Source organism: Heterodontus francisci, chromosome 25 (assembly GCF_036365525.1).
Source record: "Heterodontus francisci isolate sHetFra1 chromosome 25, sHetFra1.hap1, whole genome shotgun sequence".
Classification (NCBI taxonomy): domain Eukaryota; kingdom Metazoa; phylum Chordata; class Chondrichthyes; order Heterodontiformes; family Heterodontidae; genus Heterodontus; species Heterodontus francisci.
This window is the reverse complement of record NC_090395.1, coordinates 39,144,967-39,433,324: the sequence shown is the minus strand read 5'-3', so window position 1 is coordinate 39,433,324 and position 288,358 is coordinate 39,144,967.

Below are 288,358 nucleotides of genomic sequence, written 5' to 3'. Positions count from 1 at the left end.
CTCAAACAGCATCACTAAAACAGAATGTCTGGCCATTATCGCCTTGCTGTGTGCAAACTGGCTGTTGCATTTCTAACAATACAATAGTGTCTGCTCTTCAGAAGAGTACTTAATTGTACATAAAGCACTTTGGGACATCCTGAGGCTGTGAAGGACACTTTATAAATGCCAGTCTTTCCTTTTTCTTTCAGTACCAAGGTGTGACTAGGCATAAAATGCTTCATTTTTGTCAGGCACATCTCATGGCTGAATATAGGTGTGGAAGCACATTCCATCTCTCTATGACATGCAGAATACTGAGACCAATTATAATGTTGATACATTCACCCCAGCACAGATCAGTTCATTCAACATCAAGAATGAAGCTGAGACTTTACTAGGCTGTATGGCACGGCTACTTGCCAGATTAACTTGATTAGCTATTAGCGGAGCCTTTTGTGTTACATTTAAACTTCCTTTTAATATTTATACCTGCCACAATCTTGGCATCTTTTGCGAGGGCAAAAAGGTCATCTGTCCCCAAGTCTCATCTGTTAATTGTCACTTCTGCACAAAGTGTATATGCTCACTTGACATCTAAGAACCCAAGTACTGACAATCTATGACATAATGGGATGAATTTTATCAGCCTTCTGGGGATGAGCTGGGAGGTGGGAGGGCTCATCAAATGGCGGCAGAAGGCGTCTGGAGGAAAGCCCGACGTCTTCCAGCCACCGCAAGATATTGTCAATGGTGGGAACAGCAGTGACATGGCTGCCCACTGACTGGAGACAGTGGCTAATTAATTCAAGTAATTGGCCAATTAACAACTACTTCCCAACCCCACCAGCATTTTACAGGCATTGGGACAGATCCCCACTGTGTGGGGATACTGCCAAGTATATCGAGATGGCCTCCCAGTGGGTTTCCAGTGCAGGGGGTGGGGGGGGGTGACTGGGGTGCGCCTTCCTTCATGGCTCATGGAGGGGGCCTCCCGGCGGCAATGGCTGTCCCCGTAGCTCTGACACTGCTGCTGAATGTTTCACCCCTGCAATCGCCGAGGTCTGCCTGCCTGCCTGCCTGCCCTTGGCACATTAAAAGAAACTATCTTACCTACCCTTCAAGTGTGCCTCAACATGGAAGGACTCTCTTCTTCTCCCTGCAGCCTCAGCAACAGCCGCCTCTATTGGTGGTGCTGCCAAGGCTGCTGAGCTACTGGTCCTCTGATTGGTGAGCAATTCTGAAAAGTGGGCCGTTGTCCTAAATTGTACAGCATTCCCAGTAACAGCCTCTACCTGATCACTGCCAGTAAAATCCTCCAGGGGTCTCGCTGTCCACCCACGTGAGCTCGGGACCCACTTTCCATCTTGGCAGTGGGACGACCTTCCTTTTCAGAAAATCCAGCCCAAAGTTTTTCTTCTGCCCTTTGTTCTCTGTTTATACCCAAGATAATGTTGCTAATATAATTCAGATTTTCTGAAAAGGTTATTGCTTATGAATACCAGTTTTAATAATCAGCATTGTACTTACCACCTAATTCCAGCCTCTCTCTCAATGTCAAATTGGTATTTAATTTGAAAAACAGCACTGTTTGAGAAACAAATATCAATTATTTCAGCACTGAGCTAAAAAGCTTGTGTAAATACTTTGCTTTCTGATCTCATTCAATGGTAGAATACAAATAATTTTAATGAAATCTGTCTCTGGAAAGTGTTCAAAAGGAGAAGCTGGTTTTGCTGCTTTGGCCCCTTATAGTGCCAGTGGGTGATTAATAAAACATTTCAAAATGGCCTATTCTGTAGTAGAAGAGGAGAAATAGCTTCTCATGATTGTATTGCATTATGTCTCTGTGGAGAGTGATTGGATTACATTATCAGATGTTATGTTTGTTGGACAAGAAATTTTAATTTGCGCTCAATAAACTTTCATTTCTTAAATACAACAACTGCAGGTTGTAACTAGTCTGCATTCTGAAGAGGAAGGTGATTTACTAATGTAATTTCGTGAAAACTGAGACATTAATTTCCCATATAATATAACTTTGAACCAGTACCTAAGGAATTTGAAGCTAAATTAGACAATGTATTCTGTTAAGGGTTATGAAACAACACCAGGGAAATGCCATTGACAGCTAATCTCAATGTTTTATTGCACAAGGTAAGATTCACACATGGAAATACTTTTTTAAATGAAATATATTAGATTATTCAAATCTAATTAGAGTCAGCTCACAGACATTGGGAACAATTAAATATACTGAATCTTCCAGATCATTCAAGTTTTATTATTCAACTCAACCTGTCAGCTTGGATTGGCTTTCCATTGGGAGGTACTTAAAGGCAAGTGGCCCCTTGTAGGGATAAAAATAGTTTCCTGCCTCTCTCGAGGGTGTAAATGATATTAAACCTGTTTTCAAGGGCTGTATGGAACAAAAAAATGGCTGGCAAAAATCAATAACATGACAACGCAAATTGGTGGTAGGAAAGAGTCTGTGGGATAATGATGAAGTGATGTAACCCTTAAATTCTCTGTCTATTACTGCCGAAGAGTGGGAGAATGGGGTACAGTACTTGTGGAGAGGCCTCCAGTTTGCTGATTTAAATACAGCAACATGAAGGATGAAGATCCATTCTGTCCACACAGGGCTGAAAACCTGAAAGTTAATAAAGAACAGTCAGCCCAGATTGCAAAAGGGAAGGTTATGATTCACCAGCCTTACTTAGCTCTTTAAAGTAGTAACAGAAAGGGTTGACAAGGTAATGCAGTAGATCTTACATATTTGAATTTTCAGAGGGCCTTTGATAAGGTACCGCAAGTAGACTCATGACTAAGGTATGAACATGTGGGGTCATGGAACATGTAACAGAGTGGATAGCAAGCTGGCTACAAAACAGAGAACACAAAGTAAGGGTTAAAGGCAGTTACTCAAGTGGGGAGCGGTGTTCCACAATAATCGGTGCTGGGACCAATGCTGTTCACCATTTGCATAAACGATGAGAATCAGTGATACTATTTCAAATTTTGCAGATGACAAAAAATTGGAGGGCACTGTTAATAGAGAGGAGTACTGCGATAAAATACAAGAAGACATTAATTAACTTGCAGAATTGAGTTGTAATTGGCAAATGGACTTCAATACATCTATGTGTAATGTGGTACATTTTGGTAGGAAGAATAATGAGCCACACGGTCCTTGGAAATTGTGTCTAACTAGGGTAGAAGAACAGAGGGATCTAAGGGTACAGATGCACAGATCACAAAAAGTAGTGACTGAAATTAATAAGGCCACAAAAAAGCAAAAATAAAAGCACTGGGGTTCATTTCTAGACAAATAGGGTTGAAAAGTAGAGAACTTATGTTAAACTTGTGCAGAACATTGGTTAGACTGCAATTGAAATATTGTGAACAGTTCTGGTCTCCATATAATAAAAAGGATGTAGAGGCACTGAAAAAGGTGCAAAACAGATTTACCAGATAACAGAACTGAGAGGTTATACTCATTAAGAAAGATTGTACAGGCTAGAGCTCTTTTTCTCTAGAAAAGAGAAGCGGGACAGGTGATCTGATTGAGTTATTTAAAATTATGAATGTGTTTGAAAGAGTAAGCACAGAAAAGATGCTTCTACTTGTGGTTGATGGGGGGTGGAGGGAGGGAGGAACCAAAGCTAGGAGCCATAAATATTAGATAGTCACCAATAAATCGAATAGGGAATTCAGAGAAGCTTCTTTACCCAGTGAGTGGTTAGAATGTGGAACATGTTATGACAAGGAGTAATTAAGGCGAATGACATAGATGTGTTTAAGAGGAATCTAGATAAGTGCATGAAGAAAAAAGGAATAGAATGATATATTAATGGGGCTAGATGAAACATAGTGGGAGGAGGCTCATGTGGAGCATAAACATTGGCATGGACCTGTTGGGCCGAATGGCCTGTTTCTGTGCTGTCTGTTCTATGTAATGGTATGTAAAGGCCTTGACTTTAAATGCACTATTCAATCATGTTGATCAGTTGCATTATGTTTTGTAACTCATTGATGGGGCAGTTTACTTTCAACTGATAATTGTCAACAAGCTGTAACTTCAGCTTGCTGGCCTGAAAGGGTTGAAACCAATAAGTTGAGCTTGCTTCCTTTCTAATCTCATTTTCTGTTTGCCACAATATGGGCTGAATTTAATGAGCCCGCTGCCGGGATTGGTGGCAGGCCCAGAAGTGGGTGCCATTCCCATTCATCACGTGGTCGGCTGATCCACTGTGATCACACAGTGGCCGCCATTTTGCATTGTGGTGCCACGGGTCCCCCGCAATCAAGTAGCAGGAGCGGGATGCGAGTTGCCGATTACAGTGTTGGATGACTCCGGAGCAGGTGCTAGTGCCATACATAAAGGCCTGCCAGCCCTGCATTCACTCCTGCCTTAGAGTCACAGACAGCTTTCGTTTGACTGGTGAAAACATTATTGAACTAATTCATGGACTCCCCCTCCCCGCACCAAACCCCCGAGGAGGACAGTACAGAATGGTCACGGCAAGACATAGGGTGGCACCATAGTTCAGTGACTCCTTCCTGGAGATTCTCCTCCAGGCTGCAAGGGAAAGGCAGGAGGTTCTCTTCCCCCACAATGGCAAGAAGTGGCCCTCCCTCTTGACCAAGCAAGCCTGGGTGGAGATCGCAGAGAGGGTCCGCAGCTGTGGGGTCACCCGCCGGAACTCAGTGCAGTGCCTAAAAAGGGCCAACGACCTCCTGCGTTTGGCCAAGGTAGGGGGACCAAACCATTCTACTTTTTGGGGAAGGCATGTGACTATATGAGAGGGTGCGCAACATGGGGAGGGTAGCACTGCAATGGCGAGTTATTACTGAACAAATCACCCTTGTGCATTCCCTTAATGTCTATCTTGCAGGCACCTTTACCTGTCCAAGGAGCTGCAGTATGGTTGCTAGAAGGCTGTTGACTTTCAGTGGGGGAGGCTGCAGATGGCCTTGTAAGATTTCCCAGAGCAACTTTGGGCCATGAGGCATCGGCTTCAGACTGCTCCACTTTGGCATGGGCGGCAGAAGTCTGGCCTGGCTGGCTGAGAGGCCAGAGTAAGGGCACTGGCAGAATGGCAGTGATGGGAGCTCAAATGCTTTCATCCTAAGAGAGGACAACATGTTTGTGCAGTAACCAGGAAGGTACTATGCAGGCTGCTCACAAGTTGCCCCCTTTAAGATAACACATGGATGCAGCTCTGCAAAGAAATTTCAAGCTAGGCACATTCAAATGAACAGGCTATGCACAATGAAAATAATTAGAGGGGACCTTGCTCAGTATTCCTTGTAATCTGCTGGAGCACAAATTGCTGGATTGCTATGAGGGCCTGCATACTCTTTTGAGTACTGTTACACACAGCCATGATGGCAGCAGTCTGAGCCTGCATGGCGCCAAGCTGGGCTTGCAGGGCAACAAGCAGAAATCTCATGACCTCAGTCTGAGCTTCCACTGCAACACTGAGACATTGCCTGGCTTCTGCTTGTGCTGTAATCCAAACTGAGACACTGGCCACCAGACACTGCATCACAGCTGGATCTACAAGCACTGTCATGGAATTGGTCATCACTTCTATGCTGGAAAGAATGGCTCCAATCTCTGCACTGAGTTAAGCCAGACTCCTGCTCTTCGACAGTGACAGGAGGTTCTGTGGCAGGCCTGCCAGTGCGCTAAGCATCTCAGCGTGCATGCCCATCTGTGTTCTTTTACGTGCCACCTCATCAAAGTCCTCATCCAAGTCCTCTGCAGCAGAACTTGTCTGCAACCTTGCCCTCTGGGGAGCTGGCACACAAACTACCCTTTTCCCCAGCCTTGCTGCAACTCATTCATGCCCGGTGACTCACCGTGTGCTAATCCTGACTTTATATTACCCTCTAAAGCATGTGCAGTGCTAGTATCTGAGCTGGTGGCTGCAAGTGTCTGAACATGTGATGGTGCTTCTTCATCAGTGGTCTGCTGGTGTTGCTTGTGCCCTTCATGGTTAGGTGACACTGGTTGGTCACGTGGCAAGTCTTGGGTATCTGGCAGCAAAAATGCAGAAGTGGAGGGTTGGGGTGAGAGAAGGGGGGATGAGCTGGAGAGCAAGAGATTCATGGTCACACCACTTGCAGCTTACACTTCATGCCAGATAGCAGGATGAGTGCGAGGTGGAATTTGAAAAGGGGCATAAGGCAGAAACATACCATCACCCTGAATGATCTTGGTGACGCTGGATACAACGGCATCAGCCACAGCCAGTTCCATGATGTACAGAACCATCTCTTCAAAAGGGCTCAGGAGATGCAGACATGCCTGTTCCCTGCTGATTCTCTGCTGCTCCCTGTGATGATGCATAACCTTGCCCAGCAAGGCAGTGAGAAGAATGTCAGTGATTGTGTTGCAATGTGTTTGGTGATGTGCAAGCCATAGCTGAATAGCTGGATGTGGGCGCTGGGAGAGGTGAGTATGAAGCTTGTAGCATTGGTAAGTATGTGAGGGTGAGGTGGAGTATCTGAATGTTACACATGAGTCCTGATTGCTGATGGGTGAGTGTGGGGCTGTGGTGCATTGAGCAGCATGAGAGGCTGGTGAAGCAGTGGTAGGAGATGTCATTTGAAGATGCATTCACTGACCTTGACTACTCGTGTGAGCTCATTGGACTTCTTCCAGCACTGAAGCCAGGTCCTATGAGCTCCCTGACCTCCCTGGCCACCTTCTCCCATTCCCTTCACAGGGTGTGCTCTGAGGGCCTCCTGTCTACCTGTGGAAACATGACTTCTCTCCTCCTTTCAACCCCCATCACTAAGGCCTCCAGTGCCACATCCGAGAACATTAAAGCCCTCTCTCTATTCTGCTACTCCATTACCAGCTATCTTCCTTTCAGTGAATCCATCCTAACACAGTTCGAACAGCTGCTGCAGCCTGAGTCCACCTCCCCTTTAAGCTGCATGCTGTACAAGTCACACATGCTATTGAGCCCTCTGCTGAGTGTAAGGGCAGTTAGCAGTACGGTTCACACCAGGCTGCATGCTACAATCATGTGGATGAGTCAGCAGTACAAAATCTGCATGCTGCTGACCTCAATGGGACCGGGTGTAGGGTAATTGCACATTGCCATCCCTGCATTCCCCTTTTATCTCCACAGATGCTGCCTGACTTGCTGAGTATTTCCAGCATTTTCTGTATTTATTTCAGCTTACAGCATCCACAGTATTTTGCACCTGTATAAATGTTTTAACTTGCTTGTTTGAAGAAATATAACTTATCAGTGCACAAAGGTTCTTGTAGTTATTTATATTTACTGCTGTCCATGTAGAGCAATGTTTGATAGTGTTGTCAAAGCTGGGAAGCCTTATCCTTTATTTTAACCTGGATATGTTCATCACTAATGAGCCAGTGATTTGTCACAGAAGAGTTTAAAAAATTGTTGATATCTACAGCAGGGAATATTGGTTTACAGCATGGGAAAACAAAAAATAAATGCGAGTTCGCAGTGAAGAATGGTGGAATTTATTTTAAGGGTGAGATTCCCAATAAAAAGGTCTTTTTCACTTTTTCTCCTTTCTTGGGTTTTCCTACAAATATCCTTGGCCATAAAAGCAAGTATCAAGTATATAATCTACTCCCAGGATCCTATTGAATGCTCATCTGAGATTGTCTAGTATCAGGTACGTAATATTTGCCTAAATAGTTCTTCTTTTGATTGTTCCTCGCTCTCATCTTTCCAGAAAATGTGGTTGTGATCAGGAACTCTGGTTGTGGGTGCAATTTCAACTTTTGGGATGAGGCTGCAATACATGTCAGCTGCATTTCCTCGAGAATGCTTATTGCAGTTGAAATGAATTGGATGAGGAATTCCAGTGCTGACTGCAGTGAATGAACCAATTGATAAGATATGATACTTGACCACTGAAAATGTTATCTGCCCCAATAAAGGGTCATTGCCTTGGAAAGGGTCATATAACTGTCTGAATTGACTTTTTTAATGATTCATTTTGACCTTTTTTTATTTAAATGGGTGTAACTTAATACTGTAAAATACTGCTAGAGTGCTTTGCCATTCCAGCAGGACACATCTTGCTCAATAGCAACTTCTATAACCAATTACATCAGAAAATATATTTACACCTGATTTGCCTCTATTTCATCTGGAGTAAAGCCCCACATAATACAGCAAATTCTTCAGTCGTCTCATTGTACAGCACATTTCACTGTGTCCCAGGGTAATGGTACAATTCCACTTCTATGTTCAGATATAATTATTCACAGTATATAGCCATGGAATTGTAAGCATGGGAAATGTAAAGCAGGAATGAGGTTCGTCCACATGGCAGGAGTGGGAAATTAGACAGAGTGAACATGAGCTATTCCACACAGCTCTCATTGGATGAATCAAAATTCCCCCGATCAAAGGCTGAGGATCTGGTTTCTTTTTCAGTCAGAGGTGATGTATGTACATGTATAATACAACTCTCACAGGGAAATGGGACCTATTCTGCAGTGCTAAGCTACAAGACATTGTGCCACATGCACAGGGGGTTGATGAATTTGTAGGGTACACACTGCACCCCATTCCTAATGAAATGCAATTTTGCGGGTTGCTGTAATTTGCGTGCTTTTACCTATTTCATTCCTTAGCTTGATTAAGGCCCCAAGTCTGATACAATATTTAACTGAACACCTGGCACTATTCCGTGGAATTTGGTCCATTTTCTCATTGGTCATTCAGTACGCCTTTGGAATGGAAGCACAAGAAACATCATAGATGTTGGCACTATTAAATGAGATCAAATATGTGTCTGTTTTTTGTAATGTTTATAGTATCTTTTTATTCATCTGTTGGTTAGGTAGACTTTTTTCATTTTTCTGAATTTTTTCATTTTTGGGCAACATCTTTTGTGGCAACATCTTTTGTTAAATTCTTATGCTAAGTTTTCTTTTAAATTGCCTCAAATACAATATTTCATGGCTGAGGTGGAATAAGACGGAAGGAAGCATGCCAGGGAGATCAGTAGGCACCAGCTCATACCTACACACCTTCTGTCAAAGACAGAAGACAACTGCGTAGCTTTTTTAGGGTTAGCAGGGAGTCGGATGTAAAGTTTTGCCATATGTAGCAAAGACACCTGCAATCAAGTTGTGACACAGGAAAGGAATTGCTTGTGATTGGCAAGGTCATTATTATCCTCATCTGTTATGCTTGAGGCTCATTCCCGGCACTGCAAAATCAACTACTGGGATAAAGTTATAATTAAAAGAAAATGGTGCTGATTCTGGGGTCATGGGACAGCAGCAGTGGGATGGCTTTACCTTATATGCTATAGGGGCACTGCTGCTGCATGTCTCAAACAATTGACTGATGCATCAGTCAGCATGGTCAGTACTTTCAGGTTCTTTCCTACTGAATAATATGACATAAAAACAAGAAATGCTGGAAATACTCAGCAGGTCTGGCAGCATCTGTGGAGAGAGAAGCAGAGTTAACGTTTCAAGTCAGAAGAAGGGTCACTGACCTGAAACGTTAACTCTGCTTCTCTCTCCACCGATGCTGCCAGACATGCTGAGTATTTCCAGCATTTCTTATTTTAATTTCAGATTTCCAGCATCTGCAGTATTTTGCTTTTAGAATAATATGACATGTCTGCCCAATACTACCCTGGGCAGACGCTGCAGTGCCCAGAGCACAGGAAACCATTGCTGGCTACCATATGCTCAAAGTGAAGCCCAACCAGCATATTCATAAGTCATCATGTTTGTGTTACAATGGATTGATATATGAAGCCCTTGGAAAATATGAGTGTGACAAGTTGTAAATTGCAGCTTAAATGTGTGCCCTACTGAGATTTGGTTTTCCCTGGGGTGCTATAAAAGATCGGTAAGTTTGTGTGAGGTCTTTGTTTCAGTGAACAGTAAATGTGGAACTGGTTGAGAGATGGCTTTATCATGACAGCAATTTTGGTTAACTATGCTGGGTTCCTTAAAGTATCTGTTCATGTAGTTAGTGTATACTACATCGAAACTGGCTGCCCTCTGGCTGAGTATGGTAGGCTACCAACTTATGCAGAGGATGGGTTGGAGTGCCAGGGAGGTCAAATTCACCTAGCACTCATTTATTTGGCAGAACATCCACTACACCCGCCAACACACAGGACTGAGGGCTGTCCTACTCTGCCAGTGCCTCCATTTAATGTGTTGACATTAGGTTTACCTTCTCTTGCTCTTGGCCTAACATTTTCTTTCCCCCTGTACAGCCTTCGGAAAATTGAAATGTTTTTTTTGATTCATTCATGGGATGTGGGCGACGCTGGCCAGGCTAGCATTTATTGCCCATCCCTAATTGCCCTTGAGAAGGTGGTGGTGAGCTGCCTTCTTGAATCGCTGCAGTGGGGTAGGTATACCCACAGTGCTGTTAGGAAGGGAGTTCCAGTATTTTGACCCAGTGACAGTGAAGGAACAGCGATATAGTTCCAAGTCAGGATGGTGTGTGACTTGGAGGGGAACTTGCAGGTGGTGGTGTTCTCATGTATTTGCTGCCCTTGCCCTTCTAGTTGGTAGAGGTCATGGGTTTGGAAGGTGCTGTCTAAGGAGCTTTGGTGCATTGCTGCAGTGAATCTTGTAGATGATACACACTGCTGCCACTGTGCGTCGGTGGTGGAGGGAGTGAATGTTTGTAGATGGGGTGCCAATCAAGTGGGCTGCTTTGTCCTGGATGATGTCGAGCTTCTCGAGTTTTGTTGGAGCTGCACCCATCCAGACAAGTGGAGAGTATTCCATCACACCCCTGACTTGTGCCTTGTAGATGGTGGACAGGCTTTGGGGAGTCAGGAGATGAGTTACTCGCCTCAGGATTCCTAGCCTCTGACCTGCTCTTGTAGCCACGGTATTTATTTATATGGCTATTCCAGTTCAGTTTCTGGTCAATGGTAGCTCCTAGAATGTTGATAGTGGGGGATTCAGCTATGGTAATGCCATTGAATGACAAGGGGAGATGGTTAGATTCTCTCTTATTGGAGATGGTCATTGCCTGGCTCTTGTGCGGCGTGAATGTTACTTGCCACTTATCAGCCCAAGCCTGGATATTGTCCAGGTCTTGCTGCATTTCTACACGGACTGCTTCAGTATCTGAGGAGTCACGAATGGTGCTGAACATTGAGCAATCATCAGCGAACATCCCCACTTCTGACCTTATGATTGAAGGAAGGTCATTGATGAAGCAGCTGAAGATGATTGGGCCTCGGACACTACCCTGAGGAACTCCTGCAGTGATGTCCTGGAACTCAGATGAATGACCTCCAACAACCACAACCATCTTCCTTTGTGCTACGTATGACTCCAGCCAGCAGAGGATTTTCCCCCTGATTCCCATTGACCTCAGTTTTGCGAGGGCTCCTCGATGCCATACTCGGTCAAATGCTGCCTTGATGTCAAGGGCAGTCACTCTCACCTCACCTCTGAAGTTCAGCTCTTTTGTTCATGTTTGAACCAAGGCTGTAATGAGGTCAGGAGCTGAGTGGCCCTGGCGGAACCCAAACTGAGCATCACTGAGCAGGTTATTGCTAAGCAAGTGCCGCTTGATGGCACTGTTGATGACACCTTCCATCACTTTGCTGATGATAGAGAGTAGGCTGATGGGGCAGTAATTGGCCGGGTTGGATTTGTCCTGCTTTTTGTGTACAGGACATACCTGGGTAATTTTCCACATTGCAGGGTAGATGCCAGTGTTGAAGCTGTAGTGTAACAGCTTGGCTAGGGGTGCGGCAAGTTCTGGAGCATAGGTCTTCAGTACTATTTCTGGAATATTGTTAGGGCCCTTAGCTTTTGGAGTATCCAGTGCCTTCAGTCGTTTCTTGATAAACTAGTTTAAAGACTAGTTTCAACACTGCTAAAGGCTGAATGAATTTCTGCCTCCCTTACCCAGTGCCTGCATCCCATATGATTTTCCAGATATCAACCTATCTCCAACATTGAACTCCATTTGCCTGGGCTAGTGTGTGCAGGAAGCCCATTTCTATTTTAAATTATCTAGTCTCATTAATTCTGGTGAGCTACAGTCTGTACTCTGGTGTCAAGTGGGGCAGAGCAATCTCACCTCTATTCTAAAATCTGACTGTAGAATCAACACCATTTTCTTTTAATTATGGGCTGGAATTTACCAAGGCCACAACATCGGGCTTTGTGGCGGGAGGGGGGGTGTGCCAGAAAATGGTTGCGGCAGAGACCCACCATGGAGCTCGACGCCAGGGGGACCCGGACCAATCCTCCCAGCCGCGGCGAAGCTCTGTGGCGGCCCCCACCCCCCACCACCGCTGGACGAGGGGACCTGCATCTACATATTAAATCAATGACATGAGTAAATTTAAATGAACTTATCCGCAATCTTCCGGGTCTGCCGCGATCCTCAGTGTGGAGGCCGGCACTCCCATGCCTTCAATTCCCTGTCTGGGGAAAGCCAGCGTGACACTGGTGGGGAGCGGGAAGGAGTTAAGATTTCCAGTGCCGGGGGGGGGGGGGGGGGGTGCGCGGATGGGGAAACAGGGTCAAATAAATGTAATGGGCTGGATTTTACCTTAGGCGGATGGGAATTCGCAACCGACATAGAAGTCGGTGGCAAACCCGCTTCCGTCTAGCCCAGGGATCCGTCCCGCATTTTACGGGCCCAGGGGCATTAATTGTCCCGAGGCAGGACTTCCACCCACTTGAGGGATGAGGTCCCGCCTCAGTGAGCTGCCAGCTGATCAGCGGGCCGGCAGCTCTTAGTCCCAGCAGCGCTACTGGGAGCAGTGGCCACTGCTGGGACTGCAGCCCAGCCGACGCCATGGAGCCGAGAGATGAGATAACTCAGGCTTGCCTCACTGGGGAGATTGGTCCTTCCCTGGTGAGGCTGGAGTGGTCATTTGGGGGAAGGGGGGCATCTTGGGTCCCGGGGGTGGGTTGGGAGGTGGGGGTGGCCTTTCACGTCCTCAGCACACCTACTTGCTACGGGTAAAATACCCATGGAGGCCGGCATGGGCCCTTAAGTGGCCGTTGAGTGGCCACTTAAGGGCCTAGATTGGCTCGGGTGGGTGGGTGGGCCATTTCCCCACCCCCCCCCACCCCGCCCGACTGCCGTAAAGTCGACCGGAGGCAGGAGCGGGGCAGGTAAGCCTCCCGCAGCCTCCTGCTCAATTTTACGCCACCAACTGACCCGCTGGGGTGGCATAAAATTCAGCCCAATCAGTGTAGGGATGGTGGGAAGGGATGAACTTTAAACTTTGTGCAGTCTGGGAGGGATAGTCAGATTTAAAAGGTAAGTGATTTGGTGGGGGAAAGGGCAAACAGTTAATCTAATTATTATTGGGGTGTGGGAAAGGGGCCTTAGAATTTTATTTGATAAATTTTGGGGAGGGTGTAACTTCAAAAATTTAAATATGCCGGCAGGGCTGGCTGCCCTTTAAAACGACACCAGCGCCTGCGCACAGGCAGCTGGTACCATTGCTGGCATCAGACAACTCTCCCCCTCCATGTGATTGGGGGATGCGGGCACCCCGGCTATTGAAATGAGCCATCGCGCGGGAGATCACAGCGGCTCTTCAGCGTGCGCGGGCCGCCATTTTTTGAGCTCGCCACTGGGAGCGACAGCGGGCTCTTAAAATCCAGCCCCATAAGTGTATCCATCATGCAATCTTGGGGAAAAGTGCAGCTTTGATTACACCAGCACAAAAGAAATTATCAAACACAACCCAGTGACCTAAGGATAAAAAGATGCAAAGCGGTGTGTCTCAACATAACAGAATTTGAAGCTATAAGGTTAAGATTATGCTGGTCCAGCTCCATCACACTGTGTCACAAAGCAAAATGGGAAAGACATTGATTTAATCCAGATGGAATCAATCTTAGTGAGTCTGCTCCTGATAGGTCAATAAAGAATCAGTGGCCTTGAATATTAACATGGCCCTTAACTGTTTCAAAATAGTGACAAGGTAAAGAATATAACATCCAGGTTATTAATTCAAATGTCATCTCAGAATTTACGCAGGAAATCAAATATCAGGGACATTATATCCATTCAGGTGGCCAAGAAGATTGCCTGTGTTTATTTCTTGCTTCAGGGCTCAGTTATCTCGCTAAAGAAGTACAACAAAACATTGGGGAACCCTGTTGCACAATGGCTCCTGCAGCTATTTATATTGACTGTATTGCATGTGGAGCAATATTTGATGATTTTGCCAAATCTTGTCAGATGCTAAAGTCTTACTCTATAGTTTGTAACCTGGATCTGATGAAGGTGCATCACAAATAAGGCCAGTGATTTGTCACTGTTACCCAAAAAACATCAGACCGTTGTGTTTAAAATTGGGATAAAAGCATAATTAATTCATGCACAGCTGTAGCAGATTGGTAAGACTGAGCTGTATTGACTGTAGCTGAAACACTATACTGACCGCAGGGACCTGATCAGCTGTAGCACCAACACTGATGTTCTGCATTAGCTGTAGCACACCAAGAGCAGTGTCTTGTATCAGTGGCAATGTGTTGTTTCAGCTGTTGTACATTTACTACACTATAGCTGCTGTAGCACAGCTGGACAGTACTATATCAGCCATAGCAACAACAGTGCTGTTCTATGTTGGCTGTAGAAAACCAATAGACAGGTTCTGTAGCACAAGAAGTTGAATTTATGTAAACACCTTTAATATAGAAAAACATGTCTCAAACTTCTTCTTTGGCTCAGTATATTTGATTGATTGGATCACTAAATTGATTCCTTAAATGAGAGGGTGGTCCTCTGATGAGAGGTTAGAGTAGATTGGGTCTATTCTCTCTGGAGTTTAAAAGAATGAGAAATGATCACATTGAAACAAATGAAATTCTGAGAGGTCTTGATAGAGTAGATGCTGAGAGGTATTTTTCCTTGGTTCGAGAACACTGAGAGTGAGGAAAGATCAGATGCATAAGAACATAAGAAATAAGAGCAGGAGTAGGCCACACTGCCCTTTGAGACTACTCCGCCATTTAACACGATCATGGTTGATCCTTGACCTCAACTCCATTTTCCCGCCCAAACCCCATATCCTTTCATTCCCTTAGATCTGTCGATCTCAGCCTTGAACGTACTCAACAATTGAGCATCTACAGCTCTCTGGGATAGAGAATTCCAAAGATTCATAACCCTCTGAGTGAAGACATTTCTCCTCATCACAGTACTAAATAGCCAACCCATTATCCTGAGTCTATAGAATCATAGAAACTGACCCCTAGTTCTCGACTCTCCAGTTGGTAGAGGTCACGGGTTTGGAAGGTGCTGTCTAAGGAGCTTTGGTGCATTGCTGCAGTGCATCTTGTAGATGGTACACACTGCAACCACTGTGCGTCGGTGGTGGAGGGAGTGAATGTTTGTAGATGGGGTGCCAATCAAGTGGGCTGCTTTGTCCTGGATGATGTCGAGCTTCTCGAGTTTTGTTGGAGCTGCACCCATCCAGACAAGTGGAGAGTATTCCATCACACCCCTGACTTGTGCCTTGTCAATGGTGGACAGGCTTTGGGGAGTCAGGAGGTGAGTTACTCGCCTCAGGATTCCTAGCCTCTGACCTGCTCTTGTAGCAACGGTATTAATATGGCTACTCCAGTTCAGTTTCTGGTCAATGGTAGCCCCGGGTTTGTTGATAGTGGGGGATTCAGCGATGGTAATGCCATTGAATGTCAAGGGGAGATGGTTAGATTCTCTCTTGTTGGAGATGGTCATTGCCTGGCACTTGTGCGGCGCGAATGTTACATGCCACTTATCAGCCCAAGCCTGGATATTGTTCAGGTCTTGCTGCATTTCTACACGGACTGCTTCAGTATCTGAGGAGTCACGAATGGTGCTGAACATTGAGCAATCATCAGCGAACATCCCCACTTCTGACCTTATGATTGAAGGAAGGTCATTGATGAAGCAGCTGAAGATGGTTGGGCCTAGGACACTACCCTGAGGAACTCCTGCAGTGATGTCCTGGAGCTCAGATGATTGACCTCCAACAACCGCAACCATCTTCCTTTGCGCGAGGTATGACTCCAGCCAGCGGAGGGTTTGCCCCCGATTCCCATTGACCTCAGTTTTGCTAGGGCTCCTTGATGCCATACTCGGTCAAAAGCTGCCTTGATGTCAAGGGCAGTCACTCTCACCTCACCTCGAGTTCAGCTCTTTTGTCCATGTTTGAACCAAGGCTGTAATGAGGTCAGGAGCTGAGTGGCCCTGGCGGAACCCAAACTGAGCGTCACTGAGCAGGTTATTGCGAGGCAAGTGCCGCTTGATGGCACTGTTGATGACACCTTCCATCACTTTACTGATGATTGAGAGTTGGCTGATGGGGCGGTAATTGGCCGGGTTGGACTTGTCCTGCTTTTTGTGTACAGGACATACCTGGGCAATTTTCCACATTGGAGGGTAGATGCCTGTGTTGTAGCTGTACTGGAACAGCTTGGCTAGGGCGCGGCAAGTTTTGGAGCACAGGTCTTCAGTACTATTGCTGGAATATTGTCAGGGCCCATAGCTTTTGCAGTATCCAGTGCCTTCAGACGTTTCTTGATATCACGCGGAGTGAATCGAATTGCTGAAGTCTGGCATCTGTGATGCTGGGGACTTCAGGAGGAGGCCAAGATGGATCATCAACTTGGCACTTCTGGCTGAAGATTGTTGCAAATGCTTCAGCCTTATCTTTCGCACTGATGTGCTGGGCTCCCCCATTATTGAGGATGGGGATATTTGTGGAGCCACCTCCTCCAGTTAGTTGTTTAGTTGTCCACCACCATTCACGGCTGGATGTGGCAGGACTGCAGAGCTTAGATCTGATCCATTGGTTATGGGATCGCTCAGCTCTGTCTATCGCATGCTGCTTACGCAGTTTGGCATGCAAGTAGTCCTGGGTTGTAGCTTCACCAGGTTGACACCTCATTTTGAGGTATGCCTGGTGCTGCTCCTGGCATGCCCTCCTGCACTCTTCATTGAACCAGGGTTGGTCTCCTGGCTTGATGGTAATGGGGGATATGTCGGGCCATGAGGTTACAGATTGTGGCTGAGTACAATTCTGCTGCTGCTGATGGCCCACAGCGCCTCATGGATGCCCAGTTTTGCACTACTAGATCTGTTCGAAATCTATCCCATTTAGCACGGTGATAGTGCCACACAACACGATGGACGGTATCCTCAATGTGAAGGCGGGACTTCATCTCCACAAGGACTGTGCGGTGGTCACTCCTACCAATACTGTCATGGACAGAAGCATCTGCGGCAGGCAGATTGGTGAGGACAAGGTCAAGTATGTTTTTCCCTCGTGTTGGTTCCCCCACCACCTGCCGCAGACCCAGTCTAGCTGCTGTGTCCTTTAGGACTCGGCCAGCTCGGTCAGTAGTGGTGCTACCGAGCCACTCTTGGTGATGTACATTAAAGTCCCCCACCCAGAGTACATTTTGTGCCCTTAGCACCCTCAGTGCTTCCTCCAAGTGGTGTTCAACATGGAGGAGTACTGACTCATCAGCTGTGGGAGGGCGGTAGGTGGTAATCAGTAGGAGGTTACCTTGCCCATGTTTGACCTGATGCCATGAGACTTCATGAGGTCCGGAGTCGATGTTGAGGACTCCCAGGGCAACTCCCACCCTACTGTATACCACGGTGCCACCACCTCTGGTGGGTCTGTCCTGCCGATGGGACAGGACATATCCGGGGATGGTGATGGCAGTGTCTGGGACATTGTCTGTAAGGTATGATTCTGTGAGTATGACTATGTCAGGCTGTTGCTTGACTCGTCTGTGGGACAGCTCTCCCAACTTTGGCACAAGCCCCCAGATGTTAGTAAGGAGGACTTTGCAGGGTCGACAGGGCTGGGTTTGCTGTTGTCGTTTCTGGTGCCTAGGTCGATGCCGGGTGGTCCGTCCAGTTTCATTCCTTTTTATTAACTTTGTCGCAGTTCGGTACAACTGAGTGGCTTGCTAGGCCATTTCAGAGGGCATGTAAGAGTCAACCACATTGCTGTGGGTCTGGAGTCACATGTAGGCCAGACCAGGTAAGGACAGCAGATTTCCTTCCCCAAAGGACATTAGTGAACCAGATGGGTTTTTACAACAATCAACAATGGTTTCATGGCCATCATTAGACTAGCTTTTAATTCCAGATTTATTAATTGAATTCAAATTCCACCTTCTGCTGTGGTGGGATTCGAACCCATGTCCCCAGAGCAATACCCTGGGTCTCTGGGTTACCAGTCCAGTGATAATACCACTACGCCACCGCCTACCCCCATTTTATTTGTGACAATAAATTTCAGTCTGGGATGTCAATCAAGAATACGTTGATTCATTATTTTGTCTGTATATCTGCCGAATTTCAACAGATGGGAAGGGCTGGATGGCACAGTGGATGAGGACTTTTAATCTTTAGCTCCTGGGTTCATGATAGCTCATACTGATCACATTATCATCTCCTCTAGATGGAATTCCCACTGGGAGTGAATCTGTGACACAAAACTGCTTATAATTCAACTAAATTGTCTGTTTCACATAGTTTCCATGTGGATGGCTTTTGAATAAATGGAAGGAACCTGTGCAGTGGGGGAGATTCCTCTCAGTCTCAGCCTCAGCAGAACTGTTGGAGCAAAGAGGCAGATTTACTATTTCTCTAACATTAAACTCAGACTTGAAAATTCTCAATACTGACAAATGGTGCAGAGTGGAAAAAGTTTCTGTTCCTCAGTCCGGAAATTCCTTACCTTGATAAACACACACACACACAAAAAAGGAGACTGGGTGATTGGAATCACAGACACATGTATAAATCTTCACTTTCCCTATGGAGCCTCACTAAGCAGATCCCATATTGGGATCTGTGAATGCGCTTTGCACGATTTCCCACTCAAAAAGTTTTGAGGAATGCACCCATGATTTCTCAATATATCTCACCTGTGGGTGGGGGCTCTGCACCAGCAGGACAACTTTATGGAACATTAACTTCAAGCCCTGATCTAACTTCGGAACATGTGCAAGACTTCCTCAGGAATCACTGCCTTAAAAATAAGCAGTAGTTTCAAACTGGGTTTATCAAATCCTCAAATTCTCTATTGCACATCCTGGGTGCTTTGAAAACATACACAAAGTTAACATTTGGTTTATTGGGGGCTCTAGTCTGTGCTCTGCCAACATTCATAATCTACTGGCTGGGAGCAGAGCTTTGTACAAAACTCTCCCTTGGTCATTAGAGTCCAACTCACAGAGTGCAGCATAACTCTGTTTTTTTATCTTTTTTTTAAGCATAACTCTGGTGCTGCACTTGCCTGTGCAACCAGTGTTGTTGGGCTGATTACAGAGGTACCAGAAGCACATTTTGCTGCTGAAAAGAACTCTTGTGGGAAAACTGAACACATCTGACCAACAATTTTTGATGCTGCGCTCACCAAAAGTCCGGTAATGAAAACTGACTTTTCCTTTAAAAAAGTGAACAACATGCTGCAAAATGGCTTCCGTAGGTCAGACAACCTGGCCCTGCATATTCAAACTGTTTTACTGTCCGTTAAGCACAAAAGGATACATTCCAAGCTAAGAGGTGTCAATTACATCCATTCTGAACCTATCAACTGACAATCCTGAATTACATGGATTCTTCTTCTGAAAGAAGGTGTGAAATAGCCACATCCTGGTCCATTGTTGGTCATCACAGGGAAAGGGCACTGCATCTTCGAACACAGACAACATGTGAGAGATTTTTTAACTTAAAAAGTAGCTCGCTGGAGAGCAAGGGGAGAGATCACAACATTCCAAAAGTCTGTCCTGCCGCAAGCTGTGAGCGATCCAGCAAAAACAAAAGAAGGAGCCCTGTTGTGAATTCTACCCTTCAACGTGGTGCTGCAGAGGACTGGAAGTGACTACCGCATGCAGACTGAAGTCTCATCAATCAGAAAATCTACCAATAACACAGGCCTGCAACTTTAAAAAGAGAAACTGTCCTCTGAGAAGATTCAACAGGTTTACCGCGAACACCAAACACCTACCTCACTTCAAGCCACTTATCATTTTCCCCTCTATTATCCTTGTATGAATGTGTAAGAGTGAATGCGTGTGTGGGTGCGGTTGCAACCATTTTGGGAATGCATGTTGTTCGCTAAATAGTTAATCTATTTTAAACCGACAAGAAAACCTGTCACTGTCTGTTTATTTGACAAATAAAACACAAGTGGTTAAAACCCTAGCAACAAAAAAACGCCTGCGTTGGTCAGTTGGGAGGTGAACAGTGGGAATCACTCACACCCTTATCACCTGGCCATATCACATAGCTTTGCGCCCACTAAAGTGAATGGATGGAGAATCGTGCAGGCAACTGCAGAAGTGGAAAACCCTGACTCATAAATCTGTTTGGGATGGACAATCTTTAATGAAGGTCAGGCCCTAAACCTCCAAACTGATATAGAGAGAAATTAGAATGTGCCACGAAAAGAAACAAAGTGTTGAAAATGCACAGCAGATGAATTAAGACCTGAAGGTAACGATAAGTAATAGTTAGGGTGAGACTGCCTCTTCGCCCTCCCAACCCCTTCAGCTAGGCTTATGCAATTTATGGACGCTGTAGTAAAATTTATTCCTTGAGTGACTTGACCTGTCTGCCCATTGTTAGATATGCTTAAAATAATGGCTTCCTGTGATTAGAGTTCATTCTAGTTCTGCTGAAATAAAAGGGCAATTTCAGAGCAGCACAATGCAAAAAATTGTAACAGAAGCACTTGTTCTTGTTGTAAATGATATTGAGAGTGAAAAATAAAATGCAGCAGCATAGTTAACAGTTGTGGGCTATCTGATACATTCACGCAAACTAATAATTGCTTTTGTAAAGTTAAAAGCCTTGCACGTAGCTGCTATTGACATATTCATTAGTCATTTTCACAAAGACAGGCCCTGGTTAGTTTTTATAGTTACAGGGTCAAGAACATAACCCATTCCTTGTGCTAATTTGCATTACATAGGATCCATGTGGATGTTAATAGTTTCACTTTAAGGGTAGAATATGAAAGCCTTTCAGTACTGCACCATTATTAACACCATATCTGTACAAGGCATTGGTACAGCTGTGCTTGGAATATTGTGTCCAGTTTTGCAGTGTAATTGTAGCATGGACTTTGAGGCCCTGAACAAAGTACAGAGGATGTGGACCAATATAAATATTCAGTCTTTGGTACTGGGATAGGATGGATAACTTAAAATTGTTTTCATTGGAGAATTGTAGACCAAGTGGAGATATGATTGAGATTTTTAATCTGATGAAGGAAATAGTTTCTGTCCAGTTGGATGGTTAGGAAAGGAGGGGCCATTCACAGGAAGTACATTGACAATGGGCTCACTATTAACCTTCCTACCCCACCCACAATGGACAGGAGGATGTCGAAGGGGAGGTTAAAGCCTAAAGAACGGGAAATATGACCCCAGCTCAACATGGAATGGGCGGACTGTCTTACGAGGAAAGATTGGACAGGCTAAGCTTGTATCCGCTGGAATTTAGAAGAGTAAGAGGCGACCTGATTGAAACATATAAGATCCTGAGGGGTCTTGACAGGGTGGAAGTGGAAAGGATGTTTCCTCTTCTGGGAGAATCTAGATCTAGGGGTCACTGTTTAAAAATAAGGCGTCGCCCATTTAAGACAGAGATGAGGAGAAATTTTTTCTCTCAGAGGGACGTGAGTCTTTGGAATTCTCTTCCTCAAAAGGCAGTGGAAGCAGAGTTTTAGAATATTTTTGAGGCAGAGGTAGATAGATTCTTGATAAGCAAGGGGGTGGAAGGTTATTGGGGTAGGTGGAAATGTGGAGTAATCAGTTCAGCCATGAACTTATTGAATGGCATAGCAGGCTCGAAGGGCCGAGTGGCCTACTCCTGCTCCTAATTCGTATGTTCTGCTGCTATTTCTGTGATGGTGGCTAGCATATTTAAATCAGGCTCCGCCATTGCAATTGGGTGATTGATTTAAATTTAAATGCTGCCAGCTGGGTTTCCCCAAGGCTCGATAAACCACAGCTAAATGGTAGTGGGAGCTGCTAGCTCCATTATAGGACTCCTTGTGGGCTAAGAGGAGTGGGAGTGCTCCCCAAGTCCCTCTAGGAAGGCTTTGGCCTCCCTTCTGCTGATCCCGGCCTCTCTCTCTCTAACTCTTGCCATGATCAGCAACCTTCCCCACATGCTCCACCCTAAAAACCAGAATCTGCAACCTGGTCCCGTCATAATCAGTGACCTCCTTCTCAGCAATCCCCCCCTCCCCAATCTGCAACCTGCCCACCATCTGGTTGCCAGAGACTGTTTCTTGCAGCACAAAGAAACTATACAATCAGTGGCAGTTTGAAATCACCTAAGAGTTAGAGACAAAGTAATAGTTACCCTAGCACATGGCATTTGTACCTGATGGGTCCCAGCCACAGGTTTCCTTCACACAGAATGTAGCAGTTCTGTAGATCGAGGTGTTTTAATGTCTCACATAGTCTAATGGCATGAGACAGCACTGTGCAGTCAATCTGCAGCAAATTCTGAAAATTAAGGGGGAAATTTTATCCTGGTGGCAGGGGTCTTTGCGTCCGGAGAAACTGACACCGAGATCCCCGCGTCGCCTCTTTTATGTCAGGCCTGCCAAACTTAGCGCCAATTAGGCACTGAAGTGGACAGCGGCCGGCCTTCTACAGGATCAAGGACACTGTCACTGGAAGTCCCACCTTGCAGAGCTGCCAGCCAATCAGAGGTTGGCAACTGCTGCTGCAGGAGCACTAATGGAGGCCAAAGAGCATCGCTGGAAATGGTGCTTTGAATCCATGAATGTCGCCATAATTTGGGCATATTTTTGAAGGTGCCTGACCATGATAGGGAAAGTATTGAATCTGCTGAGGTCTCTTGGTCCGTAATCCTTGCCTGAGGGTGTATTTTTGTGTAACAGCTTCAAATTTAACATGGCAGGTTCGATTTGGCCTTTGCCAACGTCAAGCCATCATCCTCCATCAGTAGATATTCCCTAAATCATGGGATTGAATTTTTAAAATTAGTTGGTCATGAATTAGTTCATTAGTCAGCAGATTCAATACTTTCCCTATCATGGTCAGGCACCTTCAAAAATATGCCCAAATTATGGCGACATTCATGGATTCAAAGCACCATTTCCAGCATGGGGAAAAAGTGCAACTCATACTAAAGGATGAATCACAGATCATTGAAGAAGAAGACTTCATCAGTTCAACGTATGTAGGAACCTATTCCTGAGAGCGAAATATAGTATATGTGTACTACTGTTGACAATAAAGCACCCGGTCTCATGTATGGTGGTCACTTCGAGGATTACAGTCGCGATCGTGGGCATTTCAGCGGTGCTCCTCATTGATGTGGGTGCAAAAGTATCCAAATTGAGCGAAGACCTCTAACGCCATTATTTTTCACAACTTTCTCTCACTCCTGCAGCAGACACATTTCAAGCTTATGATGTCTTGATTATCCCGGTTTTCACAGCGATCACAGTTCCACTGCGCAACAAAAATGTCAACTTAGACAAGTTCACGTTCTATGCGGCCAAAGACAGGAACCTTATTGGGTAGACCTGCTCAATAAGCTTGGCTTCAAACTTTCAGATCCCACTGGAACACACATTAATATATCAATAATACAGACTATGCAGAACAGTATCCATCCTTATTCACCAGATTTGTTGAGGTTAAGGAATACTGTCATGCTCCTCACATTGACACATCAATTCCACCTGTTTCACAAAATTTGAGACAATTGCCATTCATAATCTGCACTGAAGTGTCACAGGAGCTGAAACGACTGTAAGTAGACAGTACCATTGAGCGAAGCAACTCATCCCAATAGATATGCAACACAAAAATGGAGGATTTAGACTATGTGTTGACCTTAAATCGGTCAACGAAGTATTTACTCTGGACAAGTACCCACTCCCTATGATCCAAGAACTATTGCCATCATTTCATGGCTCCACAGTCTTCACAAAGCTTGACATACGACGGAGCTATCTTCAGATACTGCTAGCGGAGCGAAGCAGACATCTTACAGCCTTTGTTACACAGGATGGTGTGTTTCAGTACTACAGAATGATCTATGGACTAAGTTCAGCACCGAGCGCATTCCAGAAGATTGTCTCCTCAGTCTTGTCAGATGTCAAGTGGACATTTAACCTTCTCAATGATGCTGTCGTCCATGGAAGGGACAAAGCAGAACACAGTCAATGGTTATCCATGGAGCTCGCTCGATTCGCACAACACAATTTGACACTCAACAAGGACAAATGCACATTTGAGATTGACTTTCTTGGGTATAAAGTGATAGTGGCTGATGTAAAGCTTACATATGACAACTTCAAAGCCATTCATGCACTTTCTACCCCATCTAATGTGAAAAAGTTGGCATTGTTCCTCGGCACTACCAGCTTTTATCACAAATTTGTGACCAGTACATGGAGATCGCATAGCCTCTTCGAAAGCTACTACGCAACTATACACAATGGGAATGGACAATCGCACAGCAAACAGCGTTTGACATGTTAAAGGCGAAGATAGCATCTCCGCCAGTCCTTGTGCATTTTAACCCACATGCGAGAAGTACTTTAGTAAAGGCGATAGGAACTATACTCTCACAGTACATTGCAGGAAGCTAACGACCGATCCCATACGCGCCACACCAGTTGTCAGAAACTGAACACAAATACCCCACTGGAGAGCGGGAAGCACTAGCCTGCATCTATGCTTGTGAACATTGAAACATGTATCTCTATGGTAGGAAGTTCACCCTTCGCATCGATCACCAAGCGCTAACTACATTGTTAGCCACATCAAGATCTGGTCATTGACCTTGGCACATCTACTGATGGTCTGATCATCTTCCTCAATACAACTTTGAGGTTGAGTATCCCACAGGTTCACACAACTGAGTAGCTGGCATTGATTCTCTTGGTAGAGTTTAAAAATTCAATCCCTCCAGTAGTGAGAACTCATGTAGAGAACCAGAAGGTTTCAAAAATCAGGCAAGCAGAGGAAATCGCTGATGAGTTTGAGCTTGTTAATAAACCAAAACCCTTTGTCCGTCACCCCCACAAATCTGAGAAGGATAGAAAGTGGGAGAGTGAAAGGAAGGCAAGTAGCTGGGGCCAAGAAGGAATGGCTGGGAACACACCAGGATCCCCTCCTCAGGCCAGACAGGAAGGTGCTGAGGGTAGAAGTGAGATCTGCAAGCCAAAGTGTTATCTTTGCCACAAGGTGGGACGGCTTCGTTTAGAATGCTGGAAGTTGCAAGGTAAACCCATGGGACTTGTTGTGTACACAAAACTAATGCAGAAAAAGGGGCTCTGACTATAAGTATAGCAGACCAGGCTGTAACATTGACGGTAGCGGTAAAACCAGATACAAAAACTAAAGTGAGTTTAGAGGCTGAGTTTAAGATATTCAAAAGTTATAATGAATTCTTGTCAAAAGGAAAAGTAACTCCATATCCCTCAAGTGAGCCAGGCAAATCTATCATTATACTTAGGGATATGGGAGCAACCCAAAATCTTTTGCTGGGAAAGGTATAACATTTCCACCAGAAAGCACTCTGAACGTTAATGTTTTAGTTAATGGTATTGGTGGGGAGTATATGCCCATACCTTTGTATCGAGTGCACCTAGAGTGTGACCTAATATCTGGGGTGGTAACAGTCGGAGTTGTCCATAGTTTGCTGGTAGAGGGAATTGACCTACTCCTAGGGAACGATTTGGCCAGAGCAAAAGTATCAGCTTCTCCTACAGTCACAGAGAAACCAAATGAAGTTAGAGAAACAGAACAATTACAGGAATAAGTTCCAGGAATATTTCATGCATGTATAATAACCTGAGCAATAACTAAGCAAGTTCCATTGTTGCAGGTAGAATTGTCACCACAAACAGATAGCCGAGTATCTGAACCTTTCCTTGGGGACTTAGATAATACAAATGAGAAGTTTAACAAATCTTCTTTAATCACAGCACAGTAAGCTGATGCAGATGTACATAGAACAGCACAGTCAACTCTGACAGAAGCTGAGGCAAAAGAAGTTCCAGAAGGCTATTATGTCGAAGGCGGGGTTCTGATGAGGAAATGGAGACTGCTTCATAGACCTGTGAATGAAGATTGGATGGTTGTTTGATAGGTAGTGGTACCACCTAAATATCGCCGGGAATTATTAAGGTTAGCACATTACATTCCTTTAGCAGGACATATGGGGATCTGGAAAACCAAATCATGTAAACGTCAACATTATTACTGGCCAGGCAGTTTTGTAGGCCATGCCATACATGAGCAATGGTGGGAAAACCACAACCTACCATAAAACCGGCACCCCTAATTCCCATACCAGTTATTGAAGAACCATTTAGTAGGGTATTGGTAGACTGTGTAGGACCCTTGCCAAAAACAAAAGCAGGACATTAATATACACTTACTATCATGGATATGGCGGCTCGATTTCCAGAGGTCATTCGTTTGAGGACAATTACTGCTAAAGTAGTAGTAGTGAAATTAACCCAATTCTTTGAGATATGGATTACCGCTGGAAGTTCAATCGGATCAAGGTTCTAATTTTATGTCAGATATTTCAAGAAGTTATAGGCAATTTGGGTATCAAACAGTTAAAATCTTCAGCATATCACCCACAGACACAGGGAGCCTTAGAAAGGTACCATCAAACTCTCATAACAATGATTACTGTCATGAATATCCCCATGATTGGGATAAAGGGCTAGACTTTCTTTTATTTGCCACTAGGGATTCACCGAATGAGTCTGCAGGTGTTAATCCTTTCGAATTGGTTTATGGACATGAAATAAAAGGCCCTCTAAAACTCATCAAAGACAGCTTCTTAGAACAAAGAAATGAATCTTCTGCACTAGATTATGTATCTGTGTTCTGAGAAAGGCTCATGAAAGCTTGCAATGTGGCTCAGGAATACGTTAAAGCATCCTGAGCCAATATGAAAAAATGGGCCAACAAGAACGCAAAGACCTGAAATTTTCAACCAGGGGATGAAGTATTATTATTATTACCTTTACAGGGTGAACCATTAAAAGCATGGTTCAGTGGTCCGTATGAAGTGGTTAAAAGAGTGGGTAAGGTGAATTACTTGATTGAAACCCTGATTGCAGGAAAAAGAATCGGTTGTGTCATTTCAATATGCTAAAGCAATATTATCGCAGGGAGGAGGATAAGCCAGTACAGGTATGTCAGGTAATAAGGACAGATATGAATGAAAAGGATAGCGAGGATGAGACAGAAGGAGACCTAAACAATTCTCAAATTGACCCTCCTACTATCCGGTTAGCTAATACAGAATTGCTAGGAAAATTGGATAACATGCTTTTCTACTTAGATGCAGAACAACAAGAAGACCTGATAAGGCTACTCACAACATTTAAAAGAGTCTGTAGGGATAAGCCAGGATGTACAATCTTAGCCACACATGATGTGGATGTAGGGGAATCTATTCTTATAAAACAGCATCCTTACCACTTAAGTCAGACAAACAGGCCCAAGTAAAAGCAGAAGTCCAATACATGCTGGAAAACAATTTAATTGAACCTAGTCAAAGCAGCTGGAATTCACCAGTAATATTAGTGCCCAAACCTGATGGGTCAACCGAAATTTACATAGACGACAAAAAAGTCAATGTGGTAACGAAGGCAGATTCCTACCCAATACCTCGCCTGGAAGACTGTATTAACAGAGTGGGCAGTGCCATGTTTCTTACTAAGATAGATTTGTTAAAGGGATACTGGTAAGTTCCTTTGACACCTCGAGCTAAAGAAATATAAGCTTTTGTCACACCATACGGTCTTTATCAGTGCTGGGTGATGCCATTCAGTCTAAAAAATGTCCCAGCAACTGTTCAGAGACTAATGAATCAAGTGGTAGCCAGTGTTCCCAACGGTGTAGTGTATCTTGATGATGTCCTAATATACAGTAACACTTGGAAGGAACCCCTTAAAACAGCTAGAAACTCTGTTAAAAAAAATTACAAGCCACTGATTTAGTGGTAAATCTGGCAAAAAGCGAATTCACAAAAGCAAGAGTGACCTACCTCAGATATATAATGGGGCAAGGACAAGTGTTGCCAAGAGCGGCAAAAGTACAAGCCTTAGTGGAGTTCCCTATCCCTAAGACTAAACATGAAATCATGAGGTTTTTGGGGATGTGAGATTTCTACAGAAAGTATGCATGGAATCTTAATGCTGTAGCTACTCCACTAACCAATTTGCTACAGAAAAAGAAAACCAAGGTAGTGTGGCCAGGCAAATGCCAGCAAGCCAGAAGAAGGTGCCCTGCTTTGAGTTCTACACTTCAGCTTGTGCAGCAGAGAAAGGAAAGTGATCCCCTGTCTCCAGACTGAAATTTCAAGCAACAGAGAAATCTACAAACAAACCCAAGCCTGCAACTTTAAAGAAGAAATTAATCTCCGAGAAGATTAAACAGGTTACTGTGAACCCTGAAAACCTACCTCACTTGAAACCCCTTACCTCTTTTCCTCTCTATTTATCCCTTCTTGAGTGTGTGCGTGTGAGTGAACGCATGTGCAGGTGTCGTTGAGACCATTTTGGGAATTAATATTTGCTCAATAAATAGTTAATCGCTGTTTTAAACCTACAAGAAAACGTGCCACTGTCTGTTTATTTGACAAATAAAACATAAAGGGGTTGAAACTTTAGTACAAAAACATTTGCTGCGGGAGTTGAACAGTGGGGACCACCCACACCCCTCACCACTTGACCGTAACACAATTTGTCAAAGTGTACAAACATATTTAAAAGTGTTTAAAGTATTTAAAAATTTATAGTAACTTCTAAAAGTTTATCAAAAAAGGTGTTTATAAAGTATTTAAAAGTTTTAAAAAGTGTTCAAAGTGTTTAATACTATTTAAAATCCTAAAAAATCACTCACCTGCCATTGAGTGAAGACTGACCTCCCAAGGGGCTTGTCTTCAGGCCGTGACATTATGGGGCTGGTGGCTTCGCTGGCAATGTGCCACGCTGCTGGGCTCGCTGATGCTTTTGACTTTGGACCACACTATAGCATCAAGTGGAAGCTCTCGCTGCAGCCTTTGAACCAGGTAAGGTCAGTAGTGAACACTGCGGCTTCGCTGCTGACTGCAAAATCCGGGCCAAAGCCTTTAGCTTTATCTTTTTTCTGTTTTTCCCTAATGTCACCTTAAAGCACTTTGAAGTTGAAGGCAATGTATTTGTGGAAAGAACGGGTTGCATATTAGGATTTGTGTAATCAGAATAATTGTTTTTCTTCACTGGATATGGAACCTCAAATCGTGGATTTGAGGCCAAAATATTTTGCTGGTGCTTAGGGAAATCAGGTTTCACAAGAGGATTTTCATGCTGCTCTAGATTGTTGTATTCATTACTTGTATAACACCCAACGCTGGTAAATTCCTGACCTCAGTAAGTGCAGGTTACTAAAATGACAGTGAGTCTAACTACATCCGCATCTGAGATAAGAGGAGGATTTGCTACATCAGCCTGAAACACAAACACATGTCTTCCAGCATGAACAGGAATATCTTGGCTATCTCATTTCACAATGCATTGACAAAAAGAGGTTAACAGGTCAGCAGAAAATAAACAGCATAGGCATCCTAGCTATAGTACAAATCTACAAACCATCCACAATTTTTAGAGAAAGTAAAAACCTTAATCTTATGAGATTAAACCAAATCCTATTCCAACATACATATGTATACACAAATGGGGTATCTTACACTGGTCATTTATCACATTGATGTCTGTGGGACCTTGCTGTGCACAAATTGGCTGCTAGGTTTCGAAATCACAACAGTGACTACATTTCAAAAGTATTTCATTAGCAGTAAAGCATTTTGGGACATAAAGTCATGAAAGGCACTATAGAAATGCAAGTTCTTTCATTTTTCTTTAATTAATTACCAAAATCAGTTCCTTGAATGAAAACAGCATTTACTACTTAAACAATAGAACAAAAAGCAGTAGAAATAAGCAGAAAAGGATTTTTCTATCCCATTGTAATCCTTTGTTTTAGATTAAATGGAACACTGAGCAGAGACAATCCTTGAAATACACATCAGCTATTGGGGAAATACTTATTTGCGTAGGACTTCAAGCAGCACTACGAGCCAACATTGATTCGCTGGGGGCAGACGGTGCCATGGGCTGCTACCTGCGCGGCTCAAGTGGCGTTCTTCAATAATTTTATTTTCATTCTTTCATTGAATGTGGGCATCGCTGGCAAGGCCAGCATTTGTTGCCCATCCCTAATTGCCCTTGACAAGGTTATGATGAACTGCTGCAGTCCGTCTGGTGTGGGTACTCCTTCAGTGCAGCGGGGAAGGGAGTTCCAGATTTTAATCCAGCAACCATAACATTAATGAGGAAACCTACACAGCCTATGCAGGTCACGCCTGCAGCACTGTCTGAACCCAGCAATTGACTGAAGTCTTATTATTTCCCCAGTTGTCTTTTGTCCTGACAGAGGAGTGCTGACTTCTCCTTTTCCTTTAGAAATGATGATGGGCTTGTTGTGCACTTCCAGCATTTTCTATTTGCAGTTCAGATTTTCAGTATTTGCCATTCTTTTCACCTCAGCTAATGCAATGATTCATTCGTGTACTCTTGATGACATTTTTAACTTACAATTTATTCTTCCCTTGTATTTTCTTTTGCATGATGGTAGATTATTTTTATAAGAAGCTTAATTGAATGGTGACTCAGCAGTTAAATCACAATTTTGGCTACTCTTTTAAAAAATAAATTAAATTAAAAAAGAACATCAATACAACTAGTGGAAAAAGGCATAGGGTGTCAAGTTGTACAATGAACAATACTGTAGGAGAGGCTGATTTTAAAAAAACAAAGCAAATATGACAAATATGATTTTAGTGCAACTGTCTTCTGAATCTTAGGAATTAAAGTCCTCAGCTACTGGTCTCTAGTGAATGACCCAGCTCTAATTTTAAGATTGTGCCTCCTTGTTCTGGATTCCTGACCAGAGGAAATAGTTTCTCTGGATCTACCACATCAAATCCTTTTTAAATTTTCAATACTTTGTTTAGATCATCCTTCAACCTTCTAAACTAAAGCAAATACAACCAAAGCTTATGCAATCTATTTTCTCTAAGTTAACCTGTTATGCCCCAGCAGCATTCTGATAAATCTGCGCTGCATCCCCTCCAAGGCCAATATATCCTTCCTGAGCTGTTTAGCTAACACTGAGCTCAATACTCCAGATGGGGTCTGACCAAAGCATAACTCCCTCCCCTTTATATTCATGCCCCCTTGGGATAAAGGCCAATATTAGCCTTTTGATTACTTTTTTTAACTGTGCACTAGCTTTTAGTAATGAATGGACTTGGACAGCCTTTGCTCCTCTATTGTTCATAGTTTCTCACAATTAAGAAAATATTCCATTTGTCTTTCTTGATCTCCATCTGTCATCATTTTGCCAACTCATTTAATCTGTCTATGCTTTTGTAACTTCCTACTTCCATCTAAACAGCTTACTGTACTGTGTTACTTAGTGTCATATGCAAAGTTAGTTATAGTACTCTTCATTCCTTCTTCCAAGTCATTGACATATATGGTGAAAAGCTGAGACCCCAATATAGATATCTGGGGAACACAACATGTCATATACCTCCAATCAGAGTACAATCCCTTTATCAGTACTCTCTGTCTCCTACTTCACAACCAATTAGAAACCTGTATCACACTACTTATTCAAATGTTTTTTATGTTGTTACGGCCAGGTGAGAAGTGGTAGAATGGCTTCCCTCTCCTTCTGCCACTCGGTTGACTGCAGCAGGTGTTTTAGTGAAAGAATTTGCTTGTCAATTTATTAAGTGTCTAACTGTTGAAGTGCTGTGACTGTAAAAGACACACAGACAGGTTTTCTTGTAAGGTTTTAAAGGAAAATTGAAATAGTGTTTATTGTTCTTAATACCTGATAAATAAGAATAATAAAAACGGCTCCAACTCACATATGCACCCAAGAGATTCACACACACTCAGAAGTTGGTTACCAGGAGGGAGGATAGGTTAAAGTGTTTAAGAGTGTCCAAAAGAAAGTCAATCATATACGGATCCTGTCGGTTGATGCATTGGATGGTTTCAGGCCCTGTTTGGTGATTTTTCCCTGGATTCTGTGCAGAGAGGATTTAAAGTCTTGACGGATGATCTCTGTCTTTTCCTCTGAAATCAGCAGCTGTTTGGTTTATGTTGAAGATGCTGCCTGCAGTATTTGGCTGGGCATATACAGACAGGGTACACACTTGCAGAATGGCTGAAGAGAAAGAGACCACGCTTTCTCTTCTCACTGTTATCCCCTCATTGTCTGGTGGATTCTGATTCCCTCTGGAGAAGCAGTCTTTTTCTAACACAAAAGGATAGCTTGCTACCATATGACCTCTATTTATAATCTAGCCAGTTACCAAATATGGTTACAACAAACAGTGAAACCCTCATACCAGGTCCATTGTCGAAGTGATGAGTTTAACTGATCAGCCCCCACCCACCTGAATAAACAGATTACGTCTGAATGTCTGTGAGTAGTTTAGGTAATGGGCCATTCACACCTGTCTAAGCTGATTATTCTGGTGCTTCATTCCCAGAGAGCCGAGCTCCTTTCTGATAGCTTTGTAATTTGCAAGGTGAAGTCATGTAAATGTTCAGCCATTTTACAAACTGTTGTTTGGGCCACTTAAAAATACTGTTTGTCAGTCATTTTTAAAACTTATACTGTGGTTTCAACCCACTCAATAAATATACATTTTTGATGAAACATTGTTTTATAACAAAATAAATGTAAAAAAGATAATTTCCCACATCGTGTTTTTTCTTGGTTGCACTTTAAAAATCTTGAGAAAAATATAAATCTAATCCAATCAGTTGTAAGTAAAAACATAATTCCATATAGTTCAAACATGTCAGACTTCCTAAGCTTGGAAACTATACAACTTTAAAATCTAAAAATTAACCAGGCAATTGTTTTTCTAGTTCTCTGTCATTGTGACATTTAAACACAGTCAAATCCATAGATATACAAAACTAATAGCAGCAATTTCCTAAATTAAACATGTTTTCCAAATATTCTTACTTCTAATTTGTTCCTGATTTAGTAGCAGCATTATAAAGACTCCCGTTACATGTAATTTGTTATCTGCCCCAATGCATTGCAAATTTCACTGTTCACAAGTCTGATTATCACTAACAAGCCTGGTTTGATGGTCTTTAATTGTTTTAGTGTGGCTGTGATCTGTTGATAGTGTGAGATGAAGTGGGAGGAGGCTCATTGTGTTGTGTGGCACTACCACCGTGTCAAATGGGAAAGATACAGAACAGATCTAGCTGCTCAAAACCGCGCATCCATGAGACACTGTGGACCATCAGCACTAGCAGAATTATACTCAATCACAACCTATAACCTGATGGTCTGGCATATCCCTCACCCTACCATTACCATCAAGCCAGGGGGTCAACCTCGGTTCAGTGAGGAGTGCAAGAGAGCATGCCAGGAGCAGCACCATGCATAACATAATAACGAGGTGTCAACCAGGGGAAGCTACAACACAGGACAATATGCATGCTAAACAGCGTAAGCAACATGCGATAGACAGAGCTAAATGATTCCATAACCAATGGATCAGATCAAGCTCTGCAGTGCTGCCACATCCAGTTGTGAATGGTTGTGGAGAATTAAACAACTAACCACAGGAGGAGGCTTCACAAACATCCCCATCCTCAATGATGGGAGAGCCCACCACGTTATTGCAAAAGACAAGACTGAAGCATTTGCAACCATCTTCAGTCAGAAGTGCTGAGTGGATGATTCATCTTGGCCTCCTCCTACAGTGCCCAGCATCACAGATGCCAGTCTTCAGCCAATTCAATTCGCTCCATATGATATCAAGAAACAGCTGAAGGCACTGGATACAGCAAAGGCTAAGGGTTGTGACAACATCCTGGCTGTAGTATTGAAGACTTGTGGTCCAGAACTAGTCGCGCCCCTAGACAAGATGTTCTAGCACAGCTACAACACTGGCATCGACCCGGCAATATGGAAAATTGCCCAGTTATGTCATGTCCACAAAAAGCAGGACTATTCCAATCTAGTCAATTAGCGCCCCATCAGTCTACTCTTGATCATCAGCAAAATGATGGAAGCTGTCGTCAACAGTGTTATCAAGTGGCAATTACACAGCAATAACCTGCTCACTAATGTACAATTTGGGTTCTGCCAGGGGCACTCAGCTCCAGACCCATTACAGCCTTGGCCCAAACATAGACAAATGAGCTGAATTCGAGAGGTGAGGTGAAAGTGACTGCACTTGACATCAAGGCAGCATGTGCTCGTGTGTGGCATCAAGGAGTCCTAGCAAAAATGAAGTCAATGGAAATCAGGGGGAAATTTCTCTACTGGTTGAAGTTATACCTAGCACAAAGGAAGATGGTTGTAGTTGTTGGAGGTCAAACATCTAAGTCCAGGACATCACTGCAGGAGTTCCTCAGGGTAATGTCCTAGGTCCAACCATCGTCAGCTGCATCATCATATTCCTTCCGTCCACCAGAAGGTCAGAAATGGGGATGTTCGCTGATGATTGCACAGTGTTCAGTACCATTTGCAACTCCTCAGATACTGAAGCAGCCCATGTCCACATGCAACAAGACTTGGACAACATTCAGGCTTGGACTGATAAGTGGCAAGTAATATTCGCACCACACAAGTGTCAGGCAATGACCATCTCCAACAGGAGAGAATATAACCATCTCTCCTTGACATTCAACAGCATTACCATTGCTGAATCCCCCCACCATCAACAGCCTAGGGGTTACCATTGACCATAAACTTAATTGGACCCACCATATAAATACTGTGGCCGTAAGAGCAGGTCAGGGGCTGGGTATTTTCCAATGAGTGACTCACCTCCTGACTCTCCATTGCCTATTCACCCATTTAAAAGGCACAAGTCAGGAGTGTGATGGAATAATCTCCACTTGCCTGGATGAGTGCAGCTCCAACAACACTCAAGAAGCTTGACACCATCGAAGACAAAGCACCCCGTTTGATCAGCACCCCCTCCTTTAAATATTCATTTCCTCCACCATTGGCACACAGTGGCAGCAATGTGTACCATATACAAGATGCACTGCAGCAACTTGCTATCCTCCGTAGACAGGACCTTCCAAACCGGTGACCTCCTCCACCTAGAAGGACAAGGGCAGCAGATGCATGGGAACACCACCACCTGCAAGTTCCCCTCCAAGCACACACCATCATGACTTAGAACTATATTGCCGTTCCTTCACTGTCGCTGGGTCAAAATCCTAGAACTCCCTTTCTAACTGCACTGTGGGTGTACCTACACCAGATGAACTGCAGCAGTTCAAGAAGGCGGCTCACCACCAGCTTCGCTAAACATGATCTAACATGGTAGAGTTTTAGAAACTAACTTACATATGATCATTCTTCTAAGCACAAATCCTTTATGTGCTATGGTAAAAGCACAAATTATCAGAAGTTTTTGTTTTGGTAACTTTTTAAAGTGCTTCTGTGTAGTTTGCCTAACAATAGAAAGGGTGGGGTCGTTCAGTGGGGTTAGTGGATCAGCCAGTGTTATACATGGCTTTCAATGGTAAGAAACTTGGGTGAGATCCTTCATACTTTCTAAAAAGGAATCACTCTAGCAAGTGTGCATATTTCATTTGGCACTGATCCAGTGTCTAGTTCCCTTGAGAAAAATATTTTTTCAATAGTTTGTTCTGCAAGGAGAAACAAGCCAATTTAATTTTGGTAATGTTGCACTTAGATTGACTTTTGGCTTATTTGATTAGGAGTCTAATAGGAATGCATGCTGCTTGTTAAAATTTTTGAATCATAAAAGCTATAGTTTCCCACAGAAAGAAGTAATAAATAATTCCTTTCTGGAAAAGTGATATTTTAAAATTGAAACCAAGTATCAACACATCAATCATCCACTTTTGCCTCTGGTCAGTTTTTTTTTTGGGGTGGGGGGAGGTTTGAAGTTACTCCTTTTGGTCCAAGAAGATAATGTACCCATTTCCAATTTCTTTTGTGATGATTCTGCTATGTTTGTGTATGACAAGCTTTTATAATTATTGCTATTGAGCTTTTATGTTCTTTATGAAGTCTTTAGGCATTGGCAACATTGTGATTCCTATTAGAGGCGGATGATTTCAAAGGCCATTTGTAGCTATGTTTGTATAACCTTGGACTTGACCGGCGCAAAGAGATTGTCCCTATCACTTACCCACTATACTGCTGCAAAAAAACAGTTAAATAACAACAACTTACATTAAAATAGCATATAGAAATATACAGTAAGAAATACTATACCATACACAAATGATTTACATGCATAAATCTTTGAAGGTTACAGGACACGTGATAAGGTTTGTTAAAAAGCAAACGTGATCCTCAGCTTTACAAATAAAGGCAATGAGTACAAAAGCAAGGAAGTTATGTTAAACCTTTATAAGCCACTGGTTAGACAGCTAAAATACTGTGTCCAGTTATGGGCACCACACTTTATAAAGGAAGCCAAGGTCTTTCCAGAAAGGAATTATTTATTACATTCTTCTGTGGGAAACTATAGCATTTATGATTTGTTATGACAGTGTTTCCATTTTTAAATATTTTTGAGGACATGCGTTTAAAACTGAAAAGATTCCGTGGATGTGCTTTTTTTTTACAAGTGTCACTGGGGGTCTTGTTTGAAAACAACCTTTCATGGAAGTCACATGCCTTATATTCAATACACAACTTAAACCTTGATGACTTGGGGAAGATGCTTACAAAAGAAGTGACATGTCAAGATTTATGATGGTCAGGAGTTTGCTTTCGGGATATTGTTTTGACTTTCTGGTTGGGTTGTGGATTGTTTTGTGTCAGTTGAAGGTCAGCCTTCCAGGAAAGAAACACCCAGCTCATCTCTTTCTTCACTTCCTCGAAAAGCTCTCAGAGTTCAGTTTGTGTGAGAGAAACAACCGTGATGCTGCATTTCTCCTGAGAAGCTGGAAAAACCTGCCAGATTAATCCTTGATGCCACCTGAAAAGAATTGCCCCAGAAAGGATCCAGTGACCCATCTATGTGTTCTCAGACACCAGACTATATGCCATTTTGGGACACAACATATCTCATCCATTTTCTTCAAGAATTAACAAGTATTTGGCCAAAGTATTCATTTTTTTGTCTTATTTTTGGAAAAGAGCTCTACAGAAAGAATTCCCTCTTTTTCAGTGTGAGCGTGTGTGGGGGTATTTAAAAAGGGAACTTTCATATTTCAATCTGTGTGTTAATGCTTTGCTTCATTACTAAGTAAGTCTTGTTTTTATAATAAACAGATAATTTTGTTTATTAAAGAAACCTGGTTGGTGTATTTAATTCTGGGATAAAGAATAGAGTATGTGATTGATTGTATCAGTAACTGGGTAAACATTTAAAATATATGTTGTGACCTGTCGAGAAGTGGAACCAGAAAAGACAGTGCACTCCTCCCGCCTCGGTCATATCAGATTCACAATTTTGAACAACCAGCATGCTATCCTACTGGAGTCCTAATCAAGCAAGTCTAAAGTCAATCTCTAGGATGATATATTGCCTCCCTAGTGCCAGAATCAAGGATGTCACTGAGTGACTGCAGAACATTTCAAGCGGGAGGGTGAACAGCCAGAGATCATGGTCCATATTGATACCAATGACATAGGTAGAAAGAAAGATGAGATCCTGCAAGCAGATTTTAGGGAGCTAGGAAAGGAATTAAAAAGTAGGACCTCAAAGGTAGTAATCTCCATATTAATCTCAGTGCCACATGCTAGTGAGTACAGAAATAGAGGGATAGTGTAGCTGTATGCCATGACTGGAGAGATGGTGCAAGAGGAAGAGCTTTAGATTCCTGGGGCACTGGGACTGGTTGTGGGGGAGACTGGACCTGTACAACCCAAATGGGTTGCACTTCAGTAGGCTGGGACCAGTCACTTGGTGGGGAGGTTTGCTAGTGCTGTTGGGAAGGGTTTAAATTAGCCTGGCAGGAAAATGGGAACCTGCGTAGATTCAGAAGGAAGAGTAGCAAAACTGGAAATAGAAGCCAGAAAATTAGTAAATGAGTATGGAAGGTTAAACAAAGGCTATAAATTAGACAACAAAGGAGTTATTTAGTGATTAGTGGTATATACTTCAATGCAAGCAGTCTAGTGAATAAGGCAGATGAGCTGAAGATACTAATAGATACTTGGAGATTTGATACCATGGCTATTACTGACATGTGGTTAAAGAAGGTCAGGAATGGCAGCTCAACATTCTGGTTACTGGGTTTTCAGAGCAGATAGAGAGGGGGCTCAAATGGGTGGGGTGGGGGCATCGCAATGTTGGTTAAAGAAACAATCACAGTGTGAGGAGAAATGATTTGCTAGAAGAATCATCAAATGAGGCCATATGGGTTGAAGTGAGGAGGAAAAAAGGGGCAAACCTATAAACCCCCAAACAGTCAAAGTGTGATGGAAGAGCAAATATGGAGTCAAATTGCCGAAAAATGCAGAAACAAAAGGACAGCAATAGTAGGGGATTTCAACTACCGTAATATTAACTGGGATAAATTCAGTGTAAAAGGTATAGATGATGCAGAATTCTTAAAATGTATTCAGGAGAACCTTCTTAGCCAGGACTTTGTTTTCCCCAAAACTTACTTTATTCATAAAATCTGTAAAAAATGCATTACAAAACTGTTCAAAACAGCACAAAGTTGACATTCCAAAGAGTGCAAAGGAAAACAGTTTTCTTCGATACAGGGGTGAAATGCCTCACAACCCTTCCGCTCCATTTTACATGCCATGTACATTTTACAGCAAACCCACGTTTGGTGTATACAGCCCGAGGGGATTCCCATGGGTCCAGCCCCTCAGTTCACTTTGGTGGGAGGACCTTATACAGTGGTCTTTCCCCATTGAGCCTTTGCAGTGGCTGCCCCAAGCTTAAGTGCGTCCCTCAGCACGTAATCCTGGACCTTGGAATGTGCCAATCTACAACACTCGGTCGTGGACAACTCTTTGTGCTGGAAGACCGGCAAGTTTCGGGCAGCCCAAAGAGCGTCTTTCACCGAATTGATGGTCTTGCAGCAGCAGTTGATGTTTATCCGGTGTGCGTCCCTGGGAACAGCCCGTAGAGCACAGACTCCAGTGTTACAGAACTGCTTGGGATGAACCCTCGACAAAACCACTGCATCTCTTTCCACACCTGCTTTGCAAAGACACATTCCAGAAGGAGGTGGGCGACAGTCTCTTCCCCACCACAGCCACCTCGAGCGCAGCGTGTGCAGTGGGCGAGATTCCGGGCGTGCAGGATGGATCTGACGGGGAGGGCCCTTCTCACCACCATCCAGGCTACGTCTTGGTGCTTGTTTGAAAGTTCTGGTGATGAGGCATTTTGCCAAATAACTTTGGCAGTCTGCTCGGGGAACCATCCGATAGGATCCACCATCTCCTTTTCCCGTAGGGCCTTGAGGACATTCCGTGCATACCACTGCCTGATGGATTGGTGGTCAAAGGTGTTTTCCCGCATAAAATTTCCCACGAAGGATAGGTGGTACGGCACGGTCCAACTGGATGGAGCTTTCTGCGGCAATGTGACCAGACCCATCATTCGCAACACTGGGGACAGATAGAACCTCAGCACGTAGTGACACTTGGTGTTTGCGTACTGGGGTTCTACGCACAGCTTGATGCAGCTGCACACATAGATGGTCATCAGGATGAGGGCGACGTTGGGTACATTTATCCTGCCCTTATCCAGAGGTTTGAACATCGTGACCCTCCGGACCCGGTCCATTTTAGATCTCCAGATAAAGCAGAAAATGGCACCACGGCGCAGGAGTGGGATATGGGCCAGACCTGCACCACATACAGCAACAATGTGAGCGCCTTGCACATCCAACAAGAGTAAGGGCAGTTTTGGACTTAGTTTTAGGGAATGAACCTGGGCAGGTGGAAGGGGTATCAGTGGAAGAGCATTTTAACGGTAGTAATCATAATTCAGTTTGATTTAGAGTAGTTATGGAAAAGGATAAAGATAGACCAAGAGTAAAATTTTTAAATTGGGGAAAGACCAATTTTACTAAGCTGAGATATGATTTCTCAAAAGTGAACTGGAAACAGCTAAATGAAGGTAAATCAGTGTCAGAGCAGTGGGAGGCACTCAAGGAGGAGCTAAGGAGGGTTCAGGGCAAATATGTTCCCATAAAAAAAAGTGTGGGACTCCCAAATCTAGAATGCCAATTGTTAAAGAGCACACAAAGTAGGAGAAGACAAAAAAGAAAGCTTATGTCAGATGCCAAGAGCTCAAAACTGCAGAAATACTAGAGTAGTACAGAAAGTGTAGGAGTGATATTAAAAAAGGAAATTAGGAGAGCTAAGGGAGGGCATGAAAATATAATGGCAAGTAAAATCAAGGAAAACCCAAAGATGTTTTCTAAATGCATAAAGAGCAAGGGCATAACTAAGGAAAAAGTAGGGCCAATTAGAGACCAAAAAGGTAACTTGTGTGTGAAGGTGCAAGACGTGGGTATGGCTCTTAATAAATACTTTGCATCCAGTTTCACAAAAGAAAGGGATGAAACAGACATTGTAGTTAAGTTTGAGGAATGTGAAATACTGGTCATGACTTAACATGGAGGTGGTGGCTATACCCACTGGCTGGAATATCAGGGGGATAAGGGTGCGAGCCCGCATCTGCCAGCCTAGGAAGCCACCATGCAATTTTGCATGGCTCAGGGAACTAGTTCCCTGAGATAGTGGCTTTTTCCCCATGAGGCAGGATATCCTACCTCCAAGAGCTTCTGGCCAATCACCAGGAGCAGTAGTCACTGCTGAGACTGCAGCTGGCCTCAGACCCAGCCAGCAACAGAGGCTCGGAGTTCAAGAAGGTGGCGCAGGCTCGATGGGGCCAGTCAGGCAGGCCCTGGCGAGGGGGCTGGGGATGGCCATTAGGTGGCCAGGGCGCAGGGGCAATCAAGCTGGGCTAGCCCTTTCCGCTCGGGGTGGGGGGGGGGGGGGTGGTTGTGCTCTGTAGGGTACAGGCTACCCGAGCAAGAGGAACCTCCACCCAAGCCTGCAGTCAGGATGCCAGGACATACCTGGCCACCTCGCCATGTGGCATGGGCATCCCTCACCGCTGGCAAAATACCAGTGGTGGTTAGAAGAAGCCCTCAAGTGGCCATTAATTAGATAATTAAGGGCCTCAATTCTCCCAAGGTCTGGTGGGCAGCCCACTACCTGCCCCCCCCTCCCCCCCCACCCCCCGCCACTGATAAAATACTAGTGGAGGCAGGAAGGCGCCGGCCCAGCATCCCCTGCCAGCCCACCTGATTTTACACCTCTCTGCCTCCCAGTCCACTCTCAGGAGGTGGTGTAAAATTCCAACCATTGGAAGGGATAAACATAGTGAGGGAGGAAATATTAAGATGACTGGCATCCTTGGTAGTGGATAAATCACCAGGCCTAGATGAAATGTATCTCAAGGGAAGAAATAATGGAGTTTCTGACTATTATTTTCCAATCCTCTCTGGCTGCAGGCATGGTGCTGAAGGACTGGAAGACTGCTAACATTGTAGTGGTGTTTAAAAAGGGAGTCCTCCCAATGAGCATCACCTCACACTTGCCCGCATTAAATTCCGTCTGTCATGCTTCTGTCCATTTCACCAACCTGTCTGTCATTGTGAAGCCTATAACTATCATTATCTACTACTTTCCCAAGTTTTGCATCATTTGCAAACTTTATAATGCTGCTCTGTACACTCGAACCTTAGGTGTTCTAATAATTACAAAGAGTAATGGACCCAAAACTGGCCTGTGGGGAACACTACTTCACTTCAAACCACCTCCCAGTCTGAATAAAGTCCATCTACTACCACCCTTTGCTTGCTGTCACTGAGCCAACTTTGTATCTATATCATAACTCTTCCCTTAATTCCATGGTGTTCCAATTCTTAATAAGCCTCTTATGTAGCACTTTGTGGAATGCCTTCCCGAAAGTCCAGATATACAATAGATACTGCACAAACCTGAGCAACTTTTTTACCTCATCAAAGAATTCAATCAAGATGGTCAGACACAATTTGCCTTTAGCAAGTCCATGCTGGCTCATTTGGATTAACCCATGCCTTTCCAAATGAAAGTTTATTTTGTGCCTGATAATGATTTTCAATAACTTTCCAACTGCCAATGTTAGGGCTGACTGGCCTGTAGTTTCCTGATTTGTTCCTCTCCCCTTTTGTTTTTGAATAGTAGTATAACATTAGCAACCCTCCAGTCCTCTGGCACTACTACCTGTGCCAATGCTGGTTGAAAGATTGTGACGAATGCTTCTGTTATTTCAACCTTTACTTCTTTCAGCAACCAGGATATATTCCATCTGGACCAGGTGACTTACCAATTTTCAGTAATGATAATCTTTTTAATACGTCTTCTCTATCTATTAATTTTCTGTCCAGAACTTAGCTCTCCTCTTTTAGTGTAAACTTCACATCATCTGTTTCCTTTGTGAAGATAGATACAAAGTATTCATTTAATACTTTAGTCCTACATGAAGATTTTCCTTTGGGTCCTTTATGTCAATAGGGAGAAACTGTTTCCGGTGGCAGAAGGGTCAGTGACCAATGAACACAAATTTAAAATAGTTGGCAAAAAAGCCAGAGGGAAGATGAAGAGAATTATTTTTTTACTTAGCGTGTTGTTATGATTTGGCATTGCCTGAAAGGATGTTGGAAGCAGATTCAACAGTAACTTTCAGTAGGGAATTGGATTTTTATGTAAAAAGGAATATTTTGCAGGAGGATCGGGAAAGAGCAGGGGAGTAGGATGAATTGAATAGTTCTTTCAGAGAACTGGCATAGGCATTGGATGGATTGAATGGCCTCCTGTGCTGTATGATTCTATGATTATATACTCCCAAATAGTGCTGGAGATAGCTGTATATAGCCTGTGTTATTCTTCATGTCTACGGTGACAGCCATGGGATGACAATATCCAAAGAATATTCAACATGGTGACTCCTCATCAGACCCCTTTCCTATCCTGAGTGGCGTGAAACAGGGCTATGTTCTCGCACCCACACTTTTTGGGATTTTCTTCTCCCTGCTGCTTTCACATGCGTTCAAGTCCTCTGAAGAAGGAATTTTCCTCCACACAAGATTGGGGGCAGGTTGTTCAACCTTGCCCGTCTAAGAGCGAAGTCCAAAGTACGGAAAGTCCTCATCAGGGAACTCCTCTTTGCTGACGATGCTGCTTTAACATCTCACACTGAAGAGTGCCTGCAGAGTCTCATCGACAGGTTTGCGGCTGCCTGCAATGAATTTGGCCTAACCATCAGCCTCAAGAAAATGAACATCATGGGGCAGGACGTCAGAAATACTCCATCCATCAATATTGGCGACCACGCTCTGGAAGTGGTTCAAGAGTTCACCTACCTAGGCTCAACTATCACCAGTAACCTGTCTCTAGATGCAGAAATCAACAAGCGCATGGGAAAGGCTTCCACTGCTATGTCCAGACTCCCAAGAGAGTGTGGGAAAATGGCGCACTGACACGGAACACAAAAGTCCGAGTGTGTCAAGCCTGTGTCCTCAGTACCTTGCTCTATGGCAGCGAGGCCTGGACAATGTATGTCAGCCAAGAGTGACGTCTCAATTCATTCCATCTTCGCTGCCTCCGGAGAATACTTGGCATCAGGTGGCAGGACCGTATCTCCAACACAGAAGTCCTCGAGGCGGCCAACATCCCCAGCTTGTACACACTACTGAGTCAGCGGCGCTTGAGATGGCTTGGCCATGTGAGCCGCATGGAAGATGGCAGAATCCCCAAAGACACATTGTACAGCGAGCTCGCCACTGGTATCAGACCCGCCGGCCGTCCATGTCTCTGCTTTAAAGACGTCTGCAAACGCGACATGAAGTCCTGTGACATTGATCACAAGTCGTGGGAGTCAGTTGCCAGCGTTCGCCAGAGCTGGCGGGCAGCCATAAAGGCGGGGCTAAAGTGTGGCGAGTCGAAGAGACTTAGCAGTTGGCAGGAAAAAAGACAGAGGCACAAGGGGAGAGCCAACTGCGTAACAGCCCCGACAAACAAATTTTTCTGCAGCACCTGTCGAAGAGCCTGTCACTCTAGAATTGGCCTTTAAAGCCATCCAGGCGCTGCTCCACACACCACTGACCACCTCCAGGCGCTTACCCATTGTCTCTCGAGATAAGGAGGCCAATGAAGATTGGGTGCATTTTTTTCTTATCTCCAACTTTGAAACCACTTAACAGCAATGTGCCCTCTAGGCTGTGGAGATGCATGGCCGTGTAACAATCAGGAATGTGCCATGCAGGTAACAAACAGGCCACGCACAAGCAACGTTACCTTTAAGATGCACGCATGTGTGGCCGCACATCAATCTTAAAGGGATCACGCAATGCAACAAACCAACCACACACAGCAGAGAGAAATTTGAGGGAACATTACTTGGTAGCTGCAGTACTACTGCCTAATATTCTTCAAAATGCAAAATCAATATGCTAGTTACCAGAGCCTATATTATTGTGAATTTGGTTCATAAACTCCCGTCATACAATTAATGAACAAAACAATTACTTGAGAACTCAGCTATTACTCACTGTATTTGTGACAGTTCCAATGTAACTCAATTTCTGTGCTGCTTTTATATTAATAAATCTATTGTTGTTAAAAGCTAGGGTAGTATAAGATAGCTGTTAACATCTTGTCAAACTAAGCACTTTGCAACAACAGAGTAAATTCAGGGGCATTAGGGTAATTACCAGCTTTCTGATTACTACTCAGATTAGTAAAATGAAGAATGGCGCAAGATCCCGTCGAGCTCAGAATAGCCTGGTAAATGACAAATTAAATTACTATTACTGTAATCATCATCAATATCAGGACTGGAAACAATTTCTACTGCTCTGAAAGAGCCATGCTATTTTGTACAGTCTTCAGGGAAACATTCGATTACTCTCATTTTTGTGAGAGGGCATTGAGATTCACAAGCTTGCTGCTGCCTCCTTATTTCAATGATTTCAGCATGCAGCCCAGCTGCTGGCTGGCTGCACACCAACAGGGGGACAAGCAGTGTACGTGGATGGCATATGCTTCAGCTCACCTGCACTTCTTGAAGGCAGCCTGCCCCTCTTAAAGGGAAGCTGCACTCATTATACAGAAGGTGCTGCTGACTCTCTGGAGGAATTGGCTACAAGGAGAAGCACAGAAAATAGAGCACCAGGCAAGAGTAAGGACTCCCAGAATTTCCAATATGGCACTAGAGGCATTAGTACAGGAGCAATGTAACTGCAGGGGCCAGGTGGCCCTCAAGGTAAACCTCGGAAGGGAATGGGAGCGGGTGGCCAGGGAGGTCAAATCCCAGAGTCTGAGGACCAAGAACCTGGCTGCGGTCCTGCAAGAAGTTCAATGACCTCACATGGGTGGTCAGCGCCAGTGATTGCATCTTCAAATGACATCTCCTATCCACTGCACAACCAACTTCTTACTCTGCTCAATGCACCACACTCCTCACTCACCCATCAGCGGTCCTTAGCAGGCAGGACTCAGGTCTTACATTCCCATACTCCACCTCACCCTCACACAACTTCCAATGCTGCCAGCCTCACACCCATCTCCCACTACTTCCTCAAACCTCCAGCTGTTCAGCTATTATGTCACCCAAACACATTGCAACGCAATCACTGACACTCTCTCTTGCAGGACAAGGTGGCCCATAACTGGAAGGAGCAGGCGGAACCAGAGGGGGACATGCACACCTGCATCACCTGAACCCTCTGGAGGCAATGGTGCTCCACATCATCGGGACGGCAATGACAGAGCCCATTGCATCCCGCCAAGATCATTCAGTATGGTAGTGTGTTCCTGCCTTATGCACCTTCTCAAAGCCCACTTCAACAGCACCCAGCATGACATGCAAGCTGCAGGTTCTATGACATGGACCTCTTGCTTTCCAACCTACTCCTTTCCCTCATCCCAACCCTCCTCTTCTGCATTTCTGCTTTCAGATACCCAAGAACTACTGCCTAACCAGCCACTGCTGCCTCACGAGGAAGATAGAGAACTGCTACAGACCTCTAATTAAGAAACAACACCATCACTTGGTCTAACACTCGCAACCATCAGCTCCGATACTGGCACTGCGCTTACTTTAGAGGGTAGGATAGAGCCAGGATGTGCAGGTGGTGAGTCATGTGCCAGCTCCCCGGAGGGTGAGGGCTGAGGTCGCAGATGAATTCTGCTGCAGGGGACTCAGACATGGGGTGCTGTTCAGGAGAATGCCGATAAACATGCACACTGAGATACTTGGTACATTGGCAGGCCTGCAAGATTTGTCACTGTCAAGGAGCATGGAGGAGTCTGGCTCCAACTTGGCTCAGGGCTTCTCACACAGCTTGGAGCCTATCCTTTACGGTGTGAAAGTAGTGACCAACGCCACCCATGATATAGCATATGGTCGGTATCTCAGCTTCCATCGCAGCACAGGCAGATGCCAACCAAAGGGCTGATTTTTAACTGCAAAGAACAGGCAAGCTTAGGTCTGGTGGGAGTTAAAGTCTCATAAATAAGTTTTGTGAGCCAAACCTATCTGCAAGGCTGCATTTGCTGACAACTCTACCGCTAGGGGGCGCTGTTGTGGCACATGCGCAAATGCAGCATGTGCCACGAAAATGTCACAGACTGCGACTTTAGGCAGTTGCCAGGACTAAAGTTGGCGCTGCTCAAATAATCACACGGAGACAACCTAACAAACACATGTCAGCACACAATGGAGGGAAGGAGAGAGCGAACGAGCTGGCCGGGGCGTGGGCCGGGGCCGGGGCACGGGCCGTGGAGGGAGGGGGGAGCGGAGCGGGCCTGGTAGGACCGGAGCGGCCGGCGAGTGGGCGAGCGAACGGCCCGGTGACTGAGGGGAGCGGAGCGGCCGGAGACAGCAGCATGAGGGTGGGGGGGGTGCGTTTTTCTACGCATGCGCCATAAATTTGCAACGGCAAAAGACTTACCAAACTTACCCGCACCCGGCGACACCAAGGTCGCTCGCTCCCCGTGGCTCTCTACGGACTCTCGCTTCCGGCCCCCTCCATCCAGCCGTTTTCTCCAGCTGCAGATCCCCCATCCAGCCGCTTTCTCCCCTATTTCTCAACTGTACTTCAGGCATTGCAGCTCTCTGGTCCCTGCCTTTTGCATCCCTCTCTTCAGGAGCTTCTGAATTTAACTCCCTCCCACTACCCCCCCCTCACCCCCTCTCTACCTCCCCCCACCTCCCCCCTCTTCTCCCATCTCCCCTTCACATCCCCTCTCCCCCCACCCCTTCACAACCCCCTCCCTCTTCCTCCTCACGACCCCTCCCCCCTCACAACCCCCTCCCTCTTCTCCCTCACATCCCCCCCTCTCCCCCCCACCCTTTCACAACCCCCCCTCTCCCCCCACCCCTTCACAACCCCCTCCCTCTTCCCTCTCCCCCCCACCCCCTCATAACCACCCCACCCCATAACCTGCCCCCCCCCCCCAAATGACCACACTACAGTTGAATATCTGAAGTGCAGTTGCAAAGTTGGGAAAATAACATCAAAAACCTCAACAATTCCAGGTTTAATTATTGAGAAATTTTATTAAGTGCATTAAACATTCAAGGCACTGCTGTGCATGGATACGTGAGTGTTGTGTTGCCAGCATTCCCGTGAGACAGACAGGCCGAGTCTCTGCTATGCAGAACTAAAGAGATTGTTCCTGGAGAGCCTTGTGGTGAATGAACGCGTGGCTCTCTATTCCACTACTGTATTGTCCATGTGAAGAAGGCAAAGTCACAAGAGTCTGAGCTCAATCTATTCTTGGTGAATGTTCCCCAAACGCATCCCAATGTGCGCTCCCACTTCATCCAGAAATGCAAGGTTCCTTTCCGTATCGTGACAAGCTCCGCAGCATGATCCAGTTGCCTTCGTTGCTTGAATGCTGACCTTTAAATAACATAAGTGTAGAGTCCATCCTGCAGCTGAACACATCCATGTGTGACTATACCTCATATATTGCTTAGATAACTGTCTTACGTAGAATTACAGTGAAGAACTGTTCCATTCTGGTGTTTATGGTCACACAGGCCTCCTCCCACTCCTCCTCAACAGTCTTATTGGCATAACATTCTAGACCTTTCTCTCTCATGTGTTTATCTAGCGTTTCCCTAAATAAATCTATGCTATTTGCCTTAACATCTCCTTCTGGTAGCAAGTTCCACATTCTAATGGAATGGGAATGGAATATAAAAGTAGGGATGTTTTACTGCAGCTGTACAGGTCTTTGGTGAGACCACATCTGGAGTACCATGTACAGTTTTGGTATCTTTATTTGAAAAAGGATATAATTATATTACAAGCAATTCAGAGAAGGTTCACTCGACTCATTCCTGGGCTGAAGGGCTTATCTTATGAAGAAAGGTTCAACAGGTTGGGCCTATACCCATTGGAGTTTGGAAGAATGAGAGGTGATCTTATTGAAACATATAAGATCCTGAGGGGATTTGCTAGAGTGGATACCGGGAAGATGTTTCCTCTTGTGGGGGAGACTAGAACTAGTGGACACAGTTTAAAAATAAAGGGTCTCCCTTTTAAGACCGAGATGAGGAGAAATGTTTTCTCTCAAAGGGTCATTAGTCTGTGAATTCTCTTCCCCAGAAAACAGTGGAGGCTGGTTCATTGAATTTATTCAAGGTTGTGTTGGATAGGGTTTTGAAAAGCAAGGGAGTCAATAGTTATGGGGACAGATGGGAAAGTGAAGTTGAGACCACAATCAGATCAGCCATGATCTTATCAAATGGCAGAGCAGGCTCAAAGGGCCGACTGGCTTAGTCCTGTTCTACTTTTTTCTACTCACCCATTTATGGCCCCTAGTTTTGGAATCCCCCACAAATGGAAACCTTTTCCCTATGCTTGCCCTATCACACCCTTTCATAATCTTAATAACCTCTATCAGGTCACCCCTTGCTCTTCTCTTTTTTAGCCTTTAAATGTCCACCTCCCTTTAAATGGCAAGGTTGTGCACGTCCCTCAATAAAGTAACTGCTAGGGCAAAACCAAACTAATAGTATTATTATTATTATTATTATTCTGTGGTTCAGTTATGACAGTGTCTGGAGTCACTGGTACAAACTTCCAGAAATGAATACATCTGGAGGGAGCAAGTTGCTGGTCCCTAGCCTTAAACTACCATCCAAATGTGACTTTTTCTATATATAATCGACATCGTTAATTCTATGTATTGTTAATGTGGTCACTATAAATCACAACCTGCCTATTTTCACATTATCACAATACAATTAGCAAGTTTTAGGTAATTGACAAAAGAACCAGAGGTGATATGAGGAGAAATAGTTTCGTGTAATGAGTTGTTATGATCTGGAATACACTGGCTGATCCAGTAATAACTTTCAAAAGGCAATTGGATAAAGGGAAAAATTGTTAGGGCAGGGGAATGGGGCTATTTAGATATCTCTTTCAAAGATCCAGCCTGGGCACAATAGCTGAATGGCCTTCTGTGCTGTATTGGTTTATGACTCTATGAAGTCAGAAATAACACAGGGATTACAGACTGCTTGAGCAACTGAAATCTAACAATTCTGATGAAAGGTCACTGACCTGAAACGTTAGCTCTGTTTCTCGCTCCACAGATGCTGCCTGACCTGCTGAGTATTTCCAGCATTTTCTGTTTTTATTTCATATTTCCAGCATCTGCAGTATTTTACTTTTATTGAAGACTAATAGCTTCTGCTTTCCATGGAATTCATACAAATTCAATGAGAAGGAGGGAGGCGGCAGTCATTTTTCCACCTAAGCCTATCTATTTTAAACATTTCTGGGCTTGAATAGCATCACATCACAGTGGGTTTTTACTGTGGCCATTGACAAGTGGCCAGTCCTGATTAGCTGCTACGCTCACTATGCTTACTCCAATCAGTTCTCCCTCAAATTTTGCTCTAGATTTGCCATTGGAAGATCATGGTGTAAAATGGAATTTGTCACCAATATCGCCATTGCAGTGAATTCAGGACAATTGTGCTTACAAACCAGCAAATATTTTTTCATGAAGATGGTGAATCCAGGGTGACTTCTACTGGAACCAAATTAGAATTAATATTCCATCGATTGTACATAAGATCAAAATGGAGTCGTTCATGTGTCGAGGAACAGTGCATCTTTCTATACACTTGACCTTTTAATTAAAAAGGCCACCAAGAACTTAAAATGATAAAATGATCCACATTAAATACAATTTAATATATTAGAAATTGTTCAGTTGGTCACTCGGACTCTGCTGTAGTTGAGTAATGAAGGGATAAATGATGGGTTTACAACTGTGTGAAAATTGTGCACACAAAAATATTGTGCAACGTTAAATGTCCTTACTGATCAGAATTGCAATCTTAATATATCTGCAAACTCCTCTAGCAGGCTGTATTATGGGGCTAAAGCAGAGATGGTCTGCTAGTGTAGAATAAAGAGGTAAGCAGGAATTATTAAAATTAGAATGATGCTTTCAATACAAGGGTTGCATTTGTACTTGTACAGGTAAGAAAGCTTAGATTTTCAGCTTATTTTGCAAATGCCTTTAAAAATAAGGCAAATCAGTTGGATTAGAGTATTGGGTATAAGGAATAATGCAGATTGGAGTATGTTACCAGGCATCAACACATTAAAGAGTTGAGATGACAACATACGCAAAAATAAACTGACGTGAGCTACATACTGAGACATTTGAAAGCAGAACAGATTGACTGGCTGTGCCTTTCAATTCAGCACAGATGAAAGGAAGAGAGGAGCAAAGGAAGAAGAGAAAGAAAATGAAAAGAAGATGGAAGAAGGGATGATCTGTGATAGGATGGAGGGCAAGAAAGATTAAATGACAGAGATGTCATGGAAGAGAATGCAAATGGAGTGCAAAAGGACAAAGCATGAGTCCAGAGAGAGTGCTAATGGCAGAATAATGAACATTTCTGTCTGAAAGCAAAAACATTAAAAAATAAGTTTAAGACTAGCACATGGTTAAAATATAAATAAAATAAAAAAGGAAAATATGTAAAAATAATGGAAGTATGCAGAGTAGGTAGTTTGTGATGTCAGTCAGTGTGTAATGCTGATTTGATGCCAGCAAGTACTGCTAGTTAAAGTTACTGAAGGCTACAGGGAATTGTCTGGCACACACTGAAGGCTTTGGTTCCGACATCAAGGGCTCTGCTTAGATCACTTGTTCCCAGGCGTGTGTGCAATAGCTTATATTCCCCCTTGGCCAGCAGCATGACAAGGAGAATGAGCAGACGCAACACGGAGAAGGCTATAAATTAGAGACAGATCTTTCAAGAGTGAAATTAGAAAACACTTCTAAACAAAAATGGTCATAGAAATTTGGAATTCTCTTCCACAACAGGCAAATGATGCTAGAACGATTGCTAATTTAAAGTTTGAGGCCAATACATTTTCGTTAATCACAAGGATATGATCTCATTGAATAGGGAATAGACTCAAGGGGATAAATGGTCTACTCCTGTTCGTAGAGGAGAATAAGCTGCTCAAAGAGGGAGGAGAAGGAAAAGAAAGGCTCTGAGCAGGAGACCATATTCATCCAGAGTGATTAGGAGCAATTCTCCTACCTCGGATTGGATGGTGGCAGGGTGTGGTGGGGGGGGATCCCCACCACCATCCCGCCTCCACCGAAATTTAGTCCAGGGTAGGAAGGCCTGTGAATGGCCTTTCCACCCCACTGCAAATTGAGGCCCTTAACTGGGTAATTAACACCCAATTAAGGGCCTCTTCATGCCACAGCCACAATTACCTATGTGGCGAATGGCCCTGTTGCCGCATGGGAAGCACGGCATGATAAAGTGTGCAGGCTGCTTCCTGACTCCGGGGGGTGGGGGTGGGGGTGGGGGTGGGGGTGGGGGTGGGGGAGCTCCAATTCAAAGGCACTTAGTGCCTGAACGAGGGACCTGCCAGTGCGAAGTGGGGGGATGCGGTGGGGGGCCCGCTGAGGTTCATTCCCCCTGCTCTTGCTGCCGACCTCCCCGCGACCCCCACCCTGTGCGAGGCCCTTCCCGCCCTGACCTACCTGAGGCCTGGCTCCAGCGATGCTCCTTGGCCTCTGGTGGGTGCAGCTATAGCAGCAGCCATCGCCTCCATGGTGGCATTGCAATCGCCGCCTTTGATTGGCTGGCAGCTCTGCAAGGGCGGGACTTCCAGCGACGTGGTCCTAACTCCTATGGAAGGCCCACTGCTGTCCAGTTAAGTGCCCGATTGTGTAAGATTTACTTTATTTTATTATAGGACTGTTAGAACTTAGTTGTCATATCCTGAAGTATAACAGTTAAAATTGTATTCTGTATGTGACATAACCACAAAGCATGATATTAGTTAAAGCTCTGGACAAGTCGAGACCCTTTATTTAAGTTGTTAAACTGTGGATTACCCCAGGGAGACTGTTAGCTTTTTAACTGGTAAAAAAAAACTGTAAGCAATCCCTGTCTGGTCACAAAGCTGTGAAACAAGATTAGTGCATACCAATCCCATGAAGTGGTCACTGTAGTTGAAGAGCCACAGCAGGGTGGCACCGGATCAAGATATGACCTTTTAGTGAAAGAATTCATAGAGTCAAGGAAGATCGAATCTGGAGGCCACCCCACTGAATGACAATGACAATGACTTAAACCAGGCATGAAGTACCATCATGGAAGGGCAGTTAGGTAATGACTGACCAATCAGATGAACAGAAATGGCGTTTTACCTAATATGGCACAGAACCAAGCTGGGAAAGGTGAATAAAGTAAAAACTTGCAAGACCCCAAAAGCGCAAGAAGAAGACAGAAGATAGACTTCAATCAAGAGACAAGGCACCCAGTTAACCGGATGGTGTTCCATCGTGAACACAACTGCTGACCACTGCCCTTTGCTAAGTATCATGATTTTGAGCTTATTGGGGAAAACTTATTAAAGTCTGTGAAGCTTGTGAAAACACTCTCATACCCATGTGGTTTTGTAGCTAGTCTGAGCTGTAAGTCCCTTTTAGATCTGCTCTGCCAACTTAGACAGTAATTGTAATTGACCTAAGTCTTACAGTTAAATTAAAGCAAACCTCAGATCTTACAATTGGCACTAAATTTGGTGGGCCTTCTGTAGAAGAGGCAATGCGTTTCCCCGACGTCAGCATAGAATTTCTGACATTTTCATTTCTCTAAGGATGTGCTCACTGAAACCTGCCACCTGTTGCAGCCAGAGCAGGGTGAGGACGGCATTGCCAGTGGTTTTGAAGTTGACCGTGTCCATGAATTTTTATGCATTGGGCACTTTCCAAGCTGGAGCAGGTGATATTTGCAACACCTTTCAGTTTGCTGTCCACTGTTGCATAAGGGAGGGCACTGAGGCTCTGAATGCAAAGAGAGCTGAATACATTTCATTCCCTCTTGCCAGAGAGAAGCAGGCAGAGTGAGCATAATAAAAACAAGAAATGCTGGAAATACACAGCAGGTCTGGCAGCATCTGTGGAGAGGGAAGCAGTGTTAATGTTTCAGGTCAGTGACCTTTCATCAGAAGGCAGAGTGAGCATGTGGCTTTGTGACTATTGCAGGATTCTCATTGTGCCTTTGACTATACACAAGTCACTCTGCAGGCATGAAAATTCTGAGATGTACAGCAACTGGAAGGAATTCCACTCCTTCAATGTCCAGCTGGCATGCAACCATATGCAACATATCATGCAAGTCAATGTTCAGTATCGTATCCAGTCGTGATGCCTTCATTCTGCGCTGTGTCCTGTGCCATCTGCCTTTGAACCCCCATGACAAACCAAAGGGTAGCGACTGGGTGACAAGGGATATTCTTTGACAACATTGCTCAAGACTCTAGTTTGTCACCCATATACATGTTGGCAGCATATATACAAGAAAAGCCATATTGCCACACAAAATGGGATGGAGGAGATCATTGAGGTACTGAAACAATGCTTCCGATGCCTGGGCCACTCTGGAGAAGCCTTGCAGTGCTTAGTAGAGCATGTGTCAAGATTCGCAGTGGTCTGCTGCATGCTGCACAACCTTGCCATCTTGAGGGCAGAGCCCTTGACACAAGGTAAACAGCAAGCAGCTGAGGACAAGGAGGAAGAGGAGGAGGAGAAAGGCAGAGGAAGTGAGGGCACACATCCCCTGTAATACCAATGAAGGCAACCCCAATTCCCCATTCAACAAAAGTCCCACGCCTTACCTTCTCTCTGTTAGTGAACATCATGACATCCTCTTGGCCACAATGTTGGAATAAAAGCCACTATAAAACAAACATTCCAAATCAACTTTATGGGTGGGATTTCAAATGGTGCGTTAGAACCCCGACATTGCGATGAAATTTGGGTCCCGACCCCACGCCAACACGGAAAGGCAAATGCATCACAATTTTTAATCAGCAGGAACTTAATTGGCCTGGAATCATGTTCACCTCCTAATTAGTGGCCGCGGACGCTGGAAGGACAGGGGGAATGAGGCAGCAGCAGGCCCGATTGAAGGGGCCAGTGCCAGCCATCGCTGAGGTGGCTGCTCATCCAAAAAAACGGAAGCACAACCTAAGCAGAGGGCAGTGGGCAGGCATGGCCCCAGTGTCGGGCCTGTCCCTCATTTTACTGATGACTAACTGGAGGTCCTGCTGGAGGTGGTGACTGCACACAGGAACATTCTCTTCCCTGCCAGCGGCAACGGAAGGCCTGCAAGACTTACCAAGAGGGCATGGCTGGAGGTGGCACAGGAGGTCAGCAACAGAGGAGTGGTGAGGAGGAGCTGGGTGCAATGCCAGAAATGCTTCAATGATCTTCTTAAATCTGGTAAAGTGAGTGTCAAGAGAGACCCAGATGATACTCCTTCCGGTCAACAAACAGCAGAGCGCAGAAGAAACAGGCATCCTGATGGCACTTAGCGATCTCCTGACCATCGTAGAGGGTGTGCTCAGGTGTCTTGCTGACCCATAAGCATAGGTCAGAACCCTAGGCCGGAGTGCACAATGTAATATTGTCTGCGAATGAGAAGCTGCAAGTGGAGAGGGAGGGAGGCATTATCCTAATGGCATCATTCATCACTTTATAGGCCAAAAGAGAATCGAATGCTCAGGAGAACAAGAGGATGCGAGTGGATGGTTGGGTGCCCCAGCTCACGGTACTAATGCAATCCGAGGAGCAGGCCCTTCAGGGGCCAAAGCATTCAGCTACAGGGTCGCTGGGGCCAGAGAGGCGAGAGCCTCCTGCAGATGTGGTGAAGACATCTCAACATCTCCATGTTCAGGGGATGCATTGCAATGCTGTCCGTGCCTTGAGCTGTCAATGCATAAGCTGTCATCTTGTTATTTTAGGCAGCAGAAGCACCTGTTGACTGTCCTGATCTCTCATCACCACCTTCTCTTATGTTTTTCAGAGAGCCAGCTTCAGAGGAGCAGGAGTCCATGCTCTGAGTTCCCAAGGAGTCAGAGGAGGAAGAGACCATGGAGCCTATACCATCACATCTTACCAGTGCATCCTCCACCTGCGCAGATACTCGCACCTCTGTGTATCCTCGCCCATTATTAGAGAGGGTGGCACAGGGTGAAGTGCGCATTACTTCAGAGCTGGAGGCAGAGTCGGCTGTGGCAAGTCCCCCTCGGATGATGGAGGACTGGCACAGCCCTGTTCAGCAAGATGGAGATACATTACCTCGGGAGTCACAAAGCAGGTGGCCCTACCTGGAGAACGAGAGTGAGATGTGTGTCCACATGTCAGGCCTCCATTCATCTCATGTGCTCCACAATGACTCAGTGCTTTTAGCACATGAGCTCCTCCATTGAGAGAGTGGCCAACCTCTTAGAGAGCCATATGCAGAATCACTCAGTCTGGCTGCAGGACCAGCGCATTGACATGTATGGGATGTATGCCAGACTCAGCAGCATTGACCAGTCAGTGGTACAAATAATGCAGAGAAGCATGGAGTGGATGCCAACTATGCCCCAGCTGATGGCCCTCTCCAGCGATCAAAGGTGCCATGAAAGGGCTGAGAAGGTGACAGATGGTGATAAGGGATCCACCCCTCAGGGGGCTCCGCCATCATCATCCTCCCCCATGGCCCCTCCGATGGATAAAGCATCTGTCAAGTCATGCCCTGTGACAGAGGCTATCCCTGCAGTGCAGTGCAGCAGCCTTTGGAGGTGCCATCCACCAGCCCCTCCACCAGCCCCTCCACCCGCAACACCCGGCACCTCCACAATGAGAACGACTGTCATGGGCATCTCAGTCTCAGACAGGCACGAGTGAGCAGCCAGTCTCCAACTCATTCTTATCCACAGGGGGAGCACCTCAGAGTGGCTGTCATTGGAGGCCACCGCATCGGTAACGACACTTTGTGAATCGCCTGGCTGTTTCTGATGTAAATAGTGAAATGTTAAGCAATAAAGCACTGGGAAAGTTGCTGCACTAAGGCTGACATGGGTTTCCATTTTCTGTTGGCAAAACACAGGAGAATGTGAAGTGAGGGTTGGTACAGCGATGGAGTGTGCTGGTGAAGGTGCAGACTCTGGAGCCTTCCTGCCACTCCTTCCTTACCCCTCCGCACCTGCTGCCTCGGGGTCTGCATCTGCTCTGGCATATGCTGCTCCTCATCGCTGGTCACACCAAGCTCAGAGAAGCTCCTTTCCCCTTCCTTCATTGACATCAGACTGTGGAGCGTGCCTGAACAGCCCTTCCCCCACTCCACCTCAAAAAGCCCTTGTCAACAGTGCAAAAATATGCAGGATATTTCTGATCACTGATCACAACTGCTTGCCTGTGAATGAGGGCCTTCTCTCAGCCTTCCTCTTTCAATGCTACATCTTGCCTCCGTCCTGCTGTTCTAGATTGCTCCCCATGTGTCACCGCCACCTCCTCCTCCTCCTCCCTGTCCTGGTTCTGACGTTGTGTCAAACCTGCCGCTTAGAACCAAAATCCAAGTCTGGCCTAGAAATCCAGGCATCCAGCCAGCTCGTGACAATGACAAATCCAAATTTCTTCCATAGTGACTAATATTTCTGCCCATTTTTTGGAAAGTCACTTGACTTTCACTGCTTGCTTCCTGTAAGTGGGTGCACTGTACTTGCAATGCTGATCACTCCAGGCATTCCTCAATGTAGATTAATCTGTGTTCTCATAACACTGGCTTAACCATCTTAAGACACATTTATATAATGTTATGAAGTAAAAGCTTGTGGACAATTTGCGTGTGTTGATTTTACCACCTGAATAATATGATTGGCAACAAGCAAAAATAATCCCTCCCCCCAAAAAACACATATCATTTGTCTTAGAAAATATTTATCAGGAGTGTTTAACATGTACTTTCTTTCAGCCTGCTCTCACGTCTCATCTGACAAACGATAAGCCAATTTCAATAATGTCTCGGTTGCAGCCTTTTAAATTCCGAAGGCCTGGAAGGGTAGAACCCTCAGATTGGTGAGATTTAATTCAATTGGTGAACCAATCAGCTCTCCAGAGCAGAGGTTTAAGGAGCTCTTGAGGCTGCATCTTTCCCAGTTTGGGGAAAGGAAAGGAATGGATGGGAGTCAGAACAATGGGAAGCTGGAAATGGGGTGAATTTTTGGGGCATGAAAGTTTGGAAATGTCATGATGTGGCTTTTTTTTCACACACAGGGGTCTGTATTTGGTGTAAGAGTGCCCCAATTCTTTGCTATGGAGTCTGGCGTTTTAAGGGGACATAATCTGAAAATTAAATCCAGACAATTCAAGGGCAGTGTCAGAAAGCACTTCTTCACACAAATTGTAATGGAAATTCTGGAACTCTGTCCCTCAGAAAGGTGTTGAAGATAGGTCAGTTTAAACTTTCAAAACTGAGATTGATAGTTTTTTGTTTGGCAAGAGTTATGGAACCTAGGAGAGTAGATGGAGTTAAATAGATCAGCCATGATCTAATCGAATGGCAGAACTGGTTCTAGGAGCTGAATGCCCTACTCCTGTTCCTGTGTTGCTGCGTGCACAGGCTTTTTTACTTTTTTGTGTTGGGGTCCATTTCCTGTGCACGTGATGGTGCTGCTTTCTCTTGTGAATGGTGGGGGGCGGCAAGGTGCTCACACTTCCTTTATTGTCCATGCAGTCTTGCAAACTTTGTGTATGGTGAATTGAATTTGTTAATTATTGGTGCTCATATTTCTTTATTAAACATGCCCACTAGTGGGTCTAGATTATCTGAAATGTTGTCTGCACTTAGAAAACTGTGTAACTTATCGTAAGTTTAACTGACTTAAAACAAATTGAAAAGATGCAAGTAATACTGTAAGTACATCATAAGTCATAGAGTCATAGAGTTATACAGCACAGAAACAGGCCCTTCAGCCCATCGTGTCTGTGCCAGTCATCAAGCACCTAACTATTCTCATCCCATTTTCTCGCACTTGGCCCATAGCCTTATACGCTATGGCGTTTCAAGTGCTCATCTAAATCCTTCTTAAATGTTATGAAGGTTCCTGCCTCTACCACCTCTTCAGGCAATGCGTTGTTTTGGGACTGTTGTGATGCATTCTTGTTTCAACTTCCTTCAGTGTGGCAAGTTGGTATAAAACAAAGAGACACCGACAGGAAATTACATAAAGCTGATCTATTTTTTATGAGAGCAGCAGTAATTATCCTGAAAGTACAATGTCATAATCCTAATGTGGTTTGAACCAGTATTTATGTAAGTATTGATCTGGTTTGTCACCCTTATAGTTATAGCTTCATTAGTAATCTAGACATTGGCATATATTTGGGTTCCAGTAATCACTGTCTTGAAGTTGTAATTAAGGCGAAGACAAAAATAACAACACAGGCACAAGACGAGAGAAGATTTCTGGAGGTTGTAAGAAAGTCATGAGGGAGGATTCAGTGAAAAAAAGCATTTGAAAATTAAACAGAAGCAAAATGGAATATTTTTTCTGTATGGAAGATAAGTAAAGTCGGCTACAGTAACTTGCAAAGGAGGATAAGATTAATAATGTATAAATATTTTAAGAACTATTTAATATTCTAATGGATTTCTGGTGATATTGCTCACAGGTAGTCTGGGATCTGAGGGAGAAAGGTTGTGTATAGCCTCATCTAGTTGAGTTGGGGAACCTCACACAATGGGGGCGGGGGGTGGAGGGGGGTCAGATACAGCAAGTAACATATAGTTAGGGCACCAGGAACAGTGCACAGTGGAGATGAGGGGAGGAAAGTGCACAGTACAGATCAGCAGAAAGAGTACAATGAAGGAGAAAGTACATCTTGTTGGGAATGAGAGAGCATGGTGGTGGAATTAAACTGGGGAGTGGAAAGACAGGGTGGCACAGCAGGGAGAGTCTTCAGGAATTAAACAGAATCAGGTCGAGTGAGAGGGAACTGTATAGTAGAGCACAAAGATAAGGGGAGGGAGCAGAGTACAGTGGGAGGAAAGGGTGAACAAAATTGAGGAATAGGGAGTAGAACACAAAAGTGAGTGGTCGTTTGGAAAGTAGAGCACAGTGAAAGAGGGGCTGTGGAGTATAATGCATTAATGATAGAGGCAGGGAGTAGAGCACAGCAAGAAGGGTTGAGAAGCAGAACACAGCAGAGGGAGGGGGAGCCAGGGAGGAGAGTATATTGGATTAAAGCAGGGAGAACTGCACAGAAGGAGGAACCAGTTTTTCAATAAAAAGATGTCCTGCAGAGTTGTTGAAAGTTGCAACATGGGTCAGAGAGCAATTCTGAAGCCAACAACAGGATTTAGCTGATTTTCTGGACAAGCAATTTTTTTGTTGCAAATTATTTACATTTTCCATGTTGTGATGTTACACATGAGTAATTGGTTGCCTGAAAAAAAAATTACCATTTATATATTAATATATGCAACTATACTACCAGTCTCTTGGCATTTCTTCGCAAACGAAGATTTTGGGAAAGTTGTACTCATCGGTTGCAGGCCCACTGCTGGCTAGTCAGGCCTCTTCGTGACCGGCAGATTCTCCCACAGCGGGTACAAGTGAAGGTGTTGTCACGGCTGGGGGCAATTGGATCTATCCTTCTCCTCCTTTTCTCTTTCATGCTGGTCCTTCACTCAGTCTCAAAGGTGTCTGCAGCCATCCTGATGTAGCATCTCCAGGCATCACGATCTGTGGCCTGCGCTTCCCACTGACAGTGGTCGCTGTGGCACACAGGGAGGGACTTCCTCAGGGAATCCTTGAAACGTCTGCATGGGGCCCGTCTGTTCCTTTTACCCTCCATAGAACACGATCTTGGGAAGTTGACTGTCGTCCGTCCGGGCAACGTGACCCGCCCAACGCAGTTGGCTTAGCAGGAGGATGGCCTCAATCCTGGTGATGTTGGCTATTTCCAGGACTTCAATGTTTGTGATGTTGTCCTGCCAGCGGATCTTGAGGATGATGCGAAAGCAGCCCTGATGGAAGTGCTCTAGAAGGCGTACATGATGGCGGTATAGGATCCATGACTCGGCGCCATACAGAAGGGTGGTGAGGACAATGGCTTTGTACACTTTGAGTTTGGTCTGTGCTCTAAGGCTGTGGTTGCTCCACACACATTTATAGAGTCTGCTGAATGTACTGTTTGCGTTTGAGAGCCTATTGTCCACTTCCTTGTCTATGGTGGCATCAAACAAGATGACGCTCCCCAAATAAGTAAATTACCGTGGGCTCACCCTCCTTTCTATTGCTGGGAAGATCCTGGCAAGAATACTTCTGAACAGGCTTGTGCCTACCATTGCAGAAAAAAACCTCCCAGAGAGCCATTGTGGTTTCAGAGCAAACGGAGGCACCGCAGACATGGTACGAGCACTCAGACAATTACAAGAAAAGTGTTGTGAGCAAAACAAGGGCCTGTACATCACTTTTGTACACCTCACCAAGGCATTCAACACTGTGAGCAGAGATGGACTTTGGAAGATCCTTGTAAAACTTGGATGCCCACCCAGGTTCTTGACCACATGGTGAAGCAGTTTCATGAAAATCAATATGGACAAGTCAAGCAAAAGAGCAACCTATTGAGTCCCTTCCAAATCGCCAATTGCGTGAAGCAGGGATATGTGCTGGCATTGAACTTATTCACCATCTTTTTCAGCATGATGCTGCAGCATGCAATGGAAGATCTTAAGGAGGGAGTTTACGTATGCTTCCAGACTGAGGGAGGCCTTTTCAACCTCTGCCGTCTTCATACAAAGGCACAAAAAAACTCATTCGTGAACTTCTTTTTGCCGTTGACTGTGCTCTCCTGGCCCACAGTCAGTCAGACCTGCAACATATAACAACACATTTTTCCAAGGCGGCACAGCTATTTGGACTAAAAATCCGTCTAAAGAAAACTGAAGTCCCGCATCAGCCTGCATTCCAAGAAGAATATAGACCACCAAGCATTGTCATCGAGGGATCTGAGCTGAATGCTGTCAAGCAAATTTTACTACCAGCAAACCCAAAGGAATAAATGGTAAGGAGGCAGCCAAATTAATACATCCCCTAGCTAAGACAAGGCACATGCAAGAGTCCAATTCAAGATTTCTAGAGCTCCAACAAATATTGGAGTTGCAGCTACAAAATGAATAGTGCCTCATGACATTTCAATGTTTTAAAAGAGAGTGAGAAAAGATTCTGGATCAACATTCATCTGAGAAAAAGAATGCCATAAGATGTCAGCATTGTTTTACAAGCAATGGGCCAGGCCTCACGAATCCAATTGAATTCTTTCAAGGGGCAATTAAATCAAATGATGTCAGATATCTAGTGGAATATGTGCTCCCAATGGGGAACCGCACTTGAAGGGAACATAGATTAGAGAATTGGCTCCAGAGCATTATCTCCAATCTTTGAAGGTGGCTTCCACTAGGGTTGTGGAGTTGGTGAATTTATCCTATAATGGATTTTCAGAAGACAGTTGAGGTTTTCCAGGTGTACCAGGTCAGTAGAATTGTGAGACTCAACAAAGCCCAAATACATCAGGCTCTCCCCATTAAGGAGGGGCATTACAAAATATTCAGGGAGGGATGGGCCATTTCAATCTGATACTAACTAAACAAAACACACCAACAATAATTATCAAATGAAATCAAAATGGCACTGTTGAGAAAATCAAAACAAAAGTTCCATGAGATGGAAGGCTTTCGGTGACATTGCATGTTCATGGATTGATAAATGTCCATTGACAATGGTGGAAAGACAAAATGAGTTTGCTGTGTTTGCCAATCATTCATTAAATGCAATGAAATAAAAGCAAAATACTGCGGATGCTAGAAATCTGAAATAAAAACAGAAAGTGCTGGAAAAACTCAGCAGGTCTGGCAGCATCTGTGGAGAGAGAAGCAGAGTTAACATTTCAGGTCAGTGACCATTCATTAAATGCATCCAGTTAAAGTGAGATTGTCATCATTGATTGAGTTCCACAGTACATGTCGAGATCATTTGAAACTGAAAAGGTAATTTAAAACCTTTACAACTCATTGCTAAGATCAAGATTGGAATATTATATAGCACTTTAGTCATATATTTTCAAAAGGACATCAATGCATTGGAGATGGTTCAGTTTTGAGGAATACTGTCATACCCAACACTTTAACCTGGCTTTTCTCTTCACAGGTTCTGACTAACCTGCTGAATATTTCTAGAATTTTCAGTTTTTCTGTCTTATTTACTATTTAATGGCATACCAGTGCATTAACCCAAAGAAACCAACACTAACTCACAAATAACCATTGGACTTATAGTAATCATATTCATTATTCGTAGTACCATATATGAGGGGAAATTGAAGTATGCCCATTGGATCCCTTCTTCAAGGGGGCTGAAATACCCTAAGGCAATATTTCACATTCAGGAATACAGGCCTTGACCAAAGCCTGGACCACCAGGTAGAACCCAATTCCACTGGTCAGCAAGCTGTACACCTGCATTCAACTGACATACAGTCTGCTGATGTTCCGCCAGGCTGGAGGTGAGGAAAGTCCCAATCTGGAATTGGTGAATGAATCCTTATAAGTCACCCCTGTTCTTCACTCTTGGTTCTCTGTCTGTAGTCAATGAGTGCAAGGATCAGCGGCAAGCAAGACAAGTCACAAACCACGTATTTCTCATACTGACTTTCAAAATCAAAGCAGTTTCCTCAGGAGTCCTCTCAATCTTCCACTGTGACTTCAGCGGAGGATTGGCAGAAACCTTGGAAAAATAATACAATGTGTAGACATGTTCCTTCTAGTTGCTAAAGTAATTAGAAATGGAACATGGTTTCCCTTCTCAAACTCAGTGTGAGTACTATTACACATAGAATCATACAGCACAGAAGGAGACCATTTGGCCCATCATACCTGTGCTGGCTCTTTCAAAGAGCTATCCAATTAATCCCACTTCCCTGCTGTTACCCACAGCCCTGCAAATTTCTCCTTTTCAAGTAGTTTTGAAAGTTACTATTGATTCAGCTTCCAACATCCTTTCAGGTAGTATATTCAGATTAAATCATCCACTCCAAAAAAAATTCTCCTCATTCCTCCCTCCAATGATGAAATTAATTCCCGATTATTTTAAATCTGTATCCTTTGGTTACTTACTGTCCTACCAGAGGAAACACTTTCTCCCCATTTACTCTATCAACACCTCTCCATTCACAAAAGATCTGATACTGCTCAACAAAATGGAAAGGGGAACCTTTTCTATTCTGCTGCTGCACTTTTAAATGCCAATCACAGAGGTACAATCTCTTTACATTGTGTGGCATCTTCAACTTTTCAAACCAGCCGGCTTGATAGTACCTCAAAGCAAGATTGCTAATTCATAGCAAATGAGTGCCAACCTTTGGATAGCTTTAGGCTATTTGTTATAAATGAGATGGAGAGACTAATCAGGCACAAACCAAATAAATCCCTACAGATAAATAGCATTTATCCCAGAACACCGAAAGAGAATAAGGAAGAGATTTATAAGGCTCTGCTCAGCATAGTGAGCATCTCAAAGGACACTGGGAATATACTAGAAGATTGGAAACAGATTAGTGGATGGTAATACTCTGAATAGGTAACAAAACAAACACAGGCAATTACAAACCCATCAGTCTTACTTCTTTTCCAGGTAAAATAATGGGACTGATTATTAGGCATAATCTTTTTTTTAATTTCCAAAATATACGTTATTCGTAAAAATCTGTAAAAAATACATGACAAAACAGTTTCAAACAGCACCAAGTCAAAAATTACAAACAGTGCAAAGGAGGTCAGTTTCCTCCAATACAATCATGAGTTGCCTCACAACCCTTCCATTTCATTTGTCATGCCATATACATGTTTACGTTTTACAGCACACAAAATTTTCCTGGTACAGTTCAAGAGGTTTCCCATGGATCCAGCCCCTCCGTTCAGCTTGGTGGGGGGACCTTACACAGTGGTCTTTCCCCATTGAGCCTTTGCTGTGGCTGCCCCAAGCTTTAGTGCGTCCCTCAACACATAGTCCTGGACCTTGGAATGTGCCAGTCTGCAACATTCGGTGGTGGACAACTCTTTGCGCTGGAAGACCAGCAAGTTTCGGGCAGACCAAAGGGCGTCTTTCACCGAATTGATAGTCCTCCAGCAGCAGTTGATGTTTATCTCGGTGTGCGTCCCTGTGAACAGCCCATAGAGCACAGACTCCTGTGTTACAGAGCTGCTTGGGATGAACCTCGACAAAAACCACTGCATCTCTTTCCAAACCTGCTTTGCAAAGACACATTCCAGAAGGAGGTGGGCAACTGTCTCTTCCCCACCACAGCCACCGCAAGGGCATTGTGCGGAGGGGGTGAGACTTCGGGCCTGCAGGAAGGATCTGACGGGGAGGGCTCTTCTCACCACCAGCCAAGCTACATCTTGGTGCTTATTATTGGGCATAATCTTGAATATCATATGTACAATAATGAATGAAGTCAGGATGGATTCAGAAGAAGAAAATTCCTTCTCACCAACTTCCTCAACCACCTTAAGGAAGTGACATCCCAAGTCAATGGTGGTAAGCCTTATAACAAAGTAGATCTTTACTTCTAATAGGCTTTTGCCAAAATTCCACGTAGAGCCTATTAATTAAACTCAAATTAACTTAAACTCACTGTGGGAATTCAGGGTAAACCTTGGGAATGGATGAGTGAAACTGCATGAAAGTAGGAGAGTACTCATTAGAGTGGGGTGGAATTACTGAGTGGGTGCCTTAGGGTTTAGTGGAGGGACAACTACAATTTATAATCAAAAATGGCCTGGATTCAGAAATGCATTGCAAAGATCAATCTCCTAAACCAGTCATGCCATGGAAAAGTATCCAGGTCATAATGTTTTAAATAATTAAACCTATTTTTAAATTTTCTTCCAAATGCAAATTGCGATCTTGTTAGATCAGTCCATGTTCATGTCTGTTTGTTAAATTATTTTGCCATTAAAAATAAAGAATACATTATTCGAAGTGACCAAACCACAGTTTATTATCCCTGCTGCTTTATTGTGTATTATAGGAGGCAAAGTTAAACTATAAGACCTCCACAGAGCCTTTCAATAAATTACTATTTACGACACACTGAATTGAAAGCACAGGATTCCCTTAACACACCTCCTCCCACTGGTTAACATGCAGTTGCTGTATTGCATTGGCAACAATCACATTGTAGCCTTTGAAACCTGTAAAAATTACTAAAATTATATGTAAATTTCTAACAAATAATGAAAATTAGAGAAATATGCAGAATCACAGAGCATCTTAATTCACTATCCTGGTTTCAAATGTCTTGGGAAGGAAACTATCCAAAATGGAAGTGAACAAACCTGATATGCAACATATACAAACCTGGGCCAGACTTTTATAAGTGTGGAGGGAGCCCCGACGATGGGCCCAAAAGCCAGGCGGGATCCCCGCCTCAGCCATTTGTGGGATCCCCGGCCACATTTTTCAGCCGTCCAGCAACTAATTAGTTGCTGCTGTGGTTCCTGTCCTTTTCAAGGATGGGCGCCTACCTCCGAGCTTTCAGCCAGTTGGAGTGCTGGCAGCTCAGCAGTCTCAGCAGCGCCACTGGGAGCAGTAGTCACTGCTGGGACTGTGCCTGGAAGAGAGGATGCCATGGAAGCACCCTCCTAACCAGGTAAATGGGGTCTGGGGGCACTGTGGCCAGTCATATAGGCCCCAATGGGGGTGGCAGAGTGGTTGGTGAGGTGGGGTTGCCACAGGGATGTCCATTGCCACTGGGAGCCTCTCTGTGGGTCGCATAGAGATTTTACATGGCCCAGGCCTTTAATTGGCCTCAAGCGTGAATTACGCCCCTCTGAGGCAGTAAGTCCTGCCTCCAGGAGCTGCTGGCCAGTCTCAGCAGCGTCGCCAGGAGCAGTGGCCACTGCTGGGACTGCATCCAGCTTCAGGAGGATTGGGGATGCTGACGCCGAAAAAAGTAAGTGGGGTTTTGGGCCTCGCCGGGGATAATCAACTAGGCCTAGGCAAGGGGGGTGGTGGTCAATCAGGAGGGCAGTGGGATGTGCAATAGAGAGGGTGGCAGGAGCTGCTGGGGGGCCCTCTGTGGGGCACAGGGCGCCTGATCAGGAGGGCCCCCTCTTAGGTGCGCAAGGAAGCCGCATGGTATTTGCCTCCACAGCTGACAAAGTGTCTGTCCGCTGCTGATAATATACCAGCGGCGGCAGGAGAAGGACCTTAAGTGGCAATTAATTGGCCACTTAAGGGCCTCAATTGGCCTGTGGCGGATGGGCTGTTTGTCACCTCTCCCACTGCTTGTAACATTGCAGCGGGGACAGGAAAAGTATCTGACAATTACATTTGCTTTCGAGGGCAGCGTTCGGTGTACACCCTTTTTGTTTTGAACGTAACCAAAACACAAAATCTTCATATCACTTTGGTATTCCCCTCTCGCACTGTGGTCTGCCTGTTGTCTCAGGAACTCTGGTCAGCATGTTAGGATTAGAAAATGTGGTCGGAGCCTCTGGAACCAATGTTTTTCCCTCTGGACAGCAAACAGACTGCCTGCCAACAGCATCACTGGCTTGGAGATCTGAATTGCTGCATGTCAGCTATGCATAAACCCCTACATCTGGTTCATCTGCTGCTGTGTCTTTGTCACTATGATACGTTTTAATGCATGACGAATTTCTGTCACACCGTACTCCTGCTGGCGACTGCACTGTCACAATGTTTCTCTTCTTGGCAATAACCGTGCACAGCTTGGGATAATATGGCGTATCCATCTTACTCGAATTCTCCCATCTCGGCAAGACTTCCTCACCTGACATCACATCAGACTGTCTAGCTCTCCTTCTGTGGTCTGCATAAAACTTTGCAGCACCCTTTTCCTCAGCATCATGATCTCGGACCTCCTGATCAGCTCTAATGTCCCTCAGCTCTGGCATCTTGGTGTGTATTTTTTGTCCAAATAACAACTCAGCTGGACTCTTTCCCGTTGTCCTCTGTTAGTTGCTCTATACATGACCACGTATGACAACACCTCCTTCCAGTCTTTACCCTCAGCCTGACCAATCCTCATCCATTTCTCTAAGGATTGGTTTTGTCTTTCCACTTCTCCATTTGCCTGTGGACATTTATGCGTTACTCTGTGACGGTGAATACCTGTGACTTGCACGTAATCAGCGAAGGTCTGTGAAATGAATTGTGGCCCATTGTCGGAATACAAAGTAATTGGTAGGCCATACCTTGCAAATATTTCAGTCAATGCAAACACTGTTTTCTCTGCCATTGTAGATTTCGTTACCACATACTCATAATAACAGCTGTAATAGTCAATCACCACTAGTATCGACCCTCCTGATGGAAATGGACCTAAGAAGTCAACTGCAACATCCTCCCATCGTCCAGCTGGTAACAGTGTACTGTGTACTGGTTCTGGTGGATTGGGTCTACTGACAAGTTGACATCTATGACATGTTTTGACAAACTGCTCCACATCTTTCTCCATCCCTGGCCACCATACTTTAGTTCGTAAGTTTTGCCTAGTACCAACCACTCCCAAGTGACTATCATGAACTAGCATCACCAGTCTAGGCTTAAGCTTTTGTGACACTACAAGTCTGTTACCTCTGAGAACACACTTCCCAATTGTGCACAGTTTATCTCGTTTAAAAATGTGTGCTGTGAATGGGCACTTCTCCCAATTTCCAGCTTGGGTTCTCTGATATCATTCAATTCTGGATCTTTGTCTGAATCTCTTTCAATCTCTTGTGTTGTCATTGCTCTGGGTGTAGCATGAACTGCAACAAACCCATACGAATGATTCAGCTTCCTTCTCTATTGAAAATTTGTGTGTTTGTCCTTCAACTGGCTCCATGATGTCTTAGTCAGCCAGTTCCTTGATTCTCTTTGTCTTCAGTTCCTCCCCACAGTGCTCTGCTGATGACATTACTGTCACTGCCTGAATCTATAATAATGCTCATGTCAACACCCCCAACAATCACTGAAACTTCCTCATGGTTGCTTCCATTGACAGAAAACATGTATCCACAATTGTTATTCATGTCCTCATTCGCTGCATCTTCTTCAACATATCTCACAGTTGTACTACTTCCATCTCTCTTTTCTTTACATGCTTTGCCAGACTTCCCATTCTGCTCAGCTTTGCTTCTGCACTTCTTGGCAAAATGACCTCTGCCCCCACATTTTCAGCATATCTTTCCCTTGGCAGGGCAGAGGCATCTCTTCCATAGTGCCTGAAGTTGCCACATCTGAAACACTCTCTCTCAGACTTTTGTTGTTTACATGTACGCGTAGCTAGATTCCATTGTGACACTCGATTAACCTCAGATTTTGTCGTGGCGATGGCCGAAATGAGACTAAGTTTCATGCTGTGAACATATCCATCCACTTCTTCCAAAGCAGCCGCTATTTTCAAAGTGTCATCCAACATTAATTCACCTCCTCTTTCCAGCAGCCTACGCCTCAACTTATCCGACTTGCAATATTGGACCACCTGATCCATTATCTGCTTATTCAAATCCGTCGCAACATAATTGCATCCATGTGATGCCTGCCTCAAACGAGTACAAATTGGGCGACTGTTTCCCCCTGTTTCTGTCTCATTTGATAGAAAACATGCCTTTGGAAAGCGGCATTTGGCATCACCACGTAATGGCCCTTCAAAGCTTTCACTGCATATTCATAATCCGCCTCTTCGCCCGTGTCAGGCAACGTCGTGAAAGTTCTGCTCACCGACGCACCAGCATTGAACAGCAATAAGTCCCGACGCTGTCCTTTCTGCACTTCCGTCACACCATCCAAAAACAAACCATGACAGTGAACATACACTTCAAACTCCACTAGCCACGCTTTCCATTCCGTATTGACGGTACTGGCATCACCCATCGGATCAAACGTGTCAATTCCCCAGACAGCAGACATATCAGCTCCAGCAAATGCCATGACACAATCCTAAATATCTCTGAATTTACCTCTGTATTGTTTGTCCTCATAACCTCGTTGCCAATGGCACATCTCAGGCTGAAAGAATCACTCTTGAAGTCACAAATTTAACTTTAACAAAGATTTAACAAGCTTTAATAAAGACTTCTGTTCACTGCTGCAGCATATGCCTATCTGATCTTACAACAGCTCCCAAGTCAGGTGTTTTCCCCAAAACACAAAGCTACTATCAGTTTCTCTTCCAGGTACCATATAGTCTCTAATATTCAAGCCCACACATATAATCATGACACCATTGATCTCATTCTCCCTCTCCTCAAAGGTCCTTTTCCACTCCACCTCTCACTGGCCCCAACACACCTCTCCTCTACAGGTCACATTTACACGTCACAGGTCCAAAACCACCTCTCTTCTCACTGATCCCATTCTACCTCTCCACTCACATGGTCCATTATCCCTCTCCTCACACACGTCCCATTCTACCACTCATCTCATGCATCTTATTCTCTGACTGGTCCCATTCTCTGTCTCCTCACACATGTCCTTCAGATTGAGTACTGCGCCATTGAGAGCTGCTGAATGGGGAGCTCTCCAGAGTCTTGCTCTAATCCAGGCTGGCAGCCAGGTGCTCTGTGGGCCCTATCACTTTCATTTGGCCCATCCCATCCCCTCCCCAGCCAATTGGTTACCGGGAAATTCCTCGAGTCTCTCTCCCTCCCACAACCCTTAAAGTACTCTCATCTTCTGAAGCTCAGCTTATCCCGGGCCTTTGAGGCCTTGTCTGGCTCCTCGCTTCCTGTCCTTCTCCTCACACGCTGCTCATTACTGGACACATCTCCTCCTTCCTCCAGCTCGAGCTCGCTGCTCCTGCAATCACAGATTCCCTCTCACCTGTGCTCACTGCTCCTCCAATCACAGATTCCCTCGCTCTTGGGTGTATTGATGCCCAATCACAGCTGCACTTTTTCCCGCTCTCTCGCTGGCATTCATCTTATTGCCATTGGGATTTGATGCTCAGGCTCACCCAGCGCTCGAGCTCACTGTTATGAGTGGCCTGTTTATTACAATGCATGGCACATTCCAGATAGTTGTGCGGCCATGCACCCGTGCAGCTGAGAGGGAGCACTGACTGGGAGTGCTGAATTTATCCTTGGAGCACTTTGACCACTCTCAATTCTTTCAGGACATCCCAAAGTGTTTTACAGCCAATGAATTACTTCTGAATTATAGTCACTATTGTAATGTAGGAAACATGGCAGCCAATTTGCACACACCAAGCTCCCACAAAGATCAATATGATCATGACCAGAAAATCTGTTTTAGTGTTGTTATCTGAGGGATAAATATTGATCAGGACACAGGGGAGAACTCCCCTGCTCTTCTTAGAAATAGTGCCTTGGGATTTTTTATATCCACTCGAGAGAGAAGACAGGGCCCTTGTTTAACATCTCATCTGAAAGATGGCAGCATTAAGGTGGAGACCATGGAAGCTAAGACTGCACTTATACCATCACCTTTGTGTTGATGTGAAGTGGTTTCAGGTGTGCTTCAGAGCGAAACTATAGCTCAGGTGTCAGATCCTGGTCTGATGCCTAAATTAATGTTCTGTAAGAACACCCCTCTCCTTTCACTGCCACGAAACTGCCTCAGACCAGTTTGGCTTTGCAGCTATTGTCTAATTTCAGCCTTTTGCAAAGACGCATGTTCATATTTTAGTGCCTGAAGAGTCTCCTGTAAAACTTTGTATCAAAACATTTTTTATTACAAGAGGACAGCACTCTTGTCATTGTTAACATTGAGAAATAGTAGCCTGGGGAGTGGTGCTGTCTACACATGACTAAACATAAGAAATAGGAGCAGGAGAAGGCCTTATGGCCACTTGAACCTGCTCTGCCCTTCAATAAGATCATGAGTGATCTGATCTTGGCCTCAATTCCACTTTCCTGCCTGTTTTTCATAACCCTTTACTCTCCGATTGTTCAAAACTCTGTCTTTATTCTTTGAATAGTGCCATGGGATCTTCCACACCCACCTGAAAAGGCAGACAGGTCTCATCCGAAGCATTGCACCTCCAACATTACAGCACTCCAAGGCACGACATTGGACTGTCAGCCTTTTGTACTCAAGGCTCTGGAGTGGGACTTAAACCCATAAGCCCCTGACTCGGAGGCGAGAGTGCAGCTACAGCTTTTTGAGTTGAAAAGGAATTTCAAACTGGAAAGAAGCCAAGTTGTTCATGCCACTGAAAATTTTAAATACCCCAATTATGCACCATTCAAATAATTTTGATGGCATATGCCCAACGACTTTTTTTTATTCTTTCATAGGATATGAGCATTGCTGGTAAGGCCAGCATTTATTGCCCATTCCTAATTACCCTTGAGAAGGTGATGGTGAGCCACTACAGTCCATGTAGTGTAGATACACCCACAGTGCTGTTAGGGAGGGAGTTGCAGATTTTTGACCCAGCGACAGTGAAGGAAAACAAGATAGTTCCAAGTTAGTATGGTGTGTGACTTGCAGGTGGCGGTGTTCACATGTGTCTGCTGCCCTTGTCCTTCTAGGTGGTGGAGGTCGTGGGTTTGGAAGGTGCTGTCGAAAGAGGCTTGGCGAGTTGCTGCTGTGCACCTTGTAGAGGGTACACACTGCTGCCAGCGGTAGAGGAATTGAATATTTAAGGTGATGGATGGGATGCTTTGTCCTGGAAGTGTCCAGCTTCTTAAGTGTTGTTGGAAGTACAATCATCCAGGCAAGTGGAGAGTATTCCATCACACTCCTGACTTGTGCCTTGTAGATGATGGACAGGCATTGGGGAGTCAGGAGGTGAGTCACTCACCACAGAATTCCCAGCCTCTGACCTGCTGGTTCAGTAAAATTTCTGGTTAATTGTAACCCCCAGGCTATTGATGGTGGGGGATTCAGCGAATGTCAAAGAGATATGGTTAGGTTCTCTCTTGTTGCAGATGACCATTTCCTGGCACTTGTGTGGCGCCAATATTACTTGCCATTTATTAGTCCAAGCCTGAATGTTTTCCAGGTCTTGCTGCATGTGGACACGGACTGCTTCAGTACCTGAGGAGTTGCAATTGGTACTGAACACTATGGAATCATCTGCTAACATCCCCATTTCTGACCTTATGATGGAGGGAAGGTCATTGATGAAGCAGCTGAAGATGGTTAGGCCTAGGACACTACCCTGAGGAACACCTGCAGTGATATCCTGGGGCTGAGATGATTGACCTCTGTCATGCAGGCCCCCACCTGACAAGCATGAGGAATATTAATTTTGCCACATGGACATTAAATTTCAAACTATTGTTAAAGTGAAGAAAGGACTTGCTTTAAAAAAGTTGCCAGATCTTGGCTGCAAAGGCATTTGCAAATTAACAGACTGTGTTTGGGAGGACAAAGCAGCCATTCCCTGACACACTCAACCTAAAATGGACCCTTGGCTGCAAAGACACTTTGCATTTTAACAGACAGTGCTTGGAAAGGACAAAGGACCATTCCTTGACATATTCAACCCACAATGGACTTTTGATCACCAGACATTGAAGACAGGTTGACTGCTAAGATGGTCGAATACACAAACGGACATGGTCAAACCAGCTAGTCACATAACTAACCTGCTGAGCAACCTGGATTTTTTGAATTTGTACTAACAGTTTGGGGAGAAAGCAGAATGCTCCTGGACGGAGAAGATCTCTCCTGACTGGCTCACGACAGCCTCTCCTGTCTGCCTCCTCCCATCTCTTTCTCACGGAACTCCAGATCCACTGACAACACATGAACCCCAAGAGAGAAAAGTCTCCTACAGTTAAAAAGGTTTAAGAAAAATACAGGGCCCCAACGAAAAGCCATATCTACCTACAATAAAGGACACTACAGTGAGCTCGAAGAACCGTAACACAAAAAACAGCCTCAGATATTGCCTCAAACTTTTCCACTTTATTTCTTCTGTTTTCTTTCTGTCTCTATCTGCATGTGTGTATCACGCGTGCATGCTAGCATGGGCGTGTTGTGTATCTGTAGGCGTTAACTGAATTAGAGTTTAAGTTTAATAAAATTTCGCTTTTCTTCTTTAAACCTGAGAAAACCTGTTGTGCTGGTTTCTTTACCTTACAATTGGAAAGCGGTGAAAAAAGGGGGAGTTGAAAACATGGTGTTTTTCAAAATTAAACCCTGTTACAGTAAGATCAGGTGAAGGCTGAAAGTAAACCCTAGACCTCTTTCTCACCTGGTCTTAACACCTCCAACCACCACAGCCATCTTCCTTTGTACTAGGTATGACTCCAACCAGTGGAGGGCTTTCCTCTGACTTCAATATTACTACGGCTCCTTGATGCCACACTCAGTCAAAGGCTGTCCTGATGTCAAAGGCAGTCACTGGCACTTCACCTCACCTCTTGAATTCAGCTTATTTGTCCATGTTTGGACCAAGGCTGTAATGAGGTCTGGAATTGAGCGGCCCTGGCAGAACCCAAACTGAGCATTGGTGAGCAGATTATTGCTAAGCAAATGCCGCTTCATAGCACTGGTGACGACACTTTCCATCACTTTGCTGATGATCGAGAATAGACTGATGGGGCAGTAATTGGCCTGATTGGATTTGTCCAGTTTTGTGGACAGGACATACCTGGGCAATTTTCATATTATCAGGTAGAAGTCAGTGTTGTAGCTGTACTGAAACAGCTTGGCTCGGGGCCTGGCTAGTTCTGGAGCACAAGTCTTCAGTACTACTGCCCTGATGTTGTCAGCTTTTGCCTTATCCAGTGTCTTCAGCCATTTCTTGATGTCACGTACAGGAATTGAATTGGCTGAAGAGTGGCACCTGTGATGCTGGGGACCTCAGGAAGAGGTCAAGATGGATCATCCACTAGCACATCTGACTGAAGATGTTTGCAAATGCTTCAGCCTTGTCTTTTGCACTGATGTGCTGTGCACCCCCGCACCCCATCATTGAGGATGGGAATGTTTGTGGAGCCTCTTCTCTGGTTAGTTGTTTAATTGTCCACCACCATTCACGACTGAATGCAGCAGGACTGCAGAGGTTTGATCTGATCCATCGACTGTGGGATAGTTTAGCTCTGTCTATCACATGTTGCTTCTGCTGTTTAGCATACATTAGTCCTGTGTTGTAGCTTCCCCAGGTTGGCACTTCATCTTTAGGTATGCCCTCCTTCACTCCTCATTCAACCAGGGTTGTTGCCTTGGCTTGATGGTAATGGTAGAGCGAGGGATATGCCAGGCCATGAGGTTACAGATTGTGGCTGAATACAATTATGCTTCTGCTGATGGTCCACAGCACCTCATGGATGCCCAGTTTTGAGCTGCTCAATCTGTTCTGAACCTAACCTATTTAGCAGGGTGATAGTGCCACACAACAAGATGGAGAATGTTCTCAGTGTGAAGATGGGACTTGTCTCAACAAGGACTGTGTGGTGTTCACTCCTACCAATACAGTCATGGACAGATGCATCTGCAACAGGTAGATTGGTGAGGGCGAAGTCAAGTCGGTATTCCCTCACCACCTGCCACAGGCCCAGTCTGGCAGATATGTCCTTCAGGATTCAGTCAGTGGTGGTGCTACCGAGCCACTCTTGGTAATCGGCATTAAGGCCCCCACCCAGAGTACATTCTGTGTACTCCTCTAAGTGGTGTTCAACATGAAGAAGTACTGATTCATCAGCTGAGGAAGAGCAGTAGGTGGTAATCAGCAGAAGGTTTCTTTGCCCATGAGTCTTCATGGGGTCCAGAGTCAATATTGAGGACTCCCAGGACCAGTCCCTCTGGACTATATATCACTCTGCCACCACCTCTTGTGGGTCTGTACTGCCTGTGGGATGAGTCGTACCCAGGGATGGTGATGGAGGAGTCTGGGACATTGGCTGTAAGTTATGATTCAGTGCGAATGACTACGTCATGCTGTTGTATTATTAACCTGTGGGATATCTCTCCCAATTTTGGCACAAATATCCCAATGTTAGAAAGGAGGACTTTGTGGTGTCAACTGGGCAGGATGAGCCATTGTTGTTTCTAGTGCCTAGGTTTTCTAGACTTTTCTGTAGTAGTTTCGTGCAACTGAGTGGCTTTCTAGGTCATTTCAGGGGGCAGTTAAGAGTCAACCACATTGCTGTGGGTCTGCAGTCACGTGTAGGCCAGACCAGCTGAAGACAGCAGATTTCCTTCCTTAAAGGACATTAGTGAACCAGATGGGTTTTTGCGCCAATCCTGTAGTTTCATGGTCATCATTGCTGAGACTAGTTTTATATTCCGGATTTATTAATTAATTGAATTTAAATTCAACCAGCTGTCATAGAATCACAGAAATCGTGTTCCCAGAGCATTAGTTGGGACCTCTTGATTATTAGTCCAGTAATGTTACCACTACCCCACTGTCCCAATACACAGAGGCCTTCCTTCTACATGCTACCATTTTTTCCAGCCCACTGTACATATTCCTACTGCCTTGACTAGTGATGACTCAGAAACCCTATCTGTGGTACATAATTATTTGGCATTACAATATTTTCTCCTTCAATGTTCTCTTCCTACAAGTCACACGGGATCAGAGGTGAGCTGGCAAGATGGATACAGAACTGGCTCAGTCATAGAAGACAGAGGGTATCAGTGGATGGGTGTTTTTCTGAATGGAGGAATGTGACTAGTGGTGTTCCGCAGGGATCAGTGCTGGGACCTTTGCTGTTTGTAGTATATATAAATGATTTGGAGGAAAATGTAGCTGTTGTGATTAGTATGTTCGCGGACGTCACAAAGGTTGGTGGAGTTGCGGATAATGATGAGGATTGTCAGAGGATACAGCAGGATATAGATTGGTTGGAGACTTGGGCGGAGAAATGGCAGATTGAGTTTAATCCGGACAAATGTGAGGTAATGCATTTTGGAAGGTCTAATGCAGGTGGGAGGTATACAGTAAATGGCAGAACCCTTAGGAGTATTGACAAGCAGAGAGATCTGGGTGTACAGGTCCACAGGTCACTGAAAGTGGCAATGCAGGTGAATAAGGTAGTCAAGAAGGCATACGGCATGCTTGCCTTCATCGGTCGGGGCATAGAGTATAAAAATTGGCAAGTCATGTTGCAGCTGTACAGAACCTTAGTTAGGCCACACTTAGAATATTGCGTGCAATTCTGGTCGCCACACTACCAGAAGGACGTGGAGGCTTTGGAGAGGTTACAGAGGAGGTTTACCAGGATGTTGCCTGGTCTGGAGGGCATTAGCTATGAGGAGAGGTTGGAAAAACTCGGATTGTTTTCACTGGAACGACGGAGGTGGAGGGGCGACATGATAGAGATTTACAAAGTTATGAGCGGCATGGACAGAGTGGATAGTCAGAAGCTTTTTCCCAGGGTGGAAGAGTCAGTTACTAGGGAACATAGGTTTAAGGTGCGAGGGGCAAAGTTTGTAGGGGATGTGCGAGGCAAGTTTTTTACACAGAGGGTGGTGCGTGCCTGGAACATGCTGCCAGGGGAGGTGGTGGAAGCAGATACGATAGCGACGTTTAAGAGACATCTTGACAAATACATGAATAGGAAGGGAATAGAGGGATATGGACCCCGAAAGTGCAGAAGGTGTTAGTTTAGGCAGGCATCAAGATCGGCGCAGGCTTGGAGGGCCGAATGGCCTGTTCCTGTGCTGTACTGTTCTTTGTTCTTTGTACCTCCCCTCTCCTGAAGGTGGCAACTCGTGTTACTTATGGTTCGACATGCATATGCCGAGCTCACTGGGTGGGATACCCACTGGATCCATGGAACACTGATTTTACACCCCATCCAATGAGGGCAATCTTAAAATATCCTGCCTTTCAGGCAATCAACAGGATTGGGTGCAATGTTTGTTTTACACCCTGCCTGAAATTACTCTCCACTGAAGTCAATGAATAATATTGGGCGGGGTATAAAATTAGTGTTACACCTGATCTTATGGGTTTCCCACTTGGTAAATTAGATTAAAATATCCCCCATACAGTCCTGCATGCTGAGTATCACACCATTGCAAATAGCCTCAGGGCTGTTTCTGTTGAGTTAAAATGTATACAAGCAGAAAAGATATAATACATTTAAAACATCGTGACTGAACTGATAGTTCGCACCATGAAATGAGCAGGTTAGAATGAGAGAAAATTGGGGGAGAAAGTAAAGGTAAAAAATTAGACTATTTACAGTTAGAAACAATATATACTCAGGACAGAAGAGCTAAATCTTTCATGTATAATTCTTGTAGATTGAAAATCACACACGTTAGTATCTAAGTAATGCATGAATTTGTTTAGCACATTGCAATTTTTAATTTGATGTGAATCACATCCAGCGATTAAACAACTGATTCAAGCCTGATAAAATCACTCACTTCAGATGTATTTGTTGTGTCATGGAAAATCACAATTTAGGTTTGAGGCATTGAGAAAATGTTGTGCAAAAAATGTTTTGTGCAGGTCAGCTATTTCCCTGCCAAGAATAATTAACCCTTTCCATTACTCTTCACATTTGGAAAATTTAATTAGTTAAGAATCAGAGTGTTGCAGCACAGAAACAGGCCATTCAGCCCATCAAGTCTGCACCAGTCCTTTTCTCCGCGCGAGCCACTCCGTCTAATCCCACTCACCCACTCAGCCCTCATATTCTTTTTTTAAAGCAAATCCCTAATTCCCTTTGAACAGAAATCATAGGCGCTTCAACCAGCTTGTAGTAGAGAATTCCACAGCCTAACCACCCTCTCCATGAAGAAAGTTCTTCTAACCTCTCCTGGGATAATTTTAGCAATTACCTTCAATTTGTGCCCTCTTGTTATCAACTAGTGGAGGCAATCTATGATCATTTACCTTCATCGTGTTAAAAGCCTTGATCAGGTCACCCCTGAATCGTTCGGCTTTGGTGAAAAGAGCCCCAGTTTCTTTAGTCTATCATAACTGTGATCCCTGATTCCTGCAGGAATTTGTTAAAGCAGGGGAAAACACAGAACAGCGGGCAGATAGAAATGTTAATCTTCAGGTGTTGCCATCTTTAGGAATTTGGATTCAGGCCTCATTTAAACATCAATGCATCCATGTCCATAAGTTGGCACCTATAAGTTCTTATCTGGTTGCCAGAAGCTCCATAACTCGTGTGTAGCCTTAGTTACTTTACCAATTCTGACAAGTATTCTTGGTGAATTTCATTAGTCTTTGAGTCAGAGGCCCCAATTTGTTACAATCCCATAGGGCCCATTAACTTTAAAAAGAGAAAGTCAAATTCGCAGTTATTACTGAAAGAATTCCACCACAAGATTTCACGGTTTAAACAAAAAGAAACTTTACTGTTGTCATGACCAGGTGAGAAAGGTGTCTAGAGTTCCCTCTCAGCCTTCACCTGGTCTTTCCATAACAGGGTTTAATTTTAAACACACAGTTTTTTTTAAGCTCCCCCCTTAGTTAATCCTTGTTCACTAACTTCCAATTATAAGGCAAAGAAACTAGCGAAACAGACTTTCTTAGGTTTGAAGGAAAAAGGTTGAACTTTATCAAACTTAAACTCTAATTCGGTTAATGCCTACAGATATGCCATGCGCCCACGCTAGCATGCATATGCGATACACACATGCAATAGAGACAGAAAAGAGCAGAAGAAATAAAGTGGAAAAGTTTGAGGCAATATCTGAAGATGGTTTTGGTTACTGTTCTTCGAACTCTCTGTAAAGTCCTTGACTGCAGGTAGGTCTTGCTTTTCATTGGGGCCCAGCATTCTTCTTAAACCTCTTGAAGTTCTCTCTTTTCTCTCTTGAAGTTCATGTGTCCTCAGTGGGTCCAGAGGCTTGTGAGAAAGAGATGGGAGCAGACAGGAGAGGAACAAACAGTCTTTCTGAGTTCAAACTTTTTGTACAATTCAGAAAAAACTCAGGTCGCCAAGTAGGTTAGTCACATGACCTGCTGGTCTGACCATGTCTGTTTGTGGATTCTCTTGTCTTAGCCGACCCTGGAATGTCTCTTCTTACAGACAATACCTGGTGCTCACAGTCCAATGTGGGTTAAATTGGAGCAGGGAATAGCCCCTTTGTCCCTCCAAGCACTGTCTGCTAGTATGCAAATGTTTTTTCCAGCCACGGCTGATCTGTTTAACAAGTCACTTCCTCGCTCCAGCAACAGTTTAAAATCAATGTTCATATGACAAAATTAATGTGCCTCATTCTTGGCAGGTGAGGGGTGGGGGGGTGGTTCTGCATGACACTGTACAAGAGTTAAGCAAAGCAAAACTCTACTAACTTAACACTACAATTAGGAAACACTTATATTTGAAACTTAAAATCTTAACAGAACATGAAGACGTATACTTCAAACACTAAACCTCAACCAAACACTCCTATTTGACTGTTACTTCCATCCCAGGAATTTCACTATATGTTACAAGATCTTGGCACTTTGTTTGGTTCTCCTGGGACCATGACTCTCTATGAATCTCTCTATGACTCTATGACCAATTCAAGGTGTACCACAGCTCTTAAGAATTCACTTCGATTTCCTGAATCCCTTAGCTATCTTCTGAGGTATCAGATCTCCCAGATCTGGACTTCCCAGCTTGAGTATGGGCTTGCCACAAAACAGAAAAACCTTTGGCTCCTGATGACCTCTTTGCTCCTGAGTCTAATTGACTTCCAAAAGCCAACTTCTTGTCTAAAAGCCAACTGACTGGCTGTATCAGCAAACACATAGATCAAAAATCAACAGACACCCCCTGCATCATCTAACTCTATAGCAATGTAGTACACGTTGGATAGCCCAGATAGCAATTTAAACTAATTATTTCCAACTCCAAATCTTCTTTTTGATTCTTGCTAGCCGTGAATAATTGATATTGCTAACAATGAAAGAACAAGCACTCTTCTAGACTTTCTGGTTCCAACCTCCCAACAAAACATGGCCACCTGTGGTTTTATGGCTCTCACCTCTCAAACTCTGACTCTTTAAGCACTCATGGAGAAATTTTTGAACTTTGAATCTTCTTTTTGTTCTGAGAAATCATATGAATAATTTAAACTCCTGACAGAGGTAGCTGCAGACACACTGTCTCTATCAACATGTTAGGTGGAGTTACCATTGTGTAAGGTCTTTACACTTCCCAATATTACTTTACTAAATAAGCATGGACCACCCTTTGATTTGTAACAATTCTAGGCTTGTTTGCCAGCTTTTCAAACTAGGTGTTTTATTTTGCCTTGCATTAAAAAACAATCAATTCCCAAATTAAAATTGACCTCTAGAAAATTAATACAAACCATTAACAGGTGATCTTAACAGGCCCCAAAATTTACTGCAGCAAGATTTCCAAGCCAGGGCGGGGGTTTGTGGAGAGAGTTATGGTCAGGTGAATGCGATGCAGTTTTAACCTTTGTTTTACAGGCTCCCGAGCCGGAAGTCATCTTGAATGACAGGAATGACTCCCTATTGGTTGGAGAACGTTTGAGAAGAGGCCATAGCCCAGGAGCAGGTAAGTTTAGTGCATGTTGGAGGTAGAGATAGCAATGGGGCGGGGTGGATACAGCATGGTTTGGAGGGTTGGGGGGAGTTGGGTAGAGATCAGAGGCAGAGTCAGAGATTGAAGAGACTATTGGGTGAGTCAGGGAGAGATCGGAGGCAGAGATGGGCGTGAGGAGAAATGAGATGGAAGTTGGGTATATCCAAATCTTGAATTATAACATGCCTGTGGCTCACTACAATTTCAGAGTAACTATCTGTGATAGCCGTACACTTCAGAATCACTTTTTTGAGTTGTCAGCATTTCTGAAGCTGTTGATGAGATTCTGCTAGTTCTCCACATTGATAGGTGTGTAGCGACCTGAAAACACTGGTGTAAACAATAGTTGCAAAAGTTAAATGTGCCCTCTCTTGCTTTAGTCAGTAGAAATTCTCTTAAAATATTTCAACAAAATTGCAATATCAAGTCACAGCAGGTGCTCCAGAATTCTGAAGTGGTCACAGCATGTAATATAACTGTCTCTATCAACATGTTAGGTGGAGTTACCATTGTGTAAAGTCTTTACACTTTCCAATTTTACTTTACTAAATCAACATGGACCATCCTTTGGTTTGTAACAATTCTAGGCTTGTTTGCCAGCTTTTCAAACTAGGTGTTTTCTTTTGCCTTGCATTAAAAGACAATCAATTCCCAAATTAAAATTGACCTCTAAAAAATTAATATAACTGGGTGGCACAGTGGCGCAGTGGTTAGCACCGCAGCCTCACAGCTCCAGTGACCCGGGTTCAATTCTGGGTACTGCCTGTGTGGAGTATGCAAGTTCTCCCTGTGTCTGCGTGGGTTTTCGCCGGGTGCTCCGGTTTCCTCCCACAGCCAAAGACTTGCAGGTTGATAGGTAAGTTGGCCGTTATTAATTGCCCCTAGTATAGGTAGGTGGTAGCGAAATGTGGGGATGTGGTAGGAATATGGGCTTAGTGTAGGATTAGTCGGCACAGACTCGGTGGGCCAAAGGGCCTGTTTCAGTGCTGTATCTCTAAATAAAATAAAAATAAATGTTAGGTTCTCTCAGGAGAGGATGAGGCAGACAGGTACTAGCTCAATCTGGAAACATGTTCCTTATTTAAATTCAATAATTGTGTCCCAAATGGAAATCAGACTTCAATGAAGATCATTAGAGACCAAAATCATCTTGCATGTCAGTTGATTTGCTTTGATCAGATTTTTAAAACACTATTTTGGAACATTAGAACAGGAGTAGGCCATTCAGCCCCTTGAACTGGTTCTACCATTGAATTAGATCAAGGCTGATCTGAATCTTAACTCCATCCACCTGCCATGGCTCCATATCTAATCTTGTATCATCGAAAAACTTGGATATATGACTCTCTAATGTGTCACTGAAGTCATTAATAAATATGGTGAACAGTTGAGGCCCCAGCACAGATCCTTGTGGGACACCACTAGTCACTTCCTTCCACTTCAAGTACATACACATTATTCCTACCCTCTGTCTTCTACCACCTAATCAATATCCTAACCTGGTCAATAATTTGCCTCCAGTTCTATGAGCTTTAATTTTAGCTAAAAAGATCTCTTATGTAATTAGACATTTCCCTTTCTAATACTTTAGAAAAATCAATTAAATTCGTTAGACATGATCTACCCTTTATAAATCCAAGTTGGATCTCTCTAATTAACTCAAATTTTTGTAAGTGTTCAGTCATTCGGTCCTTAATTATAGATTCCAATAATATCTCCACAACAGCTGTAGCCTAATAGGTCTATAATTTCCTGATTTCTCTCTTTCACCTTTCTTAAATAATGGAATTATAGTTCTAATCCTCTAGTTTATAGGGACAAATCCTGAATTGAGAGAGCTTTGGGAAGTTACGGCTAAAACATTTGTAATTTCTTCACGTATTCTTTAAAAACCTAAGATGGAAACCATCAGGCCCTGGCGATTTGTCAGTCTTTAGTGTCATTTATATATTCAAATATTGTTTTCTTGCTTATGTTAACTTTAGTGAGTTCTAGTCCTTGACTCATTATCAATTTCATTGGAATGTCAGATATATTATCCACTTCCTCTACTGTGACGACCGGCAGAAAGTCATTTTTCAACAAGTCTGTCATTCCTTATTTTCATTTGTAATATTATCCCCATCTGTTTTTCAAAGGCCCACATTACCCTTAACTACCCTTTCTTTCTAATCTGATCATAAAATCTTTTTGTGTTAACCTTTATATCACACAAGATTTTTTTTAAGATAGCTTTAGGGGCAGCACAGTGGCGCAGTGGTTAGCACTGCAGCCTCACAGCTCCAGGGACCCGGGTTCGATTCCGGGTGCTGCCTGTGTGGAGTTTGCAAGTTCTCCCTGTGTCTGCGTGGGTTTTCTCCGGGTGCTCCGGTTTCCTCCCACAAGCCAAAAGACTTGCAGATTGACAGGTAAATTGGCCATTATAAATTGTCACTAGTATAGGTAGGTGGTAGGGAAATATAGGGACAGGTGGGGATGTTTGGTAGGAATATAGGATTAGTATAAATGGGTGGTTGATGTTTGGCACAGACTCGGTGGGCTGAAGGGCCTGTTTCAGTGCTGTATCTCTAATCTAATCTTTCTTCATTTAGTTTTTTTTATAATTTTAAAAAGCAGTAAGACACACAAATGCATTTCTGCCACTTTTGGGGTCGCTAAAGGTCATTTGAGGTGGAATAGTATTAGATTCACGGTCATAATAGTCAGTTAACATCGATAAAGAAAACACACAAATTAATGCTTTGGATGTGTGCCCTTCATCAGAACTGAAGATCAGCCTTACAACCGAGTCATTAACCTGCCTTACCCTTTTACAGATGTTGGCTGACCTACTGTTTACTCTCATCATCTTCTCTTTCCTTTTCAGACTTCTGGCATATACAGTTTTTATTTTATTTTCAGTCATCTATCGTTGCATTTAACCGAGTTGTGTATCACTGAACTGTCTTGGAGATGCTGCAGGTAGTGAAAGTTATTCCAGGATTGGTAAACAAGATATTAGGCCTGGTTAAAAAAAAGGGAGAGAATTAATCCAATCATTGCTTTCTATTTCCCTTCTTGTGTTTGATCAGGTATCTACCAAAACTCACCTTCTCAGCCATATCTCCTTCCTCAGCAATTGTCTCTGGCTCCGACTTATTCCAACTGAAATTCCATCCTTCATGTTTCAGACCCACCCACAATTATAGTTGCCTCCTAAATATTCAGCATTCCTCAAACCATTGTTCTCGCTGCATCCTGAGTGCCACACTCAATGCCATGCGCTGTCACATGCAAGCTTTCGACCTCTCTCTTCAGCAGCACCGACTCATTCTATTTCAAAGATGTGTTGGTCCACAGTTTCATTTCATCCTTTGTCTCATCCGATGCTTCAATAAAAAACTTTTTTTCCTTCCTTCAAGTAATGAATGATTGCAAGCTTCAACAACTCATGGATACCAACATCCCTCCAGATCTTTCTTCCCATTCACTTCCCTCTGGCCCAATCCTTTCTTCCAATCCTACCCCTTGCCATGTATTCGCAATACCCTCCGACTTTCCCCTCTCTGACCCTGAATGATCTGTCCTTAGTGAAGGTCTCAGCTTATGTCCCCCACCTCAATAATTTTCAAGGTCGACATGATGCTGGGCTCTTCTTCTGTTGCCTTCACCTCTGTACCCTCTTCTTTGGCCAGCAGATGTCCCCTATACACAGAGAACACTTTTACTCTTCTCCACTATTCTTCCTCTACCTTGACCCCTCCCTCTGGTAGCTTACCCTCCTTCAATCTTTTCATTGACTATATCAATTTCTTTGCTCTCCTCACCTACTCTCTCCTATCTCCTTCTGAACTTGCAGCACTCCATTCTCAATATTAGGTCTGACCTAACATTGTCATAAAATCTGCCAACAAGGGGGGTACTTTTGTTGTCTGGCAAACTGACCTCTACCTCTTTTTTATTCGTTCATGGGATGTGGGCGTCGCTGGTAAGGCCAGTATTTGTTGCCATCCCTAATTGTCCTTGACAACTGAGTGGGTTGCTAGGCCATTTCAGAGGGTAGTTAGGAGTTACCCACATTGTTATGGGTCTGGAGTCACATGTAAGCCAGACAAGGTAAGGAAGGCAGGGTTCCTTCCCTAAACTACATTAGTGAACCAGATGGGTTTTTATGACATTTGATGATAGTTTCATGGAACCATTACTAAGACTACCATATTTTTCTTAATTAATTGAATTTAAATTCCACTAGCTGCCATGGTGGGATTTGAACTTGTGTCCCCAGGGCATTAGCCTTGGCCTCTGGATAACTAACCCAGTGACATTACAGCTACGCCAATGTCTCACCTTACAGAGGACAAATGCCAACTGTTACAACTGAGGCGGGAGCAACGCACTGTCAATTCAGTCCCATCACTCCACAGGTTGCAGCATATTCGTAAAGTTTTCCCACCCAACTGGAAAACAGCCAAATTAAACCCTCTAGTAACTCCCGGAATAAAACAGACCAAACCAGGTATCATTAGACAACAACAAATTAACTATTTATTAAAGCTAAATTTTAAACACTATTAAGATATATCTATGTCTAAAGACTTTATAACTTCTTATTTTAAACTAACTCCCCCATTTACACACATACACTCAAAAATCACAGTTAACTAGTTTCTTTTAAAAAATTATGTTTTAAAAATTAGCTGTTTCTTAAGAATAAATAAATAACTGGGTTATTAAGTCTTTGTGGGTTATGTTCCTGATGGGTGAGGTATTCTCATGTGAAAATAATCAATTGCCACTCAAAGTCTCCATACGGATTTGATGAAATAGTCTCTTAGTAGATAGGCATTCAAACAGTTCGGCTGCAGTAGGCATCAAACAGTTTTTTCAATGATGAGCACAGCAATAGGTCTACTTGAATTTAAAAACCAACAGTCTCTCAGCTGAAACTTTACTTCAGCAATACAAACGGTCTCTTCAAAAGGTTTTTTCCTGCTTAGGCAATTAACTCGGCCTGTAGCTCCTTGTAGAAAAATTTTACTGAGAGAAATAGACAGCTCTTTTCTTCAGTAGCATGGTTCGCTGGTGAGTCTCTCAAAAACTGGTTTCAGTCAATTTTTACACACAGTTCAATTGTTACAGTACACCATGTGACCTCTCTCTCCTGCTGTGGCCGAGGTAACAAGTGCAGCTGGCAGATTGTGCTTCAGAAATCCAAAAGCTTCTCTCTCTGTCTTAAAGGCATGCTGTTTAATCCGAGGAGAAAAAAAAAATACTGTTCTGTGACACAACTCTCTGACACTTGGAGAATGGAGTGCTGCAAGTTCAGAGGGAGATAGGTTAGAGTAAGTGAGGAGAGCAAAGAAATTGATATGGTCAATGAAAAGGACCATCACTGACCTTATCTCCTCTGCGGATCTTTCCTCCATGATCTCCTACCTCATAGTCCCCCAATCCAGAATAGCCCACTTCAACTTCCTTCCCAAGATCCACAAGCAGGACTGTCCTGCCCAACTGAACTGATATTTTCCTACCTTGACTCTTTTTTTCTCTCTTGCCTAGTCTATTTCCACTTACATCCGTTTCTCTTCCAATACCCTCTGTCATTTAAACAGCTTCCAGTTTTCTGGCCCTAACTGTCTCCTCTTCACGATGGACATCCAATCTCTCTACACTCCATCCCTCACCAAGACGGCCTGAGGACTCTCTGCATCTTCTTCAAACGGAGGCCGAACTAATCTCCATCCACGACCATCCTCCTCCGTCTGACTGAACTTGTTCTCACATTGAACAACTTCTACTTTAACTCCACTCACTTCCTTCAAATAAAATATGTTGTTATGGGTACCCACATGGCACCTTTCCATGCAAGCACAGGAGATGCAACACTTGCCCTTCTATCTCCTCCCTCCTCACTGTCCAGGGCTCCAAATACTCATTCCAGGTGAAATAACAATTTATGTCTACTTCGTTCAATGTATTATCTGTATTCACTGCTCACAGTGCAACCTGCTCTACACTGGGGAGACCAAATGCAGATTGGCTGACCAATTTGCAGAACACCTCCTTTCAGTCCACAAGTGTGACTTTGAGCTTGGGTCACCTGTCCTTTTAATCCTCCACCTGGCTCTCACGCTGACCTCTCTGCCCTCAGCCATCAACAGTGTTCCAATGAAGGTCAAAGCAAGCTTGAGGAATAGCACCTCATCTTTCAATTAGGCACTTTACAGCCTTCTGGCCTCAATATTGAGTTCAACAATTTTAGATCATAACCTCTGCCCCCATTTTGTTTCCTTTTTCTTTGCAGGTTTTGGTCCTGTTGTCTTGTTTTTCTCATTTTTTTGCTTTCAGTTGATGGCTGTTCATCATTCTGCCATTCACACCTCCTCTAGACACATCTTTTGCTTCTTTTCTTGTCACATTACCACTCCCTTTAGCCCTGTACCACCAACGCATTTGTTAATGAATCTCTCCTGTCTTCCAACCTATTACAGACATTCCCTTTTGTTCTTTTTCCCACCCTCCCCCCTTTCACATGCTTAAATCCTATTACGTTTCTAATTTTTCGCAGTTCTGATGAAAAATTCATCGACCTGAAACACTGGGCTGCATTTTAATATTCCGCTGCCGAAGTAGGTGGTGGATGTAAAAAACGTGCAGCTCGCGCGTACGGGCACCATGTGATGGAGCCACCGCGATTTCAAATGTGGCGGCTCATTAGCATGGCCACGGCGCCTGCCCCCCACAATGACATGGAGGGGGCGGGCGAACTGTCGCCAGCAACGTCGTCCGGTGCCCGTGTACATGTAAAATTTAAAGGGCCAGGTGAGTTAATGTTTCATAAAACTGAATAAAATAAACTAATCATGCACTTTCCCACCCCCCCTCCCCTACAATGCCATATCTCAACATTCCTGCCCTTTCCCCCCCAGAATACAGATATTTAAAATTTGACCTTCCCCCCCACCCCAAGGTTCAGCACCTTTGTCCTTTATCCCTTCCCATCACACACCCTGACCAATCCGTAGTGTTGTAACCCCTCTGCCCCCCTCCCGCACAAAGAAAATTACTTCCTCCCCCCTCCCCACAGGTGTTGTGCCTTGTGTCCCCAAATGGGGATTCAAAGGCGCGGCATTGTCAGCCGCCCGAATGAGGATCGGGGCGGCGATTAAGGAAGCGACAGGACCCTCATTAAATCAGGTATTTAGATTAATTTTCATATGTAAATCGTGGTCCCGTCGCCGAGCGACAGGGTGGCTGCCATGAGACGTCACTGCCCTTGATCGGTCCGTGGCCTGCTGCCATTGGGTCAGTGGCGGGCCTCTGCCGTACCAATCTTCATTGCCCCCCCCCATTAAAATCCAGCCTATTAACTCTGTTGCTCTCTCCACAGATGCTGCCTGAGCTGCTGAGTACTTCCAGCGTTTTCTGTTTTTATTTATTAGAGAATTAATCCTTTTCGTTTACAAGCAATATAATCTGATATTAGCAATGTTATCAGTTTCTTCCACTAATAGGTGCACTTAAAAGGATTCAACCTTTAGGTTTGTTGACAGAAAGAACATTTCCTTCGTGGAACAAAAGTATTTTGTGTGCAGTTGACTGTCATTTTCACTTTGATGTGTAATGGCTTTAAATGTGCATTTATGTGAAGGTACAGGAGTAACTTCAGAGTCTGATCCTGGGCCCGAGGCTGCCAGATGTTCCTCAATATTGGCTTTCTAAAGGCAACTTGAAAGACACTTAAACTGCAATTCACATGGCAATTAATGAACTGAGCAACAAGCACAGGGGAAGATTTGGTTTTGGTTCCAATGTCACCTAAAACTTAACAGATACTATTTAAAAGATCTCTGCAATATTAATGAGTCTGATGAGAATTTATCAAAATAAAGTTAGGGCCAAATAAAAACAAGAAATGCTGGAACCACTCAGCAGGTCTGGCAGCATCTGTGGAAAGAGAAGCAGAGTTAACGTTTCGGGTCAGTGACCCTTCTTCGGAACTTTCATTTCAGATTTCCAGCATCCGCAGTATTTTGCTTTTAAGTTAGGGTCGAATATGTGTTCTAATTGAGTAGACAAAAGGATTAGCCTGTCTTTGCTAAACCCTTGTGTCATTTGTAGTAATATAGGAATCTAGAGGTTTGAAAAACACAAATGCATCTCTCTGAACAACTCCAGAGCTCAAAATAACAATACAGATTTTACTAATATTCCTCAATTAATATTCAGACCAAACACCACTCCAATTCTCTCATAATTGATCATGTTGCCAGCCTGAATCACTTCTTTAAGCAATTCATTCCATTCAGTAACATCTGTGTGAAATAGTTTTATCTGATGAGTCCATTCACCTTTCCTCTTACAATGTTAATGGAACAGTCTAAAACATACAAGCAATTGTTAAACACATCTTTTTAACGTTATGACTGTCCCACACAAAGACATAAGCATCCAAACAAGGGAGGAAAGACTTTTAGGGCTAAGGAACGGTAGATGTTGTATATATTATTTTCCTTGTTTGCAGCATAGAGCCAAAGAGTCATTTACGGCATAGCAGGCGGCCATTCGGCCCATTGAGTCCATGGCGGCTCTCTGGGCAGCAATCCAGTCAGTCCCACTCCCCTGCTCCATAGCCCTGCAAATTTATTTTCTTCAAGTGGCCATCCAATTTCCTTTTGAAATTATTGATTGTTGCCACTCCCACTATTCACATGGGCAGCGAGTTCCAGGTCATTACCACTCGCTACGTAAAAAGTTCTTTCTCACATTCCCACTGCATCTCTTGGCCAAAACTTTCAACTTGTGTCCCCTAGTCCTTGTACCATCTATGAATAGGAACATTTTTTCCTTGTCTACCTTATCTAAGCCTGTCATAGTCTTGTACACCTCTATCAAATCTCCCCTCAATTTCCTTTGCTCCAGGGAGAACAATCCCTGCTTTTCCAACCTAACCTTGTAACTAAAATACCCAATCCCTGGAACCATTCCGGTAAATCTCCTCTGCACCCTCTCAAGGACCCTCATCCTTCCTAAAGTGTGGTGACCAGAACTGGATGCAGTATTCTAGTTGGGGCCTAACCAGAGCTTTATAAAGGTTCACCCTACCTTCCTTGCTTTTGTACTCTATGCCTTCATTAATGAAGCCCAAGATCCCATATGCTTTGCTAATCACTCTTTCAATATGTCCTGCCACCTTCAAAGATTAATACACATGCACCCCCAGGTCCCTCTGTTCCTGCACACTCTTTAGAACTGCGCCATTAAGTATATATTGCCTCACCCTATCCCTTCTGCCAAAATGCATCACCTCACACTTGTCTGTTTTAAATTCCATCTGCCACCTGCCTGCTCATGCCACTAGCCTATCTGTGTCCTGTTGCAGGAGGTTCATATCATCCTCACTGTTTGCCACTCCTCCAAGTTTGGTATCATTGGCAAATTTTGAAATTCTACTCTGCATTCCAAGATCCAAGTTTTTTTTTATTCATTCATGGGATGTGGGCATCACTGGCCAGGCCAGCATTTATTGCCCTTTCCTAATTGCCCTTGAGAAGGTGGTGGTGAGCTGCATTCTTGAACGCTGCAGTCCATGTGAGGTAGGCACACCCACAGTGCTGTTAGGAAGGGAATTCCAGGATTTTGACCCTGGTGATATAGTTCCAAGTCAGGATGGTGTGTGACTTGGAGGGGAACTTGCAGGTGGTGGTGTTCCCATGCATTTGCTGTCCTTGTCCTTCTAGTTGGTAGAGGTTGCGGGTTTGGACGGTGCTGTCTAAGGAGCCTTGGTGTGTTGCTGCAGTGCATCTTGTAGAGGGTACACACTGCTGCCACTGTGTATCAGTGGTGGAGGGAGTGAATGTTTGTAGATGGGGTGACAATCAAGTGGGCTGCTTTGTCCTGGATGGTGTCGAGCTTCTTGAGTGTTGTTGGAGCTGCACCCATCCAGGCAAGTGGAGAATATTCCATCACACTCCTGACTTGTGCCTTGTAGGTGGTGGACAGGCTTTGGGGATTCAGGCGGTGAGTTACTTGCTGCAGGATTCCTAGCCTCTGACCTGCTCTTGTAGCCATGGAATTTATATGGCTACTCCAGTTCAGTTTCTGGTCACTGGTAATCCCCAAGATGTCGATAGAGGGGGATTCAGCAATCTTATTGCCATTAAATATCAAGGGGAGGTAGTTAGATTCTGTCTTGTTGGAAACGGTCATCGCCTGACACTTATGTGGAGTGAATGTTATTTGCCACTTATCAGCCCAAGCCTGGATATTGTCTAGATCTTGCTGCATTTCTACATGGATTGCTTCAGTATCTGAGGAGTTGCGAATGGTGCTGAACATTGTGCAATCATCAGAAAACATCCCCATTTCTGACCTTATATGCAAATATACAAATTAGGAGCAGGAGTAGGCCACTCGACCCCTTGAGCCTGCTCCGCCATTCAATAAGTTCATGGCTGAATTGATTACTCCACATTTCCACTTACCCCCGATAACCTTCCACCCCCTTGCTTATCAAGAATCTATCTACCTCTGCCTTAAAAATATTCAAAGACTCTGCTTCCACCGCCTTTTAAGGAAGCGAATTCCAAAGACTCACGACCCTCTGAGAGAAAATGAGAGTCTCATTTCTGTCTTAAATGGACAATCCCTTATTTTTAAACAGTGGCCCCTAGTTCTAGATTCTCCCACAAGGGGAAACATCCTTTCCACATCCACCCTGTCAAGACCCCTCAGGATCTTATATGTTTCAATCAAGTCGCCTCTTACTCTTCTAAATTCCAGCGGATACAAGCCTAGCCTGTCCAACCTTTCCTCATAAGACAGCCCACCTATTCCAGGTATTAGTCTAGTAAACCTTCTCTGTACTGCCTCCAACGCATTTACATCCTTCCTTAAATAAGGAGACCAGGATTGTAAACAGTACTCCAGATGTGGTCTCACTAATGCCTTGTATAGCTGAAGCATAACCTCCCTACTTTTGTATTCAATTCCCCTCACAATAAACGATAGCATTCTATTAGCTTTCCTAATTACGTGCTGTATACCTGCATACTACCCTTTTGTGATTCATGCCCAGATCCCTCTGAATCTCAGAGCTCTGCAATCTCTCACCATTTAGATAATATGCTTCTTTTTTATTCTTCCTGCCAAAGTGTACAATTTCACACTTTCCCACATTATACTCCATTTTGCCAGGTCTTTGCCCACTCACATAACCTAGCTATATCCCTTTGTAGCCTCCTTATATCCTCTTTACATGTTACTTTCCTACCTATCTTTGTGTTATCAGCAAATTTAGCAACCATACCTTCGGTCCCTTCTTCTAAGTCATTTATATAATTTGTAAAAAGTTGAGGCCCCAGCACTGATCCCTGTGGCACACCACTCGTTACATCTTGCCAACCAGAAAATGACCCATTTATGCCTACTTGAGCAAAGTCATAGCTCATGGAATAAAAGAGACCATAGCAACATGGATAAAAAAAACTGGCTGAGTGACAGAAAACAGAGAGTAGTGATTTAATGGATGTTTCTCGGGCTGGAGGATGTTTTTAGTGGAGTTCCCCAGAGGTCAGTGTTGACACTCTTGCTCTTTCTGATATATATTAATGACCTAGACCTTGGAGTACAGGGCACAATTTCAAAAGTTGTGGATGTTACGAAACTGGGAACAATTGTGAACTGTGAGGAAATTAGTGTAGAACTTCAAAAGGACATAGACAGGTTGGTGGAATGAGCGGACAAGTGGAAGATGAAGTTCAATGCGGAAAAATGCAAAGTGGCAAAGTGGTTCACTTTGATAGGAAAAACACAGAGAGACAATATAAAATAAAGGGTACAATTCTAAAGGGGATGCATGAGCAGAGGGTGTATACGTGCATAAGTCATTGAAGGTGGCAGGACAGGTTGAGAGTGCAGTTAATAAAGCATATGGTATTGGCTGCATTTGCTGACAATGCTACCACTACGTGGCGCTGTAGTGGCACATGCGTAAATGCAGCATGTGCCACTGAAACGTCACAGTCTGCGACGTCAGGCGGCTGCCAGGACTAAAGATGGTGCTGATCAAATAATCACATGAAGGCAACCTAAAGACATGGCAGCACACAATGGCCGGAGGGAGCGAGTGAGTGAGCGAGCGAGCGGGCAGGGTGGGGGGAGTGAGCGAGCGGGCGGGGGGGGGGAGCAAGTGAGCGAGCAGGGGGAGCGAGCGAGCGGGCAGGGGGGGGCGAGCAAGCAGGCAGAGGGGAGCGAGCGAGCAAGCAGCTGGGAGGAGCAAGCGGGCAGGTGGGGGGAGCGAGTGAGCGGGCTGGGAGGGAAGCGAGCGGGTGGGAGGGGGTGGAGGAGAGCGCACCCGTCACGACCAAGGGTCTTCGGCTGCGCTCTCCCTGCTCCCCCCCACCCCCGCTCCCCCCATCCCAGCTCTGCCCGTGTTACGCGATGATGTTATCTGCGCATGCACCAACAAGTCCTGGCAATGCTGAATGCAGTGCATGCGCAGATTGGTGCAGTCTGATGACGTCAGCTGCTGGCTGCGTTGTCAAAAATCACTTTGTATGGTATTCTAGGTTTTATTAGTAGGAGCATAGAGTACAAGAGCAAGGAAGTTATGTTGAACTTGTATAAGACACTAGTTCAACCTCAGCTGGAGTTTTATGTCCAGTTTTGGGCTCCAGACTTTAGGAAAGATGTGAGGGCATTGGAGAGAGTACAGAAAAGATTCATGCGAATGGCTCTACCGATGAGGAACTTTGGTTATGAAGATAGATTGGAGAGGTTGGGACTGTTTTCCTTGGAGAAGAGTAGGCTGAGAGGAGATTTGAAAGAGGTATTCAAAATCATGAGGGGACTGAACAGAATGGATGGGGAAAAACATTTCACACTCATGAAAGGATCGAGAAGTAGAGGGCACAGATTTAAAGTGATTGGCAAAAAAAGCAAAAGCAGCATGAGGAAGAACCGCTTCACGAATGAGTGGTTAAGGTCTGGAATGCACTGCCTGAGAGTGTGGTGTAGGCAGGTTCAATCAAGTCTTTCAAAAGGGAATTCAACTATTATCTGAAAAGGAAGAAGGTGCAGGGTTACGTGGAGGAAGTGGGGGCATGGCATTGGGGGAATTGCTCATTCGGAGAGTCAGTGTGGACAGGATGGGCTGAATGGCCTCCCTCTGTGTTGTAATAATTCTGTGATTCTGAGTAACTCCAGATTAATTGCTGCACTGAATATTGTCAACATATTCTTGATCAAGCAAATTGTAAATTAGGACAGATAAGTACTCATGGAAATATTCTTCGATAAAGTCAATTCCTTAGGTGTTAATTAATATATATGTCCATTATTTGAGGGTGTGCACCCTCCTTTGATTCAGCAACTCATTGGCTATCTTTGGCTCATGCACTTTCTATCTTTAATTAGCAAGAAGAGGAACTGCTTCTCTATCCATCCTGCCAATGGCTTCCTGGCCTGGAACCAGGCTGACCATGAACTTGGTCTAGTTAGACGATTTGCCTGATTGTTCCTCAGTTTGCAGGGAGATAATCAACAGGCATCTATGCAGCTCAGCTGCAATTGTGAATGTGGTGAAATCACACATCAAGCTGCCACTCCTCTATTTCATGGGTTTTAATTTGAAATTGACTTATAATTTGGTTATAAGTAAGAATTTATTGCAATAACACAGTCAGTGGATAACAGAGCTGGTAGTTGTGTGCTCTAAGCTGTGATTGTTGTGACAACCTAATTAAGCCACTGTGTTTATAATGATGGAGAACCAAGGTGCATTGTGTATGCTTTGGGATATTTTGACATTTGAAATTATATATTAAGCAGTGACTGATGACTAGCAAACATGAGGAAAATCACTGACGGAAATCCATTAAATTGTCATGTTCTGGCCTTTCCTATTTAGCTGCAATGTGCTGAGCACGTTGCATTATTCCTCATGCCACAGTCCCTGTAAATTATTGCTAATGCTAACTAACGATGCAATAGTTAGTACTTTTGTTGATTAATGGTTATTTCCAAGTAATAGACTACAATGTATTTTTGTGACCCTACTTCCCCAATTGCATCCATAAAGTTAATGAGCCAAATTACTGCTGAAGTCCTGCCCATTCCAATTTTCAGGTGGATCTTGACCCTGGAGGTCATAGCTTCTGGCAGCTACAGCTGGGTCCCTCATGAATATATGTCAACTGGGGACAAATGCCACAGTCATGATCTCTGACACTATTTCCCTCACGGTCCTCTGGATTATTGCTAGTTCCTGCTCCTACCCATGAAACATGGGTGGTCAAAGTTGGGCTATTTTGAGTATGCATTAAAGAGATTGTTAGCTGTAGTGAGGGAAAATTTTACTATTACTTTGTTATTGAAAGTGCTTGTGAATTTTGAGCCTTAAGCACTTCCAGTTTTAACTTCCTTGCTGCTGTAGTCACTTAAAAAATGTTGCCTACTGCTCAAAGCTGATGCTTCTTTCCATTCCTGATGCTGCTGCTCTTTAAGGTGTTGCTATAAGCCCTTCAAAGTCATTTGCCCTGTCACTAGATGGGTGAGCTGCATCTAGGGACTGCGCTTTGCAGTTTACCAAATAAATGTAAATAAGGCCTGAACATGAAAATGACTCTGGCTCTATGCCAATTCTTTCATGCAGACGTCCTACTCATATTCTAGTGATCAAGATTTAAAATAACCATCACTATTGTTATATTATGTTCAGTTTAGAAATGACTGCTGGTTTCAAGAAGAAAGCAGTAATATTCTTTAGGATCTTAGATTCTCATGGTTCTCTGTTGTAGCTATTGTACAGAGCAGGATTTTAATAAAGTAAACTACGGTGTATAACAGCAATCTTTAAATTTTTAACCCATGAACATAGGTGCGTTTGATGCAAAAATAGCCCGTACTGATGGAACTAAAGCAGCTGGAAGTTCCATGTCACAACAAATTATGAGCAATGTATATATTAAAATGAGATATATACAAAATCATCTATCGTCAGGCAGTTATCATTTGCTAAATGATTAATTTTCAGTCAGAGCAAATTATTCCGTTCACTGAAGGTACTTACAAGGCATTTACAGAGCAAATCTGTCCTGTTTTTCTATTTATTTAGAGATACAGCACTGAAATAGGCCCTTCAGCCCACTGAGGCTGTGCCAACCAACAACCACCCATTTATACTAACCCGACCATAATCCCATATTCCCTACCTCCACTAGGGGCAATTTACAACAGCCAATTTACCTATCACCTGCAAGTCTTTTGGCAGTGGGAGGAAAGCAGGTCCCCCGGCGAAAACCCACGCGGTCACAGGGAGAACTTGCAAACTCCGCACAGGCAGTACCCAGAATCGTAACCGGGTCCCTGGAGCTGTGAGGCTGCAGTGCTAACCACTGTGGCACTGTGTGTTATACTGCAGTTCCCTGTGCCACATCAAAGGTTAATACACAAAATAAGAGCTCATATTGGGTGACATATGAGCATGGATAGAAGACTGGTTAGCTAACAGGAAGCAGAGAGTTGGGATAAATTGGTCACTTTCTGGTTGGCAAGCCATTACTGGTGGAGTGCCACAGGGATCAGTGCTGGGGTCTCAACTATTTACAATCATTTTCAATGACTTGGATAAAGGGACCAAATGTATGGTTGCTATATTTGCTGACACAAAGATAGGTAGGAAAGTAAGCTGTCAAGAGGACATAAAGTGTCTACAAAGGGATTTGGATAGGTTAAGTGAGTGGGCAAAAAATTGGCAGATGGAGTATAATGTTGGAAAATATGAACTTGTCCACTTTGGTAAGAATAGAAAAGCAGTACATTGTTTGAATGGAGAGAGACTGCAGAACTCTACGATACAGAGGGATCTGGGTGTCCTGGTACATGAATGGCAAAGGTTAGTATGCAGGTGCAGCAAGTGATTAGGAATACAAATGGAATGTTGTCCTTTATTGCAAGAAGAGTCGTGTATAAAAGTAGGGAAGTGTTACTACAGCTGTACAGGGCCTTAGTTAGACTGCAACTGGAGCAGTGTGGACAATTTTGGTCTCCTTACTTAAGAAAGGATATAATTGCATTAGAAGCAGTTCACAGAAGGTTCACTCGACTGATTCCTGGGATGAAGGAGTTATCTTATGAGGAAAGGTTGAGCAGTTGGGCCTATACCCATTGGAGTTTAGAAGAATGAGAGGTGATCTTATTGAAACATATAAGATCCTGAGGGGACTTGACAGGGTGGATGCTAAGAGGATATTTCCCCTTGTGGAGGAGTCTAGATCTAAGGGACATAGTTTAAAAATTAGGGTTCTCCCATTTAAGACTGAGATGAGGAGAATTTTTTCTCTCTCAGAGGGTAGTTAGTCTGTGGAATTCTCTTCTGCAGAGAGCAGTGGAGACAGGGTCATTGAATATATTCAAGGCTGAGTTAAGACAGATTTATGATCAACAAGGGAGTCAAGGGTTACTGGAAAGTGGAGTTGAGGCCACAATCAGATCAGCCATGATCTTATTGAATCGCATAGCAGCTTCGAGAGGCCGAATGGCCTACTCCTGCTCCTAATTCTTGTGTTCTTGTGAAGTACTTTCTTAATGTGCTTTGCTTCTGGTATGTAACAATTCATTCTGATCAGTACTTCAAAAGACAGTTGGAGTCAGTTCTGAAGGACCGATGTAGGAAACAAAAACTGTTTCGAAGATACTTTGGATCTGGTCATTAGTCATAGATGTCCTCATTTAATGCTGACTTGGAAAATCTTACCTTGGTGAGCATTGGAAGCAATAAGACAGCGCCATAGAATTGTAGAATCATAGAATGGTTATAGCAGAGAAGGAGTGATATTCGGCCGGTTGAGTCCATACCTGCTCTCTGCAGGAGCAACTCAGCTCGTCCCACTCCCCCATCCTTACCCTGTAGCCCTGCAAATATTTTCCTTCTAGGTGCTTATCCAATTCCCTTTTGAAAGCTGTGATTGAATCTGCTTTCACCACCCTCTCAGGAAGTGCTTTCCAGATCCTAACCACTCGCTGTGTGAATAAATTTTGCCTCTTGTCACCTTTGGTTCTTTTCCCAATCACCTTAATTCGGTGTCCTCTGGTTCTCAACCTTTCCGCTAGTGGGAACAGTTTCTCCTTATCTAATCTGTCTAGACCCCTCATGATTTTGGACACCTCTATCAAAACTCCTCTCAATCATCTCTTCTATAAGGAGAACAACACCAGATTCTCCATCTATACACTTAATTAAAGTCTCTCATCCCAGGAAGCATTCTCGTAAATCATTTCTGTGCCCTCTCTAAAGCATTCATATCCTTCCTAAGTGTGGTGCCCAGAACTGGACACAATATTCCAGTTGAGGCCGAAAAAATGTTTTATAATGGTTGATCATAACTTCCTTGCTTTTGTACTGTATGCTTCTATTTATAAAGCCCAGGATCCTGGATGCCGTTTTAACAACTTTCTCAACCTTCCCTTACCACCTTCAATCTTATTGAAACATATAAGATCCTGAGGGGACTTGATAGAATGGATACCAGGAAAATGTTTTTATTGTGAGGAGTTTAGAACTAGGGGACACAGTTTAAAAATAAGACGTGTCCCTTTTAAGACCAAGTTGAGGAGAAATGTTCTCTCTCAGAGGGTCGTTGTCTGTGGAATTCTCTTCCCTAGAAAGCAGTGGAGGCTGGGTCATTGAATTTATTCAAGGCTGAGTTTGATCGACAAGGGAGTCTAGGGTTATGGGTGGAAGTCAGGAAAATGGAGTTGAGACCACACCAGATCAGCCATGATCTTATCAAATGGTGCAGCAGGTTCGAAGGGCCGAATGGCCACCTCCTGCTCCTAAATCATATGTTCATAGTATTTGTGCACATATACCCCCAAATATCTCTGTTCCAGTTCCCCCTTTACGATTGTGTCCTTTAGGTTATATTGCCTCTCCTCATTCTACCTACCAAAATGTATCACTCCACACTTCTCTGCATTAAATTTCATATGCCACACATCTGCCCATTCCATAGCCTGACTATATCCTCTTGAAGTCTATCACTATCTTCCTCACAGTTCACAATACTTCCAAATTTTGTGTCATCTGCATTCTGCAAATTTTGAAATTGTGCCCTGCACACCCAATTCTGAGTCATGAATATATCTCAAGAAAAGCAGTGGTCCTAGTGCCGTCCCATGGGGACCCTCATTATGTACCTTCCTCCAGTCAAAAAAACAACCATTCACCGCTACTCTCTGTTTCCTGCCACTTAGCCAACTTCGTATCTATGCTTCTCTTTCCACAGATGCTGCCAGACCTGCTGAGTGATTCCAGCATTTCTTGTTTTTGTTTCAGATTTCCAGCATCCGCAGTATTTTGCTTTTATTTTACTGTTTAATTCACTGCCACTTCTCTTCCAAGAATGCCTACCTTGAAGAAGTTCTGCTCTTCTCTCCAACGGGATTTTCGTTTGTCTCTTTTACCTTGTTCACCTTCATTGCTTTCTATTTCCCTCCTGATCTCTTGCCCCACCCCCACCTCACTTGCTTATAATCTGTGACTTTTCTAATATTTGTCAGTTCCGAAGAAGGGTCACTGACCCGAAATGTTAACTCTGCTTCTCTTTCCACAGATGCTGCCAGACCTGCTGAGTGATTCCAGCATTTCTTGTTTTTGTTTCGTATCTATGCCGCTGCTTTCCCTTTCGTTCAATGGGCTTCAACTTTACTGGCAAGGCTTTTATGTGGCACTTTATCAATGCCTTTTGGAAGTCCATATACACCATATCAACCACATTACCCTCATTAACCATCTCTGTTATGTAACAGGGGTTACAGATTACACAAAAGAGTTGAGGAATCACAAGCACTTTAGTTTAAAAGTTTAAAGGGTTTATTGAGAAGCGAGAGTTCAAATGCAACACATAATCAAAATAGATGCAAAAGACAAACAATCTATGAAAGGTGAGAAGGTTTACAAGACCCAAATCGGACAGGCAGAATGGTCTGGTCTCTGCTGCCTGCCGTGACCATCTCTTCTGTTAAGGCAAAGCTAATAACCCTAAACAGCCTTCTCCCTTCATCTGTTCTTTTTCCTTCTTGACTGCCTGTTTATATACCTTATTTCTAGGGGGCTGGTGGGTGTCTTATGCCAATCACTCATTCAATCACATCTTCACATTTAATTGTCCAATACCAAGGGACAGATACCCAAGGTAGACCCCTCCTTTTCCAGCCTCCTCTTGCCCCTGAGATCACCTCATTGCTTACCTCTTGTCAGAACATCTCGTTCATTTGGTGGGCAAAAGACTCCATCTTATCAGGCCCAGGAGGGCTGGTAAGTGATTGGTGGGTATTTCTTTACTTCTTCCGTGTCTCATGTTGTTTTTTCTTGGGTTTTTTTGGTTTTGGCCAAGTAATTTAAATCAGGCGACGTCATTACAGGTTAAGAGTACACTTAAATAGTTTTTTTTACTGTGATCCAAATTCATTAATTAAATCGAATAGAGATGGCTGGGCAGGCGATGTGTTGCAGCTGTAGTATGTGGGGGCTGGTAGATGCCGGTGCGATCCACGGTGACCACATCTGCAGAGAGTGTTGGCTGCTCGAGGAACTTCGGCTCAGAGTTGATGAGCTGGAGTCCGAGCTGCGGACACTGTGACACATCAGGGAGGGGAGAGTTACCTGGACACTGTGTTTCAGGAGACAGTCACATCCCTTAGATTAATTACATCCAATCTGGACCATGGTCAGGGAAAGGAGGGTGTGACTGCGAGTGAGGCAGGTATGGGGATCTAGAACTTAGCTTTGGAGGAGCCTTAGCCAGTGCCCTTATCCAATAGGTACGAGGTGCTTGCTCCCGGTGTGGACGAGGGCACAGGCTGCAGGGAGGATGAGCAAACTGACCACAGCACCATGGTTCAGAGTGCTATTCAAGTGGGGGCAGAAAAGAGAAATGTAGTTGTAGTAGTGGGTAGCATAGTTCGGGGAACAGATACTGTTCTCTGCAGCAAAGATACTGTGTTGCCTACCTGGTGCCAAGGTTAAGGACATCTCTTCTGGACTGGAGAGGAACTTGGAGTAGGAGGGAAAAGATCCAGTTGTCGTGGTCCATGTAGGTACCAATGACATAGGTAGGACTAGGAAAGAGGTTCTGCTGAGAGACTATGAACAGCTTGGGGCTAAATTAAAAAGAAGAACCACAAAGGTAATAATCTCCGGATTACTACCTGAGCCACGTGCTAATTGGCATAGGGTAAATAAAATTAGAGAGATAAATGTGTGGCTCAACGATTGGTGTGGGAGACATGGGTTCCGATTCATGGGACACTGGCACCAGTACTGGGGAAAGAGAGAGCTGTTCCGTTGGGATGGGCTTCACTTGAACCGTGCTGGGACCAGTGTCCTGGCGAATCGTATAACTATGGTGTAGATAAGGCTTTAAACTAAATCGTGGGGGGAGGGTTCAATTGAAGGGAAGCTTAAAAAGTTGAATAGTAACAAGAGAGCAGTGGTGCAGTGCTGTGAAGGAACATACATTAATCAGAGAGTGACAGGAAGGAACAGAGAATACAAGCATAAGAGTACAACAGAAATTAGAACCAGAGTAGGTAAAAATGGTAAAAAGTCAAAGCTTAAGGCTCTTTATCTGAATTCACGTAGTATTTGTAAGAAGATAGATGAGCTGACTGCACAGATAGAAATAAATGAATATGATTTGATAGCTATCACAGAGACGTGGTTGCAGGATGACTAGGACTGGAATCTCAATGTTTCAGGATATTCGACGTTCCGGAAGAATAGACAGAAAGGAAAAGGAGGTGGGGTAGCTTTGCTATTAAAGGAAGGGATCAGTGCAGTTGTGAGTAATGATATAGGTGTAATAGATCGTCATGTAGAATCAGTTTGGGTGGAAATAAAGAATAGCAAGGGAAAGAAATCCAGTGGGAGTGGTCTATAGGCCCCCGAAGAGTAGCCTCTCTGTAGGACAAGATATTAATCAGGAAATAATGGAGGTGTGTAAGAAGGGCACTGCAATTATCATGGGTGATTTTAATCTGCATATAGACTGGACAAATCAAATTGGCAAGGGTAGCATGGAAGACGAATTTGTAGAGTGCCTCAGGGATTGTTATTTACAGCAATATGTTGCAGAACCTACCAGGGAACAGGCTATTTTAGATTTGGTATTGTGTAATGAGGTAGGATTAGTAAGAGATCTCGTCGTTAAGGATCCTCTAAGGGGAAGCGATCATAACATGGTAGAATTTCAAATTCAGTTTGAGGTTGAGCAACTTGGGTCTCAAACCAGTGTCTTCAACTTAAACAAAGGCGATTACAGAAGTATGAAGAAAGCGTTGTCTAAAGCGGGCTGGGAAAATAGACTAAAGGAGAAGTCAGTGGATGAGCAGTGGCAGACATTTAAGCAGATACGTCATAACACTCAGCAAACATTTATTCCAGTCAGAAGGAAGGACTCAATGAGAACCACCCGTGGATGACAAAGGAAGTTAAGGAGAATATCAAATCAAAAGCAAAGGCATACAATGCGGCGAAAATGAGTGGTAGGCCAGAGGATTGGGAATTTTTGAGAAACCAGCAGCGGATGACTAAAAAACTAATAAAGAGGGAGAAAATTGATTATGAGAGTAAATTGGCAAGAAATATAAAAACAAACAGTAAGATTTTCGATGGGTACATTAAAAGGAAGAGAGTAGCTAAAGTAAGTATGGGGCCCTTAGAGGATGAGAATGGGGAATTAATAACAGGGAACAGGGAAATGGCAGATAATTTAAACCAATATTTTGCATCAGTCTTCATGATGGACGACATTATAAACATCCCGACAATAATAGGTGAACAAGGTGTAAATGGGAGGGAGGAACTTGTAACAATCTCTATCACGAGGGAAAAGGTGCTGGACAAACTGATGGGACTAAAGGCAGACAAGTCGCCAGGACCTGATGGCCTGCATCCTAGGGTTTTAAAAGAAGTGGCTGCAGAGATAGTGGAGGCATTGGTCATAATATACCAAAACTCACTGGATTCTGGTAGGGTACCAGCGGATTGGAAAACGGCTAATGTGACACCCCTGTTCAAGAAAGGAGAGAGACAGAAAGCAGGAAACTACAGACCAGCTAGCTTAACATCAGTCATTGGGAAAATGCTTGAACAAAGAACAGTACAGCCCAGGAACAGGCCATTCGGCCCTCCAGGCCTGCGCCGATCTTGATGCCTGTCTAAATTAAAACCTTTTGCACTTCCGGGATCCGTATCCCTCTATTCCCATCCTATTCATGTATTTGTCAAGATGCCTCTTAAACATCGCTCTTGAGTTGATTATTAAGAAAGAAATAGTAGGACGTTTAGAAAAACATAATGCAATCAAACAGAGCCAACATGGTTTTATGAAAGGCAAATCATGTTTGACAAATTTGTTAGACTTCTTTGAGTATATAACAAGCAGAGTGGATAAAGGTGAACCAGTAGATGTTGTGTATTTGGATTTTCAGAAGGCGTTTGATAAGGTGCCACATAAAAGGTTATTGCACAAAATAGGAGCTCAGGGTATTGGGGGTAATGTGTTGGCATGGATTGAGGATTGACTAACACACAGAAGGCAGAGAGTTGCAATTAATGGGTCTTTTTCAGGTTGGAAAGCCGTAACTAGTGGGGTGCCACAAGGATTGGCCTCAACTATTTCCTATCTATATTAATGACTTAGAGGAAGGGACAGAGTGTAGTGTATCCAAATTTGCTGATGATACAAAAATAGGTGGGAAGGCATGTTGTGTTGAGGATACAAAGAATCTGCAAAGGGATAAAGATAGATTAAGTGAGCGGGCAAAAACTTGGCAGATGGTGTTCAATGTGGGAAAGTGTGAGGTCATCCACTTTGGTAGGAAGAATAAAAAGGCAGATTATTATTTAGACGGAGAAAGACTACAAAATACTGCAGTACAGAGGGATCTGGGTGTTCTTGTGCATGAAACACAAAAGGTTAGCATGCAGGTGCAGCAAGTAATTAGGAAGGCAAATGGAATTTTGGCCTTTATTGCTAGGGGGTTAGAGTTTAAAAATAGGGAAGTTCTGTTCCAACTGTACAGGGTGTTGGTGAGGCCACACCTGGAGTATCGCTTGCAGTTTTGGTCCCCGTATTTAAGGAAGGATATACTAGCATTGGAGGCAGTTCAGAAAAGGTTCACTAGCCTGATTCCTGGGATGAAGGAGAAGTCTTATCAAGAACGGCTAAACAGGTTAGGCCTTTATTCATTGGAGTTTAGAAGAATGAGAGGTGATCTTATAGAAACATATAAGATTTTAAGGGGGCTTGACAGGGTTGATGTTGAGAAGATGTTTCCACTAGTGGGGGAACCTCGAACTAGGGGACATAATTACAGAATAAGGGGGCACACATTTAAAACTGAGATGTGAAGGAATTTCTTCTCTCAGAGGGTAGTGAATCTCTGGAATTCTCTGCCTCGGAGAGTTGTGGAGGCTAGGTCACTAAATGTATTTGAGGAGGAGGTAGATAGATTTTGAAATCTCAGGGAGTCGAGGGTGAGGCAGAGCAGGCCCGAAAGAGAAGTTGAGGACTGGGACAGATCAGCCATGATCTTATTGAATGGCGAGACAGGCTTGAGGGGCTTAATGGCTTACTCCTGCTCTTATTTCTTATGTTCTTATGGTAGGTGGCCATGCCTTTGAGGTTCCTGCTGCTGGTAATATACTGTGGCAGTGGGAAGACGTCTGCTGTGGCCTGGAATCTCTTTTGTGAAAACAAGTATTCATACCAAACCACCCAAAGTGTTCTGAGAAATTGTTTATCTGACAATAGGGCAGACACAATGGTGGAAAGGCTTTTAACATGGATGAGAGCATGGGTTTGGGTGCAGGTGGAGGGGTGAAATCCCAGAAAAATGTGACTTGCCGGGAAGCTGGCTCCAAACTGCCGTCTTCCCTATTTAACTCCAAAGCGTTTGGCCATGTGCGAGAAAATGTGGGAGAGGTAGGTTGTCAATTTCAATATATTAATTTCTCAACTGCATCCAAATTATCATGGGTTTTGGAGTTTAACTTTGGCTCCATGGGTTTCCCAGGCTTCCTGGAACTCACCAGTGGAAGCAAGGTGAGAAGACAGCAGCAACTGAGGGGAATGAAGCCACAACAGGGAAATTTGGCAATAAGTGCCCAATCACAGTTGCTTCCTTACCTGCTTGTATGAAATGGTTTATTCACAGTACTTAAAGAAAAAAGAAAGACTTGCATTTATATAGCGCCTTTTGGGACCTTAAGCTGTCCCAAAGCCCTTTATAGCCATTGAGGTGCTTTTGAAGTGTAGTCACTGTTGCAGTGTAGGTAGCACTCCCTCAGTACGGCACTGGAATGTCAGCCTACATTTTTGTGCTCAAGTCCTACTCCACGAGAGCCACAACATTCTGCCTCAGGAGTGCTACCAACTGAGCCACAGCAGCAGGAGCTGCACCAGAAGCACTAGCAATAGCAGGAGCAACACCTGCTGCTTGCAGACCCACAACTGCACAGGAAGAGGGGATCAGCAGAGAGGTGCAGCTTGCATGAGGCCATACCCAGCACACAGTGTCTACAAGCAGAGGATAAGCTTCCTCAATATGTCAGAATACTAGGGCCAGATTTTTAAAGCCTGCTAGGGGTGGAAGTGAGTGCGAGCACAATTTGAAGATCACGTTCTTGGAGGTCGGCACTGGGCCCTGCCACCTCTGGAATGCAAAGCTATTTTCAAAGGGCTGCTGGGAGAAAGGAAACAGCAATCCCACGCACCTCCAATTTAGTGATCATTGAGCTCATTGTGGAGCTGATTAATAGGCTTGTCAGCAGCAGTGTACAATTTTTAAAGGTTGGGATCAGGGAAGATGCCATGTGTGGAACATGACAGGGTTGCAAAGCTGTGAACACTGTGGAGGGCCATGAGGGCTATGGATAGGTTTGGTTAACAGAATGCAGAGGCACAGAATAAAGCTCAGCTGCTTCAGATGTGCCTCAGAGTAGCCATTGCTGCAGCTGTAAGACTTGTATTTCTCAGTGGAGATGGCAGGAATCCGGAGAGGGATTGAGGCTGCTGGCATCACCTGGGCAGCTGGATTGGTAGGGGTAGGCCTGGTGAATACACAAAGCCCGGCTGAGGGAATTGAGATGGGAACAGGTTACTGACATTGGACGGAGCAGCCAGGATGAGCTGCGGCAGATGCAACCCCCTGGACAGCAGGAGGCCAGAGAAGCACAGCAGGGGGCTACCCAACACATCGGTTCTACTGTCCAAGAGTCAGCTACCTGCAAAATGACACAGCACCAGTTCCATAGGAGGCTACGCCAATCCAGGTAGATGGTCATGGACCTATGTGCTTTGATTCACAATGACCTGAGGCCTCACAGCCCCCATGGCACTTCCTAACCTGCAGCTGTCAAGATCACAGTTGCCCTGAACGTCTATACAACTGTGTCATTCCAGGGATCAGCTGCAGACCTAAGTGGCATCTCGCAGTCAGTAGCTCATCATGACATCAGGCAGGTCACGGATGTCATATTCCGGAGGGCGGGGGACTACACCCACTTTGACACAGATGGGCCTGTGCAGGCACAGAGGGCTCTGGTTTTGCTGCCATTGATGGATTCCTGCAGGTCCAAGGTGTCATTGATTGTACCCACGTAGCCATCAAGGCACTGACAGGCCAGTCAGTCAGATTCCTCAACAGAAAGGGCTACCACTCATTGAAAGTGCAGCTGGTCTGTCACCACAGAAAGCAAAACTTGCAGGTCTTCACCTGGTTTCCAGGCAGCTGTCAAGACGCTTGTTTCCTATGAGAGTCCCAGGTGCCACATCTCTTCAGGCCACATCCAGACTCCGTGGCTCGCTTCTGGGGGATAAGGGTTATCCCCTAAGGATGTGGCTCCTAACGCCCAACCGAAACCTCAACACTGATGGCGCTATATCCTAAGCTTTACACAGACCTGCATTGAGCAGACCATTGGCCTCCTGAAGACATGCTTCCATTACCTTAACCATTCGGCTGGTGCCCTCCAGTACGGGCCAGTCAGAGTCTCGTGCATCTTGTGCAGAGTCTGCTGCGCCCGGCACAACATAACACTGGAAAGAGGTCTGGAGATGAATGAGGAGGAGGAGGAACTGGAATGCCACTCCACTCAGAGGATGACTGGGAGGAGGAAGAAAAGGAGGAACAGGAGGGGGAACGGCTTGCTCCTGAGGAAACAAGTGACCAGGAAGCAGAGGATGCCTGACCATGCCATTCCAGACCTCAGGGTGAATTGCAGGCTGGCATGGCAGCGAGGGTCATGCAGATTCAGCAGCCCTTCACCTTGTTTCCACTGAGCCCTTGCAGCTGATAACCCCACAACTCACCTTCCCACATCTTCTTCTTTGGCCTCCTTGTCTTGGGAGACAATGGGTAAGCGCCTAGAAGTGGTCAGTGGTGTGTGGAGCAGCGCCTGGAGTGGCTATAAAGGCCCATACTAGAGTGACAGACTCTTCCACAGGTGCTGCAGAAAAAATTGGTTGTCGGGGCTGTTACACAGTTGGCTCTCCCCTTGCGCTTCTGTCTTTTTTCCTGCCAACTGCTAAGTCTCTTCGACTCGCCACACTTTAGCCCCGCCTTTATGGCTGCCCACCAGCTCTGGCGATCGCTGGCAACTGACTCCCACGACTTGTGATCAATGTCACATGACTGCATGTCGCGTTTGCAGATGTCTTTAAAGCGGAGACATGGACAGCCGGTAGGTCAGATATCAGTGGCGAGCTCGCTGTACAATGTGTCTTTGGGGATCCTGCCATCTTCCATGCGGCTCACATGGTCAAGCCATCTCAAGCGCCGCTGACTCAGTAGCATGTATAAGCTGGGGATGTTGGCCGTCTCGAGGACTTCTGTGTTGGAGATGCGGTCCTGCCAGCTGATGCCAAGGATTCTCCGGAGGCAGCGAAGATGGAATGAATTGAGACGTCGCTCTTGGCTGACATATGTTGTCCAGGCCTCGCTGCCGTAGAGCAAGGTACTGAGGATACAGGCTTGATACACTCGGACTTTTGTGTTCCGTGTCAGTGTGCCATTTTCCCACACTCTCTTGGCCAGTCTGGACAAAGCAGTGGAAGCCTTTCCCATGCGCTTGTTGATTTCTGCATCGAGAGACAGGTTACTGGTGATAGTTGAGCCTGCGTAGGTGAACTCTTGAACCACTTCCAGAGCGTGGTCGCCGATTGATAAGGAGGGATATTGTGAGCCTAGTCAAAAAGAAAAAGGAAGCATTCGTAAGGGCTAGAAGGCTGGGAACAGACGAAGCCCTTGAGGAATATAAAGAAAGTAGGAAGGAACTTAAGCTGGGAGTCAGGAGGGCTAAAAGGGGTCATGAAAAGTCATTGGCAAACAGGATTAAGGAGAATTCCAAGGCTTTTTATACGTATATAAAGAGCAAGAGGGTAGCCAGGGAAAGGGTTGGCCCACTCAAGGACAGAGGAGGGAATCTATGCGTGGAGATAGAGGAAATGGGCGAGGTACTAAATGAGTACTTTGCATCAGTATTGACCAAAGAGAAGGACTTGGTGGATGTTGAGTCTAGGGAAGGATGTGCAGATAGTCTGGGTCATGTCGATATCAAAAAGGAGGAGGTGTTGGGCGTCTTGAAAAACATTAAGGTAGATAAGTCTCCAGGGCCTGATGGGATCTACCCCAGAATACTGAGGGAGGCAAGGGAGGAAATTGCTGGGGCCTTGACAGAAATCTTTGCATCCTCATTGGCTACAGGTGATGTCCCAGAGGACTGGAGAATAGCCAATGTTGTTCCTTTGTTTAAGAAGGATAACAAGGATAATCCAGGAAATTACAGGCCGGTGAGCCTTACATCAGTGGTAGGGAAATTATTGGAGAGGATTCTTCAGGACAGGATTTACTCCCATTTGGAAAGAAATGGATTTATTAGCGAGAGGCAGCATGGTTTTGTGAAGGGGAGATCGTGTCTCACTAACTTGATCGAGTTTTTTGAGGAAATGACGAAGATGATTGATGAAGAAAGGGCAGTGGATGTTGTCTACATGGACTTCAGTAAAGCCTTTGACAAGGTCCCTCATGGTAGACTGGTACAAAAGGTGAAGTCACACGAGATCAGAGTTGAGCTGGCAAGATGGATACAGAACTGGCTCTGTCATGGAAGACAGAGGGTAGCAGTGGAAGGGTGCTTTTCTGAATGGAGGGCTGTGACTAGTGGTGTTCCGCAGGGATTAGTGCTGGGACCTTTGCTGTTTGTGGTTTTTATAAATGATTTGGAGGAAAATGTAGCTGGTCTGATTAGTAAGTTTGTGGATGACACAAAGGTTGGTGGAGTTGCGGATAGTGATGAGGATTGTCAGAGGATACAGCAGGATATAGATCGGTTGGAGACTTGGGCGGAGAAATGGCAGATTGAGTTTAATCCGGACAAATGTGAGGTAATGCATCTTGGAAGGTCTAATGCAGGTGGGAAGTATACAGTAAATGGCAGAACCCTCAGGAGTAGTGACAGGCAGAGAGATCTGGGCGTACAGGTCCACAGATCACTGAAAGTGGCAACACAGGTGGATAAGGTAGTCAAGAAGGCATACGGCATGCTTGCCTTCATCGGTCGGTGCATAGAGTATAAAAATTGGCAAGTCATGCCACAGCTGTACAGAACCTTATTTAAGCCACACTTGGAATATTGCATACAATTCTGGTTGCCACACTACCAGAAGGATGTGGAGGCTTTGGAGAGGGTACAGAAGAGGTTTACCAGGATGTTGCCTGGTCTGGAGGGTATTAGCTATGAGGAGAGATTGGATAAACTAAGATTGTTTTCACTGGAGCGACGGAGGTGGAGGGGCGACCTGATAGAGGTTTACAAAGTTATGAGTGGCATGGACAGAGTGGATAATCAGAAGCTTTTTCCCAGGGTGGAAGAGTCAGTTACTGGGGGACATAGGTTTAAGGTGCAAGAGACAAAGTTTAGTGGGGATGTGCGAGGCAAGTTTTTTACACAGAGGGTGGTAAATGCTTGGAACTTGCTGCCGGGGGAGGTGGTGGAAGCAGGTATGATAGCGATGTTTAAAACGCATCTTGACAAATACATGAATAGGATGGGAATAGAGGGATACGGACCCCGGCAGTGCAGAAGGTTTTAGTTTAGACAGACATCATGATCGGCGCAGGCTTGGAGGGCCGAATGGCCTGTTCCTGTGCTGTACTGTTCTTTGTTCTTTGTTGTTTGTCATCATGCCCACTGATGCTAATTGGTCAGGAAACCCGGAAATGATAGGGTAATAGCAGTGGCTGGGTTAAAAAGCCACGGACAGATGCACTGCCCTGACTTCCAGGTTTCTTGTGCGTTACCAGAACCCCCAACCCACCTCACCCTGCTCAAAGTGTGTCCCGAACTTAAAATCTAAACAAGTGATAACAACAGACGAAAAATAACTATTGATCTCTACTGTATCTCTTACACAGTGCACAAAGGAAAACATCTCTTAAAGGGACAGGCATCCATACCCTCGCTTCCTTTCCCCAGACAGATATCTCCTGGTGGATGGAATGGTCAACACAACCAAAATACAATGCATATGCAGCTGTAATACACAGCTTGTGAAATATTGTAATTTCAAGACTGAAAACACATTGCAGAAACAAATTAATTATATCTTGCAGACACATCCTAATTGCCAGTCACAAATGAACATGCAAAAATTCAAATTTTTTTCAAATTAAACTTGACTTGTTGTGGTTTAACTGGAGTAACATATTACTTTACAGACATCATGGATGGCACAAACTGCTTGATTTTCCACTCAAGACAAACTCTACAGTATACGTCACATTCAATGGTGGCCCCTACTGAGAAAAAAAAACCTTTTGCTATGATTTTTTATTTCCAGATGGCAGTCTTTTTCAAGATGTGAGGGCTTATTATTCTGTAAATCAATATTTTCTCATAAACACTAATTATATGGCCCTCATTGTCAAAATTAACTTGATTATGCTGCTTAATCAAATACAATTGCTTGCACAGCTGAATTGATGTAAACTATGTTATTCATTTTAATGAGACACAATTTTCTAAATCACAATTATTTATCAGTATCCAACCAAACTAACACAATAATTTTGCAATAGCCATAGTTTGCAAATTACATGATAATTGATGCAAGTTTATTCATAATTAAAATTTAAAGAGATCGCAAATTGTCTGATGGGTTTTTACAGAATCAACACAACCATCCCTCTTGCTGCCTTAAGCAGTCTGTAGCTGACAGTCTTTCTGTTGAAATATTGCAGCAATACTGTCTAGAATTAAAGACTATTGGCAGAACAGTGCATTGTTACGTCTTAAAACCAGATATCTGCCTCCATAGCTAAAACTATGGGGGTGATTTTAACTTCACTGTAATGTAAAATCAGGTGCGGGGTAAACAGGCAGCTGACCCGATCCCATCAGTTACACACCAGGCAGGTTTGGCTAATATAAAACCCTATATTATTCTCGGAACATAGAAACAGGAGTAGGCCATTTAGCCCCTCAAGCCTGTTCCGCCACCATTCAATGAGATCACGGCTGATTCATGACCTATGTCCATATATCTGCCCTTGCCCCATACCTCTTAGCCTGTGGTTAACAAAAATCTATCAATCTTTGTTTAAAAATCAAGAATTGATTTAACATCAATTACCATTTTCAGAATAGGGTTCCAAACTTTTACCACCCTTTGTGTGTGGAAATGTTTCCTAATTCCACTCCTGGAAGGTCTTACTCTAATTTTGAGACTATGCCCTCTATTCCTATACTCCCCAATTAGTAGAAATAGTTTCTCTCTATTTACCTTATCTGTTCCCCTACCTTGAAAATGTCAATCGGTCAAATCGCCCCTTAAACCTTCTAATTCCAGGAAATACAACCCAAGTTTGTCTAATGTTTTCTCATAATGTAACTCTTGGAGTCCAGGTATCATTCTAGTAAATCTACGCTGAAATTATGCTTACAATGCACTGCTTACAATGTGGTCTATCTTTGTGTCATTGTCAAATTTGGATATGTGCCCTTCTATCCCATCATCTAAGCTTTAATAAATATGGTGAGTAGTTGAGGCCCCAACACAGATCCTTTTTAAAAATTCTTTCATGGGATGAGGGTGTTGCTGGCAAGCCCAGCATTTGTTGCCCATCCCTAATTGCCCTGACAACTGAGTGGCTTACTAGGCCATTTCAGAGGGCAGTTAAGAGTCAACCACATTGCTTTGGGTCTGGAGTCACATGTAGGCCAGACCACGTAAGAAAATTAGTCCCTAAAACTAATCCCTAAAGAAAATTAGTGAACCAGATGGGTTTTTATTACAATTGATAATAGTTTCATGGCACCATTACTGAGACTAGTTTTCAATTCCAGACTTTTTAAACTAATTAATTGAATTTTAAATTTCACCAGTCACCATGGTGGGTTTTAAATCCATGTTCCCTGGCATTAACCTGAGCCTCTCAATTACTAATCCACTGACGATACCACTACGCCATCATCCTTTCAGGACACCACTAATTACATCATGCCAATTAGAGTACTTGCTTCTCTTGAAAATTGTTTATCTCTTTCTCAAAATGGATGCAACCTAAATATAAATTTTTGCAGGTTGGGGGCGACAAGCACACCTATCCATATCATCCTTTTTACTAGAGGATCTTTGACTTTTGCTGAGCACTATATTTTATTCACTTCCTTTTTTTAAAAATGAAAATGTATAATCCAAGGTGGGTTTGGGAGATTTAGTTTAACCCAGGGAACACAAGAAATAATTTTGGCTGAGGGGTTGAGGTAATTGTATTGAACTTGTACCACATGTCTAAGTTCAGATCTCCCTTAGTAGATACATAGGATTGCATCTGCCCATCTCTACAAGATGACCCTTTCCCTTCTTGAAGTGTGCTCCCCTAACACACATTCCCGTAGCTTGTAAGAAAAATAGAGAACACTACAGACACTCGGCATCGTCAAGTACGGGACTAAAAATATCAACTGAACTGTGTTATCCAGACAGATGCTGCCTGGTACCTCCAGCAATTTCTGTTTTTGATCCATATTTCCACCACCTGCAATATTCTTTTATCTTTATTTTTCTCCTTTTCGTCTGATCATGGCGATTTTAACTGTCTTAACTGTAAAAACAACTAAGCCTATGTCAGTGGTTCCCATCCCTGCAGGTAAAAGAAGTCTGTGGGCTGTGTTTGGCCTGGAGGTTGCATCTTGGCCATGACTGTGTAAGTGATCCTTTGAATGATATGTACCTTCAATGACATCATTGTAAATGGAACAAATATATATCTTTTGCATTATCTATGCATCACTGATAATTAAACCAATATTTTTCTGTGCAGTTGAGATTACCTCATTATAAACTGTGGACAGAGGGCATATTTGGATTGCTAGTATATTTTAAAATTGTATGCTGAATTCTTTCCAACCTACCTACAGGCAATTGCCTAAATTATTTTCTCTGTGCTGGTTTAAATTGGTGTTTTGCTAGATATGGCTTTAGATGATCTCAGCCTGAATGTTTGTTACTTTAGTTTGATCAATAACTACAAACACCCTGCCCCTGTGTGCATCTGGAATGGCTCTGCTTGTTCCCTCTTATTATTTCTTATCAATTACCTAGATTGGATTTAAATGGGGTCAAAGCTAACTGGTTTGCAATGGCTGAAGAGCTGATAACATGAGAGCACAGATTTAAGGTGATTGACAAAAGAACTTGAGGTGACATGAGGAAAAACTAGGCAAGGAGTGATTAGGATTTGGAATGCACTGACTGGGGTGGTTCAGACTCAATAGTAGCCTTCAAAAGGGAATTGGATAAAGACTTGAAGGAGAAAAATGTTGCAAGAATATGGGAGTGGGCTAAATGAATTGCTTTTCGAAAGAGCTGCCAGAGACTCAATGGGCCAAATAGCCTCTTTCAGGTACTATTCACTGTACTATTCTATGATTCTAAATAAACAACAAATCTGTCAGTATCTGAAAACAGAAAGACAAATGTAATTTTCAGGTAGACATCCTTAAACAGAGCTGGAAAAGGAAGAAAGTACAAGGTTGAGAACTTACATTTTTATACAGGCTTTGACAGAATAAAATGTCCCAAGACTGTTCACTTAGACAGTGGATCAAGAAGTAGTAGAAGAAATAAGAGAGTTGACCAAATGTATAGCTGAAAGATAGACTTTGGTAAGTTTTCAAAGGCTGGGAGATAAAATAGCAAGTTGAAGAACAGTAAGGATAGAGTTCCAGAAGGGGTAGGACTGAAAGCTCTGCCACTGAGCAAGGACCCCAAGCCCTGTGCGACCATGATTCCTGCCCTCCCTTCTCTAACGTACCTTGCTGGCAGCTGCTCCAGTCGGATTGAAAAGTCTCAATCCAGTGAGGTGCATTGGGATGCCTGTTTGGCTCACCTACGAATTTAAATGAGGCAGTGGCTACAAAATCACAGGGTTGTTTGCCGATTGGTCGTCCAAAGGTCAAAATTGTGTTGGGCCGGACCCAAATTTTGCTGAAGATTGAGTGGGTTGTGTACAGTCCACAACAACAACAACAACATCTTGTATTTATATATCACCTTTAACGTAGTAAACATCCCAAGGTGCTTCACAGCATTGTTAGGAAACAAAATTTGACCGAGTCACATAAGGAGACATTGTGGCAGATCACCAAAGGCTTGGCCAAAGAAGTCGGTTTGAAGGAGCATTTTAAAGGAGAAAAGAGAGGCGGAGTGATTTAGGGAGGGAATTCTGGCACAAGGCCTTTGCAGCTGAAGGCACAGCCACCAATGGTACAGTAATTAAAATTGGTGATGCTCACAAGGGCAGAATTGGAGGAATGCTAATATCTCAGAGGGTTGTAGGACTAGAGGACATTACAGATGTAGGGCTGAATTTTATGGGCCCCCTTGAGGCGGGGTGGCATGGAGAGTCACTACAGGTGGCAGGGGTCGGAGGGCTTGTCACCAAGCAATCTTCCCAGGGGTGGGATAGGCCGACAACAGCCTTCCCACCCAGTGGCCAATTGAGGCCCTTTAGTGGCCTATTAATGGCCAATTAAGAAGGGCCTCTTACCACTGCCACTGGGAACTTACCAGCAATGGGGGTGGGAGGCCTCTGCCACACATGGAGGTTGCCTTGTAACATGAGGTGACCTTCCTGAGAGCTTGTGGGTGGGGTCCCTCCTCCGTGGGCAATCTGTGGGAAACACTTCACCTCCCAGGAACCCCCCCCCACCCCCCACTCCCTGGACTGCATGACCACCCCCTCACCCCACCTCACTGGGGCCTTCCGGACTGGTCCCAGCATCACCGCTTCACCCACCTCTAGTCTAGGCTTCCAATACTGGGCCTGGGTCCAAGACCTCTGCATTACCAGCAGTGGCCACCGCTCCCAGTGGTTCTGTCGATACTACTGAGCTGCTGGCCCTCTGTTGGCCTGCAGCTCATGGAGGCGGGTACCCGTTCTTTCAAGAAATGGGGATCCTGGCTCATGAAACTTTGATAGTAAAAGACAAGAGGATTGCTCCGAGCAGGCAGGAAAAGGCAGAGGCGGGGTTACCCCGCCTTCTAGGCCTGGCGCCAGGAGCCCCACCTCCTACACAAAATCCAGCCCGTACAGTGGGGCAAGACCATGGAGGGATTTGAAAACAATGATTAGAACTTACAGGAAAAATTGTGTACAGTTTGTGAAGGGAATGGATTTGATAGACCAAATTGCCAATACTGTTCTGTTCAACACTATTTTTCATGTTATGCCGACAAGTGAGGCCATACTAACCACAAAAGACCCATAGAAAGAGAAAGGATTGCATCAAGTCGTAACACATCTTATTCCTCAGCCTGTAGGCAAACCTTTTTGAACGGGGTTTATTTAAGAACTGTATAGAATGGGACTAATTCAAGGTCAAGTGTGGCCAGTTGTCATCCTTGGCAGAGAAACTGTGCTTGAGATGCCATCACTTTCCGATTTATATGCAATAATTGCAAAAGGAAGTAATAACATATTTCAGTTGTGCATTATTCTGCAGTAGATCACTATCTAGATGCATCTTGTCCTGGAAGTTGTTTTAGTTCCAATCATCTTTGGTTTCTTGCTTCTATAAATTATTCAAAGGCTAGATGATGGCCACTAAACACGAATGACCCCACGGGTCCAGAAAATCACATTCACTAGAACTTGCAATTGAACTTCCAGTGTATTCACTCTAAGTAGACGCTGTTCTCGATACCAAAGTTTAAATAAGTCCTCAAACAGATTTGATGAAATTGTATTGCTTTATTATAAGGACAGACTTAAAGCTTTGACATGTCTCACATCTGCACATTGCAGTTTTTATCTGTTTACTGTATATGATTTTGGGTTTCACTGTACTTTATCTTCATCAACAATCTGAGTGCTGGGACACTATTTGTTGAAAGTGTCATTCCCTAGAGTGGTCAATTTTGCACCAGATAGGCAGGAATAAAAAGATGCAACAAAACAATGGGCAAATCAAAGGTGTGATTTTATTCAGTAGCAACAAAGATTAAAATGACGCTGATGCTGCCCATCCAACCATTTCCTATAGGGCAAAATTATGACTCAAGTATTCTTCGCACAGTGCTTTACAGGGATGTGAATCAGAAATTTATGCATGGAGGTTAGCTTGTCCTATTTGTGTCCCACTCGATCATCTGTGCATTGAAATTTATAAAGTTCTGTGCCTGGAATACTTAAACATAAATTTACTCCTATAATGTACCAAACTTTCTTCAGTTACAAACCTTTCATCCTTGACTTGGTTATCATGTCCAAAAAATCTTATAATTTGGACTGCAAATCTCCAGAAAAGTAGAGGCATTGCCAAAAATAAATCAAATCAAAACAGCAGGTGCATAGTCCTCATTAATTAGGAAGTAGAAAGCTTTTCTTTGTACCCTCACTGGATGGATAATGGAAATATTTAATTCTCCTGCCTTCATTTATCACATTACATGTTAAGTTTTTTGATAACTAATTATTGTTGCTAATAGAATGACTGATAATTAAAAGACCTAAATCTGTGAAATATTGCATTGCTTTAATTTATGTAATAATTCCTTAGAATGATTTTGCAAAGATAGATATATTTGTGCAGCGTTAAAGGCTCTTGCAGTTAAACCAGATGTGGCTCTGCTTCAAATTACACTGCATAAAAATTCTTCAAGTGATTCAGTCATGGAAACCAGACAATTATCATTGTATTCTGTGACATTATGCACCAACATAAGAAATCTCAATTCAGGGATGGACTGGAGAGTTGTATGATTACCTTAAGAGTGATGTCCCTTTAAAATCATCGTATGCTAATGAGCTAAGCGCTAGGATGTAGTCATGTGACTACTCACTCTGTAACTGTAACACCAAGAGGCACGTCCTGTCAATGGATAGCTCTGCACTCTATGTACTTGTTAGCTGTTCATAAACAAAGTGACTCCTGACAATGCAGAGCATGTGCAGAGCGATCGCAGACATCATCAATGTGTGTGAACATTTGCCAGCCTGCCGATATGAATGTGCGCATGCACACGCATGATGTCGCCACGCAATGACGTCCTCGCCCCTCAATTGTCGTTTCATTCACCCAGACAGTATCTGCTCCCTCCCACCATCCCTTGCTTCAATCGCCATTTGCACCCCGCCATGCTGCTGTCTTCCCTCAGCCACTCGCTCCGCCCGGCTGCTTCCCTCCCCTGTCAGCTACTCGCTCCCGCCCCACTGGCTGCTTTCCCCCCTCGGCCACTCACTCCAGGCCTCCCTGTTTCCCCCCTCCCACCCTGTTCTCCGGCTGCTTGCTCCCTGCTTTCCCCTTGCCCTCCAGCCGCTAGCTCCAGGCCGCGCTGTTTCCCTCCTCTCGGCCACTCACTCCTACATTGCTCTGTCACTCCTCGCAGCCTGCCTTGCTTCTTCGGAAGGTGCAGCAGGGAACTATCCAATGTGGAAGTGAGTGCCAAGAGGAGGGAAGTGGCACGGCCTGGAGCTAGCGGCTGAAGGGGGGTGGAAGCGGGGAGTGAGTGTCTGGAATGGGGGAAAGCGGGGAGCGAGTGGCCGGAGGTGGGGGGAGCGGTGATGCTGGAGGTAGTGACTAAAGGAAGGCAGCAGGGAGCGAGCGGTGAGAAGATGGGCACGGGGGCAGCGGCAAAGAGAAGCGCAATGTCATCAGGGAGCGGGGGACTGTTGGGGGTGGGATGGAGGCGGCGAAGGCAGCCATTGAGGGAATGTTTGGGTTGAATTTGTTTTTTGTGATAAATTGAGCAGCGCCATCTTTAATCCTGGCAGCTGCCTGAGATGTCACAAACAGTGGAAGAAGCTACATTTGCGCATGTACTAGTACTGCACCACCTAGTGGTTGCATTGTCAGCAAACACAGCTGTTAATAAACCTGTTTGAGATCTTCAACAACCTGGACTCCATGCATCTCATTTATGTGGCATCAGACAACATATAAAGCTTCTTATTATATGGTGGCAGCTGTGGTGAGAAAATGGAATCCAGGATTGAAGACTACCTGCAGCTAAAAGAGAAGTTAAAAGAAACACTGGCCCAAACAGTGTAAAGAAAAAATCTCACCTCCAGCTGTAGAAGACAGAGCTGAATGACAGGCTGCAAATCAATCACTGCTATTGGTTGAGTCAGTGTGACATTGGAACAGGAACCCCAGATCAAAAAAAGCTTTGAGGTGCTTGTAAAGTTGATTTTTTAAAAAAGTCTCAGTAATCCTTATCTCAGGCTGATTTATTGTTTGCAAAGCCTCCCCCAGGCTTATGGGGCCCACACCATTACAGGAGGCGTCAAACAGCAAAAAGCACAGAAGCCTCCATTCACACAGCTCGCAGCTAGACCTGTAAAAAAACCCATTAAATCACTCACGCGTGAAGAGCGTTCATTCACTCAGCTGAAGTTTGAAAAAACTCATAAAACCACTCAAGCATGAAGAATTGCCTACTGAATGGCAGGATGGTGTCTTGTGTTCAACATGGGCTGAACAGACATTTAAGCTCAAGACCGCATCTTGGCCACCTCAGAGGATCTTAACCGCCTGAATGCGCTGCTGAAAATTGCCACCGCCATGACTTAAATTGCACAGAAACTATATCCCAAACTATATTTTTTGAACAAAAGAAAGTAAAGCAACATCATTACTTGACATCTGATTTTGTTGTGAGAAATGGGTATGCAATTTGTTAGACGATGACAATTTTACAAATTACCTGCGGTATGTGAAATATAATAAACGACAAACTAAATAGCTTATGTCAGTCAATTATTCTTCAATAAAAAATTTAAACAAGCCATACTCTGCCCATTACCCTGCATTATGAGACATCTGTTGACACCACAGATGCAATTTGGTTCTTTACCTTTTCCTTATTGAACAAAAAGTGTTGAAATTGGGCTCTGTTTTGGCCACCACGAGGCCCTTAGAGTTCCAAAATGGCACCTATAGCACGTTCACACACATGTCCGATGCAAAGTGAGCCGAATGCCATATTGTTAAATGGGTTAGCACGTGCACACTAACTGATTCCTGGAACTATGCAGAGCAGGCAAGTCAGGAGGTCAATCACGGTGCAATGCTCATTTGTCACCAACGCTGCTATTTTGGATCTCTACACTCCTGATGCCTTCTCTTAAACTCACATGGGTGACTATGCATTAAGCAGCACGACAAACTCTGCCCTCCTCCACCAGCACTATTTAAAGGGATCATCAACTAGTTACAGATTAGTTACTGTTTATTTTTTGGTTGTTGCTACAATTCTATTCACTTTTGGTGCTTTCTATGCTTGTTTCAAGTTTTAAAAGTCTGCAGGGATTAGTGTGGCAGGGTCTGAAGTACTTTTCCCTGTCTTCAAGGCTTCTGCACAAGCCAATTGCTCCCAGACATGGGTGCACTAGAAGGTCTTTCTCTTGGAATTAAGCATGACTGGGAGAATGAGCAGAGGGCTCGCAGAGCTGCTAGAAGAGAGAGGAGGAGGAGGGGGTGAAGGGCTCTCACGATTTTGTCCAGGTTGTTCAGAGAGTAATTCTCCTACCTGAACCTCAGCAACGACCAATGTTTAAGGTGTTTGAACTTCACTAAGGAGGCCATCGCTGAAATCTGCCAACTATTACAGCCACGACTCCAACCTAAGAGCAAGGCAAGGCCACATTATCAATGGCTGTGAAGGTGACTGTGGCAATTAACTTGTATGTATCTGGCTCCTTCCAGGCTGTTGCTGGAGATATTAGCAACATCTCACAGTTCGCAATTCATTGTTGCATAAGCGAGGTCACTCAGGACCTCCATTCAAAGACAGGTAACTTCATTTCATTTCCTCTTGCCAGAAACAAGCAGGCAGAGTGAGCACAAAGGTTTGCAAGGATTGCAGCCTTCTCCATGGTGCAGGGTGCCATTGACTGCATGCATGTTGCTCTGAGTTTGCCTCCTGACAACATTGCCATGTACCTGAATTGAAAGGGATTCCACTCCCTCAATATCAATTGATGTCTGACCATTAGCAGTGCATCATGCAGCTCAATGCCCGAAATCCCTGGAGCAATCATGATGCATTCATTCTGCGGCAGTCCTCTGTGCCATTGGTATTTCAGTCACCATAGCAAACCAAAGGCTGGCTATTAGGTACAAGCACAAGGGCTATTCATGGACCACATGACTCATAACGCTGGTTTGCAACACGTGCACAACGTGCATGCAATGAAAGCCGTGTTAATAGAGCAGACTACTGGTATCCTGAAGCAACAGTTCTGTTGGCTGGACATTCCTGGAGGACCCCTCAACTGAGCAGGTCTCAAGATTTTTGGTGGTTTGCTGCACCTTGCACAATGTCATCATCCTGACGAGATAGTCTTTGTCATCATCTATCATTTGAGAAGCTGAGGAGTAGGAGCATGAGGAAGTGCAGGTGAAAGAGGAAGAGGATGAGAAAGAAGAGGAGGAGGAAGAGGAAAAAGAGGAAGGGAGGCTCCACCTAGATGACCCTTTCTGCCCTGGATGTACGCAAGGAACTAATTCAAATTCAATACCAGTAACCTCAAATCCCATTCCCCATTCACCAACAGACCCTCACTCCTTAACTTCCCTCTGTCACTGACCATCACCACTTCCTCTTGACCACAATGCAAAATAAAAGCCAATACAAAATAGACATTCCAAACAACATTTATAAATTAAATCACTATAGTAATTTTAATCTTTTCAGTTTGGGGATGTTATCAATTATCGAATCAATAAGGCCCAACTGCAACCAATATGGTGTACCGATCCAGTTCAGGTATGATGGCTGCATGCACGAACAGCTTTTTCTTCTTACTCTTTTTTTCTTGGTGCCACACATCTTCATAACTTCTCAAACTGCCCCAGACTGTTAGCATCGATCTGCCCTTGGGAGTTTCCCTCTGGAAGGATTATTGACAGGCCTTATTGCCCGATAAAGATTTGCCTTATTTTGAAATACCTAATAAACCGTAGAGTCCTTTGTCTAAACCATGGGGTGAAAACCACTTTTAATGTTATCCACCTGCCATTAACTTATTTGGCCTTCACACGTACTTTCTGTCCTTGATCAATCAGGTCTTACATCATCCTTTCCTTATCTCACTCTCGGCTGTTCCACATGACTGATTTTCCATCTCATCCCTGGACTTACCTCAGGGGCTCTATTGTTTGTATTGGCCTGTTAATGATCTGTTCATAATGGCTATCCAGTCTAAGTTGCTTATCAGAGTATTGAACTATCAGGTTGTTCCCTAAATTAACTTCTATTCTACTTCCACACGCTAATTAACTTATATATTTCAGCAAGCATCTTAATTAGGCAAAGTTAACTGAAAAGCCCAAGAGTTTTGAAGTATGGTTATTTGTTTTAAGTATCTACAAAGTTGCACCCTCATTATTGTAGAGGCCTCATCTGACCATGGGCCCCTTTTTGGGCTAGCTACAGTTGTCATCACCTAAGAGTAATCATTCCACTATAGCTTTGTTTCCAGAGAAATAAAACCTTAAGCAGTTCCCAGGAAAACAAAACTTGCAGCACGAACCTACTCGTTTACCCATTTCAGGCTATCTACAAAATATATGTTTATTCTAAGCAGATTTCTAATTTCTAACATCATGTCATATTGTATATAAAAGTCAATAATTATCCTTGAGCATTCCCTTAGTACTCCATGTGTCTTTGCTTGTTCTATTGCTCCTACACAGACAGCGCTATCCCAGTGGCTGCAGCATGGCTTATGGAAGGCTGCTGACTTTCAGTGCAGGAGACAGCAGATGACTGTGGAAAACAATCTCAAGCAGCTCGTAACCTAGCTGGCCCAGTTTCAAACTGCACCATCCCGGCTTGGGTAGCTGTAGTCTGGGTTGGCTGGCTGACAAGCAACAGCAAGGGCGCTGGCAGTGTGGCAGGGTTGGGAGCACGAATGCTACTCAGTACTACAGAAAGCCGAGAGGAGTATAGAAAGTGGAGGGGTGAAATCAAAAAGGAAATTAGGAAACTTAAGAGAGGGCATGAAAGAATATTGGCAAGCTAAATCAAGGTGAACCCAAAGATGTTTTATCAATACATTAAGAGTAAGAGGATAACTAAGGAAAGAGTAAGGCCCATAAAAGACCAAAAAGGTGACCTATGTGTAGGGGCGGAAAATGTTGGTATTGTTTTTAATGAAAACTTAGCGTTTTTCTTTGCAAAAGAAGGGGACGATGCAGAAATTGTAGTTAAGGAAGAAGGGCGTGAAGCTTGGATGTGATGAACATAGGGAGAGAGGAAGTATTAATGGGATCAGCATCCTTGAAAGCTGATAAATCACCAGGGCCGGATGAAATGTACCACAGGCTGTTAAAAGAAGCAAGAGAGGAAATAGTGGAAGGTCTGACTATCATTTTCCAGTCCTCACTGGGTACAGATGTGGTGCCAGAGACTGGAGGACTGCTAACAGAATCACAGATTCACAGAATTGTTACAGTGCAGAAGGAGGCCATTCGGCCTATCGTGTCCACACTGGCTCTCTGAAAGAGCAATTCTCTCAGTTCCATTCCCCTGTCTTCTCCCCATAACCCTGCACATTCTTCCTTTTCATATAACTGTCTAATTCCCTTTTAAATGCTTCAGTTGAACCTGCCTCCACCACATTGTCAGGGAGCGCATTCCAGACCTTAACCACTCTCTGCGTGAAAAAGTGTTTCCTCATGTCAGTTTTACTTCTCTTACCAAATACTTTAACTCTGTGCCCTCTTGTTCTCGATCTTTTCACGAGTGGGAACAGTTTCTCTCTATCTACTCTGTCCAGGTCCCTCATGATTTTGAATACCTCTATCAAATCACCGCTCAGCCTTCTCTTCTCCAAGGAAAACAGTCCTAACTTCTCCAATCTATCTTCATAACGGAAGCTCCTCATCCCTGGAACCATTCTCGTGAATCTTTTCTATACTCTCTCCAAGGCCCTCACGTCTTTCCTAAACTAAAGTGCGGCACCCAGAACTGGTCACAATACTCCAGCTGAGGCCAAACTAGTGTCTTATACAAGTTCAACATAACTTCCTTTCTCTTGTACTCTATGCCCCTATTAATAAAGCCCAGGATACTGTATGCTTTATCTTTGCACCTTTGTTTAAAAAGGGAGCGAGGGATAGACTGAATAATTGCAAGCCAGTCAGTCTAACCTCAGTAGTGAGCAAATATTTTGGTGTTTGCACCCAGCAGTCTTTTTCCTGTAGCCTGGCCCATTCGTTTCCTTATCCGAGTTCTCTACAGCTCATTTCAAATGCAATCTCACCCTCTGGCGAGCTGGCACCTGCATTATTCTTGTCCATAGTCCTGGCTGCAGCATATGGGTGCCCAGTGTCTCAACATGTGTAGATCTCGTCTCTATGCTATCCACTAAATTACTCGCAGTCTCAGTATCTGAGCTGGTGGCTGTGACTATAAAATTGAGTGACAGTGCATCTTCATCATCACTGTCTTCTTGGTCTTCCTCAACTGCCTGGACAAGTTGCTGTTCTTGGGTATCTAAAAGGAAAAAGTCACAGGGGTAACGTTGTGATGAGGGGAGAGGAAAAAGTAAGAAATGCATGCTGACACCATCTGCAGCTTGTAAATCAGAAGAGATTGTGGGATACGGGGGAATAGGATGTGAGAAGGAGGATTAGGTTTAATCACACTATCATCTTCACTGGCTTCAGCCCACCGATGTTTGCGGCCTGAGCAATGGCCCCTCCCATAATGGCCATCACTGTCTTCTCAATGGGGGTTAGAACATGCAGATGAGGCCTCTCCCCCTTCAGTTAGCTCCTGCTGCCTCCTGCTGCCTCCAGCTGTGTGCCGCCTTCTCCTGCCAGAGAGAGGGAGGTGTGACAATGAGTGTCATGTAATGTGTTTGGGTGATGTGGCTGTCACAGTTGAATAGCTGGCAATATGTGAAAGGTGTAAAATGTGGATGTGGGACTTTCAACAGTGATAAGTGTGTGAGGGTGCAGTGAAACATTGAATGTCAAGTATGAGTCCAGAATGATAGAGATGAGTGATGAGGATATGGTGAATTGAGCAGTATGTGAGGCTAGGAGTGCAGCTGGTAGAATATAACTCTTGATGATGCATTCCCTGACCTTGACCACTCCTGTGAGATCAGTAGACATCTTGCGGCACTGCATCCAGGTCTTTAGTGCTGAACTCCTGGCATTGACGTCCACGGCTATCTGCTCCCACTGACTTCACACCCTATAACTGGGAGGCCTCCTCTGTCCCTCTATGGATACAGAACATCTGTCCTCCTTTCCATATTCTCCACAAAGACCTCCAGTGCAGAGTCTGGAAACATTGGTGTATGCTCTGTCCCATGGTCCGTCCGCCATTGTTGATTGTTCCAAAGAACTATTCCCAATGATCTCATCATCTCCAGCAGCCACAAAGCAGCTTCCCTTTAAGAGGTGCAGGCTAGTTTTAAGTAGTGCTACGAAGTAACCATATTGGGCCTCCTATTGATACATGTGGCAAAAAAACAGCAGAGTTAGCCCTGGCTGCATGTTGAAATCATTGAAATGAGCAGGCAGCATGTATTTGGCATTCTGCCAGCATTACACTGCGTGGATGCGGGTTAATCGCATACCATGATACCTGCAGCATTTTTGGGGGTTATTAAATTTAACCCCACTGTATTTGGAGGTTGTTACAGGCTATGTTTGGCAATTTAGGCAGGTTGGGGGTTATTTGGTGCAATAGTGCAAACAGGTGCGAAATGAATGCTGTGCTAATAAAGCACGCCTGTTTGAAAATCTGGTTTGAGAATGCAATTTTAGTCTTAATTGCTGATTACCATAATTTTAACTTGCCGGGAGATGCTAAAACAGAAACCTGCAGGTTCAGCACTCAAGCACTGATTAAACACATTTTCCATGGAGCAGTATATGTGAGCTTCACACACCCACTTCCATTGAAACTGTGGAGTGGGCTGGCTGATGCACAGTGACAGCTTTAAGGATAATTCAGGCTCCGAGTCCTCTTCAAACCTCCAGCAGCAAGTGAACAATAAAAGGTGATATATCTTTAAGTTGCACTCAAAATCCTTTACAACGATTTGTTTACTCCCAATCAGCTGGTCAATTTTAGGAGAGTGCATTATGTCAAGTGCTGTCCACCAAATGCTGTGCAGCCCCCTGAATGATCATTAGCAGGCAATTTAAGTGGCAATCAGCCTCTTAATGATCCTCCAGATGGCTGGCTGTTCCTAGCGCAAGCTTCAATTCCTTTACCAAGATGGTGTCTTGTGCTAAATACAGCCTGAACTAGGTTTCAGCTCAAGACCACGCCTTGGTCACCTTGGATATCCATAGCACTGAAAGTATCTGGGGAAATTGCCCCCTTGAGTTTAGAAATTCATACAGGCTGTGTTTGAACAGCCTACTCCCTGCCTCCAACCTGTCACCTTCTGCCATGCACATCCCCAACACTGCCGCCCTGTCCCCCAACATCCACGGTCCTATCCTTAGTTCTTCTACTCACTCTTTGAATTGCTTCCTCTCAGCACTATTATCCAAGTTCCATGTATGCTGATGACAACCACTTCTACCTCTCCACCACCTCTCTTGATTCCACGACCACCTTGATGCTGTCAGACTGTCTGAAATCAAGTCTTGAATGCGCCACAACTTTTTCTGACTTAAAATTGGGAAGATCAAAGCTATTGCTTACAGCTTATCCATAAAATCCATTGCTGCTTGTTCTATTCACCTTGTTCATGCACTCGCTGAAGCTGAACATCATGTAAAATGTTGGCATCTTATATCCAAATATGGGCGGCGCAGTGGTTAGCACCGCAGCCTCACAGCTCCAGGGACCCGGGTTCGATTCTGGGTACTGCCTATGCGGAGTTCGCAAGTTCTCCCTGTGACCACGTGGGTTTTCGCCGGGTGCTCCGGTTTCCTCCCACAGCCAAAGACTTGCAGGTGATAGGTAAATTGGCCATTGTAAATTGCCCCTAGGTAGGTGATAGGTAGGTAGGTAGGTAGGTGGGATTACTGTAGGGTTAGTATAAATGGGTGGTTGTTGGTCGGCACAGACTCGGTGGGCCGAAGGGCCTGTTTCAGTGCTGTATCCCTAAATAAATAAATAAAATCTTATTTAACCCGAGCTTGAGCTAAGAACCCATATCCTATCACCAACATTGCTAATTTCTCCCTGCACAATACTGCTTGCCTCTGCACCGTACTTCAACCCATCTGATGCTGAAACCCTTATCTTTGCTTTTGCCACCTCTAGACTTGATTTGTCCATTATCTTTCTTTCCGACCTCCTCTCTTTGGTGTCACCCTGAGAGAGAGCTCCATCATATGTACCACCCCCTGTCATTTCCCAGTTATTAGGCACTGCCCCAGCATAGCTGGAGATTTGTATGAGAAGTGTGCACTGCACAACAATGAGGCTGTGGAAGCATTGTGCGATGCCTATGTCAAGCTAATTCCCGATCATGATGCATCACTAATTGTGCCTTTCTGCTTACAAACACTTTCCCCAGCAAGCTGAAGCACATCTTGGAAGGCAACCCTTTGAGAGCTAGTGCAGGACATCCATCCTAACCTCAGTGTAGTGCATTAAGTTCAGGGCGTGCCATTAAAAAATTTTTTGAGCAAGGTCAGCCTCTTGTCCTCAGTGCACATAGAGAAAGAAATGTACAGCAGTTTCCGTGCCAATGTGGTGGACCAGGACACTCTGTTGGGTCCCACAAAGTTAGAAAACATCATACCACTGGAGGGAGATCATGTCATCTACTTTTATTTGACCTCTTACATATTCGGACCTTAAACTGTGACTAGAAATATAGGAAAAGTTAGCAGCTTTTATATAACATTACAGTATCAAGTTTTGGAATTGACAGCTTCAGTTCCTAATGAAATTGCCTCAGGTGGCTGTCAATTCTGGCTGTGTTCACACTACATCTGCATGAAGCAGAAATAGAACAGGATATTATCAAGTACTACCCACCTTTTTTGTTCCCATCTCTGCAGCAAAAATGCTATTACTCCATAAAAAATTTAGAAATGATTGATGAAGATTAAAATCTGATTTAGTAAAATGTATGTGTAGCATCTGTAACATCTGTAACATGTTCATTTATTAATTGCATTAACAATAACTGTAATAGAATCAGTGGCAGAGGTTCAATTAATCAGCTCTTTATGTTTTCTGCCCAATATGCAGCTCACAGTAATGAGAGTGTTTCTATTAAATCCAAATGCTTAAGTTCCTTTGTAGGACATTTTTAGAGACATATGTATTTTCTACACATACAAAGGCCATGGAGGCATCGTTTTAGAAGTTTCATGGATAATTTTATCATGGAGCAGGGTGCTTTCCCGCTGTTCGTGTCCAACAATTTAGAATAGCTGTTTTAGATTTTTTAAATATAGAATCTACCATGCTATGAGGCTAATGTGCAATTAACTGAAGTAATCTAAGCACCCAAGCCACCAGATTGCTTCCAATTACTTTTGCAATAAAAACTTGCCACGTTCAAGGTCAAAGTTCCCCAAAAGTTTGCCCTGAGTAGCAATCACTCTGTGCCTACCACCTAAAGTCAATTTTCCATGGTGCAAAAAGGAAGTCATATTTTACTTCGATAAGTAACAGCAAAGCTTTTTACAAAGGACTTTTCAGGAGCTTCTTTGAATTGTGATAAATGTAAAATAATAGTAAGTAGTCTAACAAAATGATAATTGGAAGCAGAGGGGAGATGAGGTGAATTTATTTATGCATTGAGTTGTTTTTCTTCTGGGAAGAAGATGACACCAACGAATGAACAAATGATTTGTTGTTATCCGGAACGCACTGGCTGAAAGGGTGGTGGCAGCACTTGCAACTTTCAAAAGGGAATTGGATATATGCTTGAAAAGGAAAACAAATTCTAAGGCTAAGAAACTGGGAATAATTGAAAAGCTCTTTCAAAAAGCTGGCAAAGACACAATGGACCAAATGGGCTCCTTTTATAATATTCTATGACTTGCAATTTATTTTATAAATTAATCCGGTTGGATTAATTTAATGTGGAAAGGTTCCACTTTGTTCCTGGTATATCTGACATATTTTTTGCATGTTTCTTAACAGTTAGTCTTGAAAGCAGCTGATTTTATCCTTTGTATAAAACTCCACATGAAATCCATTCAAATTTGGAATTGTTCCCTTTGCATCTAGAAACTGCCACCTTGTGAATGAGCAAATTTAATTTCACTATCTGCTCATGGAAGTTAAATTGAAAGCAGGTGATTATCAAATAATGTAACAAGATAAAGTGACTATAATACACACAATCACATAAATCACAAAAAGAATAATTAAGGTTCCCCCAATGTTGTTTAGCTACTGAGTAGCTGAGTCACAGACTAGAATGGCCCCAACTCAATCCCCAAGGTCATCTCGCAACTTATTTACAGCTGAAGATGACCGGGACCCTGATCTCCTGGGCTCAGTATTTAAAAGAAAGATGGTTTTGGAGCCTGACAGATTGTTCAGAGTCATCAGGAATATGGCTAGATGGCAGCTAGTGTTAAAGATTCCTTCACCCACATGTGTGAGACTCTCATGTGTGGCATTGAAACTCTACAGTCCACCGTGGAGGATATAGCATCTCCAGGGATATCTGCAGTGCAGCCCTTCATAGCAGAGACTGTTCTGTCAGTCTTTGTATCTCTCATGAATGCTCAGACTGCTGCAACATCACTTCCTCCTTGATCAGGTCAGTTTATCAGCTTGGCAGAATAGAAAGAACCATTGATAGATACTTCACCAATGTTATTGACACCATAGGGTCTGCTCACCCACAGATTAGCAGTCACAGGTACCAGGACAGGAGCAGGCTCACATGAAAACAATAAATCAACATTATTCTGCCCCAATCCTCCAGAGACTTCCCATGTGCCACAAAGTGATCTCAACCAGGCTGCTGCTGTTACTGATGAAGTGCTATAGCCTGATGCAGAACCACATATGGGCCATGTTCACAGATGTTGATAGCCACCTTAATCTCAGCGGTCCCTTACTCACACTCAACTGCCAACCATCTAATAGGCTACAACAACAGGGAGTGTGCTGAGAACATTACATTCTGTAGATAAACTATTAGGAGGGGGAGGCACTGTGGTTGCAAGCACTAGATTCAGATACAACACAAGTTTGTGGAAATAAAATACTTTGTCATTGGAGTTTCAGATATACAGATAGTTTATTTCATGGCTGGCAAAATATCTGACTGGCAAATGAGTACATTGATAATGTGAATGCTAGGGATTGAAATTTATTGAAGGGCATGAGAAAGATACAGGAAGAATTGGCTGTGGGAAGGGTTGAAAGGGTGGTTATGAGATAAAAGTCTGGAAACTTGCTCTGGTGGCTGCCAAATGTGCTAATGCTGTTGCATCCTTTGCTTTTTAAGGATCCTCCGCAACATCCTTCATCTGATTATCAATGAGCTCTAGCACCAGAAGTCCATTCAATCCATCGACTCCATGTATGCCACCAAATGATAAGAGCAATGTGGCGATTATTGTAGGATTAATGCATTGGAACAATTGCTGCAGAAGCAGGCTTTCACCTGCAGTATCCTGTGCAAGTGGCCACACACAAACTGAGCACTACTGGAGTAAAAGACCTCCCAGTTTAGGTATGGGACTTGACCATTTTAAACCTGCAACTGAACGTCAAATGCAAAGGGTGGGAGGTGTGGAGACCAAGCTTTACAGATCCTCTGTCTTACCCACTGGTGCATATGAGACAATAGGCTAAGGAAAATTAGCCCATTGACTCTGTACAGTTTTGCATTTTGACAAATTCTCTTTTAATGATATATCAATGATTTCAAAAGGAAATTGGATGAGCACTTGAGGGAAATAAACTTACAGGGCTACAGGGATAGAGCCAGGGAATGGGACTGATTGGATTGCTTTGCAGAGAGCTGGTGTGGACTCAATGGGCCAAATGGCCTCTTTCTGTGCTGTTATGACTCTTTGACAAAGCAAGTTTTTAATTCACATTTCTTTGTGTATCCAAAATAACATAAAAAGGATATAATACAGAATTTTTTTGATTGAGGCATAACAGAGCTGTCTCCATCACACCCAACACAGATCTCCTGGGGCAGTCTGCTGCCCACCACATCTCCCCACCCTTCATCACTCCACTTGGCTCAGGAAGGTGTGTGAGAAACTTTAAGAAGGAAAATAGCTAAATAATTTTCATTTTTTTTCAAAAACCACAGCAAAAAGCATTACTAGCAATTTGTCAAAACAAAAATAGAAGCAGAATTAGGCTTGGTGAAAGAGGAAACAATACAAAACGTTGCCTTCAATGTTTAAACCCTTTTTATTTCCTAGTTACAAATATTAATTAAATATGATTAGAAGTGATCATGGTCACCTGGCAGCTAAATCAACATTTTATATTGAGTCTGCATACACACAGCAGTTGTCCCATCTCTCAATGATCAGTGAGTAATACCGGTAACCACAATCATCTGAAGTTGAGATTGCACAACGTACCATTGCTCTTATTATCTTTATTTGCATGATGTTAGCTGCTGTATATGGTAATGGAGATGGGAGCTGATAGTTGTTCTCTACGTAAGAACATAAGAAAATGGAGAGGAGTAGGCTGTTTAATAAGATCATAGCTGATGCTCGCCTGATCCCCTTATCCCCTGATTCCCTTCGAGACCAAAAATCTCTCAATCTCAGCCATGAATATACTCAATGACTGAGCATCCCTCTGTGTGAAGAAATTTCTTATCTGTCCAAAATGGCTGTCCCTTGTCTTGAGCCAATGCCCCCTAGTTCCAGACTCTCCAACCAGGGTAAGCAGCCTCCCTGTCAAGCCCTCTCTGAATCTCATCTTTCAATGAGATCGCTCTCATTCTTCTAAACTCCAGAGAGTATAGTCTCATTTTAATCAATCTCTCCTCTCTATTTATAGCATTACAGACAGAGTACCAAATAAAAAGTGTCTTTGTAAGTGTTTCATTCGTAAAACAGTATTGGCAGCTGGGTGGTATGGTCTTTGATGTAAACTGGCAATTATGGGTTTCTCAAGCAAACAATATTCACTCTGAAAGCCTGACACAAGCAAACATCGTACATGGCAACTGGTGTGTTCGGAACACCTCATCTTGTCTGAGCAAGACTGTTATGAATATTTTATTAAACGCTTTACCATCCAATTTTCTTTCCTGCCTCCTGAAGCTTTTGGCTGCTTAGTGGTTCCATGTGCACTTAAAGCAAGTGTCTGCTTTTCAAGTGTGAGCCTATGCAGTTAGTATCAACAAGCTATTCAATTGCAAGGATACCTGATCCTGTCTTCAGCTGACTACAACATACACATTCAAACAGGGGTCACTGGACCAGTGGACAGCAACTGGCATCCTGACCGATGTTTCGCTTCTCCTTACTCAGGGGGAACTGTACTCAATCGTTCTGCCCCAACTGCTGCTCTGGTTGATAGCACTTATTGTGAGATGGAAGATTAAATGTGGGACCATCTAAACATTCCAGCTCACTCGCACACCGAAAAAAAAAACTTGCGTTTAGACAGTGCCTTTCACAACCTCAGGACAATCCAAAGCTCTTCACGGCTAGTTAAGTACTTTTGAAGTACTCATGGTTGTAATATCGGAAAGATGGCAACAATTTGCACACTGCAAGCTCCTACCAACAGCAAGAGATAATTGTGGTAAGCAGTTTATAGTAACATTGGTTGAGAGATAAATATTGGCCAGAAAGAACTCCACTGCTCTTCTTCAATGATAGAGCTATGGGATCTTTTACACCCACCTGAGAGAGCAGATGGGGCCTTAGTTTAGCACTTAACTGAAAGACAGCACCCTCAAGAGTGCATCACTCCCTCAATATTGCACTGGAGTGTCAGCTTAGATTTTTGTCTTCAGGTCTATGGATTGGAACATGAATCCATTACCATCTGACTGAAAGCCAAGAGTTTTACCAACTGAGCCACAGCTGACACCATGGAAGTTCGCTGAGTCACTGGGGGAAGCTACGAAGATAACATAATGCAAAGTTTGCATTATTGCATCTGCTGCACCGCAAGTCAGCCAAACAACCACAAAAGTCAACCTTAAGTTGCAGGTTCAGGTTCATAGGCCTATTCCTGGCTATTTGAAGAACTGAATTCGCGGTGAACAGTCCCCAATATGGCAATTCCCTATGAAATGAGCTTTACTACCATGGCTGTGATCTGAGGCATGATTTCACATGTCAGCAACAAGCATCGGAATCACCAGCCAGTTCCCTCTTTGTTCTGCTTGTGTGAAAATGTTTACATTGAAGCAAAATGTCTCATAATGCAGTGTGTCATTTGATTAACGTGCTGTGAGAACGTTAGCTTGTTTGAACAAACATTTCTGGATTCATGCACTAAATGGATTTGGATTTAGAGCAAGAGTCCAGGGTTAAATGAGCTGAACTTAAAAAAATCTGTCTCGCTCTCTGAGTTCCATATCTACATCCTCCTTCTCTTGGGTGAAGACAGATATGAAGTATTCGTTCAACACCCTACCAATGTCCTCTGGCTCCACCCACAGATTTCACCCTTGGTCCCTAATGGGTCCTACTCTTTCCCTGGTTATCCTCTTCCCATTGATATACTTATAGAATATCTTGGGATTTTCCCTACTTTTACCAGCCAGAGCTTTCTCATATCCCCTCTTTGCTCTCCTAATTGCTTTCTTAAGCTCCATCCTACACTTTCTGTGCTCCACTAATGCTTCTGTTGATTTGCTCTCCTTGTATTTGCTAAAAGCCTCTTTTCCTTCTCATCGTTCCTGAATGTTTCTGGTCATCCATGGTTTATTTATTTATTTATTATTTATTTATTTTATTTTTAATTTATTTTTTATTTATTTCTCTGGGCTTGTTGCTCCTATCTGTTACCCTAGATGGAACATGTTGGGCCTGTACCTTCCCCATTTCCTTTTTGAATGCCCCCCACTGCTCTTCTGTAGATTTCTCGACAAGTAACTCTTTCCAGTCTACCTTGGCCAGATCCTGCCTTATTTTACTTAAATTTGCTCTCCCCCAATCCAAAACTTTTTTTTGCATCTTGTCTATTTCTGTCTCCATAACAAGCTTAAATTGTACCATGTTGTGGTCGCTATCACCAAAATGCTCCCCCACCAACACATCAACCACCTGTCCAGCTTCATTCCCCAGAATTAGGTCCAGCACTGCACCCTCCCTTGTTGGATCCTCTACATATTGAGCTAAAAAGTTCTCTTGTATACATTTTAAGAACTCCACTCCATCTAAGCCCTTAACACGATGACTATCCCAATTAAAGTTGGGAAAGTTGAAATCACCTAATATAATTAACCTATTATTATTTTTACACACCTCTGCGAATTGCACACATATTTGCTCCTCAATTTCCCGCTGACTATCTGGGGGTCTATAATAAACACCTAGCAATGTGGCTGTCCCTTTTTTATTCCTAAACTCTACCCATAAAGCTTCATTTGATGCCCCCTCCTAGATATCATCTCTCCTTACTGCATTAACTGACTCCTTAACTAATATTGCAATGCCCCCTCCTCTTTTACCTCCTCCTCTGTCTCGCCTGAAGATTCTATATCCCTGGATATTGAGCTGCCAATCCTGCCCCTCCCTCAAACATGTCTCCGTGATGGCTACTATATCACAATTCCATGTGTCAATCCTTGCTCTTAACTCATCCGTTTTACCTGTAATACTCCTGGCATTAAAGTAGAGGCCATCCATCCTGGTCTTACTCCCTTGAAACTTACTTCCGCTGTATTCTCTCTGACTTGTTTGCTTTCCTGTGTTTAGCTGTGTCCCTATTCTGCTAGGAGTCTGCATCCCCTCCCCCTGCCAAATTAGTTTAAACTCCTCCCAACAGCACTATCAAACCCGCCAGCAAGGATGTTAGTCCCACTTTGGTTCAGATGTAGACCATCCCGCTTGTACAGGTCCCACCTTCCCCAGAAACGGTCCCAGTGGTCCAGGAATCTAAAACCCTCCCTCCTGCACCAATTCTTAAGCCACGCATTCATCTGTGCTATTCTCCTATTTCTATACTCGCTAGCATGTGGCACTGGGAGTAATCCAGAGATTACAACCCGAGAGGTCCTGCTTTTTAGTCTACTGCCTAATTCCCTGAATTCTTGATGCAAGACCTCATCCCTCTTTCTACCTATGTCATTGGTACCAACATGTACCATGACCTCTGCCTTATCACCCTTCCCCTTCAGGATGCCCTGCAGCCGTTCAGTGACATCCCAGACCCTGGCACCAGGGAGGCAACACACCATCCTGGAGTCACGTTGACGGCCACAGTAGCGCCTATCTGTTCCCCTGACTATAGAATCCCCTATTACTATTGCTCTTCCTCTCTTACCCCTTCCTGCGCAGACAGGCTGCTTGTGGTGCCAGAAGCTTGGCTCTGTCCGCACTCCCTGGAGGAACCAGCCTCATCAGCCTCCAAAATGGAATACCGATTTGCAAGCGGGACCCCAGGGGACTCCTGAACTACCTGCCTGTTTCTCTTAGACTGCCTGGTGCTCACCCATTCCCTTCCTTCCTCAAGTCCCTTCAGCTGCGGTGTGACCACCTCTCTAAACATGCTGTCCACGATGCTCTCAGACTCGTGGATGCTCCACAGTGTTTCCAGCCGCCGTTCCAGCTCTGAAACCCGAGCTTCCAGGAGCTGCAGCTGGATACACTTCCTACACACATGCTGGTCCCGGGGACTGGAAATGTTCCCAGATTCCCACATGCAGCAAGAGGAGCAAACCATGGCTTTAAGCTCTCCTGCCATGACTAAACCCTTTAAATTTAAAACTTTAGAAGACCATTATAATTTTAAAAAATCAACTAAGTCTTGTAAGTCTATACAGTGTCTTTGCGTTTCCAGTTGGTGTACTGTAACTGACACTGTAATATATTGACATAAATGGAACAGTTCATGTAATGGATGAACAATGTTGCTTTCAGAATTTTCCTTAGAGTATACACTTTTGCCAGACTGGTTGCAGCAACCACAGTAATTAATCCCTACTGAGCAAACATGTGTAGATGGTAATAAATGTGTATCTAACCGGCAGTTCTAAACAAAGTCTGTGAACATGTGCCATCTAAGTGCTAGGGTGAGATGGACGTGAGCTGGTTTTGTAATTGCATGCAATGTTTGGCTTCAATTTAAAAGCTAGCAAAGCGAGGTGTGTAATATGCTTTGTGCTTGCCACCTCAGCTGTTTTTGTCGCTATAAGAGAGTTCAAGGATATATGTTGCACTTAATGGTGAAAGCATTCTGAATCTTTGCTTGTCCCAATAGGTAGTTATAAATGAAGTGCTTCTGGTGTTTCACAAGCCCCTAACTGCTGAATTATCATTGGAATTCCTGAATCACATGCTCTTCCTATTCAAGCTATTTTTCCAAAAATATGCTTTCTTCATAAAATTTATATTAAATTTACATCATAAAAGTACATTAAGTAACAGATCAAATTTGACATTACATAAAGTGCAATACAGATCAGTTTCTTTCAATACAGTACATGAGGTGCCTCATTACACTTGCCATTACAATTTTATATTAACAATGTAGATTTAGATTTCATGTCAAGAATTTTCTGGTGCATACAACCCGAGGGGTTTTACCCAGTTTCTAGCCCCTTGGTGTACTATGGTGGGAGGGCCTTAGACAGTGGCCTTTCCCCATTGAGCCATTGTGGCAGCTGCCCTAAGCTTTAGTGCGTCCCTCAGCACATAATCCTGGACCTTGGAATATGCCAGTCTGCAACATTATCACAGCTAAATGGTCTTCAGTCACTTGACTGCTTACATCAGCAGACAGGGTCATTTTAGTGAATACTCAGTGATATTGTTATGCTTTTACACATTTTTCTGCCCCTTCTTTCAATTGTATTTCATCCTCTGGTGTCCATGCCCAGATGGTCAGTATTCATAAGTGAGCTTGCAGAATGAATGTCAATGAGGATTATTAGCCAAGCCTATTTCTATCCTCACTTGATGTCCATGCATACGCATTTTCAACAACAGTGAATGGGTAGCAATCAACCCAATGCTTCTCCTTGTTCATCCAGGGGTGCTGAAGTCAATTGTATCATCCTTAGTGCTACCTAGTGTGGAACCTGAGGTGAGCCATCCTTGGACTAGGGGTGTGAGTTTGCTTGGTCAGTATGTTTCTCACGCAAACTGCTCCTTAGGAATGTGCCATGTCTGGCTGATGAGATAAGAAGAGTGTTGTTGAAGCCTGATGTCTCTTTCTGTTGTTGCGCTGTACCAGCTGCAAGGCCAATGGTGAGATAGATATGTAAACGAAGGATTGAAAATTACTGTATCTTATTCGTTTAGAGCAAGAATTAAATTGTAATATTATTGGTGCTTTAGAATGCAAATTAAGGATTGAAATATTGTTGTAAGATTATTGGTTGCAGAATAGTATAATTGCCACTGTTTGACTGTAATTCTTTAGAACATTGCACTGAGTCTCAATGTGAGCTCTACTGTGTTTGTTCTCCTTGTGCACAAGTTAATAAAGTAGTTTGCGAGTACTCATCCGAGGAAGTTTGATTTATTTTGCTCCAGTTTCTTCCACAGTTTCTTGGAGGTTCCACCGAGATGACGAACCCCCGGAGTGCTAGCACGGGAGAATAGCGTGGTGCCTCGCGGGTCAACGGCTCGATGACCGCGGCTGCCTGATTTCGGCAATACGAGGTTTTGACCGAGGAAACGCACACGCTCACCTGTGTAGCACTACCGGGGTAAGTCAGAAGAGTTTGAGGGAGGTTTGAGTCCCCCTCGGGGTTAGATTCCCCGGTTTGACGTCAAGGGTTGAGGGAGGTTAGAGCTCCCCTCAGAGGGTGGTTAGAGTCCCCCTCGGGGTTAGAGTCCCCATCCGGATCCGGAGGAGTTTGAGGGTAGTTCGAGTCCCCCTCGGGGTTAGAGGCCCCGTTAGAGCCAGGTCGACGAGATTAGTAGGTAATTCGGAAGTCGGCCGGTAAGGTAAAGTCTGATTAGCTTTTGTTGTAATTAAGGGAACACCTAATGCATATATGTAGATACATTATGGGCCTGAAAGCATTCTATATCTCCCGAGATGGGTGAAATGGACGCAGGGTAGGGGAAAGATGTCCCCGCCCAACGGTACCTTTAATAAGGACCGAATGTTGAAGCACTTAGATGAGTCGCGGAAGAGTCAGGAAAGTGTACGAAGGACTGAGGAAGTGAGACAGGCACCCAAAGCCAGGATCCTGGTCACGCAAACACAAAAGGGGCCGGCTCTTAAGGAGTCTGAGCCTCCTGTTGATCAGGAGGAGGAAATTTCAAGTGAGTAAAAACAAGTTACTGTGTCTTTTGATTCAAATGTGTGAATGTTGGAAGCTTCCATGAATTGAATGTCTGGGATGTACAGCTTGTGTTCTGTAGACTGTCGTTAACTCTTTGTTGTCTGGCTTTGATGTTGAAAGCATGAGTCTATTAAGTTGTTTGGAATTGAAAGAGTGTGAAAAGTGATTGTTGAGTGTGTTCATTTCTATTTAGTGTTGTGCACCCAGGAATGGGAGATAAAATTGAATTATATTTTAAATTAAAATTTTATTTTGATTTTAAAAGTTGGTTTTGCAACTGTGAAAAGGCAATGAACAATTTTCTAAGAGATAAGCTTCAGCCTTGAAGATCTGAAGAGGTTTGGCAGAAATCCAATTTGAAGTTTAAAACACTGCTTTAATTGGAGTTCCAGTTTAAAATCTGTTCTAGTTTTTTTTTGGAGTTTAAATTAAAGACATGTTTTACTGACTGTTTTAAGTAGCAAATGTCAGGAATTGGATATTGGTTTAAGGGAGAGAAGGATAAACAAAGGAGATATAGGAAAGATTAAAGTTTGTGTAAGGACCTAGTGTTAAATCTTTTGTTGTAAGAATGTTAAATAACTTTTTGTTTAGTTTTTGGTTTTATTACAGTCATTTGAAAGGCGCCTGAAGAACAAGAAAAATGACGTAATTTACCTATCTTTTAAAATAAGCATGTGCTATTCTGTTCTGTGTGTAGTTAATAAGTAGTATAAGTTAATAAGTCTGAATTGAATGAATACTGTTAAGGTTAATTGACCTGTTTAAGTTGAAGAACTGGAAATTTCATTTGTTGCCACAATGAACTTTCAAGTTTATTATGTCATGTTTTGGAGGAGTCTTCAGTTACGGACAGAGGGCTCACTCATATAACATTGGCAGTTTTGATTTTTAAATATTATTGCAGTGAATTGGAATTTGGAATCATCTTTGTTTTAAAAAAAAAATAATCCTTGGATTAGAAACCTCTTATTTAAGGATAAAAAAAACATTTAAAATGGAGTTTAGTTCTTTTCCATTAAAACAAAAGGGTTACGTAAAGCGACGCAGCGGAGAATGCTTTGCTCTGTCCCCTTGGAGACAAGCAAGAAATTAACCCTGCTGCAACTATCTTTATCAATGAGACAAAGTGCTTGAGAAGGAGAGATAGTTGCAAGCACTTCTGTTTTTAACGTACAAAAAGTACAACCAAGTCTGGGCATAAGAAATTGGAATCAATAAACAAAATTTAATTGATCTGGGTGGTTATTTAAAGGGTTATTTGAATTTGGAATAATGTGAGATGTTGAAAATCCAGTTTAATTTGGCAAGTTATTTAAGGAGTTAAAATGTCATCTAAGGTATAAAAAAAACATAAACAATATACACTAATGTCTGGAATCAAATGGAAATGTTTGATTTTTGTTTTAAGGAATTATGAATATTAATTGTAAAGGTTCTCCAGGGCTCAAAATGAAATAGAATTATAATTAATAGGAATTGGCAATCAGATCTGGCTGATGCAAGCGCTAATAAAGGAATTCTGGGGATAAACAAATAGTGAAATAAACAGCTAATTTCCAAGAAGCCTCGAGTCAGGAAAGTGTAGATAAGACTAGCAATTGATAGTTTTCTCTTGGAGATATGAGTTTTTAAGAGCACTACCTTTGAAAGTCTGGCCATAACCTGAGACATCAGGACCCTGCAGGGGGAGGTAAGCAAAGATCTCAGATAGACACACCAGCGCCCCCCACTTTTTCTCACCGATGATATTTGATCTTTTGATAAGATCACCTGAGAGTTCAGAATATGTGGCATGACAGTGGAATACCAGTGTAAGTGTGCAGATGTGATTTGTTATTTGGAAAGCAACAGAAGCATTTGTGGCATTTTCAACTTCAAAGGAGAGCAACCCTAAGAATACCAAAAGGATTTAAAAAAAAGATTAAAATGGAGTGTGGTTTTTTCGATCAGAGAAGAAAAACGTTTTGTAAAGTGACGCAGCTGAGACGATTTTGCTCCGCCCCTTGAAAAAAAAAACCCCGCTGCAGCTGCTGTTTTTCCATTTAACCCACCACACAATTTTGCATTGCTGAGAGTAAAATTTATATATAATGGACATTATTAAACCTTAAATTTCTAAATTGACAGATAGAATTGGACAAATTAAACCGTTGGGCTCAGGGGCAGAGCCACAATGGATTCTTTGTGTTTTTTTTAAGCAGGTGATGGCAGGTTCCAAGGCCACATGAGAACTGATGCCCAACAAGAGATCCAGCAGCTTTAAGAATTTAAAAACTTAATTGCAGACATCAAATATCACAGCATCTTTATCAGTGTGACAATTGACCTACTGGAGGAGCTCCTTCAACTCCTTTGGAAGATTGGAGTGAAAGTTAACCCGGAAAAGGCACAGATATTGAAAGAAAAGGTTTTTTATTTGAGAATAGTGATAACACAGGGAAAGCGTGAGACAGAGCAGATGCAAGTACAGACAATCCTCAAACTTCCAACTCCCCCTACCACAAGATACTAAGGCTCTGTGATCATTTTTGGGCCTTGTTGGGTATTGCAGGAACCTTACTGATGGATTTGACTTCAAGCCAGCCCCTTTATATAATATCCTGCAAAGAACTACTATATGCCTGGCGGACAATTTAATCTGCTGAGTATTTCCAGCATTTCTTGTTTTTGTTTCGGATTTTCAGCATCTGCAGTATTTTGCTTTTACTTTAGTGGACAATTTAATCTACCAGGTGTGTCACATTTTGACAGCAAAGGCCCTCCAGGGACCTTTTGTGTCAAAATCATTGGGGGGTGTACAAGGGAAGGAGCCAGAAATCAAACCAGCACTCAAAATTTATTAAACGGACAACAAGCTCCAATCACTACGGTTAACCCCACATCCGAATTACTAACGAGTAAGGTTACGACCCAACAGCCACAAGTGACTGGTCTCCCTTGCCCGGCCTTGACTACAGGACCAGAAAATGGACTTGCAATAATAAAAAGTAATAAAATTGTATATGATAATATAAAGCTTGAGTTGGTACCGGTAATATTGAATATCTCAGATATCCAGCTACCTGACTGGTGCTCTGAGAAGATCCAAGAGTATTACTGCAACAATTGTTGAGACAGGAATTTGGTAATGAGAAAATAATAAAGGGAAAGAGCCATAAACGTAGTTTAATGAATGACGCAGCCACAGTCACAGTCCTTAATACAGGAACTTCAATTGTCAATACTATAGATTTGGAAAATGTGGACCAGAAGGTTAGAACTTTCAGTCAGCTAGTAAAGGATATTTTAAAAAAAGGAACAAAAGGCACAGAAGTGGTGTAGCTAAAGTAGGACAGGATCTGTCAAAAACAGTGACAGGATGGTGAGAGTACGGGATGGTTATGCTCATACTATTAATGATATCATAGAAAAGGTAAAGGAGGTCCACGACATTTCAAATAATGAAAGTGTTTGTAGTACAAATGGTCCGTGGATGTTAGAACAAACGAAGGAAAATTGGAGGCAAATTGATGCAGGACAGGTACCAGTTTGGATAAATTACACCCAGTTGGAGGACTTAGCTAGTCACACAAATGATAAAATTACCAGGTGCCAACTCAGAAAACTTAAGGTATGGAAAGGTCAGGAATGTGTAAATACAGGATCTATGAGTATTGGAGTAGTGTTGGGAATACCTGTAATTCTGAGAGATAAGTTAGGGATACAATTACATGAAGTAATACTGTTGGATACTGTTGAGGGAGATGGCTCACCAGGGGAAGGCAGCAGTAGCCAGGTCCATGGCACCGTGGCTGGCTCTGCTGTTCCGAAGGGCGGGAAAAAGAGTGGAAGGGCTATAGTCGTAGGGGATTCGATTGTAAGGGGAGTAGATAGGCGGTTCTGTGGTCGAAAACGAGGCTCCCGAATGGTATGTTGCCTCCCAGGTGCACGGGTCAGGGACGTCTCAGATCGGCTGCAGAACATTCTAAAGGGGGAGGGTGAACAGCCAGTTGTCATTGTGCACATAGGCACTAATGATATAGGTAAAAAACGGGATGAGGTCCTACAAGCAGAGTTTAGGGAGTTAGGAGCCAAGTTAAAAAGTAGGACCTCAAAGGTAGTAATCTCAGGATTACTACCAGTGCCACGTGATAGTCAGAGTAAAAATGAAAGAATAGTCAGGATGAATGCGTGGCTTGAGAGATGGTGCAGGAAGGAGGGGTTCAGATTTTTGGGACATTGGGACCGGTTCTGGGGGAGGTGGGACTATTACAAATTGGATGGTCTACACCTGGGCCGGACTGGAACCAATGTCCTTGGAGGTGCTTTTGCTAACGCTGTTGGGGAGGGTTTAAACTAATGTGGCAGGGGGATGGGAACCAATTGAGGTCAGTTGACAGTAAGGAGGTAGTAACAAAAGCCTGTAAGGAACTAGATAATGAAGTCAGTGTGACTAAGGGGAAGAGCAGGCAGGGAGCAGATGATGAATATAAAGGGACTGGTGGTCTGAGGTGCATTTGTTTTAATGCAAGAAGTGTAGTTGGTAAGGCAGATGAACTTAGGGCTTGGATTGGTACCTGGGAGTATGATGTTATTGCTATTACTGAGACTTGGTTGAGGGAAGGGCATGATTGGCAACTAAATATCCCAGGATATCGATGCTTCAGGCGGGATAGAGAGGGAGGTAAAAGGGGTGGAGGAGTTGCATTACTGGTCAAAGAGGATATCACAGCTGTGCTGAAGGAGGGCACTATGGAGGACTCGAGCAGTGAGGCAATATGGACAGAACTCAGAAATAGGAAGGGTGCGGTAACAATGTTGGGGCTGTACTACAGGCCTCCCAACAGCGAGCGTGAGATAGAGGTACAAATATGTAAACAGATTATGGAAAGATGTAGGAGCAACAGGGTGGTGGTGATAGGAGATTTTAATTTTCCCAACATTGACTGGGATTCGCTTAGTGTTAGAGGTCCAGATGGAGCAGAATTTGTCAGGAGCATCCAGGAGGGTTTTCTAGAGCAGTATGTAAATAGTCCAACTCGGGAAGGGGCCATACTGGACCTGGTGTTGGGGAATGAGCCCGGCCAGGTTGTTGAAGTTTCAGTAGGGGACTACTTTGGGAATAGTGATCACAATTCCGTAAGCTTTAAAATACTCATGGACAAAGACGAGAGTGGTCCTAAAGGAAGAGTGCTAAATTGGGGGAAGGCCAACTATACCAAAATTCGGCAGGAGCTGGGAAATGTAGATTGGGAGCAGCTGTTTGAAGGTAAATCCACATGTGATATGTGGGAGGCTTTTAAAGAGAGGTTGATTAGCGTGCAGGAGAGACATGTTCCTGTGAAAATGAGGGATAGAAATGGCAAGATTAGGGAACCATGGATGACAGGTGAAATTGTGAGACTAGCTAAGAGGAAAAAGGAAGCATACATAAGGTCTAGGCGGCTGATGAAAGACGAAGCTTTGAAAGAATATCGGGAATGTAGGACCAATCTGAAACGAGGAATTAAGAGGGCTAAAAGGGGTCATGAAATATCTTTAGCAAACAGGGTTAAGGAAAATCCCAAAGCCTTTTATTCATATATAAGGAGAAAGAGGGTAACTAGAGAAAGGATTGGCCCACTAAAGGACAAAGGAGGAATGTTATGCTTAGACTCAGAGAAAATGGGTGAGATTCTAAACGAGTACTTTGCATCGGTATTCACCGAGGAGAGGGACATGACGGATGTTGAGGTTAGGAACAGATGTTTGATTACTCTAGGTCAAGTCGGCATAAGGAGGGAGGAAGTGTTGGGTATTCTAAAGGGCATTAAGGTGGACAAGTCCCCAGGTCCGGATGGGATCTATCCCAGGTTACTGAGGGAAGCGAGAGAGGAAATAGCTGGGGCCTTAACAGATATCTTTGCAGCATCCTTAAACACGGGTGAGGTCCCGGAGGACTGGAGAATTGCTAATGTTGTCCCCTTGTTTAAGAAGGGTAGCAGGGATAATCCAGGTAATTATAGACCGGTGAGCCTGACGTCAGTGGTAGGGAAGCTGCTGGAGAAGATACTGAGGGATAGGATCTATTCCCATTTGGAAGAAAATGGGCTCATCAGTGATAGGCAACATGGTTTTGTGCAGGGAAGGTCATGTCTTACCAACTTAATAGAATTCTTTGAGGAAGTGACAAAGTTGATTGATGAGGGAAGGGCTGTCGATGTCACATACATGGACTTCAGTAAGGCATTTGATAAGGTTCCCCATGGCAGGCTGATGGAGAAAGTGAAGGCGCTTGGGGTCCAAGGTGTACTAGCTCGATGGATAAAGAACTGGCTGGGCAACAGGAGACAGAGAGTAGCAGTAGAAGGGAGTTTCTCAAAATGGAGACGTGTGACCAGTGGTGTTCCACAGGGATCCGTGCTGGGACCACTGTTGTTTGTGATATACATTAATGATTTGGAGGAAAGTATAGGTGGACTGATTAGCAAATTTGCAGACGACACTAAGATTGGTGGAGTAGCAGATAGTGAAGGGGACTGTCAGAGAATACAGCAGAATATAGATAGATTGGAGAGTTGGGCAGAGAAATGGCAGATGGAGTTCAATCAGGGCAAATGCGAGGTGATGCATTTTGGAAGATCCAATTCAAGAGTGAACTATACAGTAAATGGAAAAGTCCTGGGGAAAATTGATGTCCAGAGAGATTTGGGTGTTCAGGTCCACTGTTCCCTGAAGGTGGCAACGCAGGTAAATAGAGTGGTCAAGAAGGCATACGGCATGCTTTCCTTCATCGGACGGGGCATTGAGTACAAGAGTTGGCAGGTCATGTTACAGTTGTATAGGACTTTGGTTCGGCCACATTTGGAATACTGCGTACAGTTCTGGTCGCCACATTATCAAAAGGATGTGGATGCTTTGGAGAGGGTGCAGAGGAGGTTCACAAGGATGTTGCCTGGTATGGAGGGCGCTAGCTATGAAGAGAGGTTGAGCAGATTAGGATTATTTTCATTAGAAAGACGGAGGTTGAGGGGGGACCTGATTGAGGTGTACAAAATCATGAGAGGTATAGACAGGGTGGATAGCAAGAGGCTTTTTCCCAGAGTGGGGGTTTCAATTACTAGAGGACATGAGTTCAAAGTGAAAGGGGAAAAGTTTAGGGGGGATATGCGTGGAAAGTTCTTTACGCAGAGGGTGGTGGGCACCTGGAACGCATTGCCAGCGGAGGTGGTAGATGCGGGCACGATGGATTCTTTTAAGATGTATCTAGACAGATACATGAATGGGCAGGAAGAAAAGAGATACAGAACCTTAGAAAATAGGCGACATGTTTAGAGAGAGGATCTGGATCGGCGCAGGCTTGGAGGGCCGAAGGGCCTGTTCCTGTGCTGTAATTATCTTTGTTCTTTGTTCTTTGTAAGTAGAAAATATAGGGGTGATAAGGGGAAAAGATTACACAGAATACCATGATATTTTACCCTACGTTATGGAAATTGGAAAAGAGGTAGTTGGAACAACATTGTCTGAGTGTAGTCTGGAAAACCTGGTGGTCATATGTCCTCATCCTATATATAAAACGGCAGAATCAAAATGTGGGTTTAATGCCACTGTAAATTACACCATGCAGACTAGGAAAGCATTGTCAGGGCTAACCCATGTGGCCTATATGGGAAAGGGGAGATATTGCTTAACCACCACAACGAAGGAGTACCAGTATGGACATAACCAGACTTGTCCGGTGAACAACAGTATGTTTTGTTTCAACCCACAAATACCAACCAGGGTGGGGAAGATGGAGTTGGTAGACATACAAAAACGAAAGACAGAAAGTATTAAGGAGGGTTTGCCAAATTACCTCCAGTAAAATAAATATACTATTGCGCAATTGTCCACACGCTTGGGTAAAGAGAGACAGCAGCTAGAAGCCACTGCTGTAGTGTACTACAATCTGGAACAACAGATGAAGAAGCTACAAGATGAGATCGACGAGATAAACGATTCAACCTGGTGGGAGGACTTATGGAACTGGGGGTCAAACTTGCAGATGCAGCCCTGGTTTAGAATTATCTCCCATGTCCTGATAGTGGTTTTGGGTATCATGGTGTTATATGTGACATACTTAATTTGGAAACTTAAGAAATTAATTAGGCGATGTGAGAGGATGTATGAATACAGGATGGACAGCTACCTTAAAGACAATCAGTTTTCAAACTTGCTCTATAAAAGATAGACAATTAGTTATGCCACACAAGGGTGATTGTGTAACCTATTCGGAAATACTTAAAATGAATTAATGAATGGTCAATTTGCTCTAAGAATGAAATTGCGGCTGTATTATGTTCGCACAATTGATTATGTAATGGTGATGATACAAATGCCTAAATGTATGGGATACAACTATGTGCTGCTATTACTGTAGCCATGTTACTGTTACGTGAATATGGGCCTAGGTTTGGAATTCCTGAAATCATATCTAGCGACAATGGCCCTTCACTTCTTGCTGGCGGCACAAGGGTGGGGGGGGGTGGTTCTGTGCAGCTCATCCTGTACGTTGTCATCCAACTCTTCCTTTGTTGCATCCGCTCCGTTTGCCGGTCACAGAATCTCCAGGGTCCTGGTGGCAATCCAACAACCCATCTCCTCCCTCTCCTTCTGAATCATGACCCCACTAAGGATGAAGCCCAATGGCTAGCAAATATAGAACTTGAGTGAGACCTGGCAGTTGTCCTTCCAGGACAAAAGGGGGGAAGTGTGGAACCTGAGGTGAGCCATCCTTGGACTAGGGGTGTGAGTTTGATTGGTCAGTATGTTTCTCATGCAAACTGCTCCTTAGGAATGTGTCATGTCTGGCTGATGAGATAAGAAGAGTGTTGTTGAAGCCTGATGTCGCTGTACCAGCTGCCAGGCCAATGGTGAGATAGATATGTAAACGAAGGATTGAAAATTACTGTATCTTATTCGTTTAGAGCAAGAATTAAATTGTAATATTATTGGTGCTTTAGAATGCAAATTAAGGATTGAAATATTGTTGTAAGATTATTGGTTGCAGAATAGTATATTTGCCACTGTTTGACTGTAATTCTTTAGAACATCGCACTGAGTCTCAATGTGAGCTCTACTGTGTTTGTTCTCCTTGTGCACAAGTTAATAAAGTAGTTTGCGAGTACTCATCCGAGGAAGTTTGATTTACTTTGCTCTAGTTTCTTCCACGCTAGGCTGAAATTAGAAAACTCAGCACAGATCAGGGACTTAACCTCAAACATTTCCAGTGTATGTGGTTCCATTCCTGTCCAGACAGCGCACTTACTGACCTATCTGGAGAGTTCTTTCTTTTTTTTTCTATGCAAATAAGCACCCTGTGTATTTTCAGGTCTCTCTGGTCTTCAAATTCAATTTGATTTTATTTCAATTGGTAAGAGGAAATTGAACTAAATGAGCTTTCAGTTGCAGTTGTAAAACCCAAGGGGAATATGTTCAATTGAATCAGATAGAATGCTCCTGTCACTCTGCTATGATAATATTAGCTTTATAACTCAGGCTGCTCCTAACTGGTCCAGGAACCTAGGCTGACCTGAGAAATTCCTACCAAGGTAACTTCTTGAATGGGCACAGAACTCGGCTCAATGTCAATAGGGACTGTTAATTTGAGCTGGCACCATCAGTGAGTTTTCAGAACCAACTTTTGGAGTTAAAAGCCACAAGAAATCATTGGAAGCTTCTTCAAGTTAGTAAAGATTTATTGTTATTAGAGCTTAATGTTGGTATCTATTCTGTCTGGTTTGTTTTAACCTTTTAAGACTGTTTGCTCAGATCTAACTGGTAAAATAACGCAAGGATAAATGAACACATTATAGAATGAAAATTGGTGGCATTAAAACCTGCCATTTGTCTCAGTGTTGTCAATAGCTTGAGAAAGAAAGCAACTATAATGATTCAATGGTACATTTATTGCATTATAAGTTTAAATCATTTCAGTAAAGTATTAACTAACGTAACACATTTCTTTTTTTCTTGCTTTCCCCACTCCAAAAAAATAGCTACCTCTGAAAGCTTAGTAAAAGATGTATGGGGGGAGTTTTAACAGAATGGATGGTTTGGGGTCAGGTGTTTAGTTTAGTTTAGTTTAGCAATACAGCACTGAAACAGGCCCTTCGGCCCACCGAGTCTGTGGCGACCATCAACCACCCATTTATACTAATCCCATATTCCTACCACATCCCCACCTGTCCCTATCACCTAACTATACTAGGGGCAATTTATAATGGCCAATTTACCTACCAACCTGCAAAAGTCTTTTGGCTTGTGGGAGGAAACCGGAGCACCCTGAGAAAACCCACACAGACACAGGGAGAACTTGCAAACTCCACACAGGCAGTACCCAGAATTGAACACGGGTCGCTGGAGCTGTGAGGCTGTGGTGCTAACCACTGCGCCACTGTGCTCGGAGAAAGATAATTGTGACTGCAACCAGTGTGACAATTTCTGAGTTTCACTGACTGGTTGCGTGTGAACTAGCTTGTCAGAGTTGGCGCAAGCATTAACATAGGCGAGTGGACAAAGAAGATCTCATTTAAGGTGATAATTGAATACAAAACAGGGCCTTTTGACAGGAATGTAACTTTCCTTCAAATTGAACATCCCCAGTATGTATTTCTCGGGGCCTAGGAAACTGATCAGCAAAAAGATGCCCTACATGGGGGTCTATCAACTTCAGATTGTCTGACCTCACAAATACGTAGTTCTTGCAGCTGCTTTATCAGTTTTCTTTGGAAAACGTTTAGCGGGGATTCTTGGCCCTCATATTTATTGGGTCTGCGTTTTGGGACAGGGGGAGGATTGATGGCTTTGAAACCTGGAAGTCCACTTTTCTCCAAACATCATGGTGTTTTAACTCCATGGCGTGCGAGTTCTTTTTTGAGCAGTTTCCCCACCTGGAAGCCAGTCTGATTGACAGTCAGGTCGGGAATGCTCCAAAAAGGAGGGCTCCTTTTACCTGCTAGATTTCCTGAGGCCTGGGAAACCTGGACAACTGTGGTTTCAAGTCGAAACCTGCTAAATTGCAGCCCAGGAGCAAGGTGAGGCATCACACTCACAATTTATTTGCCTTCTTGTGGACTCTCTATGGCCCTGCAGGTTTCTGCAAATGCTGTTAGCAACGCTGGTGGGGTGCTTTTGGTGTCAACATTTATATAGGAGGATGCGGGGTCTAATTTTTTCCAACATTTTGGGGTTGGCTGACTGGACAGTAGGGGTTTTCATTTGGGAATCCTCCCGGACCTCTTTTAACCTGTCCTCTTTGTCCCTTTTTCCCCTTTCCTCTTGAACTGTTTGCCAGCCCTTTGCCTGTGTCAGTCCCCTTTTGTTCTTGGCAGGGATCCCTTGCGATTCACCAGCCCTCTGCTGGAGGATTTCCCAAAAGCCAATACAGGAATTCGAGGTGCAGATTTTACTATAGGTTGGGGCTTCCCCTCAACCTGACATATGTGGCAACTCCTATAGTACTCCACCACATCTTTGTGGATGTCAAAATGCTGTCTTATGCGGGCTTTGGTTTTTTGTATACCGACATGTACAGCCGTTGTAATCTCATGGGCCATTCTTAATATTCCTTTCCGGTACCTCTGTGGCACCACTAACTGGTGAACTACTGTTCACTCTTTGTCCTCAGGTCTGTGAGGCGAACTCCACTTCCTCATCAGTACCTCATTCTTTAAATAGTACCATTCTGGGACTCCCTCTGCCTCAATTTCAGACTGGGCAACCTGTGCTATCTCTCTCAGTACTGGGTCAGCTCGCTGAGCCTCAGCTAGGGAAGATTCATTTAATTCGTTCCCTGAGTCCTCTAACTTTCCAAAGAATATTTCAGACAGACAGACAGACCTCATGGTTATCTGCCTGCAGTGCCAATTCAGTGTCCTCTGGGGGAGCTGGTTTGATCATGGCCCGATTCACTACACATTCATGGGAACAGCAGGGGACCGTCTCCTGCCACAGCCCAGTCTCTCTGACCTCCTGCGGTCTTTCTTTCACGACTGAGGGGCTACCACGTTCACCCCCGCCAGATCATTACCTAGGAGCAGGTGCACTAGAGACAATCCCTACAGTCATCGGTCCCAAAACTAGGTTGCACTCCAAGTGCATCTGTGTAAAGGTACGGGCATACACTGCCCCCAATACCATTCACCATCATTCTGGTGTTTACTGCACTCTCTGGGGGAAAGGTCAGGCCTTTTCCCAGCAAAAAGGATCTGGTGACCCATGTATCACTGAGGATTACTATGGGTTTGCTTGCCCCACTTGAGGTATATGGGGTTACTCTCCCTTCAGACACAAAATGCTGATAACCTTCAGGAATCCAATTAAATTTTCCTGCACCCACAGCGGTATTTTTCCTGGGTCTTACTGCTGCTGCAGTCAAAGCCACAGCTTGTTCTGCTGCGTTTTCCATCAGGGTTCCTTCTCCTTCACTGAGCGGGTGTGCCCTGATTAACCCTACAGGCTTTCCCCGTAGTTTCCAGCAGTCAGCTCTTAGATGACCTGCCTTATTACAATGGAAGCACGCAGGTCGCCGCATCTCACTCCTACTTACAGCACTAACCTTTTGGCTAGAGGAGGGCTCCCTGTGTGTCCTGCTTTTCTTTCTCTCCCAGGACTTTCCCACCCTTTGTCCTTTTTGGATTTGTGGGGCTGAATAGGAAAGGTTTTCTCCTGGGGAACTGACTTGCATATCAGAGCAAACTCATCAGCCAGACTGCGGTTTGCCTTGCTCAATGTACTTATTGTTCCTCCGCATGGTCTTTAGGGAAAGTGGGAGAGAGGTTTTAAATTCCTCGAGGAGAATCACCTCTCTGAGGTTTTCATAGCTGGGCTGCACTTTAAGAGCCCTCAACCACTGGTCAAAAGCCAGCTGTTTACTTTTCTCAAAGTCCAAGTAAGTTTGATCAGGTTGTTTCCAGAGGGTTCGGAACTTCTGGTGGTAGGCTTCTGGTACGAGCTCATATGCCCCGAGGATAGCAATTTTCGTCAGTTCATAATATGATGAACTCTCATCTGGCAACTGGGAATAAACCTCATGGATTTTTGCTGTTAGCTTACCTTGCAGCAGGAAAATCCAACTCTCATCCGGTCATTTTAACTGCCTTGCAAGTTTCTCAAAATATACAATAAATGCTTCCATATCTCCCTCATTGAATTTTGGAATCAACTGGGAAAATTTAAAAAACTCAGCACACAGCCCCGAATTACTATTCTCCATATTGGCCATGCTTTCACTGGGGTTATTCTGTCGCCCCCTAGCTAACTCAAGCCGCCTCAGCTCTCTTTCCTCCTGTTCCTTCTGGAAATGTCTTTCTCTCTCTCTCTCCTGTCTTTCCTTTTCTTTCTCTTCTCTCTCTCTTTCCCTGCCTTCTAATTCAAGTTTCCTCTGTCCAATTGTATCTTTGCCAATATTATCCTGTCTGACTCGAATTCTAAACCTGCCTCTGATTATTCAGATACGAGGGAAAATTGCTTGGCCCACTAGTCTTAGGAGTTCTGATTTTCTAGCCTTGGCACGGAAAGTGATTCCACACTGCTCAGCCATATTTCTCAACTCCTCCACAGACAGTGCCTTTAACTTATCCCAAGTTACATCACCCTGGCTTTGAGAGTGTACTGGTTTCGGTCGCAGACATGTTAGTATTCTAGCACAGACAACCACAAGAAAACCTGTATTGAAATCTTTTCTCTTTTTGATTGGGATCCAGTTGATTCCCCACTTCCAATTTCTCATTTGTCTATGCGTCCAATCTGGACACTAGCCCCCAACTTTCTATTATGACTGGGTGAGGCAGGCATCTAGGGCTCCCCTCTGGCCCCTTTCCTGTTTTGGTCATAACAGGGTTTAACCTTTAAACACAGTATTTTTAGCTTCACCTCAGTGAGTCCTTTGCTCACTGCTGTCTAATTGTAATTGCAAAATGAACCAAGCAGACAGGTTATCTTAGCTTTAAACAGGAAAGATGTATGTTTATTAGCCTTAACACTCCAACTCAGTTAAAATTACTAAAAATACGTGACGGAACCATGCTAGTATGCATACGAGACAAACATACACACAAATAGTCACAGAGGAGGAGAAAGAATTAAAGGGGGAGGGTTTGGAGTAGTAAATGGAATTCAGTTACTGTCTTTAGTTTGGATATAAAGTCCTTGATTTGAGTTAAGTCTTGCAGCTCTCGCTGGAGCCCCGTGCACACTTTCAAACTTGTTTCGCTGGTCCCAGAAGGCTGAAGAGATCCTCTGTCTTGAGGCTTAAGCTGCTTCTGTGGGTCCCTGGGACTTTGCTTGAGAGAGAGAGAGACAGAGAGGGAGAGAGAGAGAGAGAGAGAGGGGACTTCCTTCTCTTTGGTCTTCTAATTGTAATCTGCCCTTTCTGTGTGGCACAATTCAAAAGGTCCCCAGGTTGGCCAACAGGTTAGTCATGTGACCAGCTCTTTGTTTGAAACAGCATTGTCTGCCAGGATTGCTGATTTCAATGGTTCTCCACTCACATTTAGTGGGGGGGGGGGGGGGAGTGGAGGTTTGCCTGTTATAAAGTCCGTGGCTCTCAATGTCTTTTGATCACCACTATTGGCAAAACGCATCTTGCTAATTGAATCAGTGAGCACTCCCATTATCTCTCTATGCGACTGTCTCTCAGAATGTAAATGTGCAGCCATGTTTTGGCTGTTCAGCTTTGTGGTCCTTTTAAACAAGTTATGTTCAATGTTCAGTAAAAAGTTCAAGTAGTGTTCCATATGACGAAATGGATATGTTTCCATTTGGCAGGTTTCCATTCGGCAGATTTCCGTCACAATTGATCGGAAGCTGCCTTCATATTACTATTAGGGCCATCGTGTGAGTGCCAAGGAACCTATCAACATAAAAGAAAGAAAAATTGCATTTATAAAACGCCTTTCAATATATCAGGATGCCCCAAATAGTGTTGTAATGTAGGAACAGAATCTTACAATTAGATCGCCTAGTCTCCCTGAACGTAGAATAACGTCCTAGAATGTTCCAAAATAGACTGTTCATCCCATCAAAGGCTGTGCCAGTATGTTCCTCCACAATATCCATCGGGTCTAAATGCATTCTCTTGCTTGGTCCTCATAGCCTTTCATGTTCCAAGTAATGTTTGACTTCTCTTTTAAAAGAAATTATGGTCTCTGTGGCAGAGAATTCCACATCCGAACCACTCTTCCTGAAAAGGATTTTTTTCTAACCTCCCTTTTCAATTTTGGGCTTATCTTAAATCTTAGCATCTTACTAACAACCCATCACAATTAATTTCCCTCCATAATTTTGAAGATCTCTATCAGATGACCTCTGTTTCTCTGTGGAAGGTTATTGTCCTTGTTCTAAACTATGCTAATGGTGGTGATGACATTAGGGGGAGGGTAGAACGCAATGAAAAGCATCCAGCCAATCAGGTTGACCATAAATGGCACATATCTTCACCATTGTGTTCTCCCTTTTGCCAACTTTCGCACATCCACTCATTAGTATGCACCCCTCTCCCATATATAAAATACCATCATCACAGTTTTAGTCTTTTGCACAGACTTTTCCCAGACGTAGTTAACAGAGACGTAAAACTCAAACATGAAATGGTATTGGAGATGAAGCATTTGGTCAGCTGTGCTGGATTGAATGACATTGAATTTACAACACAGAAACAGGCCATTCGCCCCAACTAATCTATGCCAGTCTTTATGCTGCACACGAAGCTTACATGGACCAGCAGCAGGCTCCTGATCTTACAAAATTAAAAGTTAAAATGAAACTTTGTCCATTTTCTGTACTACCTCCAGTGGTCCCTTTAAGGGCTGTTCAACTCTGGAACAAATGCGTGGAATGAGCATTTTACATAATCTTCCCAATTTTACCTCAAAATTACTATCAGGGGCCTATAGAATCCTAATTTGCATATTACTGAAACAGGCATGTGCTCTGACCGCCCATTTTGGGACCCCACCCAAGATGGCAATGGTCTAAGGGTCATTGTAAACAAGGTGATAATTGCCTCAAAACCATTTTAGGCTACTATACCATATATGCCACATAGAGGGCCATTAAAATCAACCCACTATGTCTGGGATTCAACCAAATGTATTCGGAGTGTCTCAGGTTTGATTTAGGTATTTATTAAGTTAGCTGAGCTCAGCTGGGGCTGCAGGTAAATGAAGCCCCAAAATGTCTCCAGCTTCACAAGGATAACAACAGGCAGGCAACAGACAGGAGCCTAAAGTTAAAATCACCCTCAGTGAGTCACATGGGGATCTGTAGTTCATAATTCAATTTGTTTGTTCATATGATTGTTTCTGGAGCAGTGTTTTGCCTATTTTCTAAATCAGCAATGTATTTTGGGGCCACTTCAGGCAGACATGTCAAAGTAAGATAGAGAGTTCTCTGAGTGCAAAACTATAATTCCAGCACTGGTTTACTGGAGGTATGTCTCATTACTATCATTGCATCACAGGTTTTGTTTTTTTAAACTATCCAGGCTGTCTCTGTCAGCTAAAACTGTTTTAATCTGTGTTCCCACACAAACGTAAAATCATAAATAGTTAAATAATGAATCACCCCAAAGCTAGTCGCAGTAGTTTAATAAGCTCCTCAGCCTATGTCAACCAACAATGACGTTCCGACTGGAAGAGAAACCAAACAAAGAAAAAAACTTACAAAAAGAAGTTTAGAATTGAAAATTTAAAAACTCAAGAATAATGTCAAGAGAAAAATATGCAGGCAAAAATTCCTCTGGTGAGCATATATAGCAACACCATAAATAAATTTGTGAGCGTATCCTCTGCTCATTATTTCTGTTATATTTTATTAGAAATAGTGAACAGAAAAAATCTTCACAACCATATTCATAGCAATGCTACACAAAACAACCAGGGGAATTCTTACCCCATGAGTATCTTCTTAAATCATTCACAATTGGTTAGGTAACTGTTTTAATGTACTGGCACAAGGTGCGTTCAAAATGTCAAAGCACAAGCCAGTCTCAGGGTAGACTGACACTATCAGTGTAGTATCAGTGTGAAATGGTTTTGCTTTACATCAGCACGAAGAAGTTGTATTATCAAGGCCCAATCTAAATCTGCAGCAAAGAGGAGGAAGCCTCCTTCAACAGTGCAGCATAAATACAACCTAAGCATGAGCTGAGTTACTCTCACAGTTATCAATTCATATCCAGGCTCACTGTATCTATCTTGCTTTCACTAAAATAATTAGATCTTATTTATTCTCTTTTTTAAGAACACCAAATGGACAGCGAGGGAAAGTGAAGGTATAAGGTTATTACCATCTATTGATAATAAATGATCAGTTAAGTTCACCATGTGTCTTTCTCGTTGATCATTTCTTTATTTCATTCTTATTATATTTTGTGTTATGCTTCCTTGCAAAAACTCTGCAACAGTTTAGTTCAATCTCTCTCTCCACTTATATAATTATTAGTTTTGTGTCTGTAAGAATGTAAGATTTCCATGTCCCTTTGGCTAAATGAACACCCTGCCCCCGCAGCCCAACCCAGCAATTGCTATTTTATCAACCAATCAGCTCACAGAACCAGAAACTGATCTTAAATCAACCTGAAATGGTTACAGGTTGATTTGCTGTGATCTCACAAAAAAGCTTCAGTAAAGTTCCACCAAATAGATTTAGTGTGACTATTCCCCTTAGCTGTGCCCAGCCTCCAAATCCCAGTGCTGCAACCCATCAGTCTAGTCTCAACTGCTACTCGGCTGCATTTTTATAGCGTGCCAATGCCTGGTTCCAGGCTGTGCATTTTGTCATTTGCCGCAACTCTGGACACCACTCCCTGCCACATTCTATGACGCTGGGGCTGGAATTTTATGTGGCAGCAGCGGCTCTGCCCATTGGCATAAAAGTTGGAGGAGAGCCCACCTCCGCTGGGCCTGGAAGCCACGCAATGATTTTGTGTGGCCCAGACCTTTAATTGGCCTCGGACGGGACTTCCGACCCTCTGAGGCAGGAGGGCCCGCCTCTAAGAGCTGCTGGCCAATCAGCAGGCTGGCAGCTCTTCAGTCATAGCAGTGCTACTGGGAGCCTTGGCCACTGCTGGGACTGTAGCCAGCCAGAAGAGAAAGTGGACTCGACCTCCATCAATGTGACTGGGGTGTTGAGTCTTGCCGGGGATAATCCTGGGCCCACAAGGAGGCTGCCTGGTATTACCGAGCAGACTCCTTCGGCGCTGAAGTTCCTAGCCATCAGTGATAAAATACCAGTGGTGGCATGAGGAGACCCTTAAGTGGCAAGTAATTGGCCGCTCAAGGGTCTCAATTGGCCTGGGGTGGGAAGGCCGTTTTCAACCTATTCTGCTGCTGGTACAATATCAGCAGGGGTGGGTAGGTAATGGAAGTGGCACCGCACCGCCCCCCCCACCCCCGCCACTTCTCACTTGATTTTATGCCACCTCCCCCAAGCCTCCAGCTCGCTCCTAGGGTGGGTGGGGCTGTAATATTCCAGCCTAGGCCCTGTTTCCCTCACTTCCTGCCTCCAAAGTTCTCTCCTTGCTGCTGTCTGCAGCTCCAGTCTTTGTACCCATCTTCTGGCAACATGTCTGTCCCAAGCTACCCACTTCAAACACTGCATTTTGCATAAATCAAAAGCTCATAACCAAATATTCTCTTTAAAAAATCTGTGAAAAGGGGAAACAAATTCAGTTAACCGAATTCAGGAGCTGCAATATTTTCTTCAATTTGAACTGCTAACTTTACACAGACAGACCAGCTAAAGATAACTCCACCATAGTTGAAAATTATGTATTGCACTCATGTCTTTATAAAATGTACATTCTCCAATTTATCATCCACATTGTTATTGCAGATCTGCTCATTGCAATAGAAAGAGAAGAAAGGCAGTACAGTGGCGCAGTGGTTAGAACCGCAGCCTCAGAGCTCCAGCGACCTGGGTTCAATTCTGGGTACTGCCTGTGTGGAGTTTGCAAGTTCTCCCTGTATCTGCGTGGGTTTTTGCCGGGTGCTCTGGTTTCCTCCCATATGCCAAAGACTTGCAGGTTGGTAGGTAGATTGGCCATTATAAATTGCCCCTGGTATAGGTAGGTGGTAGGGGAATAAAGGAACAGGCGGGGATTTGGTAGGAATATGGGATTAGTGTAGGATTAGTATAAGTGGGTGGTTGATGGTCGGCACAGACTCGGTGGGCCGAAGGGCCTGTTTCTGTGCTGTATCTCTAAATAAAAATAAAATAAAGCACATAGCAAGTTATTATTGCTGATTAATCCTCTAACTGATCTGTCCACTGCCTTTTCTGCAACTTAGTAATTTTCCATTAGCAGTTAAGGGAAGCAGCCACTCATGGATTAACAACCCCATCACAAGCATAAACCAAAATTACTGCTGGTCACCATGATCTCTTATCCCAAACGCTTCAGTGCACATGTCCTGATCATATACCACTGTCAAATTGCCAAGACAAAAAACAATTTCATTAGGAGCCTGCTGCAATGCTTATTTCCAGCCAATTCAATATTGAGTGTGATTGTGCAGCAGCCAGCGGTGCCAGACCAGACAAAGCACTTGTTTCAAAACTTTGGGTTGAGTCCAATACACTCAAAGGTTCAATAATTTCTTGGAGAGACTCAAGCATTTTGTGTGTAATAGCAAAGTGTCCAGCTACTGAGTATAAAATGTAACATAATAAGTACCAAAGTTCAAGAGGTTTAATAATAGCTCTGTAAGCCTTACCGTTTGCTGCTGTTCCTGCCATGAGATAAGACCTACAAATGCACTGTGCTTATGCTGTAGGAGCTGGTATTTGTGATGTTAGATTAGAAGGTAAATTGAGATTATTTGTAGATTTACTTACAGAATGAATTCATAGAAAACCCTGTCTTCCAGCACACCTTCACTTCAGCTACTCTGCTTTCTTTCTTCTAACTGAACTTAGTGCTGAGAGAACAGACCAAGTTATTCTGCAACAAAGAAATATTGGAAAATAAGACATGGTCAAGACAGGAGCACAGTCACTGAATCCCCGATTCACATTCTGATGGAATTCACAGCAAATAGAAATATCTCATCTTCCAAAAGCAATATTCCAAATTCTTTCCAGACATAACTTCCAACATATAGCATTTAACCCCTTCACAACAAGTTCTGAATCCTAGTTTACACTGCTTTATACTGTTGATAGTGTGTTCTATCTCTCTCAAACTACATTCCTGCACTTGCCACACTGTTAATGGGCAATTTCACCATTCACAATTTTTTAAGTATTGCTGGGCACAGTTGTGACCATGAGAGAAATTTGGGACCCGATATTAAGTGGGGGATTCACTGAGAGTGGCGTGATGCAGGGTTGAGGTCCCATAGCGGGTAGAAAACCCGGATATATGTTCAGCATGTCTGTCAGCCACCTCATTATCATTTTACTTCCAGGTTTCCTGTCCATCAACACCAGCGAGTGTGATGTGATGTGCATCTGCAAAGCGCAATCTCAACTCCAGTATTTAAAAGGTCAATCCAATGATACAATTTGGGAGAAGTTTGGCATTGGAAACAAAAGAGATGGAAGTTAAAGAATGATCTTGAGACATTCCAAGCAATGGGAGGATGAAACCTGTGGCAGAAACAAAGATGGCATGGTTGGAGGTTTCCCAGGAGGTCAGAAACAGGAGAACAGTGCCACACTCCTGGATTCAGTGCAGGAAGTGCTTTAATGACCTAACTAGGTCAGGAAAGGTGAGTACAGTTGCAAATTCACCTACATCCTATTGTAAGGATCACCTTTACACTACCTCAGGCATACTCCATCACATCACTCCTCACCCCCACTTACCTTGCAGGTTCAACCATCCATCTCTGTCTATGCACTCCTTCACATCTATCCATCCACCACTCCCACTCATCCTCAACCTGAAGCAATATTGTGCCTCTCCCTCATACTCACCCTCGACAAATAAACTCAATCCATCAGCTGAACACATGCCATTACACTAACTTATAGATCTGTTCTTTCCCTGCAGGCGAAGAGAGCACAGAACACCAGGGGGAGGGAGAGACATGGAGGTGGTTCCCCCAACCATATCACAGCTGACAAGTGCAGAGGAGAAGGCACTGGAAATCAGTGGAATTTCAGTGTGCCTAGCTGCTGAAAAGGGGGAGACAGGGAGCTCCCAGCTACATGGTGACACATTTATGTATCAGCAACCTACATGTCATACGGTACTCTGTCATGTTGATGTTTTCAACAGCAGGTGAGAAATGATCATCTTCACATTGATAAGCTGCAACATATCTATCTTGTCAATACTCATTCATGCTTTTTACCTCCCACAGGGCCTTGATGTGTGCAACACAATGGCTGGAGGTTGTAATGATTCCTCAGAAGAGGTGAATCCTTCTGAGGGTGCGCTGTCACAGGACTCATACATACCATGCACCAGATCAGATACTCAAATTTCCGGGAGACCTCGTAGATAGAAAGTTGGGTTTTCATCCAGTGACTCACAAAAGTGAGCAACAGCAGATGATGGTGGCAGGAACAGCAGTGGAAATTCCATGTCAGAGGGCACAGCTCTCTCCAAGCTCCGTTCAACTGGACAAAGATGCTGTACTTTGAGGTCTGTCAATGAAAAGGATAATATTTGAGCAGGCACAGATATTGTGTGATGCACTGACAGACCTCCCAATACAACACACCATGATTGCAGTGAGAATGGAGGAGACCACCTCAAGCATGAGTGAGCTGGTGTTTCAGATCATTGCACTGATGTGTTCTTCCATTATTAGAGAAGCCAGCACTGTGGAACATTAAACACCCCAATCAAGTGAGTCCATGCATGCCTTGACCACAATTGTGCAGACTCTGGATGCCAACATGCCTGCCAGGTTAAATAAGATGACAGATGCCTTACAACATCTCACTGATCTGCACCAAAGAGCATTTCAGCATTGTGGTAGCAGTGAAATGGGGCTGTGACAGGAGAGGATGATGACAAAAAGGGAAATGGAAGTGGAGACCCCACTCAAAGCACTTCCACTTCTCAACGGTTATACCCACACTCCCGTCAGTACACTACATGTCACCTTGTCTCCTGATGGCCCAAACTGCCCCTGTCAAGGTGCAGGTGGAACAGTCTTTGGCAGCGCCCGCAAAAACACATAGGATGTTGGCAAAGAGAGTAAGAGCATCGATCTGAGCAGGGTTATGAATCTTTGGAATTTTCTACCTCAGAGAGTTGTGGATGCTCCATCATTGAATATATTCAGGACTGAGATTGATAGATCTTTGATCTCTCAGGAAATCAAGGGATATGGGTAGCGTGCAGGAAAGTGGAGTTGAGGTAGAAAATCAGCCATGATCGTATTGAATGATGGAGAAGGCTTGAAGGGCTGAATGGTCTACTCCCGCTACAATTTTTTATGTTATAATATTCTTATGTTCTACCTCTGCACAAGCCAGAGGGGTTGCGCCACGTAGCAGAAACAGGAAGAGTAAGACTTCATTGTAGTGCTGTTGGACTTCATTGGTTGCGTTTCTGATGGGTGTCATCAGCAAAGTTTGAAGTATGTATCCCTTGTCTCCTAGCAGCCACCCCTTAAGTGTGCTTCCAGATCCAAAGACATTAGGGAGCTTAGGATGCCACAAGACAAAACCATGTGGCAGTTCCCCGGGAATCTTGCACACACCAGCAGATTTATCCTTTTGTGGTTGCACACCAGTTGCACATTGATGGATTGGAAGCCCTTGCAGTTGATGAATACACCTTGGTGATTTGGGGGTACCCTGATTGCCATGTGTGTGCAGTCAATGCCATCCTGCACCCATGAGAAGACAGTGTCATGCAGACCCGCACCTGCCAAGAATGAAGCATATTAATTTTGTCATATGGACATTGATTTTAAACTGTTGCTGGAGTGAAGAAATTACTTGCTTGAAGATCACCAGACACTGGGCTGGAAGGACATTTGCATACTAAGATGCTGCTTGTGGAGTCGAAGGGCTATTCCCTGCTCCAAGTAATCCAATTGGATTTTGATCACCAGACATTGAAGGTGTAAAGAAGCGCATTCCAGGCCCTGCTAAGATGTTACAATCCACAGAGCAAGGACTGGTTAAACCTGCTGGTCACATGATTAACTGGCTGGTCCAGGTTTTTTGAACTAGCCACAGGACAGTTTGAATTCAGCAGGCTATGTGCAACTGAAGCTGAAGCAAGCAAGTCTCTCACCAGGCTGTCTCTCTTTCTCACTTTCTCCTCCAGCCACCGGACCCATGGAAGACACGTAAACCTCAAGAGAGAAAAGACTCCTACATTGGAACAAGTTGAAGCGTGAACTGGGCCCCAACAAATTGCAACCAAAGACTCCGCATTGAACTTAAAGGACTGTAACTAACAGATATTGCCTCAAACTTTTCCACTTTATTCCTTCTACTTTTTCTATCTCTACTTGCGTGTGTTTATCGCATATGCATGCTAGCGTGGTTGCGTTGCATATTCATAGTCGTTAACAGGATTAGAGTTTAAGATTAATAAACCTTTCCTGTTTAAATCTCAGGAAACCTGTTTGATTTCTTTGCCTTACAATTGGAGTGGTGAACTAGGGGGAGCTAAAAACACGGTGTTTAAAAATTAAACCCTGTTATGGTTAAACCAGGCAAAGGCTGAGAGAGAACCCCTAGACCCCTCCTCACCTGGTCATAACAACAGCCAGAGCTGAAACCTCAAGTGTCTACTCATTCTGACTGTCATCATCGTGGGTGAAGTTCACATGATTGTTGGCCCTGGTCAACAACTGATTGGTCACCTATCTTATGTATTTGTGGCTGCCAACTGGAAGGTCCTCAATATGTCTCCAGTGGAGCCCTGGAAGGATCCGGAGGCAAGAAAGTTGAGGGCGGTGATGACTTTGACAGTTACTGGTAAACCTTGGCCACCAGGTCCAGTAGAGAGCAAATCTTCTTCTAGGAGGCTGCAGATGTCTGCCACCACCTGACACAATAACACGAGTTTTCTGAAACACTGCTGTTCAGACATGTCAAGGAAACAGCCTCTGCCTGTACACCCTGTATCGAGGGTAGTTTTGCAGCTCCTGAGAGATGCACCCCTCTGCTGCTCCCCCTCTGCTGATCCCCTTTCTCCTGTGTAGCTACAGGTCTGTGACCAGCAGGCCACTGGTGTTGGTGATATTGCTCCTGATCTGAGGTTCAATCAAAATGCCACGCATTCTCACATGATCGAACAAACCTTCAAAGTGTAGAAAGTAAACTCTCCGCCAAAGTACTGTGAACACCCTTTCTCACCAGCAGTTAAGAAAGCATCTGAGCACTGAGTATTTATGGCCATATTTCAATTAGATGGATTGACCCCCTCAATTACTGCCATTTTCTCATCTTGCTTTCGCTGGCGAGTTTCAGGAAACCCACAAAACTAACATTAAAGTCAAAATTCTGTCTCAATATGATTCTAATTGTGCGATTAGTATGTGTTAATTGCCAGCCTGCCTCTCCCGAAAGAGTTGCGCGCCCACTGCCGAACACGCTGGAATGAAATGCGGAAGTCAGGGGGTTGGTGCCTGCTTCCCGACCCGGTGTCAATTTCCCCAGTTGTAACCCTCCACCCACTCACAGACCCACGCATCTCTCATGTTAAAATTCCCCCTTTGGCTTCAAAAGGGATAATTCTGCCTTTTTACAATTCATCACATTTTAGAAGGCTCTTTATCAGAATTTCATTGGGGCTCTATGGCCAGAATCCTGAATGAATGCAAACAAAATTCTAACTTTAATTGTGAAGCTACATGGTGCAATCTCCAGTGTTTATCTTAGACCTGATTCCCTTATGCTTAAAGTCTACTCACAGCCAACAGGTTTAGCACAGGGGTGGACTTAAGTTTTTGTGCATTTATATTCAATGAAATTTTTCAATTACAAAAACCTACTGAACTTGTGGATTGAACTGCAAACCGAATGACCTGATGAGCAGTTTAGCACTGAAAATCAGAATGTGCACTCTCAAGTTTACTCTCCTTCTGCACACAATCATAGACACCCTGACACACATTCCCCTGTAATGAGAAAAGAACTTTAGCTGTTTGTGTTCTGATTGCAAGCAGTTATATGTGCAACAATACTGAGAGAGAAAAAGAATTTGCATTTATATAGCCTCATCATATCTCTGAGAAATGTTGACTACAACAAATGACTTGGAGATGCAATGACCTTTGATGTAATTGCTGTAGGATTAGTAACAGTAGATAGGACAGACTACAAATTTCCTACAATTAAACGATAGGTGCTTTCTAATTCTTTCATTTGCCTTGCAGTGTGCACTATCGGAGAGAAGAGAAGCAATCTGTTCTCAGAATGCTACCAATGGTAGTCCAACCGGTTAATGAAAAGTGCACAAGAGCAGGGTTTGCTAATCCGCTTTTCCCCTTGTGTCAAAGTAAGTACTAGCCTCAGCTCAGTACCATCCCACCAAAACATGGCTGACATCAGAGAATTTCAGTTTGAAAGGAATTGTTGTTGCGAGACCACATCAGCTCGCTTTGTACCACAGCTCTGATGGGCTGCACCATCGTGCTACCTCTCAACAAACACAATTATACAATAACACATCAGCAGGAACTTTGGCTAGTTTGATCTAAATCCCCACCATCCAACCTATTCAGAATTTTGCTAAATGTATGCTGGTGCTCTTAATCTTCTCAGTGATAATTTCCTTAGTGCCAAATCTAGACTGATTACACTTGGGCCCTACCCCTTTAACAGATGGGTTCACACAGAGTGCAAATGAATGGAACAGCACTTTGTAAATCTAGTGTAGGTGGGTCTTAATCACTTAGATGACTATTTCTCATTTCTATCATATCAAACACTTTTGCAGCAGGTGTGAGAATATAATTAAGTTGCATCACTAATTCCCATTCAGCAGTGAAATTGCTTTACTCCTCCAAGTAAACACACGTGTCATTTGAAACATCCTATATTTATAGGGAAAATACATTCTGTTCATTATCATTCAGTTCTAATGTTATAAAGCAAAATACATGGGAAGATAACTCATATCTAGGATACAGGAAATATATGCTGATTTGCATTACAATTGAATGTCATGTTACATTGGACAGTCATTTGAATAGACCAAGCTACAATCACTCTTCATTTTCTCACAGCATCATACAAATTGAATGCTACTGGAATCTTTTATCAGATTATTATTTTCCATCTCTTTTATTTGCAGCATGCTGCCAAACATTTTCTCACAATTTGCCAAACAAATCCACGCTTAAATGATAAACCCATTTACCAGCAGGAGATACAGTCTTGCAACACGTTAACAACAGTGTTAAGTAGACAGTTACCTCATGCTTGTCAAATGCAGTTTGAGGTTTCATTGGCCACTCTTTACCCATTTAAAAGTGAAATTGCTTTCCTTTTATGTTGCCCATTGACTGCAGGTGTGTTGGATCTGAGGTCATGAAGGTTTCAAGAATTGATCTCGCCAAAAATACACTGAATAAATTGTAATGAAATATGAGCCATTGTACCTTTCTGTCCACAAATGAAATCAAAATAAGAGGTTTTGAGGAGGTTTTTAAAGGAAGTGAGAGATTTAGAAGGATGGAGGGTGTCAAAATAAGCAATATGCCAAATAAGGAAAATTAATTCATCAGTTGGAAACTTACATTGAACTTTTAATGGAAAAAATCCTGCAGTTAACTTTTAAAAAACTGGCAGCCAAGATGGCCACTGCAATTTGCATCTGAAATACCTTTTCACATTCCAAGGCCTCCAACAGGAGACAGAAGTCTGAGGAGCATGAATCCAGAACAATGGCTTGCTCGAAGTGATTGAATTACCTTAGATTACTTCATTAGCATGGCATTCAAGTCAATCCTAACATCTAGTTTACGAGATTGATACCTGGAATGAGCGGTTTGTCTTCTGAGAAAAGGTTGGACGGACTGGGCTTGTTTTCACTGGAGTTTAGAAGAGTGAGGGGAGACTTGATTGAAGTAGATAAGATCCTGAACGGTCTTGACAGGGTGTATCTGGAGGGAATGTTTCCTCTTGTGGGCCAGTCCAGAACTAGGGGGCACTGTTTGAAAATTAGGGGTTGCCCTTTCAGGACAGAGGCAAGGAGAAATTTTTTCTCTCGGTGGGTTGTGAAACTTTGGAATTCTCTGCCTCAGAGGGTGGTGGAGGCGGGTCATTCAATATTTTTAAGGCAGTGGTAGATAGATTCTTGTGAGGCAGGGGAATCAAAGATTATTGGGGGTAAAGGGGAGTGTGGAATTCGAAACAGAAACAGATAAGCGATGATCTTATTAAACAGCTCGACGGGCTGAATGACCTACTTCTGCTCCTAATTCATATGGTCAAACCTTGACTTTGAAAAAGCAAACCCCTCCAAACAAAGAACAAAGAACAAAGAACAGTACAGCACAGGAACAGGCCATTCGGCCCTCCATGCCTGCGCCGATCATGATGCCTGCCTAAACTAAAACTTTCTGAACGTCCGGGGACCATATCCCTCTATTCCCATCCTATTCATGTATTTGTCAAGATGCCACTTAAATGTCGCTATCGTACCTGCTTCCACCACATCCCCTGGCAGCAAGTTCCAGGCACTCACCACCCTCTGTGTAAAAAACTTGCCTCGCACATCCCCTCTAAACTTTTCCCCTCGCACCTTAAACCTATGCCCCCTAGTAACTGACTCTTCCACCCTGGGAAAAAGCTTCTGACTATCCACTCTGTCCATGCCGCTCATAACTTTGTAGACCTCTATCATGTCGCCCCTCCACCTCCGTCGTTCCAGTGAAAACAATCCGAGTTTATCCAACCTCTCCTCATAGCTAATGCCCTCCAGACCAGGCAAATTCCTGGTAAACCTCTTCTGTACCCTATCCAAAGCCTCCACGTCCTTCTGGTAGTGTGGTAACCAGAATTGCACGCAATATTCTAAGTGTGGCCTAACTAAAGTTTTGTACAGCTGCAGCATGACTTGCCAATTTTTATATTCTATGCCCCGCCCAGTGAAGGCAAGCATGCCGTATGCCTTCTTGACTACCTTATCCACCTGCGTTGCCACTTTCAGTGACCTGTGGACCTGTACGCCCAGATCTCTCTGCCTGTCAATACTCCTAAGGGTTCTGCCATTTACTGTATACCTCCCACCTGCATTAGACCTTCCAAAATGCATTACCTCACATTTGTCCGGATTAAACTCCATCTGCCATTTCTCCGCCCAAGTCTCCAACCGATCTATATCCTGCTGTATCCTCTGACAATCCTCATCACTATCCGCAACTCCACCAACCTTTGTGTCGTCCGCAAAACTACTAATCTGACCAGCTACATTTTCCTCCAAATCATTTATATATACTACAAAGAGCAAAGGTCCCAGCACTGATCCCTGCGGAACACCACTAGTCACATCCCTCCACTCAGAAAAGCACCCTTCCACTGCTACCCTCTGTCTTCTATGACTGAGCCAGTTCTGTATCCATCTTGCCAGCTCACCTCTGATCCCGTGTGACTTCACCTTTTGTACCAGTCTGCCATGAGGGACTTTGTCAAAGGCTTTACTGAAGTCCATATAGATAACATCCACTGCCCTTCCCTCATCAATCATCTTCATCACTTCCTCAAAAAACTCAATCAAATTAGTGAGACACGACCTCCCCTTCACAAAACCATGCTGCCTCTCGCTAATAAGTCCAGTTGTTTCCAAATGGGAGTAAATCCTGTCCCGAAGAATCCTCTCTAATAATTTCCCTACCACTGACGTAAGGCTCACTGGCCTATAATTTCCTGGATTAACCTTGCTACCCTTCTTAAACAAAGGAACAGCATTGGCTATTCTCCAGTCCTCTGGGACCTCACCTGTAGCCAATGAGGATGCAAAGATTTCTGTCAAGGCCCCAGCAATTTCTTCCCTTGCCTCCCTCAGTATTCTGGGGTAGATCCCATCAGGTCCTGGGGACTTATCTACTTTAATGCTTTGCAAGACACCCAATACCTCCTCCTTTTTGATAATGAGATGACTGAGACTATCTGCAGTCCCTTCCCAAGGCTCATCATCCACCAAGTTCTTCTCTTTGGTGAATACTGATGCAAGGTACTGATTTAATACCTCCTCCCATTTCCTCTGGCTCCACACATAAATTCCCTTCTCTGTCCTTGAGTGGGCCAACCCTTTCCCTGGTTACCCTCTTGCTCTTTATATATGTATAAAAAGCCTTGGGATTTTCCTTAATCCTGTTTGCCAATGACTTTTCATGACCCCTTTTAGCCCTCCTGACTCCTTGCTTAAGTTCCTTCCTACTGTCTTTATACTCCTCAAGGGATTCGTCTGTTCCTAGCCTTCTAGCCCTTACGAATGCTTCCTTTTTCTTTTTGACTAGGCTCACAATATCCCGCGTTATCCAAGGTTCCCGAAACTTGCCAAACTTATCCTTCTTCCTCACAGGAACATGCTGGTCCTGGATTCTAATCAACTGATGTTTGAAAGACTCCCACATGTCAGATGTTGATTTACCCTCAAACAGCCGCCCCCAATCTAAATTCTTCAGTTCCTGCCTAATATTGTTATAATTAGCCTTCCCTCAATTTAGCACCTTCACCCGAGGACTACTCTTATCCTTATCCACAGGTACCTTAAAACTTATGGAATTATGGTCACTGTTCCCGAAATGCTCCCTTACTGAAACTTCGACCACCTGGCCGGGCTCATTCCCCAATACCAGGTCTAGTACGGCCCCATCCTTAGTTGGACTATCTATGTATTGTTTCAAGAAGCCCTCCTGGATGCTCCTTACAAATTCTGCCCCATCCAAGCCCCTAGCACTAAGTGAGTCCCAGTCAATATCGGGGAAGTTAAAATCACCCACCACTACAACCATGTTACCTTTACATCTTTCCAAAATCTGTCTACATATCTGCTCCTCTACCTCCCGCTGGCTATTGGGAGGCCTGTAGAAAACCCCCAACATCGTGACTGCACCCTTCCTATTCCTGAGCTCCACCCATATTGCCTCGCTGCACGACCCCTCAGAGGTGTCCTCCCGCAGTACAGCTGTGATATTCTCCTTAACCAGTAATGCAACTCCCCCACCCCTTTTACATCCCCCTCTATCCCGCCTGAAGCTTCTAAATCCTGGAACATTTAGCTGCCAAACCTGTCCTTCCCTCAACCAAGTCTCTGTAATAGCAACAACATAGTTCCAAGTACTAATCCAAGCCCTAAGTTCATCTGCCTTACCTGTTATACTTCTCGCATTGAAACAAATGCACTTCAGACCACCAGTCCCGCTGTGCTCCACAACATCTCCCTGCCTGCTCTTCCTCTTAGTCTTACTTGCCTTATTTACTAGTTCCCTTTCATTTATTTCACTTGCTGTCGTACTGCTCTGGTTCCCACCCCCTGCCACACTAGTTTAAACCCCCCCGAGTGACGCTAGCAAACCTCACAGCCAGGATATTTGTGCCCCTCCAGTTTAGATGCAACACGTCCTTCTTGTACAGGTCCCATCTGTCCCTGAAGCGATCCCAATGGTCCAGATATCTGAAACCCTCCCTTCTACACCAGCTGTTCAGCCACGTGTTTAGCTGCACTATCTTCCTATTTCTAGCCTCACTGGCACGTGGCATAGGGAGTAATCCCGAGATTACAACCCTCGAGGTCCTGTCTTTTAACTTTCTACCTAACTCCCTAAACTCCCCCTACAGGACCTCGTCGCTCTTCCTGCCTATGTCATTGGTACCAATGTGTACCACAACATCTGGCTGTTCACCCTCCCCCTTCAGAATGCCCCCTGTCCGTTCAGAGACATCCTTGACCCTGGCACCAGGGAGGCAACATACCATCCTGGAGTCTCTTTCACATCCACAGAAGCGCCTATCTGTGCCCCTGACTATAGAGTCCCCTATAACTATTGCTCTTCTGTGCTTTGTCCCTCCCTGCTGAGCAACAGTGCCAGCCGTGGTGCCACTGCTCTGGCTGCTGCTGTTTTCCCCTGATAGGCCATCCCCCCCAACAGTATCCAAAACGGTATACTTGTTAGAGAGGGGGATAGCCACAGGGGATTCCTGCACTGTCTGCCTGCCCCTTCTTGCGGTCATCTATCTATCTGCCTGCACCTTGGGTGTAACCACTTCTCTAAAACTCCTGTCAAGTCCAAGTTTAAGTATTGGCATCCTTTGGCCTGGGGAGCCAGCTCCGAACCTTGAATGCCATTCGAAGGATCCAGAGAATACACTGAAGCATGTGAGTGTCTGTTCATCTCTGTGAAAGCTGGGAGATTTCTTGAATGAAGAGAGACAAGCAGTAACACATACTGTGCACAGCACAAAGGCTGTGTGCCTCCCTCCCTCTCTCTCTCTTTCTCCCAATAATACCACAAGTTTGAAAGATGTCTGCAATTGTGGACCCTCCAAGCCTGCAGATTGCTACAGACAGAGGCCAGGGGAAGAGAGCCCCTGCATGTCTGCCTCCAAGAAAACCCTGAGCCAAGCAGGCCAGCCACAAAGTGCACTTTGACCAGCCAAAGACTTGAAGAATACAACATCGGCCGGATGACCACCGAATCATTCAACATCACAGACTCCGTATTTAATTTTTATTTATTCTGGACTCTAATCCAACCATAAAATCTACCTTTCAATCTGTTATCTATTTGTATGTGCATGATTCTTGTGTAAATGTGTGCATGAATGTACAACTTTTTTATTTTTTTTTAGATTGAGTTTAGATTATTAAGTATAATAAACTCACCTCTTGTTTAAACTCAAGAAAATCTGTCCAATTGGTTCTTTCACAATCACATTAAAGGTAAAAGGTAAAACTCTCACGAAGGTGGTATGCACAACCACTGTTTCAAAAGGAATAAACCCTGTTGTGGTCAAATAAGAGGCAGGGCGAGAGGGGAGCCTGAACCCTCCTCACCTGACCGTAGCAAGGGATTTAGGAAGGAAGTTCTGGAGAGTAAGGCTAAGGTGCCTGAAGGCATCAATAGTAGAATGAAGAGATGGCGGGACATATAAAAAGGCAGAATCAGAGCACTAAAGGGTGTGGATTGAAGCCTCGGGCTGAAGGAGGTTTCACAGCAAGGATGGGATATGACGATGAAGAAATTTATAAATAACAATGAGGATTTTGAATTTGGTACATTGGGTTTAGACAGCAAATGAAGTTCAGCAAGGAAAGGGGTGGTGAGCGTTTGGTGGAGCTTGGGAGGCCATAGGCAATGCAGAAATTAGGAAGATTTTCCTGTTTTTTTACATGAGCATAATGAATCAGCAGATAAGAGAAAAATCAAGCAAAAAGGATCACATGTTCATCAGAGAGCTCGCTTGATTTTTCAGATACTTAGGCCGGGATTTTACGTTGGGCGGACGGGAACAGGCCACTGACTGAAAAGTCGGTGGCGAGCTCAGTTCCGCCTCGCCTGGGGATCCGTTCCGTATTTTATGGGCCCCCAGGCTTTAATTGTTCCGAGCAGGGACATCCACCCCCACCCCCCTTGAGGGAGGAAGTTCCGCCTCATTGAACTGCCGGCCAATCAGCGGGCTGGCAGCTGTTAGTCCCAGCAGCACCACCAGGAGCGGTGGCCACTGCTGGGACTGCAGCCTAGCAGACCACAGAGGAAATCATGGAGCCAGGAGTTAAGGTAGGTTTTGCTTGCCTCCCCGGGGGTAATCGGTCAGGCCCCGGCGAGGCAAGGGTGGTCGGATGGGGGGAAGGGGGCGTGTTGGGTGCTGGGGGTGGTTGGGATAGCGGAAGTGGCCCTCCATTGGGCACAGAGGGCCCCCACCAGGTCGATCAGCAGCTGCCTGGTTTGCCGAGGCGGCGTTTCCCGGCTCCAGGACGCCCGCTTGCCATGGGTAAAATCCGTATGGAGGCAGGCAAAGGCCCTTATGTGGCCGTTAAATGGCCACTAAAGGGCTTTGATATGCCTGGGGCAAGCAGGCCATTTTTCGCACCCCTCCCAACCCCCCGCCATACGTAAAGGGCGGCAGAGGCGGGAGCGGGTCAGGAAAGCCTCCCAGAGCCTCCCACTCCATTTTACATCGCCTCCACCACCCCCCTGCCACCATCCTGCTCGTTGGGGTGGCGTAAAATTCCGACCTTAATGGATAAAAAATCAGGTAGGGGGTTTCTTATAGACATGTGCTGTTCTTAGCATATTTTCCTTCACGCAGTGCCCAGGCAATCCAATGCACACAGAAACAGGAAAATCTGCCTTACTGTATCTGGATGGTAATGAAATTATGGATAAGGGTATTAGCAACTGTGGGAATAAGGTAAAGGATGAATCAAACTGTGCTAAGGAGGTGCAAGAAAATGTTTTATTGATGGTTAGGATCTGGAATTTGAAGCTCACTTCACAGTACAATAGAGTGCAGAGATTGCAAACTATCTGATTCACCTTGAAAGGGTGCAGCCATGGAGGGAGCTGTGGTTGGAATCAGGAGCAAGGATACAGAGTTTTTGACAGGCACTGAAAATAATGGCATTGTTCTTCCCAGTGATTAATTTAAAGAAACTCTGGCTTATTCACAACCTGATGCGAGACAAGCAATATAACCAACAGAGATGATTGGGGAGCATTAGCAATGAGTGACAACAGTATAAAAGTGAAATCAGAGAAGCAATTACTATGACGCTTGAGAGGGTGGTAGACAATGGGCACTTTAAAGGAGAGGATGTAGTACAAGGTTGTAAGGATGATGAGAAGATGAAGTGCTTAAGTAAGCAGAAGGTGCCAGAGATGTAGGGGAAAGAGGCTGAGATGTAACCCAATATTCAGAAAGGTTAAGTGGGGATTGTGTTAGAACGTGTAGCTGGGTGGAGTATCTTTAGTGAGGGATGGGTCACTATCAATGTGCTAGGTATTAGTCAGACCCAGGTAGTCAACTGACTCATCCAGTGGTGAATGTATGAGTGCTCAATGGCCCAAAGATTAGGGCAGTCCACTGGATCCACTGGATCCACTGGGGATGATCCATGGCAACCTGTGAGTGACAGGCACTTGTCATATCTGGGAAGTGGTGATATGGGCCTTTTGCTCTTTTCACTCCCACCATCACTTCAAGGAGATTATCGATCATTAATTATTGAACATGGTCCAGAAGTTGCCTGTTGCTCATTGGCCCAAGCTTGGCAGTCACTTCTTCCCTATCGGTAAGCTTCCCCAGTATACGGCACAAGCTGCAGTTCTCTAAGACCCCTGCCAAACTCCTCACTAGCTAGCCTTTTGGATAGATGCATAAACACAAACACAAAAAATAGGAGCAAGAGTAGACCATCTGGTCCATCGAGCCTGCTCTGCTATTCAATATGATCGTGGCTGAGCTTAGACTTCAAATCCACTTTCCCACCTGGTCACCACATCCCTTGATTCCCTGAGAGACCAAAGTTCTGTCTATCCCAGCCTTAAATGTATTCAACAATGGAGTATCCACAACCCTCTGGGGTAGAGAATTCAAAAGATTCACAACGCTTTGAGTGAAGCAATTTCACCTCATCTCAGTCCTAAATGATTGGCCCCTTATCCTGAGACTGTGCCTCTGTGTTTTAGTTTCCTCGACCTACAGAAACAATCCCTCAGTATCCACCCTATCTAGCCCCTTCAGAACCTTATACGTTTCAATGAGATTTCCTCTCATTCTTCTAAACTCCAGAAAATATAGGCCCAATTTATTCAGTCTTTCATCATAGGACAACCCCCTCATCTCAGGGACCAATTTAGTGAACCTTTGCTGTACTGCCTCCAATGCAAGTATATTCTTTCTTAAATGTGGATATCAAAACTGCAGACAGTATTCCAGATGTGGTCTCACCAAAATCCTGTACAATTGTGAGAAGACTTCTTTATTCCTGCACTCCAATCCCCTTGCAATAAAAGCCAACATGTCATTTGCCTTCCTAATTGCTTGCTATACCAGTGTGCTAAATTTCTGCATTGCATGTACAAGCAGACCCAAGTCTCTTGAACATGAAAACTTGCAAGTTTCACACCTTTTAAAAAATATTCTGCTTTTCTATTCTTACGACCAAAGTGAATAACTTCACACTTCCCTACATTATACACATTTGCCATCTTGTTGCCCACTCACTTAACCTGTTTATATCTCTTTGCAGCCTTTCTGTGTCCACCCCATATCTTACCTTTCCATCTACATTTGTATCATCAGTAAACTTAGATACATTTCTCTCTGTCTCTTCATCTAAGTAATTAATATAGAGTGTAAATAGCTCAGGCCCCAGCACTGATCCTTACGGCACTCCACTGTTTACTGCCTACCAACTTGAAAATGTTCCGTTTATGCGCACTTATTGCTTCCTGTCTATCATCATCATCTATCCATGCTAACATATTACCCCAACTCCATGAGTCCTTATCTTGCCAATGAACCTTTTGTGTGGCAATTTATCGAATGCCTTTTGGAAATCCAGGTATATTACATCTACTGGTTCCCCTTTATCTACCCTGCTAGTTACATCCTCAAAAAACTCTAATAAATTTGTCAAACAGGATTTCCCTTTAGTAAAACCATTTTGACTTGTTCTAATCATACTCTGTTTTTCTAAGCAAGTGCATTGTTAAGACATCTTTAATAATAGTTTCCAGCATTTTCCCAATGACTGATGTTAGGCTAACTGGCCAGTAGTTCCCTGTTTTCCCTCCCTCCTTTCTTGAAAAGCAGTATAACATTTGCCAACTTCCAATCTGATGGGACCATTCCCGAATCTAAGGAATTTTGAAAAATAGCTAACACATCCACTATCTCTGCAGCTACCTCTTTTAGCACCCTAGGGTGTAGGCCATCAGGTCCTGGAGATTTGTCAGATTTTAGTCTCTTAAGTTTTTCCAATACTTTTTCTTAAATTATATTAGTTTCCTTAATTTCCTCACTCTTTTTAACCCCTAGGTTACCATCTATTTCTGGTATGAAACTTGTGTCTTCTACTGTGAAGACAGACACAAAATATTTGTTCAATGCCTCTGCCATTTCCTCATTCCCCATGTTAATTTCTCCTATCTCTTATTCTAAGTGTCCAACATTTACTTTAGATACTCTCTTCATTTTTTATATACCTATAAAAGCTCTTACACTCTGTTTTTATATTACTGGTTAGTTTAGTCTCATTCTATTTTTTCCCTCATCATCAACTTTTTGGTGGCCCTTTACTGGTTTCTAAAACATTCCCAATTCTCAGACTTGCTACATCTTTCTTGCAACATTGTGAGCCTGTTTTAATCTAATACTATCCTTAATTTCATGAGTGAGCCTGGATGGGTCTATCTTGCTGAGTTTTTGTTTTTCAATGGAATGTATTTTTGTTGAACATTTTGAATTGTTTCTTTAATGGTTTCCCACTGTTCATTTACTGTTGTACCTTTTAGTGAATTTATCCAATTAACCTGAGCCAGTTCTCCTCCCCTCATACCTATGTAATTGCATAAGTGCAACTGGGCCACCAATTTTCTCTCCTTGTCTCTTGAAGGGAACAGCCTTGGTTAAGTAGCTCGTCATAGGGCCCTAATTAAAATTGGGAAATTACCAGAGCGGAGAAGTGGCTGGTGCAGATTGGCATGAGGGGGGGAAACCCTCAAATGCGACTTGAGCTGTCTCCCATTACTTAATAGCATGATACATTTGAGTCTAATGTATTGTGCCAACCTTTGGGAAGTAGAGAAATGGAGTCTAACAATGTTTTGAATCATTTTCCCTAATTTGTTTTCCTCATTGCCTGGCACTCAGCCACAGATTGATTGTTCAATCAATGGTGCTTCATTTATGATGGAGTAGAGAAAAGCATTAGTAAAGGCTTCTGGAAGATAAACAGTAAATCATAAGTAGATCTATTTTTATTTAACTAACAAAGCTCATAGTAACTTCTAATCCTTTTATTAATCTGAAGAGTAACTTGATTCAAGTGGATATTTTAGAAAATATAATAGTGAGTCCATCAAAAAATTTCAGCTCCGTATCAATGACCTTAGCGAAATGCAATCAGCTCAGCTGCAAAATACATGTATTGAAAAAATTAATTGTGCACTGAGATGTATTTCTTGAAACTTATTTTGATTTCCTATCTTCTGTTGTTCTCTACTTGCGACACTGAAGCATTACAGTGAGATATATATAACATTTTATAAATTATTTTGAGTGCTACATTTAGAGCATTTTTACATTTTGCCAGGATTTCTGCATTCAAATGCAGAGCCTACAGTGATTTCTATTTTTGGTGATAGTGTTCTTTTGGTGGGGTGGCTTCATTTTTCACGAGCTTGTCATCTTTTTCCCTCATCTGATCCTTGCACCATTTTACACAGAAGAACCAATTTCTTGCACAGACATGACACAGTGGGGTCTAAGAACTGTGTACTTGAATCTAATTGGAACATTCAGGTTGGATCGTACTTGTTGCCACTGTTACAACCGACTGCTCCTGTCAATACCCTCAATCAAAATATACGATTCTGATTGTGGTGGGACCAATGCATTGTTAATTCAATCCTGTTGTTCCACAGATTGTCTAACATATCATTTAAAACTTTCCAAATTAAAGAAAGACCAACCAAATTATATCATCTATGAACCCCCCAAATGTGGCTAACCAAACCAGATGTCTTTAAATCAACAAATTCACTTTTTAATTTAAAAAACTAAATTCTTAAACACTATGAACATTTAAAAATAGAAAAATTAGTTTCCTTGCAAACTTACAGTCCAATGTTGTTCGAAGTCCTCGCAGAATGTTGTTCGAAGTCCTTGCAGAATGTTGTTTGAAGTTCAGCGAGTTTCAACAATTAACGACTTGCAAACACTTTCAACAGATTCAATCTGACTTTAGAGTTTTTGAGGGATAAAAAGATTGTCACAGTCTAACTTCCCTTTCTTCAATTTAAATTACCAGAGATCTTTGTCTTGCCTTGACTTTTTAGAATTTCGAGAGATAATAATTAAACAGACAAAAATCCTATTTCCTTCAGTTTAAATGGTTGAGAGCTCTTTTTCAGTGCTGACACCACAGCTGTCTGTATCTTTTGTCTGTGTGTTCAAACAGTCTTACTAACTGCCAGTTCAAACTGAATTGTAACAAATGAATCGCATCAGGTTCACTCCCAGTGGCTGTTTCCATGGAATCGAGAATGCACCATTTGAATCACAATCTCCAAATGACTTTTTCCAGGGTATTGAAAATGCACCTTCCTAGAACTCCTAAGGCTTGCCGGCTCTTAAGGCAATACTGATCCCTTGCAAGCCTTAAAGGCAAACTGCATATTCCGGAAAAAAAACAACAAGACCATGACACCTCCGCCCCTAGCAGAATGAAACGCCATTCCTGAAATGCGTTTCATTACAATGGGTAAAAAAAGTACAAATTGAAAAAATGCTAACTTTTTTTCCCCTGAATTTACTGGTATATTAATATCTAAAAAAAAATGTTTCGACTATAGCAACCAATTCCACCAGCTTTAAATTTTCAAAACATTGTTCCAATTAACCCATTTTAAATTTCCAAGCATAGCCTTCCAATTGTTTTGTGTTTTCCTTCCAAGTGTCCCTATTGTCCATTACCTCAGCTAGGTGAGCTGCACAGCTAGGAGCACTGACTACTACTGGGTTCACTATTCTCTGCGAAGTTTCTCGAGTACCCCTTAACCTATGTGGCCTCACTTGACACTGGAAAACCCTAACCGGTGTAACAGAAGCTGAATTTTTCTTACTCGGGGGTGTCAAAGGAATTTGATAGTATCCTTTCAACACATCTGTCTCTTTAAGACACATTGTGTTGCCCACTCTGTCCATACAGTCCTTTAAATGAGAATTTGGGTAGGAGTCTGCCTTCTTTACCACAGTGTCTTTTCTAGAGTCTATGCAAGTTTGAGCTGTCCCACCAGGTTTAGTCATCAAGACCATCTGCGAATTCCAGCTGTCCTGACTAGGTTCATCTAAGCTGCCCTTCAGCATGTACCTCTGCTTCCACTTGGGCCTGTCTATCTGGACCTAAGCAATAAGGATGTCGTTTTAAAGGAATGGCTCCCCCTATACCCACATCCTGTATGGCTAAGGTTGTACATCCTGGCTTATCCCTACAAACTTCTTGAAACATTCTGAAAACCCTGGGTAGGATTTCACGGTTTTGCCTCTAAGTGTAAAAGCCTATTGTTTAATTTTCCTAGCCATTCTGCATTCGCTGATTGGATAGTTGGAAGTTCAATCTGATAATTTCCTAGGACTACTTCTGCCTCATCCTCACTATCCTTTTCCTTCTCCACAGTCCTGATTACCTGACATACCTGTACTGGCTTATCCTCCTCCCTGCAGTAATATGGTTTGAGCAAATTAATGCGACACAACCGGTTCTTCATCTGGCGATCAGGGGTGTCAATCAAGTAATCTACCTTACCCACTCTTTTGATCACTCTATATGGGTCACTGAATTGTGCCTTTAATGGTTCTCCCTGTGACGTTAACAACACTAATACTTCATCTCCTGGTATTATGGTAGGTTGTGGTTTTCCCACCGTTTGACAGGTGTGGCATGCCCTACAAAATTGTCTCACATCCTTTGTAAGACCTGGCCAGTAATAATGTTTGCTTATGTGTGATTTGGTCTTCCGAATTCCCCTATGTCCTGAAAAAGGAATGTCATGTGCTAACCGTAATAATCCTTGTCGATATTTAGGTGGTACCACTATCTGTTCAACAACTGTCCAGTCTTCATTGGCAGGTCTATGAGGCGGTCTCCATTTCCTCCTCAAAACCCCGTTTGCCACATAATAGCCTTCTGGAACTCATTTCACCTCAGCTTCTGACAGAGCCATCTGTGCTATTTGATAGATCTCGGGGTCAGCTTGCTGTGCTGCAATGATAGATGATCTGTTAAACATCTCATTTGAATTATCTAAATCCCCAAATAAGATTTCAGATGCCTGATTATCTATTTGTGGTGCCCTTTTTACCTCCGACAATGGATCCTGTTTAGCCACACGCAGGAAATATTCCCGGAACTTACTCCTGTAATTACTCCATTTCCTTAATTTCACATGGTTCTTCTGTAACTATAGGAGAAACTGATATTTTTGATCCTGCCAAATCATTTCCTAGGAGTAGTTCCGAAGAAGGGTCACTGACCCGAAACGTTAACTCTGCTTCTCTTTCCACAGATGCTGCCAGACCTGCTGAGTGAATCCAGTATTTCTTGTTTTTGTTTCAGATTTCCAGCATCCGCAGTATTTTGCTTTTATATTAGATCAATTCTCTTTACTGGTAAACTGTGGACAACACCTACAGTTACTATCCCAGTTATTACTCTCTAGGCATACATTATACAAAGGTACGGGCATACACACCCCACCAATTCCATTTACTAAAACTTTAGCATTCAAGGCGCTTTCTAGTGGAAACCTCATATCTTTCCCCAGCAAGAGTGTTTGGGTTGCTCCTGTATCCTTGAGTATAATGATAGGTTTTCCTGCCTCAATTACAGGATACAATTACTCTCCCCTTTGACAAAAAATCATTACAACTCTCAGGTATTTTATTTTTAACCTCTACACTCTTCTTAGTTTTAGTATCTGGTTTCACATTCACAGCTGTCATTAAAGATATAGCCTGGTCTGCTATACTCTGTCAGAGTCTTTTCCTCTGCACTAACTTTGCATACCCCAACAAGTCGTATGGGTTTTCCTCGCAATTTCCAGCACTCTGAACAAAGATGACCCATTTTGTTGCAATGATAACACTTTGGCTTGCAAACCTCAGTTCTACCCTCAGCACCTTCCTTTCTGACCTGAGGAGGTGATCCTGGGGCATTCCCAGCTGTTCCTTCTTGTCCCCGAATACTTACCTTCCTTTCACTCTCCCACTTTCTATCCTTCTCGGGTTTATGAGGGTGATGGACAAAATAGGTTGGCTTATTCACAAGCGCAAAATCATCAGCAATGTCTGCTGCTTGCCTAGCTTTCAAAACTTCAGGTTCTCTACATGAGTTCTCACTTCTGAAGGAATGGAGCTTTTAAACTCTTCTAAGAGAATCAATTCTCGAAGGTTCTCATATGTGGTTTCTATCTTTAATGTCCGTATCCAACGGTCAAAATTAATTTGCTTCACCCTCTCAAATTCTAAATATGTCTACCCAGTCAATCTCAGTAAGTTCCTATACTTCTGATGGTAAGCTTCAGGGACTAACTCATATGCAGTAAGAATAGCCTTTTTTGCCATCTCATAATCTGCAGAAGCCCCTTCAGAAAGCATGGCATAAGCTTCATGAGCTCTGCCTACCAGCCTGCCCTGAATGAGCTTTGTCCAGCTTTCTTTCAGCCAGTTCATCTGTTTAGCTATTTTTTCAAAAGATAAGAAAAATGCCTCTACATCCCTTTCCTCGAACTGTATAAATTTAAACAACTTCTCACTGGTCCTGATCTAAATTCAGATTCTTCCTGACCCGAATTTTCCCTGGATTTAAGACTATCCTTTTGTCTGAGTTCCATCTCTTTTAACCTAAATTCCCTCTCTTCTCTTTCACTTTCTTTCTGAAATGCTCTCTCTTTCTCCCTTTCCTCCAATTCAAGTTTTCTTAATTCTTTTTCTGCCTCAAGTTTTTTTGTTTCTAATTCCTGCTGAAGCTCCAGTTTTTTCATTTCTAACTGAATCCTAGCCAATTCCACTGCATCAGTCTCAGACCTATTACCTTCATATCTCGCATATTCGCTTTCTTGTTCCTCGTATTGCCCTTCATCTGTACTATCATCATCATCATCTTCTTCAACGAATTCCAGATGTTCGGCTATTATTTCAATTATCTCTGCTTTTTTGGCACCTGATTTCAATTCCAACCCCAATTTCGCTGCCAATTCTTTTAATTTGTTCTTAGTTAAAGTTATCAAGTCACTCCGGGAAACATTCTACTTTCCCAAAAACTCTGCTACAACCACTAATGCCATAACAATGGTATAGACTGTGCCTTATTATACAAGAGACCTGGTTCTTTTAATTTCTTTGTAATTGGTGTCAGATTTACATACCAACAATCAAGTTTCTAATTGATAAGATCCCAGACTCGAGAGCAATTAATCTGATGCCAAACGCAAGACCCCAATTTAAATATGTTGCCCCAGAGATGAGTAATTACCATGATTCCAAATGTGAGCCCTTCAGATGAGTCTGATTTTGATACCAGACGTGAGCCACCGAATTAAATATGATTCAACTGCAAGCGAGCCTCCAATTAAGATATGATTCAAATCCACAGATGAGAAACCCAATTAATATGTTATTCAAATCCGAAACGAGCCCCCAATAAATATGTTATGACTGACCGCTCCTGTCAAAGCCCTCAATCAAAATATACGATTCTGATTGTGGTGGGACCAATGCACTGTTAATTCAATCCTGTTGTTCCACAGATCGGCTAACATATCATTTAAAACTTTCCAAATTAACGAAAGACCAACCAAATTGTACCATCTATGAACCCCCCAAATGAGGCTAACCAAACCAGATGTCTTTAAATCAACAAATTCACTTTTTAATTTAAAAAACTAAATTCTTAAACACTATGAACATTTAAAAATAGAAAAATTAGAGTCCTTGCAAATTTACAGTCCAATGTTGTTCAAAGTCCTCGCAGAATGTTGTTCGAAGTCCTCACAGAATGTTGTTCGAAGTCCTCGCAGAATGTTGTTCGAAGTCCTCGCAGAATGTTGTTCGAAGTCCAGTGAATTTCAACAATTAACGACTTGCAAACACTTTTAACAGAATCAATCTGACTTTAGAGTTTTTGAGGGATAAAAAGATTGTCACAGTCTAACTTCCCTTTCTTCAATTTAAATTACCAGAGATCTTTGTCTTGCCTTGACTTTTTAGAATTTCGAGAGATAATAATTAAACAGACAAAAATCCTATTTCCTTCAGTTGAAATGGTTGAGAGCTCTTTTTCAGTGCTGATACCACAGCTGTCTGTGTCTTCTGTCTGTGTGTTCAAACTGTCTTACTAACTGCTAGTTCAGACTGAATTGTAACAAATGTATTGCATCAGGCTCACTCCCAGTGGTAGTTTCCATGGTATCGAAAATGCACCATTTGAATCATAATCTCCAAATTACTTTTTCCAGGGTATCGAAAATGCACCTTCCTAGAACTCCTAAGGCTTGCCGGCTCTTAAGGCAATACTGATCCCTTGCAAGCCTTAAAGGCAAACCGCAAATTCTGAAAAAAAAACTACAGGACCATGACACCACGCAGATAATTTTTGAAATGCAGAAGTTCTTCGTGATGAGAATGAATTGATAACCAAAGTACAAACTTTAGCTGTTTGCAGGAAAAAAAAGCAATTCACTGAAAGTACTGGAATTAGTACTTCCAGTCATTTAAATGTGTTACATTTTTTGCTATATCTGTAACAGCTAAATAGATATTCAAGCTGAGCTTCAACATCAGTCCGCTACAAAGCAAATGAGCCAATTGATAAAACACTGAAGCAAGACGGCTGAACTATACACCTTAAAATCTTTTTACATTAGGTATTGCTAATAAATAAATTGCGAACAAATAAATTAGCATCACAATTCAGCAAGGAATTCCATGGAGTGAGGAGCAGGATCTGTCTCTAATGTCAGTGTTATGTGTGAGTATGTACATTGGGAGATTTCACTTAAAAATAGGATTTTGTTAATTTTGATTCCCCATGACTGTGCTCTTAAAACTGTATGTGTTTTTTTTTCTATTTTAGGTTTGTGGATCAAATCCTGATTGAGCAGCATGAGAGACTGCATGGTCATGTCTTAAGTGCACAGCAACCTGCTTGGGGAAGTCATTAGCTGGTGCAGTGACAAGGTGCAGCTGGAATCTTCTCAGTGCAATTGTCTTCAAATGGTGACCCCAGCAGGACAGTAGGGTTGCTGCTCTGTTTCAACATCATTGGTATTATTCGTCAGACTGCTGTCAACAAACCAACATTAAGAAAATTCAGTTCCTATTGCCAAAGAAGAGCATTCTTTGGAAAAATACATATACAATTACATATATGTAAATATGTACACACAGACATGCACACACATACTTATAATGGGTCAGATTTTGCTGTTGCAGGGGATCTAACAGCATCTACCATTAGTTATCCTGACCTTGCACATTTAGGGTTTTAAATTTTTTGTGTAGCAAGTTGGTAAAAGTGCAAGCTCATAACAAGAGAATTTGGGCAGCTGGGACCTGAGTGAACAGGGCAGGAAGTGGTGTATCTCCTTAACCAATCAGATTGAAGGATTGTGAAATTAACAGTGCAAGACCGGAGAAGGAAATGTAAATCAGAGTGCATGAATTCAACCTCAAATCAGATAAAGAAAGAGAAATAGAGAGAGTTATTAAGAGACAGAAAAAAAGAGACAGAAAGAAAACGTTTTTAAAAATTGGGCTGGAAATTGGTTACCCTGTTTTTTGGGCGTGGGGGTCACAATTCATGACCTGCCTGTCCCAATTCAGATTGAGGTGGGCAATATGTGAATTTGTTGTACCCACCTCATCTAAATGATTGTAGCATTAGACTGGCTCCAGTGCTGCTCTCCTCTCCTAAACGCTGCCTCTGAGCTGTGCGGGTGGGCCAGGCATCGCTATTCGCAAACCCTGTGGTCTAGCCAGCCGTCCCTTCCTAAAGGTGCACTCCATATTGAAGAGCTGCACTGCTGAAGTGAAGGCTGTTGATCAATCAATGGGGAAGATTGCAGCAAGCAGAATACAAGAACACAAGAAATAGGAGCAGGAGTAGGCCATTCAGCCCCTCGAGCCTGCTGCGCCGTTTGATAAAATCGTGGCTGATCTGATTGTGGCCTCAACTCAACTTTCCTGTGTGCAAGAATACAAGAATGGCATAGCACATAAGGGAGCAGGCTCCCAGGTGTGGTGACAACACCCTAGAGCCTCTTGTGACTGAGGTCACGACTGGCCCTGAAAGAAATTAGGATTAGTAAAAAAAAGTAATATTGGAGAAATTAATGAGACTCAAAGTTGACAGATCCCTGGGACTCAATGATCTTCATCCTCGAGTATTGAAAGAGATGGCTACAGAGATAGTGGATGCATTGGTGATCATCTTTCAAAATTCTATAAATTCTGCAATGGTGCCTGCAAATTGGAAGATTGCAAATGTAACCCCACTAGTTAAGAAAGGAGAGAGAGAGAAAACGGGGAGCTACAGACCTGTTAGCCTGATGTCAGCAGTAGGGAAAATATTAGAATCTATTATAAAGGATATGATTACTGGACACTTAGACAATGGTCTGATTGGGCAGAGTCAACATGGATTTATAAAGGGGAAATTATGTTTGACAAACTTGTTAAGAGTTTTTTTAGGATGCTACTGGCGGAGTGGATAAGGGGGAACCAGTGGATGTGGTGTATTTGGACTTTCAGAAGGCTTTGATAAAGTCCCACGTGGGAGATTACTAAGCAAAATTAAAGCGCATGGAATTGGGGGTAATATACTAGCATGGATGGAGGATTGGGTAAAAGGCGGAAAGCAGAGAGTAGGAATAAATGGGTCATTCTCAGGTTGGGAGGCTGTGACCAGGGGGTTACCGCAAGGATCAGTGCTTGGGCCCCAGCTGTTCACAATCTATATCAATGATTTGGATGTGGGGACCAATTGTAATATTTCCAAGTTTGTGGATGACACAAAACTTGATGGAAATGTGAGTTGCGAGGAGGATGCAAAGAGGCTTCAAGGGGATTTGGACAGGCTGAGTGAATGGGCAAGAACATGGCAGTTAGAATATAGTGTGGAGAAGTGTGAGGTTATCCACTTTGGTAGGAGGAATGAAGGTGCAGATTATTTCTTAAATGGTAAGAGATTGGAAAGTGTTGCTGTCCAAAGGACCTAGGTGTCTCTTGTTCATGAGTCACTGAAAGTTAGCATGCAGGTGCAGCAAGCATTTAGGAAGGCAAATGGTATGTTAGCCTTTATCGCAAGAGGGTTTGAGTACAGGAGCAAAGAAGTCTCGCTTCAATTGTATAGAGCATTGGTGAGGCCGCACCTGGAATATTGTGTGCAGTTCTAGTCCCCTTGCTTGAGGAAGGATATACTTTCCACAGAGAGAGTGCAGCGGAAGTTCACCAGATTGATTCCTGGGATGGCGGGATTGTCCTATGAGGAGAGATTGAGAAGACCGGGCCTGTATTCTCTGGAGTTTAGAAGAATGAGAGGCAATCTCATAGAAACTTACAAAATTCTTAAATGGATAGACAGGATAGATGCAGAAAGAATGTTTCCCCTGGCTGTGGAGTCTAGAACCAGAAGACACAATCTCAGAATAACTGGGAAGCCATTTAGGACTTAGATAGGAGCAATTTCTTTACTCAGAGCATGGTGATTCTTTGGAATTCTCTGCCCCAGAGTGTAGTAGAAGCTCAGTCACTAAGTAAGCTCAAGACAGAGACTTATAGATTTCTATGTGCAAATGACGTTAAGGGATTATGGGAATAGTGCGGGAATATGGCATTGAGGTAGATGATCAGCCATAATCTAGAATGACAGAGCAGGCTTGGTTGAATGGCTTACTCCTGCTCCTATGCTCCTATGTTCCTTCCTATGTTCCTAGGTGGAATCCAAGAGAGATGTTTCTCCAGATGCACAGGAAGCCCTCACATATCCATCTGAAGACAGAGTAGGAACACATTGCCAGGGTGCTCAATGCCTGGAGTCTGGCACTACGAACATGGAAACAGAACTGGAAAAAGTACAATGACCTCACACAGGTGGTCAAGGTCAGTGAGTGCATCGTCACATCACATCTCATACCCACTACACCATCAACCTCTTATTTTGGTCAATGCACCATACCTCTATCACTCACCCAGAAGCACTCCATGGTGCTCAGGACTCATGCCAAACATTCACATACTACATCTCACTCACACAGACCTTCCAATGCTGCCAGCATCACATCCACCTCTTGCTGTCTCCACAGACCTCTAGCTATTCAGCTATGGCAGGCACATCGTCCAAACACAGTGCCACACAATCACTGTCAGTCTGCACTCTTTTTTCAGAACACAACATTAGGGAGACCCATAAAAGTGGAGGGGGCACATGCACGACTAACCCCCTGAGTCCCCTGAAGGGGACAGTGCACCAGATAATGGGACCAGATGAAATTCAGCCTGTGGCATTTGGAACCAGAGAGGTCATCCAGGATGGCGCTAAATGACTGCCTTATACCCCTTCCCCACTCCCTTCTCACCCTCATCCTGAGATATGGCATCAGTGGAAGCTGCAGATGGTGTGACCCCTGCTTTCCGCCCTTCTCACACCCCAACCTTCCCCTCCTTCTTTCAGATACTCAAGACCTGCCACCTGGACAGTCTCAGCAGAGCCAGGAGGAAGAGCAGCAGCATCCACACAACAGAGTTGAGGAGCATAATCGATCATAATAAAATACCACAGATGCTGGAAATCTGACATAAAAAAACAGAAAGTGCTGGAAATACTCAGCAGGTCTGGCAGCATCTGTGGAGAGAGAAGCAGAGTTAACGTTTCAGGTCAGTGACCTTTCATCAGAACTGGCAAAGGTTAGAAATGTAACAGGTTTTAAGCAGATAAAGTTGGGGGTGGGGCAAGAGATAACAAAAGTGAAGGTGTTGATAGACAGGGTCAGGGAGAATAACTGACCAGAAGGTCATGGAGCAAAGGCAAATGGTATGTTAATGGTGTGTTGAAGGACAAAGCATTAGTGCAGAGAGGGTGTTAATGGACAGAAAAATGAACAGCCCTGGCTCAAAACACAAAGGTGAAAATAACAGTGGGCAGGCACATGGTAAAAAAAAATGAATGACGAAACACACTAAAATAAAATTTTAAAAAAGAAAAAAAACTGAAAATGAAAAGGGGGGCCTGTCAGGCTGTGAAATTATTGAACTCAATGTTCAGTCCAGCAGGCTGTAGTGTGCCTAATTGGTAAATGAGATGCTGTTCTTCGAGCTTGCGTTGATGTTCACTGGAACACTGCAGCAATCCCAGGACATATATGTAGGAATGAGAGCAGTGGGGTGTGTTGAAATGGCCAGCAACCAGAAGCTCGGGGTCATGCTTTCGGACTGAGCGAAGGTGTTCCACAAAGCGGTCACCCAATCTGTGTTTGGTCTCCCCAATGTAGAGGAGACCACATTGTGAGCAGCGAATACAGTATACTACATTGAAAGAAGTACAAGTAAATCGCTGCTTCACCTGAAAGGAGTGTTTGGGGGCCTTGGATAGTGAGGAGGGAGGAGGTAAAAGTGCAGGTATTACACCTCCTGCGATTGCATGGGATGGTGCCATGGGAAGGGGACGAGGTGTTGGGGGTAATGGCAGAGTGGACCAGGGTGTCACGGAGGCAACAATTCCTTTGGAATGCTGTCAGGGGAGGGGAGGGGAAGATGCTTTTGGTACTGGCATCACGCTGGAGGTGGTGGAAATGGCGGAGGATGATCCTTTGGATGTGGAGGCTGGTGAGGTGGAAAGTGAGGACAAGGAGAACCATGTTGTGGTCTGGGAGGGAGGGGAAGGGGTGAGGGTAGAGGTGCGGGAAATGGGCTGGACATGGTTGAGGACCCTGCCCACCACAGTGGGGGGGGATTCCTCGGTTGAGGAAAAAGGAAGACATATCAGAAGCGCTGCATCATCAGAGCAGGTGCGCCGGAGATGGAGAAACTGTCATGTTTCACGCCCCAACAGAGGAAATGGTGCCGAGGATAATTGGAGAAGGTGTCACTGAGATCATGCGAAGTGGCCTCACTGAATCCATTGAGGATGATGGTATGTTCCTGTTTAATGCACCTTCTCAAATCCCTCTTCACCCTCAAAGTGCAAACTGATGTGATGTACAAGCTGCAGGTGATCTAACTATGCATGTCTTGCTTTCCCCCCAACTCTCTTCCCTTACCCCAACCATCACCTTCTGCACTTATGCTTTTGAATACCCAAGAACTGTTGCCTGGCTAGACAGTGGTACCTGAGGCGGAAGGTCTAGAGGAAGAGCAGATCTCTGAGGAAGAAGCATCATCACTTGATCTGACTTTCACAGCCAACAGCTCAGATACAGGCATTGCAGTTACATTAGAGGTGGGATCTGCATGTGTTAAGTCGCTGGGCATGAGTGGGCTCCAGCCAGGCCAAGGGGAAAGAATTGCATGTGTGTCTACTACCTGGAGAGCAAGGTTGCAGAAGAGTTCTGCTGCAGAGGACTCAGATGAGGAGTTCGATGGTGTGGCATACAGAAAATGGTTGATGAGCATGCACACAGAAATGCTTGGTACTTTGGCAGGCCTGCCAGAAAGCCAGCTGTCACTGTCAAGGAACAAGGCGAAGTCTACCTCCAACTTGGCAAAGGGCTTCACGCAGAGCTTGGAGCTCATCCTTTCTAGCTTGTAAGTGGTGGTCGACACAATGAGAACACTTGCAGAACAAACCTTGGTGCAGCGTCTGATGGCTGATGTCCCAGATTGCATTGAAACTCAGGCAGAAGCCATGCAACATCTGAGTGCAGCAGTGGAAGCTTAGACTGAGGTCATGAGATCTCTGCTTATTCGCATGCAAGTCCAGCTTGGTGCCATACAGACTCAAACTGCGGCCATCATGACTATGCTCATAGGGGCTTGCAGGGTCTCACACCAGCCCAGCAATCTGTTCTCCAGCAGATTGATAGAATTGCACAGTCATCGCCTCAGGGCAATCAATGACAGTGGCTCTGTGGTGCACAAACCTGCTCTGCAGTCTCAGGATGACAACATTTGTGTTCCCGCCACTAATCCTCTGCCAGTGCCCCTTGCAGGGCTGTTATAGAGTGGTTATGAAGAGTGCAGCGTTAACAGAGTGCTAACATTAGGAATTTGCTGCAAATGGGAATTCTCTGGTAAGTATTTCTCAAACTGAAATTTAGTTAATCAAATAGAATTAGACTTGCAGCTTTAAAAACTGTAACAAAAACTGCAAGCTAGTTAAGCTACCCGAGTTAACAGAAAATGCCTGACAGTAGGAGTGCACTATCAATCAGCTGTAGATGGTAATTAGTGTGAGCAGGAATTAGCAGCTGGAAGTTGGGTGTGATTCATAAAGGTCTATATACAAAAACACACAGGGCTGAATTTATTTGCACCGGCAGGGCTCCTGGCCCTGGGCCAAAAGGCTGTGGGAACCCCATCTCGGCCTTTCGAAGCCCCCCCAGGTGTGATTCAATGGCGCTCAGGCAATTAACAGTCTGGCACCGAGATCTCCATCCCTTTAAAGACTGGGATCCCGCCTCCAAGAGTTCTGGCCAATCAGAGGGTCAGCAGCTCAGTTGTATTGGCAGTGCCACCGGGAGCGGTAGCCACTGCTCGTACTACCGGAGGCCTTGGAACCAGGCCCAGAACTGGAAACCCGGACCTCAGGCCAGTCCAGCAGAACCCAGCGATGTGGGGAGGGAGGGTGGGCGATGAGTGCAGGGGAGGGAGGTGGGTTGTTTGCCAGTGAGGGTCTCCATGAGCCACAGATAGCCCACAAAGGATGCCCCTGCCCCCAAGTCTGCAGGGAAGTTGCCTTGTTTCACTGGGCGATCTCCCCGTGTGGGGAAGGCCTCACCGCCGCCACTGGTTTTATTCCAGCGGTGGCACAAAGAGGCCCTTAAATGGCTGATAATAGGTGACTTAAGGGCCTCAATTGGCCCTAATCGACCTAATCGCATTGCGATGGCGTCATGGTCCTGTAGTTTTTATTCAGAATATGCGGTTTGCATTTGAGGCTTGCAAGGGATCAGTATTGCTTTAAGAACCAGCAAGCCTTAGTGGAGTTATAGGAAGGTGCATTTTCATTGCCTTAGAAACAGCCATTTGGAGACTGCGATTCAAGGGGTGCATTCTCGACACCATGGAAACAGCCACTGGGAGTGAGCCTGATGCGATACATTTGTTACAATTCAGTTTTGAACTGGCTGTTAAGAAGACAGTTTTGTACTAACAGAACACAAACACAGAAGACACAGAAACAGCTGTGGTGTCTGCACTGAAAAAGAGCTCTCAACCATTTAAACTGAAGGAAATAGGATTTTTGTCTGTTTAATTAGTATCTCTCAAAATTCTAAGAAAAAGTCAAGCCAAGTCAGAGATCTCTGGTTATTTAAATTGAAGAAAGGGAAGTTAGATTGTGACAATCTTTTATCCCTCAAGAACTCTAAAGTCCGATTGATTCTGTTGAAAGTGTTTGCAAGTCGTTAATTGTTGAAATTCGCTGGACTTCGAACAACATCCTATGAGGACTTCGAGCCACATCCTGTGAGGACTTCGAGCAACATCCTGTGAGGCCTTCGAGCAACATTGGACTGTAAACTTGCAAGGACTCAAATTTTTTTCTATTTAAATGTTGTTTATATCTTCATAGTGTTTAAGAATTTAGTTCTTCTAATTAAAGAGTTAATTTGTTGATTTAAAGACACCTGGTTTGGTTAGCCTCATTCGGGGGTTAATGGGTGGTACAATTTAGCTGGGTCTTTCTTTAATTTGGAAAGTTTTAAATGATATGTTAGGCGATCTGTGGAGGGACGGGATTGAATTATCAGTGCGTCTCACCCACTACTATCAGAATCGTATATTTTGATTGGGGGCTTTGACAGGAACAGTCGGTCATAACAATGGGAAGATGGGCCCTCCACACACCCCCTTCCATCAAAATTTTTATGGGCACCCACCCCGCCTCCTAGCCTGTCTCTGCGGGGGCCCATTAAATCTAGCCCACAGAGTGCGGTGTTAACAGAATGCTAACATTGAGAATTTGGTGCAAGTGGGAATTTGGTGCAGAGGGTGAAGGAGGTGTTGGTTTTTCTTTCCACCTCCAATATTTTAGTGGAAACTTGAGGCTGTAAGTATTTAAAATTTTTGTCCACTGCTCAGTGCAAGTTAGTGTGTAGAAAAAGAAAAAAAAACATAGCAAACTAAAACACTAAATATAAATAACAGAAATAACTTAGTCTAAGATATGGCAGAGCCGGTTTTATGTCTGGACTGCAGTATGTGGGACTTTGTGGACTATGAGACTTTATAAACAGGATCGCAAGTCCCGCTGGTTTGTTGGCTACCTGGTGCCAGAGTGAGCGAAGGCATCTGCAGTAGATGTCTCCGTCCTAAATCTCTCCAACTCAGAGTCATTGAGCTGGAGTGTGAGTTGGAGACACTCAGACAGATAAGAGATGGGGAGTAGTTTCTGGACAGTTTGCTCCAGACTTTGGTCACAGCTCATAGAGAGGTAGTGATTCAGAATGGGGTCGGTGTGACTGACAGTGTAAGGTCTATGAGGAACCCAGGTGAGATAGAGAACGAAGATGCGCAGAAACTGATCCTGTACAACAGGTATAATGTACTTGCTACCTTTGAAGATAACGATAAAGACGGTCAAAATGGCAGCCAGAATGTGGACCTTGGCACCTTGGAGAGGAGGCTGTCCAAAGTGGGGAGAAGGAAGAGGAGGAAGAGAGGATGCCTAATGTGGTAGTTGTCAGTAATTCAATACTTAGGGAGACAGACAGTATCCTTTGTAAGTAGGATTGAGAGTCCCAAATGGTTTGCTGCCTATCTTGTGCCAGGGTGAGGGACTCTTCAACCAGCTTGAAAGGATATTGGAGAGGGTAGGGGAGAGGGAGAGGGAGTCATAGTGATCTATGTTGGGACCAACAACAGGGAAGAGTAGGCAAGAGGTCCTGCTTGGAGAGTACCAGGAACTAGGAACTAAATCAAAGGACAGGACCTAAAGGGTTATAATCTCTGGATTATTACCCCAGCCTATTGAAAATTGGCATAGGGATAAGCAGATAAGGGAGGTAAACACATGGCTGAAGGACTGGTGTGGGAAAGAGGGGTTCCATTTCATAGGACATTGGCACCAATACAGGGACAGGAATGAACTGTACTGTTATGACAGCTCCACTTGAAATGGACTGGGACCAGGGTCCTTGCGGAAAGGATAAATAGTGCAGTCACAAGGATTTTAAACTAGCGAGAGGGTGCATGGGAGGGCTCAGGTGGAAAATGTTGTAACGATAATAGTCTGAAAACAAACAAAAGGGAAGATGGTAGAGTAATACTCAGAAATTGTACTTTACGCACTGCAGGAAAACTAAAAGATGTAAAGTATTAAACCAGGAGCAAGCAATAGGAAATGTATGAGTAAAACATTGAAGCAGAAGGACAGGTTAGTGCGTGTGGCCCAAATAATTTTGCACAAACACATGGAGGATAAAGAACAAACTGAATGAATTGCAGGCACCATTCAACTTGGAGGGTATGACATGATAGCCATTATGGAGACATGGCTGCAAGTCAGACAAGACAGGGAACTAAATATACCAGGTTATCAAGTCTACAGGAAAGATAAGGAAAGTGGTCAAGGGGAGGACTGGACTTAGTTATTAAGAATGAAATCATTTCAATAAGAGGATATAATGAGAGGTAAGCAGGCAGTGAAGACTTTAAGGGTAGAATTAAGAAATAGAAAGGGATTTAAGACTGTAGTGGGAGTTACGTATTGGCTGTCTGATTGTAGCTGTGAAGTGGTAGCTTGTATAAATGCTGAGTTTAGACAAGCATTAGCAAAGGCAGAGTGGCTTCAATGGAGGATTTTAACTTTCATATAGATAGGGATAAACAGATTAGTGCATGTCAGAGGACAGTGAATTTCTAGAATATGTACGTGATAGTTTTATGAAACAATATGCTATAGAACCAACAAGGTGCCAGGCCATATTAGATTTAGTGATGATTAATCAGCCAGATTTAGTTAAGAGTCTAATAGTGATCAGAATATGATTGAGTACAACATTCTGTTTGAAAGGGAGAAACATGAAACAGCTATTAACATTTAAGATTTAGGTAAGGCATAGGTTGTTTTCTTTGGAACAGAGGGGGCTGAGGGAAGACCTAATTGAAGTGTATAAAATTATGAGGTGTCTAGACTGAGAGCGGATAGGAAATCCCTATTCTCCTTGGTTGAAGGGTCCATAGCTGGGGGCATTGATTTACAGAAAGAGGTAGGAGGTTTAGAGGGGATTCAAGGGGAAATGTGTTTCATCCAGAGAGTGATGGGGATCTGGAACTCACTTCCTGAAAGGGTGGTAGAGGCAGACACCCTCATAACATTTAAAAAGTACTTGGATATGCACTTGAAGTGCCATAACCTATGGATCAAGAGCTCGAAAGTGGGATTAGGCTGGACAACTACTTGTTGGCTGGCACAGATATGATGGGCCAAATGGCCTCCTTCCCTTCTGTAAATATCTATAATTCTATGAATATTGTGGGAAGATATAAATATAATGCTGTTCTGATACTTTATGCAGGGTTTTTCAATAATAAATTCCTCTCGTCCATTTCCTTGAGTCTATCCAGGATCTATACCTTCCCCAGCCAAAGGGGAAAAGGTCCTGCTTCTGCCAGATCCCACTGAGATTGACATCCAGGAGCTGTTTGGAGCAGCCCAGTATGACTTGATGTGGATTGATATACCTTGACCTTCTCAGCACAGCACACGCAAAATACTCAGCTTGTGGGATACTGTGAGAACGGTTCCACACTCTGGCATTTTTTATTATTGAAATTGTTGCATCTTCTGCATGTTACATCACCTGTAACTCCAACAAGATAATTCTGACTTCGTTAAAATACAAATTCTCTCTCTGGTGCTTTGTCTTGTTGTATCTTGCTCTGCTTTCAACCGTCCAAGCACTTCCTCTTTTAAGACCATCCTTAAAACTAATATCTTTTACCAAGCTTTTGGTTACTCCTCCAAATACCTCATTGTTTCACTTGCTATTTCTGATTACAGTTCTGTGAGATGCTTTGGGACATTTTTCACTGTTAAAGTCCCTCTATAAATGCAAGTTGAAGTTACTCAGTCATAGAGTTATACAGCACAGAAACAGGCCCTTCGGCCCTACACACAAGAGGTGATCATCAAGCACCCGTACAATTTAATCCCATTTTCACACATGGCCCGTAGCCTTGTATGCTATGGCATTTCAAGTGCTCATTGAAATACTTCTTAAATGTTGTGAGGGTTCCTGCCTCTACCACCCCTTCAGGCAGTGTGTTTCAGATTCCAACCACCCTCTGGGTGAAAAAATGTTTCCTCAACTCCCCTCTAAACCTCCTGCCCCTTACCTTAAATCTATGCCCCCTGGTTATTGACCCCTCCGCTAAAGGAAAAAGTTCCTTCCTATCTATCCTATCAATGCCCCTCATAATTTTGTATACCTCAATCAGGTCCTCCCTCAGCCTTCTCTGCTCCAAGGAAAATAACCTCAGCCTATCTAGTCTCTCTTCATAACTGAAATGCTCCAACCCAGGCAACATCCTGGTGAATCTCCTCTGCACCCTCTCCAGTGCAATCATATCCTTCCTATAGTGTGATGACCAGAACTGTACACAGTACTCCAGCTGTGGCCTAACTAGCATTTTATATAGTTCCATCATAACCTCGCTGCTCTTATACTCTATGCCTTGGCTAATAAAGGCAAGTATCCTATATGCCTTCCTAACCACCTTATCTACCTGTGCTGCTGCCTTCAGTGATCTATGGACAAGTACCCCAAGGTCCCTCTGACCCTCTGTACTCCTTAGGGTCCTACCACCCATTGTATATTCCCTTGCCTTGTTAGTCCTCCCAAAGTGCATCACCTCACACTTCTCAGGATTAAACTCCATCTGCCACTGCACCGCCCATCTTACCAGCCCATCTATATCATCCTGTAATCTAAGGCTTTCCTCCTCATTATTTACAACACCACTAATTTTCATGTCGTCTGCGAACTTACTGATCATACTTACTACATTTACATCTAAATCATTAATGTACACTACAAACAGTAAGGGTCCCAGCATTGATCCCTGTGGTTCCCCACTGGTCACAGGCCTCCATTTGCAAAAACAAAACTCGACCATCACCCTCTGTCTGCTTCCACTAAGCCAATTTTGGATCCATTTTGCCAAATTACCCTGGATCCCATGGGCTCTTACCTTCTTAATCAATCTCCCATGCAGGACCTGATCAAAAGCCTTACTGAAGTCCGTGTAGACTACATTAACTGCTTTACCCTTATCTACACATCTAGTCACCTCCTCGAAAAATTCAATCAAATCTGTTAGACACCATCTCCCCCTGACAAAGCCATGCTGACTATCCCTGATTAATCCCTGCCTCTCCAAGTGGACATTAATCCTGCCTCAGGATTTTTTCCAATAATTTCCCTACCACAGACGTTAGACTCACAGGCCTATAATTACTGGCTTTATCCCTGCTATCCTTCTTAAATAATGTTACCACATTTGCTGTCCTCCAGTCCTCTGGTGCCTCTTCTGTGGCCAAAGAGGATTTGAAAATTTGTGTCAGAGCCCCTGCTAACTACTTCCCTTGCCTCACATAGCAGCCTGGGATCCACCTTATCTGGGCCTGGGGATTTATCCACCTTTAAGCCTGCTAATACAGCTAGTACTTCCTCCTTTTCAATGCTAATTTGATCAAGTATATCACAATCCCCCTCCCTAATCACGACACCTATATTGTCCCTCTCCATAGTGAACACAGATGAAAAGTAATCATTCAAAACCTCACCTATGTCCTCCAGCTTCACACACAGATTGCCTCTTTGATCCCTAATGGGCCTCACTTTTCCCCTGGTTATCCTCTTGCCTTTAACATATAAAACGCCTTGGAATTTTCCTTTATCTTGCCTGCCCCCTCTTCGCTCTCCTAATTACTTTTTTAAGTACTCCCCTACACTTTATATATTCTGCTAGGGTCCCTGCTGGTTTCAGCACTCTGAATATGCCATAAGCCTCCTTCTTTTCCTTTATCCAATCCTCTATATCCTTTGACATCCAGGGTTCCCTGGACTTGTTGGTCCTACCCTTCACCTTTATGGGAACATGTTGGACCTGAACCCTCACTATTTCCTTTCTGAATGACTCCCACTGGTCTGATGTAGACTTTCCTATAGGAAGCTGCTCCCAGTCCACTTTGGCCAGATCCTGTTTTATCATATTGAAATCTGCCTTCCCCCAATTCAGTACCTTTATTTCTGGTCCCTCTATGCCCTTTTCCATAACTACCTAAAATCTTACAGAGTTTTTTTTTAGATTAGAGATACAGCACTGAAACAGGCCCTTCGGCCCACCGAGTCTGTGTCGACCATCAACCACCCATTTATACTAATCCTACACTAATTCCATATTCCTACCACATCCCCACCTGTCCCTATATTTCCCTACCACCTACCTATACTAGTGACAATTTATAATGGCCAATTTACCTATCAACCTGCAAGTCTTTTGGCTTGTGGGAGGAAACCGGAGCACCCGGAGAAAACCCACGCAGACACAGGGAGAACTTGCAAACTCCACACAGGCAGTACCCGGAATTGAACCCGGGTCCCTGGAACTGTGAGGCTGAGGTGCTAACCACTGCGCCACTGTGCCGCCCTCATGGGATAGTTATGGTCACTATCCCCGAAATGGTCTCCCACTGACACTTCTACCACTTGTCCGGCTTCATTCCCTAGGATTAAGTCCAGCACCGCTCCTGCTCTTGTAGGACTTTCTACATGCTGGCTCAAAAAGCTCTCCTGAATGCACTTGAAGAATTCCGTCCCCTTTAAGCTTTTTGCACTAGTACTATCCCCTCTAATATGGGAAAAGTTGAAATCCCCTACTATTACTACCCTATTATTTTTGCACCTCTCTGAGATTTGCCTACATACCTGCTCCTCTATCTCTTCCTGACTGGTTGGAGGCCTGTATTACACTCCCAGCCAAGTGATTGCCCCTTTTTGTTTTTAAGTTCTACCCAAATGGCCTCATTAGAGGAACCTTCTAAGATATCATCCCTCCTTACTGCAGTAATTGACTCCTTAATCAACAGTGCAATGTCACCTCCTCTTTTACCTTCTCCCCTATCATGTCTGAAGATTCTATATCCTGGGATTATTAAACTGCCAGTCCTGCCCTTCTCTCAACCATGTCTCAGTGATAGCAATAATATCACGTGTTAATCAACGCCCTCAATTCATAGAGAGAGATACAGCACCGAAACAGGCCCTTTGGCCCAATGAGTCTGTGCTGACCATCAACCGCCCATTTATACTAATCCTACATTAATCCCATTTTCCCTCTCACATCCCCAACTTCCCTCAATTCTCTTACCTACACTAGGGGCAATTTTTTTTTTTACAATGGCCAATTTACCTATCAAGCCACAGGTCTTTGACATGTGGGAGGAAACTGGAGCACCCGGAGGAAACCCACACGGTCACAGGGAGAACTTGCAAACTCCGCACAGGCGGTACCCAGAACTGAATGTGGATCACTGGAGCTGTGAGGCTCCGGTGCTAGCCACTGCGCCGCCCACTGCCTTGCTCGTAAGAATCCTTGCATTAAAGTAGATACAATCCAGCCTTGCATCATTTGCTTGAGCCTTAACAGGTCTATATTTACTCTACCCTCCAGACTGACTTAGCTTCTCTTCTACATTTGATTGTACATCCTCCCCTCCTGTATCTCCACTCTGTATCCCATCCCCCTGCCAAATTAGTTTAACCACCTCCCATCCCCCCACCAACAGCACTAGCAAACCTCCCAGCAAGGATGTTGGTCCCGTTCTGGTTCAGGTGTAACCCATCCATCTTATACAGATCCCACCTTCTTCAGAAACAGGCCCAGTGATCCAATAAACTAAAGCCGTCCCTCCTGCACTATGTCTTCAACCATGCATTCAACTCCTCTAACCTCCTATTCATATACTCACTAGCCCGTGACACCGGAAGAAACCCAGAGATTACAATCTTTGAGGTCCTACTTTTTAATCTGCTGCCTCACTCCCTAAATTCTTTTTGCAGGACCTAATCCCTCTTTCTACCTATGTCATTGGTACCAACATGGACCATGACCTCCGGCTGTGCACCCTCACCCTCCAGAATACTCTGTAACCGTTCGGTGATATCCATGACCCTTGCACCAGGGAGGCAACATACCATCTTGCAATCACGACTGCAACCACAGAAATGCCTATCTGTTCCTCTAACCACAGAATCCCCTACCACAATTGCCCTCTTATCCCTTTTTCTCCATCCCAGCACAGCTGAGTCACCCATGATATTCCAGTCATGGCTCTCGGTGTCTTCTCCAGAAGAACCCTCTTTCCCAACAGTACTCAGAACTGAATACCGGTTAGAAAGTGGGGTGTCCTCTGGGGACTCCTGCACTACTTGCCCTGACTTCTTTGTCCATTCGGCAGCCATCCAGTCACCCCCCGACTGTGCTTGACTAGGCACCTGCTTGACTACCTCCTGAAACGTGCCATCCACATAGTCCTCCTCCTCACGGATGCGCCACAGTGACTCCAGCCGCTGCTCGTGCTCCGAAACTCAAAGCTCAAGCTTCTGCAACCGGAGACACTTTCTGCAGACATGTTCAACAAAGTCACATGGCACTTCCACGACTTCCCACATTGCACAGGAGGTACATTCTGCTTGGCGAAGCTGCCTTGCCATTACTTAATTTTATAATGAAAACTTGCTAGTGTAACAATTTACCAGCTATTTACAATCAGCTTTTATCCCCTGTACCTTTGAGGCCAAGAAAGAAAAAAACCAAAGAGCACCTTCCACCGCCCCCAGCCAACGAAAATACCCACATTTAACTTACAGCCTCACTCCATGCAAACAGTACTAGTATAGCTAGTAAATACTAATAATTTACAGGTAGCTATCCTAGGGCTTTAATTTAAAAGGAACCTTTCTTACACCAATCTGTCTCAGCTGGCAATAACAGTTGCTGCCCAAAGACCAATCAGCGCACAGAATTTCAGTAATATCACTATTCATTTTTTTCCCACTAAATCCAAACAATCTGTGTGCAGAAACAGTCATGGAGCCTGCATTACCCCGGACCTCAGGTTAGTGAAGGGCCTCGAGCCCTGCTCTTTCTTTTATAGGTCTGCTTCCAGTCCCGACTCCTTCCAGGTCAGCCGCTGCCTGCGGCTGCCCTGGACTTCAGGTTGCATGCACACAATGCTATTTTCCAGAGAGGTTTGTTTGGCTACAGTTTTGGGACACATAGAGTGTGCATCGTGCCTGATTTACAGTCATCGAAGGGTTTGTTGTTACAGGCTAATTGAGTTTACTAGGGCATCCAGAAGTGCTTTCATAAAATACATTAAGCTAATCTATTTAATATTTAATATATTTTTCTGCTGGGCTTCATAATGCCACAGCAACACTAAACAGATGGGCGCTGACAGTGAAGGAATACATAAAATGTTATTGCCACCTGGGAAAGAAGACAAAGAGCAGGCTGTATCTATTACTGACGGTTTATTAAATGTACAGGCAATCTTTGGCTTTTGTGGTACATTCCAAGGTGGTACCAAATTGGATACAATAGCCCTTCAAACAAAAGTGAGTACTAATACTTTTCAGTATTTAAGCAGTAATTTACAGAGAAGTAAAACAGTATTAGCCTGTTCCACCTCTGAGTAGAGCACATAGTCTAGCTGCCCCTTCCAATTGTGGCATCTCAACCTCTACAACTAGGAGCTGCTTCATCTGTGTACTTATACTTCTTTCAGTCATGTTAACCCCAACCTATGAAAACTGTTGTGATGGGAACCTGCTGTGTCCGATTCCCGTTCCAGTATGTACACTGCCTGCTTTCTGACTTGCCTGCTTGATCTAGTCAACCATTGTTTTCCATTGGTGCATCAGAAGCACATGAGGGGGGTGAATTTTATGCTCTCCCCTGCAGTAGGATTGGAGGCCGGGAGAGCATAAAATCAGGTAGGATGGTGGTGGAGGGGGTTCCTGCCATTATAAATTGTCACTAGTATAGGTAGGTGGTAGGGAAATATAGGGACAGATGGGGATGTTTGGTAGGAATATGGGATTAGTGTAGGATTAATATAAATGGGTGGTTGATGGTCGGCACAGACTCGGTGGGCCGAAGGGCCTGTTTCAGTGCTGTATCTCTAATCTAATAATCTAATCATCCCGCCTCTGTCAAAATTTAGTCTGGGGCAGGAAGTCCATTTGCACGTCTTCCTGCCCTGTAGCCCTGTCACCACACGGGAAAACTTGCTCTGGGGTAGGGGGGGCAGTTCCTCGTTTAAAGGCACTTAGTGCCTGAATGAGTGACGCGGCATCAGGAAGAGGGGGCCCGCTAAGAGTCACCCCCTGCTCTTGCATGCCCACCCCACTCCCTGCGACCACCACCCCATCAGACCCCTCCCACCCTGACCTACCTGAGGCCTGGTTTCAGCGACTCTCCTCAGCCTCTGGTAGGTAGCTATGCAAGGGTGGGACTTCCGGTGATGGGGTCCTTGATCCTGTGGAAGGCCTGCCACTTTCCACCGAGATGCTTGATTGGCACTACATTCAGCGGGCTGTCCGGAGAGGAGGTGATGTGGGATTTTGACGTCGCTTTTTCTGGATGTCAAGAACCCCGCCATCAGGATAAAAAAAAAATTATTTCCAAAATAAAATTTATTCATAAAAATCTGTAAAAAATACATTACAAAACAGTTCAAAACAGTACCCAGTCAACAAGAGTGCAAACGAGATGTTTCCTTCAATACAGGAGCGAGTTGCCTCACAACCCTTCCATTTCATTTTACATGCCATGTACATTTTGCAGCAAACCCATATTTTCTGGATACAGTTCGAGGGGTTTCCCATGGATCCAGCCCCTCCATTCAGTGGGGGGGACCTTACACTGTGGTCTTTCCCCATTGAGCCTTTGCCGTGGCTGCCCCAAGCTTTAGTGTGTCCCTCAGCACATAGTCCTGGACTTTGGAATGTGCCAGTCTGCAACACTCGGTCGTGGACAACTCTTTGCGCTGGAAGACCAGCAAGTTTCGGGCAGACCAAAGAGTGTCTTTCACCGAATTGATAGTCCTCCAGCAGCAGTTGATGTTTATCTCAGTGTGCATCCCTGGGAACAGCCCGTAGAGCACAGACTCCTGTGTTACGAAGCTGCTTGGGATGAACCTCGACAAAAACCACTGCATCTCTTTCCACACCTGCTTTGCAAAGACACATTCCAGAAAGAGGTGGGCAACCATCTATTCCCCACCACAGCCACCTCGAGGGCATTGTGAGGAGGGGGTCAGACTCCAGGCGTGCATGAAGGATCTGACGGGGAGGGCTCTTCTCAACACCAGCCAAGCTACATCTTGGTGCTTGTTTGAAAGTTCTGGTGAAGAGGCATTCTGCCAAATGACTTTGGCAGTATGCTCGGGGAACCATTCAACAGGATTCACCATCTCCTTTTCCCGTAGGGCCTTGAGCACATTCCGTGCAGACCACTGCCTGATGGATTGGTGGTCAAAGGTGCTTTTCCACAGAAACTTTTCCATGAAGGATAGGTGGTATGGCACGGCCCAAATGGATGGAGCGTTCCATGGCAATGTGACCAAGCCCATCCTTCGCAACACCAAGGACAGATAGAAACTCAGTATACAGGGACACTTGGTATTTGCAGACTGGGGATCTACACACAGCTTGATGCAGCCGCACACATAGGTGGTTATCAGAATGAGAGCAATGTTGGGTACATTTTTCCCGCCCTTATCTAGAGATTTGAACATCGTGTCCCTCCGGACCCGGTCCATTTTGGATCCCCAGATGAAGCGGAAAATGGCTCGGGTGACCGCCACAGAGCAGGAGTGGGATATGGGCCAGACCTGCACCACGTACAGCAACAACGTGAGCGCCTCGCACCTGATGGCCAGGTTCTTACCCACAATGGAGAGAGATTGCTGTTCCCACATGCTCAGCTTATGGCGTATCCTGGCTACTTGCTCCTTCCAGGTTTTGATGCACACCCCGGCCCTTCTGCACCATATCTCCAGCACCTTCAGGTAATCTGACCTGACGGTGAAGGGGACAAAATATCGGTCAGCCCAGTTCCCAAAGAACATGGCCTCGCTCTTGCCGTGGTTTACTTTGGCTCCCGAGGCCAATTCAAACTGGTCGCAGATGCTCTTCAGTCTGCGAACGGACAGCGGATCCGAACAGAAGACGGCGACGCCATCTATGTACAGGGACGTTTTAACCTGAGTGCCTCCACTACCTGGGATTGTCACCCCTCTTATGCTCGCATCCTTCCTAATAGACTCAGCAAAGGGTTCAATACAGCAAACAAACAAGACCGGGGAGAGAGGACAGCCCTGTCTGACTCCAGATTGGATCGGGAAACTTTCTGATTCCCACCCATTGATTGAGACTGCACTACTGATGTTTGTGTAGAGCAGTTTGATCTAATTGCAGATTCCCTCCCCAATTCCCATTTTGGAGAGTAGGTTCATCATGTAGGTGTGCGATATCCTGTCAAAAGCCTTCTCCTGGTCCAGGCTAATGAGGCAGGTGTCCACCCTCCTGTCCCATATATAGGCGATCGTATCCTGAGTAGTGAGACTATCAGAGATCTTCCTGCCAGGGACAGTACAGGTCTGATCGGGGTGAATCACCAACTTCAGAGCAGATTTGACTCGACTGGCTATGACTTTGGACAGAATCTTGTAGTCAACATTAAGCAGTGAGATGGGCCGCCAATTTCTGATTTCTGCCCTCTCCCCCTTCTGCTTGTAGATGAGGGTGATGATGCCTTTCCTCATGGATTCTGACATGCTGCCGGCCAGGAGCATACTCTCGTATACTTCCAGCAGGTCTGGGCCGACCCAGTCCCACAGGGCTGAATACAACTCAACCAGTAAGCCATCGCTTCCGGGAGTTTTACTCGTCTCGAAGGACTCGACGGCCTTTGTCAGCTCATCCAGATTTAGCGGCTTGTCCAGTCTTTCCCTCATGCTGTCATCTAAGACCTCTGTGATAGATGACAGGAAGGACTGGGAGGCTCTGCTGTCTGTGGGCTTCGCGTCATACAGCCCAGCATAATAGGATTTGCTGATCCTTAGTATGTCAGACTGCGAAGACGTTACCGAGCCATCCTCTTCCTTCAGGCTGCTGATCACCTTTTGTGTACCTTTTGGAAGAAGTTACGTAAGCACATCTCATCCTGCTCAATGGAGCGGACTCTGGACCGGAAGATGATCTTGGAAGCCTCCAAGGCAAAGAGCGAGGCCTGCTGGCTCTTCACCTCATGGAGGTCCTCCTTGACCTCGACCCCCATCGACTGCAGCCGGAGCAGATTTTGCATTCTTTTCTGGAGTCAGGACATTTCCCTTGGTCTCTCTCTCGCCCTCTGAACACCTTTGAAGATAAAGAACCTTTTGATGTTCTCCTTGATCGCCTCCCACCAGTGAACTGGAGACTCAAAGAGAGGTTTCACGGTTCTCCAAACTTTGTAATCCCTTTTGAGTTCCTCAACGTTCTCTGGGGTTAGCAGTGTGGCATTGAACTTCCATGTCCCGCTACCAACCCGCTGGTCATCCTGTAAGTGACAGTCAGCCAGTAAGAGGCAAAGGTTGGAGAAAAACACCAGCTTGACATTGGTGGATCTGACCGTGACAGCACGGGACACAAACGGGAAGTCAATCCTGGAACGGGCAGACCCGTCCGATCTTGACCAGGTGTATCTACGCTGCGCTCCATCTGCAGGTTTGCTGAAGACATCGCGCAGCTTGGCATCTTTTACCATTTCCATTAGGAATCTGGACGTAGCGTCCAGTTTGCTGTCGTCACTGCCAGATTGTCCAGCTGCATCAATGATGCAGTTGAAGTCACTGCCTAGAATGACCGGCCTGGACGTCGCCAGCAGCAGTGGGAGCTGCTGGAAGACGGTCAGCTGCTCGCTGCATTGAACCAGGGCGTACACGTTGATCAACCGGAGCGGAGCATTGTTGTACATTACATCTGCTACGAGGAGGCGACCACCCACCACCTCCTTAACCTCGGAGATGGTGAAGTTACCTCCCCGCAGCAGAATACCCAGGCCGGAGGAACAGGAATCATTTCCCCCTGACCAGATCGATGGCCCGTGGGACCACCATCACAACCATTGCCTGTAGGTGCTGAGGTGTGGTATTCCACACTCCTGCAGAAATAGTAGGTCGGCTCTGACCTTGGCGAGGTGGTCCAAGGTTGAAACACATCGCGTAGTGGATTTATTGCTATGCATGTTAATTGAATCAATCCTTTTACCCATTTTTAAGTTAGTTGTTGCTTCCTACACCATTTGTCCTTGCTAGTCCCAGTCCTTTGATATGTTCCTGCATACCCACAGTGTACGCAAGCTGTTTCATGTTCGTTGGGCTCAGAAACCCGTCCTGGTTTCTCATGCAGGGTTTGTTCCGCTGGGGTGACATTGGGAGGGAGGGTCTTGTAGGCAGCAAGGATTGGGCTGTTCTCTGCTGTTCCCCTCTGTTCCTCCTCGAAAACATCACTGCTCCCAGCTTCCCGGAGCTGGAGTGCGCCAGATGTGTCGTTGCTCTCGGTGACCCAGAGCTGGGATGCGCTGGGCATGTCGCTAGGTTTGGCGCTTTGGGTTTGGAGCATGCTGGGTCCATCACAGTTTCCAGTGCCCGAGGGCTGGGGGGCTTTATCTTCCAGCTCCTTTGAGTTCTTCCACTTCTTTTGCAGGTGCCGTTGTTCCGACACTTCCTCATCCAGTGAAGAGGAGCAGCTGTAGTCTGTCTGAGACGGTAGCCTCCTCTTGCCACTGGTTTGGGTGGTGGCCTGTTCCGCTTTTGGCACTTTTTTCTTTGTGGTTTTCCTTTGTACCACTTGCCACTGAACAGTTTGCCTCCTTTTCCATTGATTCTGTCTGTAGAGTAGGGGGTTTCCGGGCATGCGGTAGGTGTTGGGTCGCTGGTTGCAGCTGCCTCCCCTTTCTTCTCCTTCTCAGGTAGACGTTCCTCGCTGCGGAGAAAATTGCTTCTCTCCTTCCCAGCACCAGACGTATTCATCGTTCTTTCTCCCGGCCTTTCCTTGGACCTTGCCGCCTGAGCATAACTGAGGCAGCGTTTGGGGCAGGTTTTGCGGAGGTGGCCTGCCTCACTGCACAGGTTGCAGCACTTACTCTGCTTACAGTCCTCGGTCTGACGGCCTTCCTTCCTGCAGTTCTTGCAGACAACCGTGCTGCAGTTAGCTGCCATGTGACCAGATTTGCCACAGGTGCAACAAACTCTGGGCTGCCCAGCATAGACTAAGAAGCCTCGACTTCCCCTGATAGCGAAGCTGGAGGCAGGATGGATGATGGTTCTGTTGGCATCGACCTTCAAGGTCACCTTGACCTGCCGCTTACTGGTCCAAATCCCAAACGGGTCCCTAACATCAGTGCTGCTGCCGGCCACCTCGACATACCTGGCGAGGGAGGTGAGTACATCCAAGACAGGAACATGGGGGTTGTAGAGGTGAGTTGTCACCACTGGTCATGTTATGACGGCAGCATGAAGAGTGGCTCCACTGTGAGGATGGACAGCGGCGCCTGGTTTCCCTTCTCCTTGAACACCTTCAGGAACTTGATGCATCCCGCCACGTTCTTAAATATCACATCGAAATATCCACTGCTGGGGAAGTCCTGCAGGCAGAAGATGTCTGTAGCTTGGAATCCGCAGCAATCAATGAGGATTCTGTTGATGAAGAAGGTACGGTCAGCCGGTGCACCTCCTTCCTTATCCTTCACCACCACCTGAACGATGTTACGCACTCCCTGGCCTGAAGCTCTAGAATTGGTTACAGCCACTTTGCTCAAAAAATACCTAGGACAGGATCAAGGGCCACAGATCATGGTCTCTCCCCGCCGCTAGGATAAAATGCCCCTGAGATGTCTCACTTACCAGCCCAGACACGTAATGCCATCAGGGACCATCGGTTTACCAATTTTGCTTTTTCTTTATGTGATGGTGACCTCTTAATGTTATTATGTAAATTCTCATAGTCTTTGTTCTCCCTTAGTGCATCAGCAGTTGTTTTTAGGTTTAAACTAGCTCCATTTGACTATGTAGGGCATATTGGCAGAGTAGGCAGCAAAGGATGACAATTTCTAAATCCTTCCACTATTTAAAAAAAGAGAAGGCAGAAAGACGTGTGAGAGTGATATATTAAATGCTGACCGATCCTTTGTCCCCTTCACCGTCAGGTCAGATTACCTGAAGGTGCTGGGGATATGGTTCGGAAGGGCCGGGGCGTGCACCAAAACATGGGAGGAGCGAGTAGCCAAGGTACGACAAAAGTTGGGCATGTGGGGGCAGCGATCTCTCTCCATTGTGGGTAAGAACCTGGTCATCAGGTGCGAGGCACTCACGTTGTTGCTGTACGTGGCGCAGGTCTGGCCCATACCCCACTCCTGCGCCGTGGCGGTCAACCGAGCCATGTTCCGCTTCATCTGGGGATCTAAAATAGACCAGGTCTGGAGGGACACGATGTTCAAATCTCTGGACAAGGGCAGGAAAAATGTACCCAACGTGGCCCTCATCCTGATGACCACCTTCGTGTGCGGATGCATCAAGCTGTGTGTAGACCTCCAGTACGCAAACTCCAAGTGTCACTACGTGCTGAGGTTCTATCTGTCCCCGGTGTTGCGAAGGATGGGCTCGGTCACATTGCCGCGGAACGCTCCATGCAGTTGGGCTGTGCCATACCACCTATCCTTCGTGGAGCAGTTTCTGTGGGAAAACACCTTTGACCACCGGTCCATCAGGCAGTGGTCTGCACGGAATGTCCTCAAGGCCCTACGGGAAAAGGAGACGGTGGATCCTGTCGGATGGTTCCCCGAGCAGACCGCCAAAGTCATTTGGCGGAGTGCCTCATCACCCGAACTTTCAAACAAGCACCAAGACGTAGCTTGGCTGGTGGTGAGAAGGGCCCTCCCCGTCAGATCCTTCATGCACACCCGAAGTCTCGCCCCCTCCGCACAATGCCCCCGCGGTGGCTGTGGTGGGGAAGAGACGGTCGCCCACCTCCTCCTGGAATGTGTCTTCGCAAAGCAGGTGTGGAAAGAGATGCCGTGGTTTTGGTCGAGGTTCATCCCAAGCAGCTCTGTAACACAGGAGTCTGTGCTCTACGGGCTGTTCCCAGGGACGCACACCGAGACAAACATCAACTGCAGCTGGAGGACTATCAATTCGGTGAAAGACGCCCTTTGGTCTGCCCGAAACTTGCTGGTCTTCCAGCGCAAAGAGTTGTCCACCACCGAATGTTGCAGACTGGCACATTCCAAGGTCCAGGACTACCTGCTGAGGGACGCACTAAAGCTTGGGGCAGCCGCAGCAAAGGCTCAATGGGGAAAGACCACAGTGTAAGGTCCCCCCACCAAAGCTGAACTGAGGGGCTGGATCCATGGGAAACCCCTCGAATTGTATCGTTAATATTTTCATTTGCTGTAAATGTAAAACTGTAATTGGCATGACAATTGTGAAATGGAAGGGTTGTGAAGAAACTCATGATAGTATTGAAGGAAACTGATCTCCCTTGCAATGTTTGTATTTTTTGGTGCTGTTTGAAACTGTTTGGCAATGTAATTTTTACAGATTTCTATGAATAAAGTATGTTTTGGAAATTAAAAAAAAATTAAATAAAATAATCATGGTGAGCTGTGCTCAAACAGCAACCTCTGGTCTCCTACCATCATTCAAATCAAAGCCGTTGGAATGCAAAAATATAACACGTTTTCAGCTTAACTGCTGTCAGACCCATGAAAATGTGGGTCTCCAATGTTACAATGCCATTGAGCTCAGGTGAGTTTATTTTGAAGAGTTCCATCAACTGCAAATGGACTCTGGGTCTACTCTCCATACACTCAGGTCAGACTACCTGAAGGTGCTGGGGATATGATTCGGAAGGGCTGGGGTGTGCACCAAAACCTGGGAGGAACGAGTAGCCAAGGTACAACAAAAGTTGGGCATGTGGGGGCAGCGATCTCTCTCCATTGTGGGTAAGAACCTGGTCATCAGATGCGAGGCGCTCACGTTGTTGCTGCACGTGGCGCAGGTCTGGCCCATACCCCACTCCTGCGCCGTGGCGGTCACCCAAGCCATTTTCCGCTTCATCTGGGGATCTAAAATGGACCTGGTCCGGAGCGACACGATGTTCAAATCTCTGGACAAGGGCGGAAAAATGTACCCAACGTGGCCCTCATCCTGATGACCACCTTCGTGTGCGGATGCATCAAGCTGTGTGTAAACCTCCAATATGCAAACTCCAAGTGTCACTACGTGCTGAGGTTCTATCTGTCCCCGGTGTTGTGAAGGATGGGCCTGGTCACATTGCCGCGGAGCGCTCCATTCAGTTGGACCGTGCCGTACCACCTATCCTTTGTGGAGCAGTTTCTGCGGGAAAACACCTTTGACCACCGATCCATCAGGCAGTGGTTTGCACGGAATGTCCTCAAGGCCCTACGGGAAAAGGAGACGGTGGATCCTGTCGGATGGTTCCCCGAGCAGACCGCCAAAGTCATTTGGCGGAGTGCCTCATCACCAGAACTTTCAAACAAGCACCAAGATGTAGCTTGGCTGGTGGTGAGAAGAGCCCTCCCCGTCAGATCCTTCCTGCACGCCCGAAGTCTCGCCCCCTCCGCGCAATGCCCCCGCAGTGGCTGTGGTGGGGAAGAGACGGTTGTCCACCTCCTCCTGGAATGTGTCTTTGCAAAGCAGGTGTGGAAAGAGATGCAGTGGTTTTTGTCGAGGTTCATCCCAAGTAGCTCTGTAACACAGGAGTCTGTGCTCTACGGGCTGTTCCCAGGGACGTACACCGAGACAAACATCAACTGCTGCTGGAGGACTATCAATTCGGTGAAAGACGCCCTTTGGTCTGCCCGAAACTTGCTGGTCTTCCAGCTCAAAGAGTTGTCCACCACCGAATGTTGCAGACTGGCACATTCCAAGGTCCAGGACTACGTGCTGAGGGACGCACTAAAGCTTGGGGCAGCCGCAGCAAAGGCTCAATGGGGAAAGACCACAGTGTAAGGTCCCCCCACCAAGCTGAACTGAGGGGCTGGATCCATGGGAAACCCCTCGAACTGTATCGGGAAAATTTTCATTTGCTGTTAATGTAAAAATGTAATTGGCATGACAAATGTGAAATGGAAGGGTTGTGGAGCAACTCATGATTGTATTGAAGGAAACTGATCTCCCTTGCAATGTTTGTAATTTTTGGTGCTGTTTGAAACTGTTTGGCAATGTATTTTCTACAGATTTTTATGAATAAAGTATATTTTGGAAATTTAAAAAAACTCTCCATACACTCCCTCGACATGAAATTGCATGTACATTCATATGAAAAGGAACTCAGCAATATTGAAAGGCAACTGTTGTCCCAGATACGCCTGATATATATCCACAGCAGCAGTAGCAACATTGAAGCAGCTTTAGAGTCACATTCCAGAATGCTAATGCAAATTGCTAGTCTGTATGGGTAAAGGTAAGAGATGGCTGATTTACATTACAGCACCATGTCTGAAAACATGGGTGCTGGCACAAATTACAGTTTATCTCCCCACTAACAAAGGAGGATTTGAAATCAGTCAGTGGTTAGACGGTGTCGTCTGTCATTGCAAAGTTGATAAAAGCAGTGGGATATGTCGAGCATTCTTTGTTCCAGCCCTACTCAGGCCCCCTCCCCCAACTCTTTTTCCGGTACATTGATGACTGTATCGGTGCCGTTTCCTGCTCCCGCCCCGAACTAGAAAACTTTATCAACTTTGCTTCCAATTTTCACCCTTCTCTCACCTTTACATGGTCGATCTCTGACACTTCCCTTCCCTTCCTCGACTTCTCTGTCTCCATCTCTGGGGATAGGTTGTCTACCAACATCCATTATAAGCCCACCGACTCCCACAGCTACCTCGACTACACTTCTTCACACCCTACCTCCTGTAAGGACTCCATTCCATTCTCCCAGGTTTTCCGTCTCCGACGCATCTGCTCTGATGATGCTACCTTCCATGACAGTGCTTCTGATATGACCTCCTTTTTCCTCGACCGAGGATTTCCCCCCACTGTGGTTGGCAGGGTCCTCAACCGTGTCCGACCCATTCCCCGCACCTCTACCCTCACCCCTTCCCCTCCCTCCCAGAACCGTGACAGGGTTCCCCTTGTCCTCACTTTTCATCCCACCAGCCTCCATATCCAAAGGATCATCCTCCGCCATTTTCGCCACCTCCAGCGTGATGCCACTACCAGTCGCATCTTCCCCTCCCTTCCCCTGTCAGCATTCCGAAGGGATCGTTCCCTCCGCGACACCTTGGTCCACTCCTCCATTACCCCCACCACCTCGTCCCCGTCCCAGGGCACCTTCCCCTGCAATCGCAGGAGGTGTAATACCTGCCCATTTACCTCCTCTCTCCTCACTATCCCAGGCCCCAAACACTCCTTTCAGGTGAAGCAGCAATTTACTTGTACTTCTTTCAATGTAGTATACTGTATTCGCTGCTCACAGTGTGGTCTCCTCTACATTGGGGAGACCAAGCGCAGACTGGGTGACCGCTTTGCGGAACATCTCCGCTCAGTCCGCAAGCAGGACCCTGAGCTTCCGGTTGCTTGCCATTTCAACACTCCCCCCTGCTCTCATGCTCACATCTCTGTCCTGGGATTGCTGCAGTGTTCCAGTGAACATCAACGCAAGCTCGAGGAACAGCATCTCATCTACCAATTAGGCACACTACAGCCTGCCGGACTGAACATTGAGTTCAATAATTTCAGAGCATGACAGCCCCCCATTTTACTTTCATTTTTAGTTATTTTTTCTTCCTTGTTTTTACATTCTTTTTTACATTTTTTACAATTTTTTTTTGCATTTATTTCATTTCATCTTAGTTTGTTCAGTTTGCTTACCCACTGTTTTTTTTCAGGTTTGCACTTGCTGCTGTTCAATATTCAGTGTATTTACACCTAATCTGTACTAATGCTTTGTCTTTCAACACACCATTAACATATTGCTCCATGACCTTTTGGTCAGCTATGTGGCCTGGTCCAATCTACACCTTCTCCTTTGTTATCTCTTGCCCCACCCCCACCTCACTTGCTTATAATCTGTGACTTTTCTAATATTTGTCAGTTCCGAAGAAGGGTCACTGACCCGAAACGTTAACTCTGCTTCTCTTTCCACAGATGCTGCCAGACCTGCTGAGTGATTCCAGCATTTCTTGTTTTTATTTCCGATTTCCAGCATCCACAGTATTTTGATTTTATATTGATAAAAGCAGTGTTGAGCTGGCTGACAATCCCAAAGTCTGCGCTCACTTGTATTCTTGGCGTAATCCAATCTTTTACTGGTTTGCCTGAATTTGGATTCAGTAAAAATTTGTTCATTTTCAGTAACAAAAATAGTAGCATGTCAGTAATGCTCTCATTACTGATATTGGCCCGATTTTGCAGTGGCAAAGATGGCAAAACTGTAAATGCATGCCTCATTACTCCACTGAAACTGCAACTTTTTTTATTCTTTCATGGGATGTGGGCATCTTGTATATGGTACACACTGCTGCCACTGTGCACTGGTAGTGGAGGGAATGAATCTTTACGGTGGTAAACGGGGTGCTGATCAAATGGGCTGTTTTGTCCTGGATGGTGTTGAGCTTCCTGACTGCTGTTGGAGACGCACTCATCCAGGCAAGAGGGGATTATTCCATCATACGCCTGACTTGTGCCTTGTAGATGGTGGACAGGCTTTAGGGAGTCAGGAAGTGGGTTACTCATTGCAGAATTCCCAGTCTCTGACCTGCTCTTGTAACCACAATATTTATGTGGCTGCTCCTGTTCAGTTTCTGGTCAATGGTAATCCCCAGGATGTTGATAGTGAGGGAATTCAGCGAAGGTAATGCTGTTGAATGTCAAGGGGAAATGGTTAGATTCTCTCTAACTGAGATCCTCATTGCCTGGTACTTAAGTGGCAACTAACATTCGTGCCACACATTAGCCCAAGCCTGAATGTTGTCCAGGTCTTGCTGCATATGGACACGGACTGCTTCAGTATCTGAGAAGTTGCGAATGGTATTGAATATCGTGCAAACATCAGCCAACATCCCCACTTCTGACCTTATGATGGAGGGAAGGTCATTGATGAAGCAGCTGAAGATGGTTGGGCCTAGGACACTACCCTAAGGAATACCTGCAGCAATGTCCTGGGGCTGAGACGATTGGCCTCCAACAACCATAACCATCTTCCTTTGTGCTAGGTATGACTTCAACCAGTTTTCCCCCTGATTCCCACTGACTTCAGTTTTGCTAGGGCTCCTCATTGCCACACTCAATCAAATGTTGCCTTGTTATCAAGGGCAATCACTTTTGCCTCACCTCATGAGTTCAGCTCTTTTGTCCATGTTTGAACCAAGGCTGTAATGAGATCAGGAGCCGAATGCCCTGGTGGAACCCAAACTGAGCATCAGTGAGCAGGTTATTGCTGTTTAAGTGGCGCTTGATTGCATTGTCGACGACATGTTCCATCAGTTTGCTGATGATTGAGAGTAGACTGATGGGGCGGTAATTGGCCAGATTGGATTTGTTCTGCTTTTTGTGGATAAGACATACCGGGGCAATTTTCCACATTGTTGGGTAGATGTCAGTGTTGTAGCTGTACTGGAATAGCTTGGCTAGGGGTGCAGCTAGTTCTGCAGCACGAGTCTTCAGTACTATAGCCAGGATGTTACCAGGTCCCATAGACTTTGCAGTATCCAGTGTCTTCAGCCATTTCTTGATATCACGTGGAGTAAATCATATTGGCTAAAGACTGGCGTCTGTGATGCTATGGACCTCAGGAGGAGGCTGAGATGAATCGTCCACTCGGCACTTCTGGCTGAATATGGTTGGAAATGTTTCAGCCTTTCCTTTTGCATTGTTGTGCCGGGCACCTCCATTATTGAGGATGGGGATGTTGGTGGAGCCTCCTCTTCTTCAGAAGTCCGCACACACACAGTTAAGCGTGGAAATCCAGAAGTTGCTGTCTATGATCCAGAGGATGTGCTGTTGAGGCATCCTCTCCCATCCACACCCCCACAGACTACAATCAACTGGAAACCTATGAATTGATGAGAACTTCCATAGTACACAGTCCATCTTGCTGTAAAACCCCTTGAAAAAGTTACAGCTTGTTGAATGATGTGTAACTTGGTTTTTAACGGTGTACTAACTTCGCAATTACTGCTAACCACCCTCAATGGCCCTGAAAAACTAATTTTGTATTTGTCAAATGTCAAATTCCTCCATAATGATAAAAATAATCCACATATTTTTAAATTATATGTTATTTTTTAAAGTTTCTTTATCTTTGTTTTTGCATCTATCTTAATCTAATCATTATCATTTATTTTGCTATCTAGGACCTGGGTTCAAATCCGACCCAATGGGTAAATGGGTAAAAAGTCATCTTTTTCTCATGAGATCCTTCCAGTCAGCAATAAACCTTTGGAATTTCAACTCAAGCCTGCAGCAAAAATAATCGCCTCTGTTGCCTTGCAGGGAAAAGATGGGCTGAATGACCTTCTTCTGTGCTATAACCATTGTTATGATTCTAATTTACTGGAGACAGAATAGCTGATGTGGGAAAAGGAACAAAAAAAATCTGTTATTATTGGGTCCTGGGAGCTTCATTCTACATATGTCGAAGTTCTGAGAGGGCATGGTACTGACTCCAGGAGATGTTCCACATCCTCACTTGCTGCTACAGGATATCAAAATGACAGCACATTGTTCATAATTTTACAACAAGCACGGATAACAGGATGTGTATCACATACAGGTGAGGACATGGAAAATCTACACTCAGGTTCACAAACTCGAGAACAGTTTAGCTTCTGATCACAAAGATCCCTCACTTTGGTGAATGCAAAACTGCAGTTTCTTCCCTGCACCCCTTTAATTTGCTGTTGGCTTTAAGAACTGAAAATGACTGCTGCAGCTAATTCAGTTCAGAGGACTGAAAGTAATAGGCAAAATCACATTTTAAATCTAAATCTGTCTCAATATTGGGAAAATAAAAATTCAGATCCTTGCTGAGATTACAGTCCTCACATTTTAGTAACAGGATTTACTTCTGCTGCTCATAAACTTTAAATATTGTATAAATCTACAACCAACACTTGTCCTTAAAGTTTTACAAAATCAGAGATTCATGCATGTTGCCCCTGTAACCTGTCACATCTACAAACGTGCAGACATCAAGGCTTCTGCACAAACCAGTTGCTCCCAGATATGGGTGCACTAGAAACAAAGTATGACCTGGAAAATGAACAGAGGCCACACAGAGAAGGTTAAGCTGCTGGAAGAAAGAGAAGGAGGAGAGGGGAGAAGAACTCTTAGCAGTAGTCCATATCCTTGCAGGGTATTCAGGGAGAAACTCTTCTACCTGAACCTCAGTGAGGAACAATGGGGGGAGGTTTATGGAGGTGACAGGCATCTCGGCCACCAGCTGGAAAGCCGGCGAGAAACCCGCGTTGCCTCCTTTGGGAAGGTCCGCCGAATGACCAGCCAATCAGCCACTTGAGAGGCTACAGGCGGGCCTTTCCTGGGATCAAGACCCTGGGAGCAGGAAGTCTCACCCACCAAGAGCTGATAGCCAATCAGAGGCCGGCGGCTTTTTTGCTCAGTAGCACTATGATTGCTGCCGGAATGACACCCACTGGAGGCCCTGGATCACAGAGTGACCCAGGACAGAGGTAAGTGATGGCAGGAGGGGTTTCATGGGGTGGAGCTCATGGGGGAAGGGGTGGCGTTGGGGAGGGGGTCAGCAGCAAGGGCAGGCTCTCAGCAGGATCTCCCACCCCCCCCTCCCCAATGCCGGGTCCCTCAATCAGGCACTGAGTGCCTTTGAATGAGGGAGCAGCCCCAGGAGACCATAAGCAACCCCGCACAGGTTTGCTTCCTGTCTGGTGACAGGCCCGCCAGCCTCTGGGTTAATACTGGTAGCAGCAGGAAGAGGCCCTTAAATAGGCATTAGTTGCCCCTTAAGGGCCTTAATTGGTGGCAGGATGGGAAGGCCGACCATGGGCATTCCCGCCACTGACTTAATTGGGGTGAAGCGGGAAGGTGGCAGGGTCCCCACACAATTAAAAGCCCTCCCCACCTCCAAACCTGCCACCAGGGAGAGCATAAGATACCCCTCAATGTGAGAGATGTCTGTGCTTCAGTAAGGACATCCTCACTAAAATCTGCCACAAGACTGCTGGCACCCATGCTAAGATGGTGTCGGCCACAACCAGGTCTTCTAGGCCTGGAGTTGTTTGAGGTTGTCCTCCACGGCTATCCGCAGCCTTCCACCAGCCATGCTGCAGCCAGTGGGGTAGTATTGCGTAGGAGGTAGGAGTACAAGGATAGGCAAAGGCACTAAGGGAATATGCGAAGGTGACTTTTGTATGCAATACTGCATGATTTAATTTATAAATTTCGATTTCAATATTTATTTTGCGGTGGCTTTTAGCATCGTGACTAAGAGATACTATGATGATCAGTAACAAAGGGAAGGCAAGGTGTGGGACTGTTGGTTAATGTGGAGTTGGGGTTGCATTTACTGGTGGCGCAGTTGACTGCGTTGATCACAAAGAGGCCTGCCAGAAAGAGACTGTCTAGTTTGCCTGCTCCAATCCTCTTCCTCATCTTCTTTCTCCTTCTCATGTTCCTGCTCCTCGGGTGCTCACCCTACATCTGATGGCAAGGATTGTCCCCTCATGATGGTGAACATGTGCAGCATGCTGCAGACCGCAATATATCTTAGTACATAATCTTTTGAGTACTGCAGGGCTGCTCTAGAGTGCTCCAGGCAGCTCCCGCTCAAGCAACAACTGGTTTTTAAAATTCTCATACTTGTTTTCAAATCCCTCAATGGCCTCACTCCTCCCTACATATGTAATCTCCTCCAGCCCTGCAACCCTCCAAGTTATCTGCACTCCTAATTCTTGCCTCTTGTGCATCCCTGATTTCAAGCACTCCACCAAAGGTGGCCATGCCTTCAGCTGCCTGGGCCCTAAGCTTTGGAATACCCTCTCTACACCTCTCTGCTTCTCTATCTTGCTTTCATCCTTTAAGACACACCTTAAGACCTAACCAAGTTTGACAAAGCTTTTAGTCATCTGCCCTCCTTTGGACCCCATTGCAATTCCATGGCAGGCAGTCAATTAATTGTCCGCTTTTGTGGACGCCATCCCTTTAAGGGACAAACTCCTGCCTCCAGCCAATCAGAAGGTCAGCAGCTCTGCAGTGCCAGCAGCGCCACTGGAAGCCCAAGACAGGTAGGTAGGGTTGGGATCACCGGGGCAATTCAGGCAGGCCCTGGCGACTGGGTGGGGAATGGGATTGGTGAGGGTGCAGGGGTCTTCCCAGGGTAGGCGGCAATTGCTGCTGGGGCGGGGGGCATCCAAGGACCCTAAGATTTCACCAAAAAGGAGGGAGCACTCCCAATCCTGTTAGGAGGCCACCAGGTTTTACATGGTGGTGTCTCCCTGTGGCAGCAGGCCCCTCAATTTCAATTAAAGTGGTGGTGGGAAGAGACCTTTAATTAGCTTGGGATGGGAAGGCTAATCTCAGCCTTCCCCGCCCTGGACTAAATTGGAAGGCATCAGGCAGGGTCCAGTACACCACCCCTCAGCCTTCCCTTTGCAATTTTATGCCTCCATTCCCATCTCTAGGTGGCCCATAAAATTCAGCCCAATATCTCCTTACATGGCTTGGTGTCATATGCTTAAATTCTCCTGTGAAATGTCTTGGGATGTTTTACTATGTTAAAGGTCCTTTATAGATAAGTTATTGTTGTTGTTAACGCCACGACCCGACCACTCTGCATGCTTCCGATTGCATGTATGGCACTAGTGCCCTTAAAAGCATGTGTGCCGTGCCATAAAAGATTGGAATAAGAGAAAGAAAGAAAGAAAAAGAAAATGCTGGAAATGCTCAGCAGGTCTGGCAACATCTGTGGAGAGAGAGAGAGTTGATGTTTCAGGTCAATAAACTTTCATCAGAACTAGTTAAAATTAGAGATGTAATAGGTTTTGAGCAAGTACAAGGCAATGAAAGGTGGGGGAGGATGGGGAAGAACAAAAGCAAAAGTCTGTGATAAGGTGGAAGACAGGAGAGATTAAATGATAAAAGGGATGATGGTGCAAGGCCAAAAGGAGTGGTAATGGGACAAGCAAAAAAACAAAAGAAGGGGTAAATGGCAGAATCATGAACAGCTGCCATAAAAAGCAAAAAAAAAAGAGAAAATAAAACTAGCAAAGAAAAAGGAAACAAAATGGCAGCACAGGTTATGATCTGAAATAATTAAACTCAGTATTGAGTCTGGAAGATTGTAAAGTGCTTAATCAAAAGATGAGGTGCTGTTCCTTGAGCTTATGTTGAGCTTCATGAGCTGCAACTACATGAAATATAGATTTTTTTCCCAACCTGTGCTCCCTGCCTAGTGAGGCTCCACTCTCAAAGCACAGGCATGCAATTGTTAGTAAAATTATAGCCCATGGGATTAGGAGGCAGTGGAAGCATGTGAAATTGGCTCAGGGACAGAAAGCAGAGAGTAGAGGCAAATGGTTGTTTTTCAGACTAGAAACAATGATACAGTAATATTCTCCAAGGATCAATATTAGGACTACTGCTCTTTTGATACATATAAGTGACATGGACTTGGGTATACAGGGCATAATTTCAAAGGTTGCAGATGACACATAACTCAAGAAATATAGGATATAACGAAGAGGAGAGAAGCAGATTTCAGGAACACATAAACAGACTGGTGAAAGGGCAGGCACACGCCAGATGGAATTTAATACAGAGAAGTTTGAAGTGATGTATTTTGGTACGAAGAAGGAGAGGCAATATAAACTAAATGGTACAATTTTAAAGGAGGAGCAGGAGCAGAGAGACCTGGAATATATTTACACAAAGCTTTGATGGTGGCAAGACACATTCAGAAGGCTCTTAAAAAAGTATGTGAAACTTGGCTTTTTAAATAAAGGCAGAGAGTACAAATCTTCAGCTGGAGTATTGTGTTCAGTTTTGGGCAGCACACTTTAGGAAGGATGACAAGGTCGTGATTAGATGTGTTTCAGCAAGTTCCACTCTGAAAGGGATTAAACAAGGCAACTTTAACCAAATAAACTTTTGTTGCATTCAAAGTGATATCTTAAATTCCTAACCAATGTCATGCAGGCCCCCATCTGCCAAGAATAAGGCACATAAATTTTGCCATATGGACATTAAACTTCAAATTGTTGCTGGGAAGAAAAGAGGAGCTATTACAAGGAATTGCCAGGCCCCTAGCCGGAAAGACATTTTGCATACTAGCAGATAGTGTTGGAACAAAAGAACCAGTCCCTGCTCCCAAAACACAGTACGGACATGGTCAGACCAGTTTAGTCACATGACTAACTAGCTGTTGCACAGTTTTGAACTGAGAGTTTTAAATTGGAGAAACAATGCTTGAAGACTGAAAGCTCCTGGCTCCTGGATTGAGAACATCTCTCTCCTGTCTGCTCTCATCTCTTTCGTACCAGCTTCGGAATCCATTGAAGACACATGAACCCCCAAGAGAGAAACGTCTCCTACAGTGAACAAGGTTTAAGAAGAATACGGAAAGCAAGATCTACCTCCAAAAGGACTCTACAGTAAGCTTGAAGAACCGTAATAAATAAACTCCTCAGATATTGCCTCAAACCTCTCCACTTTATTTTTCTTCTGCTCTTTTCTGTCTCTATTTGCATGGGTGCATCGTGTATACATGCTAACGTGGGCGCATCGTGTATCCATAGGTGACAACCGAATTAGAGTTTAAGTTTTAATAAATTTCAATCTTTCTTCTTTAAACCTAAGAAAACCTGTTGTGATCATTTCTTTGCCTTATAATTGGAAAGCAGTGAATAAGGATTCACCAAGGGGGAGCTCAAAACATGGTGTGTTTAAAATTAAACCCTGTTACAGTAAGACCAGGTGAAGGCTAAAAGGGAACCCTAGACCTCTTTCTCACCTGGTTGTAACACCAATAAAAACTATATCAATCCCTCCTTCCAAAAGACCACGACCGAACAAATTTATATACTTCCCCTTACTTCAATTCCCAGCCGGTCTTTAACAGTTACGTTAAAAATGTCAAGTATGCCCCAGCACCTTCATTTATGTGGGAAAAGCTGCAGACCTCTGTAAATTCACAAAGTGTTAATTCATTGCTGGTTTCCCACTGCCATCATACATTGGACTTGCATGCTGATCTTAAGGGCAGTGCCTCATTTGAATAAATGTTCCCAGAGTCTCCCCTGAACCCGTCCAGATCCACTACCTGTTCGCTGGGTGGGAGTGGGAGTTCAGCAGCAGAAGTCTCCAGCCGGAGACCCGTGAAAACAGTCCCCAGCCATCAACTGAGGAGACTCTGGGTGTGAGGAGGATCTGACCACAATCAGAGGGAGGATTTAGCTGTGATTGGGGTAAGGGAGGCTCAAGGCTTTGATAGCCTGCAGGAGTACTCCTGCTGCTCGTGGCTCATAAGGCAACTAAAAGTTAAATTTGGCAAACTTACCTGCCTGGCCATTTGCAGGCTCACAATCCATCTCCTGAAAGGTTTGGCTTGACGGGGAAGCCTTCGCTACAACACTCAGGCCTTCAAATAAAATCGCAGATTGGTCTCTAATACATCATTGGACCTGATCTACATATTTAAAGAAGGTTCCTGTTTCAATCCTGCAGGTGTCCAGTTTGCCTGCTCAAAAGAGCAGGTTAGAATTGAGACATAGCGAGAACCCAGTGGGATAGAAGAGGTGAATAGCGGGACTCATTTTAACTGATTCCCTTGCCCAGGTTTCAACAGATGGGGGAGTTAATATTGAGGCCATCTTATCTGACTAATCTACTTGAATTTTTTAGGAGGTCGCTAACAAGGTGGACAAGGTATTATCTATAGATGTTGTCTATATAGACTTCCAGAAGGCATTGAATAAGGTTCCATACAAGAAATTATTTGCAATAATGAGAGCTCATGAAATTGTTGGTAAGGTTGGGATATTAGCTGGTAATTGGTCAGGAGGTAGGAGGCAGATAGTAGGGATAAAGGAAATGAAATCTGGGAGAATGTGATGACTGAACATTGAGTTCAATAACTTCAGAGCACGACGGGCCCCCCATTTTACTTTATTTTTAGTTATTTTTTCTCTTTCCTTTATTTTATTTTATCTTAGTTTGTTCAGTTTGCTTACCCACTGTTTTTTTTCATGTTTGTATTTGCGGCTGTTCAATTTTCAGTCCATTAACACCTTATCTGCGCTAATGCTTTGTCTTTCACCATTAACATATTGTTTGCCTTTGCTCCATGACCTTCTGGTTGGGTATTCTCTGTGACCTTGTCCTATCTACACCTTCTCCTTTGTTACCTATTCCCCCACCCCTACTTTACTTGCTTAAAACCTTTCACATTTCTAATATTTGCCAGTTCTGAAGAAGGGTCACTGGCCTGAAACGTTAACTCTGCTTCTCTCTCCATGGATGCTGCCAGACCTGCTGAGTATTTCCAGCATTTCTTGTTATTATAGACAGATTAAGTGAGTGGGCAAAACTGTAGCAAACAAAGTTCAATGTGGGGAAGTATGAGGTAATCCACTTTTGATCCAAAAAAGATAAATCAAAACATTATCTTAATGGCAAGGAATTAGAAACTGTGAAGGAGCAAAGGGTCTGGATTACTCATGTACACAAATCAACAAAAGCTTGTTCACAGGCACAAAAAGTAATCAAAAAGGCTAATGGAATGTTGGCCTTTATCCCAAGAGGTTTGGACTACAAATGGGAGCAAGTTATTTTTCAGTTTTACTGAGCTTTGTTCAGACCAGATCTAGTATATTGCACCACACTTTGTGAAGAATATATTGGAGGCGCTGCAGCACAGATTCACAAAATTATATCAGGACCAAAAGGGTTAAATCATCTGGACAGATTACATAAACTTGGGTTGGATTCACTTCAATTTAGAAGGTTGGGGAGGGGAGATTGTAAGTGCCTCATGGGGGAGATAGGAATAGCCAGGTAGGAGATTGGAAGGGTCGGGGGATGTCTGATGACGGTGTGGTGGGGTGGGCGTGGGGAGTGGGGTGGTTGGTGAATCTTGTAAACTGAATTCAGGAGTTAAGTAGAAAGGAACTTACCTCCTGGATCTAGCAGTCCTCATTTCCTTTTGGTCAACGGGTCTCCCGAGGCTCGGGAAACCTAGCCGGCCAGGGTTAAATTTGAAATGGTATTTAATTCTGAGGCAAGCAGCCTCATTATAATCTTTAAATGACTAAACTACCCCCTGCAAGAGTGTTAGTTGCCCATTCACCCGCACCCCACCCCCCACAGAGCCATCTCTCTATTTAAACCGGAATTGGGTATTTTGGAGGCAGGTTTCAGACTTTTGACATTTTTACATGCCACCTGACTCATTTATGGGCAGTTTAAAATTCCTCCTACTATTCCCTTTGGTGGAGCAATAGGCGGCACAATCTTAAAATTAGAGCTAGACCATTCAAGAGTGAAATCTGGAAGCACCTTTTCACATCAGGGTAGTGGAAACATTGGATTCTCTCCCCCAAAAGGCTGTGGGTATTGGATCATTGAAATTTTCAAGAGTCATAGAGTTATAGAATCATTATGGCAAAGAAGGAGGCTATACGGCCCATTGAGTCCATGCCAGCTCTCTGTACAACAATCCAGTCAGTTCCATTTCCCAGCTCTGTCACCCTAGCCTTGCAAGTTTATTTCCCTGAAATGCCCATCCAATTTTCTTTTGAAATCATTGATCACCTCTGTTTCCACCACCCTCGCAGGGAGTTAGTTCCAGGTCTTTATGACTCTCTGCGTAAAAAAATTCTTCCTCACATACCTGCTTTTTCTCTTGGCCAAAACCTTAAATATTTTTCTGCCAGTCTTTGTACCATCAGCTAATGTGGACAGCTTTTCTTTGTCTACCTTATCTAAACCTGTCATAATCTTGTATGACTCTATCAAATCTTCCCTCAATCTCCTTTGTTCCCAGGAGAAAAACCCCAGCCTCTCCAACCTAGCCTGTTGTGTGTGTACACCTTTAAGACGTGTGGCCACACGATCATGTTAGTCATGTAAGAGCTATGAAGTAACACGTTTTTCTGATTCTGAGTGTTTAGCAGTCGTGAAGAAACACCTGTACAGTGAACATCTTGATATGTTAGCTACTTTATCAGTATTTAATAAAGAACCCACAATATTGCATTACTGATCCCATCTGGAGTGGTCAGGCTTTGTGCACAATTTATAGTAGCACAGAGGTTCAAGGAACACTCAACCTAGCCTTGTAGCTAAAATCCCCCATCCCTAGAACCATTCTCGTAAATCTCCTCTGCATCTTCTCAAGGAGCCTCACATCCTTCCTAAATTGTGGTGACAAGAACTGATGCAATACTCCACTTGTGGCCTAACCAGAGCTTTGTAAAGGTTCATTATAACTTCCCTGCTTTTGTACTCAATACCTCTATTTATGAAGCCCAAGATCCCATATGCTTTGCTAATCACTCTTTCAATATGTCCTGCCAACCTCAAAGATCTATACAAATGAACCCACAAGTCCCTCTGTCCCTGTACACTGTTTAGAACTGCTATTAAGTCTGTATTGCCTCGCTCTACCCCTTCTGCCAACATGCATCATCTCACACTTGTCTATATTAGATTCCATTTGCCACTTGTCTGCCCATCCTGCTAACCCATCTATGTCCTGTTGCAGTCGATTGGTATCATCCTCACTGTTTGCCACACCTCCAAGTTTGATATCATTGGCAAATTTTGAAATTTTACTCTGTATTCCAATATTGAAGTCATTTATATAAATCAAAAAAGCAGTGATCCTGGCACTGACCCTCTGGGAATATCACTGTCCACCATCCTCCAGACTGAGATTGACAGATTTTTAATAGGTAAGGGCATAAATGGGTGTGATCGAAAGTAGGTAATGGAGTTGAGGTACAAATCAGCCCTGATCCAACTGAATGACAGAACAGGTTCAAGGGATGAATGATCTACTGCTGTACCCATGACTGACTATAGATCAAGCATGAGCAGATAATTGGTATGTAATTCCATAGAAAAACATTAGGTTAGAGTGTTACCAGTAGAGGAGAGACTCTCAGAAACGTAGTAAACAATGGAGAGGATAGTAATAGATTTCAGGAGGGCATTGATAGACTGGTGAAATAGGCAGTCACATGGCAGATGAAATTTAATGCAGAGAAGTAGAATGTGATACATTTTAGTAGGAAGAGGCAATATAACCTAAATTAAAGGCCTGCTATCCGACCCGAACCCGACGGGACTCAACGACATGTGTCGGGTTCGGGTTGGGTCGGACTTCCAGTTCCGGCTTTCAGGCTCGGGTCAAGTCAGGCTGGGTCTGGGTCTGGCTGGGTTCAGGTCAGGCCGGGGCCAGGTCGGGGTCAGACGCACACAGTATTAATTGGATTTGGAAGGCTGTTTAAAAAGAAATGGATTTGGAATCGGAAGGTAGGTAAAGTGAACATCCCAGTGGTCGGGTCGGGCTCAGGTCGGGTCGGGCTCGGGTTGGGTTGGGCACGGGAAAAAATGGAGGGACTCGGGCCAGGTCGGGCTCGGGTCCGATGTGGTTTTGTCGGGTTTGGGTTGGGTTTTTTTTTCCTGACCTGAGCAGGCTTTTAACCTAAATAGTACAAGTTTAATTGGTGTGCAGGATCAGAGAGATCTGGGAGTGTATGTAGATAAATATTTGATGGTGGCAGGACAATTTGAGAAGGCTGTTAAAAAAGCATATGGGCTATTTGAATTTATTATTAGCAGCCTAGAATACAAAAGCAATGTTTTGCCTTTATAAAACACTTATGAGACCTCAGTTGGAGTATTGTGTTCAATTTTGAACACCACACTTTCATAAGAATGTCAAAGCTTTAGGAAGGGTGCAAAAGAGATTTACATGAATTGTACCAGTGATAAGGGACTTCAGTTATGTGGAGTGACTAGAGAAACAGACGTTGTCCTCCTTAGAATAGAGGTTAATTTTAATTATTTAGAGATACAGCACTGAAACAGGCCCTTCGGCCCACCGAGTATCAACCACCCATTTATACTAGTCCTACACTAATTCCATATTCCTACCACATCCCCACCTGTCCCTATATTTCCCTACCACCTACCTATACTAGGGGCAATTTATAATGGCCAATTTACCTATCAACCAATCTTTGGCTGTGGGAGGAAACCGGAGCACCCAGAGAACACCCACACAGACACGGGGAGAACTTGCAAACTCCACACAGACAGTACCCAGAATTGAACCCGGGTCGCTGGAGCTGTGAGGCTGCGGTGCTAACCACTGCGCCACTGTGCCGCCCTAACAATGATTTGATAGAGGTGTTTAAAATCATTAATGCTTTTGGTAGTATTAGCAGAAGAAACAGTTTCCAGTGGCAGAAAGTTTGATAACCAGAGGACACAGATTTAAGGAGATTGGCAAAAGAACCAGAGGTGACTTGAGGAAACATTTTTCTTACGCAGTGAGTTATTGTGATCTGGAATGCACTGCCTGAAACAATGGTGGAAGCAGATTCAATAATAATTTTCAAAAGAGAATTGGATTAATTCTTGAAGGAAAAAAAAATGCAGGGCAATGGGGAAAGAGCAAGGGAGTGGGACTAACAGGAAAGCATTTTCAAAGAGTCGGTATAGGCATGATGGGCTGAATGGCCTCGTTCTTGCTGTAGCATTCTATGATAAGTCATCAAATAAAAATATTTTTAATATTAACTTTTAGGCACAGCATCTGATCAGTGTACAGAACATAAAGGGCAAGAGCACTCTTACTAGTGGGAATATTTCAGCATTGAGATAAACTGCCGTTACTATTCGTAGCTACAGCGTCCTTCAGCTGTCAGTACCATTGTTTCTACTGGCTGCCTGTTGTTGACTGCCATGTCCTGTAGAGAGCTCCTCTCCCATCTAGTAACTTTTACATGTACTCAATGTGCTGTCAGAACAGCAGCCACACTCGCAATCCAATTAAGTAAACTCTGGCAAACTTAGAACATGTCCAGGACATCAAACTGACTTTAAGCAATTTGTGTAGCCTTGTTTGACAACATACTCCCAGTATTCTTCATTTGGTATCAAAGCAGCAATATCCCACTCATGCCCAAGGAGTCTCATGCCAATTACACCATGAGAAGCAACGCTCCAGTTACAATGTAACTTCAATGTTGCTATGATATGGAAACCACATTGCATTGATGCTAAAGATGCTGTAAAATAATTTTCAGATCTCTGTCCTAAGAATCCAAGCCTTCTTCAGGCACTATGGAAGTTTCATTGCAATCATACTTCTATATGGGCTAATACTTGTCAGTGTTCTGTGTTTTGTGTTTCAGGCTATGCTAATACAAGCACATACATTATAAATCAGACCAGTACTTTCTACATGACAACTGTCAAGTCTTGTAGAGTACATGTGATTTAGGTGGTGGGGGTGGGGGAAGGGGGCAACCAATTAACATCATTAAAAGTTCAATTATCCACTATTTTGGCACTTCAAGGTTATTTTCCAAATATTACTCGTGCCCCTGCTACGTTTGCAACTCGTCTCCTCGCACAAGACGAGAGCAGCACGGGAGGTGGAGCAACATGACAGGCATATGCTGAGGATACTTCAAAGGAGCCAAATCATACTTTGCAACACATCCACTGGGAAATGCTTTCATTTGGAAGCATTTTCCCGGCACACAGAGCAAACGGCTTGTGCTTGGTGTGAATTTGTGGCGGTTGGTTCCAGCATTGGTATTGCCCCTCAATTTTATGCTGCCCTTGCCTTCTCCCTATACCTGAGCAGCTCACACCATTCTCAGTGGGGCTGTCAGCTGCCTTTGCTATGGGCACTCTGATTGGCCCTCTGTGTCCGGTGCCCACCTACCATCCTTAATTGGAGAGCGAACACGGAGGAGGACTGTTAATTGCCCGACACCGTAAGATCTCGCTGGAGGGTGCACCACTGACATGAGTGGAGTCAGGACCCAGAAATGGTCCCAATGAGTGAAAACTTTTAAGGTGGAGAGAATTCTAGCCTTAGTTTTCCATTTACTTAATTCCTAGAGAACTGCCCACATGCTGTGTGATTCGGGATGCCCAACTTATTTTATTAGCTTACTTCTTCATTGAAACTGATGGGACAAATCCTTTGAGATGCGGTTTAATGACAACACAAACATCCCATGGAACAACATTTCCTCTGTGTCCACTCATTGTCCCTGAGACACTACCATTCTTTCTCTAGTGGAATACAATATATGCAAGGCATGATGCAAGCCAGTCAAAGAGAATGCCTCCAAATTAAAAATAAAACACACATTTCACTGACCAATGGAAAATATCTGACTGTGGTTTGATGTTTAGTGACAGCTGTTGGGTGTCACTAAGCCATGCACAGTTCTTTGTGATATCGAGCAGCAGCTGCTGTGTTACCATCAATAGACGTTTCTTTTCATATACTATTATCCCTGGGAGTATAAGAGCATTGATAAAATGTATCATGCCCTTGAGCATGGCATTCACCAGCATAATTGTGTTTCCATCATTTTCAATAAGAAAACGAAGCACCACACCCAGTCTCAGAGACCTGGTAACCACCTAACAAGTACAGAATCCTGACCCAGTGGCAATAATCAGTAAACAGCTTCAACTGTTACAGGTTAAAATCAGTAAAATAATGACTTTTATTGTAACAACATCAGTAACCATAATGCAGGATGCCCAAGATACTAACAAATCAAGAGTCTGTGATTGCTCACTTTTTGCTGTTACACCAGAGTCAGATGTAGAAGTAACATTGAGCTCTAGGGAACCTTTCATACACAATAATGTGGAAAACAATGAATTTACATTGCAGCCATCCAAAACACAAATCATCACTGATGAGCACACCAGGGAATCACATTAATATCAAAGTACCCTGTATATACTCACTTATTGCCTGTACAACATCCTTGTTTTAAATTTCTGCAGAGTTTACAATATTTGTTGCAGAATTTAGCTAAATTAACCCTTCGCATAGAACCCTATAATCTCTGTTTTCATTGCAACATAAACCAGAGAGTAATTTATGGAACTCACAACCTCCCTACTGCTGTGTGTTTTAAACCTATATGTTGGGATTATCTACTGAACGCCATCTAAATTAAACTAAACTAAACTACTGTCCATCCTCCCCAACATTTCTCACATACACGAAAAACCAGGCTTTCTTACCAAGTATTTGATAGATTTATAGTTCTTTGCTTTCAACAGGCACATCTACTGGTTAGTCAGAAATATCGATCAATAACTGTGAAAGGATGCCCCTGATAATAGACCGTAAACCTCCCTCTCTACACCAAGAAACATTCTTGCTTCGATTCGCGGATCGAGAACAAATTAGAACTCTTACTTTCTGTGTAAATATCTATCATTAAGTTCTTTGGATTCCCATTCAGTAGGTTGAGAGCTGAGAGCTGGTATCTGGCACAAGATGTATTCCAACAGGGGAAACCCAGTCAGAAGAGATGGTGGAAGCCTGGGTCAGGAGATGCCCAAGGTTTCTTCAAGGGCTCATTGGAACACTCCTGCTCCGCCTATCCCTCAGAGAAACAACAGCTGGAATTTGACCCACCACCCCTCCTTCCCCACCCCGGGAGCGGGCTAGGAGGTGTGGGGTGGTGTAAAATTGTGTAGGAGATGGGGGCTGCCATGCCAATGCCTACCCATCCCCACTGCTATTTTACCAGTGGCAAGGGAGGTGGCAAATGGCCTGCCCGCTCCAGGCCAATTGAGGTCCTTAAGTGGTCAATTAATTGTCACATAAGGGTCACTTCCCACTGCCGTTGGTATTTTACCAGCAGTGGATGGGCACTCCAGCACCTGAGGAGGGCTCCCAGTAATACCGTGCAACCTCCTTGCGGGCTGAGGAGTGTAAGCCCTCTTGTTCGAGCACCCTCTGTCCCATGGAGGGCCCCCAGCAGCAAAGGCTACCCCCGCTAAAACTATCCTTGCCCCACCCTGCTCTCTGACCCATCCCCCCTGGCCGCGCTGGAGCCTAGCCAGATTTCCCTGGCAAGGCATGACCCCTATTTACCTCTTGTTGCTGGGTGCAGTCCCTGCAGTGGCCACCACTCCCAGTGGTTCTGCTGGGACTGAAGAGTCGGCAGCCCTGTGATTGGCTGACAGCTTATGGAGGCGGGACTTCCCAGCACATTTGGCTTGGTGCGGAAGCCACCAGTGCTCCCCTGCTCAGACCTCAGGTTAAAATAGCAGATCAGGCCTCCCCTGATATCATCAAAGCCTGAACTGCACAGTTAAAAAGGATCCACCAGCATGAGTTGGGTGTCCTTGCCACCTGTAACTTAAAATCGCGGTTGACCATATCAGACCATGAAAGAAGTGGCTTTTGTTCTATTTTAACTGCCTCCCAACCAGGATTCTGCCAGATAGTGGGGTGTGGGGGCGTCAAAATTGACTCCTATTGCTCTGATTGGAATAATTAAGGGTCATCAATTTAAAATGTTTAAACTTAAATGTAGTACTCCGAGCTTGGAGTACCTCAGATCAATGACTCTCTGAGGCTGTGACCTTTGTAACTTTTAGGGGAAAAGTGGATAAACATTAGAAGCAAGGGAAGATACAGAGCTGTAGGGAGAGAATAGGCTGGTGGAAATTATTTTGAATTGTTCCAGCAAAGAGTGGACTCAAAGAAATGGTCTCCTATTCGGTTGTGAATTTTTACAATCTAATGGTGATGTAGTTCATTAGAATATTATCTTTTACCTTCATTGCCTTGACTTGAATGCCAGGCTGATGGAATGAAAGTCTCCTCTCTATGATACGTGTAGCATTCCTATCTGAAATATATGTGGACAGTCTCAATCCAGTTCTTAGTAGATGTGAGTCCACGTCTCCAAACAGGCATCGATCATGATTGAATCCCACATAAAACAACATATCTACTGGCCATAAAGGGCAACAAACCCACCTCACCCACCCCAGACCTAAATAATCCCTATAAACCAAGGCAAAACAAACCATCTCAACCCTCAGAACTGATTTTCTCACATGCAAACCCAGTCATACCATAAAGGCTTTTGATAAGGTCCCACTGGCATGAAAGTAAAAGCCCATGGGATCCAAAATTGGCTCAGAGGTAAGAAGCAAAGGGGAATGGTTCATAGGTATTTTTGTGACTGGAAGCTTGTTTCCAGTGGGGTTCTGCAGGGCTCAGTATTAGGTCCCTTGCTTTTTGTGGTATATATTTTTGGATTTGGACTTGAATCTCGTGGGTATGATTACAGATTATACAAAAATTGGCCTGTTGTTGATAATGAAGAAGAAAGTAGACTGCAGTAAAGACCTGCTTGGGTATAAAATTGAAACCCGACCAAGGCCCAACCCGACCCGACCCGACCCGACATGAATATCGCAACAAATTTAATGATATCAAACATGTTATTGTGCTCCATCTTGTCCAAATGGTAATACCTCTGATCCTGTTCATCCATTCCGGCAGCAGGCTACTCCTGCAGATGGAGTTGTGGCCAATCATGGGTGAGTCTGATCCCGTGAGTGCCCAGAGGCATCACTGTCCAGCCCGACACGACCCGAACCCGAATGCTGGACTCAGAATATAGACCCAACTCGACCTGAACCGAACCCAACACTTGTAGTCAGGTCTAGTCAGGTTCGGGTCGGGTAGCCAGGCTTTAGACTGCAGGATGATATCAACATACTGGTCAGCTGGGCGCAACAGTGGCAATTGGAGTTCATTCCGGGGAAGTGTGAGATAATGCATTTGGGGAAAGCTAACAAGTCAAAGGAATACACAATCAATGGTCGGATACTGAGAAGAGTAGAAGAACAGAGCTAGCTTGGAGTGCATGTGCACAGATCCCTGAAGGTGGCTGGACAGGTAGATAAGGTGGTGAAGAAGGTATATGAGATACTTGCCTTTATTAGCCAAGGCATAGAATACAAGAGCTGGGAGGTTTTGCAGGAACTGTGTAAAACACTAGTTAGGCCACCGCTGGAGTACTGCATGCAATTCTGGTCATTGCACTATCGGAAAGCTGTGATTGCACTATAGAGAGTACAGAGGAGATTTACAAGGATGTTGCCTGGACTGGAGAACTTTTGTTCTGAGGAAAGATAGAATAGGCTACGGTTGCTTTCTTTGGAACAGAGGAGGCTAAGGGGAGACCTAATTGAAGTGTATAAAATTATGAGGGGTTTATATAGAGAGTGGATAGGAAGGCCCTATACCCCTTGGTTGAGGGGTCCATAACCAGGGGAGATTAATTCACGGTAAGAGGTAGCTGGTTTAGAAGGGATGATGAGGATCTGGAACTCACTGTCTGAAAGGGTGGTTGTCACGAAAACATGCTGGGTCGACTGATGATTTTTTAATCCACTGGCAGGAAACATAAATTAAATATATAAAAAAGATAAAAGGAACAGATAAAAGGTGACCTTAGTAGCAATTAAAATGGCCACCGCAATTTTCATCACTATATTCCACATTCCAATGCATCGAGGTGGAGATGAATTGTCTGCCCAGTCCCCTCAAAAACAATGACCTGGGGAATTTGAGTGAACTACCTGTCCTGCTCGCATTCACAAGACATTAAGGCAATCACTTGGGACATTAAACTGGTGGAGACGAACCACTCAAACCTAATTACTTGAACAATGGACCCTGGTTGCAAGAAGGGAATTTCTAGACATGGTCTGATAAAGTTGCAAGAGGGAATACACACTGATAGACATCATGTTGAATCCCTGGGTGATGGTCATGTGACAAGCCCACCATCTGTGTGTTTAAGCTGATGTTTTCTCTGCAGCAAGTGAGAGAAGTAATTAGACACCGACAAGAGAAGTCACAAGTTGGGTCCCTCCTCCCACTCTCTCTCCAGTCCACCTTGCAAGCTTCGAACCCTGCCTACTGGCTGTAACCACCTAAGCCTATAACTACTGCAAACAGAGACCCTGTGAAGGAGATCATCTGCATCGCTGTCTCCGGGAGAACCCCAGGACAAGATGTCCACACCAGCAAACCAGAAGCCTCAGGAACACTGAATTCAGCCTGAAGCCCACTGAGTCACCAAACTCCACAGACTGTATTTTATTTCTCCATATTCTAATCCGAGCAATCTATCCTTCCCCACTTTGTAACATATTTGTGTGTGTATGTGTGAACTTCCTGTGTGTATGTGTGTGAAAGTTGGAGCGTAGTTTATTATTGTACTTAGATCGGTTTAAGTACAATAAAGCTAATCTCTTTCTTTGTTCAGCTCAAGAAAAACTGTCTGTTTTTTTATGAACATAGCACGTAAATAATTAAACACTCACTGAATTGGCAAGTACATCCACTTTAAAAAAAGAAATAAAACTGTTGTGGTCAAACAAGAAGGGGGGCAAGAGGAGAGCCCTTCGACTCCTCCTCACCAGATCATAACAGTGGTAGAGACAGAAACCCACATAACATTTAAAAAGTACTTGGATTTGCACTTGAAGTGCAGTAACCTACAAGGCTACAGACCAAGAGCTAGAAAATGGGATTAGGCTGAATGGCTATTTGTCGGCTGGCACGGACACGATGGGGCGAATAGCCTCTTTCCGTGCTGTAAATCTCTATGATTCTATACCAAGAAACCTGGATGTATCAACATACTCCTCCTGCAAGCAGCATTTCATCAAAGTGTACCATTGATTCATAAAATCTATATCTGAATGTACCATTTTGAGAATGAAATGAAAAAAAAAAGAATGAGCACTCAGAGAGGTAAATTCACAGTGAGGTAATTGCATGTTGCTACTCCAGGTTGGGGCTGGGCAGACTCTAACCCATATTATACCTGAGTGAGAGCAACTGATACAGGCAAAAAGTGAACCCTGGAAACGTGTTTCACTCCGGCACAGCTATCCTCTATGTTGAAACGCACACACACACAAACATTCACAAACAATCAAATACACACTCTCACACACGAAAATAATAAAAAGAAGCATGAAATCCCCGGATACATCTCTGTCTTTACTATCCAGATGTTAAGTATTGTCTAAGTGGAACACAGAAAGGAAATTGAAGCGAGTAGAATCACATGTCCCTTATGGAACCTGTCCAATTTTCCTTCCTTTGAAATTATTAGAAGGAAAATCCAGCAAGTTCTGTTACCAACATTCCATCCTCCCTGCCAGATTTTCCTTTCTAGTGCAGCTCAGGCAGTAAAGATAAAAATTTATCACCATGTGTCAAACATACTGAGTCAGCAAGTATTAAAAATAAAATAAAACTACTGTTTCCTTTAAAATTTAAATTCCAAGTAATAAAAGTCTTTCTCAGCTCCTAAAATATGCACAACTTTTATTTCTAAAACTGGTTCTGTCTATAAATTGACAATGTCCCACACCCTCTCTCTTTGCCCAAAGCCCTGCAGATGTTTCCTTTTCAAGTATATATATTTTTATCATTTATTTATTTCGAGATACAGCACTGAAACAGGCCCTTCGGCCCACCGAGTCTGTGCCGACCAACAACCACCCATTTATACTAACCCTACAGTAATCCCATATTCCTTATCACCTACCTACACTAGGGGCAATTTACAGCGGCCAATTTACCTATCACCTGCAAGTCTTTTGGCTGTGGGAGGAAACCGGAGCACCCGGGGAAAATCCACGCAGACACAGGGAGAACTTGCAAACTCCACACAGGCAGTACCCAGAATCGAACCCGGGTCCCTGGAGCTGTGAGGTTGCGGTGCTAACCACTGCGCCATTCCCTTTTCAAAATTACTATTGAATCTGTTACCAATGCGTTTTCAGGCAGTGCATTCCAGATCATCGCAACTCTCTACATTTCAAAAACAATTCCAACTCCATTAAGCTTGAGTTAACTAAGGGGCAACAGAGTAACCCCATGGCCAATATGGAGGAGCGTAATTCAGGACTGGGTACAGAATTGTTAAAACTCTCCCAACTGATCCCAAAATTCAATGAGGGAGACGTGGAAGCATTCTTTGTGTCATTTGTAAATCTGGCAAGGCAGTTAAAGTGGCCAGCTGAGGTTTGGACTCTCTTGCTACAAAGTAAGTTAACTGGAAAACTCCATGAGGTTTATTCCATCTTGCCAGATGAGAGTTCATCCAGTTATGAACTGACAAAAAATGTTATCCTAGGAGCATATGAGTTAGTACCAGAAGTCTATTGCCAAATGCTTAGAACCCTCAGAAAGAAAGTTGATCAAACGTACCTGGAGTTTGAGAGAAATAAGCAGCTGGCTTTTGACCAGTGGCTGAGGGCTCTTAAAGTGTAGCTCAGCTATAAGAATCTCAGAGAAGTAATTTTGCTAGAGTAACTTAAACACTCTCTTCCATTCTCCATAACGACTCATGTAGAAGAGCAGAAGACTCTTAGAGCCCAGTAGGCAACAGTCCTGGCCGATGAGTTTGCTCTCATTTATAATTCAGTTTCCCAGGAGTAAACCTTTCCTAATCACCCCAACAAATCCGAAAAGGACAGAGGGTGGGAAGGTGATAGAAGCCCAAGCAGTCCTGGGAGGGAAGGAAAAGCAAGAGACACAAGGGGCCCTCCTCCAACCAAAAAGGAAGGTGCTGTAATTAAGAGTGAGACCCGGAGACCTGTGTGCTTCCATTGTAATAAAGCAGGGCATTTAAGAGCTGACTGTTGGAAACTAAAGGGAAAACCTGTAGGGTTAATCAGGGCACACACGCTCAGTGAAGACGAGATCCTGATGGAAAGCACAGCAGAACAAGCTGTGGCTTTAACTGCAGTAAGAGTGAGACCCAGGAAGTCTACTGCTGCAAGTGCAGGAAAATAGGATTCCTGAAAGTTATCAGGGTTTTGTGTCTGAAGGGAGAGAAACCCCATACCCCTTGAGTGGGGCAAGCAAGCCCATGGTAATCCTCAGGGACAAAGAGGCCACTGGATCCATTTTACTGGGAAAAGGCCTGACCTTTCCCCCAGAGAGTGCAGTGAACACCAGAATGGTGGTGAATGGTATTGGAGGGCAGTGTATGCCTGTACCTTTACTCCGGGTGCACTTGGAGAGTGTGACCCAGTTTCGGGACCGGTGACCATAGGGATTGTCGCTAGTTTGCCTGTGAACAGGGTTGACCTGCTCCTAGGTAATGATCTGGCAGGGATGAAGGTGGTAGCTTACCCAGTAGTGAAAGAGAGACACCAAGAGGTCAGAGAGACAGGGCAGTGGTAGGAGACAGTCCCTGCGGTTTCCCTGAACGTGTAATGAGTGAGGCCATGATCAAACCAGCTTCCCCTGAGGAGACTGAATTGGTACTGCAGGCAAATGACCATGAGGTCTGTCTACCTGAGACTTTCTTTGGAAAGTTAGGAGACCCAGGGAATGAGTTAAATGGATCTTCCCTAGCTGAGGCTCAGTGAGCCAATGCAGTATTGAGAGAGTTAGCACAGGTTGCCCAGTCTGATATTGAAGCAGAGGAAGTCCCTGATTGCTACAATTTAAAGAATGAGGTTCTGATGAGGAAATGGAGTTCTCCTCACAGACCTGACAGCAAAGAGTGGACAGTGGTTCACCAGTTAGTGGTGCCACAGAGGTATCGGACAGAAATAGTATGAATGGCCCATGAGTGGCTGTACATTGGAGCATGGCTACCCGACCCGAACCCGACGGGATTTGACAACATGTGTCGAGTCACTCTTCCGGGTCCGGCATTCGGGCTCAGGTCGGGTCGGGCCATGTCAGACACACTCTATCACTACCTCCGTTACGTGGCTCCAAAATTAATGTACTTTTTAAACAACATTTCAAGTCCAGTTACAGTTTTTGCTGCTTATCTGCACAAGCTTAAAAAATTAAAAACAGAAGCTAGATTAACTGAACATTCTGCTGGTCGGGTCGGGTCAGGCGCGGGACAAAATGAAAGGACTCTGATGCCTCACCTAGTCGAAGTATCGCAGGGAAGTGCAGCAGAATCTAGACAAATACCTGCAAGCAGGAGTGTGCTAGGACAAAGGGAAGATTAGCAAAGAATCATCCCCCACAGTCAGGACAAATGGGAACCAGCCATTCCCTGAGGTGAAAAGCCCTTGCATGACTCATCAAAGCACTGAAAGAGAGTTCAGAGTAGAATCACCCACTGCCGCTGCCCCTGAGCAGAACTCTAACCTAGGGCTAATTAAACCTAACCCTCCCCCTGCAAACCTCAACAAGAACAAAGACAACTTAGGCAGTCATGGAAATGTGAAAACTGAAAAAACTTCCTCAAAAACCACATGTTTATTGGGATGCCAAAGAGGGACATTTGAAGTAGCACTGCTAACAAGAAAAGACAGGCTGTAACAATTGTTAGGATTTCTGAATGAATGAGAGAGATGCACATGTGTGTTCCTGTCCTTATCTTCTCTCTAGTCCCTTTTAATGAAATGATTTAAAAAAAAAAAATCACATTTCATTCCGCTGGGTGTGGAGGTGTCATGCAGACCCCCACCTGCCAAGAATGAGGCATATTAATTTTGTCATATGAACATTGATTTTAAACTACTAAAATATTGATTTTAAATTGTTGCTGGAGTGAAGAAATGACTTGTTTAAAGATGACCAGACACTGGGCTGGAAGGACATTTGCATACTGAGAGACACTGCTTGTGGAGACAAAGGGCTATTCCCTGTTCCAATTAACCCAAATGGATTTTGATCACCAGACATTGAAGGTATAAGGAAGCTTCAGTTTCCACATGTACTCTGATGCCAAGCAACTCTACCTCATCACCACCTCTCTCGACCCCTCCACTGTCTCTAAATTGTCAGCAAGTAATTAGGAAGGCAAATAGAACTTTGGTCTTTAGTGCAAGGGCGATGGAGTATAAAAGTAGGGAAGTTTTGCTACAACTGTGCAGAGCATTGGTGAGACTGCACCTGTGTACAGTTTTAGCCACCTTGCTTAAGGAGGACCATACTTGCATTGGAAACACTTCAGAGAAGGTTCACTAGGCTGATTCCTGGGATGAGGGGTTTGTCTTATGAGGAAAGGTTGAGCAGGTTGGGCAGAGTTTAGAAGATTGAGAGGTGATCTTATTGAAACGTATAGATTCTGAGGGGACTGAGGGTTTCCCATTTAAGACTGAGATGAGGATGAATTTTTTCTCTCAGAAGATTGTTAGTGTCTGGAATTCTCTTTCCCAACTAGCAGTGTGGCTGGGTCACTGAATATATTCAAGGCTGAGTTAGAAGATTTTTGATTGATAAGGGAGTCAAGGGTTATGAGGTGAGGGTGAGGGGCAAGCAGGAAAGAGGTGTTAAGGCCACCGTCACATCAGCCATGATCTTATTGAATGGCGGAGAAGCCTTGAGGGGCCGAATGGCCTATTCCTGCTCCTATTTCTTATGTTACGTTGTTATGTTCACTGGAGGTAAATTTAATTGGCTGCATCAAACTTCCAGCACTGACAACCCCTCCCAACTTTGACCCTCTTGGAAATGCTCATCATGCATTACTGGGATGCAGAGCTGGCATAACAGGTCTCTAATAGGAACATAAGAAATAAGAGCAGGAGTAGGCCATTCAGCCCTTCAAGCCTGCCTTGCCATTCAATAAGATCATGGCTGATCTGTCCCAGGCCTCAACTCCTCTTTCGGGCCAGCTCCGCATACCCCTCGACTCCCCGAGATTTCAAAAATCTATCCAACTCGTCCTGAAGTACATTTAGTGACCTAGCCTCCACAACTCTCTGAGGTTCAGAATTCCAGAGATTCACCATCCTCTGAGAGAAGAAATTCCTTCGCATCTCAGTTTTAAATGTGTGCCCCCTTATTCTGTAACTATGTTCACTAGTTCGAGATTCCCCCACTAGTGGAAACATATTCTCAACATCTATCCTGTCAAGCACCCTTAAAATCTTATATGTTTCAATCAGATCACCTCTCATTCTTCTAAACTCCAATGAATAAAGGACTAACCTGTTTAGTCGTTCCTGATAAGACAACCCCTTCATCCCAGGAATCAGCCTAGAGAACCTTTTCTAAACTGCCTCCAATGCTAATATATTCTCCTTAAATACGGGGACCAAAATTGTATGTAGTACTCCAGGTGTGGCCTCACCAACACCCTGTACAGTTGTAACAAGACTTCCCTATTTTTAAACTCTAACCCCCTAGCAATAAAGGCCAAAATTCCATTTGCCTTCTTAATTACTTGCTGCATCTGCATGCTAACTTTTTGTGTTTCATGTACAAGAACACCCAGATCCCTCTGTGCTACAGTAATTTTGTAGTCTTTCTCACCTCACACTTTCCCACATTGAACACCATCTGCCAAGTTTTTGCCCACTCACTTAACCTATCTATATCCCTTTGCAGATTCTTTGTGTCCTCATCACAACATGCCTTCCCACCTATTTTTGTATCATCAGCAAATCTGGATGCACTACACTCTGTCCCTTCCTCCAAGTCATTGATATAGATAGGAAATAGTTGAGGCCCTAGGACTGATCCTTGTGGCACACTACTAGTTACGGCTTTCCAACCTGAAAAAGACCCATTGATCCCGCCTCTCTGCCTTCTGTGTGTTAGCCAATCCTCAATCCATGACAACACATTGCCCCCAATACCCTGAGCTCTTATTTTGTGCAATAACCTTATATGTGGCACCTTATTGAACACCTTCTGAAAATCCAAATACACTACATTTACTGATTCCCCTTTATCCACTCTGCTTGTTATATCCTCAAAGAACTATAACAAATTTGCCAAACGTGATTTCCCTTTCATAAAACCGTGCTGACTCTGTTTGATTGCATTATGTTTTTCTAAATGTCCTGCTATTTCTTCCTTAATAATCGACTCTAGCATTTTCCCAATGACAGATGTTAAGCTAACTGGTCTGTAGTTTCCTGCTTTCTGTCTCCCTCCTTTCTTGAATAAGGGTGCCACATTAGCTGTTTTCCAATCCGCTGGTACCCTACTGGAATCCAGTGAGTTTTGGTATATTATGACCAATGCCTCCACTATCTCTGCAGCCACTTCTTTTAAAACCCTAGGATACAGGCCATCGGGTCCTGGTGACTTGTCTGCCTTTAGTCCGTTCAGTTTGTCCAGCACCGTTCCCTCGTGATAGAGATTGTTACAAGTTCCTCCCTCCCATTTACACCTTGTTCATCTATTATCATCGGGATGTTTATAATGTCCTCCACCGTGGAGACCGATGCAAAATATTGGTTTAAATTATCTGCCATTTCCCTGTTCCCTGTTATTAATTCCCCAGTCTCATCCTCTAAGGGTCCCACACTTACTTTAGCTACTCTATTCCTTTTTATTTACCCATGGAAGCTCTTACTGTTTGTTTTTATATTTCTTGCCAATTTACTCTCATAATCAATTTTCTCCCTCTTTATTAGTTTCTTAGTCATCCGCTTCTGGTTTCTAAAAAACTCCCAATCCTCTGGCCTCCACTAGCTTTCGCTGCTTTGTACGCCTTTGTTTTTGATTTGATACTCTCCTTAACGTTCTTTGTTATCCACGGGTGGTTCATCGTTCTCATCGAGTCCTTCCTTCTGACCGGAATAAATGTTTGCTGAGTATTAGGAAATATCTGCTTAAAAGTCTGCCACTGCTCCTCTACTAACGTTCCCTGTAATCTATTTTCCCAGCCCGCTTTAGACAACTCTTTCTTCATACCTCTGTAATTACCCTTGTTTAAGTTGATGACACTGGTTTGAGACCAGAGTTGCTCACCCTCAAACTGAATTTGCAATTCTACCATGTTATGATCGCTTCCCCCTAAAGGATCCTTAACTACGAGATCTCTTATTAATCCTACCTCATTACACAATACCAAATCTAAAATAGCCTGTTCCCGGGTAGGTTCTGCAATGTACTGTTCTAAGAAACAATCCCTGATACACTCTACAAATTCGTCTTCCATGCTACCCTTGCCAATTTGATTTGTCCAGTCTCTATGCAGATTAAAATCACCCATGATAATTGCAGTATCCTTCTTACACACCTCCATTATTTCCTGATTAATATCTTGTCCGACAGAGAGGCAATTCTTGGGGGCCTATAGACCACTCTCACCCGTGATTTCTTTCCTGTGCTAGTCCTTATTTCCACCCAAACTGATTCTACATCCTGATCTATTACACCTATATCATTACTCACAACTGCACTGATCCCTTCCTTTAATAACAAAGCTACCCCACCTCCTTTTTCTTTCTGCCTATTCTTCCAGAATGTCGTATATCCTTGAACATTGAGATTCCAGTCCTGGTCATCCTGCAACCATGTCTCTGTGATAGCTATCAAATCATATTCATTTATTTCTATCTGTGCTGTCAGCTCATCTATCTTGTTACAAATGCTACGTGCATTCAGATAAAGAGCCTTAAGCTATGACTTTAATCCATTTTTACCTACTCTGGTTCTAATTTCTGCTGTACTCTTATGCTTGTATTCTCTGTCCCTTCCGATCACCCCCTGATTGATGTATGCCCCTTCACTACCCTGCACCTCTGCTCTCTCATTATTTATTGACTTTTTAAACTTCCTTTCAATTGAACCCTCCCCCCCACAATTTAGTTTAAAGCCTTATCTACAACCCTAGTTATACGATTTGCCAGGACACTGGTCCCAGCATGGTTCAATTGAAGCCCATCCCAACGGAACAGCTCTCTCTTTCCCCAGTACTGGTGCCAGTGTCCCATGAATCAGAACCCATTTCTCCCACACCAATTGTTCAGCCACGCATTTACCTCTCTAATCTTAATTACCCTGTGCCAATTTGCATGTGGCTCAGGTAGCAATCCGGAGATTATTATTTTTGTAGTTCTGCTTTTTAATTTAGCTCCGAACTGCTCATCGTCACTCAGCAGAACCTCTTTCCTAGTCCTACCTATGTCGTTGGTACCTACATGGACCACGACAACTGGATCCTTTCCCTCCCACTCCAAGTTCCTCTCCAGCCCAGAAGAGATGTCCTTAACCTTGGCACCAGGTAGGCAACACAGCCTTCGGGACTCTGTATCTTTGCTGCAGAGAACTGTATCTATCCCCTAACAATGCTATCCCCTATTACAACTACATTTCTCTTTTCTCCCCCCACTTGAATGGCACTCTGAACCACAGTGCTGTGGTCAGTTTGCTCATCCTCCCTGCAGTCTGTGCCCTCGCCCACACTGGGAGCAAGACCCTCGCACCTATTGGATAAGGGCACTGGCTGAGTCTTCTCCAAAGCTAAATTCTGGATCCCCGTACCTACCTCACTCGCAGTCACACCCTCCTGTCCTTGACCACAGCCAAGATTGGAAGGAATTAATTTCAGGACTGTGACTGTCTCCTGAAACACAGTGTCCAGGCAACTCTCCCCCTCCCTGATGTGTCGCAGTGTCCGCAGCTCGGACTCCAGCTCATCAACTCTGAGCCGAAGTTCCTCGAGCAGCCAACACTTGTTGCAGATGTGGTCACCGTGGATCGCACTGGCGTCCACCAGCTCCCACATACAACAGCTGCAACACATTGCCTGCCCAGCCATCTCAATCCGATTTAATTAATTAATTTGGATCTCAGTATTTTACAAAAAAAAAGAATTATTTAAGTGTACTCTTAACCTGTAATGCCATATCCTGGTTTAAATCACTTGGTCAAAACAAAAAGAGCCACGGAAGAAATCCCCACCAATCACTTACTAGCTCTCCTGTGACGTCACACTTCAATTCTTGTTGGTCAAGCAGGTCCACTGAACAGAACAGAGCGCTCTCGCCACTTTCCTTCTCCCAGATGCAAATGCTATTGGGCACAAACATGAGGAAAATGATTTGCCAGGAACCAAACGAAAAATACTTACCTCAGTACCTTGGAGCAGATCCGACACAGTTCTTTCCAAATCTTTTCAGTGGCATTGTACACATTACCCCGACCTCTGGCCCAGCATCTTCCATCAACAGTGTAACCTGAAAATCACTGAGCAGTGCCATAGTGGGTCTGATCGTTCCTTCATTCTTTTCAGCTTGAATGTCCTCCAGTGATCACATTCTGTTAGATTACTTTGCAGCTATTCTTCTTTGCCAGTCATTTGAGCTATTTTTCTGTCAAGTTTTGTTTGCAGCTGATGTTAATTCATATGGCTGGTGATCAGTGAGCCTTGAACATTTTTGATCTTGTGCCATCCAATCTCGGTGATTTATTTTTCTTCAACTTTACTTTAGAGCTCACCGCTGCCACTCTGTCCCCTCTTTCCCATCAATCCACTCCACCGATGTCTCTAAATGCTGCTCTTCTTTCACGTATCAATTTGTCTGCTTCTTTGTCAATACTGGTAGCTAATGCCTTTATCCTCCAAAGATCCACTCTCCCAATAAGATATTTTGATTTGCTGTCTGCTTCATCTATGTATTTTGCAGTCCTTTACAGATTAATCCTCCCACATCCATTTTGTTTCCTTGGCCTGCAACGCACATCCTTTCTCCTCCACTCATCAATTCATTTTTTTCAATTTCAGTTACTGTTTATGCAATGGATGGAGGGATGCGTTCATCTTCCTTTGTGTTGGTTGACGCGATGGATAATGTGTTTCTAAAAAGTGTGAGTGAATGCTAGAGAAAATAATTCTGACTCACGCCCCCTCCTCTCTCCTCCCTTCTGTATGTCAATCTTTGAGAAATGTAAATGGAGTGTTTAAATGGGCTTTTACCACTGCAAAGTTAGTTATGTGGAACAGATGTCAATGTTAGCACTGTATAAAAGATCAATGGAATTTATTTGCTACCGGAAGGTGAAAGTAGTAAAATTATCATTCAACTAAGTGGTTTGTTATGAGCAGATATGATGAAATTTTGTGAGTCTGGTACAGTCAATTTTCGGGTACCTAAGGCTGTACATGGTACCTTTAACACTGATTGCAAGTTAAAACCGCTTTTAGCATTCAGGGATTTATTCGCTTTTAGTCATATTCATAATGTTTGGTCAGATACACAGGTTACAAGAAAGGAGAACCCTAAAATATTAGTTTGCTTTCACACATCAGGACAGCATGAGCAAACGTTTCAACACTGTGAGATGATTGGTATAGAATTGATCTCCCATTGCTCCCATTGCGCATTTTGTTTAATTGACAGGTAAAGATTTTACTAGATTGGACGCATGTGCAGAAGTTGAATTTTTGGAATTTGACTTTAGAAACAAGATGGATGAGCTTGCTAGTGCAGCGCTCGGGCATTTGACTTGAAAAAGTGACATCAGAAATAAATGCACTTGTTTTGCATCCGCGTCAATTTTGACAGTCCGAGCTAATCGGAGTCCAATTCCTTGGATGTTGCTTCCACCTCCATAATGAAAGGTGGAAGTTGAGGCAAAGGAAAGTAAATGAAGTATATTTAAAGTTTAGGAATGCTAAAATTGCTTATATTAGAAAGCAAGAGCTTTGCATCACTGCAAAGCCCAAAGCCCCTGTATATCAACACAAAATGAGGAGTATAACTGCCCTATAACTGTACTGAAAATGAGCAACTATCTTCTTGACATTTGTACAATTAATTAGTTTTACTGTCAGTTAAATTCCTGACCTTCAGTGGCAGGTCCTGATAATGCAGGAAAATTGCTGCAAATGGTAATCATAGGCTTGAGTTAAATTAGCAATATTAGGTTGATTAAAAGAATAATCAGGGTGATTGAGAGAGTCAAAAATTTGATGATTGATGTGTCCTTTAAAATGTATGATATCAAGCCTGACCGGTGAACAAAGGAGATCAAATTTGGCAAAACATCGAAATCTATTTACATGTTGGACAGTGGAAACCTGTTCGAGTGTATATGTGTGTGATTCAATGTTGCAATTTCTTTTTAAACCTATTGGAATAGCTGAGGAATTCTTTTGTTATTCAAAGTTATTAAAAGATATGGGGGAGAGGCAGGCGTATGCAGTTAGGTCATAGATCAGCCATGACCCCACTGAATGAGGCTCAAGGGGCTAAAAGGCCTACTCCCGTTCCTCTGTTCCTATCATAACTTACTGACAGATTTCAAAAGGTGCACTTGTGGAAAATATACAAAATACAATTAAACCACTGCACTTAAAACTCCTTAAGTGATCCTTCCTGTTAATCTTCTTACAAAATGTGGTGTGGTAATAACTTTTTTATTGTTCATTAACAAACATTTCCACCTTAGACATAACCAAGTTACCCTATGCTTTGATTTGAGGCTAGAATAAAACTCTGCTGACTGAAAGTTCCTTTTGAGTCTCTCAGATCTTCCTTCCTTTTGTCTTTATTGCTGTTGCCTCATCCCTAAAGTAATCCTACTATTGAATTTAAAGGACTTCAAACATTGTATTCTGGGGTGCGTAGGATTTTTCTGGATATAATGTCAAGGAGTAGATTCATATACAACATGAAGAGAGATGTTGGGAGCTGTTGGAAAAATATAAGGGCAGAACATATGTGTACATGAAGAAAATAGTGCTTTTCCATTTAAGTGAGGCTGATACACAAGCTTGGGTGTGCAGAGGACCTTGTCACTGCAGCTGTGCTTCAGCAATAAATAGCACTCATACACGCTGCAGCTCGCTCCATACATAAAACATACAGCCAAGAAAACAAAATAACCATTTCTGAAATACTGCAGTAAAGTCTTTGGATGTTAAATGTCAAACAGGTAGAACTGAGTTTGAAAAGTAATAAGTGATGAGATGAAAGAATGCAGTCAAAGACTTGTAAATCCTGAAATGTCAACACTTTACCAGGAATGTAACTATTAAATAATAAACACTACAATGACTAAATAGAAACCAAATAGAATTGATCAGAATTTCAGTGTTGGAACATTGAAGAATAAGGTATTATTGCAAGATATTTGTTAAACACCTTGCAAATGGAAGTGAAAATGAAACATTTCCATGATGACGTCACCTTCAAGATGCTCTTATGATCATGATGGTTTAAAGTTATGTGGCACTGACAGAATCAATGGGCTGGATTTTGTGTGACCCCCTGAGGTGGGGTCGGAGGTGGGGGGTGGGGGCGCGGACTATAACAACGGGTGACGGGGGTGGGTGTTGGGACGATGGCTTTCCTACCCAGCAGTGGCAGGAAGAGGACATAAGTGGCCAGCGGCGGGGGGATGGGGTGCCTCTGCTGCGCGGGGAGGACGCATTGCAACATGAGGCATACTCCTGTGGGCTTGGGGAGGGGGCCCCTCCTTCGTAGACAATTTGTGGCCCACGGAGGACCCCCACAGGGAACAGCTTTACCCCCAAGTCCCTCCTCCCCCTCGACTGCATGACCAACCCCCCAACTCCCCTCGCGGGAGCCTACTGGACTGGCCCCGGCGACCCCACCTCACTTATCTTTGTTCCAGGGTTCCAGCACCGGGCCTGGGTCCAAGGCCTCTGCAGTACCGGCAGTGGCCACCGGTCCCAGTGGTACCGCCGATACTGCTGAGCTGCCGGCCCTCTTTAAAGGGACAGGGATCTCGTTTCTAAAACTTTATTTGAAAAGACCGGAAGATCGCTCTGGGGGGAGGAGGGGGGCTGGTGGATGCTTAAAAAGGCAAAGGCGGGGTTCCCCCCACCTTTTTGGTTTGGCACTGGGAGCCTCGCCTCCAGCCCAAAGTCCAGCCCAATCGTTCTGTCAGTTCTGGACCTTTCGCCCTACCCAACATCTCAGAGCTGAAATCCTGTATGTGGGAGAAGATAGATTTGGCATCTTTTAATGGAACAACATACAAAATATTACTGCCAGACCTTATGCTGCTGAATATAATAACTGATAAAATCCTCCTCATGGATTTTGAAGAAAAGAAACATTAGGATAGAGTGGCCATCTCTGTGTGGAAACAGCAATTGTTCAGATTTCACATTCCAATATCCAATTGCTCTCTGGGCCATCAGTGAATTTACTCAACTGACAGAAGCCACTTTCAGACTGGACATGTACTAAAACGGGATTGATCTATATGACCGCATTATGCTAGTTTTAGATTTGCTAAAATGACCTTTTAGGCAATCAAAGCTTTTTTATAAGTTATTTCAAGAGAGCCAGTAAAATGAAGAAGATAAGCACAGAATTAAACTGGCAAACATCAAATACAGAAAAGATTGATTAGATAGAAAAAGATAGATATTGAAAAATTCAATAGAGAGACCACAGTGTAAATGGAATTAAAGTATTAAAAATTGTTATTGTCAACATATTTTGTCATTTAGGATTGATATTGTTGTAAAAATGAAGGTGAGGCTATCTGCATTCACCATTATTAGAGAGAAAATGACACAAGAACTTCTGGTGACCGCACATATGTAATTAAACATGGAAATCAGGAAGTTGCTTTCAAAGTTGCCATACTCCTCTACAATCTTCACTATCCTGTTATTTCAACCAGAGATGCAGCATTGAAACACATGGAAGGGTGTGGGTCTTACATGATAGATACACACTAAAATCACTCGAAAATGTTAGGTCTAGTACATACAAGTGTAAGTTAATTTTTAATGGCGTAACAAGTCATAATTATTGCAGAACAACCTCTCTAACACTGAAAATGAACTTTTAGTAGTGTGTAGTCTCATTCCTTCAGATTTTAATTATTGCTGGAAATTTTGAAAAATTAAGAAATGTTAATCTTAACATTTTCTTTCTGTTTGCTTGATCTCTCTCTCTCTCTAAAATTCATCTTTCTTTCCCTCCCTTTATTTTATTTTCCGTGCATGATTTGACATTGAGTTAAGTATTCTAACTTACACTTCCTGGTTCAGACTCTGCGGCCGTGAAATTTGGTTCCGTATATTACAGTTAGTACTGCTGCTATAGAAACCCGAAACTCAAAAAATGTTGGGTGGAACGCTTCTGACCACTTCTGATGTGGCACGCCTGACTGTAAGGCTGTTAGTGTGGGTGTGGAGTGCATGTGCCAGAAGCATGCAGAGTGGTGAATCATGACACTAACCAACCCTTAATGCTGATTTGCTGAACCATCGGCCATTTTAGACCATAAAGGTCCTGTTATCATCGTCTATTAATCAATCCATTGCACAAGGGATTAGCACTACTTAATTGCAACCTTCAGATGAGTTACTTTTGACTTTCTTTAGCTGGTGTAGAGTTAGTGAAAGTACAGTGTTGAATGTCATTGCAAGAGTTTTGAAAACTCTGTGGATTTACAAGGAGATCAGATGAGTTGGAAAGCCTGTCAGGAGAAGGCCTACTTCACTAATGGGGCTTTAGTTTCAGTTCCTCTTGGGTTGCGGCATGACCTGCAGATGGAAGCGAGGCAGTAGGGGGGATGCTGTGTTTGTTTTTATGGGATTTGGGCATTGCCGGCAAGGTCAACATTTGTTGCCCATCCCTCATTGCCCGAGAGAAGGTGGTGGTGAGCTGCCATCTTGAACCACTGCAGTCCATCTGGTGTAGGTACACCCATAGTGCTGTTAGGAAAGGAGTTCCAGGATTTTGACTGAGCAACAGTGAAGGAACGGCGATATAGTTCCAAGACAGGATGGTGTGTGGCTTGGAGGGGAATTTGCAGGTGGGGGTGTTCCCATGTGTTTGCTGCCCTTGTCCTTCTAGGTGGTAGAGGTCACGGGTTTGGAAGATGCTGTCGAAGGAGCCTTGGTGAGTTGGTGCAGTGCATTTTGTAGATGGTACACACTGCTGCTACTGTGCGCTGTAGGTGGAGGGAATGACTTTTTAAGTGGTGGATGGGGTGCCGATCAAGTGGGCTGCTTTGTCTGGGATGGTGTCGAGCTTTTTGAGTGTTGTTGCAGCTGCACTCATGCAGGCAAATGGAGAGTATTCCATCACACTCCTGATTTATGCCTTGTAGATGGTAGAGGGGCTTTGGGGAGTCAGGAGATGAGTTACTCGCTGCAGGATCCCTAGCCTCTGACCTGCTCTTGTAGCCACAGTATCTGTATGGATGGTGTAGTCAAGTTTCTGGTCAATGATAACCCCAGGATGTTGCTGGTGAGGATTCAGCATTGGTAATGCCGTTAAATGTTATGGGGAGATAGTTAGATTCTCTCTGGTTGGAGATGGTCATTGCCTGGCACTTGTGTGGCGCGAATGTAACTTGCCACTTATCAGCCCAAGACTGAATGTTGCCCATGTCTTACTGCATGTGGATACGGACTGCTTCAGTGCAAAGGTAGGATGAAGAAGAGGGCTCTCAATAGAAGGCAATACCCAGCAAGGATCTTAAGGGAGCACTTCTCCTATCTGCATCTCAGCCAGGAGCAGTGTCTGATGTGCCTACATTTTATCAAGGAGGTGTTGATTGAACTGTACCACCTGCTGCAACTGGACCCAAAGCACCACAGCAGGGCAAGAATGGCACTGTCAGTGACTGTCAAGATCACCATTGCCCTAAATTTCTATGCCAGCAGATCCTTCCAGCTGGGAGCAGGGGACATTAGTGACATTTTGGAGTTAGCCATCCATTGCTGCATAAGGGAGGTGATAGTGGCTCTGTATAGAAGGAGTAGGGCATTCATCATCTTCTCACTGACCAGAAAGAAGCAGAAGGAGAGAACATGTGATTTGCCAGGATAGTAGGATTTCCAATGGTTCAGGGTTCCATTGACAGCATGCATGCAGATCTGTGAATCACACATACAAACAGGGAGACGTACTAGCAAGGGCTACCTTTCCATTAATGTGCAATTGGTGTGTGACCATATCTGGAAGATCCAACTATCCAGGTAGGAGATATGATGCATTCATCCAGCATCAGTCAACCCTACCCATTATCTTTGGGCCACCACAAAGAACCTGAAGCTGGCTGTTTGGTGACAAGGGCTACCCACTCTAAAGCTGGCCCTTAACAGGTTGACAACTTGTCTACAATGAGAACCATGTTCTTTCTTTTGGGCCTCCTTATCTCGAGAGACAATGGATACGCGCCTGGAGGTGGTCAGTGGTTTGTGAAGCAGCGCCTGGAGTGGCTATAAAGGCCAATTCTGGAGTGACAGGCTCTTCCACAGGTGCTGCAGAGAAATTTGTTTGTTGGGGCTGTTGCACAGTTGGCTCTCCCCTTGCGCCTCTGTCTTTTTTCCTGCCAACTACTAAGTCTCTTCGACTCGCCACAATTTAGCCCTGTCTTTATGGCTGCCCGCCAGCTCTGGCGAATGCTGGCAACTGACTCCCACGACTTGTGATCAATGTCACACGATTTCATGTCGCGTTTGCAGACGTCTTTATAACGGAGACATGGACGGCCGGTGGGTCTGATACCAGTGGCGAGCTCGCTGTACAATGTGTCTTTGGGGATCCTGCCATCTTCCATGCGGCTCACATGGCCAAGCCATCTCAAGCGCCGCTGACTCAGTAGTGTGTATAAGCTGGGGATGTTGGCCGCTTCAAGGACTTCTGTGTTGGAGATATAGTCCTGCCACCTGATGCCAAGTATTCTCCGAAGGCAGCGAAGATGGAATGAATTGAGACGTCGCTCTTGGCTGGCATACGTTGTCCAGGCCTCGCTGCCGTAGAGCAAGGTACTGAGGACACAGGCCTGATACACTCGGACTTTTGTGTTCCGTGTCAGTGCGCCATTTTCCCACACTCTCTTGGCCAGTCTGAACATAGCAGTGGAAGCCTTACCCATGCGCTTGTTGATTTCTGCATCTAGAGACAGGTTACTGGTGATAGTTGAGCCTAGGTAGGTGAACTCTTGAACCACTTCCAGAGCGTGGTCGCCAATATTGATGGATGGAGCATTTCTGACATCCTGCCCCATGATGTTCCATGAGAACCATGTAGCCACCAGGTATCTTACGGAGCAAACTACCTGTGTCCTGAAACAACGGTTCCACTGCCTGGACCACTCAGCGGGAGACCTCCAGTACTTGCTGGAGTGTGTCTCCCAGTTTATGGTGGTCTGATACATCCTTCACAATCTCATTACCGTGAGGGCACTGCCCTTTCCACCAGGCCTTTGGAGGCAAACTCAGGAGGAGGAGGAAGAAGAGGCGAAAGGGAGGAGGTATGCAGGACCCCTTCGCTCTGGATGGGCTGTCGGTGAGTAGACACTCAGACTCTGCTTCCCCTCAGATCTCATTCTCACATCACAGCTGTTCAACAATTCCCCATCTTCAATCCGTCCCAATGGCGTATGGCCAAAGCCATGAAATAAAAGCCACCAGCAAAAAAACATTCCATAACAACTTTATCCAACAACACTTCCAATAATACATACAAAACTCAACTCTTCATCCTTACTGCATGTCTTATGGGTGCCTTTGCTTGTCCTAGTGCTCCAAGCAGTGTTACCCCAGTGGCTGCAGCAAGGCTGGTGGAAGGCTGCTGACCTTCAGTGGGGGAGAGTGCAGATGACTTTGCAGGGCAACCTTGAGAAGCTCTCCTTCTTGAAGGCCCAGCTTTGCACTGCACCTTCTTGGAATGGGCGGCATCATATGGGCTGCCTGGCAGGCAACAGCAGGAGAAACTGGCAGAGTGGCAGAGGTGGGAACATGAATGCTGTCATCCTGAGAGAGGGCAGCAAGTATGTGCTCCATGGAGCTGCTGTCACTCCCCTGGGGTCATGCCTCAGCAATCCTGGTAATTTGCTGGGGTACAGATTTCTGAACTGCTGCGAGAGCCTGCAAACCAGTTGAGCACTGATATCTGCAACCATGATGGCAGCAGTGTGAGTCTGCATGGCAACAAACATGGATCTCATGCAGCACTCAGGTGTTCTGTGACTTCTGCTTGCGCTGCAATGGAAGCTGAGACATCAGCCATCAGACTCTGCATCACGGCTGGGTCCACAAGTATTGTCTTGGAGCTGGCCATCACTTCCATGATGGAAAGGATGGGCTGCAAGCTTTGCATGAAGCTTTGTGTCAAGTGGGAGACAAAATCCTCCATGGTCCTTGACAGTGACAACAAGTGCTGTGGCACACCTGCCAATGCACCAAGTGCCTCTGTGAGTGCATACCCATCAGTATTTCCCCCATTCCAGCTGCAACTAAGTCCTCATCTGAGTCCTCTGCAGCAGAACGCATCTGCAATGTTTCCTGCCCCACCCTTGTTTGTTGGCACACTAAGTATGGTTTTCCCCTGGCTTGGCTACAGCCCACCCATGCTCGGTGACTCACCGCATGCTCATTCCAACTCTCTACTAGCCTCTAAAGTAAACACAGTGGCAATATCTGAGCAGTGGCTGCCATTGTCAGATGAAGTGATGGCTCTTCGTTATCAGGGGTCTGGTGTTGCTCTTGCTTCACTACTTGCCCAAGTGGCAAATCCTGGGTATCTGAAAGCATAACTGCAGAAGAGGAAGGTTGGGGTGAAGTGGAAAACAAGAGGTCCATGGTCACACTGTCTACAGCTTGCACTTCATGCTAGATAGCAGGATGGGACAAAGCAGGATATGGGAAGGAGTGTACAGAAGGAACATTCTTGGAATGATCTCGGTGACGCTGGATGTAATGGACTCAGCCTGCTCCATGATGCGGTGCATCATCTCCTCCCAAGGACTCAGGAGATGCAGGCATTTCCTGTTCCTGCTGGTTCCCAGCTGCTTCCTACAGTTATGTGCGACCTTGTCCTGCAAGAGAGTAGGAAGAATGTCAGCAAGTATGTTGCAATGTGTATTGGTGATCTGCCTTGCTGAATAGCTTGAGGTAATGTGGAAACAGCGAGAGGATGTGAGGCTGGCAGCATTGGTAAGTATGTGAGGGTGAGGTGGGGAATCTGAAGGTTTGTCATGAGTTCTGATTGCTTTTGGATAAGTGTTGGGGCTGCAGTGCATTAAGCTGCACGAGAGGTTGGTGCTGTGGTGGGTAGGAGATATTCCTTGAAGATGCATTCACTGACCTTGACCACCTGTGTGCAATCATTGAACTTTCTTTTGGCACTGCAACCAGGTTCTTGGGGCCAGACTCTGGGAATTAACCTCTCTGTCCCCAGGTCCCTTTTCCTTTGCAGGGTCTGCCTTGAGGGCTTCCTGGCCCTGTGGAAACATTACCTCTCTCCTTCTTTTGATCTCCATCACAAAAGCCTCCAGCGCCACATCCGGAAACCTGGGAGTCTTCTCTCTGGCCTGTTGCTCTATTTGCTGTTCTCTATCTTCCAGTAAGGCTTTCCGAAGACTGTTCATGCAGCTTCTGTAGCATGCAGCTCCTCTTTAAGGAGCATTTAAGAAGTGCAGGCCTGCTGTGCTTTGTGTTAGACATGCACGTACCTGCGTCCCCTACAGAGCGTGCAGCCAGTCAGCAACAGGCTTTGTGTTGGACCCAATTTTATTTATTTATTCAGCGGAGTGGGCATCGCTGGCTAGACCAGCCTTTAATGGCCACCCCTAATTGCTCTTGAGAAGATGGTGGTGAGCTGCCTTCTGGAACCGTTGCAGTCCTTGCGGTTTAGGTATACCCACAGTGCTGTTAAGGAAAGGGGTTCCAGGATTTTGGCCCAGTGACAGTGAAGGAATGGCGATATAGTTCCAAGTCAAGATGGTGTGTGGCTTGGAGGGGCATTGCAGGTGGTGGTGTTCCCATACATCAGCTGCCCTTGTCCTTCTAGGTAGTAGAGGTCATGGGTTTGGAAGGTGTTCTCGAAGGAGCCTTGGTGAGTTTCTGCAGTGCATCTTGTAGATGGTACGCACTGCTGCCACTTTGCATTGGTGGTGGGGGGAGTGAATGTTGAAGTTGGTGGATGTGGTGCCAATCAAGCTGGCTGCTTTGTCCTGGATGGTGTCAAGCTTCTTGAGTGTTGTTGGAGCTGCACCCATCCAGGCAAGTTGAGTGTTTTCCATTACACTCCTGACTTGTGCCTTGTCAGGCATTAGGGAGTCAGGAGGTGAGTTACTTGCCACAGAATTCCCAGCCTCCGACCTGCTCTTGTAGCCACAGCATTTATGTCACTGGTCCAGTTCAGTTTCTGGTCAATGGTGATCCCAGGATGTTAATGGTGGGGAGATTCACTGATGGTAATGTCATTGAACGTCATGGGGAGATGGTTAGATTCACTTTTGTATGAGATGGTTTGAGAGTGGCGCAGTGGTTAGCACCGCAGCCTCACAGCTCCAGCGACCCAGGTTTGGTTCTGGGTACTGCCTGTGTGGAGTTTGCAAGTTCTCTCGGTGACTGCATGGGTTCCCTCTGGATGCTCTGGTTTCCTCCCACATATCAAAGACTTGTGGGTTGATAGGTAAATTGGCCATTGTAAAAAAAAAATGCCCCGAGTGTAGATAGGTGGTAGGAGAATTGAGGGAAGGTGGGGATGTGAGAGGGAAAATGGGATTAATGTAGGATTAGTATGAATGGGTGGTTGATGGCTGGCGTGGACTCGGTGGGCCGAAGGACCTGTTTTGGTGCTGTATCTTTCTATCGTCAGTACCTGGCTCTTGTGTGGCATGAAGGTTACTTGCCACCTATCAGCCCAAGCCTGGATGTTGTCCAGGATTTGCCGCATATGGACACAGTCTGCTTCAGTATCTCAGGAGTCGCGAATGGTGCTGAACATTGTGCAATCATCGCCACTTCTGATCATATGATGGAGGGAAGGTCATTGATGAAGCTGCTGAAGATGGTTGGGCCTCAGACACTACCCTGAGGAACTCCTGCAGTAAAGTCCTGGGACTGAGATAATTGACCTCCAACAACCTCAACCATCTTCCTTTGTGCTAAGTATGAATATAACCGGCAGAGAGTTTTCTCCCTGATTCCCATTGACTCCAGTTTTGCTAGGGCTCCTAGATACCATACTCAGTCAAATGCTACCTTCATGTCAAGGGCAGTAACTCTCACCTCACCTCTGGAGTTCAGCACTTTTGTCCATGTTTGAACCAAGACTGTAATGAGGTCATTCAGCTCTTTTGTCCATGTTTGAACCAAGGCGGTAATGAGGTCAGGAGCCGAGTGGCCCTGGCAGAACCCAAACTGAGCGTCAGTGAGCAGGTTATTGCTGAGCAAGTGCCGCTTAATGGCACAGTTGACGACACCTTCCATCACTTTGCTGATGATCGGGAGTAGACTGAAAGGGTGGTTATTGGCCGGGTCAGATTTATCCTGCTTTTTGTGTACAGGACATACCTGGGCAAATTTCCACATTGCTGAGATGATGCCAGTTTTGTAGCTGTCCTGGAACAGCTTGGCTAGGGATGCAGATAGTTCTGGAGCACGTCTTCATTACTATTGCCAGAATGTTGTCAAGGCCCATAGCCTTTGCAGTATCCAGTGCCTTCAGCCATTTCTTGATATCACGTGGAGTGAATTGGATTGGCCGAAGACTTGCAACTGTGATGCTGGGGACCTCAGGAGGATGCCGAGATGGATCATCAACTCGGCACTTTTGGTTGCAGTGAATGCAAATGCTTCAGCCTTGTCTTTTGCACTAATGTGTTGGGCTCCCCCATTGTTGAGGATGGGCATGTTTGTGGAGCCTCCTCCCCCTGTCAATTGTTTAATTGTCTACCACCATTCACGACTGGGATGTGACAGGACTGCAGAGCTTAGATCTGATCCATTGGTTATGGGATCGCTTAGCCCTGTCTATTGCATGCTGCTTCCACATTTTGGCATGCAAGTAGTCCTGTGTTGTACCTTCACGAGGCTGACACCTCATTTTTAGGTATGCTTGGTGCTGCTACTGGCATGCCCTCCTGCAGTCTTCATTGAACCGGGGTTGGTCGCTCGGCTTGATGGTAATGGTAGAATGGGGGATATGCTGGGCCATGACGTTACAGATTGTGGTTGGACACAATTCTGCTGCTGCTGATGGCCCACAGTGCCTCATGGATGCCCAGTTTTGAGTCGCTAGATCTGTTTGAATTTTATCCTATTTAGCACGGTGGTAGTGCTACACAATACGATGGTGAGTACCCTTATTGTGAAGATGGGACTTCGTCTCCACATGGACTGTGCAGTGGTCACTTCTGCCAAAACTATCATGGACAGATGCATCTGCGACAGGTAGATCGGTGAGGACGTGGTCAAATAGATTTTTTCTTCTTGTTGGTTCCCTCACCATCTGTTGCAACCCAGTCTAGCATCTATGTCCTTAAGGACTCGGCCAGCTTGGTCAGTAGTGGTGCTACCGAGCCACTCTTAGTGATGGACATTGAAGTCCCCCACCCAGAGTACATTTTGTGCCCTTGCTATCCTCAGTACCTCCTCCAATTGGTGTTCAACATGAAGAAGCACTGATTCATCAGCGAGGGGGTGGGTGTGGGAGGGGCACGGAAGGAGGTAATCAATAGGAGGTTTCCTTGCCCATGCTTGACCTGATGCCATGAGACCATGAGCAGGCTTCAATTATGTGGATGAGCAGGCAGCTTGAAGTTTGCATTATGTCTGCCTCAAGGGGACTGGGTGCTGGGCAATCGGGCCTCATCCAATTTTTCTCCCTTTGTGCCTTACTAAGGATTCTTCAATCTGATTGGTTAAGGAGATGCATAGTTACAAGCCCCATTCGCACAGATCCCAGATTCCCTGTAAAGTACGCTGAGCCGAAATGGCTTTCTAATTACCGCAAGTTCCAGTTCAAAAGCCCACAGAAAGTTTGAGGGCAAGTGTAAGTGTAATGTATGGCTGGTGGCGGTCGTTTGCCACTGACTGCAAATTCCAGGCCATTGTAAAAAAACTACTCCTGAGATTCAAATACCTTTATTGCTCTAATATTGTGCTGCAGCATCTCAGCACACAAGTTGAGGACTTGCATAACTGTCCTTTTCAGAGATTCAAAGGGTCATTGTCCTAAAGCAGCTGTGAGTCTAAGGTCAATATAATCCATTATTAATGTAAACTGCACTTATTAAATAGAGGAACAAATGTGTCCAAGGAAAGGCATTCCACACTTGCCTCAGGTAAACTGACCCTAAACAAAGACATTTAATTCAAAATTGTGAAGAAACAGAGGCAGTTCAAATTCCATTCTTTGTTTTTTATTCATTTGTGCGATGAGCGCATCGCTGGTCCGACCAGTATTTATTGCCCATCCCTAATTGCCCTTGAGAAGGCGGTGGTGAGCTGCCTAATGACCTGCTGCAGTCCATGTCAGGTAAGTACACCCACTGTGATGTTAGGAAGAGAATTCCAGGATGTCGACCCGTGACAATGAAGGAACGGCGATATAGTTGCAAGTTAGGATGGTGTGTAATAATGGCTAATAAAGATATATTACAAAATATAGATATCCAAAAGGAAGGAGTTAAACAAAGAGCTATTTGAGAAATCAGAAACAACATAGGCATCAATTTCCCAATAAATTGTTAAGAAAAGAAAATGCATTGCACATGTCATTCTTTCCATTTAGCATAAGGCTATGAATGAAACAACCTCAGGACATCCCAAAGCACTTTACAGTCTCTGAAATACTTTTTAAGTGTAGTCACTATAGGAAACATGACAGCTAATTCATGCACAGCAAGCTGCTACAAACAGCAATATAATGATGACCAGATATTCTATTTTAGTACTGCTGATTGAGGGTTAAATATTGACCAAGACACCAGGGATAATTCCGCTGTCCTTCATCAAAATTTTGCCATGGGATCTTTTACATCCAGCTGAGAGGGAGGATGGGGCTTCGGTTTAATGTCTCATCCAAGAAACGGCAGCTCTGACAGTGCAGCACTTCATCAATACTGCACTGGAGGGTCAGACTGGATTCTGTACTCAAATCATGTAAAGCAGGTAAGAGATGCTGAAAGATAAAAGGGCAAAGTAATAACCTCTAGGTATAAAATAATGTGTTGAGAAAAACATCAAAGCCAATACAGCTCGGAAAAATAGAACTGACAACAGAAAAGAAACACATTAGGTGATTGACAGAGAGAAAGAGACCAGCTGGGATTCCAGATCAGATCAAGATGAATGTAACAAAAAAATGTTATTGAATGGGCACGTCCATGGAAGAGCAAGTAAACTTTTGAAGAAAAGAATTTAAATGAAACAGTAAAGAGAGTGTAAGAAAGACAGCCATGTAGAATGTGCTCATATGTCTAAGAAATGGAATCAGCAAATTGAAATTTGTTATCCTAAAAATAGCCATGCTCTGAGCACAAACCCAGTGTAGTATGTGGTAAGATCTGATCATATTGAAATACTGCCCTCTCTGCTCACACACTTTCAGACTTAAATTGTCTCCACTTGCTTTCTGTTTCATTCTTGAACCCCAGTCCCTTGCTGTTTGGGTTTTGGGCTGTGCCTCCTTGCTGTTGGATTTGGTTCAGCATATATGGGTTTAAAAAGTCCTTCTCTGACTCTTGACTCTCCCCGGCTTATAAGCCAGACCAGATGAAGTATAGCTTTTAAAACGAAACAGGGTGTGAAAACTTTATCTGATGATGTTACCTCCCACCATCGGTTCTTCATTTCTCTTAGCTTAGCCTGCTGTGTGTGCTTTGCTTGATGGTATCTGGCTTTTCTCACTGGTGATGTTTTTGTCAGTTATGTTGGATCTGTGAGCATTGTGCAACATCTAGTAGCTTGGCTATATCTTGGTCGTTCTGGTCGAACCGATCTTGGTGCTTCTGTTTGACGAATGCAAGGACCTCAGATGCTGTGCTATGAGTGACATCCCTTGACTTCTTCCAAGAATCTTCAATGTTTGTTTTATCTTCTGGGATACCAGCAAGCTGTACAGTTTATTTTTGTTGCAATTCCTGTCTCTTGGCTGGGTTTTATGGATAGTTACATCAAGTTCCCTTTGTGGATTGACACTGTGGCACTTTAGGTGTTATTTTCAAGGACATGAGGCTTCTAACAAGCCGATGGCCTGACCAGCATTCAGTACCTCTAAGGCAGCGGGTAGAGTGCACATCCTTGAGGTCTCTCCAACATGTGCCAATGCTTAGACGTGAGGCGTATCCGTGTTATTTTCAATTTATCAATTTGTTGGAAGATTGTGTTTGTGCTGGCGAGGTCAAACTTGCTGCACTTTGAGAGAAGAAGCATCCCGTTGGAGTTTACTGTATCAATGCTGTGCTGACCCAGTACTCTCCTCATGTATTACAGTCGGTATCAACATGGGCATTGAAATCAACAAGGATGATGAGTTTCTCCTGGTGTGGTACTCCTCTGATCATGCTGAAATTGTCATAGAATGCTTCTTTGATCTCGTCTGTGTGTGTCATGGTTGGTGCTTAAGCACTGAGGAGTGTTGCATACTGTTTTCTAGAAAGACTTATTCAAAGTACCATGAGTCGGTTGATGATTCCCTTGGGAAGTGAGTCGAGCTTGCATGCCAATTCAGATGAATGGCAAAGCTTATATCTGACTGTCGAGGATGGTCCTTGGACTTGCCAATCCAGTAGAATGTGTAACTTGTGCCTACTTCCTCAAGATGAGACACCTCTGCAAACCTTGTTTCACTTAGAGTGGCTACGTCAATATTGTACCATTCTGGCTATGAGGGCTATTCTATGCTCTGGTCTTGTATTATTGTCTAAACGTGTTCCGATATTTCATGAGCCGAGTGTCATCCGCTAATTAGTTGTCCTTTGAATTTGAGTTCTCTTTGTGTTTTGACCTCGGTGATTGATGACCAGTCAGGAGGGATGACTTGGCAGGTGCAGGGAGGGCAGGCTGTGTTTAGAGTTCCTTTACTTCCCCTTCCCTGAATTAGGGAGAGCAGCGCTGTACCTAAAAATGTCTGCTTTGTCACCTTAGGAGGATACGAACTCCATATCTGCCCCAATCTGTAGAGAGTGACCATCACCCTGAGGCCGCCTGTGTGCAGGGTAATGACTGAAGACTGCTGTTAGCATCCTCTACATGTCCCTGTCACCACTTCCCCATCACCACAGTTCTTGGTAGCCTGATATGTTGGTTGATTTGATTGCTGAACAACCTGCACATTGATTATATTTAAGTGGGTAAGGTTTGTGCAGAGCTATCTCACATCCACTCTCTCACCCGAGGCAGCTAATGCTGCACTGGTACAACGTGTGCCACAAGCGCAGTTGCTGAAAGGATGCAGGTTTTAATTTTGGAGCTGCCCTGCTTCTAGATGAATTGCTAAGCAAGCTGGAGAACTTCACTTGCCTGTTCTACATCACTAAACAGTACATTGGCACTGACTGTGTTCTTCCACACTGTCAGCCGATGAGGATTTTTCCAATTGGCCCAAAGCTGGGGGTTTGAAGTCAGAGTTTTCCTTCTCCTCGGTAAGTTATCAACCAAGGCTGATGAGCCATACCTGCCTAGAGCTTTCTGGTTTTGAGGTGCCAGACACTCGCCTTCATACCTCTGCCTACAGATCTAAACATGGATCAGCATGTAAAGCCGGCAGTAGGAGTTTGATTAGGAGAGGCGTTTTGAGATGCCGACCATATGGGACATGTTGTGAATGAAGAGCACCTCACTCTCTTCACCAACTCAATCCTTTCTAAGCCTTTGACCCCCAGAAAGAAAGGACAAACTTATATAAAATTTAGAGTATTTTGATGGAGTCATTTTAATTTTTAAAATTATTGTCTCTTTGCAAATTCCATTTTGCTGTGGTCACAGTTACCAACCTGAGTGATGTCACTGCATCTCAAGTTTCAGATGTTTACATTCTTCATTAATGCGATGCCACTTTAATTATTAAAAACATTATCCAGTGCGTCATGAGAAGCAGAATGAACATTTAGTCCTATTACAAGACTGGCCAATGAAGGAGCATTGCTTCAAACTGCCATCGACTATTTGTGAAGTCAGTTATTTGTTGAGTCTTTTATCTTAAGCACTAATATTGATTAAATAGGTTGTGACAAATGTGACACCAAGCAAATAAATTGTGAAGCAATATCATTGACAGTTCCTCTTTTGCATACTGCTCACACGCATGGAAACACTCACTGCAGAATTTACATCCTTCTGTTTAATCTTGATGATACTTTGCTTACTGCATTGAGCAATTTGACACTTGGAACAGCAACACTTCATCATGCAGCTCCATCCTGTGCAGTACAATTATACTCTACTAACCTATGGCTTAACTTTCAAGCATCATGTTTGAAGTAAGAAGATTTTGCAGATGGTAGGAACTTACGGGAAGATTTCCTCTCTGGTGCACCAGTAGTGGAGTGGGGAATTGGCTGCTAGCTGTAAAAATGCATTGAGAACCTATGCTGCCTGGCACATTATGATGGGCAGTGCCGGGGGCTCAGGAAACTTATGCTGCTGGAATGAGATAACCTCTTTAAAGATCTAAAAAGGACGTGCATTAAAGAAGATTACATCCTCCTGTGTTATTCGCTTGTTGGATCTGCAGCTCTGTTTCATTGATGTGTGCCTGTATAAAATAAGTGTCAACTGACCTGCTGGTCTTCAGCTCTTAGATTCTTAAAAGTGCATGTTGCCCGGATTTTAAGTGACAGTGAAGTTTCATTTTTCATGTCTTGAATCTACCCAGGATTACAGGTATCTCCAAGAAATACAACATTCCTCAGACTGCTGTTCTCGCTGCATCCTGAGATCCACACAGTGCCATGCGCCACCACATGTACACAACAGATCTCTCTCTCCAGAAGCAGCGCCTCACATTATCTCAAAGCTATTCTACCCCAGAGTTTCATTTCATCCTTCATCTTATCCGACGCATTAACAAAAACTTTTTTTCTTCCTTTCAGAGGTTAAGGAACACAAACTCCAGCAGCTGATAGAGACTAATGCCCCTCCAGATCCTTCTTCCCCTTCACTTCCCTCTGACCTGGTCTCTTTTAATCTGACCCCTTGCTGTGTATTCACTATACCCTCTGACCTTCCCCTCTCTGGTGCTGAACAATCTGTACTCAGCAAAGGACTCAGTTTTATCTCCTTACGCTCCCACCTCAATGAATTACGCGCTTGGCATGTCGTTGGGCTCTTCTTCCGTCGCCTTCGCCTCTATGCTCACTTCTTTGACCAGGAGTCCTCCCACCGACCAGCAGACCCATTCACCCACCTCCAGTATTCTCCCTCCACCTGGACCCATCCCTCTGGCCTCTTACCTGCTCTTGATCTTTTCATTGAGAACAGTCGGCGAGACATCGGCTGTCTCAATTTCTCTGCTCGCCTCACTCACTCTGACCTGTCTCCCCCTGAATTTGCTGCATTCCGTTCTCTCAGGTCTAACCCCGACATTGTGAACAAACCTACAAACAAGGGTGGTGCTGTTGTTATCTGGCGTATATACCTCACCTTGCAGAGGCTGAGCGCCAACTCTCAGACACTTCTTTCTCCTTCCCCTCTGCAACACCCTGGTCCACTCCTCCATTACCCCCGACACCTCGTCCCCTTCCCACGTCACCTTCCCATGCTATTGCAGGAGGTGTAATACCTGCCCTTTTGCCTCCTTTCTCCTCACTATCCAAGGCCCCACCACAGAACATAAAGCGACTGTCCACAGGATTGTCACTGACCTCATCTCCTCTGGAGATCTTCCCTCAACAGCTTCCAACCTCATAGTCTTGCAAACCCGGACAGCTCGCTTCTACCTCTTTCCCAAAATCCACAAACAGGACTGTCCTGGTAGACCCATCATTTCAGCCTGTTCCTGCCCAACAGAACTAATTACTTACTATCTTGACTCTATATTTTCTCACCTGGTCCAGTCTCTTCCCACCGACATCCGTGACTCTTCTTAATTCCTACGTCATTTTGACAATTTCCAGTTTCCTGGCCTTAACCGCCTCCTCTTCACTATGGATGTCCAATCTCTCTTCACCTCCATCCCCCACCAGGACATTTCTTCCTTGAACAGAGGCCCATCCAGTCCCCATCCACCACCACCCTCCTCCGCCTGGCGGAACTTGTTCTCACATTGAACAATCTCTCCTTCAATGGGTACCCGCATGGGCCCTAGTTATGCCTGTCTTTTTGTGGGATACGTTGATATGGCGGGCAGCCATAAAGGCGGGGCTAAAGTGTGGCGAGTTGAAGAGACTTAGCAGTTGGCAGGAAAAAAGACAAAAGTGCAAGGGGAGAGCCAACTGTGTAATAGCCCCGACAAACACATTTTTCTGCAGCACCTGTGGAAGAGCCTGTCACTCTAGAATTGGCCTTTATAGCAACTCCAGGCGCTGCTCCACACACCTCTGACCACATCCAGGCACTTACCCATTGTCTCTCGAGATAAGGAGGCCAAAGAGAAGAGAAAAGAGTTGAACATTCCTTGTTCCAGTCCTACTCAGGCCCCCTCCCCCAACTCTTTTACCAGGATATTGATGACTGTATTGGTGCTGTTTCCTGCTCCCGTCCCAAACTGGAAAACTTTATCAACTTTGCTTCCAATTTCCACCCTTCTCTCACCTTTACATGGTTCATCTCCGACACTTCCCTTCCTTCCTCAACTTCTGTGTCTCCATCTCTGGGGATAGGCTGTCCACTAATATTCATTATAAGCCCACTGACTCCCACAGCTACCTCGACTACACTTCTCCACACCCTGCCTCCTGTAAGGACTCCATTCCATTCTCCCAGTTTCTCCATCTCCGCGCATCTGCTCTGATGATGCAACCTTCCACAATAGCGCTTCTGATATGTTTTTCTTTTTCCTCAACTGAGGATTCCCCCCCACTACAGTTGATAGGGCCTACAAACGTGTCCAGCCCCTTCCCCTCCCTCCCAGAACCACGACAGGGTTCCCCTTGTCCTCACTTTCCACCCTACCAGCCTCCACATCAAAGGATCATCTTCTGCCATTTCCGCCACCTCCAGCGTGATGCCATCACCAAACGCATCTTCCCCTCCCCTGTCGGAATTCCGAAGAGATCATTCCCTCTGCAACACCCTGGTCCACTCCTCCATTACCCCCACCACCTTGTCCCCTTCCCATGGCACCTTCCCATGCAATCGCAGGAGGTGTCATACCTGCCCTTTTACCTCCTCTCTCCTCACTATCCAAGGCCCCAAACACTCCTTTCAGGTGAAGCAGTGAATTACTTGTACTTCTTTCAATTTAGTATACTGTGTTCGCTGCTCACAATGCGGTCTCCTCTACACTGTGGAGAACAAACGCAGATTGGGTGACCGCGTTGCGAAACACCTCCGCTCAGTCCGCAAGCATGACCCCAAACGTCACTTGCCATTTCAACACACACCCCTGCTCTCATGCCCGCAACTCTGTCCTGGGCATGCTGCAGTGTTCCAGTGAACATCAACGCAAGCTTGGGGAACAGCTAATTAGGCAGGCTACAGCCTATCGGACTGAACATTGAGTTCAATGATTTCAGAACGTGACCGGCCCATTTTTATTTTTATTTTTTATTTTAGTTTTATTTTAGTTTGTTTCATCATTAATTTTTTTACCATCTGCCTGCCCAATGTTCTTTTCATGTTTGTGCTTTTGGCTAGAGCTGTTCATTATTCTGTCCGTTAACAGCCTCTTTGCACTAACGCTTTGTCTTTCACCACACCATTAGCACACTCTTTGCCTTTGCCCAATGACCTCCTTGTCAGTTATTCTCTGTGACGCTCTGTCCTATCAACACCTTCCCTTTTGCTCTCTTATCCCCCACCCCCGTTTTGTTTGCTTAAAACTTATCACATTTCTAACCTTTGCCAGTTCTGATGAATGGTCACTGACCTGAAGCATTAACTCTGCTTCTCTCTCCACAGATGCTGCCAGACCTGCTGAGTGCTTCCAATATTTTTGTTTTTATTTCAGATTTCCAGCATCTGCAGTATTTTGCCTTTATTATATTGATTCTTTTTTTCAGCTGCTTTTGATTGGTATTGCTGTCGTTTTATGTGCATTTTTGCCTTTTTGCTTTGATTTTTCCATTTTTTGTAACTGCCTATTATTCAGCAGAATTGTTTTCCAAATGGATTGGAGGTGTATTTCTATGGGAATTCTCTTACCCTCTGGGGGATTCAAGGCAATAGCATTGTGCCAGGGGCAGGGGCAGTAGATCCACTCCAACCCAAGGAGGCAGGTAATGTCATATTAGCTCAAATAAGTCCAAGGAGATCTGTTGTTGTCAATTATGCTTCATCAGGGAGGCAGTTTCAGAGTTTTGCCATCTCCTGTAACCAGAACGCTAATTCTCATCCTGGGCTGGAAAAGCTCAGTCAGTCACCATTATCTAGACCTTTCTGAGTGACTGGCACTTTTAAGCCTCCTCAGGGTGTATCTGATTGATCAGTAGGTCTGCAGTGCACCACTGTATCCATCAGATCACTGATGCATCCTTTGTCAGGGTGAAGGATTTCATTGCATTTGCAAAGGTAAGTGATCAGCAGGAAGAAAAAAGCTCTTCACTTTTAAAAGTGACTGGCTTCCTGTCAATAGAACCATTGGCTCTCATTAATGAAATGCATCAGATGTACGTAACTGTCAGAACGACGTCATACACGTGTTTACCAAATACATTGAAGACTGCAATCCTGCATTTCTCTAAATCAGTCAACAGTCCCACCATTATTTCATGGAACCTCTGCTCCACATAGATGGATCCTGAATGACTAAGGACTCTTTTCCAGCTGTGGTTGATGCAAAATCCATAAAGGAAATATGACAGGGTACATGTCTCCAAATAGAACATATGATAGGAAGGCTGAAACAAACGATTCCACTGGTTGGAGTGATCAAGTTGGCCTGCAGCTTTGTCTGCATTGTGTCCTGATATATTTGTAATCTGATTGCCAACAAATTATGTGACTTCAAAGACTGTGAAATTTTGGACAGAGGTGAGTTATGCGTAGCTACAATTTGCCTCTGTCTTCTTGATCTTTTGCATCCTTCCTGCAAACCTTCTGTTTAAGCAAATGTTCACCGATAAAACACCCAGAGAAAACAGAGGCCAGCAAATTCTGCACCTCCTCAGTCCGCTGACTCCATTTGCAACAAATGCGGCAGAGATTGCCATGCCAGAATGGGGGTCCTGAGCCACACCAGATGATGTTTAACACAGAGCTGACCATTAATGTGCAACCCATGATTTCAGAAGATGGAAGGCTGGCAATACCCACAAAACTGACCACGGTCCCAACTCGCAAATGTGAGTTTTTGAGAGTTTATCCTCACCGAGACCTACTCTATATGATCTGTATCTCTTAATGCATTATTCATGGCATAATTATAAGCCATATGAAAAATTGAAAAGCTTCCCTGATTGCAGGTTATTAAACATACTGTGCCTGATGGTCATGATTGCTGGTTAAATGATTGATGGTTAAATTATTAAAACTTAAATTGTAAAACTCAATGAAGAAATACATTGATTTAGGTTCAGCATTTCCTAAGGCCCTGATCATTTTCATTGATTATGGTCCATTTTAATTTCAGACCATTTTAATGAGATTGGGAGGAGAGGAACATAGGAACAGAGGATCCTAGGAGCAGGAGTAGGCCATTCAGCCCCTCGAGTCCTCCGCCATTCATCTAGATCATGGCTAATATTCTACCTCAATGCCATTTTCCCCGCATTATCCCCATATCTCTTGATATCTTTATCTTGAAATGTATCGATCTCTGTCTTGAACATACTCAATGACTGAGCCTCCGCAGCCCTTTGAGGTAGAGAATTCCAAAGATTCACTACTCTCCGAGTGAAGAAATTCCTCCTCATCTCAGTCCTAAATGGCCGATCTCTTATTCTGAGATTGTGTCCCCTGTTTCTAGACCCCTCCCTGCCACCCCCTTGCCCGAGCAGCCAGGGGAAACAGCTTTCCTGCATCTACCGTGCTGAGTGCTGTAAGAATTTTGCATGCTTCAATGAGCTCACCTCTCATTCTTCCAAACTCTAGAGAGTATAGACCCAATCTCCTCAATCTCTCTTCATAGGACAATCCCGCCATCTAAGGGATCAGTCTGTTGAACTTTTGTTTTACTCCCTCTATGGCACGTATATCCTTGCTTAGGTAAGCAGACCAAAACTGTACACAATACTCCAGGTGCAGTCTCACCAAGGATCTATACAACTGCAGAAAGACTTCTTTACCCCGATACTCAAATCTTCTGCAATAGTTGGTGTTACGACCAGATGAGCAATGTGTCTCGGGATCTTTTGCTGTCTTTATCTGATCTTATTGTAACAGGGTTTAATTATAAACACATTGTGTTTTGAGCTCCCCTTCTTGTGAATCCTTGTTCACAGTTTCCAATTATAAGGCAAAGGAATGAGCATAAATAGGCTTTCTTTGGTTTCAAGAAGAAAGATGAAATTTATTAAACCTTAAACTTAAACTCTAATATGGTTCACGTCTATGGATATACGATGCACCCACGCTAACGTGGTGCACACACAATGCAGACATGCAAATAGGGACAGAAAAGAGCAGAGGAAAAGTTAAGTAGAACTGTTTGAGGCAATATCTTGTTACGGTGCTTCGTGCTTACTGTAGTCCTTTTGTAAGTAGTCTTGCTTCTTGTTGGGGCCCAGTAATCTTCTTAGAACCTTGTTCATGTCGGAAACTTTTCTCTCTTTGAGTTTCTCGTGTTTTCACAAGATTCAGTTCTGTGGGATGGAGATGGAAGTAGGCAGGAGAGAGGTCTTCTTGCTTCAGTTCCAGGAGATCTCAGTTCCAATCCCTTATTGGAAGTTCAAATTCAAAAAAACTCCAGTCAGCTAGTCATGTGACTAAAACTGGTTTGACCACTTCTTCTGTGTATTGGGGAAGCAATGACTGGGTCCCTTTTGTTCCAACACTGCTGGTTAATATACAAAGATGTCTTTCCAGTCAGGGGCTTGCAACTTTAAGTTTTATTGTTCATGTGGCGAAATCATGGGTGCCTCAGTCTTGGTAGGTGGGGGCTTTGCCTGACACCTCCACACCCAGGGGAATGAAATGTGATTTGAAGAAAAACGGCGCATTTAATTATAGAGGTTGAGAGAAATATAAGATACAGAAAGAAAACCATGCATTTTTCTCATGTATTTTCATTCATTCACCAATCTTAAAGCTCATTAAAAATGGTTCTGGGTGCCAGGGCTGCTTTAATTTCCCCCTTAGTAGTTAGTAGGGGGCGGGTCTATCCTGAACTCTGAGTCATGCAAAGACTTTTGGCTTCAGGGAATGGATGGTTCCCATTTCCTCTGACTGTGGGGGAAGGAGTCTTTGTTACTTTCCCTTTTTTCCTCTGGGACACTTGTCTTTGGGCCTCCTTATCTCGAGAGACAATGGATACGCGCCTGGAGGTGGTCAGTGGTTTGTGAAGCAGCGCCTGGAGTGGCTATAAAGGCCAATTCTGGAGTGACAGGCTCTTCCACAGGTGCTGCAGAGAAATTTGTTTGTTGGGGCTGTTGCACAGTTGGCTCTCCCCTTGCGCCTCTGTCTTTTTTCCTGCCAACTACTAAGTCTCTTCGACTCGCCACAATTTAGCCCTGTCTTTATGGCTGCCCGCCAGCTCTGGCGAATGCTGGCAACTGACTCCCACGACTTGTGATCAATGTCACACGATTTCATGTCGCGTTTGCAGACGTCTTTATAACGGAGACATGGACGGCCGGTGGGTCTGATACCAGTGGCGAGCTCGCTGTACAATGTGTCTTTGGGGATCCTGCCATCTTCCATGCGGCTCACATGGCCAAGCCATCTCAAGCGCCGCTGACTCAGTAGTGTGTATAAGCTGGGGGTGTTGGCCGCTTCAAGGACTTCTGTGTTGGAGATATAGTCCTGCCACCTGATGCCAAGTATTCTCCGAAGGCAGCGAAGATGGAATGAATTGAGACGTCGCTCTTGGCTGGCATACGTTGTCCAGGCCTCGCTGCCGTAGAGCAAGGTACTGAGGACACAGGCCTGATACACTCGGACTTTTGTGTTCCGTGTCAGTGCGCCATTTTCCCACACTCTCTTGGCCAGTCTGGACATAGCAGTGGAAGCCTTACCCATGCGCTTGTTGATTTCTGCATCTAGAGACAGGTTACTGGTGATAGTTGAGCCTAGGTAGGTGAACTCTTGAACCACTTCCAGAGCGTGGTCGCCAATATTGATGGATGGAGCATTTCTGACATCCTGCCCCATGATGTTCGTTTTCTTGAGGCTGATGGTTAGGCCAAATTCATTGCAGGCAGACGCAAACCTGTCGATGAGACTCTGCAGGCATTCTTCAGTGTGAGATGTTAAAGCACTTAAGCACTTACAAGGGACACTTGTACCTGCAGGTATTTGTGCAGACTTAACTGCATTCGCCTGTGACACTTCGACTAGATGAGGCATCATCCTCATGGTTTCTCTGCCTCCTAGAGGTCTCTCTTTGTTTCTGCAGGTTCCTGTAAATGCTGTTAGCAACTCTGGTGGGGTACTTCTAGTGTCTGCATTCACATAGGAGGATGTGGGGTCTAACTTTTCACATTTTTCAGGGTTGGTTGAACAGACAGTAGGGGTTTTCAAGCAGGATTCTTCTCGGACTTCCTTTAACCTGCTCTCTTGGTCACTTTTTCCCCTTTTCTTTCTAAACTTTTGCTAGCCCTGTGCCTGCCTGTCCCCTTTTGTTCTCGGCAGGGCTCCCTTACAGTTCACCAGCCTGCTGCTAGAGGGTCCTCCTAAAACCAGTAGAGGACTTAGGGGTGCAGGTTTCACTGTAGATTGGGGTTTCCCCTCAACCTGGCACATGTGGCAACTTCTGCAGCACTCCACCACATTCCTGTGGAGCTTTGGCCAGTCAAACCGCTGACTTATGCGGGCTTTGGTCTTTCATATACCAGCATGTACAGCTACTGTAGTCTCGTGGGCCCTTCTTAATATTTCTCCCTGGTACCTCTGCGGCACCACTAACTGGTGAACTACTGTCCACTCCTGGCCCTCAGGTCTGTGATGAGAACTCCATTTCCTCATCAGTATCTCATTCTTTAAATAGTAGCAATCAGAGACTCCCTCTGCTTCACTTTCAGATTGGGCAGCCTGTGCTAATTCTTGCAATACTGAGTTGGCTCGCTGAGCCTCAGCTAGGGAAAATCCATTTAATTCATTCCCTGGATCTCCTAACTTTCCAAAGAAAGTGTCGGACAGGCAGACCTCATGGTCATTTGTCTGCAGTGCCAATGCAGTCTCCTCTGGGGCAGCTGGTTTGATCATGGCCTGATCCACTACATATTCAGGGACTCTGCAGGAGACCGTCTTTTGTCACCGCCCTGTCTCTCAGACCTCCTGCTGTCTTTCTTTCATGACAGCGGGGGCTACCACCTTCATCCCTGCGAGATCATTACCCAGAAGCAGGTCAACCCCGTCCATAGGCAAACTGGGGACAGCCCCCACAGTCACCGGTCCTGAAAATAGGTCGCACTCCAGGTTCATCCGGTGTACATGTACAGGCATATACTGCCCTCCAATGCCATTCACCACCATTTTGGTGTTCACTGCACTCTCTGGAGCAAAGGTCAGGCCTTTTCCCAGTAAAAGGCATCTAGTCACCCCTGTGCCCCTGAGAATCACTATGGGCTTGTTTGCCTCACTCGAGGGTTATGGGGTTACTTTCCCTTCAAATACAAAACTCTGATAACCTTCAGGAATCCGATGAACTTTTCTTGCACTGGCCGTAATAAACTTCCTGGGTTGCACTGTTACTGCAGTTAAAGCCACAACTGTTCTGTGTTTTCCATCAGGGTCCCGTCTGCACTGAGCGGGTGTGCCCTAATTAACTCTCCCGGTTGCCCCTTTAGTTTCCAGCAGTCAGCTTTTAAATGTCCTTCTTTATTACAATGGAAGCGCACAAGTCTCCGGTCTCACTCTTGCTCACAGCACCTTCCTTTTTGGCTGGAGGAGGGCCTTCTGTGTCTTCTGCTTTCCCTTCTTTTCCAGGACTGCCTGGGCGGATATCATCTTCCCACCCTTTGTCCTTTTCAGATTTGTGGGGGTGATCAGGAAAGGTTCACCCCTGGGAAACCGACTTATAAATTAAAGCAAATTCATCAGCCAGAATGACCGCTTGCCGAGCTCCCTGAACCTGCTGCTCCTCCACATGGGTTTTTATTGAGAGCGGAAGAGAGTTTTTAAATTCCTCTAACAGGATTACTTCTCTGAGAGTCTCATAGCGGAGCTGTATTTTTAAAGCCCTCAGCCACTGGTCAAAAGCCAGCTGCTTACTTCTTTCAAATTCCAGATAGATTTGATTGGCTTGCTTTTTGAGGGTTCTAAACTTCTGGCGGTAGGCTTCGGGTACTAATTCATATGCCCTGAGGATCGCATTTTTGGTCAGTTCATAGTTTGATGAACTCTCATCTGGCAGCCAGGAATAAACCTCATGGGCTTTGAGTTTCATGTGTTTTCACAAGATTCAGTTTCGTGGGAAGGAGATGGAAGCAGGCAGGTGAGAGGTCTTCTTGCTTCAGTTCTAGGAGAGATCGTTACTCCATGAGCACTCAGCTTTGTCTCAGTTCAAATCCCTTGTTGGAAGTTCAAATTCAAAAAACCCCATTTATTTCATAAAATTTACGAAAGGAGGAATATTTTGCCTCCCAAATTGAGATTGCAACAAAATGTATAGTACAGGTGGATGTTTTCTGTCCCAACCTTTTCTGATAATGTAGTACCAACATTAAAATTTTCACCTAGAATTTGGAAGGTGCGTCAACGAATGAATGTGGTTGCCTCAAAATTTGCGAAAGGCTGAAGAGTGCTAAAATGACCAGCACAATTTCCCTGTGAGGATACAACTGATTTGGGCGAAGGTGTATATTGCTGCCATCCCACACCATACCAATGGGAACAAGAACATTAAGTAGATATTTAGCTTGGCAAATGTGTTAAACTTTTTTTTTTGCCACGGAGCTCCTTACCTCAGAAACTGCATTTGCCTGCTCAGCCGCCTCTTCTCATTCTGCCCCATTCTGAGGAAGGTGTATTGACAAACCAAAGATGGCAACCATTCCTTTCTTCAATTACCACTGCATCAACTCCAGCATTCTCTTTGAAAAAGGAGCTGCCCTCCTTCCTCCCTGGGTCCTTGCATTCTGCTTAGCCATATCTAATACATCAATGAAACCCATGTCCAAACACAGCATTGAGAAAGCATCAAATGTGCAGATGCCTTTTTCAAGCACTACTGCAGTTGCTCTATTCTGCTGTTGTATCAGATCCTGTCCCTTTCCTCCTGGTTTTCATGTTTATAATGCATGGATCAATTTGCACTGGGGCTATTGTTGAATTAGCAAAATTAAATGACTTTGGAAATTACTAGTTGCTCACCACATGACCCTGAAAGGGAGATGTACCCATGAACTTCCAGGTGCAGTGCCACTGCTATAGACATTACCCACATCAAAACATGAATGATGTCTGACCTTTAACAGGTTCTTGGTGTACTCACTTCATGCATTAGTGAAGTTGCACTGGGATTTTCTCCAATACTGAATTTGTTCCCAAAGGATTTGGTCTACCAATGAATGTGTTTATTTACCGGTATTACCGTTAACAATTTCTTCAGTGCATTAACAACAGAAATTGGGGTGAGATGGGGAGACGAGGCAAATATTAATGAATTGCATTATACATAAATGAATGATCCCTTGATAGGTCGGCTGGTTAAGGCAGTGCATAATTGAACCATTTATGAGCAGGAAGGTTCATGTTTTTTTTTGTGCTGAATAGCTGATCGTAGCCAGGCTGCCAATCAGGGTGTAATAATTTGCCTCACAATGCCTGAACTAGTGAAGTGAAAAATCGGCTAAGGTTTCTGTTCCTTGATGTGCAAGTGACTCAAGCTACAAAGTACACATGGATAAGGACACAATAGAGTTTGACTGAAAAGGGACTCATGAGGAAATAACTTGCTGACTCTTACTAACTAGGCTTAGCAATGAAGAATGGATCCTGGGGTCATTTAGCATAGGGTGGTCGATGCCTGTGCTACTATATCATGGCCTGAGTCCATGCCTTCAGGAGAAGAAGGAAGAAAATTGCAGGGGATTTAATTTTTTTAAAAGAAAACAACTTTTCCCAAGAGATAATTGTTAAACATTAAGGAATATACAACATGTCAAATTTCGCCTAACTGCGCTGTACAGTCTGGCATGACGTTCTTTTTAGTAGACTCATCAGCAAGAACTGAGATATTGGGCTCAAGAGATATGGGGATAATGTGGGAAAACGGCGTTGAGGTACAATATCAGCCATGATCTAGTTGAATGGCGGAGCAGACACGAGGGGCCGAATGGCCCACTCCTGCTCCTATGTTCCTGTGTTCCTATGTTCCCATCCTCCAAATCTCATGAAAATGTGTCTGAAATTAAAATGGACAGTAATCAATGAAAATAATCAGGCCCTAGGAAACGCTGAACCCAAATCAATATATTTCTTCATTGAGTTTTATAATTTAAGTTTCAATCATTTAACCATTAATCATGACCATCAGACACAGCATGTTTAATAACCTGCAATCGGGGAAGCTTTTCAATTTTTCATATGGTTTATATTTATGCCATGAATAATGCATTAAGAGATACAGATAATATAGAGTAGGTCTCAGTGAGGATACACTCTCATAAACTCACATTTGAGATTTGGGACCATGGTCAGTTTTGTGGGTATTGCCAGCCTCCCATCTCCTGAAATCATGGCTTGCGCCTTAACGGTAAACTTTGTGTTAAACATCGTCTGGTGTGGCTCAGGAGCCCCATTCTGGCATGGCAATCTCCGCCACACTTGTTGCAGATGAAGGCAGTGGACTGAGAAGGTGCAGGATTTGCTGGCCTCTGTTTTCTCTGGATGTTTTATCAGTGAACATTCGCTTAAACTGAAGGTTTGCAGGATGGATGCAAAAGATCAAGAAGACTGAGGCAAATTGTAGCAATGCATAACCACTTCTGTCCAAAATTTCACAATCTTTTGAAGTGATTTATGACTTTAACCCCTTGTAGGGACTAAACCAAATCAGGAGCACATCCCCACAAATCTCCTTTAATCAAGTTCGAACCAAACAAATTCTCAGACAGTTACTTGTTTTTGTCTATTCTTCTCTCTGATCCTATGATCAATTGCACAAAGTTGATCTGTTTTTCATGTTTCGAATCTAATTGTTGCTGTTGAGTCAAGGAGTCATGGAGACAAAAAAAGAACCGCGAGTATATGGTGTATGCATGTCAACACCATACATTAAATAATAGTGTTCTAGGGAACACTGTCCCTGAAGCGCACATGGGCACATTATTTAGTGATAACTGTATTTCTGGAATGATGGCGGTGCACTTACTCCCTCTGAGTCTCAACAGTTTGGTCAATAGCTTTTTTACTTCCTGGTTTTTAAGTTCCACCAGTTCCACTGACTGCGGATGACATGGTGTGCTGTGCTCTAACCCAATGCCCCTTTGCACACAATAGTCTTTGAAAACCTTGGAAACAAAAGCTCTGCCTTGATCAGAGTGTAGGATTATGGGTGCACCATCTACAGTAATAATGTCAGTGATAGCATTAACAAGTGCATTTTCCGAAACAGTTTTTGTGGGGACCAGCCAGCAGAAAGAAGTGCAGGCATCAACACAAACGAGAACCTGTTTATACCCCATTGATGGGGGTGGTGGTCCAATGAAATCGACAAAAAATTTCTACATTGATTTAATCGGCTTCACGGGAGCCAAAGGTGACGGTTTAATAAGTGATGATTTGCTGATCAAATTACATGGCTCACAATTTGCCAGATATGTTTTACAGGTTTTAATCATGCCTAGCCACCAATATAAAGGAGTCAATTTACAGAATGTTGTTCGGGCACCACTATGTGCCTGACCTATACCTTCGTGAGCTTCTTTTACAAGCTGCTCTCATTTGTAACTTAACCAGTACAATAGCAATTGGGGCCTCCAAATCAAAGTACTTTGATGGATATTCTTTTGCATTCTCTTTCGTCGGGTCTAATAGCTGAATCAGTTCCTCATCCTAATTAGCTGCCCGTTCTGCCCTAGTGATTACATTAATTACGGGAGGCCCCTCTCGAAGGGGTGTCAGGTAGACTAAATGTTTTGCCTGTTCATCAGCACGACTGTTGCCCTTTTAATGTACTGAACCAGTGGTATGCCCTGGTACATGAATTACCTGACAATTATGTCTCTCCTTTCGCAAATGGAGAATATCTTCCCACAACGACTTGTCTTTTATGGGTTTACCTTTATGATTGGTAAAACATATTTGCTCCAAGAACACAAGGTCATGATTGCAAGCTCGTTTACAATAATCACTATTATATCGGAACAGAACCTGAACTAGGAATTAAAATACGTCAGGACCTAATCTCAACTAGGATTTAAAATGAACTTTAAAGGAAATTTCCAAACCTCAAAAATAGAATGAGAGAGTTCTGATTTAAGATCCACAAACCGTAAACAAGACTTTGCCTTCTCCAGATTCTTAAATCAGGGTCTTAATACCACTGACAAAAAACATTACTTCCGTACTTACAAATCTAAAATATGCATTAAAGACTAACACATAAGTACAGGATTCTGTTAACAAGGAGACCACATTTTTGGGCACCATCTGATGTGATTTATGACTTTAACCCCTTGTAGGGACTAAACCAAATCAGGAGCACATCTCCACGAATCTCCTTTAATCAATTACAAACCAAACAAATTCTCAGACACTAATTTGGGTCCAAAGAATTGCACTAGCTTTCTGGCGAAGAAAGAAAACCAACAGAGAATTTTTCCATCTTTTGGATAGCCAACTTCTAATATTTTTATGGCTAAGTCATAAATATCCCAGATATTGTAAGGGTCTGGGAAACTCTCTTCAATACGCATCTCTCCACTTAAAGAGACACAGAGAGAGGGTTCTTGTAGTTGTATACAGAATACTACATGTGACGATTTATTAACTTTTAGATATTTAAGGAATTTAGCATGTAATAAACTTCTTAAGTGGATAAGTATATCACAATATCAAATATTACTGAGAGATGTAACACATATTCTCATTTCCAACATAGAATCCAAAAGTTTAACTTTGCTAATGTTACAGCAAAATTATCTTAGAATATCCAGAATATCCATCAAAATTTAAAGTAAACTTGTACTTTAAATCCCCGAATAAGGCATGGGATGAGATGTGTAAGTTGAGGATTCAACACTCCTAAGTGTTTGCTTCATAACCTTGTATTTTGATACTGCTTCTAAGGTGTCATACGACTTTTGCATTAGATGTGACCTTCCTGTGTTCCCTTTTAAAATCTATATCTTTACTTTAATGTTTTACTGGAATTTGAATTTTGTGAGCTTTTATCTGGACAAAATGTTCATAATTGTGTTTACCTGACCTCTCTTGTTCCTGTGACTACATTCCATTTATTGTTAATTACCCTTTCCATGGTACCCACAGTAACCTCCGGAGCCGACCTGTCTGAACAAGAACTCCATAAACCAATTAAATTTTATTGCTACCTCTTACTGAGGTCACACAGGATATTTCAATGTGTGTGTTTATCTCCCAAGTCCCTGGTAACAGCAATTCTATTCTAACAGAGACCTTGAAATGTTTAACACTACCATCTTAAAGGGGAACTTCAGTGAGCTCTGAAAACTAACCATTTATTCAATCTTTAACTCTAAAGGCATAATGCACTAACTATTGCCAAATTCTACTTAATCAAACCCATTATACCTATATTCTTTCATACTTTGAAGTCACATAATTTGTTGGCACTCAGATTACAAATATATCAGGAGACAATGCAGACAAAGCTGTAGGCCAACTTGATCACTCCAACCAGTGGAATCATTTGTTTGTTTCAGCATACCTATCATATGCTCGATTTGGAGACATGTGCCTTGTCATATTTCTTTTGTGGATTTTGCATCAACCACAGCTGGAAAAGAGTCCTTAGTCATTCAGGATCCATCTATGTGGAGCAGAGGTTCCATGAAATAATGGTGGGACTGTTGACTGATTTAGAGAAATGCAGGATGGCAGTCTTCAATGTATTTGGTAAACACGTGTATGATGTAGTTCTGACAGTTACGTACATCTGATGCATTTCATAGTTCTATTGACAAGAAGCCAGTCACTTTTAAAAGTGAAGAGCTTTTTTCTTCCTGCTGACCTTTGCAAATGCAATGAAATCCTTCACCCTGTCAAAGGATGCATCAGTGATCTGATGGATACAGTGGTGCACTGCAGACCTACTGATCAATCAGATACACCCTGAGGAGGCTTAAAAGTGCCAGTCACTCAGAAAGATCCAGAAAATGGTGACTGGCTGAGCTTTTCCAGCCCATGACGAGAATTAGCGTTCTGATTACAGGAGATGGCAAAACTCTGAAACTGCCTCCCTGATGAAGCGTAATTGCCAACAACAGATCTCCTTGGAATTACCTGAGACAATATGACATTGCCTGCCTCCTTGGTTGGAGCAGGTCTACTGTCCCTGCCCCTGGCACAATGCTTTTTCTTTTGTTAACTCCTCCTCGCCCAGACGATAAGAGAATTCCCATAGAAATACACCTCCAATCCATTTGGAGAGCATTTCTGCTGAATAATAGGTAGTTACAAAAAAAGGAAAAATCAAAGGTAAACAGCAAAAAGGCAAAAATGCACATAAAACGACAGCAATACTAAATAAAAGTAGCTGAAAAAAAAATAACCTTCACTGTCACTTACAATCCAGGCAACATGCACTTTTAAGAATCTAAGAGCTGAAGACCAGCAGGTCAGTTGGCACCCATTTTATACAGACTCACATCAAGGAACCAGGGCTTCAGATCCAACAAGTGAATAACACAGGAGGGGGTAATCTGCTTTAATTTATCTACTTATTAGATCTTTAAAGAGGTTATCTAATTTCAGCAGCATAAGTTTCCTGAGCCCCCAAAACTGCACATCGTAATGTACCAGGCAGCACGGGTTCTCAATGCATTTTTACAGTTAGCAGCCAATTCCCCACTCCACTACTGGTGCACCAGAGAGGAAATCTCCCCGTAAATTCCTACCATCTGCAAAATCTTCTTACTTCAAACATGATGCTTGAAAGTTAAGCCATAGGTTAGTAGGATATAATTGTACTGCACAGGATGGAGCTGCATGATGAGGTGTTGCTGTTCCAAGTGTCAAATTGCTCAATGCAGTAAGCAAAGTATCATCAAGGTTAAACAGAAGGATGTAAATTCTGCAGTGAGTGGTTCCATGTGTGTGAGCAGTATGCAAAAGAGGAACTGTCAATGATATTGCTTCATAATTCAGTTGCTTGGCGGCACATTTTGTCACAACCTATTTAATCAATATTAGTGCTTAAGATAAAAGACTCAACAAATAACTGACTTCACAAATAGTCGATGACAGTTTGAAGCAGTGCTCCTTCATTGGCCAGTCTTGTAATAGGACTAAATGTTCATTCTGCTTCTCATGACGCACTGGATAATGTTTTTAATAATTAAAGTGGCATCGCATTAATGAAGAATGTAAACATCTGAAACTTGAGATGCAGTGACATCACTCAGGTTGGCAACTGTGACCACAGCAAAATGGAATTTGCAAAGAGACAATAATTTTAAAAATTAAAATGACTCCATCAAAATATTCTAAATTTTATATAAGTTTGTCCTTTCTTTCTGGGGGTCAAAGGCTTAGAAAGGATTGAGTTGGTGAAGAGAGTGAGGTGCTCTTCATTCACAACATGTCCCATATGGTCGGCATCTCAAAACGCCTCTCCTAATCAAACTCCTACTGCCGGCTTTACATGCTGATCCATGTTTAGATCTGTAGGCAGAGGTATGAAGGCGAGTGTCTGGCACCTCAAAACCAGAAAGCTCTAGGCAGGTATGGCTCATCAGCCTTGGTTGATAACTTACCGAGGAGAAGGAAATCTCTGACTTCAAACCCCCAGCTTTGGGCCAATTGGAAAAATCCTCATCGGCTGACAGTGTGGAAGAACACAGTCAGTGCCAACGTACTGTTTAGTGATGTAGAACAGGCAAGTGAGGTTCTCCAGCTTGCTTAGCAATTCATCTAGAAGAAGGGTAGCTCCAAAATTAAAACCTGCATCCTTTCAGCAACTGCGCTTGTGGCACACGTTGTACCAGTGCAGCATTAGCTGCCTCGGGTGAGAGAGTGGATGTGAGATAGCTCTGCACAAACCTTACCCACTTAAATATAATCAATGTGCAGGTTGTTCAGCAATCAAATCAACCAACATATCAGGCTACCAAGAACTGTGGTGATGGGGGAGTGGTGACAGGGACATGTAGAGGATGCTAACAGCAGTCTTCAGTCATTACCCTGCACACAGGCGGCCTCAGGGTGATGGTCACTCTCTACAGATTGGGGCAGATATGGAGTTCGTATCCTCCTAAGGTGACAAAGCAGACATTTTTAGGTACAGCGCTGCTCTCCCTAATTCTGGGAAGGGGAAGAAAAGGAAGTCTAAACACAGCCTGCCCTCCCTGCACCTGCCAAGTCAACCCTCCTGACTGGTCATCAATCACCGAGGTCAAAACACAAAGAGAACTCAAATTCAAAGGACAACTAATTAGCGGATGACACTCGGCTCATGAAATATCAGAACACGTTTAGACAATAATACAAGACCAGAGCATAGAATAGCCCTCATAGCCAGAATGGTACAATATTGACGTAGCCACTCTAAGTGAAACAAGGTTTGCAGAGGAGTCTCATCTTGAGGAAGTAGGCGCAAGTTACACATTCTACTGGATTGGCAAGTCCAAGGACCATCCTCGACAGTCAGATATAAGCTTTGCCATTCATCTGAATTGGCATGCAAGCTCGACTCACTTCCCAAGGGAATCAACAACCGACTCACAGTACTTTGAATAAGTCTTTCTAGAAAACAGTATGCAACACTCCTCAGTGCTTAAGCACCAACCATGACACACACAGACGAGATCAAAGAAGCATTCTATGACAACTTCAGCATGATCAGAGGAGTACCACACCAGGAGAAACTCATCATCCTTGTTGATTTCAATGCCCATGTTGACACCGACTGTAATACATGAGGAGAGTACTGGGTCAGCACAGCATTGATACAGTAAACTCCAATGGCCTGCTTCTTCTCTCTAAGTGCAGCAAGTTTGACCTCACCATCGCAAACACAATCTTCCAACAAATTGATAAATTGAAAATAACACGAATGCACCCCAGGTCTAAGCATTGGCACATGTACGACAGAGAGACCTCAAGGACACGCAGTCTACCCGCTGCCTTAGAGGTACTGAATGCTGGTCCGGCCATCGGCTTGTTAGAAGCCTCATGTCCTTGAAAATAACACCTAAAGTGCCACAGAGTCAATCCACAAAGGAAACTTGATGTAACTATCCTAAAAGACCCTGCCAAGAGACAGGAATTGGACCAATAATTAACCGTACAGCTTGCTGGTATGCTAGAAGATAACATAGACATTGAAGATTCTTGGAAGAAGTCAAGGGATGTCACTCATAGCACAGCATCTGAGGTCCTTGCATTCATCAAACAGAAGCACCAAGGTTGGTTCGACAAGAACGACCAAGATATAGTCAAGGTACTAGATGTTGCACAATGCTCACAGATCCAACACAACTGACAAAAAAATCACCAGTGTGAAAAGCCAGATACTATCAAGCAAAGCACACACTGCAGGCTAAGCTAAGTGTGATGAAAAACCATTGGTGAGAGATAACTTCATCAGATAAAGTTTTCACATCCTATTTTGTTTTAAATGCTATACTTCCTCTGGTCTGGCTTATAAGCCAGGGAGAGTCAAGAATCAGAGAAGGACTTTTTTTTACCCACATATGCTGAACCAAATCTGACAGCAAGGAGGCACAGCCCAAAACCCAAACAGCAAGGGACTGGGGTTCAAGAATGGAACAGGAAGGAAGTGGAGACCATTTAAGCACTTTGGCAGGTCTGAAAGTGTGGGAGGAGAGATGGAAGCGTGGCAGTTATGGTGAAGAAATAATTAGAGAGGGCAGGCAGCAGTACCCAGGAGGGAAGCACAGATGATTGTGGATTACTGCAGAGCAGAGCACAGATTCCTTACATTGCTCCAATTGTTCTAGAGGCATTGGTTCGTGATGCCTATGTGCTGTAAATAGAGTTACGGGCATGGTGTCTGGATTGGAAATAATTCACAAGGAGACTCTAATTAATCGGCCATATTGTCTCTCTCCATTATTAAATCACTCCTCCCAACAGAGAGGGCAGTATTTCAATATGATCAGATCTTACCACATACTACACTGGGTTTGTGCTCAGAGCATGGCTATTTTTAGGATAACAAATTTCAAATTGCTGATTCCATTTCTGAGACAGGAGCACATTCTACATGGCTGTCTTTCTTACACTCTCTTTACTGTTTCATTTAAATTCTTTTCTTCAAAAGTTTACTTGTTCTTCAATGGACGTGCCCATTCAACAACATTTGATTTTTTTGTTACATTCATCTTGATCTGATCTGGAATCCCAGCTGGGCTCTTTCTCTCAGTCACTCACCGAATGTATTTCTTTTCTGTTGTCAATTCTATTTTTCCGAGCTGTATTGGCTTTGATGCTTTTCTCAACACATTATTTTATACCTAGAGGTTATTACTTTGCCCTTTCATCTTTCAGCATCTCTTACCTGCTTTACATGATTTGAGTACAGAATCCAGGCTGACCCTCCAGTGCAGTATTGATGAAGTGCTGCACTGTCAGAGTTGCTGTTTCTTGGATGAGACGTTAAACCGAAGGCCCATCCTCCCTCTCAGGTGGACGTAGAAGATCCCATGGCACAATTTTGATGAAGGACAGTGGAATTATCCCTGGTGTCTTGGTCAATATTTAACCCTCAATCAGCAGTACTAAAATAGATTATCTGGTCATCATTATATTGCTGTTTGTGGGAGCTTGCTGTGCACGAAATGGCTGTCATGTTTCCTATAGTGACTACACTTAAAAAGTATTTAAGAGACTGTAAAGTGCTTTGGGATGTCCTGAGATTGTTTCATTCATAGCCTTATGCTAAATGGAAAGAATGACATGTGCAATGCATTTTCTTTTCTTAACAATTTATTGGGAAATTGATGCCTATGTTGTTCTTCATTTCTCAAATAGCTCTTTGCTTAACCCCTTTCTTTTGGATATCTATATTATTTAATCTATCTATACTAGCCACTATTACACATCATCCTAACTTGTAACTATATCTCTGTTCCTTGTCACTGGCTCGAAATCCTGGAACTCCCTTCTTAACAGCAGGGTGTACCTACCTGACATGGACTGCAGCAGGTCAAGAAGGCAGCTCACCGCCGCCATCTCAAGGGATGGGCAATAAATGCTGGCCGCACCAGCGATGCACACATCCCACCAATGAATAAAAAACAAAGAATGGAATTTGAACTGCCTCTGTTTCTTCACAATTTTGAATTAAATGTCTTTGTTTGGGGTCAGTTTACCTGAGGCAAGTGTGGAATGCCTTTCCTTGGACACATTTGTTCCTCTATTTAATAAGTGCAGTTTACATTAATAATGGATTATATTGACCTTAGACTCTCAGTTGCTTTAGGACAATGACCCTTTGAATCTCTGAAAAGGACAGTTATGCAAGTCCTCAACTTGTGTGCTGAGATGCTGCAGCACAATATTAGAGCAATAAAGGTATTTGAATCTCAGGAGTAGTTTTTTTACAATGGCCTGGAATTTGCAGTCGGTGGCAAACGACCGGCACCGGCCATACATTACACTTACACTTGCCCTCAAACTTTCTGTGGGCTTTTGAACTGGAACTTACGGTAATTAGAAAGCCATTTAGGCTCAGCGTACTTTACAGGGAATCTGGGATCTGTGCGAATGGGGCTTGCAACCATGCATCTCCTTAACCAATCAGATTGAAGAATCCTTAGTAAGGCACAAAGGGCGAAAAATTGGATGAGGCCCGATTACCCAGCACCCAGTCCCCATGAGGCAGACATAATGCAAACTTCAGGCTGCCTGCTCACCCACATAATTGAAGCCTGCCCATGGTCTCATGGCATCAGGTCAAGCATGGGTAAGGAAACCTCCTGTTGATTACTGCCCCACTCCCTCGGGTGATAAATCAGTGTTTTTCCATGTTGAACACCAACTGGAAGAAGTACTGAGGGTAGCAAGGGCACAAAATGTACTCTGGGTGGGAGACTTCAATGTCCATCACTAAGAGTGGTTCGGTAGCACCACTACTGACCAAGCTGGTCCAGTCCTTAAGGACATAGCTGCTAGACTGGGTCTGCAGCAGATGGTGAGGGAACCAACAAGAAGGAAAAACCAATAGGACCTCGTCCTCATCGATCTACCTGTCGCAGATGCATCTGTCCATGACGGTATTGGCAGGAGTGATCACTGCACAGTCCATGTGGAGACCAAGTCCCATCTTCACAATGAGGGTACCCACCATCGTGTTGTGTGGCACCACCACAGAGCTAAATGGGATAACATTCAAACAGATCTAGCAACACAAAACTGGGCATCCATGAGGCACTGTGGGCAATCAGCAGCAGCAGAATTGTATCCAACCACAATCTGTAACCATATGGCCCGGCAAATCCCCCACTCTACCATTACCATCAAGCTGCTGACCTGCCCTGGTTCAATGAAGAGTGCAGGAGGGCATGCCAGGATCAGCACCAAGCATACCTAAAAATTAGGTGTCAGCCTTGTGAAGGTACAACACAGGACTACTTGCATGCCAAAATGTGGAAGCAGCATGCAATAGACAAGGCTAAGCGATCCCATAACCAACGGATCAGATATAAGCTCTGCCGTCCTGCCACATCCAGTCGTGAATGGTGGTGGACAATTAAACAATTGGCAGGGGCAGGAAGCTCCACAAACATCCCCATCCTCAATGATGGCGGAGCCCAGCATTTCGCAAAAGACAAGGCTGAAGCATTTGCATCCACTTCAGCCAAAAGTGCCGAATGGATGATCCGTCTCAGCCTCCTCCTGAGGTCCCCAGCATCACAGATGCCAGTCTTCAGTCAATCCGATTCACTCCACGTGATATCAAGAAATGGCTGAAGGCACTGGATACTGCAAAGACAATGGGCCCTGACAACATTCTGGCAATAGTAATGAAGACTTGTGCTCTAGAACCAGCCGGACCCATAGCCAAGCTGTTCCAGTACAGCTACAAAACTGGCATCACCCCAGCAATGTGGAAAATTGCCCAGATATCTCCTGCACACAAAAAGCAGGACAAATCTGACCCGGTCAATAACCACCCGATCAGTCGACTCCCGATCATCAGCAAAGTGATGGAAGGGGTCGTTGATAGTGCTATCAAGCAGCACTTGCTCAGCAATAACCTGCTCATTGACACTCAGTTTGGGTTCTGCCAGGGCCACTCGGCTCCTGACCTCATTACCGCCTTGATTCAAACATGGACAAAAGAGCTGAACTCCAGAGGTGAGGTGAGAATGACTGCTTTTAACATGAAGGTAGCATTTGACCAAGTATGGTATTAAGGAGCCCTAGCAAAACTGGAGTCAATGGGAATCAGGCGGAAAAGTCTCTGCTGGTTAGATTCATACCTAGCACAAAGGAAGATGGTTGAGGTTGTTGGAGGTCAATCATCTCAGTCCCAGGACATTACTGCAGGAGTTCCTCAGGGTAGAGTCCTAGGAGCAACCATCTTCAGCAGCTTCATCAATGACCATCACTCCATCATATGGTCAGAAGTGGGGATGATTGCATAATGTTCAGCACCATTCACACCTCCTGAGACACCGAAGCAGACTGTGTCCATATGCAACAAGACCTGGACAACATCCAGGCTTGGGCTGATAAGTTGTAAGGAACATCCATGCCACACAAGTGTCAGGTAATGACTATCTCAAACAAAAGACAATCTAACCATCTCCTCTTGATGTTCAAAGACATTACCATCGCTAAATCCCCTACCATCAACATCCTGGGATCACCATTGACCAGAAACTGAACTGGACTAGCGACATAAATGTGGTGACTACAAGAGCAGGTCAGAAGCTGGAATTCAGCAGCAAGTAATTCCCCAGTGCCTGTCCACTATCTACAAGGCACAAGTCAGGAGTGTGATGGAATACTCCCACTAGCCTGGATAGGTGCAGCTCCAACAACACTCAAGAAGCTTGACACCATCCAGGACAAAGCAGCCCACTTGATTGGAACCCCATCCACCAACTTTAGCATTCACTCTCTCCACCACTGACGTACAGTGGCAGCAGTGTACACCATTTACAAGAGGCACTGCAGCAACTCACCAATGCGCCTTCAACAACACCTTCCAAACCCATGACCTCTACTACCCAGATGGACAAGGGCAGCTGATGCATGGGAACACCACCACCTGCAATTCCCCTCCAAGCCACACACCATCCTGACTTGGAACTATATCGCCGCTCCTTCACTGTCACTGGGTCAAAATCCTGGAACTCCCTTCCTAACAGCACTGTGGGTGTACCTAAACCCCAAGGAGTGGAACGGTTCCAGAAGGCTGCTCACCACCATCTTCTCAAGGGCACTTAGGGACGGTCGAGAAAGGCTGGTCTAGCCAGCGATGCCCACATCCCCTGAATAAATAAAATGGAGTCCACACAAAGCCTGTTGCTGACTAAAATGTTCCTTAAAGAGGAGCTGCATGCTACAGAAGCTGCATGAACAGTCTTCGGAAAGCCTTACTGGAAGATAGAGAACAGCAAATAGAGCAACAGGCCAGAGAGAAGACTCCCAGGTTTCCGGATGTGGCGCTGGAGGCTTTTGTGATGGAGATCAAAAGAAGGAGAGAGGTAATGTTTCCACAGGGCCAGGAAGCCCTCAAGGCAGACCCTGCAAAGGAAAAGGGACCTGGGGACAGAGAGGTTAATTCAAAGAGTCTGGCCCCAAGAACCTGGTTGCAGTGCCAAAAGAAAGTTCAATGATTGCACACAGGTGGTCAAGGTCAGTGAATGCATCTTCAAGGAATATCTCCTACCCACCACAGCACCAACCTCTCGTGCAGCTTAATGCACTGCAGCCCCAACACTTATCCAAAAGCAATCAGAACTCATGACAAACCTTAAGATTCCCCACCTCACCCTCACACACTTACCAATGCTGCCAGCCTCACATCCTCTCGCTGTTTCCACATTACCTCAAGCTATTCAGCAAGGCAGATCACCAATACACATTGCAACATACTTGCTGACATTCTTCCTACTCTCTTGCAGGACAAGGTCGCACATTACTGTAGGAAGCAGCTGGGAACCAGCAGGAACAGGAAATGCCTGCATCTCCTGAGTCCTTGGGAGGAGATGATGCACCGCATCATGGAGCAGGCTGAGTCCATTACATCCAGCGTCACCGAAATCATTCCAAGAATGTTCCTTCTGTACACTCCTTCCCATATCCTGCTTTGTCCCATCCTGCTATCTAGCATGAAGTGCAAGCTGTAGATAATATGACCATGGAACTCTTGTTTTCCACTTCACCCCAACCTTCCTCTTCTGCAGCTATGCTTTCAGATACCCAGGATTTGCCACTTGGGCAAGTAATGCAGCAAGAGCAACACCAGGTCCCTGATAACGAAGGGCCATCACTTCATCTGACAATGGTAGCCACCACTCAGATATTGCCACTGTGTTTACTTTAGAGGTTAGTAGAGAGTTGGAATGAGCATGTGGTGAGTCACCGAGCATGGGTGGGCTGCAGCCAGGCCAGGGGAAAAGCATACTTAGTGTGCCAACAAACAGGGGTGGGGCAGGTAACATTGCAGATGTGCTCTGCTGCAGAGGACTCAGATGAGGACTTAGTTGCAGCTGGAATGGGGGAAATACTGATGGGTATGCACACACAGAGGCACTTGGTGCATTGGCAGGTGTGCCACAGCACCTGTTGTCACTGTCAAGGACCATGGAGGATTTTGGCTCCCACTTGACACAAAGCTTCATGCAAAGCTTGCAGCCCATCCTTTCCATCATGGAAGTGATGGCCAGCTCCAAGACAATACTTGTGGACCCAGCCGTGATGCAGAGTCTGATGGCTGATGTCTCAGCTTCCATTGCAGCGCAAGCAGAAGCCACAGAACACCTGAGTGCTGCATGAGATCCATGTTTGTTGCCATGCAGACTCACACTGCTGCCATCATGGTTGCAGATATCAGTGCTCAACTGGTTTGCAGGCTCTCGCAGCAGTTCAGAAATCTGTGCCCCAGCAAATTGCCAGGATTGCTGAGGCACGACCCCAGGAGAGTGACAGCAGCTCCATGGTGCACATACTTGCTGCCCTCTCTCAGGATGACAGCATTCATGCTCCCACCTCTGCCACTCTGCCAGTTTCTCCTGCTGTTACCTGCCAGGCAGCCAGCCCATATGATGCCGCCCATGTCAAGAAGGTGCAGTGCAAAGCTGGGCCTTCAAGAAGGAGAGCTTCTCAAGGTTGCCCTGCAAAGTCATCTGCACTCTCCCCCACTGAAGGTCAGCAGCCTTCCACCAGCCTTGCTGCAGCCACTGGGGTAACACTGCTTGGAGCACTAGGACAAGCAAAGGCACCCATAAGACATGCAGTAAGGATGAAGCGTTGTTATGGAATGCTTTTTTGCTGGTGGCTTTTATTTCATAGCTTTGGCCATTGGCCGTTGGGATGGATTGAAGATGGGGAATTGTTGAACAGCTGTGATGTGGGACTGAGATCTGAGTGGAAGCAGAGCCTGAGTGTCCACTCACCAACAGCCCATCCAGAGCGAAGGGGTCCTGCATACCTCCTCCCTGTCTCCTCTTCTACCTCCTCCTCCTGAGCTTGCCTCCAAAGATCTGGTGGAAAGGCCTGCGGCCTCATGATAATGAGATTGTGAAGGATGTATCAGACCACCACAAACTGGGAGACATACTCCAGCAAGTCCTGGAGGTCTCCCGCTGAGTGGTCCAGGCAGTGGAACCGTTGTTTCAGGACACAGATAGTTTGCCCTGTTAGATTCCTGGTGGCTACATGGCTCTCATTGTAGACAAGCTGTCCACCTATGGTCAGGTGACAGAGAGGAGTTAAGGGCCAGGTGTAGAGTGGGTATCCCTCATCACCAAACAGCCAGCTTCAGCTTTGTGGTGGCCAAAAATGGTGGGTAGGGTTGACTGATGCTGGATGAATGCATCATATCTGTAACTGGATAGTGGGTATTCACTGTTGGATCTTCCAGATATGGTCACACACCAATTGCACATTAATGGAAAGGTAGCCCTTGCTAGTACATCTCCCTATTTGTATGTGTGATTCACAGATCTGCATGCATGCAGTCAATGGTACCCTGCACCATTGGGAATCCTACTATCCTGGCAAATCACATGTTCTCTCCTTCTGCTTCTTTCTGGTCAGCGAGAAGATGATGAATGCCCCGCTCCTTCTATGCGGAGCCTCTGTCACCTCCCTTATGCAGCAATGGATGACTAACTCCAAAATGTCACTAATGTCCCCTGCTCCTAGCTGGAGGGATCTACTGGCATAGAAACTTAGGGCAAAGGTGATTTGACAGTCACTGGCAGTGCAATTCTTGCCCTGCTGTGCTGCTTCATGTCCAGTTGCAGCAGGTGGTACAGTTCAATCAATACCTCCTTGATAAAACGTCGGCACCTCAGACACTGCTCCTGGCTGAGATGCAGATAGGAGAACTGCTCCCTTAAAATCCTTGCTTGGTTTTGCCTTCAATTGAGAGCCCTCTTCATCCTACCTTTGCACTGAAGCAGTCCGTGTCCACATGCAGCGAGACCTGGACAACATTCAGTCTTGGGCTGATAAATGGCAAGTTACATTTGTGCCATGCAAGTGCCAGGCAATGACCATCTCCAACCAGAGAGAATCTAACCATCTCCCCTTAACATTGAACAGCAGAGGCACCCCATCCCACCCTGTGGCTGGCCACTTAAGGGCCTCTTCCCGCCACTGCTGGGCAACAAAGCCAATGTCGGCCTATCCCACCCCCGGGTAAATTGCTTGGCGACAGGGAGGCGACAGGCGCTCCATCCCACCGCCACGCTCCACCCCAACCCCCCGTCACCCGTTGTTATAGTCCGCGCCTCCCCCCCCACTCCGACCCCACCTCAGGGAGTCACACAAAATCCATTGATTCTGTCAGTGCCACATAACTTTAAACCATCATGATCAGAAGAGCATCTTGATGGTGAAGTCGTCATGGAAATGTTTCATTTTCACTTCCATTTGCAAGGTGTTTAACAAATATCTTGCAATAATACCTTATTCTTCAATGTTCCAACACTGAAATTCTGATCAATTCTATTTGGTTTCTATTTAGTCATTGTAGTGTTTATTATTTAATAGTTACATTCCTGTTAAAGTGTTGACATTTCAGGATTTACAATTCTTTGACTGCATTCTTTCATCTCATCACTTATTACTTTTCAAACTTAGTTGTACCTGTTTGACATTTAACATCCAAAGACTTTGCCACAGTATTTCACAAATGGTTATTTTGTTTTCTTAGCTGTATGTTTTATGTATGGAGCGAGCTGCAGCGTGTATGGGTGCTATTTATTGCTGAAGCACAGCTGCAGTGACAAGGTCTTCTGCACACCCAAGCTTGTGTATCAGCCTCACTTAAATGGAAAAGCACTATTTTCTTCATGTACACATATGTTCTGCCCTTATATTTTTCCAACAGCTCCCAACATCTCTCTTCATGTTGTATATGAATCTACTCCTTGACATTATATCCAGAAAAATCCTACGCACCCCAGAATACAATGTTTGAAGTCCTTTAAATTCAATAGTAGGATTACTTTAGAGATGAGGCAACAGCAATAAAGACAAAAGGAAGGAAGATCTGAGAGACTCAAAAGGAACTTTCAGTCAGCAGAGTTTTATTCTAGCCTAAAATCAAAGCATTGGGTAACTTGGTTATGTCTAAGGTGGAAATGTTTGTTAATGAACAATAAAAAAGTTATTACCACACCACATGTTGTAAGAAGATGAACAGGAAGGATCACTTAAGGAGTTTTAAGTGTAGTGGTTTAATTGTTTTTTGTATATTTTCCAGAAATGCACCTTTTGAAACTCCATACGCCTGCCTCTTCCCATATCCTTTAATACTTTGAATAATAAAAGAATTCCTCAGCTATTCCAACAGGTTTAAAAAGAAATTGCAACATTGAATCACACACATATACACTCGAACAGGTTTCCATGTCCAACAGACTGGTAAATTGTTTTCTATTTATCGCCAAATTTGATCTCCTTTGTTCACCGGTCAGGCTTGAATTCATACATTTTAAAGGACACATCAATCATCAAATTTTTGACTCTCTCAATCATCCTGATTATTCTTTTAATCAACCTAATATTGCTAATTTAACTCAAGCCTATGATTACCATTTGCAGTAATTTTCCTGCATTATCAGGACCTGCCACTGAAGGTCAGGAATTTAACTGACAGTAAAACTAATTAATTGTACAAATGTCAAGAAGATAGTTGCTCATTTTCAGTACAGTTATAGGGCAGTTATACTCCTCATTTTGTGTTGATATACAGGGGCTTTGGGCTTTGCAGTGATGCAAAGCTCTTGCTTTCTAATATAAGCAATTTTAGCATTCCTAAACTTTAAATATAGTTCATTTATTTTCATTTGTCTCAGCTTCCACCATTCGTTATGGAGGTGGAAGCAACATCCAAGCAATTGGTCTCCGATTAGCTCGGGCTGTTAAAATGGATGCAAAAACAAGTGCATTTATTTCTGATGTCATTTTTTTCAAGTCAATTGCCCAAGGGCTGCACTAGCAAGCTCATCCATCTTGTATCTAAAGTCAAATCCCAAAAATTCAACTTCTGCACATGCGTCCAATCTATTAAAATCTTTACCTGTCATTTAAACAAAATGCACAATGGGAGCAATGGGAGATCAATTCTATTCCAATCATCTCACAGTGTTGAAACGTCTGGTTATGCTGTCCTGATGTGTGAAAGCAAACCAATATTTTAGGGTTCTCCTTTCTTGTAACCTGTGTATCTGATCAAACATTATGAGTTAGGACAAAAAGTGAATAAATTCCTGAAAGCTAAAAGAGGTTTTAACTTGCAATCAGTGTTAAAGGTACCATGTACAGCCTTAGGTACCCGAAAATTGACTGTACCAGACTCTCAAAATTTCATCATATCTGCTCATAACAAACCACTTAGTTGAATGATAATTTTACTACTTTCACCTTCTTGTAGCAAATAAATTCCATGATCTTTCACACAGTGCTAACATTGACATCTGTTCCACATAATTAACTTTGCAGTGGTAAAAGCCCATTTAAACACTCCATATACATTTCTCAAAGATTGACATACAGAAGGGAGGAAAGAGGGGGCGTGAGTCAGAATTATTTTCTCTGGCAGTCACTCACACTTTTTAGAAACACATTATCCATCACATCAACCAACACAAAGGAAGATGAACGCATCCCTCCATCCATTGCATAAACAGTAACTGAAGTTGAAAAAAATGAATTGATGAGTGGAGGAGAAAGGATGTGTGTTGCAGGCCAAGGGAACAAAATGGACATGGGAGGATGAATCTGTAAAGAACTGCAAAATACATAGATGAAGCAGACAGCAAATCAAAATATCTTATTGGGATAGTGGATCTTTGGAGGATAAAGGCATTAGCTACCAGTATCGACAAAGGAGCAGACAAATTGATACATGAAAGAAGAGCAGCATTTAGAGACATCAGTAGAGTGGATTGATGGGAAAGAGGGGACAGAGTGGCAGCGGTGAGCTCTAAAGTAAAGTTGAAGAAAAATAAATCACCGAAATTGGATGGCACAAGATCAAAAATGTT